We start from the raw sequence: 245,203 nt of genomic DNA on the forward strand, positions 1-245,203 counted from the left end.
ATTATGTGGCCAAAGTATTTAAGCTTCAGCTTTAGTATTTGACCTTCCAGTGAATAGTCTGAATTAATTTATTTAAGTATTACTGATTTGATCTCCTTGCTGTCCGAGGGACTCTCAAAAGTCTCCCTCAATACCACAATTAACATCACTCACCTTTCCTTATAGTCCAGCTCTCAGCCATACATTGCTGTTGGAAAAACCATAGTTTTGACTACATGAACCTTTATCAGCAAGGTGATACCTCTGCTTTTTCGCATGCTGTCCAGATTTGCCATACCATTCCTTCCAAAGAGTAAGAGTCTTTTAATTTCATGGCTGCAGTCACTATTTTGACAGAGGGAGTTTCCTCATCCAGTAATTCCAGATATCAATGATATTACAGGTTCAGGACCAATCCCTATCAGTCAAACTACCAAGGGAATACTTTATAAAGCTAGACAAAAGAATGATAAAATTCATTGGAGGGGGGAAAAGATCTAGTATCCCAGGGGAAATAATGAAAACAAGTAGGAATAAAGGGAGGGGGTGATATTGGAAGACATCAGTTTACACTATAAAGCAGTAATCATCAAAACCATTTTGTGCTAGTTGGATGGGCTGACATGAGATAGGAATAGAACTATGATGTCATTAGTACAGGGAATTTCCTTCTATTACTACAGATCAGCAACTATTCTGTAATTTATACTCTTAGAGGTATCTGGGGCACCAAAAGGTTAAATGACTTGCCCACGCTGATACAATGGTAGAGAGCCAGTGTAAAGAAGATAGAGAAGCAGTCACAGAATCTGGACAACATATGTCCTGCCCCTCACACATCTGATTGTGTGAGTCACTTAGTACTAGTTTAAAAATCAAAATGTGGAACAAACTAGATATGGAAAAATAAGAAATAATTGGTCGAGAGAACTTAGAATATAAATCCCATAGAGAAGAAATTCCTATTCAATAAGAATTTCTAGGGGGAAAATGGGAAACAAATTGGCAGAAATTAAGTTCCAACCAGCATCTTACACTATATGTGACATATAAATACAAAACTTGAATATTTATGGTTACACCATGTAAAAAAAAAATTTAGAAAAGAACCAAATCAGGTACCTTTTATAGCTATGGTTTGGAAGGAAGACCAAATAAAGGGTAAAGGACATTGAAAAGCTTTCATTTAAACAAACTCAATGCAACTGGGGTAGATAAAAAAGGGAGGTGATCAGATAGAAAATACCTAAATGGAAAAAAACTTTCCATCAAATATTTCTGGTAAGGATCAACTATCCCGAGAATATAGGGAATTACAACAAATATACAAAACTAAAATCTATTCCCAAATGGATTTTTGAACAATTGTCCAAAGAAGAATTACAAAATATTAATGACCATACAAAAGATTATTCCAAATTACTACTAACAAAAGAAATGCAAATTGTAATAACCCTGAATTTTCCCATCGTATCTAGAAAAATAGGCAAAGATGAGAATAGGTGGGGACAGTGAATGCTTAGTTGTCATGGAAAAATCAAGACATTAGTGTATTATTGGTGCAGCTGTGAATTGGTCTGACCATTCCGGAAAGCATTTTGCAACTGGATAAAAAAGTGACCAAAATGCCCAAACTCTTGGACCCATATAACCCAAGGAGGTCAAAGACAGAAAGAAAAGTCATATATATACCAAAATATCCATAGCAAAGCTTTTTAAAGTAGCAGAGAACTGGAAATAAAATAGACATGCACCAATCAAGAAATGGCTAAACAAATTGTGGTATATGAATATAATCAAACACATGAAGAGGACAGAGAAACATGGAAGAGTCCTTCCATATAAACTGATCCAAAGTCAAATAGGTAGAACCAGAGAAACAACATATACAATTACTATTACAATGGAAATGAAAAGAACAAAAGATAAAAATAAGTAAACTAAACTAAATACAATGTAGTGTCGAATGAATGGGCTAATCCTAAAAAAAAAAAAAGAGAGAGAGATGAGTTTCCATCTTCTTTCTTTCTTTGAAGAGATGGGAGAGTATGAGTTTGCCATGCTGTATATATTGTCAAATTTGAATGATGTGTGGCTAAGTTTTACTAGACTAGCCATCACATCTCTTTTCCTCTCTTACTTTTATTTGTTACAAAGGATGGCTGTCCTTGAGGGAAAGGATGAGGGAAAGGAGAGACAGATGGAGAAAGGTGACAGACAAACATATGAATAAAAACGTATTTTTTAAATTTAAATAAGGAGAGAAATCCTGGCACAGTAGATAGATCTGCAGAGTCAAGATGACCTGGGTTCAAGTCTCACCTCTGTGTGACCCTAGGCAAAACTCTAAACCTCTCCATGCCCACAGACAACTTTCTAAGATTATAACCTGAAGAATGTTTGCCAATCTGCATTCTCACTTTCCCTATTTACTCCCACCCACCTACCCCACAGATTCACTGTTCTATATGCTATATGTTCAATAAATACTGAACTGACCTTCCAAATAAACACAAAGGAATGTAAATAAAGATGGAGAGCTTTCTAATGCAGTTGAAATATAGGGTGACCCCAGGAACAAAGTCCATTGAATATTTAATGGAGCAGATATATAATTCCAGCCCAGTACCTCCCTTCTTTTGCTGAGGAGAGCAGAGTGGCCAAGCTTCTGGCCCCAACCTCCTGCTTTCCCTCTAAACAAGAAATAAAGTCTCCCTTGGAGAAAGGTTAGAGGAGAAGAGGCTAGAGATATCTCCTCTGCCTCCCTTTGAGCCACATGACACCCCCATGCTATATATCAGGGAATAGCCCTTGTAACAATTATGGCACATGAAGAAATAATAATTTCCATTTGTGCAGCTCTTTAAGGTATACAATGCACTTTCCACATAACAACCTCATGAGGTTAGTATAAATGTTACTATCTCCATTATACAGATGTGGAAGCTGAGGTTCAGGGAGCCACAGACAGGTGGCATAGCGGATAGAGCACTAGGCCTGGCATCAGGAAAACCTGACTTCAAATCTCGCCTTAGACAATTACTAGCTGTGTGACCTTGAACAAGTCACTTAATCTCTTTGCCTCTCCTTCCTCAAAAGTAAAATGGGAATAATAGTAATAGCACCTACCTCCTAGATCAAATGAGATATTTGTAAAGCACATGGCACATAATAGGCACTAGATAAATGCTAGTCATTATGTACTATTATGATTATTATAAAAACTTAGCTAATTATTGTTTGTGTCTAGGACCTAAGCCTGACTCTGAGTCCAATGTTTGTTTGTTTTTTAACAACACCATGTCAAAGTTCAGTAAAAGCTTTTGAATTTCTATTTCCATTCAGTCATTTGTTTGTTGGCTTAACATATGTGTATATGTGCATATATGTGTATATATTGATATATGAGCCAAAAAAATGTCTGCAGAGCTAGGAGCTAAGTAGAAGCGAATTCTTTGCTAACCTTTTTTGAAAAATGTAACTGCTTGGTGAGGTATCAGTAAAAGCAGTCTCCCCTAAGCCTCATATACATCTATCTTTAATGAACTGAGCTGTAATAAGAACCAGATCTGAAGAAGGAGTCTGGAGCAAACAATAAGCAAGCTGGATCACGCAGGTGTGAGCAGGTTTAGGGCATGCGGCAGCTATGTTATGCGAAGATAAAGGTTTTCCAGGAGAGGTCTGTGATTGGCCTATTCACGTTCCAGTTTAAAAGAAATAAACACATTTCTTGTTGAATTTATTGCTCCGGGCCTGATAAATGCATTCAGGGTATTAAATGTGTAAGAACTATATAGCTTTTCTTTTTTTTTTTTTCTTTTCAAGACAGGATCTCTCCATCTTGCTCAGGTTGGAAGTATAGGGGCTGCTACCAGGCCAGATCCCACTGGTAATGAGTGTAGGAGTCTTAACCCCTCCTGCTTCTGACCCAGGGTGGTTCACCCCTCTTTAGGAAACCTGGTAACGCTCCAACATCAAATCTAAAAAGCCCGGGGGAAGGTCAGAACTCCAGAGCTCAAGAAATTGGCCAGCCTCAACCTTCCCAGTTCAAGGAATTATAAGTGTATACCAGGACTGGCTTATTTATAGACTTTCGAATGAAAATAAATCACACTGCCTTGGATTGTTTACCAAGTAAGGTCTAAAGGCCTTAAATTGGCATTCAAGGCCTCCATAACCTGTCTCCTACTTACCTCTCCAGCTTTCCAACCCATCTCATGTACTCTGTGCTCCAGCCAAATTAGTCTCCTTGACATCCCCAGAATCTACCCCATGTTCTCCTGCCTCTCAACTTTTCTCATGTTCTTCCCTACACTTGGAATGCCTTCCCTTGACATCTCTTCCTTTCAACACCCAAATTATCCCTCTAGGTCCTGCTTAAATGTCAACTTCTCTATAATGTTTTCCCGATTTCTCCCAGCTAGAAGATGTCTTCTGATATCACGCACTCCACCCTCCTCTTTTGCATTTGTAATTGGTATTGTAGTTATTTTTGCACATCTATAACTACACGTTTATAAGGGCAGCTGGGCGGCACAGTAGCTATAGTGCCTGGCCTGGAGTCAGGAATACTCATTTACCTGAGTTCAAATCCACCCTCAGCCACTTACTAGTTGTGTTGTACTGGGTAAGTCACTTAACTCTGTTTGCCTCAGTTTTCATCTGTAAAATGAGCTGGAGAAGGAAATGACAAAACATTCCAGTATCTTTGCCAAGAAAACCTCAAATGGGGCCAGGAAGAGTCTGACACAACCGAAAAACAACAGCACGTTGTTATAAGCCCTTTAAGGATGGCAATTTCATTTTATTTAGAATTATCTTTCTCAGCATCCAGCTTGTTGAAGGCATAAATGAACAATAATAAGAGTTGGCATTTATGCAATATTTTGCAGTTACAAGGTGAACAGATATATCAGTGAATGAATTGGTAGTTTTTTCTTTGTTTCTTATGTTTAGCTGAATGCTTTCAACCATTGGCAGACCATCCTGTGAAACATTTCATCTCTAAGGCAGGGGAAGGAAGAAAAAAAAGGAAAAAGAAGTTACATAGTAATTTTAATATATATTTAAAAGGAAGAGCAAGTTGTGCATAATAGATTTGCAGTTTCATGCGCAATCATCTTTTTTTCTGTTCTATTATGTTATAGAAATCCTTGTTCTGTTTCTCAAGTTCAGAATAAAATAAAATTTTAAAATGTTAAGCAAAAAAAGTCATGATAGATTTCATTTATATAGTATTTCACAGTTTGCAAAGCACTTCTCCCCCCAAAAAACTTTATGAGTTAGGTATCATAATCAACTTTTTATAGATGAGGAAACTGAAACCCACAGAAGTTAATACTCACCCAAAGTCACATAGCTAGTAAGACACCTAGGTAACATAATACTAGGACCTGTAGTCAGGAAGACCTGAGTACAAAGCCTATGACTCAATTTCCTCCTTTGAAAAATGGTGAAGATAATAGTGGCTATCTCACAGGGTTGTTGTGGATAATGTATTTAAAATGCTTTGTAAACCTTAAGACACTATGTAAATGTTAACTGTTATTATAGTATATGCCAGAGGGACAGGGACAGGATAGAGAGTGGGTAAGGAGACTCCTCCCAATGCAAGAGGAACCATTTCTATGCCTTATAGTCCTAAAGAATTCCATAGAACATGAGAGGTTAAGTGTGACCAGGGTCACTGCCATTATATGTCAGTAGAGAATTTGAACTCGTCTTCTTATGCCATGCGGCCTCTGAAGTGCCAGGTACAGGACAACTCATTCAGGTTTTCTCAAACAAGTTCCTTAGACTTATGGTCTGACATTTTCTCCATTTCACAAGTATAATCACTAAGTAGGAATGTAAATACCCATTTACATAAAAAAGACACAAAAAGACACTCACTGATGTCTCATCATTGTCACAGGGAGGTGACTCAGGTTCTCAAACCTCTACAACCTCTTGCAGGACCAAGCTTAGATTATAGGCCTAAGCAATGGACTGTTTGTCTATCTTACAGGACCAACCTCATAATTAAAAGATTGATACAGAATGATTCATATGTAGAGATAGACATAGATATTCACAAATGCCAAACACCCCCTGAGCTAGGAAAGAGTTGCAATTTGACTCAATAAAGTTAATGCCCATGATGAGGAAGTCAAGAACACTGGAAGGCCAGAAGTAGTTGCTCAGTCCTGGGCTAAGTGTCCCATAAGCCTCACCACCTTACAAGGTCTAGATTTATCCACTCCCAACTCATAAGGGCTCACCTATTACAAAGTGCAAATGCAGTCTAAATTAGGCATGGAATGATCTACTCACACCTGAAAAGGAATTCACCCTCTACAAAGTCCAAATGCATCTAAGTTCATTTCATCCTTATATCTCCTTGTCTGTGTAACTTGCCCCTTTTAACCTGCAAGACTGATGATGTCTAAAAGGGGAAGCCTCTTATAATTCAATTGAAATTATGGTCCTGTCGGTTACCTGAAATAAGGCTTCTGAATGGTAGAGAGGCTTTTGTGTAGTTCTCCCTCACATCTCAGAGCTAGAATATTTATTGACTCCCCCCTTTAATATAGGGATGTGAACCCCTGAAACTCTCACATTTTGTTCCTTCTAGAATATCTGAAATAACCATGGAATGGAGGTATTCTGAGGCATAATGATAGACTGGGAGTCAGGAAGATCTGGATTCACATTCATCCTCAAATATTAGGTGTGTGAACCTAGGTAAGTCACTAAACCACACCAAACCTCAGTTTCTTCATCAGTAAAATTGGGATAATGATCATATATATCTCATTGGGTTGCTATGAGATACAAATGATATGACACTGTAACTTCACTCTAACAGAGTGATGTCATTTTGGTCCTCTTCGAGAGCAAAGGATAATAAAATAAGGCAATAGACGCTAGATAGCTTTGTTATTGTTGTTGTAATTGTTATTTATAATATCATAGAAGGTACCTTACAATTCATCTGATCCAACCTCTTTGTTGTACATTTAAGGAAACTGAGACCCAAAGAAGTAAGTGACTCATACAAGGTCACACAGCTAGCAAGCAACTTGGGAAAGTAGCAATATTCCAGCCATTAGATATCACAGGGAGTTCAAATCACGAAGCTTTAGTGTGCCTTTGTTCAAGGGGCACAAAGTGTGGCATGTGCATTTAAGTATGTCCCTGCAGGAGAAACTCCCCGGCTGTCAAGCTGGCTGCTGACATGATACCCTCTGGTGGCCAGAAGTCATCATTGCTTTTCCTTCTGCCAGTGTCATGACCAAAAATGAGAGTTCTTTGCCAAAGCACATACCCAGGAGCCAGCAGTAATATGGCAAGGGTAATTTGAAAGTCCCATGCTTACATTTCCTCTGAATCTTGGCGTTTGTTAAAACAGGGCAGAGAAAAAGATTGGCTCGTGTCCTAATAAAGCTACCAAGTGCCACTAAAAGACTATTGGAAGCATTTTGATGGAGAGCTGGCATAACTGAAGGACCGGACTTGTCCTGTTGCACATCAGAGTATCATCTACAGGTTCCCTCTATGCATGATGACACTACATTCACTGTTTCAGTGAATAGTCCTGATTGTAAAGCCTGAGGCAAGCTAGGTTTTGAGATGAGATGGAGTCTAACAGATTTGGGGATGCTTTAGATAGGATCATAATATTTAGACCAAGCAAGGACTTAGAAGTTAATTAGTCCAATCTCCTCATTTTATATATGGGCAAATTGAGGCCCCAAAAAGTGAAATTACTTTCCCAAAGTCATCTTGTTGTTCAGTCATGTCCAACTCTTCATGACCTCATTGGGGGTTTTCTTGGCAAAGATACTGGAGTAGTTTGCCATTTCATTCTCCAGCTCATTTTATAGATGAGGAAACTGAGGCAAACGGGGTTAAGTGACTTGCCCAGGGTCACACAGTGACCAAGTGGCTGAGGCAGGATTTGAACTCAGGTCCCCCTGACTCTAGGCCTGGCAGTCTATCTACTGGACCATCTAATTGCCCCTCCCACATTACACCATTAATAAGTATCAAAGATAGGATTTAAACCCATGTTTTCTGACTCCAGAGCCAGCAAGGCCCTTAGAGGTTAATTAGTCCAACCCCTTCATTTTACATATGGGAAAATTAGTCAGTCATTTTTCAGTTGTGTCCTACTCTTCATGACCCCCTTTGAGGATTTCTTGGCAAAGATACTGGAGTGATTTATCATTTCTTTCTCTAGCTCATTTTATACATAAGGAAACTAAGGCCAATAGGATTAAGTGACTTGCCTAGGTCCCACAGTTAGTAAGCATCGGAAGCCAGATTTGAACTCAGGAAGATGGTCTTCCTGATTTCAAGTCCAGCATTCTATCTACTGTGCCACCGACCTGTCCTGGGCAAACTGAAGCTCCAAAAAGTGAAATTACTTTCCCAAAGTCATACCATCATTAAGTATAAAAGATAGGATTTGAATCCAGGTCTGACTTCAAAGCCAATTGTTATATGATACAATTTCTCCGCTAATATTATTATCTAGCCATTTATGTCAAATATAACTTTTAGAGGATATTGAACATGTTCTGTTATTGGGTCTGTCTTACAGTCATCTAACAAATTGACATGAAAACCATATTGTCACTAAAGCTTCCTTTAAACCATGGTCCTCTGTGAATCTCACATTGGGGTCATATTCAAAAATCATAATTTTCATCTTTCACTCTGACAATAGGCTGTGCTTGCAGGGGTAATCTTCCATACACATCTCTCATTCTGAGTCACTGTTGTCTTTTTCACAGTATGACCTCTCCCATATCACACACAAGGCTCTACTTACAGAATACATTCACATCCAGGACTTATCTCTTCCACAGAACATTCCTTGGCTATCAATATTTTTCAACACTAGTTTGAAAAAAAGTTCTTCCTTTTAAAACACATTTGAATATTTGTTTTTTTTAAAAGGAGAATCATTTTAAAGAGATAATCTCTCCATCCCAACTTAAACAAAAAAAACCCCATGTTTTTCAACTTTAAAAAAGGTGAAATAGAGAAAAAAAAACTCTAAGGTAATTTGTTAAAAATTTGTTCTTTGATGCATTTTGTAATGGAATGGCTTAATCTATGAACACAATAGAAATAAATTTGAAATTTGGAGTTTTTCACATAATACAAGAACAGATTCTTAATCTTTTCCATATTTCACCACGTTCTTCTGTATACAGCTCCCACTGTATTCAAAGGGAGAAAGGAGATGTATACTTTGTACTGAGAAAAATTAGTAGCTCAGTCATAATTGGATAGATTCATAAAAAAGCTAGCTGGGCAGCGTAGTGAGTAGTATGCTGGACCTGGAGTCAGGAAGACCTGGATTCAAATCCTACCCAGACGTTTGCAAGCTGTGTGAAACCAGGCAAGCTTTGGTCTCTCTCAGCCCTAATTTCTACATCTATAGGATAAGGAGAAGAACACCTACCTCAAAGAGTGGTCAAGAAAATCAAATAAGATAATATATGCAAAGCACTTTGCAAACCCTTAAAGTGCTATACAAATGCTAGCTATTATTATTGGAAAGAATACTGTTTCTGGGGGATATGCCACACATGCTAATGGAATGTCTATGAGATCCATGGAAAACAAATGGCATCCCATGTAACCAGAACCTATAAATATTTTGAAAACCATATCTACCCACAGTGTGGGACCCCAAGCAATATTTTTTCAACCACTAATCATTCACATTCTTCCCCAAATGTCACACCATATAAAACTGATGGTTCTTTCTTGATCTGATGACATTTGTCTCCATTACTAAAGGCATTATAAGGGAAATGTGGTCTTCTATCATCCTGCTACAGTTGGTACAGATCCACTAGATACTTTTAAGAAATATTTTGGGAACACGCAGTCATGCAAACCAATGTCTGCCTGGCCCAGCAGGGGATAGTAAAAGACTTCACAAACACCAGATGAGATTTAACAACGTCGGGGAAATGTAACATGTTCCGAATGCGTCACATAACGTTACGAACAACGCAAAGAAAACATGTTTAATTTACACTAGACACATTTTCCTTGCTTAAGAAATTCCAAAAATTTGCTATAAAAGCGTAACCAGAGTCCCCTGGCACTGAGATGCACTTAAAAATTGAATTATAATTATTTACCCTTTGGATCTTATTAAGAAATAAATTTTAGTAGCTGTGTCTCTATTATGCCTTTCTAGATACTCATTTTGGTAGAAGTCTGATTCCATTTCCATAGACGTTTCCCCCTACAGTATATCTTAACAAGGGAATTGGTTTCAGTGAAGTTTCAGATAACATTTTAATGCAATTTATCTTGTTCATTTTTGTCACTCCAGCTTAAATCTTGTGACTCAGTGGAGATATTTTGATAAATATTTTATATGGTGGCAAGTGCCAATTACCTGATAAAATATCACCTAAGGAGAAAATGAACTATTTTCTGATTTCCATTCAATAAAACATTTATTAAGTGCCTAGTATGTATGAAGCACAGTTCTTTTAAACCAAAGACTAATTTCTTTTCCTCCTCCAGATAGGAAAAAAACAAGACTATGAAGGAAGAATTAATCTTCTATGTTTGGTGCTAATCAAAGAGATCAGTAGCATATGTAATCTAAAATTCACTTATGTTTGTTCTGTAATAAATTTTTGCTACATATTTATCTTCCCAATTATGTCGTTCCCAGGCTAATATTAAATGCAATTTGATTTCTCTGAGCATACACTCTTTGTCTTCAGTGGGAAGGAACCCAGAAATTCCTTAAGTAACAGGTGGAAGTCATACACACACACACACACACACACACACATATTATATATATATGTATATATTACATATATATGTATATACACACATATATATGTACATATATACACATTATATATATGTATATTTTTATATATCACATATAAAGAGTGAGACAATTCCATAAATACTGGGGTGCAAGGTTTGTGATCAAGAATTTTCCCTCTCCTGATCTTTTAAGAATGTCACCTGGAATTTCTCCCAACATCCCATCTGGCCAAATCAATGTAGCATTCAGGCATCTAACCCTATAGCTCAAATGGATGCCTAAGCTTATAAAGCAACACCATCCTTTGGACATGAGTCAGGAACCATAATAACAGCTAACATTTATATAATATTTGCAAAACATTTTGCAAGTGTAATAGGATTTTGAGAACTGACTGGCATTTTGGGATTTGAAGTTCAGAAAAATAAGCATCCTCTTACAACTCTGAAAGATTTAGACTATCCTGGTCTTTGAGCTAGAAAGAGACTGGAATCATGCCCAGGAGTTTTAAAAAGAAACACACACTACCTATGAGAGATCAGACTGAGAGGAAGAATCTGACATCAGGGAAAGAAAAAGCTAGAAAGGACAGCAGAGCCAGGGCAGAGATCAAAGTGGGCCACAGAGAAGCCTAGAAGCTTCTTGGAGAAGACTCAGGCTAAAGCTATTAGCACTAGCTCCCTCAAGAATTGAGAAAAGTTTCCAAAAAAAAGTTCTGCTCTTTTCCCAGCTTCTACTTTTATGCCTATTCTGGAATAGACATTGTGATATACTCAACTCACCTATTTTCCTAAATGTGTTACAATAAGGTATCTCATTAAAGTCTTACAACAATTCTGAAGGACAGTTATCACCCCCATCTTATAGATATAGAAAATGAGACTCAGAGATGTTAAGTGATTTGTCTAATATTGTATATCAAGTACATGGTAAAAACAGAATTTGAGCCCAAGTCTTCTTGACTTCAAGTCCAGCACTGGATTCTTGGACATCTCTGACTTCTAGTGCACTGGATAAGTTCATTGGTTATCAGTAGAACTGTGTTTAAATCCTGGCTGTGTTACTTATTAGCTTTATGACCCTGGGCAAGTCATTCAGCCTGTCTAAGTCTCAATTTCATCATCAGTAAAATGAAAGGTTTGGGTTAGACAATCCTTGAGGTCCCTTCCAGGTTACCACATTTCTTCTGTTTCATATCTAACATTTATATAATTAATATGTTCTCTCACAAACATATGTAACTCATAGGTCACAAAGGAACCAGGTAAGAAAGTATGGATGAATGGATGTAAATCCATGAATGTCTCTGAAAGGACAACTCAATCTTTATATCTGTTAAAAATGATTTCTCTTGGTAATCTGTGTCTTGGAGACTCAAAGCTCACTCCCCACCCCCAGCCTTTTGCTTCAAAGTTCTTCAGAAGAACATCACTGATAATGAGATTGCATTGAATTTTCTTATCCTGGTCAAACCCGACCCAAACCTGAATTGATAGTGGAGACAGATACTACTGCCCAGATAGATGGAGGCTAAGGGTTGTCTGGAATGATGGCTGGTTGAAATGAGCCCCTGTTGAAAGGGGCTGTACCCCAAAATCCCAAACCAAGCCAGTTCTGAACTGACTCCGTTGGGGGGGAGGCAGTTTTGTATTGAACTCACATGTAATGCATATCAGGCAAGCTTGAGAGAAATTAAACTATGGACACACATGCCCAATTTCATTTCTCTCTTTCTTAGATAAATTGGGGTTCACATATCCCACTTCTGGAAATGTCAGTGGCATCATCTTTGTAGCTGAAGGCTGGTACATTATATCATCACCTTGGGTGCTTGGTTTCCAGTGGAACATAAGTACAACCATGTACAAGATGCAGGTGCAGACCATAACCAGTCCTGTGGCTACTATGTACTTTCAGTAGTAAATATGCCTTTATTCAAATGGAGATATTTTGAATACCTTGGCAGTATGCTTTCCAAGGATGTCCACATAGATGATGAAGTTGATGCACACATTGCCAGAGCTAGATCAGTGTTTGGGAGGCTCTAAAAGAAAGTGTGGGACAGAAGAGGTATGAGAGCGACTACCAGCCTGAAGGCCTCCAGAGCTATTGTGCTGACCTCATTGTTGTATGCTGTGAAACTGGACAGTATGGTGGGAACCTTGGGAGTAAATGTAATGAAGTCCCAGAACACAATTCTAACAACATGCAGGTTCTCAATCCATGAAAAGCAGCAGGAGCTGAGATTAGAAGGCACTCTACTCCTTGGAGGGCTATAATTTCCTCATTTTAACATGAGCTATAGCTCAGAAGAGAACTGAATATACAGATTGGCATAAGATTAGAAGTAGACCCAGGAAAGCTGATGAAATCACTGAGAAAGAATTGATTACTCATTCATTTCAAAATCCTTGAGTGCTTACTATAAACAAAATACTCTGATAAGCTCTGAGCATCCAAATATTGAAAGAAAAGAAGAAGCAGAGCCTTGGAGTACACCAGCTTAGAGAAACCAGGGTATGGATTCAAAGAATTGCCCCCCAAAGAATCAACTTTTTATTAAATAGCTACTACCCGCACAAAGAATGAAACAATCCCTAATCTCAAAGAGCTTACATCCCAATAGGGGAGCCATTGCCTTCTCCAAAGACTAATAAGACCATGTAATAGTAACAATAGCTAGCATTTATATAGTGCTTTAAGGTTTGCAAAGCACTTTACATATATCTAATTTTATCCTCATGAGCCCTGGCAGGTAGATGCTATTATTACCTCCATTTTGCCCATGAAAGCAAACAGAGGTTAAATGACTTGCCCAGAGTCACGTAACTAGTAAATGTCTAAGGCTGGATTTGAACTCAGGTTTTTCTGACTTCACATTCAATCCACTATGCCACCTGACCACCTTTACTACAATCTTCATCATCCAACCAAAAGAAAAAATGGGGAGCTAACAGGAGGAGGGAGCCCTATCTACTCCCAATCACCCATGGTTAAACTTTAAGTAGTAATTCTGAAAGAATGAGACTGAAGACATTGCACAGCTCTTCCTCACTTAAATGCAATTCACATGCAAGTCAAGACATCACCCTCATAATGTCTTTGGTCATCTCTGAGAATCAAGGGCCAACACCACCGCCAACAACAACAATACCATCACAACCCAAAGTCACACAGGGAATTTTGTAACATCAGAGGTGAGATTTGAAACCAAGCCCTTTGACCCCAGAATCATTGTTCTTTCCTCTTTCCCACCCTGACTCATTATTATAGCCAGAGTGATTTCGTGTCAGTTGGTCTTTGTGGGAAACTAGATACAAAATAATAAAAACAGTAACAGTCAGCTATGAAATATGGATTCCATCCCTTCAGTTTAGTACATGCTGATTCCATATCTGCCAGAGTTTCCTCCCTGTAAACTCAGACAAAGCAATTGGATTTGGGGAGTGTTTGAGCAAAAGCAGGATTTAAGTTATTCAAAGAAACAAAATTTTCCAATTAGCCAAGAATAAAGCAAAATGAATGAGAAGATAAATATAGAAAATCTGCCTCACAAATATATTTTCACCACAGAAAAGATGAGTTGGTTCATTGGGTCTGGGATTTTTTGACCCACATTACAAACCAACTACCCAATTTTACATCATTTCTTTTTAGGCAACTTCCAGACTTAGGAGAATTCCTTGAGTACTGAGACTAAATAACCCTCATATAAAATAATAATAATAATAATAATAACCTTTGGTTTCTCTCTGATTCACATTCAGAATCATGACAGTTTATGACTTCCAATTTCTCAAGAGTGAATTTAACTTATTTAGCCATACTGATGGTCTAGTTCCTAAATGACCATGCAACTTTTTAAAATCACATTTTCCTTATTTGGAGATTTCATTTTACAACATAAAACTCAGAGTTTTAGTCCAAATTCATGAGTTGGGTTGGGATCATAGGAGAGGAATCAAAGATCATGTCCATGTCTGCTATATCCCTAAGTGACTTGTCACTAGAAGGGTGCTCCCTTGCAGCTAAAAAAAAAAAACTTTAGGTAGTTCACCATTAGAGTTTCAAATTCTGATCAACAGAGTAGGATGTGAAATGCAGTGGATAAGGAAGTAGTCACTTCTGTGAGAGCTATGGGGAAATGTTCCAGATACACCCTCATGTCTTTAAAAGGACTCCAGTCCAAAACCTGCTTTTAGTCCCATGCTAAGAAGCTCAGAGATGGATCATAAGATCAAGGACTTCACCCCCCACTTTTATAAAATGAGGAAACTAAGGCTCAGAGAGGTTAAATGATTTGTTCAAGGTACCACTCGTAGTTATTAAGAGTCAGTATTCAAAACCATGTCCTCTGATTCCAAAACGAACTACTAAAGTTTAATGAAAGTTTAATTTTCTCTAAACTACTCTGACTAACCCCATGCCAATATGGGAGAATGGGAAAAAAGATCCATGTGTCACATGAATTAATGTTGGATGTGAAGTCAGAGGACCTGAGTTCAAATCTTTCCTTAAACAACTCTTCATTATGTGACCTGGGCAAATGATTTAACTTCTCTGGGCCTCAATTTCCTCATCTGTAAAATGAGGGGGTTGAACTAGAGAATCTTTAAGGTCACTCCTATCTCTAGATCCAGGTTCCTATGAACAAGTTAAAATACAACATAATGCATAATTGTAAAAGAGGGGGATAGCAATCAACAAGAATTTTAATGTCTTTGAAGCAGGAGAGTAAATAATAAAGAATTCAATTTGGGATTTTCTCAATTTTCCTTCAAATATTAACCGGAAATCAACCAAAAAGACATATCTACTTTCTATTTTTTGACACTGTGATTGTACATCTTTGGTAAAGCTACCTTCCTGTATTTTCACAATTATAAGTTTCATTGTTTTATTTCTTGAAGCAACAAAAGAAAGAATTAATTGATTGATTGATTGATTGATTTCTTAGAAATACTATTATATGTCATTCACTCTTCATAACCAGCAGAGGGAGCTAAAATTATGGCTTTAATCATCTCAACTCCCAGTCAGTCAAGTGATCAAGACAGAAAAGTAGTGATTTTTTTAAGTTTAGAAAAAGGTGCATTATGGTCCATTATGGTCCCTACTAAATTGACTGAATAGTCAATGAGCTTTTTACAATACAAATGGCACCTAGAACTTGAGAGACTAGAGATTTTCTGTAGCTTTACTGTTTCTCTTGTAAGGTTTTAAAGCAAGAATTTCCAGCCATTTTGGAAGTCATGACCCAATATTTTTCATCTGTCTTTCTCATTCGCCTATCCAGAATCCACTGGAATGGAACAAGATAATAAGAGAGTACTCTTCATAGCTAGCTTCTTTCTAATTCGCCAGATTATGAACACATACATAAAAACACGTATTCATACGTGCCACTTATTTGCTGTTTCAGCTCTGAAATCTATGAACCTCACAGGAAGGCCCTGATTGAATTTTTTTTCAAGAGTCCAAGGAAAAAGAATACCAAAACACCTGGCTTTCCTCATTATCCCATTCTGACAAGGAGACCCAAGGTATGGCTACAAGACAGTGTCTACAGGCATCACAACAGAGTTGTTACAATGAACCTGTCACTCAAGTCATCAAGGTATTCCTTCCATAGAGAGTTATGCTCAACATAGAGAAGAACATTTTGCTCCTCACTTTATCCAACTAGAATAAAATGTCTCCACCAATGTAGTTTTTCCTTCTAAGGAAAATTGATCATGTCACCTTTGGCCCAGTACTCCATAACCTATACAGACCAGGTTCAATCCCAAAGGCAGTCCCTGAAAATCACTGTTTCATTCATTATGCCCCAGAACCAGAGGTCTCTCTAGGAAATCCTGAATTGGCTCAACTATATAGCTCACATTTAGGTACTAACAGATGTGAATGGGTAAAGGGGGCTCTAGATCTTAATCATACATTCGAGGTAACAAAAACACTCCTCAATAATAGTGCAACCTTGGTTCCAATCCACAGAAAATGCAGAAAACCAATAAAGTATTCACAGCACAGCGTCTTAATCTTCTAGAGATGTCCTTATTCACTCCAAAAACTCACACAAGAATCTAACTTTATGGCAATATGCTGAGGGTATAGATGACACCAGAAGAGAAAAAATGGACTTGAGATTGCTAGAATGGCAACTCCTTTCACCTAGGATGTGTACCAACCAATAATTCATGGTAATAGCAGAGGGCAAAATTCATGTCTTGTGCTCTCCCATGTTATTATTTAGACTACTATTCCTCCAGCTTCAGAGGCCATATGTGATCCTCCTTTCTCTCCAAAAGGCTGGAAGTGCTCAGAAACACCTCTTCTCCTTCCAGAAGACTGGATCCCAAACTCTCTAGCTTGAGGCTGCTTGTGCTTAAACAAGAAAACACACAGCTCCTATGTGCTACATCAAGGTAGCCATTAATGGCCCCTGGCACAAATGCATCCACACATTCCTAGAAGCCAAGACTTCTCAGCTGTGTTCTAATCTGTCCTCTCAAAAGTAAAGAAAAAAGAGGGAAAGCCAAAGGAGAAAAGGTGACTGAGTCTGCCTTTAAACCCTCGGGGGGGGGGAGAGGAACTCCTCCCATAATTGTCCATTTCAACCATAATCACCAAGAGTCACAATACTATAATCACAAGAGGAGCCAAGAAGTATGTCCACAGACCCAGTATCATCCCTGGAGTCTTCACTCTCATCAAATCTTGTCATTTCTACCCATCTACATCTCTTCTATACTTCCTTCCCTCCAATCATACACCTACCACCCTCACCAGGCCCTCACCATCTTTCTCCTGTACTATTCCAATAGCCTTCTAACTGATCTTGACTCAAGTCTTTCTCCTCTCCAATCCATCCTCCAAACAGCTGCCAAAGTGGCTTTTCTAAAGCAAAAGTCCAACACTGTCAGTCTCGTTGTTCAGTAAACTTTAGTGGCTTCCTCTAACCAGTTACCATGTACCACATCTGGCATGACTTATGTTCTACTTCCCATGGAATAACTCCCTCTTACCTCTAGGATCAAATTTAAAGTTCTGCTCAGTGTTTAAAACTCTTCACAACCTGCCCTCTTCCTGCTTCTTCAGTCTTCTTATACTTATTCTCCAATCCAGCCATATTGATCTACCCATCCAGACACTCCACTCTCATCCCTGTGCCTTCACACTAGCTGTCCTTTGTAATTAGAATGCTTTCCTTCACCTTCAACTCTTAATATCTCAAGGGTGGATTTTAAATCATAACAAACCACTAATCCTCCCCAGCTTCTCATACCCTCCATCCCTCAGAAATTATCTTATATCTACTTTGCATATATTTTATATTAACATTCTATGTACATATTGTTTTCCCACTAACAGAATGTCAGCTTCTTCAGGGCAGAGACTAGGGTTTATCTTTGTATCCCTAGAACAATACCTTGTTTATAATAGGCATTTAACAAATGCTTGTTGAATGAATGAATGAATGAATATTCAATAAATTTTCAAACATGTTTGCAACTAGAGAAAAGAAACCAATGTTGGTTTCTGCAAAAAGATTTTCTATTCAGAAAATATAGACAAAAAATATTTCATTTTCTTAGAGAATTTTTCCATCACTCACCAGGATATTTTGCATTTCAAGAAGTCAAAACTTTTTCAGTACATTTTCTGAAATTTCAGTACATAATTCTGAAAAATCTTCCCATTTAAATATTTTCAAGAACTACACTAGAGGATAATTCCTCTTATGGAATGATTGTTTTTTAAAACCCACTGACAGGCTTTTTTGAAGAATGGAAAGTTCCATTCCTAAAGCTTTGGGGTCATTCTCTCCTTAATTTTTATCATTTATGGAGAAAAGAAATTTTATGAAATCACTAAATTTAGAGTTTTTAATTTTAAATTAAGTTAAATTTAAAATGGTTGTGAAATGATTTTTTTTAATATGAAAGAATGTATATTCTTTAGGTTTGCTGTTTACAAATAACCTTTGGCTTTTTGCATGTGGGCATACTTGGTCCACTTCTAAATTGACTAAGTGAATAGCTTCACTAATTTTGAGGAGATAATATTCATTAAATCCAACGAATCAAAGATAATAATACTAGTATTAACACTTCCAGTACTATAGCAAACCAGTATTAAATTACAAATTCTGTTCAACGAAAATCTGTTTGTATCATCCTGTGGTGTTTATATTCTCTGATGAGCTCAAATAAGAGACATAAGAAAACCTCCTAGGAAGAGATAGTCTTTAAAGTGCATCTAAATTTGAACTTAATGCTTGGTTATACGATACCCCCATTCCTCCCAAAAGAGAATTCCCGTTTTTCATCGTGATCTTGAACCACAATACAGAAGACATTTTCAAAAATGGTATTTACGTGGATTCCTAATTAATATACCAAACTAAATTAGAAATCAAGGAAATATATATCTTCTCTCCCAGAGGTTTTTAATAGAATACAGTCAACGAATTCTTTCATCTTTATACACCACTGATGAAATATCCAACCAAACAAGTCAGAGAGACTGAATTACATCATAACCCTCAGCAACACTTTCTTATTAACCACATTCCTCTTCATTCATCCATCACTTTAAGAAATTCTATTTTTCGTAATGTGGCCAATGTAGAGATAGACGAGCAACTAATCAAAATAATGACATGTTCTGCTACCCATGGAACAAACTAAGGCTTAAATAAGATTTCTTCCTACTTCTCCAGATTTATCACTTAAGATCAAATAAACTCCATCATGGATCCATCATTGAGATAGGAATTTTTCCATCATTTCCCTTGTTCTCTAGGATCTTAGGATCACAGACATAGAGTTGAAAGGCAACTCAGAAGTGACAACCCCTTCATTTTATTGCTGAGGAAATTGAGGCCCAGAGAAGTAAAAGGCCCAAAATGATACAGATAACAAATATCAGAGGCAAGGTATAATCCTATCAAAATGATATAGAAGTGACAAAAAGTCAAATTAGACCTTGCTTTAAAAAAAATATTAGACATGTCCTGAAGAAAAGGAACCAAGTTAATAGAACTAGTTCATCATTTCAATTTTGTGAATAGCCTCAAAGAAACTCAATTATATCTTTAAAAAAAAAAAAAAGAACGTTTTCTTTTGGAATCTTGCTTTCCCAAGAGTCTGATCCCCACCCTTGGTTCAACTCAAAAACTTGTTAACTGGATATTGGTCTAAGTAAGTCTAATAAATTTTCTGCTTCAGATCGTGAAGATATATACTTGATGAAGTACTTGGAACATATTTGAAAATTAAGAAGCAGCTTGTCAAACAGGCTTGCATTTCATGGCAAATAACAGCATGCTTTGACATTTCAGTCAGACCAATCAAAGAAGCAGTAGAACAGAAATCCATATCCTTTACAGGACAAATGTAGGGACTTGGCACTGGGTTGACCATTAAAGAGATTTAATATGATTTAGAGATCTCCTTTGTCATCAAAAAGATTTCAACTTGCTAAAATAAGGAATTTTGGCTGCTTAGTATTTTGCATACACACTTTTCAAAACCCTTTAAAGTAGCTTTAAAAATGATTTATTAAACCTGATCAAATTCTGATATTTTTGTTGGATCCACTTACATACTATTCCTTCAAATATTCCTTAAGTACTTAGAATAGAGAACCCAGGAATGGTTGACCTTGAAAGGGAAGATTTTTCCACAATATGTAAAGATATAAAAACATACATAGGAGACAAAGAGAGAGCAAGAGAGAAACTACTTGATAACAGATTTATATAGAACTTCAAGATTTGCAAAGTTCTTTGCAAATATTATCTTATTTGAGATAACCTATGAGATAAGTAAGAAGACCCTGTGAGATAAGTACTATTATCACCCTCATTTTACAAATGAGGAAACTGGGGCTAATTAATTTATCCTGGAGCACACAGCCAATAAGTGTTTGAGGCATTGATTAACTGACTTGTCCAGGTCACATAGCTAGTAAATAATAATAGCTAATATTTATATAGAACTTTAAGGTGAGTGAAACACTTTACATATATTACCATTTCATTTGATCCTAACCTGTGAAGTAGGTATGATTGATTATTAACCCCATTTTTACAGATGGAGAAACTGAAGCTGAGATAGGTGAGGTGATTTCCCTAGGATCACACATCTAGTAGAGTCAGTGAGGCCAGATTTGAACTCAGATATTTTCTTTCTTATTTTTTTTAAGGTAATCAGTGTTAAGTGATTTGTCCATAGTTACGCAGCTAGTAAGTATCTGAATCCAGATTTGAACTCAGGTCCTCCTAACTCCAGGGTCATCTATTTCTTTATCCACTGCACCTACTCAGAGTTTTTTATTTTTTTGAGGCAGTGGAGGTTAAGTGACTTGCCCAGAGCCACACAGCTAGTGAGTGTTATGTGCCTGAGGTCGGATTTGAACTCAGGTCCTCCTGACTCCAGGGCCAGTGCTCTATCCCCTGTGCTACCTAGCCGCCCCCTCAGATCTCTTTAACACTAAGCCCAGGGCTTGTCTCTCTTCACCTCCTAGCTACTTGCAGAAAGAAGAGAGAATGAGGAAAAGCAGAGGAAAGCAAAAGCAGGGATTCTTGGAACCTTGGAGGTTCTAGTTCAGCTGTCTCATTTTACAGATGATATAACAGAAGCCCATAAATGTTGAGTGACGTGCCCAAAGTCACAGAGCTAGTAAATGGCAGAGCCAGGCAGAAATGAAATTCAGGGCCCGAAAGTCCACATCTTTACCGGTATAGCACACTGTCTCTCAATCCCACTAATGCAAAATTCTGTCAAGGACTAGGATGAAGCTAACTCCTGAATGAAGGAATAAATGAAAGGTATTTATAAAATGTTTACCATTTGCAAAGCACTGTGATAAGTATTGAGGATACAAATAAAAAAGCAGAGACAGTTGCTGGTCTCAAGAAGCTCCCCTTCTAGTGGTGGGAGACCCCAAACATATAAGAGGTTTCAGATGCAAATCAGATGGAAAAATTAGATTGCAATGCATCATTCTTAATATCTTGTCCACTGATGAAATCATATCCTTTCTCTGGGTTAAATCATTGAACCATTTGACAGTACAGATGACTTTCTTTTCCAGGCTTTCAGTAACCATGGCAGGTAGGTAGGTGAAAGTCATCTCCATGGGGAGTGCTTCTGGGGAAGATGGCTTTGGGAACTTGCCTGGAAGTAAGGTCATTGGGGGAAGAAAGGGAGGAGGGAACTCTGCCATTTCTAGAGCTCTTAGATTTACTTACCTGCCTTCAGAAGTTAGTCATCAGGGGCAGCTAGGTGGCGTGCTGAATAGAGCACTGGCCCTGAAGTCTGGAGGACCTGAGCTCAAATCCGGCCTCTGACCAAACGCTCGACACTTACTAGCTGTGTGACCCTGGGCAAGTCATTTAACCCCAATTGCCTAAAAGCAAAAAAAATAAAATAAAATAGAAGTTAGTCATCAGCTAGCCTTGGTGATAGGCTACTTCTTCATAGTGACTGCTCCCTCAATGATAGCTACAGAGTTTGAGTACTCCAGGCAGTAGAGCTTACAGTCCACGGAGAGTTGCTATTATCAGGGATCTTGGGTTTAGGGTCTTGGACTGTCTCCATTGGGTTCTAAAGGGAAACAAAGAAAAACCTAGGACGGTCCCGCTTTCAAGAAGGTTACATTCAAACAAGGGAACCAACATGTGAGTTGATCCACATCCATTCTGGAAGTCATTTTGAATTTGAGAAAAAATCTTTAAACTATGCACACCATTTGGTCCAGGTCTTCTGTGTATAAATATATACACGGCATAAAAATAAATATGGTAGGAAAAAGCTGGTAATAATGCCTATCAATTAGGAAATGGCTAAAATTTTTATGGCATATTAACGGAATGGAATAGCATTGCATTGCAAGAAATAATGAATACAAAGACTTTAAAAGAAATGTGACTCCTATAAAGTAATGCAGAGTGAAAAAAGTACAACTATGAGAGCAATAAATACAATGGCCACAATAATGTAAACAATAATAACACTAAAAAAAGTCAAACATTGATGCATTGTAAAACTATCACCTTCTTGAGAATTTAAAAGGAAACATGCTTCCATCCTCTTAATAGGGAGGTGGGGACTCTAGAGATGAAATGTAGCATATTGGACACGGGCAGTCATGGTTGTCTTGTTAATTGACTTTGCTTAAATATGTTTTCTTTGTTATAAGAAAGGGTTGGATGTAGGAAGTGGAAGGGGTTAAAAGAAAATTGCTACAGTATAACTATAAATGGCAATGTTAAAATTCTTTAAAGAAGAGAGAAAGGGATGGAGAAGGGAAAGGAAGGGGAGGGAAGGGGAAGGGAAGACAATACAAGGTAAGGCAAGGAAAGAGAATACAAGGCAAAAGCAAAAAGGAAAGGGGGAAGGGAAAAGGAAAGGATAGAAAGAGAAGACAAGGCAAAGCAAGGGAAAAGGAAAGGGAATGGAAAGGGGAAAATGAAGGGTGAATGGAAAGGGAAAGGGAAAAGGATAAGAGAGAAAGAAAAAAGGGGAAGGCAAAGGGAATAGGAAAGGGAAGTAGAAGAGAAAGGGAAAGGGGGAGGCAAAAGGGAAGGGGAAGTGAAAGAAAAGGAAAGGAAAGGGAAGAGAGTTCAGTTAAACATTCATTTTCTAGCTGGTTATTAACTGGTTGTTTTCAGAGAATTGTAATCAGTTACTTTTGTGAATTGAGCTCTTTGTTTCCAAGCTGATTCATGTGCAGCCTTAGCTGTGGCATAATAACAATCATGTACCTTTGAATATGCAAGATACACACCTGCAAGTCTTTTCAATGGATGCTTGACCTTAAGCAGCGGACACCTGTTGGAACTGAATGACTTGGATGTATGAATCAAAAAGCTGCCATAAAACACTTAGTTTGGCTTGAATAAATGTGTCTTCCCCATAAATTAGAAATGGCTTGGAGACAGCCAGGAAATACAGCAATGAGTCATCATTTCTGAGAGGGTCACTTAACAAGAGCTCTCAGATAATTCAATATTCAGAAGAAAGTTCAGCCAAAAACCAACTTACCAGGTGAACACGGAGGCAAAGCTAGTTTGCATGCAAGTCCACAGTTTGAATTGGAATTCTTAGTCAGGAGTTTATTTTGTTCTGTATCTGCAACAGTCTCCAAACTTTTTCATTGTATACCTTTATCATTAAGAGGTTGTAGTGTATGCAACCATAGACATGTAAATATGTAACCATGTGTATTTACTTATTTATAAATAAATGCAGACCAAGCTACTGTGGTCATGCAGAGACAGGATATGGGAAAAGACGGGGAAGGGTAAATTTTGCCTGAGTGCTCTGGGAGCTTGGGTCAAGTTAGTTTATAACCAGCCCAAGGATCCAAAGCCTAGTGCAGCCCCTGACGGCCAGCTATGGAAGCTGGCAAAGTGGAGAATGGTGAAAGGGACATTGGTGTGGTTGTGTGGGAGATGAATTTGTGATTGGCTGTAGGGGGCAGCATGAAAAGTGACTCATCACCCTACTCTCATTGGTTGACCACTTACACATTGAAGTCAAACCACAGCTCCTATAGGGTCCCTGAGGGGATCCTGAACCCTACTTTGGAGTTCCTTAGTAGGGAACTGACTCATTAGCACTGTTGAATACCAATGAAAGCGACTCTCAGACAGATACCTGAATCTGATGTCATAGACATCCCAATAGTAGTCAAGAGCCAAGGGCCTTTGTATTCTGCCACTGCTGCTTAAAAACGAAACTCATTGTAATTTAAAGTCTTCCCACGTATAGCAGGGACTCAAATTTTTTTCGTCCCTTTAAGTTTTCAACCTGTGGAAAGACTGATTCACTTACCTTACCCCAGAAGTGGAGAAAATTGACTCATAAAGTGCCATGCCGATTGTTCAGCTAAAAGACTTATGGGACTTGAAAGACTGTCAGAGAAATTGAGACATTGAGACAGGAGAGGAACCGTGTGTGTTTTGTCAAACTTTTAAGTTCATGAAAAGTGCTATCATAGTATGAAAACTCGTAAACATATTGCCTAACTAGGGGGAAAGAGTTTATTTGACCTTGGATTCACTCTAAAGCAAGTAGATATCGAGGAAGATGACCCTTTTGAAGAGAGGGGTGACCAGAGGATAATTTTATAAAGCCAGGAAAAAAATAAAGAAATTGATCTGAAGAGACAAGAGGTCAAAATTCCCAAAGAATGTTATAAAAAGTGGGTAAGAAGGGGATCTAGCCCTATTGGATCTCAAACTATACCACAAAAAGCAGAAATCATTAAAAAACAATTAGGAAAAAAAGAAAAAGAAGAAAAAAAATAAAATAAAAAATAAAAAACAATTAGGTATCTATACTGCCTTAGAGGCAGAAGTGGATAGAGCACTGGGTTTGGAATGAGGAGAGCCTGAGTTCAAATCTGACCTGAGACAGTGACCTTGGGCAAGTCACTTAACCCTGTTTTCCTCAGTTTCCTCATCTGTAAAATGAGCTGAAGAAGGAATGGCCAACCACTTCAGTATCTTTGCCAACAAAACCTCAAATGGGGTCATGAAGAGTCAGCCACAACTAATTGACTAGACAACAACTGGTCAAGAATAGAGGATGATCAATGAAACAGCGTAGGGCCACGACATACAGAAGCAAATGAACACAGCTGCATCGTGTTCAATACACCCAAAGTACTTCAGCTACTGGGACAAGGACCCACTATAAAAAAGCAACTGATAAAAACTTCTGGGAAAACTGGATGGCTGTCTTACAGAAATTAGTTATAAACCAATACCTTGTGCTGTATACCAAGACAAACCCCAGATTGATACATAAGTTGGACATAAACGGTGACATAATGAGCAAATTAGAGGATTGAGAAATTCATTTTCAGATTTATGGATAGAGGAAGAGAGCATAACTAAATGAGAAATAGACAGGATCACAGAAGATAAAATGGACTTTTTTTATTATATGAAGTTTAAAAAGGTTTTGCACAAAGTTAATATAATTAATATTAGAAGAGAAATGAGCAAGCAGGTAAAATTTTTATATATCTGTAGCACCCCCATACTGAAAAGACTTTGCATTTTGGTATCACATGGCAAAGTTTGAGTGATCCCATGAAACTCTCCTACCTATTACAGCAGTAAGACTGGGAGGTGGGAGAAGATGGAGACAGCAGAGAGAGATATGGTACATCAGAGAAAGGGAAAGATCCTTCAGATCTTCAAGTGTCATCAGGTAACACAGATTTCCAATGAGGGGTGAAGAAGGGCTGTCCTTCTTCCTCCCAATATTATAGTGCCTTTGCCTATGTGGCAGTTAATGCCTGGGGAATCAACTAGGCAAGCTTGGACCTGGGCCCCTGGCTGCCTTTTTAACTTTAATGTTTATTATTTCCTGATAATTAGGTAAACAAATAACTATCCCAGGATGGACATGGCAAGGTTTGAGATAGCCTTGTGAGTTCCAGATGTCTGGAGGTCTTAGGTTAGAGCTTAAAGTTGGCAGAAGAGTCCCTAGCAGCTATTCCAACACTCTCAGAAAGAAGTCACCAAGGAGAGGATTGGCACAAGCCTATCTGTTTTATCAGCAGATATATGCCAATAGTCTTTTAGACAATGCAAAGCTGAGGTGAAATGTGAAATGCCTAATTAGCCATTCTACAAACTCCATTATATTCTTATAATATTTCATTATTAGCCTCCCAGAAAATTATTACAGTAGTTGTAGTAATATAGTAGCATAGTGGTTATTTAAACTGTGAGATTTATGTTTAGCCTTTCTTTCACGTGTAGTAATAAATTACCTGTCCCATATTTGATTCATATTGTACATTGAGTACCTTCCTACTATCACCCATTAGGGAGATCATAGATGCAAGCAATAACCTAAACTTTAAGTAAAATGGGTCCTGGGGTGCTGGATGGGGAAATCGATGAGTCAAAAACTTCGAGAAAGGGGAATCTAATCCTTCTTACTGGAGGCAGACTCCCCAGAAATGAACTTGATCTAAACAATGTGCTTGGGGACAGAACAGGAAGCAGTCACAATACCTTAATCCCTGTGTACCCAGCTGTGGGTCTTTCATTTTAGAACTGTAATTAAGTTAACATTTCTATTGATTCTGGAATGGATATGTCAGTCAATTGTTCCATGCTTTACCTCAGTGATTTTCCAGACAAAAACACCTGTCTCAGGTCACTACTCTCCTAAATGTGTAATCTCACTCATTAGAATGTAAGCTCCCAGAGGCAGGGACTATCCTGTTTTTGTATTTGTCACCTATACACTTAGCACATAGATTGGCACATAGTGGGTCCTTATTAAATGCTCTTTCATTCATTCATTTATTCATTGCTGACTCCAAAGCCAGATCTCCAGTGATCAACACAAGGGCTATAAATTTTAAAAAAAAATATGCATTGAAAAATACCTTATTTTTACTCTATATGTATATTTGAATGTATATATATTTATGCTTATATGTGTGTATGTGTTTGTATGTATGTGTATATATACACAAAAACGTACATACACATGACAGAGAGAGAAAGAGAGATTGTGTGTGTTTGTATGTTCATGTGTCAAGTCAAATCAAATCAACAAACATTTACCAAGCTCTTATGTGTCAGGCACTCTGCTAAGTGCTGAGAATACAAGTATAGACACACAAACAAACAAAAATAAGACAGTGCCTACGCTAATGGGCATTCTAATGGGGACAGACAATACATAAAAGGAAAGTGGAGGAAGAGGAGCATGGTGATTTGACTTTGGAGAGTCAGAGGAGGAGCCAGGAGTGGAATGAAAGCTGACTGGCCTTAGTTTTTTCCCAAAATGGAGGTTCCTGCATGAATTCATCAGGAGAGGAGGACCCCTGGAATGGAGAGTAAAGCTATAAAAATTAAGTCATGGAGCCACAGAATAGTACTGCTATTCTAGAATGAATAAAGTTGTTCTTAAAAATGAGTGATAGAAGGAGCATGGTGCATTGGAAGGAGTACTGGACTTTGAAGCAGAAGACTTGGAGTCACATCTTAGCTGTCACTCATCTGTATGACCTTTGGTGGCCACTCACGCTCTCATTCCTCAGCTATAAAAAGAAGGGGTTGAACCTCCAAAGTCCATTCCAGCTCTGAATCTAGAATACTATGAATATCTACCTTTTGTGAAAAGCAAAGAATATAGATCCTTTAAAATTCTAATGAATAAAATGAATTTTTAACTTTCATACTAGTACATTATGTAAAGACTTGGTGATGTCTTATATTTTAAAATAGCACTGGATTTGTATTTTAAATGCTTTTCAAATCCTACTTTAGGGGCAGCTAGGTGGTACAGTGGATAGAGCACTGGCCCTGAAGTCAGGAGGACCTGAGTTCAAATCTGGCCTCAGACCAAACCCTTGACACTTACTAGCTATGTAACCCTGGACAAGTCACTTAACCCCAAACACCAAAAATTTAAAAACCAAATCCTACTTTTGCAACTTGCTCTCTGAGTGACAATGAGAAAGTGACATTTTTTTTCTCTCTGAGCTTCATTTTCTCTTCTATATGATTAAAGGGTAGATGATCTTCAAGGTCCCTTTCAGCTCTAAATTCTCTTTTTTTAGGCAATCAGAGTTGATTGACTTGCCCAGGGTCACACACAGCTAGCACACATCTGAGGTCACATTCAAATTCAGGTCTTCCTCATGTCAGGGCCAGCACTCTATCCACTGGGCCACCTAGCTGCCGCTTGACTCTAAATTCTAAGGAAATGTCAGTCACAGGTACAGATGAGATGAAAGAAGAAAGAGGGGAAATGATAGAGAATATAGGGATCCAGATCCAGGAATCCAGCCCACCCAACAGGGACAGTCTGAAGAGCAAAGGTCCAGGACACTAGCACCAGCTAGCACTGCTGTCTTTGAACATGAATCTAGTGGAACCAGTGCTAAACTGTAAAATTAATCTTCCCTTCCCCTTGCCCCCACCTACCAAGTAAAGGGGAATTATGTCCCAGAGATGCTGGGAGGAAATGTTTGTATGACTTTTCTTGTCATATTGCTGAAGCAAATATCCCTTTGTGAAAAGTAATGGATAGTAAATGGTTAAGTGGAACTGAAATGCTAGTCCTGCCCCCAATTTCCAGATATAAAGCCATTTAACCCAAGGCCCTCCATTCTTCACCAAAGAAATTCCCTGGGGTCCTGGGGTGAGGGCATAAATGCCAGAGCTCCCTCTTCCACTTCTGCTCTGCCCCAGAGATTGTGGGGAGCCTGCGGCCTCAAGGCCAGGCCCTCTAGGTCCTCAAGTGTGGCCCTTTGACTGAATCCAGATTTCACAGAACAAATTCCCCTTAATAAAAGGCTTTGGTCTATAAAACTTAACTCAGTCAAAAGATCACACCCAAGGACCTAGAAGGCCACCTATGGCCTCGGATTTGCAGGTTCCCCACCCATGGGACCCACTCATAGGGGCTGGAGGGGCCAGGAAAGGAGAGAGAAGGAATGGGCCAGTGGAACGGGTTTTTAAAAAGGGGTGGGGAGACATCCGTCTGCAACACTCTCAAGAACCAGTATTAGGAGAAAAATAACTGACAGCTACAAACATAAGCATCTCATTTTCATTTACCCTATGAGATACTTCTGTTAACTTTTAAGTGTTAAAATATTAATTAATTTTTAAAAAGCTCACTAGTAAAAAAAAAAAGCAAAACAGTAAGCCTACTTCCCTTTTTAAAAGGCATTTTGGGGGCAGGTAGGTGGCTCAATGGATAGAACACTGGCCCTAGAGTCAGGAGGACCTGAGTTCAAATCTGGCCTCAGACACTAACTCTCACTAGCTGTGTGACTCTGGGCAAGTCACTTAACCCCAACTGCCTCACAAAAAAGGCATTTTTTTATGCTTTCTTTTTTTTTTTAAATTTTAATTCAAACTATGAGGAATGGCCTCCAGGGTCTTAATCTGTCACTGGTTAAAGGTCCTGTTTTCTTTCTTTTCTTTTTTTTAAGGCAATTGAGGTTAAGTGACTTTCCCAGAGTCACAAAGCTAGTTAAGTGTCAAGTGTTTGGTCTGAGGCTGAATTTGAACTCAGGTCTTCCTGACTTCAGGGCCAGTGCTCTATCTGCTATGCCACCTAACTGCCCCGTGGTACTGTTTTCTGATGGGTGCAACGTGATGGTACCCACTTCCTTCTAAAATCAAGACAGAGGATCCAAATTATCACATCATTGAGAAGAAAGAAAAAGGCTTTTCTGCCTTTTTAGCTCTCTAGCTATCTATTACTTTAAGGTTCACAAAGTTTACTTCATCTTCAAGAAAGAATGAGTAAAAGGAGAATGAAGAATTCCCCTTTCTTATTGCCACCTTCATATTCTATTCCATATTTTCTCATTCCAGGAATAAGGAAGAAAGACCATCCAAGAGAATTATTATTGAGTCATTTCAGTTATATCCAACTCTTAAAGACCCATTTGGGCTTTTCTGGGCAAAGATACTGGAGTGGTTTGCCATTTCCTTTGCCAGCTCATTTCACAGATGAGCAAACTGAGACAAACAGGGTTAAAAGTAACCTGCCAAGGGTCATACAGCTAGTCAGTGTCTGAGGTTGGATTTGAACTCATGAACATGAGTCTCCTAATTCCAAGCCCAATGTTCTATCCACTGGGCCACCAACTCCAGGAGAGTAAGGTCAAATAAAAAAGATCTTTCCTCCCTATAATGAGTCTGTGATTCAGTCAAGATCAAAGAGGCTAGAGAGACAGCCCTGAATCCACTCAAACTTTAGTTCAAATCTCTCCTCTGAGACGTGTTGGCTGTCTGACACTGGACAAGGCACTTAACCTCTTAATGCTTCAGGCAACTGTCTAAGATTTTAAGTTGCAGAAAAGGTGCCAGTCTGCAATAGTAGAGGAAATTTCCTCTCCTGGAAATTCCCTATACCAGTGAAACCACAAGTCTAGTCTCTATTCTGCATAGGATCATAGACACCAAGCTGATAGGGACCTAAAAAGCCATCTAGTTCTACCCTGTTGTCTTACTGATAAGGAAACTGAGTCCCACATCATTAAACATACAGCCTAATTTCTTTTTTTGCAAGTCCAGAAATTACATGCCAAAGAAAATACAGCAATGTGGCCTCAAATCAAAATTTTACTTGATGCTGTAACTTTTTTTAAGAAACAGACTTGTCTTATTAATTCACTGCCCTAGCCATACTAACCAAAAGGTTTCTGTAAAATTTAACTGCGGAAATCTGGGAAAGTTTTTACTATGGCTCATTGACTCATTGTGTTTGTACATTGTACTTTGGTCTATTTCATGAGATTATTATTTCAATGAAATGCTTTAACTATTTACGTACATCGACCATATGAAAATAAAATAATACCCTGTGAAACGTGTTGTATATTTATGTTTATATTGGGTTTTTAATTTATATTTCCTTTGAAAATTATTTTTTATTATGAACTTAACAATTATGAACATTTTATCTTTTTTTCCAATTAAAAAGCATTTATTTTCTCTTCCTCCTACCTCCTTTCTTCACTAGGAGTTGGGAGGGGGAACCTTTATAAACATATCAGAACAGTTAAGAATAACAAATTCCCACATTAGCCATATATAAAAATATACATTTCTTTTGCATCTTGAACTCACACCTCTCTTTCGGGAGGTGTGTAACACAGTCCATCATCAGTCCTATGGAATCATCATTGTTCTTCACATTGGTCTGACTTCTTAACTCTTTCAAAGTTGTTTTTCTTTGTAATTATATTATTTCTGCATAAATCATCTTCCTGGCTCTGCTCATTGTACTCCGTATCAGTTCATTCAAGCTTTTCTGGGTTTCTCTGATCCATCTCTTCCATCATTTTTATAATATTATAATATTTCACTAGATCCAGCCACTAATCAATTGATGGCCATCCTATTACTTTCAACTTCGTTGATACTACAAAAGAGCTGCTATGAATATCTCTCTCCGTGTGTATGTAGTTTCCTTTTCCTTTTATCTCTTTGGGGACACATACCTAGTAATGCTATTTCTGGGTCAAAGGGTACATACATTTTAGTAGCTTTTGGGGAATAGTACAAAATTGTCATCTAGAATGGTTAGACCAATTCAGAACTCCATCAAAAGTGTACTAGTATACCTATTTTTCCACAGTCACTCCAACATTCATTATTTTCCTTTTTTGTCACCTTTGCCAATCTGATGTGCGTAAGGTGGAACCTTAGAACTGCTCAGAATTCCTCCAATTATTAGTGATTTGGGGCATTGTTTCATGTGGTCATTGATAGCTTGGATGTCTTCCTTTGAGAATTATTTGTTCATATCCTTTGACCATTTATCAATTAGGGAATGCTTCTTATTCATGTAAATTTGAATAAATTCATTTTATATATTAGAAATGAGATCAAAGAAACGTGCGCAAAGATTTTCTCCCCATGTTTAATTGTTTCCCTTCAATTTTTTGTGTGTGCAAAAACTTTTCAATTTTACATTAACAAAATTGTTGACTTTATCTTCCACCATCTTCTCCATCCTTATTTGGTCATGAGCTCTTTCCCTATCGATAGATCAAAAAGGAAATTTCTTTTCTAATATGAACTTTTATTTCTAAAATTCTTGTCAGCCAATAAGTATTTATTAAGCACTTTGTAAGTTTCAAGGACTGTGCTAAGTGCTGGGAATACACATACAAACTAAAATACAGTCCCAGCCTCCAAGGAGCTCACATTCTAATGAGAAAACAAAACATAAAAAAAAAAAAATGAAAAGCAAAGAGGAGAAAAGAGGAAATTATCCACACAGGAACATGGTGGTAAAGTTCAGGGGATCAGAAGCATAATAGAGAGAGGAATGAAAGATGACTAGCCTTTCCCTAAACTGGAGATGCCAGGAGCAACTCATCAATGGAAAAAGGGTGAAGGGATTTTCCAAGGTGAGAAGTCCATAGTCATTAAGGGAAGTTCCAGGGTAAGAAGGCAACTGAGGCATGGTGGCAAAGACTAGAGAGTTAGAAGCAGAGCCAGGAGAGAAATGAAGGATGGCTAGCCATCATTACGTATACATTTGGACCTAATCCTGGTAGATAATGAGTTAGTGGTCTATACCTAATTTATGCCTGACAGTTGTCCAATTTTCCCAGTAGTTTCTTTCAAATAGTAAATCCTTACCCCCAATAGTGTTGTTATAGGGATTAGCAAATACTAGGTTATTTTGTTCATTTGCTCTAGTACTTTGTACCTAATATCTGCCACTGCTTAGCCAAATAATTTTGATGACTCATAATATAGTTTAAAATCTAGTAATACTAAGCCCCCTTCTTTCTCACTTTTTTATTTCCCTTGAGATTCTTAACTTTTTGGTCCTCCAGATGAATTTCATTATGATTTTTTCTAGCTCAATGAAATAATCCCTTGATACTTTGATTGGTATGGTAATGAATAAATTAATTTAGGTAGTATTGTAATTTTTATTACATAGATTCAACCTATACATGAGCAGATTGCTAAGTGGTGGAGGGAATAGAGCATTGGAGTCAGGAAAACTTATCTTCATGAGTTCAAATCTGGCCTCAAATACTTACTAGCTGTGAGGCCCTGGACAAGTCACTTAACCCTGTTTGCCTGTTTCCTCATCTGCAAAATGAGCTGGAGAAGGAAATGGTAAACTGCCCAGCACCTTTGTCAAGAGAATTCCCAATGGTTGGGGCAGGTAGATGGCGCAGTGAATAGAACACCAGCCCTGGAGTCAGGAGGACCTGAGTTCAAATCCAGTCTCAGACCAGACACTCGACACTCACTAGCTGTGTGACCCTGGGCAAGCCACAACTGCCTCACTAAAAAAAAAAAAACCCAATGGGGTAATGAAGTCAGACACAAATGAAAATGACTGAACAGAAACAACAACACCTATGAGCAATTAACATTCCTCCAATTATTTTTATGCCCATTAAAAATGCTTTGTAGGTGTATTCTTGTAGTTCCTCTGTGAGGGTAAGTAGATACCAAAGTATTTTATGCATCCTCTAGTTATTTTGAGTGGAATGTCTATCTCCTCCTGCTGAATTTTGTTGGTGACATACAGAAATGCTGATGATTTATATGGATTTTTATAATGTTCTGTGACTTTGCTGAAGCTATTAATTATTTCAATTAATTTTTAGCTGACTTTCTAGCACTCTCCAAGTATACCGTTATATCATCTGCAAAAAGCAGAAACTTATACCTTCTTTGCCTATGCTTCTTTTCTAATTTTTTCTCATCTAATGCTATAGCTATTATTTCTAGCACTATGTCCAAGAGTAGCAGTCACAATGGATAGCCTTGTCTTACCCTCTGGTCTTACTGGAAGTGTCTCTAGTTTATCTCAATTATGCATAATATTCACTTTGTTTTTAGAGAGAGACTACTTACCATGTTAGGGAAAGGTTTATTTAGTCTTATGTTTTCTAGAGTTTTTAACAGAAATGGGTATTATATTTTGTCAAAAGCTTTTTCTACTCCCATTGGTATTATTGGATTTTGTTGTCCTTGTTATTAACATGATATATTATGTTTATAATTTTCCTAATATTGGACCAATCCTGTATTCTTGTATAAACCCAACCTGGTCATAGTCTATAACATTTGTGATAGGTACTGTAGTCTCTTTGCTAATATTTTATTCAAAATTTATGCTCAATTAAGCATAGTGTTCTAGAGTTTTCTTTCTGTTTGGATTCTCTCTGGTGTAGGTATCAAGACAGTATTTTGTAACATCGAAAGAATTTGGGAGGATCCCTTTTTCCCATTTTTATAACCAGTTTCTGTAATATTGGGATGAATTGTTCCTTGAATGTTTGGTAGAATTCACTTGTAAATCCATCCAGTCCTGGGTGTGTTTTCCTTGTGGGTTCATTTATAGCTTGTTCAACTTCTTTTTCTGAAATTATATTTTTTTAAAAAATTTTATTTCTCTTTCTTGTGTGTTTTTTTTTAAATCTTTCAAGTCCTGAGAACTAAGTTCATAAATCTATCCTTTCTCTAGGGCAGAGACTCTTAACTTTTTTTGTGTCATGGATGCCTTTGGCAGTCTAATGAAACATTTGGACCTCTTCTCAAAACAATGTTTTAAATGCGTAAAATAACATACAAAGGATTACAAAGGAAACCAAATATCTTGAAATACAGATATTGAAATTTTTTTTAAACAAAATCATGGCCTCCAGGTTAAGGATCCCTGCTCTAAGTGATGCTATACAACTGATATTCCTGAATCTTTAACTCTTTCTGCTTCATATTTCTTTCTTTTCTAATGGTTTCCAATAAATTTTATTCCTCTAAGCATGACCTCAAAGAAGTTATGAGAAGACTATCCAGGTTGCCATTGTGATAGCACTACAATCCACTTAGCTTCATTCATTTATTTATTCAACAAATATTTGATGAGCATCTACTTTGAGAAAACCACTGTGCTAGGCACTGTAAGGAAGACAACCTAATAGGCTTAGCAGGAAATTGAAAGCATTTTTCTAGAGAATGAGGAAGGAGGGAAGAGGAGGAGAGCAAAGATACTAGTTTGCAAGGAGTTGAGATTAAGGAGTGACTAGGTGACGTAGTGGAGCCATTTGGTGGGGACTACTTTTTCAAGAAGCTTGCAGGCAAGGAGAGAAGTAGGATGGTAACTCAATGGCTTGAGAAGACAACAGATTGAAGACGTTGTTGTCTAGGGGTAAGGATTCCAATGTATATCTGTGGGTTGGGAGGAAAAAGCTAGTAAAGAGAGAGAGATGTAAGAGAGAAGATATGCTTGAGGGATTCAAGCCATGGGGCTCCTTGAGGCTGTTACTGTTTAATTTTTGTATCCCTAATGACTGGCATATAGGAAGTGCTTAATAAATGCATGTTGATGGATGGATGGATGGATGGATGGATGGATGGATGGATGGATGGATGGATGGATGGATGAGTTCAAGAGCAGTATGCAGAGAAATTAGTCTCCAAGGAAGAAACACCTCTTCCTTTGGAAAACATTGAGGGAAATCATTTCAGCGGGCTTTGGCCTTCTCAGTAAAGTAAGAGGTGAAGTTATTGGGGGTATGATATGTGTTGAGTGAAAGATGAAATGACCAAGGAAACAAAAGTTCAATCTTCTGAACAAATCAATGTATTAAGCAATGCATGGTAATTGCTCAACAAACCAAGACGAGACCTCCTTAACTTAGGCCTGGACCCCAAGTGCAGGGGGAGATAATCTTTTATACATTAAAAACAATTAATTAAATAAGGCCAATTAATTAAAAGGAAACAATACAACATTAGGTAATTGGATGAAAAATTAGAGACTTTCCAAGTTGGGATGGGGAGAGTGAACAGGTTTCCTGAAATCATAAAAAGAGGTGTCCCACTCCTCTTCTCCAAGCATCCAATCAAAGGAACATGGAAACAATAACTGATTGATTAGTATGGGGCCAGTTTTCAGATAAGACATAAGAGTTGCTTGAGATGCACAATTGTGAGAAAACTCCTTGCACCAGTCTCAACGTCTGACTGGGTTTCTGGTCAGCATAACAAAGGTCTTTCGTTAAGGGTCTCTAAAGCAGCAGGGAGAGGTGGTCCAATTTCCTCACCACACAAGACGAGGTTCAAATAATGCAATAAGATTTTCTCCCAATTCCCACAATTGAATAAAGTTTTCTCTCAAGACACAAATGGGATGAGACTCATAATTGAATAGCTAACTCCAGAACTGAGTCACAAAATGGAGTCAACATAGTTCACTCAATACCCACAATTAACCATTTGCTGTCCTAATCTCCTCAATTCTCTCAATTTTTTCAGATAGAAATATCAAAGGGTCTGGATCAGAGGAAGTGAATTCAAATCCCACTTCATATTACTTGTAGGACCTTAGGTAAGTCATTTAACATCCATGGGCCTCATTTTCTTTATCTAAAATGTGAAGGATTTGGGCCTCTGAGGTCCCTTCCAGATTTCAATTATTAATCCTATGACCTACCATGGACAACACATAACACTGACCAATTTTATTTCCTGATTCTGCTTAATCTTTTCCACTTTTTTCCCCTATTCCAACACTCTTCTTCTATGAATTTTGTCTTTTGTCCTTTCTGTACTTTTTTTGTCCCTTCTTTCTTTTCTCTTTAGATGGCTTGTGTACCTGTCCACAGTAAATTAAATTAAACTGTTTTGATAGTAAATACCCAACCTAAGGCCTTGGAGAAATCAACTGTGCTGGAATGGACATGTTAGCACCTAATCCCAGTGGAATCTTGTACATAAGTAGTCTGAACCTTGCTACAGAAGTAAGTTGAAAAGTCTAGAGGAATGGTTCAAGGAAAGATATAAAAAGGAGCAATGCTTTTGAGATATGGAATCTATCATCCAATATCAGGTCTGGCAAAATTAAATGATGCTTGTAAGTGATCTTCTATGGTAAAATTGAAGTTTGTTGGCCTTGCATTTAAGGTCTTTTGTAATCTGCCTTCAACCTAACTTTCCAATGTCATTTCACATTACCTGTTTTTATGTTCCAGTCAAACCAAAATGTTTCCCCAAACTCAGTACTCTATCTAACGCCTCAAGGCACCTCACAAACCATTCTTCATTCCTACCCATGCCTGAACAGCCCTTTTCATTTCTACTTCTCAGCTGTGGAATTGGTCCAGTCATCACAGAAAATATCACCCCCAGAAAGGAAATATAAGGCATATAATGAGACGACATCTCCACCTCACTCCTTTGCAAATGTGACACTTTGTAGATGTCAGGTTTTTTTTCCTATGTATTGATCAATTTCGCTGAGCTTTTTCTTCTCTTAAACAAATTCTTTGTTATATGAATAACATATGAATAACGCCTCTCTGGGAGGCGGGGGAAGGGAGGCAGGAGGAAATGGGCAATAAAAAAGATACCAATAAAACAATTGGTTTTCTTAATGAGATGATTTCATATGTCCATGAAACAAGCATTTCAAAATTAGAGCAAAATACCTAAATTAATATTTACAGATGCTCTAAAAACAGTGTGATTCTTGTCTCTTCTCCCCACTCCCTTACCATCATTCTTTCACCATTACTGCAAAAGCAGGAGGTCATACAGGACTGAGATCTACTTTGGATTTTCTTTATTTCGTGGGTTGTCATGGCCAAAGAATTCATCACTTGCCACCCAACTCACTGTCAAGGAACCCCTCTGGCACTTTGTTAGGCCAGTCCTCAGAAATCTAATGTAGCCTGTTGCTGAAACCATCTGCAAAGCCTTTCCATAATGGTAGAACTTGCCAGAGCTTGTGGGCATAACTTTTTGAGATTATAGGGTCACTTTCACACCATAAAGAAGTATCAGACAAGGCCTTGTTGAAAGCTTTGTATACATTGGGCACTTAATAAATGTTTGTTTCATTGAATTGAGGCAGGGAAATTAGTTAATTTAGATTTTTTAAAAATTATTTTCTCATTTTAATCTTATCTTAAATTTTAAAATCAAACCTACCTTTATGATTTAAATGTTAGATTGATTTGACTGATAGACAAGAAAGCATATTTTAGGCAGAGACCTAAAACCAATGAGGACCATATGAATTTATTAAATGTGAAATATGGATGAAATTATGCATGATGGTCAAAATGGATGAAAAATTGATAAGTGCTATTTATCACTAACCCTTCTTTTTGCACATTCTGAACATCTGGATATATTTAAAGGTTTACATTTTTGTTGGGTCAAATCAAATACAGGCCTGACTGATTTTACGTAATAGACTATTTAAAAGAATGGATTAGTTGAACTAATTCTCACAAAATAAATAATTCTGAAAGAAAATATATCTCTCCTCTTAAATCCCCCTCTACTCACCTCAATTAATTAGACTGTATAGGTTAAAATGACATTAAGAAATTCAGCCTAAGACTGATTATATCACAAATGTAAAATGAGCAGGCCAAATAGTGGGCTCTACATTCTTTTGAGCAAGTTAAATAAGTCCATAATAGCCCACCAGTTGTGCAAACATGATTTCCCTATACTTCTAAAAGAAATATTGACTTACCTGTTAACTAAAATTACCCTGGCTTGCTTCAGCTAAGCGTATTAGTAATTCTTGTGGTAATACCTAAATGTTTTTAGCAGTGAACTTTTGTCAAAGATTAAAGAATTAGGAAAACATCTATTTAGCAAACCTGGAAAATAGGCCCATGGACAGTGAGTACTCCCACAAAATCTGTTCCAGGAACTGTGAATCTAATAGCCTTAACAGAAATGGGATTTTTTCATTCCTGGGGTGATACAAACCACTGAATTTTTCCTCATCTACACTGAGGTACTTCCAAGATGGCAAATGAGGACCCCTTACCTAAATATCTGTGGTTTTCACCTGCTGATCTTCCTCAGTAACAATATACCCTCTCTCCATATTCCTGTAATATGTAAACTTGGACCCTAGTAGGATAAAAATGATAGAGCAGAGCCTCCTGCAAGGATAAATTTTTAGGACTATATATTGTTTGACAATTAGTTCTGTCTATCTGTGGGGTACCCTTACTCCACGTCTCCTCTTAAATCAAATGAATTGAGTTAAAATACCACTTCTGGTTTGATATTTGTGTGATCTTGGCAAATCTGGTGGGAAGGGGGGAGGAGGTGATGGTGGCTCATTTCCCTTACTTTAAAGTGGCAGCATTGGCCTGAGGTTCTTTCCAGGCCCACTTGCATCTATGATCCTTCTCTAGCATAGTGGGATCTGAATGCATCCCATGGAGCCTTCTTGGAACTGCCCTGGCTGCTTCTAACCAATCATGGGTGAGTCAGCACTGAAGAACCCGAGTGCTTTGAGGTGATGAAGAAATTCCCTCATCAGGCCTTTGGATCAGATAGTGGCAATGAATGTTTATAACAAGAGGACCAACCACTGTGCTAAAAAGAGCCACCCACTAGGTCAACTTTTAAAAGGAGAGATAGTTTCTCTCTGTCTCTTGCTCGGAGATAGATAGATAGATAGATAGATAGATAGATAGATAGATAGATAGATATGCCCCTCTCTGCCTCTTTGTTCTGTCTCAGTGTTTCTGTCTCTTTGTCTCTGTTTCTCTGTCTCTGTGTCTCTGTTTCTCTCTATCTCTCTGTTTCTGTCTGTATCTCAGTCTGACTCTGTTTCTATCTCTGTCTGTCTCCATGTCCTTGTGTCTGTCTCTGTCTCCATCTCTCTGTTTTTCTGTGTGTGTGTGTGTGTGTGTGTGTGCGTGTGTGTGTGTCTAAAGGGGAATGGGAAGGAGGGAGCAATATTCCCCCAATCCCTCTTAAAAAATTAACTGTTCATACATAACAACCTTACTAGACCTCAAAACTCTTTGTTTTTTTCCTAAGTTTGTGTTTCTTTCCTAAGTATGTGTGGCTAAATGGTGACCCTGAGATGGACACTCCCAACCTTGGAGACAACCTTGTGAATTCCAGAGGTTGGGTCCTCCTAGGTCCCTCAGTTGGTGCTGGATGCATGGGTTGCATTGGCTGGCGCCAGATGTAGAAATTTCCCCTACAAGAACCTCTTGGGATTGAAGATGACTACTGCCAGGTGGAAGAGCCCAAGTCTTTGCCTAGGTTGCCAAAAGACGTAGACCTTGAGGAAAACACTGAGCAGCAAAAGTAAAGATAAAATGTTTATGACAGTGCTTCAAAATGCTTAATGTTGGATCTTTAAATATCAATATCCTAGAAGAATATAACAGCAATCATAAGTGGAAGGTTCAAATTTAAGTTTTAGCCAATTGTGCACTTGTGAGTTTTTGTGTGTTCAGTGCAATTAGGGCTGTGTGAATGTGTAAGAAAGGAAATAATTAACTGTCCTATATACGATTTACATTGTACTTTGAGTATCTTTCTACTCACACTTTTAGGTGGGACCCTAAGACAAGTGCTGAGCCTAGGCTCCTAGTGATTCTCCTAGGGGCTCAAGGGTGAAATGTGAAAAGCCAAAGAATTTTTTTTTAAAAGAACTTGAGTCTTCCCTTGAAATCAGGCTCCTCCAGAACTGAACTTAGTTTGTATCCATGGGTCCAGAGCTAACAGGATGCCTTAGTAAAGCTATTAGCTTTGTTTCTCCAAGTAGAGGGCAGGGACTGGTTCATATATTTAATTATATATCTCCAGTACATTGCATACCCACTAGGCTCTTCCTTGATGGTTAGATGGATATACAATATGTCTCTCAAATGGGTGCCCACTTACTTATTTCAGCAACATTTTCTGTGACTTTAAAATTACTTACAGATTTCTGCCTTCCAGCCCTCCCTAAAGATTCTGATAAAAAAAAATTCATGTTTTTGACAAAACAGGAAAATGATAAATGTTGGAGAAGATGTGGGAAAATTGGAACACTAATACATTGCTGGTGGAGTTGTGAAATGATCCAACCATTTTGGAGAACAATTTGGAACTATGCCCAAAGGGCTACAAAAATGTGCATGCCCTTTGATCCAGCAATAGCACTTCTAGGGCTATATCCCAAAGAGATCAAACAAATGGCAAAAGGACCCATATGTACAAAAATATTCATAGCAGCTCTTTTTGCAGTGGCAAAGAATTGGAAATTGAGAGGATGCCCATCAATTGGGGAATGGCTGAGCAAGTTGTGGTATATGAATGTAATGGAATACTATTGTGCTGTAAGAAATGATGAACAGGCTGACTTCAGAAAAACCTGGAAAGACTTATATGGTCTGATGCTGAGTGAAGTGAGCAGAACCAAGAGGACTCTGTAACAATAACAGCCACGTTATGCAATGACTAATATTGTTAAACTGAACCCTTCTCAGCATTACGAGGATCTAAGACATCTCCAGAGGCCTCGGGATGGAAAATGCTGTCCACATCCAATAAAGAACTATGGAAGTCGAATCGCTATCACTTATTTTTACCTTCTGTTGAGTTTTGTTTCATCTTTCTGATAGTTCCTCCTATTGGTTTTAATTTTTACTTACAACTTCACTAATGTAAAAATATGTTTCATGGGTATGTAAATGTAAAGCCTATATCAGATTGTGCGCCATCTTGGGGAGGGTCGGGGGGAGGAAGGGGGAGAAAAATTTTCAACTCAAAAGTATATGGAAGTGATTGTTGATAAATCAAAATAAATTAATAAAATAAAAAATAAATAGATTTTCAGGACACCCCTAAAAAAAAGAAGTTTAATTTTGGCATCCATTATCATCATCCCATTCACTCCAAGAATTTGTTCTATTTATTGATTTCTTGTTTTCAACATAACTAAAAGCCTCCTTTATTCTCCTTAGTATTCATATCCATTCTGAGCTCATTCTATGCTTGTTCTCTTATTACAATTCTGACAGGGACTGTATTACTCTTTTGAACTAATTCTAAGTTACTTGAGGCAGCTAGATTGTATAGTGGATAGAATAGTGGACTTGGAGTCAGTTCAAATCCTGTCTTAGATATGTACTAATTGTATGACCCTGGGAAAGTCACTTAACATCTAGCATTCTCAGTTTAATTATCTCATCTACCTCACAGGCTTCCTATGAGGACTAAAGGATCAAATTATGTGTATACAAATACATTTATCTGTATTTATGATATGTGTATATTCATATAGGTTATATATGTGAATGCTTGGCAAATATTAAAGCAATATATAAATTAGTTGTTATTCTTTCTTTCATCTTTATGTTTCTATTATATCTGTGTATTATTAAATTGGTGCTTTTCATTAAAAAAATTCATGTTTTTCAAAAGAAGTTGATTCTGGCTTAATGCAAAAGAAGAGATGTAATCCCAGCAAAGTCTTTGGGGTTTTTTAAGTACACAAAAAAATCCCAGCATATCTCATTTAATGTTATAGGCTCTCCCCATATCAAATCAGATGAGCAACTAACTCGTCAATTTCTAGTTTTGAGAGTTTCTTGCACCACTGTTAAATGAGTTCCCCAAGATCATAGCTACCAGTGTCTATCAGAAGTAGGGCTTGAACCTAGATGGGCCTAATTCCGGGTCAACTTTCACTCTACTAACCCACAGAGGACTCATTACAATTAAGCACATGACAATTAAGCAGGTAAATCTGATGGAAGTTGAGAGAAGGGAGAGATGAATGTGGAGTAGAGAAGCTGGAGGTGGAGGAGAGAAAGACAGAGAGAGAGAGAGAGAGAGAGAGAGAGAGAGAGAGAGAGAGAGAGAGAGAGAGAGAGAGAGAGAGAGAGAGAGAGAGAGAGAAGAGGGAGGAGGAGGAGAAAAGCTTGTAGAGAAGGCAGAATAGCTAGCTATGAACCTAGATAAATAGCAAACAAGAATATGCTTTTGGAACTCAATAGTTATTTGCTGAATAAATGGATGGATGAATGAGTAAATAGGAGAATAAATTAATGAATCCAGATTTGAGAAGACAGATAAACAGAAGGGTAGCACTGAAACTGGCCTGATTGGAATAGAGTGTGTATGTTTCAGAGTAGTAGAAAATTAACTTGGGAATGAAAGATGGGGCCAGATTATGAAGGCCCATATTTTTTTTAAAAGCTAATTAAAGAAATTTGGAGTTTTGAACTTGATGCAGATGTCTGTATAGGAAGTCATAGCAGAATCCTGAACAGAAGAATGACGAGAGAAATGCTTAGGTTTAAAAAGATTAATCTAACAGTGGTCAAGTTTGTACCTCTTTTAGTCATTGTTTAGATCAATTCTTAGGATCACAGATTTGGACCTAGAAGGAGACTTCAAAAATAATTTAATCCAATTCTGAGGAAACCAAGGGCCAGGGAGATGAAGGCTTGCCCAGGGTCATGCAGGTAATAAGTAATAGAGTTAGTATTCAAACTCTAAGTCCTCTGCCTCCAAAGCCAGCATCCTTTCCAGTACTTCACCTTTGCTTCCCCTAGTAAGATTCTTGAACTGGCTGGGAATGTCTTCTTTCAAAGGAAATCTAAATTCCTGATTGCTTCTTCTTAATCTTTGGAGAGTTGCAGGGATCCAGTTGTTCACAGCTTTTCTGTGAGCTCAGTGTCTGAATTAGACCTGCACTGGAAAGGGGACTGAATTTATATCCGAAAGCCTGGTATACTTTTTACTACCTGTGTGACCTTGAAGAAGTCATTAAGCTGCTCCGTGCCTTCGTTTTTAAAGGATGACTAGAGGATTCCTGAGGTCCTTTCCAGCTCTAAGTCATATGCTCTTCTAGCATGGCTACATTGCAGGTCACAGGAATACATACAGGAGAGGTGTGGTTAAGGCCCTGAACAAATGGAACCAGTTGGTAGCTTCTGCAACGTTACTTCACTAAAGGTGATTTTGCTGAGATCGCAAAGCATTTTCAAAAATAATTAACCACTTCCGACTTTGCCACCTGGACTATTTGGAAAGGACGAACTGTGGTGCTCATGCACGAATTGTATTTATTTAACGATTAAAGCACAGCACTTTGATTTCAGCGTAAAAGCAAGCGGACCCTTCGGTGAAAGGTGCAGTTCGCAATGTCATCCCATTGTATTATAGCACGCGGTTCTTAGTGATTCTTTTGCTTATTGCTATAGAGTTTGGGGGTTTTTTTAGTGACCTATGATAGTGCTATTTGAGCAGCCTGAGCCTGAGTTCCGAGGCCAAGTGCTGAAGGTCTCTCCTCTCTTTCTAACCTGAAACACAACCCCCAACCCCAACACTGCCCCTCCCAGGAGGGCAAGAGGAGGCGGAGGCAGTGGGCTAAGGTTGGGACGGGGGTCCATCCTGCCTGCTGTGCGCAAGTGAGCTGGAATCTTCAGGCCTCCGCCCCCATCCCCACCTCCTCTTTTCCTCCGCCCCAGAGAGTGGGGGAAAGAGAGAGAGGAAAGGAGGGAAGAGTTGGGGCGGGAGGGGCGCAGGGGAAACCAGGCTGCGCTGACGTCACTGGGCGCGCAATTCGGGCCGGAGCCCTTTAAAAAAAAAAAAGCGTGAACTGGGAGATGTTGCTCCAGCCCGCCTGCAGCAGCCCCGCAGCAGTGGCGGCAAGATCAACGCGGAGGCCAGCGCCGCGGTGACCGCAGCAGCCGCAGCAACCGCTGCAGCAAGCGCTGCAGCAACCCGCGCTCCCCCAGGCTCTGCAGCTTCGCGTCCTTCCTCCTTTTCCCTAAAGGGCAGGATCGCGGAGCAACCAGCTGCAGGCCAGAGCTGAGACACTTAACTGGGGAAGACGACCAAGTGAGGAGTCCAGTGGAGCCACTCTCCGAGGGAGAGGGACTGTCTACCCGCCAGCTCTCCGGACTGCCCTGCTCTCCTTTAGCTTCCTCCTCTACCCTGGTCTTCCTGGCACCATGGACACTTCCCCGGCCGGTGCGCTCCTGTTCTGGGCGCTCCTGCTGCAGTGGGGGCGGCTAGCTAGTGGGAGTCCCGAGGAGACCCTGGCGGTTGGGCAGCTGGGGTGCCCGACCCACTGTCAGTGCGATCAGGATGCCAGGATGCTGCTTAGGGTGGACTGCTCCGACCTGGGATTCACGGGAGTCCCAGCCAACCTCAGCGTCTTCACTTCTTACCTGTAAGTGCTCTGGGCTCAGGGTTAAAGCGGCGCCCAGATGAAACGGGAGCATGAGCAAGAATAGGGGCTGGGGCGGGGGGATTGTGCAAAAGAGGTAGCATTGGTCTGAGAGTTGGGAGGGGGAGCCCCTCCTGCCCTCGCAGTGGGTAGCAGGAGGTCGCATCTCGGGCGGTGAATGTTTGCTTCCAGAACGTGCGTCTGGACAGCGTGCACACTCGTTTGCAGACGCATCCATCCATGCTTTCATTCATTCATTCATTTTGCAAATATTTACTGAGCGCCCACTATGCACAGGGTACTGTTAGTCGAGAAATCTGGATGAAACGACCCGAAGAAAAGGCAGACTTCTACCCCTCCGAGCACAATGACGGAAGCTCAAAAAAAAAAAAAAAGACTTGTTGAAATGAAAGATTTGATGTTTGAAGGCAATTTTCTCTTGAGCCTTACAGAACGCAGCAGCTGAGCGCTCCATGCAGAGCCTGATCCATTCCTTAATCGCTAGAAACGCAGCAATGAAAGTTTGCTCTGAAAGGAGCTTCCGTAACTAGAAAGGGATTCAAGCTCCCATTGCACTGCCGCCTGATGTAACTTTTTTTTTTAACTTTAAAACCGGGTGATTAAAAGTGGGGCAACCGCAGGACCTGATTAGACCTGCAAGAATGTTATCTTTACCTTTGGCTCTGGCAGGGAGGCTTTGAAGTTTGCCGGCAGCGGTGTAATCTTTAACTGATCTCCTATCTGGGAGGAAGAGGGAAATGGGAGGTAGGTAGTAAGAGTGAGGGAGGAAATAGCGCTACCCGACCAGTGGCTTAGCTTCTGCTTTCTGTCATCCCTCTGCAAACCCCTGGTCTGAATCTGTGCTGCCACCGCCCCTCCCCCTTTGGCTCTTCTCCCTTTCTCCTTTTCCTGTGTGACTCTGGGCAAGTCACTTAACCTGCCTCATCCTCAGTTTCCTCATCTGCAAAATGGGGGTGAAAATAGCACCTACCTTACATGGCAGTTGTGAGGATCAAATATGTAAAACTCTTTACGAACCTTAAAGCTCCATGTAATTTCAAAATTATAAAGATAGACAGGAAATGGGGCTTCTTTTTCATATATGTGTTATTAGGAAATAAGGGTCCGGCAGGATAAAAAGTGGTTGGAGACGCAGCCATAAGGAAGTACTAGATTCCCTGAGCTGCCCTGCGCCTCTCTCTGTCCCCTGTGAACGTGTAGGTGCCGTGAACTTGAGCCAGAGTCCTGAGGTCGGCCGCGTCGTTTCTTGGCACTAGTGACATGCGGTATGGCTAGAAGCTGACACGTTTTAAGTTTTAACACGAGGTGTTGACTAAGCAGTGAGCCTGCCCCAAGACAAATGCAATTACATTTTCCGCTTCTGTACCACACTGTGGCGTGTGGATGCCACGGCGTTTTAAAATTCTTCTTTTCCTTTGTCGTTTTCTGGAAGGAAAAAGCATAAGAGATGTGCAATGTTTTCCCCAAAGTAGTCATTCTTTTCCTGAAGAAGGAGAGAAAAGTCTGAAATAATTCTTGAGTCTGCTTTAATATTTGGTTTTGTAGAGATGGACCATGCCTGCTAGATTTCCATAAGAATAGATGACATCCTTTCTAATTTGCCCTATTTCAAAGGCACTTACCTCTTCGTACCATGAATTATTGTAAAAATTGTTCCAGCCACTTTCTATTGATATACGTGGTCCACCGTGCAATCTTTATTTTTATATCAGAAATATGATCTTTACAATGATCATCCTTCCAAAAGTCACATTTCACTTCTATGAACTGCTATCTCTACTAGAGAGCGAAACACATTGTCTTTCTAATCCCAAAGGATAGTCCAGAAAGAAATCCACATGTACTCTAGCAGCTTCATTTAGTAACCTAGAAATAGTGTAATGCATCTGTCTACAGGAACTAAAGTTATTACAGAAGAATTTAACATTAAATCAAAATACAGATCAATACGTGACTATAAAAGAAATATGTAATGTCTCCAAAGACAAATTAAATAATAAACTCTAATTTTAAAACTTGTTCAATGAGATAGAAAAATGTGTATGTTGGGGCAGTGATCTAAAAATATACTGGATTTTTTCCCCTTCTTTTTGAAAAGGCATTATCTGTACTTTTGTTGTCAAATATGAAAACTACCTTTTTAAAAAGCTTTTTCCTGCAAGACTCTGTTTGTATCTTCAATGTGTTTACCTGAAGGTGAGCCCTTGCTTTCTCTTCTCTCTATATTATCAAAAAAGAAAGCAAACTTTTGCAAGACAGCTATATGGCTTTCCTTTTTTAGTTGAATATATTAGGCACTTAATATTTGCTTGTTGAATTGTATTGAATTTCCCAGTGTTATTTAAATCTGTGATGCTTTTTCTAGAATTGTTACATTTTATACTTTCTGATGATTGAGAATTTATAACCTCACTTGAGAGGCAGTTTTTGCCAGGTCATATGAAATTTCACATCCAAAGAACTCTCATAAGAGTGAAGCATTTAATGCTGATTTTTAACTTACCATAGTTTCAGAGGACAACTGCTAAATAGAGATGTAGCTCCTGCACTAAATAACCCAGCAAATGCTGCGAAATTACAGTGGCTAATTGATTTGTTGGAAAGCTTGCTATGTAGTTTCTGTGTTTGCTTTCCTGGTAGAGTTTAGAGTGCCTATGGCCATGTGGGGCCCTGGTCCTATGTGTTGAGATTCCTTTGACAACTATGGGAGTTTTATGAAGACACTGAGGGTGGAATATGCCCTCTTTTGGTTACACCTAGTATCGTCCTTCTTTTTGTTGTTTGTTTTAAGTAGAATGACCATACCTCAAACCAATTAGAAAAAGAACAAATGAAACCAAAGCAAAAGTGGGAGCTTTACTTCTCTTACCTCTATCTTGAAAAATATTATCAACTAGCCATGGGTTCAACTAATTGTTTCCTTTTTAAAATAAAAGTGTTCCTATGACTCTGAAACCACTGCTCTTTCCACTCTCCAATAGAATGTGGGTCCTAAGAAAACCTTGGAGACCGTCTTGGTTAGCCTGAGGGTAGCCTTGGATGAGGAAGTTAAAGAAATGTGCAAAGATTGATGAGAGTGTAGAAAAATCCCCACTATCTTTTATTATTTGCAATTGGTTATCATCATTTATTTGAGTCAAAATGTTATCTCCTAATCCTCCTGAAGCAAGGAACCAGCCTTGCTCGATAAACAGATTAACAGGGTGAATTCCAACTATTTGTCAAGTCAATATCTAGTAACTGGTCAGTAAGCTTTATTTTTTAAGTTTCCTGTGATTCCTTAGCAGAAAGTGAGAATTATTCGCTCAGTACTATTTATAGTTTTTCTCTCCACGATAAACTAAATTCTTAAACTGAAGTTCCAACACTAGGTACCTCTGCTCCTGAACTTAATATCTTAGCATCAGATTGGACCATTGAACATAGCAGCGATACTGAAAATTCTTTCTGCGGCTATCCAGTGGTCACAGGCTCTGGTTTTTGCTGGTAAAAACTCATAAAGTTTACTTAGTGGAAAATGAGAAGCAAAATAAACTTGTGATATTTTAAAACAGATGAAAAGTGGTTCCAACTTTTGATTCCTTTAAGGGTGTCTGCTTAGACACCTATTCAAATAGGTCTAGTTAGTTTGCATGACATATTGACATGTATCGTGGATGTGATTAAAATGATACCCCATGATCCATTTAACCTGTGATATAAATAGAAAATGAAATTCTAACAAGAATTCTAGCTCAATAAAATGCAATTTTCTTTCATTTCATTTTTTCAGAATTTTTTTTCATTTCAGAATTTTTTCCCTTTAGCCACTCAGTAATATAACATGTTGCTCATGCTAATCAAATTTGTCACCAGCTCCCTGAATACAGGGAGTTTATAATTAATAATTTTAGCTATGTAATTATCGAGATTATATATCTAGAAAGGACCCTAGGGGTATATAGTCCCAAAGAAATTGGATTTGATTTTATAGAAGGAGAAACTGAGACCAGAGATGAGTTGGCTAAAGTCATGCAGGGAGTAAACAGCACACTGGAACATGGACCATGACTGATTCTAAAATCAGGGCTTTTTGCTATAGACTATGTTCTTGCAATAAAAATCAATTTCTATTTACACTTTGAACTCATTTTAAACAGGAAGTGTTCAGACACATCGGAAGGTGAATATTTGCATGGCTCTGATGATGCACAACTAAATTACAAAGAATCTTTGATGCAGTTTCAAGACCCAAAAGAATTTTTAAAGAAATCTTCCCTTGTGGGAGGAAAAAAGGTCATACTATCTTTTCCTCTAACCTTCAACAAAAGGTCTTAAATAAAAGCCCTCTAAATTTAGAAATTATATCAGCCACACAGTTTTATTTCTTTTCAAAAAATAGGCAGTGTACTCTGTAACCTATCTTAATGTATTCCAAATAAAATTACTTTACGGTCTTTTGAGCATTTGAACAAATATCTCTGTTTAGCATTTTTCATGTAGGGAGAATGAGAATTAGAGCACATTTTTGGGTGTAACGTTTAAAGAGTTGAATTTTAATGAGATCACTTTAGGGAGTAAACTTTTATTTAATTAAATTTATTTTTTGTTACATTTTCAGTTTTGAGTTTTCTCCTTCCTTTCCTCTCTCCCAACCCTGCATTAGAGAAAGCCAGCATTTGGTATAGAGATTCATGTGGAACCATTAAACACATACTTCCATATGTCAGTTCTTTCTCTGGAAGTGGATAGCATTTTCCTTCAGAAGAATTTTGTAGTTGATTTGAATATTACTCAAAATAGCTTACTTACTCACAGTTATTCTTCAAACAGTATTGTTGTTCCTGTATACAACATTGTCTTGGTCCTGTTTGTTTCATTCTGCATTATTTCATGCAAGACTTTCCATGTTTTTCTAAAACCCACCTGCTCATCATTTCTTACAGTACAATAGTATGCCATCACAATTATATACTATAACTTATTCAGTCATTGCCCAATTGATGGGCATCCTCTCAATTTCTAATTCTTTGCCACCACAAAGAAAGGTGCTGTAAGTATTTTAGAACAGATAGTTTCTTTTCCTTTTTCCCTCATCACCTTGGGAAACAGACCTAATAGTGGTATCACTGGGTCAAAAGGTATACACAACTTTTTAGTTCTTTGGGCATAATTCCACATTGCTCTCCAAAATGGTTGGATCAGCTCACAGTTCCACCAATAGTGTATTAGTGTCCCAATTTCTCCACGTCCTCTTCAACATTTGTCATTTTCCCCTTCTATCATTTTAGCCAATCTGATGGTACCTCAGAGATGTTTTAATTTGCATTTCTGTAATCAATAATTTAGAGCATTTTTTCATATGACTATATGTAGCTTTGATTTCTTCTTCCAAACAGTGCTGTTCATATCAATTAGGGAATGACTAACATTCTTATAAATTTGACTCCTTTATTCCAGAAACTGGCTATAAAATTTTTTCCCAGTTTTTGCTTTCCATCTAATCCTGGTTACATTGTATACATGGTATACATTGTATACATGGTATACATTGTAACTTTTAAATTTAATGTAATCAAAATTATTCATCCCACAATGCTCTCTGTCTCTTGCTTATGCATACATTCTTCTCTTATCCATAAATCCAACAGATAATGTGTTCCATGCTCTTCTGATTTATTTATGACATTACCCCTTATGTATAGATCATGTATCCATTTTGACCTTATCTCAGTAAACAGTATAAGATATTGGTCTATACCTAGTTTCTGCCAGACTGCTTTTCAGTTTTCCCAGCAATTTTTACCAAATAATGAATTCTTATCCCAAAAGCTTATATCTTTGTGTTTATTAAACATGAGGTTACTATAATCATTTGCTACTGTGTATTATATACCTACTCAATCCCACTGATCCACCATTCTATTTCTTTGCAACTACCAGACAGTTTTGATAATTGCCACCTTATAATACAATTTAAGATCTGGTACTATTAGACCTCTTTCTTTTACATTTTTTCATTGATTCTTTTGATAGTATTGACCTTTTGCTCTTCCAAATGAATTTTGATATTATTTTTTGTAGCTTAGTAAAATAATTTTGGTAGTTTAATTAGGATGGCACTGAATAAGTAGGTTAGTTTAGGGAAATGTCATTTTTATTGTCTTGGCTCAGTCCATCCATTAACAATATTTCTCCAATTACTTAAATTTACTTTGCAAAAAAAAAGTGTTTTTATAATTATGTTCACGTAGTTCCTGGATTTGTCTTGGCAGATATACTCCTACATATTTTGTATCATCTATGGTTATTTTAAATTAAATATATCTTACTATCTCTTCTTAAAGGGCTTTTTTGGTGATATATAGAAATGCCCATTATTTATGTGGGTTTATCTTATGTCCTGCTTTGCTAAAAATTATTAATTGTTTAAACTAATTTTAGTTGAATCTCAAGGATTTTCTAAGTATGTTATCATATCATTTGCCAAAAGAAATAGTTTTATTTTCTCATTGCCCATTCTGACTTTTTTCAATTTCTTTTTCTTCTTTTACTGCTATTGTTAGCATTTCTAGCACAATAATGAATAATATTGGTGATGATGGGCATCTTTGTTCCCCCACTGTTATTATTGGGAGGCTTATCCCCATTATAAATAATGCTTGTTGATGGTTTTAGGTAGATAGTTCTTACCATTTTAAGGAAAAATCCATTTATACCTATGCTTTCAGGAGTTTTTAATAGGAATGAGGGTTATATTTTGTTAAAAGCTTTTTCTATATCTAATGATATAATCTTTTTTTTGCTGATTTTCTTATTTGATATTATCAGTTACGTTAATAGTTTTCCTTATACTGAATTAGCCCTGCATTCCTGGTATAAATCTTAGTTGGTCATAATGTATAATCTTTGTGATATATTGTTGTGTTCTCCTAGCTAGTATTGTATTTAAGATTTTTGTATTAATATTCGTTAGTGAAAATTGGTCTATAATTTTTCTTTCTCTGTTTTTGCTCCTTCTGGTTTAGGTAGCAGCACCATATTTGTTTCATAAAAGGAGTTTGGTGGGACTCCTTCTTTGTTTGTTATTCCAGACAATTTATTTAATATTGGAATTAGTTGATCTTTAAATGTTTGGTAGAATTCACTTGTAAATCCATCTGGTCTTAATGCTTTTTTCTTAGGAAGCTCATTTATGGCCTGTTCAATTTCTATTCTATTTCCTCTTCTGTTAATCTGGGCAGCTTATATTTTTGTAAGTATTCTTCCCTTTCACTTAAATTGTTAAATTTATGGGCATATAATTAGCCAACATTACTTCTAATAATTGCTTTAATTTTATCTTCATTACTGATGTATTTATCTTTTTCATTTTTGAAAATAGTGGTTTGGTTTTCTTTGTTTTTTTCAAATCATATTAATTAATGGTTTATCTGTTTCATTGTTTTTCTTAACAAAACCAGCTCCTAGCTGTATTTATTAATTCATCATTTTTCTTGCATTCAATTTTATTAGTCTCACTTTTAATTTTCAGGATTTACAATTTGGTGTTTAATTGGGGAAATTTAATTTATTCTTTTTCTGGGTTTTTTTTTTAAATTTCATGCACAATTCATTGATCTGTTCTTTCTCTATTTTATTGATGCAAACATTTAAGGATATAAATTTTCCTCTGATTTTTGCTTTTGTAGCATCCCATGAGTTTTGGCATTTTGTCTCATTACTATCATTCTCTTTAATAAAATTATTTATTGTTTCTATGATTTGTTCTTTGACCCACTCATTCTTTGAGTTATTTAGTTTCCAATTAATTTTTAATCTGCGTTTCCACGATTCTTTGTTAAGTGTAATTTTTATTCCATTATGATCTGAAAATGATGCCTCTAATATTTCTGCTTTTCTGCATTTGACCATAAAGTTTTTATGCCCTAATATATGGCCAATTTTTGTAAAGGTGCCATGTACCACTGAGAAAAGATATATTCCTTTCTACTCCCATTCAATTCTCTCCAGATAGCTATCATACCTAACTTATCTACAATTCAATTCATCTCCCTTTTTCTTATTTATTTTTTGGTTAGGAAAGTAAACTTGTAAAAAAATATTTAAAGTGGCAATTCCCATGAATGATATTTTGACAAATATGTATCAATTGTGGATGTTGTCATAGGATTGTGGATTTGGATATGCAAAGGATCCTTAGAACCCATTTAATCCAACACCTTAATTTTACAGATGAGGAAATCAAAGTCAAAGGTGGTTAAGCCACTTGCCCAAGGTCACTCAGGTAGTAATAATCAGAGGTGGGATATGAACACAGGTCTTCCAACTCCATAGTCGATGTTTTTTTCACTACACTGCATCTACTTTTCTAGATCCATTGCTGCATTTTTTTGCTCTAAATGTGTGAGGTATGGAAGGAAATTAGGAATCTGACTCTAAAATATCTTAAAACATCTTACTGGGAAAGAAGTTTAAAATGTGAATATCTGTAACAAATTATGTCAAATAGCAATACATTTTAAAGGTAATTTGGAGAAAATTCCTTTATGCCAAGAAAATACTCCTTCTTTCCGTCAAGGCAAAAATTTTTGTAAATAGTGAAAAATTAACAGGACCAGAGTAACATAAAGCTCCCTTCACTGAGTTTTTTTTAACTTTTCTTCCTATGCATTTTCTTCATGGAAAAGATACTCAGACAAAGCAAGAAAAGGTAATGTGCACAATGGAATGGAAAGAACAATGATTAGGAGCATGGCCCTTGAGCTAAGAACCTTTGTAATGAAATAGAATCATGCTCTTGGAAACATTCAATTTCTCAGAGATACTTAAAAATGAGACCCTAAAACTTGTTCTGTGATCTATTGTTGTTAATATCCTTCATCTGATACAGTTGGCTGAATGGGGCTAGTCTCAACAGGTATTTGCCAGAAGCATAGAAACAAAACCCAGGTCTCGAGAAGATGTTCTGCAATACCACCTAAGTTGGATGGTGTAATAGCTAAACACTATTAAAACAACAAATTAATATGAATTCAAGGCATTATACTTGGAAATGTTTCAAATGTCTTCAATCATGTTAAAAGGATGGCTTCTTCTTTTAAAATGATAATACTCAGATAAGACCATGCATATTCAGATATATTTGGAAAGATTAAGCCCTATAATTAAACTCTCAAGTGAATATTAGTCAGACCTTACAATTGGTTCCTCCTTACAGAAAAGGGAACCCCCTCTCCTAATCTCTAATCTAATCTCCCACATTGCAATTTTTCCATACTAGACAGCAGTCTCATTTTGTGGCAAATGTGGGGAAGTGGGGATCATTCAGTGTAGAATTAATATTGACTCACTTTTATATAGCAGTAATGTATATGTTGTTGAACAGAATTCCTCACAACTTCAGCCCTGGAAGGTGGATAATACAAATATTATTTGACCCACTTCAAAGATGTGGGAATCAATCAACAAACATTTATCAATCACCTACTATGTTCCAGCCACTGTGTTAAGTAATGGAGAATACAAAGACAAGAATGAAATAGACCTTGCCCTCAAAAAGCTTTCATTCTATGAGAGGAGGTGAAGATGAGACAGATGAAAACGACTTACCCAAGATTACACATTTAGTAAGTGTAGGAATCAGGAGCAAACCCAAGTTTGCTGAGTTCAACTTTTATGTTCTTTCTATTAAGCCACAATGCCTCTCGTAATCCAAACTGACTAAAATTAAAAACAAATGTCTAACCCCAATAATACCTCTACTGGATATATTTGCCAAACAGTCTTTATGAACTACCTCCATTTTTATATTTCCTGGTCTGACACTTAATTTTTCAAATCTACATTTTCATTCACCCAATACAGAAATGCCATTCACAGTAGACTTCACAGGGTATATTTCTTATCATCAGTGGGAAGAAGACACAACAGATGTGTCAGAGGGTATTGACAGTGTTCTGTGGTGAGAATTTTGTAACAGAAATTTTCTAATATAGAAATTTAAACTGTTTCACACAATATGAATCTAGCCCATTCTAAAAGCAGTGGATTCTCCCCTCAACTCTTCCAGTTAATATTTTGGTCACATTGAGACCAAAAGAAGCCCCTCACTTTAGGTGATTATGAAGTGATATTAGCAATTTCATGGAATGCTGTAAAATATATCGAACTATTCCATGTTAACTCTGTACACTATAGCCCAAACCCCAAAACAACGCTGCTGAAATCGGTATTATAGAATGTGAGCGCAGCTAAAAAAAAATTGTATGCCCCATTGTTCATTCCCCATGCTGTACACATGTGAACACTGTCCATTGTATGATGGATAAAACAAACTTTAACAGCTCACTTTGCTCATTTGTAAAATAAGTTAGACTATTAGTGTTTCTCAAAGTATGGCATGGGGACCCCTAGGGGTCCCTGAGACCCTTTGAGAGGGTCCATAAGATCAAAACTATTTCACAATAACATTAAGATGTTTTAATTTTTAATATGGTAAATGTCGATAACTTTAGCCCACATAAATAAAATCTTTTGGAGGGGTTTCTCAGTAATTTTTAAGAATATAAAAGGGTTCTGAGACCAAAAACTTTGAGAACCACTGGACTATGTGATCTCCAAAGTCCCTCTTGCTCTGAGATTTTAAGCCTAGAATTGTGGTGATACTAAAATTTGCCCTGAGCTCTTGAAGAGGAACAGTCCCAAATCATCTTGTGATGCCATCTCTCAATGCATGATCTATATTAATATCCATTTCAGCTTTCTCAGAAGCCTAGTCAACAGTCCTGGGGACAAGCATCCACTCTCTCTGATCCATATGTTCAAGTAACAATGAGAGGAGCACTGGTTCTGAGTTCAAATCTAACTTCTGTTGCTTAATACCTGGCTGACCTTGGGCAAGTCATGTAAATTCCTTGGACCTCAGTTTCGTATCCAGAATATGAGGGGCTTGGAATAGATGGCTGCTGAGGTCTCCTTCAGGTTTTTTTTTTTGCTTGTTCTAAGAGGGTCTCTTTGGGGCATGAATTACCTAGATAATACCAATTTCTACTATACATTGTCACTGATGTTTCAGAATAAAATATTGAGAAATAGTTAATGGGAAAAGGTATAAAAATTATTTTTCATTCTGAATGAATGGTCTTATCTAATAATTAAACAGAAATCATGATACTTTATGGATATTATCTTACTAGTCCAACTCCCTTCTTTTCCCTTCCCCCCAGTCAGGTAAAGTTAAAAACTCAAATGAGATTGAGTCATTCAGAAAATCCCTCACATGTCTCAGAATAATTCAAAGGAAGGCAGTTATTTTGCCAGACATCTGGTTACTCATGTATCTGGAAATAGGAGAAGAAAGGTGGTGATGGTGGTAGTGGTGGGGAGAGCTTTGTTCTTGTCTAGGGATCACTTTTTATAGTATTCTGACAGCTATTACCATTTATCTCTGACTTGGAGACAGTAAAAGAAGATAGCATTTGCAATAGAAAGCAATCTTTTAAAAATTCACATAGTGACTAAAATCTTACTCCTAAGCTTTGAAATTTATGTGAACACATCTGAAATATCGTGGATAATTTTTTGGCATTTTATGTCTACCTTTATCCCATAATTTATTAAATGAACATTTTTTGGCAGACTGATTTTACAAAATGTGCTCCTGAAAGGGAGAGCCTTCTCGCGTAATCGATCAACCAAAAAGATGGCCTCCTTGCTACTCCACAAACAAGACATCCTATCTTTTGGCTCAGTACATTTTCTCTGGCTGCCCCCCTTGCCTAGAATGCTCACCTTCCTCATGTCTGCCTACTGGCTTCTTTGGCTTCTTTTAAGTCCTAAGGGCAGCTAGGTGGTACAATGGATAGAGCATCAGGCCTGGAGTAAAGAAGACCTGAGTTCAAATCTGGCCTTAGATACTTACTAGCCATGTGACGCTGGGCAAATCACTCAACCCTGTTCACCTCAGTTCCTAATCTGTAAAATGAACTGGAGAAGGGAATGGCAAACCATTCCAGTAAGTGGCAAGAAAATCCCAAATGGGTTCATGAAGAGTTGGACATGACTGAACAACAATCTGGAGAAGGGCATAGCAAACCACTCCAGTATCTCTGCCAAGAAAACCCCAAATGGGGTCATGAAGAGTCAGACATGATTGAACAACAACAAAGAAGCCTTTAAATTCCTTCTCAGAGTAATATTCTTAAATGCATAAAATACATAAGATTACAAAGGAAAACAATTATGGTAAAATACAGTTATTAAAATACACTTCTCAAAAATACAAGTCTATGGACCCCAGTTCAAGACTCTCTGTTTTAAAAGGACCGATTTTCTTGCCTAAATACAGATTATGTTTGTCTATCATTTTAATCTTTCCTGTCTCCTAAGACTGTGCCAAAAAAAAAAGTGTGTGTTTAAACTTCTAAAAAGCATTAGTCAGGAAAAAAAAAAAAAGAAATTCAGTCACACACGCCTAAATAGAAAAAAAAATCCACCCCCAAACCTTCTTTGTACCATTTCCTCTGTAGAAATGATACCCACATTGACAAGGGAATGACAGAGGAGGGCCCAATCTTTTAAGTGGAGAAACTCTGAAGAGTTGGCTGAATGGAAGGCACCTTCCTTTCGGTTCGGTAGTTGAAGTGCGGAAGAAAATTGTCCAGGCAGAGGAAGCCCGGCTCCAGCTGGGAACTTGTGGACTGAGCTGACCTTCCTACTCAGCATGCCAGCTGAAATTAAGTTTTCCTCAAGTGCTCCCTTGTTAAGCCAGGCCTTTCTTCCATGTTGCTCATCTTTCACAACTGGAAGCCAAGTGATTCAAATCCTTACTCAATTTTGCTGCCAAATTCCTTCCCTCCCCCTTCCCATTCCTCACTTTTTCTTTAAAAATAAAATCTTCAATGCACATATTCCTCTCCAAATTCTGCAATAAAAAGGAATGCTTTACATTTTACTCTTAGGTAACTGATAAATGCTCTTTTCACATTCTTTTTTTTTCTTTTTCTTTTCTTTTTTTGACCCTAGAAGAAATCGGGCAGGAGCCTTCACAAAAGATGCTTGTTTCTGTTCACAGAATTCACAGTCCTGTGATCTACAAGCCACAAAAGTGAATTTCTCTTCAGGACAACTTAAAAAAAAAAAAACACATGATCTCAGATGGAAAAAATGGGAAGAGTTTATTGCATTCATAACCTTAGCACATAGCTGAGATATTATTTTAAAGGCAGTTGGTTCATATCATATGGCCTTTGATGTATCATTTAATGGACTGTGTTTTGCTTCAACCAATTTTATTTTAATATATTTATGGCTTCAACACATCAGACACTAGATGTGAACAAGTTTTCAGGTTAGCAATGTAGTTCTGTAATATTTAAGAGAAGCTGGTTATATGATAAACTAGAGTTTAATGAGCTTGGTATAAAAGTAACCTTTCTGTGTCTTACTGTATATACAGGGAATACAATTAATCCCCAGAAGCTTGAGAGAAAAGTCTATGACAGCAATACAGAATGACCCCACTTCAAGAAATCAATGGTAAATGAAAATCCAGATTTATGCACATATGCGTCAAAAATTAGGGGGTGGTTATTTGCTTGACAGAGGATTTTCTCTTTTTTTTTCTTTTTTTATTAATTTATTTTGACTTATCAACAATCACTTCCATAAACTTTTTAGTTTTAAATTTTTCTCCCCCTCCCTCCCTACCTCCTTACCCAAGACAGTGCACAGTCTGATATAGGCTATACATATACATTCTTATTAAATATATTTTAACATTAGTCATGTTGTAAGGAAGAATTAGAACCAATAGAAGGAGCCACAAGAAAGGGGACACAAAACAAAACAGAAGTAAAAAAAAAAAAGAGCAAATAGTATGCTTTGATGTGCACTCAAACTCCATAGTTCTTTCTCTGGATGTGGATGGCATTTTCCATCGTGAGACTTTTGGAGATGTTTTAGATCCTTGCATTGCTGAGAAGGGCTAAGTCTATCGAAATTAGTCATCACATATCATGGCTGTTACTGTGTATAACATTCTCCTGGTTCTGCTCACTTCACTCAGCATCAGTCCATACAATTCTTTCCAGGTTTTTCTGAAGTCTACTTGCCCATAATTTCTTACAGTACAATAGTATTCCATTACATTCATATACCACAACTTGTTCAGCCATTCCCCAGTTGATGGGCATCCTCTCAGTTTCCAATTCTTTGCCACCACAAAAAGAGCTGCTAGAAATATTTTCGTATGTGTGGGTGACAGAGGAATTTCAAAAGCACTTAGGCATTGAGACTCCTTGGTGTGTTTAAGATGTAATTCAAGTTATCAAATGTCAATTAACCCACAATGTTACAGGATCCCATAACTTTAGATGGGTCATTTAGTTCAACTCTCTCGTTCTGCAGAGTAGTGTCTGCTGATAGCAAATATCTGCAATTTCTACCATATAATGGTTCTTACCTTCAATGCAACTTCTATCACTCAAGTAGAAATATGAACAGGAGTTCTTGAGGGTGAATGAGAACGGAGACAGATTTAAGAGTCATTTGTAACTACATAGGGTGTGGTTATGTTCAATAAAAGGGAAGTTAAGTGACTTACCCAACGTTATATGTCACAGCCAGAATTCAAATCCAAGTCTTCTGACTACCCCTCATTCTCATGACTAAGGCACATTTCTATTTCTTCATTCATACCAGAATCATATAAGGTTATCCTTAAATGTTGCCTAAGTCTATACCTCAGCATTTGTAGGATTTCGAGCTGGAAGGAACTTTAGAAGTCATCTCACTAAACCCCCTTATTTATAGAAGAGGCCTAGAAAGAAAAAAAATCCAAGGTCATACAGCAAAGCAACATGATGCAGTGGAAAGAGCTCTGGATATAAAGCCAAAGGTTCTGGGTTCAAATAACCAAGGTCTTCCACTTACCACCTATGTAGCCTTTGGTGAACCACTTCCTGTCTCTAGACCCAAGTTTTCTTACCTATCTAATAAGTCGTTTGGGCTTGGTGCCCTCTAGAGTCAGCTAGATGGCTTGGTGGAAAGAGCACTGCACTTCGAGTCGGGAAGACCTGAGTTCCAAACCTGACTCAGATACTTGTTAGCTGTCTGACCCTGAGCAAGTCACTTAACTTATATTGACCTCAGTTTCCTCAACGACAAAATGGAGATAATAAAACTGTTGTGAGACTCAAATGAGATAGTATTTGTAAAGCACTCAGTGCAGTGCCTGGTGCATAGATAGGTGGTTGATTGCTGTCCTTCATTCTCAAAGAGGACCCAAATGACATCACTATGTTAGAGTCAAGTCATAGCACGTCCAATGCAAGCGTGGAATGCTCTACCACAAGTTGGGCACAAACGGTCAGTGTGAATGTTTGGGGTGGATTCTCTAAATTTGAGCATCTCATTTCTTTTGAGCTGCTTCACTCCTGCTTTGCTTGTAGAGCACAGCACCTTCTCTGACGAGGGCACGCCATGTTAGACGGTCCTATGCCAGTGTCTCCTATGTTACGCAATTAATTCCAAAGTTCTGAAGAGAAACCTTGAAAGTGTCCTTGTATTGCTTTTTACTGACCATCATGTGAGCCCTTGCCCTGTGTGAGTTCTCCATAAAATAGTTTTTTTGGCAAGCATACGTTTGGCATTCGAACAATGTGGCCAGCCCAGGGAGTTGCACTCTCTGCAGTAGAATTTGAATGCTTGGCATTTTAGTTCAAGAAAGGACCTTGGCATCTGGTATCCTATCCCGCCAGGTGATCTTCAGAATCTTCCTAAGACAATTCAAGGGGAAGCAATTCAGCTTATATATTGTCCAGGTTTCATAGGCACACGACAATGAGGACAGCACAATGGTTCCATGGACCTTCAGTTTGGTAGTCAGTCTAATACCTCTTCTCTCCCACACTTTCTTTTGGGGCTCCCAAACACTGAGCTAGCTCTGGCAATGGGTGTGTCAATCTCATTATCGGTGTGTACATCCCTGGAAAGTATACTGTCAAGGTAAGTGAACTTATCCACGGTATTTAAAACTTTTCCATTTGCTGTAACTGATGGCTCTACACATATGGATTGTGGTTGTTGTTTGTCCTTCATTCTCGAAGAGGATCATGACATCAGGAAGGTGATGTCATGACTTGCAAATGAATTGGATTTAAATGAATTGAAAGGCTGGATTGGTACTAACTGATGGAGCACCCTTATTTTCTCAGTATTAACTATTAGGTCAAAATTAGCACAAGCAACAGAGAATCAATCTATATTTTGTTGCATCTCAGCTTAAGAGTCTGTATTAAGTGCACAATCATCTGCAAACAAAAAATCATGCACCAACACTCTCTCCACTTTGGTCTTGGCTTGTAGCCTTTTCAAGTTGAAGAATTTACCATCAACGCAATAGCTGACCTTGATATTGTGTTCATCTTCATTGAAGAAGTTTGATAACATGGCTGAAGCATGGAAGCAAGCACACAGCCTTGTTTCACCTCATTGGTGACTAGAAAAGCATGAGAACATCATCAATTATCCAGAACCCAGGCAAGCATGTTGTCGTGAAATCAATGTACAATATTGATGACCCCCTTCTGGCAACAATTTTGAAATACGTTTCCATAAGCCCTCACAACCAACAGTATCAGGGGCCTTGGTCAAATCTACAAACATTGTGTATAGAACTCTGTTCTGCTCCTGACATTTCTCCTGGAATTGTTGGGCAGCAAACACCATATCAACCATTCCTTGGCCTTTTCAGAAGCTGCATTGGCTCTCAGGTAGATGACCATCTTCCAGGTGAAGGACTAGCCAGGACTCTGGCAAGAATCTTGCTGGCAATGACTAAGAGAGAGGCCCTCCCTCCCACCCCCCATGATTGTCACAAGACAATCTATTCCCTTTATAGATATGGACAATAGAGGCATCCTTGAACTCCTGAGGGAATATCCTCCTTTTGCCACATAACCCAGAAAATTTCAGCTTTTGTATGAGCAATGGATCCCCTACCTTGTAAATCCCAACTGTAGAATCAGCATGAGGTGCTTTGCCACATGAAGGGAAACCAGTGGCATCCAAAATCACTTCTTCAGTTGGAATTTCACCTGGGGAGCGATTGACTTCAACCTGAGATAAATAGTCTGTGGCTTCCGTGTTGACTGATGATGGTCTTATGCGAGCACTATGGAAGTGTTCAGCCCATCTCTCTAGGATCATGTCCTTATCGCTAATCAATATGGCCCCAGCAGCACTGAATAGTTGAGATGCACCATAGGTCTTTAGCCCATATATAGCGTTCAGGGAATCATAAAAGCACTCTGGATTGTTACTATGAGTGTAAAACTGAATTTCATCTGTCTTCTTACTGAGCCAAGAATCCTGCATTTCTCTAAGATTCACTTGTACTTTATTTTTGGTGGAATTAAATGCTGCCTTCTTAGAGACAGATGAACTATCGTGCTGGGAAACTGTAGAGTTCTTGTTTTTCATTTAGTGGCTTCTGAATTTCCCCATCATTTTTGTCAAACTAGGCTTTACGCTTGCAAGTGTTCTGACCCAGATGAAAAACTGCATAGCAAATCTCTTAAAGTTGCCCACTCCTTTCCTGCTCCACTGTTGCCAACTGTGTGTTGACTCAACTTTCCCTCTAAGTTAGCAACAGACTGTTCAGGCTCAGAGAAGCACTCTAATCTGTTGACATTAATTCTTCTGGTTGTCATTTTTTGCCTTAGGGCCACTGCTTTTGTTGAATGCAAATATTTAGCTTGGAATGAATAAGTCTATGATCAGTCCAGCACTCTGTGTCACACATTGCCTTCATCACTCTCACATCCTGTCTGTGTCTTCTCCTTACTATCACATTGTCTATTAAAAGCCAATGTTTGCTGTGAGGATGCATCCATAAAGTTTTATTGTGTTTAGATAAATAGAAGACAGTGTTGGTGATGAAAAGGTCATGAGATGCCCAAGTATGTGCATCAGTAGTAACTGACTATTGCTGTTGCTGTTTCCAACTCCATTCCTCCCAAGGACTCCTTGTCACGTCTGGTAGTCTGAGCCTACTCTAGTATTAAGTCACCCAGAATTATAAGCTTTCCTCTTTTGGCACATTGATGATAAGGGTCTCCATGTCTTCATAAAATTTTTCTTTGACTTCATCAGAGTTCATCATGGTGGGAGCATAGGCACTGATGATGGTGGGGTGGTGTTTTCTTACAAGTGGCAATCACATTGTCATGAACCTGTCATTCACTCCTTTGGTAGGCATACAAGCTTGTTGACTAGGTTAGTTTTGATCGCAAAGCCTACACCAGCTTCATAGTACTCTCCTTCACCATGGCCACTCCAGAAAAAAATATGTATCCAGCTCCAACTTCAGTAAGCAATACATGCTGAGTTCTTTTGAAACAAGAGCTATTCATCTTTTCAGGTCTACTCGATTTTGTGTTGTCTATAAGTTTACACACATTCCATGTACTGATGGTGAGTAGAATCATGTTTGCATAAGTTTTTGTACATTTTTTGTGTGTGTTTTGGCTGCAGGGTGGGATCCCTGCTTACTGTAGTAATCAGGCCAGGGTTGGGTAAGCAGACAATTTTTAAGGCACCTTTTCTAGACCCTTCCTCACTACCAGGAGATGAGCAGTATAGTCCTTAAAAGGCTGCTCAGATACCCAGAGGGCTGCCAAATCCCCCTACCGCTTCCAGTGAGAAGACAATCCTATGGCTTGGGCCACCTGTGTGCAAGGTTGTGACTACAGCTCGCAGTGCATCTGCACCTGGTGCTTTGTCATTTGTCTGTTGCCATAGGACTTTGAGATAGGTAAAAATGGTAAAATGTTGTGGGTGATGTCTTTTGATGCATAAATTGGATTTAAGTGAGACAGAGTTGCATGAAATCATTGGCCTCGCTCTCTCCTCCAAAGTCATCACAATCCAATAGTAGGACAGAATCAAGATGACTGGTGATGGCTCAAGATGCAGTGGATGAGCTTGGCATCTTTGATGTCTCACCAAGCTCTAATTGCTCCACAGTTCCTGCTCCAGCTATCTTCATGGCTATTGGAACAAATTACTCTCGTCCACCCGTTCCACCAGGGAAAGTCTTCACATGCTTGGGGTAGACACCTCAGTGGATTACCCCTTGGTTACCCTCAACCTGGTTTAGCCTGTCTGCTGAAATAGTTTACTGGGGTGTGGCCACTGTACATGCTACAGCTTCTTGGAGCCACAGGTGAGAATTAGGTGGAACAGGTGAACACCAAGGGTAGAAAGCAGCCATGAAAAGGGCTCAGAAGCCCTCACACCAGAGGTGCTAGTCTTCCCTGAACACACTGTATACCCCATGGTGCATAGTAGGTGCTAAATAAATGTTTCCTTCCTTCCTCTAGTGCCAAATTGTGTGTTCCTTCCATAACCCACTATTCACATCAGGTGACCTCATTCTCTTTGTCAGTGAAATTCAGTCACTGCTTTAGGTGTCCAAATTAACAAACATTTATTTAGCACCCACTGGGTGCCAGGCACTGAGTTGAGGCTTCGAGTGAGGTTAGACTCTTAAAAAGAGGTAAAAATGTTTGGAAGTCTCTTAAAAAATGAGCTGTGGAATAATTAGGAGTAGTTTATATTTTTTAATTCCTACACAATTTGTTGCACATCAGATTTACTGTTATTATACGAAGTGTTCCAAAAATCCTATTGAAGATTAAAATTGCCCTAAGATTTTTGGGACACCCTGTAATGAGTATCAATCCAGATGGAGAAAGATGGAGATTCAAGTATTAAACCATTTTACCTTTCTAGACATATTGAATTACCTCAAAAAAGGGAGTCATTACAGGTGTGCTAGCTGCTAGCTACAGTCACTGTTTAGATACCTATCCATAGCCTACTCAATAACAATAATAATTAATAATGATAACTTACATTCATATAGTGCTCTAAAAGTTATAAAACTCTACATACAGTAACTCAGTTTTACACTATTGTTATCCCCATTTTACAGAGAAGAAAATTAAGGCTCAGAATGACAGAGAAGGGACAAGTCCAAGGCCACACACACCAGTATCAGTAGTGGGATTTTAATTGTCCTTCCTACTTAATCATTGTTGTAGTGGTTTGTCCTTCATCCTGGAAGAGAACCAATGACATCAGCAGGGTGGTATCTTGACTTGCAAGAGAAGGATTTAAGTGAGGAAGAGCTGTGCAAAATCATCAGCCTCACTGTCTCCTCCTCTGTCATCAGTCCTCAGAACATAAGTCAAGACAACTGACTGGCAATGACTCGGGATGCAGTGGGAGACCTCGGCCCTTTTAAGCTAAGGTCTTTCTCAGGTCTCAGTTTGCCTGAGGCAACACTCATTCAGTAGTTAAAGGTTAGGAGAGGAGCCCTGAGAGATAAATAAGCAAGAAAGATGGAGGAAAGCAATAGTGAGACTTGTCTTCTTGTGTTTCCTAGAGGAACAAGAAAACCTAAGAAAGGGCATATGAATTAAAGGGTGAAGTGATGAGACTGCAAGTGATGTTAAAGTCTTAAGGAGAGGTGAAAATATTTGGAATGGTCTCTTAGAAATGAGATGGAATCAATAAATGGGATTACTTTACATTTCCTGATTTCCTATCCAAAATGTTCACACGGAATTTACTGGTGTTATTCAGGGTGTCCCAAAAGTCTTAGAGTAGTTTTAAGCTCTTAAAACTTGAGACTTTCGGGATGCCCTATAGCATAGATCCAAAGAAAGGCTTGGAATTCTTTACAATTCACTTATTCCCACTTGCCAAACCATATTACTATATTCGTTGAGGCTCCCTGTCCCTCACTTGTACTAGCTGTATGACCTTGGAAAAGTCACTTTACCCTGTTGCCTTAGTTTCCTCATCTGTAAAATGAGTGGGAGAAGGAAATGGCAAACCACTCTAGTATCTCTGCCAAGAAAACCCCCAGTGGGGTCATGAAGAGTAGTACATGACTGAGTAACAATAGCAACATCACTTCCAGAGGGTTTTAGAGGGGTATTTGAATTGCTTTTTAACCTTCTCCCAGATATTTCCAGCCCATTTTTTTACTTGTAAATTCAGGAAAGGGGAGATGGAGAAGGGGTGAGATCATAGCCATGTTTGCCCACTTGAGGGATGAAGGGCAGTAGAATGAATACCAGATGTGGATTTAGACACCAGAGTTCAGAGTTCGAATCCCAGCTCTGCCACTACCTGTATTGGCAAGGCAGTTAATTTCTCTGGGCCTTAGTTTACTCATCTGCAAGATGGGGGAATTGGACTAGCTGACCTCAAAGGTCTCTTCCAAATCTAAATATCCAGTTCTGTGATCTTGGCTCAGAAAGCAGCAGCAGCACCAGGAGTGAGGGACCTGGAGCCCACAGATCCACCCACCCCCCTCCACAGCCTTAACCTCCCAGGCTTCATGCAAACGAAGTAGTTCAAGGTCTTTTCTCCCCCAGTGAATCTTCAGAGCTTTTTGCAGAAGGAAATAAGACTCTATTAAACTAACTTCTCTGGAGCTGAAAGCATATCTCATTTGATGATCTCAAAGTACTGTGACGCCATAATTAACTGATAGCAAGTAATCTTCATCTTGCCTCACTGTCTCCTTCAATATGACTTCCATCTCCCGTGTAGAAACATGGAGAGGAGCTTTAAAAGTTGGGAGTGGAAACAGACTTAAGAGTCATCAGCAGGTATGTGAAGCCATAGGTATAGATGAGTTCACTTGATGAAGTGTAGAAGGGAGAGCGAGTGCTACAAAAAGATGATGAATGCCTGGATGTAAAAAGTCATTGAGCTCCTCTCTACCACAGCAGAAAATAGAACCAATCCTCCACCATAATTGGAAACAGTAGAGACTCCAAACTCAAAGGACCTGAATTCCAATACCATCTCTGAGTCTTTTTACCTAGGAAAATAATGAAACCATTCTAGGCATCAGTTTCCTCATCTTTAAAGTGAACTTGACCTCTGAGTTCCCTTCCACCTCTTTGATCTATGATTCTATAAAGTTACTTTTGCCTTCTAGGTCTCAGCTTCCTTACCTGTAACGTGAGGGATTTGGTAGCCTCTGAGGCCCCTTTCAGCCCTTTATCCATGATCCAATGAAGTCACTTAAGCTCCCTGGGCCTCGGTTTCTTTATCTGTATAATCAGGAGGTTGGACTACAGGCCCACTGACATCACCTCCAGCTCTAGGTCTCTGATCCCACAATACTATTAAGTCCCTTAGCCTCCTGAGCCTCAGTTTTCTCATCCGTAAGTAGGTGGTCTCTGAGGTCCTTTCCAGCTCTGGGTCTACTCTCCTAAAATCCCAAAACAGTTTATTGGATTACCATGTATTATGATTGGGAAATCTAATTTGGAGAAAGTATGTTATAGTAAAGCGAGTTCAGAGGTCAGAACTACTAGCTGACAACTTTTGGAGCAAATTCTACTGTGGGGACCTCAAGGGATAAGCCTTTATAAACAAACTATAGGATCAAACTAAGCAGTAGTGACCCTTGCATATAATGCAGAAAGCCTCACAATTAGGTAGCAAAAGCCTGTGAAATGTAATCTCTATTGATAGGGGATTGGCCTAATTACCCCAATAAACCGATTAAACATCTTTCAGTTAGGTGCTGTGCAAGGGCTTTGGATGAATCAAAGCTAGGTCTAAAAGATGCTAAAACATTCAAACAGAAAATGAAAATCATGGCCAGATTTCTAAATGTTGCCAAATTGAATGTTTTAAATCCAAGTGTTTGTTAGCATGTAGGTGAAATATTCAGAGGTGACTTTCTTGCTGATTCACCCTCATAAGGAGGAGACTTCCTGTCCCCACTACTCAAGAATGACCTCTTTGTTGGCCAATCAATGCCTTTTCCCTAACCCTGTCCTCTTAATCCCTGAACTCTCTGCAAGCTTTGTCACTGTTGAGTCTTACTGTTCCCTACCTCCTCTATTGGCTTCTGTGATACTGAACTTTAGAGTATCTCTGCTTATTTATTTATTTAGAGTACCTCTCTGACCACTCCTCCATATCCTTTGCTACCACCTCAACATCCCCTCAATTCTTAAGCATGCGTGTCCAACAAGTTTCTGTCCTTGATCCTCTTTTCTACTTAATACACTCTACTTTGGTGATCCCTTCCCTGACTCCAATCATCACCTCTCTGCTGTTGATGGGGCAATTAGGTGGCACAATGGATAAAGTGCCAGGCCTGGAGTCAGAAAGACTGAGTTCAAATCTGGCCTCAGATACTTATTAGGTATGGGGAACCTGCAAAAGTCACTTAACTCTATTTGCCTCAGTTTCCTCATCTACAAAATGAACTGGAGAAAGAAATAGCAAACCACTCCAATGTCTTTGCCAAGAAAATCCCAAATGGGTTCACAAAACTTGGACACAACTGAAATGATTGCACAGCAACAAATGTGGATGATCACAAAATTTATACCTCTATGCCCAATCTCTCTCCAGAGCTCTCATACCCAATTTCCAATTACTTGCTAGATATATCTACTTGGATTTCCCAGTGACATCTCAAACTTAACCGTTTCTCAAGCAAAATTCATCATCTTCCAAAACAAAACCAAAAAACAAAAAAACTTGTCTCTCCTGTCATCTCTCTCTTTTTTTTAAGCACTATCCTTTCAGATCCCAGGCTGCAACAATCATGTTTCTTCTCCTTTACCCCCAACCCATGCACAAATTAATTACCATATCCTATTGATTCAGCTTTCAGAATATCTCTGACATGCATTCATCCTTGCTAATCTTGCTGCAACCATCTTTACTTGAAATCCTAATACGTGAAGTATCATAAATTTTAGAGCTAGATGTGAAATCCAACTCCCATAGAGTTAAGAGGCCCAGAGATGCCAAATGACATTTATTAGTCACATTTAATAAATGTTTGAGGTGGAGTTTGGAGACTGGTCTTCCTAACTCCAAGTTCATTCCCCCTTGATTACGTCCCTACGCCCCTGATTGCTTCTCCCATCTTCCATGTACTATTTTGTCAAGGAGAGGAGTATTCCTCTGCAGTTCTTACATAGGACAAAAAGTAAGACTGTCTCTTCCCTCCCAATTCATCTTTACCATGCTCAATCTTTCCTGCCTTTTTAAAGCAAGTGCTACTGTATTAGGAGTTAATCAGGAGAGCTCCTGGCCAACTTGATGAATCTTCAAATCAAGCTGATAAGATCCCAGGGCCTGGAACTTTATCAGAAAGGTTGCCTCCCATAGAGATAAATATAAAGATTTAGCCCCTTACTGGGATAACTCAGGGAATTCTTCAAAGGTCTTTTTCAACTTTCCCTTATAGTAGTACAGTATCTGATTTTTGCTTATTTATTTTATTATTTTTTTTTTTTGGTGAGGCAATTGGGGTTAAGTGACTTGCCCAGAGTCACACAGCTAGTGAGTGTTATGTGTCTGAGGTCAGATTTGAACTCAGGTCCTCCTGAATCCAGGGCCAGTGCTCTATCCACTGTACCACCTAGCTGTCCCTGCTTGTTTATTTTTTAATGAAAGGATATTTACTTAGCCATAGCAAGGAAAGGATATTAAATAAGGATACAGTATTCATTCAAATAGCTGCAGGTTCCATCATTTATCACATGGAAGTATGTCAGGTTTCCTGGAGCAGTGGAAATCTACCAACTATGAGGGGCATTAAATCTTCATGGGATGGCCTCTTTTATTTCCTGAGGAGAACAGCAAGCCATGTTTAATGACTTGAGCAGTAGCTTTCTGGGCCAATCAAGTCTTGGGAATGTCTGGGTACAATACCTGTTGACCATCATCAATCTTTTGCCACTGTTTGTATTCCCAAGCAGCCCAAACTCTGAGAAGATCTGCTCCTGCTGAGAGCTGCTCCTAGTCCTATACCTTCTGACCTTGAACCAGACCAGCAGGTTGATGACAGCAAAAGACAGATTGTCAACAAGAATTGGAAGAGAAAGCTGACAAGACTTTTGGAGAGTGAATAAGTGTAAATGCATTTATTAATGCATCTGAAAGATCTGAGTCCAAATTGGGCTTCCAACACTTATTAGCTGTGTGACCTTGGGCAAATCACTTAACTACTATTTGCCTCGGTTTCTTCCATTATAAAATGGAAGATGATAATAATAGCATCTACTTCCCAAGGTTATTATGAAAATCAAATGATATAATATTTAGAAAGCACTTACCAGAGTGACTGGGACATAGTGGGCTCTGCATAAATACTAGCTATCATCATCCATTAAAATTGTCCTTCTTGCCAACATCCACATCCTCATCTCACCAAGTTGATAAGGGGCTTCCCTAACCAACTCCTATTACACTACATGACAATCCTAAACCTTACTTAGCATGCAAGGATATACCCAAAGGTGAGTCATACTGTGTCCTACCCACATTATGTTCTCTAAGGGCTGCTTTCCCTTCATGAGGGTGTCTATACACACAAATAGAGTACATGGGGGCCATTTCTTCTGGTCACCATAGGATGTAAGAGATTTGGAGCTTTAAGGAATCTTTAAGGTCATTAACTCCAACTCCGTCATTTAAAAAATGAAGAAGCAGGCTCAGAGAAGGTAAGAGACTTCCCCATGGTCACATAGCTAGCAAGTATAAGAGACAAGACTTAAACCAAAGTTTCCCTGCGTCCAAAACTGACCTTCAATCCAAGATGTCATGCTACCGACCAAACTTCAGGTGGTAAGGGATTGGCTCAGCAGATATAAATACAGAGGTAGAGATGGCAGTGCTGTTCTTCCTTCCACACCAGGGCAAGTGCATTATGTGTGACCCACCAGATCCAAAGGGCAGAAAAGAATGAATCCAGTGTGTAATTTTGTGTCTGTTACTATGATGATAATAAATCACATTTATGTAGCATTTTATAGTTCATAAAGTAATTGTATCACCAAAATGGCCATGAAAGTGGCTAAAGCAAGTGCTGTGGAGTATTTAGAGGATGGTCAGATATCAAAGACACCAAGGCCATCCCAAGTCATTGTAACTTGTCCTGACTTTTGTCTTATCACTGAACTTTGATGAGTCTGGAAGAGAGAGTGAGGCTGATGACTTTGTGAAACTTGGCCTCACTTAAATCCAATTCACTCACAAGTCAAGACATCACCCCTTGATGACCTTGGTCTTCTTTGAATTTGAAGGACAAACAACAAGCCTAATAGGGGGATGGGAAGCTAGGTGGAACAGTGAATAGAGTGCCAGGACTGGAGTCAGGAAGACTCATCTTCCCGAATTCAAATCTGGCCTCAGACACTTACTAGCTGTGTGACCCTGGGCAAGTCACTTAACCCAATTTGCCTCAGTTTCCTCATCTGTGAAATGAGTTAGAGAAGGAAATAGCAAGCCACTCCAATATCTTTGCCAAGAAAACCCCAAATGGGATCACAAAGAGTTGGACACACCTGAAAATGACTGAATAACAACAATGGGGGATATGATGCAAACACAAGGTTTTCTTCAGATAAGGCCTGTGATTTCATAAGTAGAGTACATACCAGATTCTCCTTTGGAATAGCAATGCTTGGAAAGGAATAGCAATGCTTAAAAAAGACCCTCAACAAAACATTTTAAAAACCAACAGGGGCATTATACCTCCTCAGAGTAGCAGAATATCTCATGATGAATCTCAGCAACTGTCTTTAACCATAAAAGCAGTTGATTTGGCTTTCTTAATCACAGCCAAAAAAAAAAAAACCCTCTACACTAACAGATAACATGGAGATCAAAATTTTCTCTCCAGGGGGAAAATGAACCAGTTTGTTTGACTCTGTGAGGAATGGCAGATTGCAGGTTAAATGAAGGTAGGGAGGTAGCATTTGTGTATGACCTGAGAAATGTCCAGAAAAAAGCTGAGTAACATCTAGAAAGAAATTTAAAATGCCAGGACTTGAGACTGAGTAAACAGTCTGTCATGGATGCTGTACCACTCTCAAATTTTCTCTTTTCTGGATTCTGTGGCATTTAGCATGGCTCTCAAAAAGTCACTCAAAGCCCCTTCTCAGGTACTATGGAAAGAGCTCTAGAGTTGGAGGAGTTGGGTGCAAATCCCACCTCTGATGGCTAATGCCCTTTTGACCTAGGACAAGTTGCTGGATCTTCCTGAACTTTAGTCTCATCTCTAAAATGCCCAGCCTCCCAAACTACCTTGTACTGGTTACCCCCACCCCAACAGCGTTCTTCCTCCTTCCCTCTGCCTCGGAATTCCTCATTCCCTTCAAGGTTCAGATCAGCTGCCACCTCTTACTCAAAGCTTTTGGTGATCCTTTCACTCTACCTCCCTTCTATATCCTGTAGTGATTAATGTTTTAACTTTACTTTGCTTTTTACTTTGTGCATATATACTTCATATTTAGTAATCTGTGTACAGGTAATAAACCACTACACTCACCCACCACCACAGAGAATATAAGCTTCTTGAATACAATAACTGGGGATTATTGCTTTTGTCTTTGTAAACGCCAGCCACTTTCTGGTTATTGCCACTTTGTCAATGTCCTTTGTAATTAACAAAATGAACCCAATACTCCAGATGAGGTATAATGAGGGCAATAGTCTCTCACTGTACATCGTGATCATCTCCTCACACATTCTGAATATTGTTGTTCAGGTCATTTCAGTTGTGTCCAACTCTTTAAAAAATATATATTTTATTTTTATCTCTTGTTTTTAACATCACTAAAATTGCCTCTCAAATTCCTGCTTCTTCCCAGACACTAATCTCATATAGCAAATAACATTTTTAAAGGAGGAAAAAAAGATAAAAAATCAGCAACACTGATCAATATATCAAAAAGCCTTAAAATATTTTGTTGTTCAGTCATGTGCAACTCTCCATGACTCCATTTGGAATTTTCTTGGCAAAGATACTGGAGTGGTTTGCATTTCCTTCTCCTGCTCATTTTACAGATGAAGAAACTGAGGCAAACAAGGTTAAGTGAGCTGTGCAGCGTCCCATAGCTAGTAGATAACTGAGGTCAGATTTGAAGTCATGAACACGAGTCTTCCTAATTCCAAGCCCAATGCTCTATCCACTGTGCCACCTAGCTGCCAATTCTGAACATTGTGCTTAATTTGGCTGCCATGTCATTTTGAGCTTCCAGTTCACTAAGACCCCCAGATTTTTTTCATGAATTAATGAATGAAAAAGTATTTATTAAGTGCTTACTATTGTGCCAAGGACTAGGGATATAAGTAGCTCATTAGAAGTGTTATATGGGGGTGGCTAGGCAGTGCAGTGGATATAGCATCAGTCCCGGAGTCAGGAGAACCTGAGTGCAAATATGGCTTCAGACACTTGACACTTACTAGCTTTGTGGCCATGGACAAATCACTTAACCCCAATTGCCTCACCAAAAGAAAAAAACTGTTGTATGAATATGCCTACACCATCCTGTATTTGTGCAGATGATTTTTTTTTAGGTCAACCAGCAATTCTGGGAAAGAACAGTGTTAGGGTTTCTTGGGGCATCCTACATATGAAAGAACAGTGAGATCACTAAGTTCCTAAAGCCTTGACAAAATAATTTATTTGACACCCCTGGAGCCCCAACTTAAGGGATTCTTCTGGCTGTTATATATTATGTCCATTGTGGCAACTTGCATTTGGATTTTTTTTTTTGCCAAATTTGGCTGATTCATGTTGATCAACTGTGATGTTAGATCCACAATACTGCCCACAATGATGGTCAAAGGCAATAAGTCTTAGTGACAAGACTATTAATCTTAGAGTCAGTAGACTTGAGTTTGAGCCCCAATTCTGACACTTAATAATTAGGTGACTCTGGGCATCATTTTACTCCCCTGAGACTTACGTTTCCTTACCTGCAAAATGAGGGTAATCATTCTCGTATCTTTCCGATATCATGGTGGTAAATCTTCATTAAATTAAATTTTATTTTAAGATGATCTAATATTATTATTTCATATGAGAAAGTTGTTCCATAGTGTGAAGAGCACATAGCTATAATTACCCAGTCCACAATGAAAGGATGGAAACTTTTCTGTAGAACTGTAGGACAAATAAAGCAGTCTGCAAATGTGAAATGATGCTAGATAGAAAATGTACCAAGGATGATGGACCACAGATAGACCACCTGACTGACAGACTGGATTCCACGGTATCATAAACAAATTACCCACGAGCTCGAAACTCAATTGGATAAACCAGTATTTCAACAATTAAAACAAAGATAGAATTGACAAATGTAACATACTCAATTCCACTGTTCAGAGGATCTGAGTTTAGAACACAGAGTAGCACTTACTGGTAAAGTGTGCTATTGTAGCCCATCTTTATCTGGAGCCAGAATAATGCATGACGACCATTTGCTAAGGCAGAGAAGAGAAGCAGACCAGTCCACATCTCTATCTCACAAGATAAATAATCATTCAACAAGTAGAAAAGCAAAGGAGCAAAGTGATAGGAATTCTAAGTGTACAATCAAGAGATTCTCAGGCACGGAAGCAATTTCGAAGGTGGAAAAGATTGTAAACAAAAGTGACAGAGATTGTGGAGGGAAAAAAGGAACAAAAAATGATCTAATAGGGGGAAAAAACAATGTTTCAAGAAGAATATAACTGCTGGTGCATCACAGTTCCCAGCACGCCATAGCACGGACTACCATCTCTTCTATTGGGCTGGCTCACCAAAAGTGTTTGGTTCAATCTGTTGAGGGATTCTGACCACCCATTTAACATAGGTTTCAGTTTGTAAGCAAAGTGAATGGAAAAAACAAAACTGACTTTAGAACCAAGTTGGGTAAAATGTGTTTACTCCATAGAATGTGTCTACTCCACAAAATAACATGTGTATAGTCTGATAAAAGAAGCCACATATTGACAATGCAACTAACCCTTACTTAACCATAAATAATTGCCAACTTGACATTTGGTTAGTATCTAATACTCAAAGTCACTGAATGGTGTTGCAGATTTAGAGGAAAGAAGGCCTGCTCCTCTACCCTTTCTTGAGATTACAGACCTAGCAGGGCTTGCTTACTTCTCTAAATTGAGCATTATTTAAAATGGCTATTTGTTTTACAGTTTAGAAGACTCCACAGGTAACCTCAGGAGCCTATTCAATTCATTAACATTAAACCAACAAGCAGTCCTTCTTCCTGTCTCTCTGTGGCAGGATTAATGGATGTGGGCTGGGTTTGGGCAGCTCATAGCAAGCCTCTTACTGAGAAAGCTCCCAAGCTTGACTAATTTCTCACAGTGCTAACTTCATAAACTTACTTTAGGCTTTTAACTTTGACTGAAGATTAAAGGTAATGACTTCATGCTGTTACCATTTGAATGCGGGATACTCCAAGAACTGTTCTGTTTAATAGCTGTGTATGTGTGTATATGTGTATATATACATATATTTTTTAAAATACAGAGAGAATAAACAAAATTTGTTTAATGAACATATCTTATTAGTCTAGGTGCATGGGTATGTGTGCATGCATGCATCTTTGATACTCTATTTGGCACTTACCCCCATGGACAAATTCAATAACATACAATGATAACAAATAAACAGTAAGAATGATAATAATAACAACAATCACTAGTATTTATATAGAACTTAATGGTTTTCAAAGCATTTCATATGTGTGTGCATAAATAATATCATTTGATCCAGTCAACGAAATCACAAAATAAATTTGGAAAAGAACAAAGAGACGGAATCATATTCCAATTGTAGTATCTACACATGTGTTTGTAAAATGTAAACATGAAAGAGCATGGTTAGAGTATCAAAAGTGCTCCTGTGAAGTCTGGTTATATGTGAAGGCTTAGTGTCATAGAGAATTTTGAGTTTAACCCCGCCCCCCCAAAAGCTGAGTATGATTTCCCACTTAACAAAATTGATTGTCTGAGAAAGGGCTTTCATCACCTGTAAAGAATTCCACACATGACTATGTTTATATCTCTTTTTTCTCCCTAGACAGTCTTAAATTAAATTCAGAATTCGAAGAAGGGCACACAAAGAGAGGGGGAGAAAAGGGGAAAATACAATATTTCCAGCCCATCTGACAAGACTACATAAAAAGCCCCTGATCAAAGGGTCTTAAGTACACTTTACTGGTGTGACAAACATCATTTTTATCCTTTTATTAGATTTATTTTTCTTCTGAAAACTGCAGCGGCCAGTGCAGCGTTTGTGAAAGAAAGGTGGCAGGGCTGTGTTCTTTGATTCCTAATTAACACCTTCAGTCTCCAAAGAGAAGGAACAGAAATACCATAAAATGTTGCCGCTGCATTGTTCTTCCGCTTCGTTGGTTCGCTAAAAGTCGGCTTGGGCACTGGCAGCTGCAATAAAGGACCAACTCAATGGATGTTTTGTATTGTGCCTACTGGAGTGAAAGAAGGCAACCATTTTATTTTCAAATGGGCAGCTGAATGGTGATGTTTAAATGGAGCTAACTGCAAGATTTACTGTTAATTTATAGTAATTGATTATAAATAAAGAAAATACAGTGCACCTTCAAGTTTGTTTATGGGAGCTCTCTCTTTCTCTTTTTTGAAGTAGTCTCAGAAAAGAAGTTTGATAGAAGAACATTAGGGACAAAGAAACAATTTTTTTTAACATGGGCCAGTGACTAAAATGCTCCCTGGAGAAGTTAGCAACAAGGGGAAGCATTCATGCATTATTTTTTTTAAATCAAAATAGTAACTCTGCAACATCCAAGTAAGTACATTCTTAAAAAATTAACATTTACGCTTCTAAAAGGCAAAAGCTCTATGATTACACTACATATAAAAGGTTCACTTGGTTAATGTGATCATCACTACATGTACACCCTTTTGCCATTTTATCGAAACCCTAAAATTTGCCCAGATGGATGTTGTGTAAGAATTCATACACTTTTTCTTCCCTCCCACACACACCTTTTTTTTTTCCTTCAGGGTATAGAGTTGTATTTTGCCTTGGTTAGAAGAATAAAAGAGGCATTTAACTCTGGTCAGATAAATCTCACTCACATTCAAAAAATGCAATTAAAGAAATATGTAAATCTAGATGTTTCATCAAATGCTAGCTAAAGGGTTAGTAGTTCTTTGCTCACACAATGACTGAACTGAAGAACTTTAGTGTCTGTATAAGGACCATTGTCCCAGCAGCAGTGCCTGTTGGAAACAGAGTCCAGCCTGGCCGTGGGAAATACCTACATATTTGACACAGACCCTGTTTCTGAGAGAAAAGGGGGTGGAATAGAAAGTATGGAGATTTTACTGTTGCATTCTAATCAGCCATGATCTGCCTAATTTGCTTTGATCAGGAAGATAAACTAATTTTCCTATAGGCTGGATAAAAGTAATTAGCAATCCAATGCTTTCATGTGATTTGAAAGGGACCAAAGAAAGGGATAGCAGAAATTGTAATGGTGGGAGCTAAGTACATCTTTGCGGCTCATCTGAGAGCATTGTGAGTTCAAAATAGGATGCTGACATAGAAGAGTGCTCTGGATAAAGATAGTTTCATGGGCTCAACTGCCATTGTCAACCCGTGATCTACAATACCTCGTAACTTAAACAAAATTACGGAGGGTGATTTATAATTGGCTTCAGTGTTCTCTAGGCCTGTTCTTTTGTGGGGATTCTTTTACCTTACTGTGAAAAGGTACAGCTATAATCTTACCAAAAATATTGTTACATTTTCTCAAAGTTCAAGCTTTTTTACTTTTAAGTTTTTGTCTCAGCGTATCATGTGCTCATTTGAACTCCAAGCTACCGCTCCAATGAGATACACAGAACTGGGCATTTTCTATCACATTTGTGATACTAAAGATGGAGAGGAAAAGTCTAGTCAGCTATCTAACGCTGATCTGCTAGAGTTCTACAAAGGGGACAGATCCAAGACCTTTGCAGCAAGAATCACTGGGGTTTTTTTTTTCCTTTTTCTTTTTTCCCCCTGAAATACACAAAAGTATATAGTTGGGAGATGAGAAGGGGTTTGTGGACAGCGAGGTAGAAATGGATATTTTCAATGGTCAAGGAAGCCAATCTTTGGTGTGACTTTTTTTTTTCTGTTGATGTAACAACCTTTGCATCCTGGTACTACTTCTTGGTATTGACTCCAATGCCACATTTGTAACTCTATTACAGGCTTAATTGCCTTTTTGGCTTCTATTCTTCCTTCTGCAATGTTTTGGGGCACTTGGCTAATCTGTATTTCTTGTCAAATGCTATGTACCTACAACATAAGTGGCTCTTTCAAAAGTTTCTTGTGAAATTAGATTGCACTGAATTTCAACATTATGTAGATATGATGGCTTCAACACTTTGAGGATTGATCATTTCATAAGTGGGCACTCCCTCTACAGATTTATAGAGTGACTCTTTGGTGCCTTAGTATACTGTCTTGAGGAGTTCCTCTGTCCCAGGGATTCTTTAGCTGGGTCTATGGGTAGATTTAAGGGAGTCTATGAACTTGGACAGGTAGCCAACTTTCTGGTGATAAATTTCTGAATTTAAGCCTGGCCCATGCTTTTCTAGCTTGGTAAGATCCTCCAAAGTTCACCAAATGCTGGCGAAGTCCTTGAGAGCTCAGCATCAGATCCTTGAGGGCCATATTGACTTATAAAAGTACAAATTAGCATGATTTCTGTCATGTTGTATGTTTATTTACTTTATTAAACATTTCCCAATTACTTTCTAATCTGTTTGGGAGAGGTTTGCTAATGAGTGTGACATCTCTTCTCCAGGAAATTTTGAGGAGGAAGAGATGGCTTTCAGTTGGGAAAGTCAGGGAAAACTTCATGAATAAGGGGGCGTTTAAGTTACGCCTCCAAAAAAGAACTGACATAAGCCCAATGAGGCAAAAGGCATTATCCTTCTTAGGAGAAGGCACAGATTTTAGAGAGCACAGGAGACATACATACAGATAACTACAATAACAAGTTACCATTAAGTGTATATTGTTCAGTCATTTTTATAACTCTGAGGTTTTCTTGGCAAAGATACTGGAGTGGTTTGCCATTTCCTTCTCCAACTCATTTTACAGATGAAGAAACTGAAGCAAACAAGGTTAAGTGACTTGCCCAGGGTCCTACAGCTAGTAAGTGTCTGAGGCAGATTTGAACTCAGGAAGAGGAGTCTTCCTGACTGCAGGCCCAGCATTTTAGTTGCCCACATTAGGTGTATAGGGGAGATCAAACAGAGGCATAGATAGCTAGATAGATGATAGATAGTTAATAGATAGATAGATAGAGATAGAGATACACAGATATAGATATATGTATTTATATCTATGTATATCAGTATATCTATATCTGTCTGTATCTATTGATCGATCTGTTGATCTATTTATCTATCTCTTTTGGTCTTCATAATGATCTTGTGAAGTAAATACTATTATTATGCCCATTTTCCATATAAAGACACTGAGACTTGCCCAGAGTCACGCAGCTAATAAGTGTCTGAGGCAGGATTTGAATTCAGGTCTTCCTGACTTCCACCTCCAGAACTCACACCCACTATACTTCCTAGTTGTCTCCAGTCTAGAATGTCTCAGTTCTTACTGAATATCCCCACCTATATGTCCTGCTGGCATTTCAAAGGTAAGATGACCAAAATCAAACTCTTCTCTCCCAAAAGACCAGCTCTTCATCTTTCACTTTCCAGTTTCTCTTAATTGGCTATATCATTTTCAGTCACCCAGAATGAATTATCCTTTATTCCTCCTTCCTTTCTCTTTACTTCCAATCAATTGCCAAGAACAATCAATCTTACCTCTAAAATATCATGATTTTTGCATTTCCACTGATACCGTTTTATTTTTTGTTTTTTGGATTTTTTTTTTTGTCTAAGCAATGGGGTTAAGCGACTCACCCAGAGTCACACAGCTAGTAAGCGTTATGTGTTTGAGGTCAAATTTGAACTCTAGTCCTCCTAACTCCAGAACTGATGCTCTATCCACTGTGAAAGCTAGCTTCTCCTACTTCTGGTCTTGACCATCAAAAAACCCTTCTAATTTTGCATTATAGTTGTTTGCGTGCATGTCTTATTTTCCCTACTAGATTATCAACTCCTTCAGGGCAGAGATCATGTCTAACTCATCTTTGTATATTGCCTGGTAGCTAGGACAATACTTTGTAAGTTGTAGGTGTTCAGGAAACATTTGCTGAATGAGTGACCTATTTTAGCAAATTAATAAACTCACTACTACTCTCCCCTAGCAACTAACTGGACTCCATTATTGACAAATTATTGAGGGAAGGTAAGGAACAAGCTTTTATTAAGTGCCTGCTATGTGCCAGTCAGTGTGCTAAGCACTTTACAAAAATTAACTTAGTTCATCCTCACAGTAACCTGGGAGGTAGGTGCTATTACGATCCCCATTTTTGCAATTAAGGAAACTGCTAGAATAAAACAGCTAATAAGTGTCTCAGTCTGGGTTTGAACTCAGGTCTTCCTGACTCCAGATCTAGCTTTCTGATCATTGAAATACCTTTCAAGAAATGTAAAAACTGCAAACTTTGACAACTTCAAATCCATTATCTATTTTAGTGTCATTTTGCAGTATTCCTTGATCCTCCACTGCCCACAAGACAAAATGATCCAAATGGGACTCATTCACTTCTGCATTCTCAAGTTATTTTTCTTCTCTTTTATCCCTATAAATACCTAAAAATTACTTCTCTAAGTTAAGAAGATAATTCTAATGTAATGCTACTCTAAAGAGTACAGACAAAACAAGTTTTCATGTGAGTTTAATAGAATTAGATTATATATTGTTACTTTTCAAGATCTTCATTGGACTTACTTGACATGGGGTCATATAAGTGGCAAGAAGAGGGACACTGGAGACAAGGGGGGGAGAAAGAGAGAGAGAGAGAGAGAGAGAGAGAGAGAGAGAGAGAGAGAGAGAGAGAGAGAATGATGTTCTCTAACACTAAGCAGAGAAAAGGGAAATATGGCCTCTGACCTGATTACAAGAAAAGAGAAAGCCAGAAAGAAGACACTGTTGCCAGGATTGGCTAGAAGCCAGACTCAGACAGAACATTGCAACCCCTGACCCAAGCACAGAAAAACAAAACCAACCAGACAACCCTGCATGTGGCCTTCATAATAACCATCCACTACTTCGGATGCTTTCTGTATTGTTGCCCTTGAGAGCCGGCAATAAAATTGTAACACTTCACCTTTTGCTTTTCAAACTTGCATTGATACGTTTGATGGTCATTGAGGGAATGCCTACTTTCCTTAAGGTAAGGTTCTTAACCTGAGGCCTGTCAACTATATATTTACAAAATATGTGTGTATATATGGTATATATGTGTATATACATGTGTGTGTAAATATGGATACTTGTATGTATATTCATGTGTATATATGAATATAAAATATACACATGTATTTTTATATTCATGTGTATATATGAATATAAAATATACACATGTATTTTTAAAATTGTATTTCAGTGTGATTGGTTTCTTTTGTAATCCTATGCATTTAAAAACTTTATTCTGAGAAGGGGATTATAAGCTTTGTTAGATTGCCAAGAGTTCTAACACACACACACACACACACACACACACACAGAGTTAAGAACACTTCCTTTAGGCTTGTTTTAAACCAAGAAGGTCCAGCTCTATTAATAACAGAATTCTACCTTCTCAATTCAGTGCCCGCTCTGATCATTGCCTCCTTTTCTATTACGTATGATTCTGGAAAGATCTTTGAGACAAGGTAACAATGTATTTTCACTCTTCCCTTCCAAATAGCTAGAAGACACAAGATAGGGCAGCTATCAATAGGGCAGCTAGGTGAGGCAATGGATAAAGTACCTGCCCTAAAGACAGGAAGACTCATCTCCCTGAGCCAAATCTGGGTGCGGACACTTACTATCAGTGTGACTTTGGGCAAGTCACATAAATCCTGTTTCTCTCACTTTCTTCATCTATAAAATGAGCTAGAGAAGGAAATGACAAACCACTCCAGCATCTTTGCCAAGAAAACCCCCAGTGGGGTCATGAAGACAATATCAGCAGATGATTATAGAGTAAGATGTTAACCTTAACCAACACTTTCTCTCAATCCTCTCTGGTACAGGCAGAGAAACTCCACTTCTCTTCTTCATTTTCATTTCAGTTTTATACTCACCCATGTTTCACACCCCTGAGATGTATGCTTTTGTTTCCTTCACCTTACCCTGTAAATAATGAAAACACAAAAACACTGTCTGTTTTTTAACTGCTCTAATGTTTTTGCCTGTATGTTCTATAAATATGTGAAGGAGAGCTAACAGCTAAGATAAATTTCCACTTTTTGTAGGTATTATTTACCCATCAGTTAGACATGAATTCAGTTCTTCCTAGATCTGAGGCCAGCTTTCTATCTACCACTCCAGGCTGCCTGCCTCTGCCATACATACTGAGCACCCCTATCCCCATCCTACCCCTGCCTCCTCTAGGCAATTCTGCAATACAAATTGCAGAGAAAGTGTTGGACTGCTTTGGTCGAGGGGGTTTCCTCGCTTGAGTCTCATGTATAACTGAAATCACACAGGTTCAATACCTATCCCTACTGTTTACCTATTCTCTTGTGTCTTAATATAGTACCTTATGAAGGTACATTCCTAAAGGCTATAACAAAGAATGATGAACTCCACTAGAATGAAAACTCCTGCAGGACAGGAATGCGTTTTGTTTTTTAGCTTTTCTTTTTAGCACATTAAATAGAATGCTGTGCTTTTTTTAAAAAAATTATTTATTTTGCTCTGAATTTAAGAAATAAAACAAGCATTTCCATAATATAGTAGAATAGAAAAAAAAGTTGTGCACGAAACTACAAATCTATGGTATACAACTTGCTAAATACATAATAAAACTATCATCATGTAACTTCCTTTTTTCCCTTTTTTTCTCTCCCCACCCCCTGCCCTAGAGGTGCCTACCATTAGACACAAATATGTGTATGTGCATATATGTATGTACACGTGTATATATTATATATATGTAAAACCATTCTATACATATTTCCATTTATCAGTTCTTTCTCTGTATACAGATAGCATCTTCCTTCATATGTCCTCTATAGTTAATTTAGGTGCTTAATATATGCTTGGTAACTATTGTCATACCAGGACAGGAAGTCTTTGAGTCCACTGACAATTTGTAGTCTCTATGTCTTTTATCCAAAGACCAATCACCTGATTTGAAAGGGACTTATTACCATAAGCTACCAGGTGATTATTTTTTAAGCTTTTGTTACTTATAAAAACCACCTCCTGGACCGCAGAGGATTTTTGATTTACATTGACAAAAAGGAGGATTACCTGTGTAATGAAGTTATGAGTCTTTGACATATAAATATAATTTACCTAAAACATAGTCATTACCATATAGCTAGAGTTTGGATAAAATAAAGATGATAACCTTTTTGTTCATGTTTCTGAAATAAAGTAGAGGTAGAATGGTATAGTTGATAAAGAGATGACCTTTGGAGCCAGGAAGATTTGGGGTCAAGTCTCACTTCTGATACCTTCTGGATATGAGACTCTGGATAAGTCTATATTGGATTCTGGACAAACATCTCAGTAATTTCAGAAACTCTCTAAGACTTTAAGTTGCAGAGAAGGTGCCAACTTTCATTGTTGGAAGGAATTTTATCACCTAGGAGTTCCTTACATTAAAAGAAAATACAAGTGCAATCTCTATCCCTTCTGAAATAAAGTATTTTGAAACCATACAATATTTTACTTTAAATTTCCTCAATTTTATAAATGTGAGTTTGTGTGAATGTATCTGTCTTTGACAGCAAATTCCTAGATGCCAGGAACCATGTCTTTTCAATGCTATCATATATATGTATGTATGTATGTATAGATATGTATACATGCACACACACACACACATACACACACACACACACACATATATATATATATATATATATATATATATATATCCATCCATTGATTATTCAACAAATATCGGTCATCTACTATATTCAAGACATCATGGGAGATAAAATGAGCTCAGATACAGCTCTTGACCTGAATAAACATACATTTTAATAAAAGAGATAAAGCATGCTCATGAGTGTCTATAATACAAGGCCATTGGTGACATGGTAAATGAGAATTAGTCACTTGGATTAAATAATGGTCAGTCAATAAGTAACTATTAAGTGCTTGCTAGTATATGCCTTATGTAATTATTCCCAATAAGAATAAGGTTAGTCCGATTCTTCTCACCTCATGAAGAGCTGCCTATGCAAGAAGGGAATCTGCTTTTGAGTCAAGTGATCATTAGGTAAGAGAAACAGGAACCAACAGGCCAAACTGGGAGAGGATAGATCATGGACCCCCATGAGCCCAGTAACAGGCAGCTTAGAAGAGAGAACCTTACTGTTGGTGAAGCTGGGTGGTCTTTGGAAAGGAGATGAAAGTGCTGAATGATGACTAATTAACAGGAGATTGAGAGAATGTGCAATGATGTGTCTGGGCCTGGAGAGAGAGGTATTATAGGTTGTCGAACCTAAGCAGGTTTCAGTGCGAAGGAGCAGAGGGTGGTCAAAATGGTGAGCTTACAACAAAATCCACAATCTTCCATGCTTCTGGGACCTGAGTCTGGGAAATTCTGTGAGTTCTAGCGACTGTGTCGAGTATCTAGACAGGTTGGGGAAGAGCACCCACCAGAAGAGACTCAATTGCTTTGCCCTGGTGTTGTCTGAATCCATTACTGCTTTAAGTAAAAATCTGTTTTATGTTTAATACCCTTCCTAGTCCAAGTACTTACAGAAGGGCTGAGGGCCCTTTGAAGGGAGAAAAATAAGCCAGACATAAAGTTGTCACGGTCTCCCTTGGCTGTAAACTAGACAGATTTTGTAAGAGGCCTCCCAAGTTTTACCATAAGCCTTCATATCAGGAAGGATTTTCAGACACCAGGACATCAGGTCCAGGATGAAACTTTCTAACACCAAAGTAATACTTAGAACAGAATACAGATGAGTTCCTCAAGGCAACTAATATAAAGCAAGAAAAGCTGAAGGTTACTACTGAATCTTAGAGGAGGCCCAGAGTTAGTGAAGAAAGAATTAGCAAAGACAGAAAAAGAGCACTCAGAGAGCTGAGAACCATTCTTGCTGTCACAGAAGCTTGTAACATATAGTACCAAGATTTGAGGGGAGGGAGGGAGTCAACAGTGTCAAAGACCACACAGAAATCAAAAAATATGATAGGAATAAGAGTCCATTTGTCAGGAAGGAGGGAACTGACCTAGCACCCTGCTTCTCGGGAGAATATCAATCTCATAAGAATGTGAGCTTCTCAAGGACAGAAACTGTCTTTTGCTTTTCTTTGTTTCTAACACAACATAGTTCCTAGAACATAGCAGGCACTTAATAAATGTTTCTCTACTAACTGGACTAACTATAATGAAGGTGGAGGTGATGATGGCAATGATAATTTAATAACCAACTTTTATAGCACTTTAAAGTTTGCAAAGTACTTATATTATTTCACTTGAGCCTCACAACCACCCTGTAAGGTAATTGCTAGTATCCTCATATTGCAGATGAGGAAACTGAGGTTCATAGAGGTTAAATGACTGGTCCAAGATCACATAGCTAGAAAGTGTCCAGGTAGGATTTGAACTCAGGTCTTTTTAGTGCCAAGTCCTGCACTTTTATTCTCTACACTATCAACCAAAAATCTTTGCAATCAATTGAATTTTCAATTTTTTTCTTTTGTTTTGCCCCTTTTTTTTCAATGGGTGGTAGGGAGATCTCCTTCTAGCCAGTTATTCTGATTCTGTCTAATATTTACATGCTTCATAATTTCCACAGTATCAGAGAAGCTTAATGTCTAGGGTCATGCATCCTTATTCTTTTGCCCTTTCTTAGAATAAGACCCTGTAAACTACTTTTCTTCTGATTTTCCTGAGGGCTCAGAAATGTCATCCGTTACTTCTCCTTTATGCCTCAATTCAGGTTCATCAGCCTTCTCCCTTCCACCGCTTTTAGTCACCCAATCCACCTGCCACACCACACTTGACAAATGAGCTCTCTCCTCTCCCCCAATTAGGTAACTCAGAACCTGATTTTTCAAATGCTATAACCTGGTCAAGTGAAAGTGAGAAATGTTTTTCTATTTTTCCTATATTTTCTATTAATTCCTTGCATAAATGATAAAATGATCACTTCCTGACATGCTCCCCCAAAAACTGAAATGACAAATTAAATTTGAACAACTGTAGCAAAGGTGCTTTGTTGATCTTCAAATATAAATCCTCAAAAAGTAAGAAATTCCCTTTCAATTGTAAAATGTCAAGCTGTTAAAAAATTAATAATGTAAAACAATTTCTTCACCAAAAATGCACCTGAAAAAATTGACCCAAAATCAAAAACCAGGCTACTAGCATAGGTGAGTCAGTCTTCTGCATTTTCACAGCACTAGGAAGTAATCCTGGATTAACTATTGGATAGACTAGGGTTTGGCTTTGCATGGAGATCACTTTTTTTTTTGTGGAAGCAAAATCTACTACATTTAGTTGCAGAGTAATCTTTTATGATGGCAGGTAGATGATCATATAGAGGGGAGGGAGGGGCGGGAGGTAAAAGGAGAATGCAGTGATACTTCTGTATCATTCCTCCATTGTGATATCATTGAATTTCTGCCACTGACAGTCTGCAGGGGGAAGGAAAGGGGAGAATAATATTATATTATGCTGAAAGGGGGAAAAAGATCTCCAAACTGGTGGTAAATTGAATGACTCAGTAAGAAGAGGCATTGACCTTAGAAGTTTCAGGACCTAGGCTCAAATCTTGTTTCTACCATTTACTATCCATGTGACCTTAAGCATTCAACCTCCATGAGCCTCAGTTTCCACATCTGTAACATGAAGGGGTTGACTAGATGACCTGTAAGGCCTTCCGGGTCTATGTCTATGATCTTAATATTGACAGATTAAGTCTAAAATCATTCATATAAAATAGTTTTTACCACAATCAAGGATGAGAATCGTTATACCCCAAGGGTCAAGGTAACAGCACAAGCAGTGACTTTTGGAAGCAGTGCCTGGCAATTGGATACTACAGTGCTAGTAATTAACATTCCTAGTGTTATTGGTCTTCCTAAACTGGCCACTGTCATTCTGAAGAGATGAAGTTGAGTGTTGTGTAGTCATGATGTAAAGGGATTCCTGATGCAAACAAGCCAACACAATGCTGGTGTTCTTAGGAGTCCTTATCTTCTCCTTTTGCGCAATTCTCTGTGGCCTTCCTGACTCAAGAGGACTCCTACAGCCTAGCTCTTGTATTCTATATTATCAGGGAATAAATAGTAAAGTAGTCACTTGTCTTTTGGTGGAGACATCACCAGTCATCCTGACCTGTGTCTTGCCACTGGACTCCTATGACTGTGGAGGAGAGAGTGAGGCTGACGATTTTGCACAGCTTTGCCTCACTTAAATCCAATTCACTTGCAAGTCAAGACATCACCCTCCTGATGTCATTGTTCTCTTTGAGAGTGAAGGATAAACAACAGCAATCTGCCTTTGGAGGTAATTAGTAAAGAAGTAGGGCAAAATGGGCACCAGGAATTCAAACAGTGACAAGAGGGGTGACTGAGGGTTCACATGTCTATTACAGGTCTGATTTTATTGACTGAAGCCTTGCATTTTCCCTGAAGGGTGAACAAATTCAAGACATCTAGGTCTCTGATAATGGGTAAATGAGGGACATTACTCCTATCAATATCTGACCCTTTTGAGCTCCTTGAGGGGTTAGAGAAGGGAAAGGAGGGGTGATAAGAATATATGCACATGGGTCGTAATATTTGTTCTCTGTTCACCAAGATCTTTCAGGAGCACTAACCACCCTATAGCCAGCAATATGGTGGGATGTGGAAAGCTAAAAGTATCCCAGGTTTAATGGCTTCTGTTTTGATTTGTTTTATTTAATTCATAGAAACTTGCTAAATAAAAGTACAAATATATTGTGTTGAAATATTACTGTGCTATAAGAAGTTATGAGCTCAATGATTTTAGAAAGGAATGCGAAACTTACACGAAATGGTGAAGAGAGAGGTGAGCAGAACCAAGAGAGCATTGTATACAGTAAAAGCAGTATTGTTTTAAGAACAACTTTGAACAACTAAGTCATTTTGACTATTTTAAATACACAAATTAAAAATAAAGGACACATGAAGAAAGATGCTATCTGCATATATATATATATATATATACACATATGTGTGTGTGTGTGTGTATGTTTGTGTGTGTGTGTATTCTCTTGGTCTTCCAACTATTTATGTAGTAAAATAGGAAACATAGTTTCCTTGGGAAAGGTACATTAAAGTCATGAAGATTCTTCTTGTGTGACATTTGAAACTACTTTCAGGTACAAGTTGAATACTTTAGGGATGAAGGATGTTAAAATGTTTTATTAGAAGATTAGCATCACCCATTAATACAGACAACTAAAATGGTTTGGTAATTATTTTCATTTTTCTTGACGGGATTTGGATTTCATTGGTATAGGAAATGACATTTATCAGTACAGATGTGCAGCTATTGTTTAGCTTTTAATTTTAGTGAGTTTCCTTAGGGCACAGGGTATTTAAGAGAGACTGGCCCAAGATCACACAGCCAGAATGTATTTGAAGTAGAACTCAAACCCAGGTCTTCTGACTCTAAGACCAGCTCTCTTCCTATTATACTGTACTATCTACTAATATTAATTAATTTTAATGCATAAAATATTGCAATAAAATTTCAGTTATTCCCTGTAAGTCTGGAGGGAGGGAGGGAGATTTTGCATCAAGGTCAGTTGAGGAGAAACTTTTTTTCCTTGATTCTAGATGGTAGCAAACTAGTTTTAAAATTTAACTTGAATGAGGAATGCTTTTAGATTTCACTCCTCTGGAAGTGCCTGGAGTAGATCTGACTTGATGCTGTAGGGTTCAGGTCAATGCCGCGAGCATCTTTACAGGAGGTAACAGAGAGGATCTGTTTGTGGCCATTTAAGGTGGCAATGTGCAACTCATTGGTTTTCTTTTAGGGTGTTTCTATTGCTTTTTATCTGTTTGTACATTCTAGTGTAAGCATGTTTTATTCCTGTTATTTATTATGTGCTAATGCTTAACAGAAAAGAAGCAGAGACGCATGCTTATCCTCAGCTGACCTACTTCCCAACCAGGAAAGATTCATTGTCATTTTAACTCTCTCTTGCTTTCATAATCATACCCTTTACTGGATTAATGTCATTACTTCACTTGCATGACTTTGTATAGGGAAAAGAAGAATATAGAATCAAATTACTTGGGTTCAGATTGTGCTTCTACAACTCTTGTTATCATCATTTATATAATACTTTAAGGTCTGCAAAGCACTGTACATAAATTATCTCATTTGAGCTTCACAACAACGCTGGGAGGTAGGTACTATTATTATCCCCATTTTACAAATGAAGAAACTGAGGCCGATAGAGGTTAAGTGACTTGTTTAGGGTCACTTTGCTTTTAAACGGCTGAGGCTAGATTTGAAGCCAGGTCTTTTTGACCTCAAGTTCCATAGTCCATCTACTGTATAGCCTCAAGGTAAAGGAGGCCTGGGTTAAGGCCTCTTCCTAATGGTAGAAAGGAACTGGTTAAGTCATGGGCTTCTCAATCCAACTTTTCATGCCTCTTTTACTATTTGTCCTATTTTGCTTTTTAAGGTATTATTTTCCTCAATATTTTTTGTGTCTCCTTTACCGAGCTGTCGACTCGTTTTTCACGATTTTCTTGCATCACTCTCATTTCTCTTTACAATTGGTCTTCTACTTCTCTTACTTGCTTCTCAAAATCCTTTTTGAGCTCTTCCATTGGCCTGAGACCAACTCATATTTTTCTTGGAGGTTTTGGATGTAGGAGCTTTGACTTTGCCATCTTCTTCTGAGTGTTTTGATCTTCCTTGTCACCATAGTAACTTTCTATGGTCAGAATTTTTTCTGTTGCTTACTCATCTTCCCAGACTATTACCTGATTTTTAACTCTTTATTAAAGTAGAGCTCGCTTCCAGGGTGGAGGGCACCCTGTCCCAAGCTTCAGGGATTTTGTGCAGCTGTTTTCAGATACTTCTAGGGATCTGTAAGTTTTCAGTTCCTCCAAGGTGGTATGATCTAAGGAGAAGTGTGTTTACTACTCTCCTGGTCTGTGTTCTGGTCTGTGAGTGACCACAAGCACTCCTTTCTGCCCTGGAACTGTAACAAGGGTCCTTGTTCTACTGTGTCCACAAGCTCTCATGTGCTAGTGCTCCTCCTGGCCCTGGAACTGCCACTCTGGACTACGACCCAGATTGGAGTATGGGTAAAACAACACAGTCCTGTCTTCGTGATAGCAAAGAGACCCCTGTAATCTCCTTCTGGCCAGTTGTTTGACCCTCTTACCATCTGGGGGCTGTGAGTTCTGGAAACAGTTGCTACCACTGCTGATTCAGTGGCTCCCAAGGCCTGCTCCTAGTTTTCTGGGGCTAGGACTATACTGGCATGGCCTGTGCTGGGCTGAGCTCCACTCTCACCCGGGGGGCAGCAGACTTTTCTGATGACCTTGTAAGTTATCTTTGGAGTCTGTGGTCAGAGAGGTCTGTTGCCAGTGATTCAGTTGCCCCAAGGTCTGCTCCTGGTTTTCTGGGGCTGGGGCTGTGTAGCCTCCTCTCTCATCCTGGTGCAACAGACCTTTACTGCTGATCTTCTAGGTTGTCTTAAGCTGGAAAGTTGTTTCATTCCATATTTTTGTGGGCTCTGCCACTCTAGAATTTGTGTAGAGTCATTTTTACAGGTATTTGGAAGGATTTGGGGGAGAGCTCAGGCAAGTCCTGCCTTTACCATCTTGCATAGGCAGCTTTTTAAGATTATAAGTCACATAAACAGTGACAGATTGCTTTGGTAGAGGGTTTTTTTTTTCTTCTGGGAGCTCCTCATATAAATGGGTCTACAGGTCCAGAGTCCATCCATTCACTAACATGATGTGATTTCATGCAATTTAATTACCCTCTTTGGGCCTCCATTTACTCCTCTTTAAAATGAAGGAGCTGAACTAGATGATTTATCAGCCCTAAATCTACTTCCTGTGAAGAAGGCAGCATGATTAGGCAGAAAGAGCAACAGTTCTTGAGTCAGAAGGCCTGGGTACAAATTCTGCTTCTTACTCTTACTACCACTGTGACCTTAAGCAAGTCGATTTCTCCATCTGTAAAATGAGGGACTGGTGTGGGTGGTGTGGACTGGTTGGCCTCTGAGGGCCCTTCTAGCTCTAGATCTATAATTCCAAAGTAGAAAGTTCTCCTCTCTGGGCCTCAGTTTCCTCTGAAAATGCAACAGACTTTTATTAAGCTCCAGCTATGTGCAAAATACTGGAGATCAATTCAACACAGACCACTGCTGCTCTATAAAAGCTTAATATTCACATTAACAACTCAACTCTCTAAGATTAAAAGTTGCAGATTAGATGCTAACCTACACCATTAGAAGATGTTTTACAATCATGAGTGAAATTCCAATTTTGGCAATGTTCAAAAAAATCCCAAACAAAACCTCTTTTTTTGTATGATGCTTTTCTTACAACAACTCTATGGGGTCTCTAGTACAAGTATTATTGTCTCTGTTTTGCAGATGAGGAAATTGAGGCTGTATAGTTAATAAATATCTGAAGTAGATTTTGACAAGGCCTCCAGACTCCTAAGTCCCAGCATTCTTCTTTCTACATCAGACTACTAGAGGGAGCTAAGATTGATAACAATTTATGTTTACTTGCGAATGAAAATAAAGGCATTTGGATGAGAGGATCTGGGGGGTCAGATTCCATCTCTTCTGATTTCAATGTTTGTATAGCTAATGATATTTGCTGTTGGCCTGATTGTTATCTGGGTCTGGGTGGGGGGAGGGGTTGTTTGATCATCGGAAACTTCAAAAAAAAAAATCTAAGCATTTTGATTGTGGACATCAAAGCTGATGTTTGCAGTTGACTAGGAGGGCTAAAGCAATCGATAGCCTTTTGGGCAGCAGACAGGAAAACGTTATGTAACAGAAGTGAAGACCAAACAGTTTTCCCCCCGCAATAACTACAGTTGATTCTCTGACACTGCTTTCTGCAAAAGGGCCTTCCAAGCCATCTGTTGCCAAGAGGGAGGGAACCACCTTTTAAAGTAAAAAGCTCCACATTCAATCACAAGGAGCTCTATGATTCCACTGTTTGATTTCTTGGAATCAGACCCAGAGCAACAGGTTAGCTGCAGAGAAGCCAATATAGGCTTGCTGGGTGGAAAACCTTCCTGGCATAGCCATTCAAAAGTGAAATGGGCTGCCCCGAGAGGTAATGGATTGCCACTCAAGTTAGGTCTTCAAGCAAAGATCAGAAACCATTTATCTGGAACACTTGTAGAGAAAATTCTTGTTCAAATATTGGCTGGACTATATAGCCATAGAGTTCTCTTCCAGCTCTGAGTATCTGTGATTCTGTGATATGAGTGAGAGCGGCAACCTGGAATAATAGACTTAAACTGAAGTCCCTGAATGGGTATGTCTTGTTCAGATGATGACCGAAAAGAAATTAATAACTTGGTTTTTTTATACAAAACTTCTTTCTGAAGGTTTCCGAGAGCCTTAACTGAAGGAAACCAATAATTTATTAAGCATTTTCTATGTGTTAGGCATTGAGCTAAGTGGCAGGGATACAAATAGAAGCAAAAAAAAGAGATAGCCCTGCCATCAAGGAGCTTACATTCTAATGGGGAAAGACAACACACAAAATGGAACTGAAAGGGAAGAGTAGGGGAAAATGAAGGTTCCTGGCATGGTGTCATGGTTTTGAAGAACAGAAAGTAAGAAATAGGTAGGCTGTTCCAGGTGGAGGCAGCCCCAGGCCCTGAGGTAAGTTCCAAAATGAGAACACATGGTTTTGAAGTGAAGAAAATCAGGAACAGGTCCAGGAGGGAAAGGAAGGAATAGACAATATTATATAATTACATATAGTATTTAATAGAGCCTATAAATTTGGAAGCATTCTTTAATATAGTTGTTGTTGTTCAGTCACTCTGTCATGTCCAATGCTTTATAACCCCATGGGCCACGGCACACTAAGCCTTTCTATCCTTCACTATCTCCCAAAGTCTGTCCAAGCTCATGTTGATTGCCTCCATAACACTATCTATCCATCTTATCTTCTACCATGCCCTTTTCCTTTTGCCTTAAATCTTTCCCAACATCAAGGTCTTTTCCAATGAGTCCCATCTTCTCATTATGTGGCCAAAGTTTTTAAACTTCAATTTTGGTATTTAACCTTTTACTGAATAGTCTGAATTAATTTCTTTAAGTATTTACAGATTTGATTTCCTTGTTGTCTAGGGGCGTCTCAAAAGCTTTTTCCAGCCCCACAATTCGAAAGTGTCAATTCTGTGGTGCTCAACTTTCCCTATAGTCCAATTCTCACAACCATGCACTGCTACTGAAAAAATGATAGCTTTAACCCTATGGGCATTTGTTGGCAAAGCAATATCTCTGCTTCTTAGTATGCTGTCCAAATTTGCCATAGCTTTCCTTCCAAGGAGAAAATGTCTTTTAATTTCATAGCTGTAGTCACCATACGCAATGATCTTTGAGCCCAAGAATATGAAATCTGACACTGCTTCCATTTCTTATCCCTCTATTTGCCAGGAAGTAATGGGACCAGGTGCTTAAGAAACTAGGGGTTTTTTTTATGTTAAGCTTCAAGTCAGCTTTTACATTCTCCTCTTTCACTCTTATCAAAAGGCTTCTTAATTCTTCATTTTCTGACATCAGACTGGTATCATCTGCATATTTTAAATATTACTATCATATTATTAAAAATTATACTCTATTCATAAGCAATTATTTTCCAAAGCCATTTACACATCTAACACTCATACCATGCAAGCAGTCTAAGTCAGCTATGTGACACCTTCCTTAAATGTTCAGAAAGGCAGTCTTACATTTGGGTCCCAAAAAAACCAACTTAACAAGAACAAAATGGAAATACAAGCTTGTCTGAAACATATCTAAGGTTTTGTTTTGGTTTGGTTTCGTTTGGTTATTTTGTGGTCTGCAAGCTCTCTATGAGTCAGTCATGTGATGTTGCAGTAAAAAAAAATGCTATTCAACAGTGGGCTTCATTCAGAGAAAAATAGCTTCCAGGGCAAATGAGGCAATAATTTTTATGTATTTTGCCCTTATCTTGGGTATTGTGTTCCATCTGAGGCACCTTTGTTTAAAAAGGATTAGCTGGAGTCCAGAGAAGAACGACTGGGATTGAGTCCATGTCATATGAGGATCATTTACAGGAACTGGAGATGGTTAACCTGGAGAAGGGAAGACTGAGGGAAGAAGGGAAGAGAAATTAAGTCTGTGTTTATGTATTGAAGGGCTGTCATGTGGAAGAATGACTGCGTTTCTATTTGTATGAGAGGGAAGACCCAAGAGCATGGACATTAGAATTAAGTAAGCTTGATGCAGAAAAATACTTCCTCACATTAGAGTTGTCCAAAAGTGGAATAATCCTCCTGAAGAGACGGTGGAGCACCTTCCTTGGAGGTCTTCAAGCAGAGATTGGATAATCACTAGTCAAGCATGATATGGTGAGGATGCCTTTTAGGTATGGGTGGAACCAGATGATCACTAAAGTCCCTTCTAACTCTTAAACTCTGTGTTTCTGTGATTGTGCAATGTGTCACTATAACCATTATTTTTAGAAGAAATGAAAAAAATCACAAACAATTCAATATCCTGTGAAAACATAGAGAGAATTGTATAAAGAAATTTGAGATTATATGTGGGTGTATATATATACATATATATGTATATATACATATACATATATATAATTTAACAAGATAGTGGCAAAATTTCTCTGTTCCCTTCTGCACTTTTTTTTTCAATTTTCTTATGTGCACTTTAAATGTTTTATTAATGCCCATTTTTGCATATCTAGCTTTACCCACTAACTCATTCCCCAAAATAGAAGTTCTCCCTTGAAGTAAATATGTATAGTCCAGCAAAACAAATCAGCACATTAGCCATATCAAAATTGCATCTCAATTATCCATCTTCTAAATGCAATATCTGATTTGCGCACCAGGTGGAGATCTACTCAAGTCACCAATCAAGTGGTCTCCCCAGAGGTTGTCTGGCACATCTGTGGGTTAACCATTCAAATGTCTACAGTATTTCCTGGGGCCATTACAAAGCACTCAGCCTGCAATGCCTAAATTGGCCCCACACCACAAAAGTATGAGCCTACAAACCACTGCAGTGAGTTGACTGAATTTTAATTTAACCAGAGAATGTCATGGAATATTACTTTAAAAAAAGGCTAAAAAGTGGGGCAGTTAGGTGGCGCAGTGGATAGAGCACTGGCACTGGAGTCAGGAGGACCTGAGTCAAATCTGGCCTCAGACTCTTAACACTTACTAGCTGTGTGACCTTGGGCAAGTCACTTAACCCTATTGCCTAGTCAAAAAAAGAAAAGGAAAGGAAAAAACTAAGAAGTTGGGGATTTTTTATTCTAAATTCCTATCCACATCTGAAATCTCCTCTCACTCAACAATTCCCACATTTACAATGCACAGGCATTCAACATACTCTAGGTACATAGTTTATTTAACAGAGTGAATTTTTTAAAATTGCTAAGTATTTTCATATAGATCCTTCAGTGTCTAACCTCCTCCCCAGCCTCTTCCTTCTTACCCTCCCAGTTTTTTCAGATATGTGTAGTTATGATCTGAACTAGTTACACTTGACAAAGATAAGCCAGGACAAACAGAGGAGTTAATTCACTAAAGATTACCTGTGCCTGGCTTTGGAGTTTTGCAATATCAGTACAGAGTTGAAGTAACAGCATGGGAATACGACTGAGGAGATTGCTATATTCACAAGGTGAATGCTAAGGATGGTTGAATTCTTCTAACCACACTCACATACAGATCATAGAAAAGTTGTATAATGGGGAAGTATTATGTGTCTGGGATCTTAGCTCTGGACCATAGAATATAAACAAGGCAAGCCAGGACCAAGGAAGGAAGGAAAGTCACGCTCCCTACCCCTGGCTCAACAATCTACCAGGATTCTCAATAGCCAATAGTGTCAGGTTTGGGGAGACATTCTCTTCTCCTGGAGCTCCTGTCCTTACCTCTGTTCCCAGATCTAGGTCAGTGCTACAATGCTGGTAGAGATATTTGTAACCAAGTACAAATAACCACTGACGGATTCTTAGGCTGCAGCATCCTACCACCAACACTGCTACCCAACAGTCCCCATACGACAAAGAAGCTCAGCCCAATTGCAGTGTCTCTCTGCTTTCCATTCCCAGTGTAGGAGAGACAGTTGGGCCTGACAATTCCCACATCCCAGGATGTAATCACATAAAGTAACAAGTGTTAAATTAAGTGTAAAGAGGTATACACATCCTGCATTCTTTAACAAAATGTGAAAAAGTCCTTTAATTTAATTGCAAGGTGTAATTGACATTGACCAGTTGAAGATTGGTCACTCCTCGGTTTACCCTAAAAAGCCAGTTTGTCATTTTGGCAGTCAGTCTAGAATGGAGCCAATGATGAGGAAGAAACTAAATCCAGAATGGGCAAGCAGAAGCAAAAAGGCAATCCACACAAGAAAAAAGCTAAGTGGTTGAAGGGTGCATAGTGTCTAGATAATGACATAGCTTAGTTCATCAGTGCCCATATACATATATGGAAAGCACCGTAGAGAGCCCAGATAGCCAATTAATCTATCCATCTATTTATCTATTTATCTATCTATCTATCTAAAACTACATGTGTGTGTGCATACACTAATGGCCTTGCCATCTTGTTTTTGTGACATTGATTTTTTTTTGGTGCCCAAATGTAATATATCTTTTCTATAGGTTTCAGGAAGGTATCTCATGAGCCTATTTGAGCTGCTTACACTGTAGCGTCTCTAGCGTTACATATGTCATCAGCTTCATAACAGTAAAAGGCCCAAAATGTATTATTATTATTATTAATAATTAGATATTAATATTAAATAATAGCAATTTGTTGTTATTGTTGCTCAGTAGTTTCAGTCATGTCGAACTCTTTTTTGTTTGTTTGTTTTTTGTTTTTTTTTTAACTAGGCAATGGGGTTAAGTGACTTGCCCAGAGTCACACAGCTAGTAAGTGTTATGTGTCTGAGGCTGGATTTGAACTCAGATCCTCCTGAATTCAGGGCCGGTGCTCTATCCACTGTGCCACCTAGCTGTTCCCATGTCTAACTCTTCATAACCCATTTGGGTTTGTTTGGTTGTTGTTGTTTTGCAAAAACATGGAGTGGTTTGCCATTTCCTTCTTCAGCTCATGTTATAGATGAGGCAAACTGAGGCAAACAGGGTCAAGTGACTTACCCAGGGTCACACAGCTAGGAAGCACGAGGATAGATTTGAACTCAGGAAGAAGAGTCTTTCTGACTCCAGACCTGGCATTCTATCCACTCTACCACCTCACTGCCTCAATACTAATTTATAGACCTTTTAAAATATATGCCAAATGGCTGTATATTATTTCTGTAATTTGCATACATGTATGTGCATATATCCACATATCTATATACACATATGTGTGTATATGAATGACAGGCAAAGAGCTAGAAAATGATGAGAAGGAGCTGAGAACAGACTGTGGAACTGAGCAATATTTTCAGTGACAAGCTATTTTCTGAAAAATAAATCTTTTTAACTTTTCAAAATCATATCATTTTCCATGGGATATTGCAATATGTCTAAGAAGCAAAAATGGGGACTCCAGCCTTCTATGCTGGGATGTAGGTTTGGCCACTGCCCTGTCTTGCACACTGCTTGTCACCCACTGGTGGAACACACAACTTGCTGATGTCTCACAAATACTGTACCCCCTGCCTTGAATCACCAAAGAGACAAAATATCAATGTAATAACATCTGCTACATATGCATCAAATTTTATGCCCACCAAAATGCTGTGAGATTAATAAGGCAAATATTAGTATCCCTGTTCTACGGATGAAATTGCTGAGGCTCAGAAAGATGAAGAAACATGAAAAGTCCTTCCTATAAAGCCATGTACTCTCAAAAAAAATATTCTAATGTACTGAAAAACTCACATGTAAGAAAAAGGAATTCCAGGGCATGACATTTTGTCTCAATAAAACATAAGAACTCTTTTTTAAAAAAAACAAGTGAATTTTTTTTTAATGGTCCAGTAAAACACTTGCAAGAAATAGGCAGGGGAAGGGAAAGGGGGAGATAGGAAGAAGAGAAGGAAACAAAAAATACACAAAATAACCCTCTTACTTTTCTTTGTTCCTTTTTTTAAAATCATATTGTCGGCTAAATGATAAGCAGGTAGGAGAGATAATATTCCAGACAGGTAGTAAGACACAGTTAAAAAAAAACTCCAAGTGATATAGAAGAACCAAGCCTTGTTCCTTGTAAAATAGTAACGTCATTGTAAACTTGTCCGTCTAGGGTTATGATCTGAACTAATTACTCTTGATAAAAATAAGCCAGGACAAATAGAGGGTCTAATTCACTTAAGATTGCCTATGCCCAGATTTGGAAGCTTAATATCTTGTTTTGCAATACCAGTGCAGAGTTTAAGTAACGACCTGGAAATATAACTGAAAAGATTGTTCTATCTACAAGGTGAATGCTAAGGCTTTCACGTTTGAATGAATTTTAATAAATGCATGATTTAGTCTATGGAAAAAGTCTTAAATGGATTTATATGTATAGATTGCTGGGAAAAGCCGAAATCCATAGTTGGGTTATGTGCAGAAGAAATTATTTTAAAGATTTACTGTTTGTTGACTATACCACTTAAGCTTTCAAAGTCATTTAATATGACCTTGGAAAGAATTTTAAGGGAAATCTCCTACTATGAGGACAACTTATGGTAGCCTCATGTTTGGAAAGCGAAGCTTTTTTGAGACCTATATGTATATTACAGGGTGTACTGGTCTACTCTTTTAGATTGACTGTGAAAACTGAACTTTTCCCATAAGTCTCTGAATTGTGTTAACCTCTCAATGTACTTTCAACTTATTCATTTTAATATAGAAGCTAAAAATAGCTTCCAAATGCAATTATTCCTTTGCAGATTTTAATAGAACTTGATGTTTTGATGTAAACCCTCTTCAACTGATAAATTGCTTGTTATTTCAAAAGAAATAGCTCATCCTAGAATCTTAACAGTTAGAAGCCACCTTAAGGAAGTTGTATAGTTCAACTTCCTATCCAAAGCAAGAAATGCCTCTACAGTATCCCTAATAGAAAGCCATTCACCCTTTTAATCTTTCCTTTAAAAAAAGGAATTCATAGCCCCTTTTAGTCATTATAAAGATCTTGTTCAGATTATACTGAAACTCGCTTCCCTGTAACTTCCTTGTGAGGCAGCTAGTTGGTACCATGGACAGAGCGCTGTGCCTGGCCTCAGGAGGACCTGAGTTCAAATACATCCTCAGATTCTCACTAGCTATGTGACCCTGGGAAAGTCACAACTTCTGTCTGTTTCAGTGCCATCATCTATAAATTGGGAATAATGATAGCACCTACTTCCCAGGATTATTGTTAAGGACAAAGTGAGATATTATTTGGAAACCATTTTGCAAACTTTCAAGCACTATATAAATACCAATCATTATTATTCTAACTTTTTTCTCGTTGGTCCTAATTCTTTCCTTCTGGAGCAACACAGACACTTCTAATATTACAAGTTCTTTCAACCATTTTTATATGACCTAGTTTCCAATTCTGCCACCATCTTGGTTGACCTCCAGGCATATTCCAGTTTGTCAGTTTCCTTCTTAAAATGTGATATCTGAAACTATACTCAGCAAAAGCACATCTTCCATCTTTGTCATAGTCACTGACAATCGGCTAATTGTTTATGTGTTTTCATGAAAGTAAAAAATGTATCTCGAACTTCCAAAATGTATACTATTTTCAAAAGTACCATGCAAACGGGGTTTTAATGGCCATGGACATCACTTCTAATGCCACATTTTTATATTTTATTGAGGAAATGTGCCCTAGTGGACAGAAAGTCAGCCTCAAAGCCAGGAAGATATGGGTTTAAATTTCATCTGGGACCTATATTCACTGCATGACCCTAAGCAAATCAGTGTTCTAGGCAAATCTCAAAGACCATACATTGCATAGAATACACTAACCTGCATTGACAGAAAAAGTTTCCTCTGATGGGAGTTCCTTATAACAGAGAAATCATTGGCCCAGTCCTATCCCCTATTTGCATATCTAAACCTTTCTCACTTTATTTTGTGGTTCTAAGCATCACATTTGAGGAAGTTTATTAAGAAACCAGAGCAGTGTTCTGCAGACCTTTCTGATTAGTAAAGAATTTTTGAACATATACTCAAAATATGCATATATTTACTTATTTATAAATCATATTCATGTTACTGTACAAATAATTATTTATAATGTAGAACTTTATCAAAAATAAAGATGAGATAATATTTGATCCTAAAGTAATGGAGTGACATGGTCACACCTGCCCTCTAGGAAAGTTACTTTGGCAGCTATTTGAAGGGTGGATTAGAATGAAGAAAGACTTAAGGCAGGAAGTCTAACTGGAAAACTACTACAATAGTCTGGGCCAAAGGTGGTGAGATACTGAACTAGGGTGGTGACTGAGTGAGTAGAGAAAAAGAAATAGATGAAAGAGAGACTATGGAGGTAGAAACAACAATTTTTGGCAACAGATTGTATATGTGGGGTAAAGAAAGGTGAGGAGTAAAGTGTGACTAGTATGGCAGTCTCTTCAACGGTAATAATAAGAAAGTCTGGATGAGGGGTAGGTTTGGAGGGAAAAGATAATGTAATAAGTTGAAGGTGCAAATCACAACCTGCTCATCTTGGGTGACTTACTCCGACCCACCCAAAATAAAAAGAGGGGAGGCAAGTTTTTACTCACTGGTCACTGTCCTGAAGCTCCGAGCCCTCTTTCTGAGCTATGAGGTAATTTGTGGGGTATGCTGGTGGGGTGTCCCAATGGGCCCTGCTGAACTGCTGCTGCTGTGGATGGCCAGATTAGGTATCAAGGGATCAGAAAGAGGAAAACCGAAAACTTGCACTATAGGAGAGACCAGAGTGGAGAACTGTTTATGTTAGAGACAACCCCTTTGATTGGCTCTCAGGGAGGGTGGAATTCAACCCATATTCCCACCTTCTAATTAGTTGATCACAGACTAGTTGGGGTCAAGCCACACCCTCCACTTCAGAGACCACTGAGCTAGAGAACAATTAATCCATCAGTAATCACTTATTAAGAGCCTACTATGTACCAAGCACTGTGGAGACAAAAAAAAAAATGAAAGTTCCTACTAACAATGAAATTGCATTCTATTAGGGGAAAATAACACACAGAAGGAAACAGGAAAAGTGGGGAAAGGGGAGGAAAACAGGGGAGGACCTGGTGTGGAGGCATCTTTTTCTGTAGTGTTAAAACCAGGCAAGAAAGAGAGGATGCAATCTGAGAGTCCAGTTTCTCATTTTTTAAAGGAAGGCATTGGGAAGAGTTTGGTACTCCACCCTTCAGCCTTCTGGCCCTCCAAACAGAGGGAAAAGGAGCCTGAAGGAGGCAGAGCCAATCAAGGCTTGAATTAGCAGCATGGTGGTGAATTTAGAAGTGATGAGCTTAATCTCGAGTGGTGGGGTGCATCTTGTTCCATGGAATTGAAACTAGGCAAGGCAGCAGATGCAAAGTATGAGTTTATATAAATATACATAAAATGCTTACAACGTCATTTTGGTGTGGAGCAGTAGACACAGGGTGGATTAGGAAAGTTGTAATTTAAGAAGTGATCTTTAAGTTGAATTTCTTTTGGGGTTTTTTTTCTTATTTTAGTGAGGCAATTGGGGTTAAGTGACTTGTCCAGAGTCACACAGGTAGGAAGTATTATGTGCCTGAGGCCAGATTTGAACTCAGGTCCTCCTGACTTCAGTGCCACTGCTCTATCCACTGCACCACCTAGCTGCCCCCTTTGAGTTGAATTTTGAAGGAAACAAGGAATTCTAAAAGATAGAGATAAGAAAAGAGTGAATTACAGGCATAGTCAACAGCCAGTGCAAAGGAATTAAGATTTAAGATGGAAAGTCACATGTGAGGAACCACAAAAAGGTCAATCTGGCTAAACCACAGAATGCATGGAGGGGAGCCATTTATAATACGGCTGGAAAAGTAAATTGGAGCAAATCTTGAAGGACTTTAAATGATATGAATTTGTATTTGATACTAGAGGTAAGAGGCCAACATAGTTTATTGGGCAGGGGAATGACATCATCAGTACTATGCTTTAGGTAAATCACTTTGGCAGCTATATGGAAGACAGATTGGAGAGTGGAGAAATGAGACAAGGAGAAAAGGAGAGTGAAATGAGAGGTGTTGCATTGGAAAGTGACTAGGATGAGGGAATTGAAAGCATTATAATATGAGGGTTAGTCGAAGGTACTGAGTTTGGCATGGTGAAGAGAAGACTGAGGGCTAAGAAGTGGAGAAACAGGGGTAATGGGAACGTGATCACTTCAAAACATATGAAGGATTTCATATGGAAGAGGGTTTAGACATGTTCTGCTTGGTCCCAGAGGGTAGAAGTAGCAACAATGGATAGAAGTTACAGCAGCAAATTTGGACTTGGAATGAGACAAAACTTCAGTCAACCACCCTAGTTCAGTATCTTATCAGAGCTACTCAAAAGTGAAATGTGCCACCCTAGGAGGTATAATGCTTCCCAGAGAGGCAGTAGCTTCCTCATCTCTGGGTATCTTAAGGTAGAATCTTTATGGACTCTTGTTGGATTTATTATAAGGGGATTCCTTTTCAGACACAGTGTAGACCAGACTGAGGCAGCTAGGAGGCACAGTAGACAAAGAGCACTGGACCTGGAATCAGAAAGACCTGAGCTCAAATCCAGCCTTGGACACTGACTAGCTGTATGATTCTGGGAAAGTCACTTAATCTCTCTCTGCCTATTCCTTTATCTGTAAGATGAAATAATAATAGCACCTACCTCCCAGGATTGTTGTGAGGATAAAATGAAATATTTATAAGGCATTTTGCAAACCTTAATGCCCTATGTAAGTGCTAGATATTATTGTTATTACCTTTAAAGATCCCTTTAAACTCTTTTTAAGAAAAAGCCTGGGTCTCCCTATTTCACCTAGGATGGAAGTACCAGGGCTATTCATGGATCTACTCCCATTACTGATTGGCATGGAAGCTTTGACCTGCTCCATTTTCAACTTAAAATGGTTTGCCCCTCCTTAGGCAACTTGGTATCCCCTCTGCTCTTGGAGGCTCACCACACTGAACCTACTGTGGACACCCAATTGGCATAGCTCGTTATAACTAAAAATGCTAAGCTCCAGAGATCTGCCAGGCTAAGCCTTCCCAGTATGCTATGATTATTAGCATGTGCTACCACACCTGGCTCCCTTTAAACTCTTGAGATTCTATGAGTCTTTGATTCTGAGTCATCAAGGAAAAAATTTGTGTATGCATTACTCTTGGTGTTATGTTTTAATTCCTTCAAAATTGGTAATCTACATGTGATTAAATCTTGACTCTGACATTTATTGACTGTGAGCAATCATTTAACTCTCTGCTCTTCAGTTCCCACACTTGTAAAATGTGAGTAATAATATTTACTCTACCTACTTATCTGAGTTATTGTGAAAATCAAGTGTGATAAAGTATGCAATACTCTTCATAAGCCTTCAAGCACTATGTAATTATAAGCTATTATTATTGAGGTATATGTGATAACTTTCAGCTAATCAGTCATTATGAATAAATAGTTTACATAAAAATATAAATAATGTACCAAAATGTCTTACAAATAATAGGCACTCTGACAATGATTTCTTTAATGCATGAATGACTCAATCAATGACATACCCCTACATTCAGTCAGCAAAGCATAGGTAGAAAATCCAGAGTTGTGTTTTGGTAGATGTCTCAAAAGTGTTCCATCACTTGCCTAACCTCCTAGCTGAACATGGAACCCTACCACAAAAGTTATTCTTTGGGATTCAAAAGCAAAGTCAGATACATGTATGTTACCTGGGAGAGGAGGAAGAGCCATTGAGGACCTTTTCTACCTTTCCTTCATTAGTAGGTTATTTGACCAGATCCTTTAATTGTCTGCTCAATAAGAAAATTAGACCTCAAAGATATAGGTGTAAGACAGGTAAAGTTTAATGCAAGATATAGAGAAAGGGTGAATGACAGCAACAAGCCATGGGTAGCCATGGCACAGCCTTAAGTAGTCACTAGGAAGGCAGGCTACCCACTATAAGGGCTGCATCAATGGCAAGGCAAGGCCACTGGCAGCACAAGGAGGGAGGAAGAAAGCACTAGGCCAGAAAGGCTGATTCTATACCAGATGGCTGAAAATAAGTTTCTGAGAAGAGGGTGTAGTCAGAAGGATGGGTTTTTGTTCTGGATTTGTCATTTCATTTGTTTAAGTTGCCCCCTTATGAGAACATTCACTCTGCTAATGCATATTAACAACTGCTGTGAAAGCTTTAGTCTTAGTTTTCTGGAATACCAAGTGACTTGCCCTGGGTCACACAACCAGTATGTGTCAGAGGCTGGATTTATACTCAGATCTTCCAGATTCCAAGGCTAGCTCTAGGCTATACCATGCCACATCTCCAGAAAGGTGGCAAGGGCACACAAAAAATGGGGTGCACGCAACCTGCATTTACTTCATAGTCAGTTCTTTGCATCTCTACAATGGTGTTCAATGTGTTTTGCAATTCCAAAGTAGTTTGGCATTATAGAGATGAGTCCAGATATCTAAAATCCTGGTCATCATGTAAGCAAAACAGTCATATCATTGATTTGGTGTTTCCATTTTCATCCACGTGGATACTTTGGCTTTGGAGATCCTCTCACCCTGCCTACTTTTATAACTCTAGATCAAGAGTTCTCCATCTTTTTTATATCATAGACTCCTTTGGAAGCTTGGTGAGGCCATGGACCCCTTCTCAGAAAAATGTTTTTAAACGCATAAAATAAATACATGGGATTATAAAGGAAACTATATTGAAACACAGTTATCAAAATATTTTTTTAAAAACAAATTCAGAGACCCCATGTTAAGAAGGCCTGCTCTAGAAGAAAACTCTTAAATAGATCAGATCCAATTTGATCAAAATTGCTTGTTGCTAGGAGACATAAATTATTCTGATATTGTATGGTTTCCCATGTAATCGCTATGTTAGGAAATGTAAAAAAATATTGCTGGTGGATAAATCCCTGTACAAATTGGACTAGCAATCGTACTGTACCAATTTCATTCATTCATTTATACTATAGTCATTTATTAAGCACATATTATGTGCAAAGTAGAGTGCTAGGAATGGAGAAAGGATCAGTGAGGAAAACGTTGGGAGGAAAGTTTGTGGTATAATGGGTCAAAATCTGAAATCTTTATACAAGTAGCAAACTTGCTTCTCATATACACATCACTTCATCATACCGTATTATAAAATGCTACATTGGATCTGTATTTTAGATTAAACCACAACCTCCACAAACATGATAATATCTTTCTCATTATGTAGCAACACATTAAGTAGCATATTCCTCCCCCTCAATAATGCTACAGTTTCACTGTATTAGAAATACTGGCAAACTTGAGGACATTTGGCATCTGTCCTCTATAGGAATAGGCTGCACAAACCTATTAAATATGGCATATTCTTTACCACAGTAGTATGATCTGGTTGCTAGGAGAGTTTGTTATTTCCAAGAAAGAACAATGTAGAATGTATATTATGTTGATAATAGAGTTCTGGTACCATTTCCATGGGAAAACCTCATGGCTTTGAAGTCAAAAGTCAACCATGAACTCTATAGGAAGCAGAGAGGGAATATGTTGCTCTGGATTTGACATCATAGGACCTGGGTTCATATCTTCCCTCTGCTTCCTGAGTGACCTGGCACAAGTCACGTTACCTCTTCAGACCTGCCCCTCATCTGTAAAATAAAGCGATAGGACTCATTAAAAATCAATAAATCAATAAAACTCTATAAATCTAAGTCTCTTCCATCTCTAAATTGCTTCTCCTGTGATGTCTGCTAATCCCCACTGACAGCAACAACTAGTATTGTCTGGCAGCTTGACTGAGAGGGAGAAGACAGAAAAACTCATTAAAAGTGTGGCAATCTGCTATATTTAGCCTAGAGGAAAAGTTACCTCAGAAGCCTCCAGGGGCATGACTATATTATTGAGTAGTACACTAAGTGCTATTGAAAATCATGGGTCATCAAAAAGTTAAATTATTTTCAGTTCACTCAGGTTAGTTACACAGAGAAATACGGAATACTCTTTGATAGAGTGTCATCTAATAGGTTAAAAAATAGGAAACTTGGTATTTAAAGAGGGCACCTTCCGCTTGCTAGAAACACCTTAAATATGAAACACTTCATTCCCCAACCATGGTCATAAATGATGTGTTAGTGCTTCGGGATGTCTAAAGTAGGCATATGAGTGATTGGCTCCAAGAGTCTTCCCCAATACCAACAGCAGTCAATAACCTGCTGATACTTAACATTTGGATTGACACGCTTTGGTTTGCATGACCTCACTTATAGTCTATTTCATGTGACAATATGCAGCGATTCATTCTAATCTTGCTTGGTTTCCCATTTGATCACCATGTTTGGAATCAAAAACAGTGTAGCCACTGGCCATCTGCACAGACAGGCCAGAAAAGAGTGAATTATATAATGCTTGAACTTGGAGGATGAGGAAAACATACTTCATAGCATAGAATTACTTTAAAGCTTTAACATTAGCCAAGACAGATTCAATTGCCTTTGGGTTTTACAGACGCAGAAGATTTCGTTGGTGTGCTTTTCAAAGCAAAGACAGATGATATTAGGAAATAAAGCATGAGTGCTTTTGCCTTAATCTGTCCACACTAATGTTTTGATCTGTGACTAATCTGAATTGTAAGCAGGGTTCAAGAAGATCCTGCTAACCAGCCTGAGCCCAGCAAACACTAGAGTCTCCAAATATATAAAAATTGTAAGACTGCCTGACCACAAGAGAGAGAAAACATGAGAAGAATTGTTCTGGTTTAAGCCAGTTAGTATGTCCAGCTGAAAAATAATGCTAAATATACACAGGGATTGATAAAATTTCACTGTTCACTTTCAAACAAGAGAGAGAAGAAGAAATTAGAGTATCATAGGATTTAGAGCTGGAAGAAATCATAAGAGTAGGGTTCTTAAGCTTTTTTGTGGCATGGAACTTTTTGGCAGTCTGGTGAAGCCTATGGACTTCTCAGAATCATATTTTTAGATACATAAAGTGCCTATGATTGTAAAAAGAAGCTAATTCTATTAAAATACACTTATCAAAAATTTTTTTTTATGTTTGGGAACCCAAGGCTAAGAATCCCTGCCTTAAATGTTATCCAATCCAATCCCTTCATTTGACAAATGAGGAAACAGAGGCCCAGAGAAGTTAAGTGATTTGGAAACCAGTTCCAACACCAAGTGAAGCTCTTTTTCCATTATACCCCATTTTCACTAATAAACCTTGCAATCCTACATTAATGCTTTTAATCAGTCAATCAATAAGCATTTAGTGAGCGCCCACTATGGGCCAGACACTGTGCTAAACATTCACTTTCATGGTATTTCTTCATGCTTCCTAAGTAGGTACTTGGAGGACAACTTAAGGTGAATCTTGGTTCAGAAATAAATCTACCAACTCCTGGCCACATTCTAACAGAATCTGTAGCAGCTTCAGAGTAATTCATTCTAATTTTGTCCAGTTTCCCAGTTGATCACTATGATTGGAATTAAAAAACAACATAGGCATTGACCATCTGCCCAGACAGACCTGGTAAAGAGAGAATTATATAATTCTTGAACTTGAAGACGAAGAAAACATGGGAATGGGGGGTGGGATGGTCTTTTAATCACTTGCCAGGGAGCTTTTGTTCTTTTCTTATAAATAGAACAAGTCTATTTTCTGTTGTGATCCAATCTCCTTTGCCTTTGCCAGGGAAATTTCCTCAAACTCACCTTCATCCATTCATCTACAAACTGCCAGATAAAGTACTGGGCTTGAACTTATAAAGATGTTGGTTCATATCCTAACTCACTTAACAGAGTGTGACCCTGGCCAAGTCATTTAACATTTCTGTGCCTTGATTTCTTCATCTGTAAAAAGAGAGGTTTGGACTGAATGATCTCTAAGGTCTCTAGTAATTCTTGCTCTAGCTCCCTATGAACTTCCCTCTCAACTCTTTTTTTGGGACTGTAGAACACCTGGGTGGTGCAGGAGTTAACGAGCCAGGTCTGTAGTCAGGAAAACCTGAGTTCAAACCTCAGACACTCACTAGCTGTGTGACCTTGGACAAATCACTTAACCCTGTTGGCCTTAGTTCCTCATCTGTAAAATGAGCTGAAGAAAGAAATGGCAAACCACTCCAGTATCTTTGCCAAGAAAACCACAAATGGAGTCACAGAGAGTCAGACATGACTGACTGAACTTCCTGACTAGAGGCCTAGTGCCAAGAGGAGATTTCTTTTTTAAGGTAGAAGATTTTATGTATAAAATGAAACATACATAAATACAAATATGTATGAAATAAAAATAAAAATGTGTAGAAAATTTCCTAACAGAAAATGGTTATCACAAATTTATCAACTTCAAGTTCTTTTAGGACATGATCTATATCAATTATCTTTGTATCTCTGACTTCACCTTGCGCTGTACCTTACACTTAGAAGAGGCTGGTAAATATTTATCAAATGCTTATACGAATGACAAAATTGCTAATATTCCATCTTACCATAAAGGAGTAGTTCTTTACATTTTTGATTCATAGGGATTCACAGCTACAGAAAGTTTTAACCTTATATGATCATGGAAGCTAGAAACAACTATAGCTACATCTAGTATAATTCCCTTATTTTACAGATGAGGAAATAAATCATCAGAGATGGGACATATCGTACTAGAGATCACAAGGGGATAATGATGATGATGACGATGATAGCTATTATTATAATTGTTACTAGTCTACGCTAATAAATTCATTGGCATGAGTAAGTCCCGGTATAGAAGCTCCCTTTACCAAATGCAGACTCCAAGGCAAGCCCTCTATCCGCACCATACTATCTCTCTAGTAATAAAATTAGCTAATATTTGTTTAGTACTTTAATATTTGCGAAGTTCATTACACACATTATCACATTTTAGTCAGTAAGTAGATACCAAACTCAAATCCAATTCTTACTCCAAATCAGGTATTTTTTTTATTAGCATTGGACTTTTTTCATAAAGACTTTATAAGGGGGGTAGCTAGGTGGCACAGTGGATAGAGCACCGGCCCTGAAGCCAGGAGGACCTGAGTTCAAATCCAGCCTCAGACCAAACACTTGTCACTTACTAGCTGTGTGACCCTGGGCAAGTCACTTAACCCCAATTGCCAAAAACATAAAAGATTTTATAAGGATGAAGAAATAGTCATATTGATTCAGTAGGTGTTGATGTCTTCTTTGTTGTCTTGAGGGAGACAGAGTCTCTGATGTTTTCCATTCTTGTAGAATTTTTCCTCTTTAAAATATATTAAAAGTCAGTATCTCAGTACCTTTAAATTATATTGGCTCCAAAACGTACTCCTTCAGAGTCTATTTGGTCATCTCCAGCCACTCCCCCTAACTTAATTTTCCATTACCCCACATTGGGTACCAACCTGTTAGAATCCAAACATGTTGCTTCTACCATCACTGGTGATGAAGCTCACTATGGAAACACTGATAAATCAGTCTCATTTTTCACCTATTTGTTATCCTTCCAATTTCATCTGTGTGTATTTTGACCTAGCTTAGTAAGATCTCACACAAACCTTTCTGCAGACTTTATGCATGTGTGCTGGGGCTGGGGTGGTTGATGTTGGGTTGACAATCTGAATTCTTAAAAGCTTATAGAGAATAACATTTTTATGTGTCAGTCATTAGACTCAAAAGTCTTGCCCTGGTGTCTGCTTATTTTTCCATTTTCTCAAGCCTTATAACATATTAACCAACCATCATAAATGATTACTACCTTCAGTTGTTTTTGTAACCTAGGCTGGTAACTTATTGCCTTCCAAGGCACTCATAGCATGTGAATGAGCAGCCCTGTAGCAGATTTGGAGGAAAGTCATATAATGATTTTACGGTCATAAATGATATTTGGAAAAGCAATAAGCCCCATGATTAGTCTCTAGAATTAAATGGCACTTGGTTGATTAATTCAGCTCATTGCCTTTTCTGTGTCTTTTTTTTCTCTTGTGGTCCTTTTCCTTCTCCCTAACTGTGGCTCTGCTCTCTACTGGAGTCTTGGTTAAACTGAGTCAGAGGAGAAATGTTTCCCTCAAAGATTACTCATATGTAAAATACTTATGTCAGAAATGCATTCCAGACTTAAGCAAAGATGAATATTGATTGCTAGGAAGAAATTCACATGAGAGAAGCAAAAAGTGCTATTTTTAAAAAGTTTTGACATGATTTAAATCAATCCCCCCCATTTCTAATCCAGACTTGTTTTCATAAGATTGCTTTAGTTTAAAATTAGGCTTTTAATATGAATGATGAACAGTGCATTTCAAACAATAGGTTTTTAATAAATGCCTGTTGAATTTAATCAATGCTGACATCTTAGGTAATTCAAAATGTTTTTTAAACAATTTAGTGCTCACTTCATGAAATTTTTAGTTTGTAGAGAATCACACTTTCAACTTGTGGCATATAATCTCTTGGATGTGCCCCAAAATAACAGGAATCCACTTATATCCATCGCTATGCATATATTCCTATATATTGTATATCTCAGAGAAGTACAAAATAACTTCTACATATCATTGGGGCACTTAAGTCCACCCACCGCTCTGGAAGAAAGTAGAGAACACATGTCATTGGAGATTGTGGGTGAAATAGCCAAGCTAAGGATAGTTTCATGTAATTTATTCCACGTCACATAGTAGCAAACAGGCAATGTGGGGTACTAGAAGGAGAACTGAATTTGGAGCCAGAAAACCTGGGTTTGAGTCCTAATTATGCTACTTCTTGGCTGGGGTGATCTCAAATAAGTCTCTTCACCTCTATAAGCCTCAATTTCCTCATCTGTAAGATGAGAATATTGGACTAGCTAGTTCCCTCTTGCTGTGACATGATATGATTCTATAACACAATAGCTCCTACAGTAACATATATAGTATTATATGTTAACACACAAAGGATTTCACATGTGTGGGGAACTTCTCTTGCAGAAACATTCTCCATATATGTAGCTATTACATGTCTGTACTTTTTTACCTTAGCAAGTTGCCTGGGGCTTTGAGGGATTAAATGATTTAGCCAAGGTCACCCAGCCAGTATGTTTCAGAGACAGGACTTAAATTGAGGTTTTTCTTACTCCAAAGTTGATTCTCCATCTACCATAGGACACTGTCATCATGGTCCTTAATAAATCTTCACTGAATTTTGTCATCTTCATCTATACATGAATATACAGTGTATTTCAGAAGCTGGATTTGAACTCAGGTCTTCCTGATTCTGAGGCCAACTCACTTCACCACAAGGGAAGGCAGGGAGAAGGAGGTGCTTATATTAAAAAATAAATATTATTTATGTATTTGAGTTTCAACTATTATAAATATACTTCCTCTCTTACTATCTACTAGACCATAAGCTCCATGAGGGCAGAGATCATGTCTCATCAAAACTTTGTATCTCCTCCAGTGCATCACGGAGAAATCATAACTCAATAGACCCTTAATAGGTGTCACCACCTCCTCCTATATGAGGTTTTTATACAAATTATATTCCCTCAGATATGCCCCCTTAGGAACAGGTACTGTTGTTGTTTTTTGCCTTAGACTAGTGATTTCATCAGGATAGGGATCCCACAGTTTGGAAAGTCCCTAATGAATGCAGATGATCACCAATAGTTTTAGTCTGTTGCACTGAGGGGTGAAGTAACTTGCCCATAGGCACACTGCCAGTATTTGTCAAAGCCAGGACTTGAACCTTGATGTTCCTAAGTCAGAAACTGGTTCTCTACCCAGTACATCCCACTGCCTCTCTCCTGCACATAGTAGGTGCTTAATAAATGTTTATTAGTTTCAATTGGATTGAATCGTCCTCACCTGCATGTGACCATACAGGTATTCAAAATAATTCATGTGTAATAGAGGAATTCTGAAAGTAAATAGAGTCAGCAGTGCCCATGATTGTAACATTGGAGACTTATCTCCTGGATGTTCATGGAGCATTTGAGATGAGTGAGGATGACTGAGGAGCTGACAGGTGAATTATCAGCTGTGGAAGCATAAGTCAATTAATTCCAGGAACACCTCTGTTCTCCTCTAACCTGTTTAGGAGCCAAGATTATATAAACACATTTGCATTGCATTGCATTTTTATATGTCCTACATGCAATAGTTTTCTCTTAATGCTTCTTAGGAAAAAATTTAAAACTTCATGTTATAAATATCAAATCAGTTATTTAAAGTGCTGTCTGTTGAACTCCCTCCCTAAAAACTACATCATACTTGAGAATGTCTCATTGACCATTGAAAAAACTCCATTTATCTTTTAATTTGATAATGATTTTTTGTTGTTTAAATCATTTCAGTCACATCCAACTCTTCATGACCCTATTTGGAGTTTTCTTGGCAAAGATACTGGAGTGGTTGGCCATTTCCTCTCTAGCTCATTTTTCAGCTGAGGAAACTGAGGCAAACAGGGTTAAGTGACTTGCCCAGGGGTCACCCAGCTAGTAAGCATCTGAGGCCAGATTTGAACTCACAAAGGTGAGTCTTCCTGGCTCCAGGCCTGGCATTCTATGCACTGTGCCATCTAGCTGCCCTGATAATATGAATACAAAGATTTACATCAATTATTCATAATTTCTTCTGATCTGAACTCTCTTTGCTTGCTTTTTGAAATGTGCCTATAAATGAGTGAGGTGTTATTGTAATTGTATTCTTGTTGTAATTATTCACTTGGCAAGTGAATAATTGCAAAGACTAACAATAACTCATTTGCAAAATGCTTTAGATGCCATTTTGTCTGTTTATTTCATGGGTTGGTATGGCCAGAGAATTCATCACTTTATGGTTAATGGTGGTGAGTCACTCTAGATTGGTCTTCAAACAGCAGAGCCAAAGATTTCATGGGCTTTCTGGTGAAATTTCTCTGGCATATTGTTCAAGAACTCAGGATCCTTGGCATATCACAATGAGCCATCAAAATTAAGTAGACTGTAGGATCATAGGGCAGCTGGGTAGCAAAGTAGATAGAGCACTGAGCTTATAATCAGGAAGACTCATCTTCCTGAGGTCATAATAGCCTCAGGCACTTACTAGCTGTGTGACCCTGGGCAAGTTACTTAACCTTGTTGGCCTCAGTTTCCTCATCTGTAAAATGAGCTGGAGCAGGAAATGGCAAATCACTCCAGTATCTTTGCCAAGAAAATCCCAAATAGGGTCATGAGGAGTCAGACATGACTGAAAGGACCAAACAACAGCAAAGGATCATATATTTAAACCTAGAAGACACCTTATACGTGACCTAGTCTAAGTGTATCACTCCACATAGGAGGAAACTGAGGCCCAGAGAATTGAAATGACTTGCCCAAGGTCACACAGGTAGTAAGTTAAGTAGATTTTGAACCCAGGTCTTCTAATTCCAAATCTATCAGTCTATCTACTGTGCTACTCTGTGGAGGATATATCAGAGAATGCAGAAAAGAATCAGGCAGAAATTTTGGCATGGTTGCCAATCTCTGTATGCTCACCACACTCTTTTCCTTCTAATTTACTGTTTCAAGCTCGGTCTAGATCAGGAAACCAGATAACCAAGTTTGTTAGAAGAATGTCCAAAAATAAGCATCATTAAGCTATGATTAAAAGCCAAAGGATACTGTCCTTTGAAAATAATGAATGAATTTTAGTGTGTGGACTATGTAAAATCTATTTTGACTTCTGAGAGGCCATTTTTTTCCTTGTTCCTTGAATTCTGATCCTCCATTGCATTCTGATTTTGTGAGGAATTAAGTAAGTGATTTCCAAATATACTTACGTGGAAAAATAATGATAGCTGATGGCTAGCCTTTATATATCACATCACTTTAAGGTTTGCAAAGTGCTTGATGGGTGTTATCTCATTTGATTTTTACAACAACCTCAAGCAGTAGGTGGATCCTGTATTATTTTCATGCGTCCTGTATTATTTTCATCCTTTGTCTTGAATTCAGTAATACCAGGGTCTAGAATTGGTGATTTCATTGCCATAGAGAACTTCTAAGGAAATTCCCTCTACCAATTTAGGCTGGCAACTTCTCTTCAACTGACTGTCTTATAAGAGACTTAGAATTTAGAATTGCCTAAAGAAATGCAAATTAAAAGAATTCTGAGTTTTCACCTCACACTCATCAAATTAGAAAAGTTTAAAAAAAGGAAGATAACAAATGCTGCAGAAGGCAGTGGGAAAAGAGGTACATTAATGTTATATTGATAGAGCTGTGAACTGGCCCAACAATTCTCTCTCTCTCTTTTTTTTTTTGGTTAGGCAATTGGGGTTAAGTGACTTGCCCAGGGTCACACAGCTAGTAAGTGTTATGTGTCTGAGGTCGGATTTGAATTCATGTCTTCCTGAATCCAAGGCCAGTGCTCTATCCACTGCGCCACTTAGCTGCGTCCCCAACAATTCTTAAGGACAGTTTGCCCCAAAATCTGTACGTATCCTTTAACCCAGCAACATTACTAGGTCTATAACCCCTAAAAATTTGAAAAGGGAAGAAAAGGACCTATACATACAAACATGTTTATAATTGGTGGTAAAAAAAAAAAAGAAAAAGAAACCAAGTGAGAGGGGGTCTTCAATTTAGGAATGACTAAAAAAGTTATTTGGTTGAAGGTGATGAAACACTATCATTCTACAAGAAATAATGAAGGAGATGTTTTCAGAGAAACTTGAAAAGACTTATATGAACTGGTACAAAGTAAAGTGAATGCAGCAAGGAGAACAATTTATATAATAACAACAATATTATAAAGACAAACAACTTTGAAAAACTTGGGAACACTGATCAATGCAATAACCAATCATAATTCCCAAGGATGCATGATGAAATATGCTACCCCATCTCCTATTGGAGAGGTGATGAACTCAGAAGGATAAAGACTTTTTTACAGGGTCAATGTATGGGTTTAGTTTTTCTTACTTTCTCAATGAATTAGAAAAGGGAGATAGGAGGGAGAGAAAGTAGATTTATAATTTTTTTGAAAAGATTGCCTAGAAAACTGAAAGGTTAAGTAACTGTCTCAGAGTCACAAAGCCAGTATATGTCCAAGATGGGACTTGAATTCATATCTGGCAAGACATTTTTATAGAGCTTTAAGGTTTGCAAAGCATTTTGTATGTATTATCTCATTTAATCTTCACAACAAGCTTCTGATTTAGGTATTATTATTATCATCCCCATTTTGGGGATGTGGAAACTGAGACTGAGAGAGTTTGAGTGCCTTGCCCCAGGTCATGCATCTGAGGCAGGATTTGAATTCAGGACTTCCTAGACTCCAGCCTCGGGACCTATTGACTGTGCCACCTTGCCACCAGCTCTCTATCCAGCACATCAGATAGGAACAGTAAAATATCACTAGGCCATGGATCACGGAAACATTCCCAGCTAATGAGAACAAAGCAATAGTAGCATATTGTTTTCTATTTGTTGTTTTGAGTATTTTGGCTTATTGTTTCTAAAAGTTCCCCTCAATGGGCAGCTAAGTGGTACAGTGGGTGCAGCACTGTGGCCTGGAGTCAGGAGGGCCTGAGTTCAAGTCTGACCTCAGACACTTACAAGTTGTATGATCCTGGGTAACTCACTTAACCCCAATTGCCTCCAAAAATAAAATTTCAACCAGAATCAGACATTAATGCATCTTATTTGGTAATGACTCAAGAGAAAGTAATTTAGTAGCAGGAAAAAATGCTACTTTTAAAAATTAAATAATTATTTCTTGGAATTTTTTTCAGATTTTCAAGTTGGGCATAAAAATTGATAAATGAAAAGATACTTCCTCAGTGCTGTTACGGTTGGACAGTACAGACAAAAGTAGCCTCTGCAGCAATGCGAAATGGTTCCATAGTATAACATGGGAATTCAAATTAAATGGCCCTGAGGTTGAAAACACCAAGTAAGAAAAGTAGCTGGAAATAAGATTATGGGGAGAATGCCAGGGCAGCCCGAGGCAACTTCTCAGAGCTCCCTCTGACTCCCCCTCTCTGGAAATGCACTTCAAAAATGAAAGTGTCTCCATGTAACCTGTTGCAGAGCCTGTATTTGGAAGAATGATTTTCGGAAAGATAAAAGCTATTAAACCCTTTGAGACACATTTGAAGTGATTGTTTTAAGATAATTTAGAAATTGGCCTAAGGCTCTTTTTTATGATTAAATAAATGTTTTTATTGATGCTCTTTTTATTGCTTTGATGTCATTTCCCAATGATTCACACACCCCACCCCCAACAGAACTCTCCGTGGAAACAAAGAAGCATAGTTTAGCAAAGCAAATCCACACACTGGATTTGTCTAATAATGTACGCCTAATTAGATTCCAATAATCCTACCTCTCTCCACTGAGAGGAGGGTGATGTGCCTTGCCAGCTGAAGTCACTATTTGGATGGAGCTTCTCAGCAAGGAGTAGGCTTAGAACGAGGCAGGGGTTGGGCCAGGGGAAGAGGAACTATATGATGATTTCGTTTGAAGTTCACTTTAATGTATATTTAAGCCTGTCATTGCTCGTGATGGTTAGAGCTCAGGACCCATTCAGTTGACAGTCTCAGGCTAGTTACTCCCATCTTTGTCCCAATTGCCAGATCATTGATTCATTCTATTGAGTCATAAGGTCAAAAACTTAGAACTGTACAGAACTTTAGAAGACCATCTAATACAGAGTTCTAAAACTTTTTGCGTGTCATGGTCTGACAATCCAGTAAAGTATATGCCCCACCCCCAGATTGTCTTTAAATGAGTAAAATACATACGATTGCAAACAAAATACAATCATATTGAAATTGTCAAGTCCTGAAATAAATCAAACTCACAAGTGGAGGAATAAGACGTCTTTAATCAAGAAGGGAAGCAAACCTGCCACCCTGGAGGATGTCCCACCAGCAGACTCACCGGAAAAGGGTCTTATACTTTTAGGAGAAAAGAAGGAGGGGGTCACATGAGTTCGCAAGCCTGGTCATGAGATGCCAGCCACCTTTGGCAATTTAAGCAAGAAAACCCATTAATTTACCCTTCATGCCATAAATTTCAATGGAAAGGACTGGAACATTAGGAGCTGAGATCCAGCTCAAGCTTAGTTCCTTTACAAAGTGAGACTTCATGGTGGGGACTTAAGGTGTAGTTCAACCCAACCTACTAGAAAAGTAAATATCTTAAGAGCAGGAGTGCAAGGACATCACATTATTAGGATTAAGAAGAGTGGCAGGAGGGGCAGCTAGGTGGCGCAGTGGATAGAGCACCGGCCCTAAAGTCAGGAGGACCTGAGTTCAATTCTGGCCTCAGACCAAACACTTGACACCTACTAGCTGTGTGACCCTGGGCAAGTCACTTAACCCCAATTTCCTAAAAGTAAAAAAAAGAGAGAGAGAGAGAGAGAGAAGAGTGGCAGGTAATAGATAATATTATTGAATATTAACAATATTTCTGTCAAAATACAGCTGTCAAAATACAGCTGTCAAAATATTGGGGGGGGGGAATCAAGGACTCCAATGTTAAGAACACCTGATCCAACCCCCTCATTTTACAGATGAAAAAGTAGAGGCCCAGAGAACTTAAATGATGTGCCCAGAGTCACACAGGGGCAGAACTGAGATTTGAATTCAAATCCTCTGATGTCAAAGTCACACTTCTTTGCACTGTACCATAGTAATCTTCAGATTCCTGTGATCTTTCAGCTGCTTGTGGGATCTGATCTAATCTGTTGGTTGGCCTGTACAACTTTCAAATGTTACGTTGTTTGTCTTAAAGCTAATTCTAGTTTTTCAGGGCTTCCCTGTTCACAATCCATGCTTCAGAGTTTGAATTATTCATTAGTGTGCTTAGCTCTAAACCTATCTTTCTCTTCCTGAATCATGAAGATTTTAGGGACAATACTCCTCATTTGCTGTGGCTCCTTTAATTCCATTCAAGCATTTATTAAGTGCAAGGCATTGTAGAACACTACGAATAAAAAGGCAAAACTGTCCTGATCCTTAAGGGACTTACATCCTACTGAGGGGATGTGATGTGTATACAGTTAAGTATAATGCAAAGTATAGAGTCAAGGGGTGGGGAAGCAAAGGCAAAGCGCCCCAGGAATATGCAAAGACAGAGAAGGCATCAAAAGAGAAGGCATCAGAGAACCACTTGAGCTGAGACTTGAAGGGAAGAAAAGGAATCTAAGATGGAAAAGCTTGGATGGGTGATAAAGATGGAAAAACCCAAAGACTGCTAAGAAATTCTCCAACTTATGCCAAAACAAAATTCATTTTAATTCATTTTCAGTTAAAAATAACATTTGTCGCAGTGCCTTGAACATAGGTGTTTACTAGCTGTTTAAAACAGGACTTTGCTATAAGGCAATAACACCACTTCCCATACGCCAAGAAAAAGGTCATTCTATGACTTTACACCCATGCTACACAGATCAGCACTTTTTGGAGAGGGAATCCTTGATGCAGTGGTTCACAATCATTTTAGCTAATGCCCCCCCCCAAAAAAAGATTCCCAGAACTCATTCTCCACCCAAACACAACAGGGAAAAAACCTTAGCATAGTTAATCTAGGACCATTAACAGGGAGAGGAATAGACAGGTTGCTCAGAACTACAAGAGAAGACTTTCAGATAAGAGGTTGTGTAGAATGCTTAGAATTTGGGGTCACAAAGTAATATAGATGGAGAAGAAACCATCAGGCAGGTGGGTGGCACAGTAGAGAGAGTGCCAGGCCTGGAGTCAGGAAGACTCCTCTTTGTGAGTTCAACTCCCATCTCAGATACTTACTAGCTGTGTGACCCTGGGCAAGTCACTTAACTTTGTTGGCCTCAGTTTCCTCATCTGTAAAATGAATTAGAGAAGGAAATGGCAAACTACTTTGATATCTTTGCCAAGAAAACCTCAAATGGGATCACAAAGAGTCAGACACAACCAAATAATAACTTCCTGTTTCCAAGTCAAGCCCTCTGTCTACTACACCATACTGTTTTTGGCTGCCATCACACCATTTTCTTGGATGCATAACCAAACGCACTACTATAGCTGACTGGGAGATCAGATTGGCTCAGGAAAATGTTCTGGTTAAGAGAAAATGTTCAGTCATAATCAAGGAGGGTTCAACATAAAACCGTTGTTTCTATGAAACAGGGAGAATAAAGCCTAGGGACTGTCAAAATTTCTTATTTACAAAACCTTTTTCAGCTACTGGGTCTCTACTGGACCTGATTGATTAATTCCAAGTCTTTTCAAGGATTTAAGAAATAAAAAAACATAGAAGTAAGAAGGTAAAGGGCTCAACATGAGAATTTTTTTGTGAGAAGAGTTAATGCAACACAGATACAGAGCCCTTTGGTGAACTAATTTTCTTCCTTCAGCTACTTCAAGACACATTACTTCAAGAGCCCCTGACCCAAGATCCATTTCCTTGAGACCCTTGAAACAAAATGACAGCAACAATGGGTTGGAATAAAAACAGAAGGAAGATGGGAAGCAGGTGGATAGAAGGGAGGTTAAATCTCAGCCTGCTGCCCATTCCTCCCTAAACCCTCAAACTTTCATCTCTTTAATTTCCTCCTTCTTCCTCACTGTCCCACATCCACTTCCAGTCTTATCTCACTAGTCTTACTCATCTATTTCCCATCTCCCATCCTCAGTTTCCTCAAGAATCCATCTGGCTCTTTAGCCCAGAGTTATTACACTAACTGCAAAGTCTTGACATCTATGTTTAGGGCAGAGTTCACAATTGGTCTCTCCTCAAAGAAAATAAAACAGAAAGGAAAGGATTAGAGGGGATAGATGAGTTTTAAACTTTTGACTTGAAATTTCTATAGCATGGTTCTTTCTCTATACACTATATTGCCTCAGTCAAAGTGAGAACTCCGAAAGACCTTAGCTTAAAAAGGCCAAGGTCTCCCACTGCATCCAGAGCCATCTCCAGTTGTCTTGATCTATATCTTGCAACTGGAGGAGAAAATGAGGCTGGTGACATTGGACAACCCTCCCTCACTGCAAGTCATGGCCTCACCTTCTTGATGTCATGGCACTCTTCAAGAATGAAGGACAAACGACAATTACACTAACCCCTCAACTCCCTGGAATCTTACCAGTGTTAAGAACAGCTACACCTTGCTACATATGCAAATTTCAAGCAGCTCCTAGCAGTAGGTGATCTTTTTGGGGAGAGCTAGGTAGTCTTTTCTAAGACAAAAGTGAAAAATCACTCCCTTTTGATAGGGGAAAAAAGAGGTACAGAGACTTTAACGTAAAGATATACCTAAATAACTATTCTGTCTCTGTTCTTACTGCTTGGAGGAAAGGAAGGAAGAGTACATAAAGAGAGATGTCAGTGGATAGAGCACCGGCCCTGAAGTTAAGAGGATCTAAGCTCGAATCCAGGCTCAAACCAAACACTTGACACTCACTAGCTGTGTGACCCTAGACAAGTCACTTAACCCCAATTGCCTAAAAAACAAAAAGAGAGAGAGAGATGTAATAGTCACTCTGTCTTTCCACTGACGTTTGATCATTAACAGCAGTAATTTCTAGAGCCGCTGAGAACGAACAATAACTAAAATAGTATTCATAGCCCATAGTTCTGAAAGTAACTAGTGTTTGGATATTGAATCATGTGGGTAAGAGAAAAGAACCCACTAAAGGAAAACAGTGGATCAGTAGTTGTTACCAAAACCTACCAAAGCATTTAATGAAACATCTGGTATTGTTCAGTCATTTCAGTCCAACTCTTCACGACCCCATTTTTGGGTTTTCTTGGCAAAAATGCTGGAGTGGTTTGCCATTTCCTTCTCCAGCTCATTTTACAGATGGGGAAACTGAGGTAATCAGGGTTAAATGACTTGTCAGGGTCCCACAGCTCATAAGTGTCTGAAGCTAGATTTGAACTCATGAAGTTGAGTCTTCCTGACTTCAGGCCTAGCGGTCCTATCCACTCCACCACTTAGCTGCCCTTAATTAATTAAACACGGCTCTTTATAAGTAGTATCTTTTGTGTGAGACAAAGAAAATCCAGGTTCTAGACTCAGAGCTTCCAGTTACCTGAGCGTAAACAAATCACTTGACTCCCTGATTCTTGATTTTTTTTCCATCTGCAAAGTGAATGAAAAAATAATTACAATTCCATTATTTTTAAGAGAGTCAAATGCATTCTATACAATGTTTTCTTTTCCACACTTATTATTGCTTGTTTGGCTTTGTTTGACATTTTTAATCCATTCTTTTAAATTGATAAACATATATTTTCTTTCACCCACTGAAAGAAAAGAAAAAGAAAAACACTACAGCAATGAATAAATTTAGTCAAGCAAAACAAATTTACACATTGGCCATGGCTAAAAATACATGTCTCATTCTTCACCTTGAGCCCATCACCTGTCTCTGAAGGGTAGTGGGTAGCAAGCTTTATCATCAGTACTCTGGAATCATGATTGATCATTGTATTGATCAGAGTTCTCATATTTTTCAAAGCTGTTCCTTTTTTTATAATGTTGTTGTTATTGTATAAATTGTTCTCCTAGTTCTGCTCACTCTGTTCCTCAGTTCATTTGTTTTATAATAAAGATTTTAGACTCACTAGGAATTATTATTATACAAAGAAATCAAACCTAAAACAAGCCGATTAGACATGATGTACATGCTTCATTCAAGTAAATATTAAAATTCAAACAACTTAGATAAAAGTAAACTAATTGCCTTTCTCAATTTTCTACATAATTTCAGTTATACAAACCTGGCCTATGAGTAGCACAACACCAACATTTAATTCACTTTTTAACCAAAAAAAAAAAAATACAACAAGACAAGGCTGGCTCTTTGTAGCTAAATCTGGATTCAGCCATGTATCTTTTAGTCTCCAGCCTAAGAGATGTGAATTTGGGTGATTTTGCAGAAGGATGTGAAATACACTAAAGAAATATAAAAGTAAAAATTAGATTACACCTAATTATGAGGAATTTAGCCTAAAACAAAAATTGATTGAGTTCTGCCCAGAGTGGCTAGTTGTTTCCTGAGCCAGGAACTACTGTGGAACCCCAGCAGGAAGTGTGCTGCATAGCAGGATCACATTACACCCTTGTTTTATGGTTCATTTCACTTATTTAATGCAATCTGAGAACCTGCAAAAGGAGCATGCTAGAAGGGAGGAAAGTTGTTGTTTTTTATAATTGAGTTTCTTTGAATCAAAATATTTGTCTTTACAAGGTGCTTAAAGTTAATAGGCTTTTTACAGATGCTTAGCAAGGGCATTTTTCATCTCCCCCAAATGTGGTCACCACCAAAAAATTATTTCTCCAATAGTTGAGTTCTATCTGCTTCACTCACCATCTTACTTGTTCATCTTTGAACCCAGGAGAAAACCAAATGACAACCATGCCTCTAACCATCCTAAATTATTTTAAATGTTAGTTGTGCGCACTATTAAGGCTCTCTTTGTGCCGGAGGCTGATTGTTGCGTAGGAGACATCAGGATTGTTTTTAAGATGCAAAAGAGTCATTCATTGGTCTTGGCAAAGGCCCTGGTTCTTTCAAATGTATTCCTTGAAAATGTGTGGAATGAACAGCTGGATCCCGCCGCTGCAGCATATGTTGTATTAACACTCTGTCTGTTTTTCCCTACAGTGATCTCAGTATGAACAACATCACTAAACTGCCCCCAAACCCCCTGCACAATCTCCGCTTCCTGGAAGAGCTGTAAGTATCATTGTATTCTTGATGGGCATAGTCAACACTGGACACATTCCTGTATTTGTCTCTCATACTTACTGTGGGAACCAGATAAAACGGTGCAAGAAAGCTGTCAGCACCCGATGCTTTTGGCACATGAGGAAACACTTATAAGGGTTTTTAAAAAACAGATTCCTTGTGATTCTGGAAATGAACTTATAAAAAAAAAAGTTAACGATGAGGCTACAACTTTCTAAGGTGAGGCTGAGCCAAGCAAATTAAAATTTTAAAACAAGGGCTGTTTAAAAGAGCTGGATGGCTTTTTGGAAATAGTTAAGCAGCAGGATATTAAAAGTTTGAATACTGGTTCATGTTTATTAAAATAGCAAGTAAGGCCATAATCAAAACCAAAAACCTACGGCCTCATTCCGGTTTTGTCAAGGACAATTGAGCCCACATTTCATAGCACTGAGACTTCTTGTCCTAATCACTTTTAATTACTGTTTCCCTACTTTTAAATTTAGCTTCCCTTAAGGCTAACTAGTAAAACATGAAATCCCACAAAGAACTTAGAACTGAGCTATTACAAACTCACTGTAAAAAAAAAATGTAGGCAGCAAAAATTAGTTAACGATACACAAAGGAATTTTGATTAAGACTGGTAATCACTTGCCAGAAGATGAAAGGAACTATATACACCAAAAATCTTCATTTAAAAAAAAAATCCATCTGAAACTCTTACCCTTTGGAGGGATGAAGATTAAGGAAGTGATACCCTGTGGTCTTCAAGAAGAGAGGTTGGTACTACCAGTTATCTAAATCCTTTGACTGTTGATTAAAGGAATTTCAGGCACTGACCTCTTTTGAAAAAGGATTTCCTTATAAACCCAAAAAAGCCAGGACCCAATCTAAGGAGTAGTCTAAATTGCTAGTTGACCACAAAATTCACTATTGGAGGTGGAAACCCCCTAAGATCAGAACCAAATTACATTATACTTATTTCTTTAAGAGGAAAGCATCCTCAAATTTCAGCTTTCTGGCATTGTCTCTCTTATTTTTCTTTGGATAGCTCCACATTTTAATCAACCTCTCTCTGCTCCTAAAATCAGTTGAATCAGTACGTTATTATTAAGGGTTATCTTACAGGCCTAGATTCTACAGCCAACCCTTGATTAGCCTTGGGATGAATCCTGACCTGCATTATCCAGGTGTCTGATTTTTCTGCCACTCTTCTGGCTCCTTGCCTGACTTTTGGCTATTTCACTGCCTGTTAGCGCCTCTCCCAGAGAGTGAGCTGAGCAGGAAAAGTAAGAGAGACTGCTACTTGTTAACAACTTGTCTATTCATTTTCATGATAGATGAAGTTAATGCTATTACTTGAATTGTTTTGTATTTGCTGGTAGATTTCAATTATCTGTGTTTTTCCTCTTTCCTAGTTGCAATGAAATGCATTGAGAAATTCACAGATGATTTTTCCTAGAGATATAGTCTCTAGAAACATATTAGGCATGGATTTTACCATCCTATTTCCTTGCACTCACCCTATGATGGAGAAGTTTCTTTTCCCTTTAAGTGTAGGCCAACTGGTAGAGCAGTGAGACATTCACTTCCATTGGAACTTTTCTGGTCAAGTCAAACATAAACAGCTCTTGACTTTGCCATCCAGTTCACTCCCAAATTTACTTGACTATGTGAAATATTTTCTATCTCTATCCAAGAGGTCATTTCCAATAAAAGTGACTGAGGAGTCTTCAAATAATAATAATAATAAATAGAAACCATTTTTTATGTATGGTTCTACTTTTGTACTTTGTGTGCAAATATTTTGTCACAATTTGACTGCTATTGTGATGTGTGTCTGACTCGGTGCTTCAGAGTAACATCTTAGGAAGTCAAAAGAAAAAGCAATTTTTCATTTCTACTTCCATTCTTACTCAAATGGTTGACTTCATTTAACAGATAGCTCTTTGAATTCATTCTTCATTAGTGACACAAAGAAATAGGGTTTGTTGAACCTGGCAGAATGATCGATTGTACTTGGTTTACTCTTTTGTTCCCAAGGCTAAATATTGTCAATGACCATGGTGGTGGCTAGTAGTGGGGATGGGGATGTTTGTGTGTTGGATGGGAAAAGAGAGAAAAGGAAGAAAGTACAAAAGAGCTGTTACTACCTACCATGCTTACCATGCTTATCAAATAAATTACCACGGGTAATTTATTTAATTTCTCTAAGCCTCAATTTCCTTGTCTGTAAAATGAGGGAGACAGGAGAATAGATGATCTCTAAAATCCTTTTCAGCTCTAAATTCTATAATACTATAACTCATTTATTTGTAATTTGATTCTCAGTTCTAATTATTTGCTTATTTACATAAACCTGTGTTTTTCAACTTTATGGATGTGGACAAGAAATAGTCCATAACAAAATTTTTACAACTTTTACTATCAAAAATCTTGTCTCAACATCTATAAACTCAACAAGCTAACTTGAGTCTGAGTCATTCTCTTCCTTCTTCTTTCATCATGCTCCTCCTATCTTGGCTTCCTTCTTTCTTCTGTCTTCCTGACCTCAGTTCCCAAGCCTCAGAGACAGAGGCACAGAGGCTGAAGAGTTAAGTGAATTGAAGTGGGAATTTTGCGTGTTATGCAACAACATGGTTTGGGTTGGAAAATGCCAATATCAAAGCTTTCTTCGTTATGGTAATTAGTGTCTGTCACAAAATTTTCAGCTATTTGGCTCTTTAGACTTGTTAAAATTTCACATATCTTACATTTCGGAGTAGGGATGTAGCCTCAGTAAATAATTTGACATATAAGTAAGTTTAATTAAGAAATAGTATTTTACTTAAGGTAACAAATGGTCATCCATAAAACCAAATGTAAGCATATATATGTACATGTGTGATATGTATGTGTGCATATGTGAAAATAATTCTGTGAATCCATGTACGTAGACATTGCCTCTAATGGCAAAGATTATAATCTCTCCATTATTTCTCATTCTGTAACTTTGTCCATGTCTTCCCATAAATCCTTTTTAGAGGATCTAACCAATACAATGCAAGCTTTTCTCCAATTATTTTAATATTTCATGGACACTATTGAAGAGCTGGTGTTGTTTTTCTTTACCAAAAACTTTGGTAAAGAAAAAAGCCAATTAAAATAAAGATCCAATGTTGCTTACAAACTCCCATTACCTACCAAGTTTCTCCTTTTAGTATCTTTAAATAATCTACACAGTATACAAACCTTTTAAAATAGCAATTTTGTCCTTCATCCATAGATAAATATAATGATCATATTTAATCAATATGGATTACAAACCTCCTAGGCAGTAGGAGTCTTCTATGGCAGGAATCTTTAACCAAGAGTCCATGAACTTTTTTTAAATATTTTAATAACTATATTTCAATGAAATTGGTTTCCTTTGAAATTATATATATATATGTATATATATGTATATATATATATATATATGTATTTGCATTAAAAACGTTATTCTGAGGAGTACACAGGTTTAACCAGACCTTCAAAGAAATCTATAACACAAAAAGTTTAGGAACTACTCTTCCACAGATAGATAGATATATACAACACTTCTTCTGGGCTACTTCCTCAATTTGCACTTGCAGATTAAGTCCTCAGAGGGTAGCTGTTACCTGAAGCTTCTAGGAGTACTCTCTTCTAAAACTGTAGCTTACAAATCGCCACCAGTGTATTCATTGACAACAGTAAACACAATTAGCTCATAGCAAGAGTATTTACTACGATGCTATAATAAGAACAGCAGCAAAAAAAAAAAGAATGCCTCTCCCTATTAAGCTTTGTGTGTACGCTCTCCCACAAATACATACAACATCAATCACAAGAATTAGCACATACAATAATAGTGAAGCTCACATGCTGCCAAAGCTCTCACTGCTGAAGTATTGAAAGGTCCCACAAGCAGCATTTCTTGGGCTCTCACAGTCTGTTTGTCTCCATTGATTCTTGATTGCCAGAACTAGTTGAATCCACAATCTCTTGAATCCACAGCTGGCTCCCTTCTTTGTTGCCAGAGGATTATCTCTTAATTCCTTTATCCCTCTCTTGACTACTTCTCTTTATCTATGTCTATTAGGAATACTATCTCTGTTCCCTGCTGAATGTAGTGTTTTCTACTGTCTGAGTAACTCCACTTCAATGTGACATTGCTAATGAGGGAGAGATATCCCCCTCTTCCTTCCAAGAAGATGTTCCACCTCAGGGTATAGGGAGGGGGAGTTCTTCCTCTTTTTCTACCTCCTGGCTTAAACTCCCTTGAATGAATCCCACGTCTAGTAATTTAAAGCCTTGCTGAGGCATCTAATTTTTGCTCATCTAAAAAGGCTGCTTGCTCTCTTTAATTCTTTCAAAGAAAGATGCCTAAAATTCACAAAGAGATAACCAGGAAAACACTTGTAAACACATTAACACCTCATTACCCTTTATCTTCTGGTCAGAATCAAGGAGGTTGCTTTTAGGATATGACTGACTGAGACTGGACTGAAGTGGCCTCTGGTTCTCTTGCTTATACCCTGGTCCTTTGATCTAGGCAAACTTCTTGATCCAACTTTGAGTCTAAATCTTTCTCATTCCCTTTACCCACAGAAAGAGGTGATAGGCAACCCCTAGCCACAAGAGTAGAGTCTTTCAGATCCTGCAATCATGCCTAAAAAATATACTGCAAGCACAATGCACTAAATAGTCCCAATCAGCTGAAGCAATTGAATATATAGAGATAAAAACCAGTAATGAGTGAACACATTAGCTGGTTGTTGTGGTAGATGGACAGCTGTTGATCTACTAAGCCATACTTCATAGTCAACCCTACCACTAGCCGCATCAGGATAAAGATTGCAGGAGCTTAAGTTTTGAGTTATAAGGTACTTTAAAGATCATCTAGTCCAACCTCTCACCTTACAGATGAGGAAATTGAGATCCAGAGAAGTCCTTGACCTGGACAGTAAGTGGAAGAGAATAAATTTGAACTGAAGTTCTCTGACTACAAATCCAACACACTTTCCATTGTACCATCTGCCTCTCTAATCAATAAAAGCCATACTGCATGCGTAACTTGTTAGCTTTAAAGCAAAAAAGTAATTGGCAAAGCCTTGAAGTAATATTAATTCATTATTGTCTCTGAGTTTTCAAAACACTTCTTTTGAGTGATGGGGTGAAATCTCCCAACAAGTCCATATGAGAAATATAACCAAAACTATCTCAGACAGGCCTCCTTTTTTTAAGAATGTTTCAAACATTATTATCATTGAACATCTATTTTTTTCCATTTATGATTAAGCTCAGGTTTTCAGTGTAGGTCTCCCTGGGCTACATCCTGAAGTCCAGCGCTCTTTGGAACACGTTATTCCATTCCCTTCTGTATTTTCTTGTGTGTGTAGAATGGTCTTGTGTTATTTGAATTGCCTTTCCTTTATATCTCAAGGTCTTTCTTTTGATTACTTGTAGAATTTGGTGTTTCTGAATTGAATTATGAAATTTCCAAGATACCACTATGTGTCTTGGAGTTTGTAGAGATGAGGTTTTTTTTTTCTTTTTCTGGAGGTCACATATTTATTCTTTCAATTGATATTTCATTTTCTGTGCTCAGAAGTTCTAGGCAATTTTCTGTATAATTCTTGCATCATGATATTAATGGGGTTTTTTTCTTGTCAGGTTCTTCTGAGAGATCTATAATCCTTATGTTGTCTCTATGCATGTTATCTTAAAGATCAGAATGTTTTGTTTGAATAAAGTATATTTTCTTTTAATGTTGCTTTTTTACTTCTCTGTTGCTCTTCTTCCAGATTGTTCTTCACCTTTGTGTATTTACATTCCCAATCAGTTGTGCTGTCTTTTGTTTCTTTGGTGAGACTTGCCATTGTAAATTCAAGCTCTCTTATTCTGCCAATTATTTTTGTTGTGCAAACCAGTAATTCTGCTCTCATACTTATTTCTCTTCTAAGTCACTTAGGAACAGTGTGTTATGATCCCATGTCCTGCTCAAATTCCACAGAGTCCTCTTTCTCATCAAGTACTGAATCACTTTCCTTTGTCTTGCAATATTTATTCAGATGCCTGAAATCATTTACTAGATCTGAAGGCCATATTTCCTTCTACCATTAATGTTTTTCCTTTTGATTTATCTGGTTATGTTCAAGGTCATTAAGTTTTCTGATTCTTGAGATATTTCATAATTTCAGTCTTTTCCTTTCCTATTTTCCCTATTACTCACTTTCTGACTCCTTCCCCTCTGATGGAGGGAGCCCCCAGCATCTGGGAGCTGGATCTCAAAGCCTCAGCCTCCTCTGACAGTGGACAATTCTCAGATCACCACTCTAAGTCTCTTCCCTATGTGACTTTTGGAGGAGACATGGCTGGCCCCAGTTGGTTGCTGGACTCTTCCCCTTGGGCTTGGTAGAATGTTACACAGCCTGCCACACATGGTGTCCTGTCCACTTCTCTCTATTCCTCAGTTCCCTAGCTTGGCAGTTCAGAGCACTGCCATACTAGTGCCACTGCAGCTAAGAGTAGTAGTTCTCATTTGGAGTTTGGATCTCTAAGTCTCTGGGAGTAGAGTGGTATGAGGTGTAGTGTTGAGCTATTTCAAGCTCAGATGCTCATCCTGCCTCTTTCTCTCAATTCCTTCACTTGCAGGAATCTTTTGCCACACAGAATGCTGCATGGTGCTAGCCACTGCTGCCATAGTGAAATTCCACAGCTAGGAGCCTAGATCTTCATGACACTGGAAATAAAGAAGACAGGATGTAGGGTTATGCTTTGTTGTAAGCCCATAGGTTGGATCCTTGGGTCAGGTAGTCCAGCTTCATTCCTTGTAATGTGGGAGGCAGTAGGGAAGGAGGTGCTGTGAAGGCAGGGTAGGTTCAAGGAGAGCTCAGTTCATGGGTTTTCTTTGGTTTTGCTTTTTACCTTCTTTTGGGTTCCAAGTGCCATAGATCATAGAAAGAGCTGAACTTGCTTTACTTCAGGTGCATAATTTCTCTTTTGGGGAAGTTTGAGAAGTTGTGAGGATCAAAGAAAATGTCCAGTCCTCCATCTGGTTGATCTTATATACTGGAAGTATCTCCCTAGAATGAGTTTGTAAGGAGAAAGCCTAACATCCTCATAACAAATGGGTGATAACAAATGTTGTCACAAGGCACCAGACACCTAGGAAAAGAACATATAAACAGACATTTTCCCCTGGCTACTTCCCTGTGGGATAGCACACTCACTCTGAAAACACTCCAGGCCAAAAAAAGGACAAAATCATATCAGCCTAATTAAATTTACTAGCCTACTAACAGCCTTTCCTCCTCACTGAATACCCCCAGGAATGCTAGTTCTACAAGCTACACAATAGAATAGTGTGTTTCAAACTAGTGGCCTGGTGCTGTCCACTATCCCAGTGCTGAACAAGCCTTCTTCTCTAAGCTTCACCACAATCACTGGACATGGTACCAAGGCTTCTTTGGGATGCTACGCTATCAGCCACCTTCCAAGTTAATACACAGAAGGATACAAATACACAGGAAAAGTCACCAGGTAGTGTTGTGCAGTTGTTGTGTGGCATGCAAATCTGGTGATACTACAGATGTTTAAGGAAAAAGGACTTTTACTGTACCAGGTATCAGATAAACAGACTCCCTACAACTCCCTGTGATGTTTCCCAAACCACTGTATTAATCTTTCATCTGATTCTACTGCCCATTAAAATACTCGATTCTATAGTCACTTTATGATAAAGGTCATCAATTTCGGAACAGCAACCCAAAAACCTGCACTATCTTCAATTCGATAAACATTTATTAATCACCTACTGTGTGCCAGGCACTAAGCACTAGGGATATAAAATAAGAAAAAACAGTCTCTGCCCTCAAGGGGTTCGCAATCTAATGGGAGAAGACAACACACAAAGGAAGCTGAAAGGGGGGAGGAAGTCCAGGAGGTTCCCTGGAGTCAAATCAAGCAGAGCTGCTGATGGAAATTTGAAAGTTATCTGAAAAGTTCAGCTCTCGGTCCTCTAGGAAAGCTTGGGAGAAGTTTAGTGCTCCACCCTTCAGTCCTCCAATCAGAGGTAACTGGGGGAGTTGAGAAGATGCTAAGTATTCAAAGCTGAGTTAATTATCATGAAATGAGATTCCAGGTGACCAGTTTATAATATTGCAAGAGACCAGATGTTCCATGTAGATAAAATTGAACAAAGCTGCTGATAGAAAGCATAGAGAAACTTCACTTTTATAAGATGTCTATAGACAGCCTCAGAGTAATCAATCAATCCATAAACATTTATTAAGTGCCTACTATGTGTCAGGCACTGTGTTGAGTGCTGGGGATACCCCCAAAAAAGGTAGAAGACAATCCCTGCCCTCAAGGAGCTTACAATCTAATGGAGTAGGCTTATGTTCTCATTAGGGCCACCTTCCTGCTCTTTTATCTTAGCTCCCTTTCTTATCTGTATGGTGACAGTCAGACCTACAGGCTCTTCCTCTTCCCTTCCTTGGCCCTCTCTTGAAAGGACATTGGCAGGAGTGTGGTCAGTGGTCAAAAGGGGAAAGATATCCTAAAATATATAGTAAAGGACAAGCTAAGCCCCTCTGCCTTCTTGTCCCTTTTCTTTTTGTTCCTTGGTTCATCTTTCCCTTTAGTTCCTTCGAAGATTGAGGAATTTCAAGGTATTTCAAATCATTGTTTCTCAAGGATAAGGCTTTAAAATATCTTAAAAGGTCATCTTTCCTATACCAATCCTATCCTTTTGAAGGGAGCGGAACAAACATTTATTAAGTACCTACTAGGTGTCAGGAGCTTTATAAATATTATCTCATTTGAGCCTCATAACAACTCTGGGAGATAGGAACTGTTATTATCTCCATTTACAGTTAAGGGAAACTGAGACAAAGAGGTTAAGGGACTTGCCCATGGTCACATAGCTAGTAAGTATCTGAGGCTGGATTTGAGCTCAAGTCTTCTTGACTTCAGGCCCAGCTCTAACCATTGTGCTACCTAGCTACCCTGAAAGTGTTTTCTCTATAAAATACAACTTCCACTTCTCTCCTCTTTTTTGCATATGCTTATTTATGTGTGTGTGAATATAGGCATGTTTTCTCTCTCTCTTCTAAATTCTTGTAGCCTTGCCTTGTTCCCTTTTGTATGCATGCCTCCCTTAAGTGGACATGTGAACAGTCTATATTTATTTAGTTAAATACCCTGTACAAATTAATTTTCTGTTAAAACTAATTTCCTTATTTTGATAGACAAAGATTTTGTATGTTTATCTTTGGGATAAAATTCTTTCAAGATAAGCTAAGCAACATGTAATCGGGGGAAAGTAAAACATATTAAATATTTTTAAAAAACAAAAATTTTAAATTAAAAAAGTTTTAAGTAAATAAGTAGTTTAAGATAAGGCATTTATCAAGTGCCTAATGGATACCAGGCATTATTCTAGATACTGGGAATATAAATATAGGGAGAAAAATAAGGCAATCCCTGCCCTCAAAGAGCTTACATACTATTTGGAAGACACAACATATTTACCAATAAATAAATACAGTATAAGATGTATACAAAATACATAAAGATTGGGCATGGGGGAAGGGAAAGAGTGGCATAATCATACCCATACACCCTGAGGTAATTATAGAACAACTACAATGACAACATATGAGTATACACATACGTATATGTACGTGTGTGCATATATGTGTACACACAGGTTAATACATGTCTTCATACATATGTATATGTGTATATACAGATGCATATGCATATACACATGAAGTGCCTACTGTGTGCAGAGACCAAAAAAAACAGTCTATGCCCTCTATGAACTCACAGTCTATTAAGAAGAGGTATGTTAGTACCTTGGAAGTAATACAGATGGAAGCACTTAGTAAATATACACCTCCTCCCTTTTCAAGGTGAAATGTGTATTATTAGTATAATCTGCTAAGCAGTACTATTCGTCAAGGTCAAAAGATCTCAGTTCACTAAGACTTTTGGAGGGTACATAAGTGAAATACAAATTCATGGAGAAAGATTCCATAGCAACTTAAAACAAAGTACTGGATAATTATACAGGTTTGCTCTGATTATTAAGCACAATTCTTTAAACAAAAGGGATTGGGTTTTTTTGATGCTTTTGAGATATAAGACATTTATTTAGTCATGGTATAATTTTAGAAGGGGCAATATATAAATGTATACATACGTATTATACATATATATTCTATTTACATAAATGATTAGTGTTTATATGGTGTTATTTATTCATCCACATAATATTAGTGCCTATTTTAATATTTAAGCTTTAAAAACTTACAACTGCACTAAGATTTTTTGGGACACCCTGCATATCTTTTTTAACTACACCTGTGATTTCCTCAGTGTGGGGGATTCCTATACCATTTCAGTTCATCACCTTCACTGCAACTTATCAGTTTAGTGAGTTGCCTGGACACTGAGAAGTTAAGTAATTGTCTCAGAGTCACACAGTCAGTATACTTCAGAAATGGGACTTGAACTCAGGTCTTCCTGCCTCTGAGGCTGACTTGCTATCCCCTATACCAGTTGTTCCCAATGTTTTGTTCTTCAAACTCCTTTCAACAACAACCCAAAAAAAAGTGTTGCGAACCTCTAGGATTATGCAACATTCTACTCCTGATATTCTGCAATTCCCTTCAACTCAACCCCCTTGAACCATCACTCACTAAATGGAAACCACTATACTATACCATACCACTTCTCTGGAAAGCTTATGCAAACAATGATTAGGCAGATGATAAGCACTTAATAAATGTTTACCGATCAATTGATTGACTATAATATGAATGAAATTATTTCTAATAATATAAATGAAAAGAACACTAATGTGAAGCTGAGTAATTATAATAACCAATCTTGGCCCTGGAAATTGTAGGATGAAGCCTGCCTCCCTCCTTTTGATAAATAGGTGGGGGGCTACTGAAATGGAAAACTTCATACACTATCCAATCTCATCACTGAATTAGTTCATTTTATTCAATGGTTTAGCTTTGTTAAAAGGAAGCCCTCAATGGGTGGGAATAGTGGTGGTGGTGGTAGGCATATCTGGGAATGCCAATGATGTAAAAGCTAAGATAAATCATTAAAACATTATTTTTAAATCTATATGAAGTTAGTTCGAATGTCAAAAATATGCCTACCAATCTCAATAATTGACTTGAAATATTCTATAGGGCATTTATAAGGGAGTTTAGATTGTATGCCAGTTATTGAGCTTTGACTATGTATCACTGACTATGAAATAACCTTTTTACATTTTTAAAATTATTAAGTTTTATTGATGCTTTTTTTTCATTTTGCATCTTGGTAATTCCAATTAAATCTACCATCATTATCACTATACAGGTTTGCTCTGATTATGAAGACTCATCAAGCAAAACTCCTTTTGATTCTTTGGAGATGTCAGAATATTCAATTCACTGTGGAATGATGCTAGAAGGGTCCAAATATAACTGAGCACTCCATGTTAACAAGACTACAACAAAGTTAACCAAAATTAGCTTTCACAGTGACCCGGTCTAACAGTACATGAAAAACTCAACACCTATAGTCCTGTACTTTCTACCAAACGAAGGGAGATGGGTTCTCTCCCTTGTTCTCAGGGGCCAATATTGCTCATTACAAATATGTTAAGTCCATCTTCATTTTAATGTATATGTACATCCCTCTCTTGGTTCTGCTTAAATGCATTCTGTATAAGTTCATAACAACCTTCATACATTTCTGAACTCTTCATATTCATTATTTCTTTATATTCAGCATGGTCATATTGGGGTAAAAATATTAAAATATGAGATATGCAAATGTATTTACAAAGAAAGTCTTTTGCATGAGAGCCAACACTTTTAAAAAGTCACTAATAATGGTTTGATTTACTGAATGACTATCTATGGAGGCAAAGGAAGTAAGCCAACAGTGATGTCAAAACTAGTTAGAGCAATGATGAATGAGACAGATCTGGTTTCCTTTCACATATTGAAAAGTTTGTTCTTTTAGCACAAAAGCAGGATATAGTGGGCAAAAATCCAAGCAATTTCTTTTTTTACTTTAACTCTTATTCAGGAGCCCCAAAGCAGGTGTTTTAAGCAAAACAGAGCAAGGGAGGAAAGGCAGGTTCTTCTAATTGTTGGGTGTTACAATTTTAAAAAATTTTTAATAGAATGATTTTACAGTAAGGGTTTCATATAACATCCTTTTTGCCAAATGATGCAACAAAGCCATCTTTCATTTAATTCTGCCCACGTTGCAGGTGCAAAAAAGTTTGTTGCTCTTCATATTACTTTACAGACTTTGAGAGCTTTCTACCTACCCCCATTATCTCTCTGAAGCTTTTCAGGTTGACCCACAGCACACCATCTGTTATTTGGAAGTATTATGGCTGTGTGTATTGTTACTTGGAGACTTATTTTTTTTTTCTTTTGCAAATAGTCTGATTATGGAGTAAAGCCAACATGTTTCAGGAAGTATATGACTATATAATTCAATGTGCATGAAGCACTAGAATCAAGTGTAAAACTTTGATATGTCAACTACACATTTTATATTGTTTGTATTACTGCCAACATTTAGGGGGAGGGGAAGGAAAAGAGATGTTCCTACAAAGAAAATTAGAAATAGAAAAAAACTCAGTCAAATGTGTACAAAAGCAGATGCAAATTAGGATAATGGTTATCATTAGTCATCACTTTAAGGATTGCAAAGAACTTTATCACTCTGGTAGCTCAAAAGCAAGTAAAGAATTATACGTGAAAACTGTTCATTAGTTTTTATATGGTTCTCACTATTGGTTTCTTTATTCTAATGCCCTTTTTTCCTCTGAGAGTGAATGAGCATTTATTTTTCAAAAAAATTAAACCATCACATAGATTAAAATGATGATATGATGATATATTCAATTTGTTGTTTGTGATGAGAAATATATCTCTCAGCATGTAGGTGAGCAGCTAATGACACATCATAAATTTCTTTGTCTTAAGGTTGATGTTCCTAAAATTCAACACTCATTTATTCAGTGCTTTCCATGTTCTAAAGACTAAGAATACAAAGAAAGGCAAAAATGTCTACCCTGCCCTCAAGAAGCTAATATTCTAATGGAGGAAACAACATGCAAAAAAACCCCTCTGATCATTAAAGATATGTACAACATAGATGGGAGGTAATCTCAGAGGGAAGAGACTAGAGGAGGGGACACTGAGGCTTGAAGGAAATCAGGAAGGAGGTGGTGAAGAGAAAGTATTCTAGGTATAAGGGACAGATGGTGCCACGTCTCGTTCAGGAGATGGACAGCTGCGTGTCAGAAACAGCCCTTATTGTTTCTAGCCTGACTCGGTCCTACCATGCCACTGCTTTCCAGTCACTGCCATCCATACTTCCACCTGCTTCAGCCCCTACTCCAGCCTAGCACTGTGCCTCCCCCAGGACTTCTGAATAGTGAGCCCAATCAAGAGTGGCATTTTGTGAAAAGGTGTGTCTGTTGTCCTGGACTCTACTAACCATACCTTTGATTTCCTGACCAAAATACTCCTAATTGGTCACCATTCCATCATATGTACTATTTTTCCTTATTAGAATGCAAGTCTCTTGAGGGAAATGACTTTATTTGTATTTTCATACCTAGCACTTAACACAGAGCATGTCACAGAAAAAATGCTTTTTCATTCATCGAGTCAACGATTCGTTCATTCGTAACATACGTCAGTGGCTCCCTACATTAGTCAGTCAGGCAAGCATGTATTAAACACGCACATGACTCACTCACCACAAGGGAAAATAGCAATCATAGCTATCCAAAAATAAAATGAACTGCTCTGAGACAAAGTAACCTCCCTGTTACTTGAAGTCTTTGAACAATGTCTGCATGACTACCTCTTGAAGATGCTGTAGAGGGAATTCCTGCTCTGGTATGAATCTGACAACATGCATTTGTTAAACATCTACTATGTGCCAGGCACTGGGTTCTGAATACAAAGAGGCGTGAAAAGTCCTTCCCAAAAAAGCAAAATAAGCAGTTTAAAGTTAACCATATTTCAACAAAATGTAACACCAAGTTAATTACTTGAATAATAATTTAGAATTTTCATTTTCTATTTTTAGAATATTCCCACCTTTAAAATATATTCTTCAAATCCATTCAAAAGAAAGCAGTAGGCCAAGTTTGAGCTACTTTCTTTACAGAAGATTTGGTCAAACCAATTTATAAAACTGAATTACAGCTATCAGAAAATAACTGGCTTCTTCACTATTTACTAATCATTTTGATCAGAACAATGAAATCATATGATAGAATCATAGGACATCACAGGTAATCCAATCAAATTCTTGCCAGAGCAGGAATTCTCTCTAGAGCATCCCTAAGAAGTGGTCATCCCAACACTGATCGAAGACTTGAAGTAACAGGAGGTTCACTTGCTCTCAAAGCAGTTCATTTCATTTTTTGCACACCTTTAATTACTTTTTTTTTCCTTGCACTGAGTTATGTCCATGATGATAATGGCATTCATACTGTAGAGCAGTGCTCTCCAAACATTTTTGGTTGTGTTCCCTTGTCTTTAAAAGTGTTTTGAACATGAATCCACAAAATATCTCTAACACAGACCTGCACAACTTGGCAGTAGATAAGGGCCAACATTAAAATAGGCTAAATTTCTTTGGGCTGCAGATAGGTTAGACCAGAGACAGACTGACAATGGTTGGTGGCCATGGGTCATGTGACAAATGGGAGAGTATATATTGGCAACCCTCCATTTTTCTCAGGCCACTCAAAATCCATTGGTGACCCATAAGCAGCCCGTGGGCCATATGTTATACAGGCCTGTTCTAACTAAAAACTGCTGCTAGGCCCAGAGCCTGGAATACTATGTTCTCTCTTTCTCTCTCAGCTCTGCTACTATACATGCAGATCAATTCAGTCCTGGAGGAGCCTGAACACCTAAAAAGAAAGTCAAGCTCTTTTTTTCATACTCATTGGCTTATTACATCCTCACTCTACCACTCCATAGAAAATTACTTAAATCTTAGGTTTAGCTCATGTCTAGAATCTCCCCAAAGTGGGGAGTAGAAAGATACTTAATGTACTTCCCTCAAGGAGCTTACAGTCTAATGGAAACCATATGTAGTGGAGTAGATAAGAAAAGAACTTGGCACCAGTGCCTGGCATATAGCAGGCACTTAACAAATGTTTATTGATTGACTGATATAGGACAGCTATTTATTTCTTCTAAATAACAATAATAACTAACATTTATATAGTGCTAAAGGAGTCTATGATACAAAAAAGATTTAAGAATTCTTGATCTAGTCCTACTCCCCACCCCCGCAATTTTACAAAGGAGGACACTGAGATCCAGAAAGCAGAAGTGATTTGGGGGCAGCTAGGTGGTGCAGTGGATAGAGCTCTGGCCTTGGAGTCAGGAGGACCTAGGCTCAAATCCAGTCTCTGACACTTACTAGCTGTATGACCCTGATGGCCTAAGCAAAAAAAAAAGAAAAAGTGATTTGAACACAGAGAGGAAAAAGATTGAGAGTTAAAAATGATTCCCAGGTCCAGTTCTTTTTTTGTTACACCATTGTAATTTCTACAATTCCTACTTTCCCTTCTCCACCAAAAGAAGGCTCATTGGCCAATCAAGCCAATGTCTCCATAAGTCAGATTGGCTCAGAGTCAACTTGAAATGCTGGCAAAAACAGCCATAACCATCAATCGAATCCAAGGCATTTCATGAGCACCTGCAGCATTGCTAGGAAGGAGATATGGGCAGGGAAATAAATGAACAGCGTGGCTTGGAGCAGCTTTGTAAACAAGACAATTGGTGCCACTGGCAGCCGGGCAGGTGTGATCCAGTCTTCCTTTTCCCTTCCTTATGCAAGGTTTACCATCCCTGCCAGCTGAATCGCACCTTCAAACACTGCCTCGTGTGAACTGCTTCCAGGAAAGGTCTTAGGCATCCAAACTCCTTCAATCAGCTTTATTTGTTCATGGAAATAGAGCTGGATGGTGCAGAATAATGAATAAAGGCCCAAAGCCATGAGAAGAAAAAAAAAAGTTCATTGGCAAATAGACCCAGGAGATGTGAGACAATGAGGTAAAGCCAATGATTGTTTTTGAATTGAAGGAGTAGTTCAATTATCCTTAAGTGACAAAGTACTTTGGAAAACATGTTTTCTAGATTTCACTAAGTTTTTTCATGATAGGAAAGTATGAGAGGGTAGTGAACACAAGAAATTATCCTAACATTGGAAGGAAGGAAACAAAACAAATAGTAAGTACCTACTATATGCTAGTTGCTTTACAAATATTATTTCATTTGATACTCACAACTAAAGTAAGTGCTATCCCTATTTTACAGTTGAGGGAAACTGAGGCAGATAGTAATTAAGTGACTCTGGGTCACACAGCTAGTAAGTATCTGAGGCCACATTTGAACTCAAGTCTTCCTGACTCCAGGCCTGTTGTTCTATCCACTTCACCACTTAGCTGTCTCTGGAACCCATCCCCTTATTTCCCTCATAAAGAAAGCATCATTGACCATCATTCAAATTATGAATACATGCAAAGTGCTCACTTGGAAAAGCAGCATAATATATAACAGAAAGGACATTAGTCTTAAAATCAAAAGACATAGGATGAACCCTGACTTGGCTTGATAAGCATAGACATCATTGAGCATTCTGAGTCTGTTTCCAAATCTATAAAATGGAGATAGATCAACCAGTAGATAAGTGCTTATTAATCAGTTACTTCATAACAGGTACTTTTTAGGCATAGGGGATAAAAATACAAAAGTGAGACAAGCATTCTGATGGGGAAATGCAACATGCTCACCAGTGAATTCCAAAGATAAAGATTCATACATACATACAACATTTCTTGCCCTACTAAGTACTATGCTAAGCACCAAGGGGTACAAATACAGGAAAGCAAGATAATCCTTTCCCTTGAGGAACTTACATTCTAATGGAGGGAAATAATAAACGAAGAGGACCTGAAAGAGGGAGAGGACCCAGGTCAGCATGGTGCTATAATGACCTAGAAGTGACATGGAGATCTGGTTCTGGGCAAGAAAAAACAAAAATCTCACTTGTCAAAGTCTAGCGTCCCAGAGGCAAGGTCAAAGATTTTTGAACAATGAAGAAAGGCTAGCCAGAGTTCAAGCGGCACGGTGTGGAGATAACCGGGAAATGACATATACAAAATAAATACACAGTGTATTAAGGTTATAACATAGGAATAGAAAGAGGGTAGTTAATATGAAGGAGTCAGAGATAACTCCACAATTTTTAAGATAGAAGACAGCATGAATGGTGGCACCATTGACAGAAATAGTGAGGTATGAAGCAGGAGCAAGTTTAGGGGAAAATATACTGAACTCAGTTTTGGACATGTTGGATTTGAGGTGGCGATCGAAAAATGCAGGTCAAAATTTCCACTAATACAGAAATATGTTTTGTGTGACTTCATGTGAATAATACGTATAATATTTATTGCCTTCTCAATGGGTGGGGGGGGGGGATGGAGAAAAAGAGAGAATTTGGAACTGAAAATAAAAATGAAACTGAAAAATAAATTTTAAAAAAGATTTCCTATAGACAGTGATTTTCAGGTAGGGGCAAGGAAAAAGGCATTAACAACTGAGGACATCACAAAAGGCTTCTTTTTAAAATTTATTTATTTATTTTTAGTTTTCAGCATTTACTTCCATAAGATTTTGAGTTCCACATTTTCTCTCCATCTCTCCTCCCCCACCCCAAGATGGTGTGAAATTTGATATAGGAGACATAGATAGATAGATAGATAGATAGATAGATAGATAGATAGATAGATAGACAGATAGATAGATAGATAGTTGATATTCATATTAAACCTATTTTCACATTAGTCGTGTCATAAAGAAGAATTAGAACCAATAGGAGAAATCATGTGAAAGAAAAAACAAACCAAAAAAAAAAAAAAAGAAAAAAAGAGAGAGAGCAAATAATGTGCTTTGATCTGCATTCAGACTCCATAATTCTTTTTCTGGATGTGGACAGCATTTTCCATTGTGAGTCTTTTGGAGTTATCTTAGAGGCTTGCATTGCTCAGAGATAAGTCTATCAATGTAAGGCATAGCACAGTGTTGCTGTTACTGTGTACAATGTTCTCCTGGTTCTCCTCACTTCACTCAGCATCAGTTCATATAAGTCTTTCCAGATTTTTCTGAAATCCACCTGCTCATCATTTCTTACAGCACAATAGTATTCCATTACATTCACATACCACAACTTGTTCAGCCATTCCCCAACTGATGGCATCCCTTCAATTTCCAGTTCTTTGCCACCACAAAAAGAGCTGCTATAAATATTTTTGTATGTGTGGGTTCTTTTTGGATTTGTAAGATCTTTTTAGGATATAGACCTAGGAGTGGTATTGCTGGATCAAAGGGTATGCACAGTTTGATTGCCCTTTGGGCGTAGTTCCAAATTGCTCTCCAGAATGGTTGAATCAGTTCATAACTCCACCAACAATGCATTACTGTTCCAATTTTTCCATATCTTCTCCAGCATTTATAATTTTCCCATTTTTTCATGTTAGCCAATCTGATAGGTGTGATGTGGTACCTCAGAGTTGTTTTGATTTACATTTCTCTAATCAATAATCATTTAGAGTATTTTTATATGACTATAGATAGCTTTAATTTCCTCATCTGAAAACTGCATATCCTTTCACCATTTATCAATTGGGGAATGACTTGTATTCTTATAAATTTGGCTCAGGTCTCTCTATATTTTATTTTATTATTTTTTTAAATATAAATTTATTTATTTTTAGTTTTCAATATTCACTTCCACAAGTTTTTGAGTTCCAAATTTCTCACCCCTCTCCCCACCCCAACATGGCATGCATTCTGAATACCCCTTCCCCTGGTCTGCCTTCTCTTCTATCTCTCCCCCCTCCCTTCTCTTATCCCCTTCCCCTTCTATTTTCCTGTAGAGCAGGATACACTTCTGTACCCCCATTTCCTGTATTTCTTATTTCCCAGTTACAGGTGAAAACATTTTTTTAAAAAAACATGTGTTTTTAAAACTTTGAGTTCCAAATTTTCTCCCTTCCTCCCTCCCCACCCACCCTCATTGAAAAGGCAAGCAACTCAATATAGGTTGTACATGTGCAGTTATGCAAAACACTTCCTTAGTAGACATGTTGTGAAAAACTAACTCTATTTCCCTTAATCCTATCCTGCCCTCCCATCTATTCTATTCTTTCTTTTGACCCTGTCCCTCCTCAGAAGTATTTACTTCTGATTACCTCCTTTCCCATCTGCCCTCCTCTCTATCACCCCCCTGCTCTCTTGTCCCCTTCTCCCCCTATTTTCCTGTAGGGTAAGACAGATTTCCATGCCCAATTGAATGTGTATGTTATTCCCTCCTTAAGCCAAATCCTATGAGAATAAGATTCCCTCATTCCCTCTCACCTTCCCCTGTTTCCCCTCCATTCTCTCTATATTTTAGAAACAAGGCCACACAAAAGGTTTCTTTAAGGAGGTCATATTTAAACCAAGCCTTGAAGGAAGCCACAGGTCCCAAAAAGTTAAAGGGAGGACTGTGAGCAAGCCTGAGGGACATCCTGTACAAAGACCCAGAGATGGGAGATGGAGTTGCATGTATAAGGAACAAGTAGGCTAGTTTATTAGTGTACAGAATACAGAAGAGGGAAATATATGTAATCATCCTCCAATAGACTTGGAGCTCAAGTGGGAAAAATTTTACTTTATATTAAAGTTAGAAGGAAGCCATTGATAATCCTTGAGTAGAAGAGTCATGTGAGCATGCCTATGCTTTATGATTATCTGTTTGACAGCTATATAGAAGATGTATTAAAGAGGAGAGAGATTGGGGTCAAGAAGATACTGTAGGAGAGTCTTGCAGGAACACAAGAGAAAACTGATGAGGGCCTGGACCCAAGGTAGTTTCAATGCAAGAGAAGGAGATGGATGGCAGAGATGTTGAAAAGTTACCATCTACAAGACTTAGCAACTGATTGGCTATGGGACATGGGGGGAAATGAAGATTCAAGTGTGATTCCTAGGCTACAAAACCAAGTGACTGGAAGAATGATGGTGCCCTTGACTGAAATGAGGACATTTGGGGGATAACGGTTTTAAAGGGAATGATGAGTCTTGTTCTGAACAGACGAGTGTGTGACGCCTATGGTGAAAATGTCCAACAAGAAGCTGAAGATGTGGGAATGGAGCTGAAAAACAATGGGTGGGTATGTAGAGCTCAATAAATATGTATATCTGCATATCTGCATAAACATGATGATTGAATCTATGAGAGTGAAAAGAGAACATAAATGGAAGGAATATAAAGAGAAAAGAGGAAAGAGGAAAGGGTCCAGGACAAAATCTTGAGGTATATCTCAGGGTTATAACTAAGGATAAAGATCCAGCAAAGGGGTTAAAAAGGAGCGGCCAGTCATAGAGGTAGGAGGAGAACCAAGAGAGAATAATATCATGAAAACTCAGAAAGGAAAGAGTATCCAAAAAGACAGGCTTGACAACAGTATCAAATTCTTTTTTGTTGTTCAGTCATTTTTCACTCATTTCCAAGTCTTCATGACCCCATTTGAAGTTTTCTTGGCAGAGATAGTTGACTGGTTTACCAGTTCCTTCTCTAGCTCATTTTACAGATGAGGAAACTGAGGGAAGCAGGGTGAAGTGACTTGCTCAGGGTCACACAGCTAGTAAGTGTCAAGTGTCTGAGTCTGAATTTGAACTCAAGTCCTCCTGACTCCAGGGCTGGTGCTCTATCCACTGCATCACCTATCTGCCCCACCTAAGCACTTTTACAAATGTTATTTCATTTTGGCCCTCACAACAATCCTGTGAGGTAGAGCTATTATTATCCCTGCAGATAAGGAAACTGCAGCAAATAGACTTGCCTGGAATCATGCAGCTAGTAAGAGTCTGAGGAGGAATTTGAACTCAGGACTTTCTGACTCCAAACCCAGCACTATATCCATCCAAAGGCCACCAGTTGTCTTTTACAGGTTTCAAAAGGCACTTTTTCCTTTTTGTTTTCAAAAAATACTTTTTCCATTTGTCTTTCCAACTCCCATCTTCCTTCACAACAACTGGACTAGATTATACGGATTTCAGTAGATTGTTGAACTCAAATTTCTCCAAAAGGAAAAGAAGAGAGGCAGAGCCAGCTGCTCCAAGCACACGCTGGCGCCCTGTGACTTAGACTAAACATAGCAGCCACTACTCACACTATTAACAGATATGAACCTTTTTCCTTATCTATAAAATAGTTACAATAATGCTTACATCATTGTCTACTTCACTTGCTGGTTATGAAAAGAACATTTTCTAATCCATAAAGGCAGTATATAAATGTGTGCTATTATTACTCTTGGACGAAAATTACCTGTCATTTAATCGTTTTGCCCAATTGTAAGAGCCTCTTGAGAGATATGTGACTTCAGACTTGCAGAAAAATTTTCCTATGTAGAAAAAAAAATATATATATATATGCCAAGAGATTAACTGTGGCAAGGCCTCCACCATAGAGTATTGCCAGGTAAAATATGTAATATTTACACTAAAAGTGTAAATATTACTATCCCATAACTTTTTGCTGACCAGAGTTTCTCTAGAAAGTATGAGAAGTTTTATAATTCATGTAATTAACACTCTATGTCAATATCACTTTCCATTTTATTTAGCGTTCTTTGTCCAAAACCTCCATCTGCAAAAGTCAGACTCTAATGCCTTGTCCTGATTCTGGAAGCCACCCTCAATCCTTAAAGGCTATACCAGGAAAGGCTTTGTGACTTTCTAGTGGAAAGAGCAATAGAGTCAGAGACTGGTTCCAGCTCTGGGTCTGTTATTTAAGCTGGAAGGTCTCTTACAAAATCTAAATCTATGGGTCTTAAATATAAACCCAACAACAGATCACATCTGCTTTCAGAGTACTAGTCAAAATAAGTATGGAGAGATTCACCAGCAAAAGCCTAGTACCTTAATGATGAATTTTATGGCCATGGCAATCCACAAAAGAAAGAAAAATGTAAAATGACTTTCAACCCTGTGTGCCCCTGTTCTGCTTCCAATTAGCTACCAAGTACCATTTTTTTGGAGGCAATCGGGGTTAAGTGATTTGCCCAGGGTCACACAGCTAGTAAGTGTCTGAGACCCAAGTACCATTAAGTCTACCTCTATGATATCCTTCGCATCCATATTCTTCTTTCCATTCCCATTGTTACCCAAGCTAACATGACCCACCTAAACAATTCCAGCAACCTCATCATTGTTATTGTCATCACTCTCTTCGCATCCCAATTCATCACTTATATGCTGCTACCAGAATAACTTCTTATTAGGTTCCCTATTACCTACTAAAGTGCAAAATCTTTGCCCTAGAATTCGAGGTCTTCTACAATCCAGTCCCACCTTATCTTTCCAAGTATTGCCACATTGTGGAGAAGGGTAATTTTAATTATCCCTCTGCACAAACTTACCATTATAAGCCAGAATAGGTCCAAAGGAGGATGATCAGGATAGTGATTAAACAAAAGATCAAGTAAAGCAACTAGAGATGTTTAGCCTGGAGAAGAAAGGTTTTAGGGGAGACATAACTGTCATTTTGAAATGCTAAGTGATGCAGTGCCAGCCCTGGAGTCAGGAAGACTCAACTTCCTGAGTTCAAATCTGGCTTCAGACACTAGCTGGACAAGTCACTTAACCCTGTTTGCCTCAGTTTCCTCATCTGTAAAATGAACTGGAGAAGGAAATGGCAAACCACTCCAGAATCATTGCCAAGAAAATACCAAATGGGGTCATGAAGAGTTGGATATGACTCAAAAGCAACTGAACGATGCTGAGAAGAAGCTTAAGCCTTGATCTGCTTGGCCCCAAAGGGCAGAACTTGTAGCAATGGGTATATGTTGCAGAGAAGCAAATTCAGGCTTGATGGAAGAAAAAGAAATCCCTAACCCATAGAGCTGTCCAAAAGTGAAAAGGAATGCCTTAATCACTGGAGGTCTACAAGGGGAAGCTAGATGGTACTGTTTCAGAGGTGTTGTAGAGACGACTTCCATTCACGTTAGGGTTGGACATGGGTTCCCTTCTAACCTCAACCTTCTATGTTTCTGTGTGATTCTGTGAAATGCCACCTCCCCCATGATGCCTTCTATGATCTCTTGAATAGGTAATAAACTTCCCCATACAAGGAAACTCATTTACACTTAGAATAGGGGGCCAGGCTATACACATCTTTATGTAGTTAGATACGTGTCTGCTCTTTGTTTTCTGTGATTATATCCTGGGTTGAGGGAGGGAGTATTCAGAAACCACTTCCCCTACACAAAAATAAAAGAATGTTGCTGTTTATGTCCATTCCTTCCTGTATTTTGAGGAAGACAGTAGTACATCTATCAACCTCTAAATCAAAAGACAGCAAAAGTAAGTTCATGAGCAGTGAAGCCATTAAAACCTTCCTTCTTTTATGAAAATTAAACATTCCCTATGTGAATGCATCCTGCTTCTCCATTTCAGTGATAGATTATGCTGATATTTTTGGGTTTGTTTGGGTTCTTTTTTTTTGGCAATTGAGGTTAAGTGACTTGCCTAGGGTCACACAGCTAGTAAGTGTTAAGTGTTTGGTCTGAGGCTGGATTTGAACTCAGGCTCTGCTGACTTCAGGGCCGGCACTCTATCCACTGCACTGCCACTGCACCACCTAGCTGCCCCCATACTATGCTGATTTTACCCAGAGTTCAGGAATTCAAATGATCTGATGCTCAAAATAATTTCTCATTTAAAAATATTAAGCTCAATCTCTCATTGATTTCAAGCTAGGCGGACCTTAGAGATGGTCTGTTCCAGAAGTTCTTAACCTTTTTTGGGTCATGGACCTCTTTGGCAGTCTGCTGAAGTGTGAGAATGATGTTTTTGTTAAGTATACTCATGACTGAAAAAAATGCTAAATTTCAGTTATATGTTAGTATAAATAAAGATGTGATATTCTTCCATCGTAGAACTCCCAGAAATCTATCCACTTTCAAGGTCTGTTTAGAACTACTAACCTAGTCTGACCCTTATTTTACAGATGAAGAAACTGAGGCCAGAGAGATTAAATGGCTTACCCAAAGTTGAACAGTTAGTAAACTGAAGACCCAGAATCTGATTGTATAGCCCTAGAAACCATTTTGAAAGAGTGAAGGCTTGGAATTCAAGTGATCTGATACAATTCTCTGGTCCATAACCTTCAGAAACTCTTTCTTGTCTAAAAGTTAAGTTTCTTTGTCTGTCATTCCAGGCTTTCCACAATCTCCCACCAACCTCTCGATACATTTCACGCTCCACTCAAATTGAAATACTCTGAGCTGTGCCCTGTGTATGCCCTATGCTTTCCTATTTGCTATTGCTTCAATCATTCCCTATGCCCGGAAAACCCTGCTTTATTAGCTACTGAATTCCAACTTAGCATTTAATGCTCAACTCGCTTGCCACCTTCTCTCTCCATGAAGCTGTCTGACTGTTGCCTCCATGAGTAATGATACTGCCCCTCATCTCATATAGTACTTTGTTTTAGAGCTTCTGTATATGATTATACATTACAGTTATCTGGTAGGCATCTTGTCTCCCTGCTAAAACTGTTTTCATAAGGGCGGAGGTGATATCTTAAATTTTCTTATTACCTAGCATAGTATTTTTACATACATACATGCTTAACAAATATTTGTGGAATGGATGCCTCTGTTACACAGCTTTATTAAATGTAAAGCTATTGTATCGTTTTTAGAAATTGTGTTCAGAAAGAGGAGGCCAGGTAGTGATATATGAATATCTTCTCAAACATCAGATCCACTGTTTTAAAAATACAAACTTTCCATTCTTACTGTTTGAAAAAATATTTTCCTCAAAAAAAGGTGGGAGATTTTTTTGTTATTTTTTCCTGTTAATTTTCTTTTCCAGAATGTTCACATCTCTACTTACAGATGGGATTTAGGATAGCCAGGGGACCTGCTGTGGACCAAGGAGTCCATTAAATGTTCAGATTGATTCCAAAGGCCCAGAGGAGCAATTGATCAGAGCTCTCTTCCACATTACTGTTCTGTTTGGCTCTGAGTATAGAGTCTCAGGTGGCATGTCTCCAGACACCCAGGAGAAGGCCAAAATATGATTTTTTAAATGCTGTTCTCTGTTTCCCAAAAAGAATTCTATCCAAGGCTTCAAAAGTCAGAACTCAGCTTTAAAGCAAAGGTACAAACAACATTCAGGACCTAGCAAAAATGAATCCAGATTTGAGAGTGAAAGGAAACTTTGGCAAACATGTCAGCTATCAAAACATGATGGAGAGTATAAGCCCAGTGAAAATGATTGGGAAAGAAAGCTATTTTCGAAAGAAATGCTAAGTGTTTCTTGAATTTATTTGAAAGTTTTTTCCTAGTGACATTTTTTTCTAAAAATCCAGCACCCTCAATTGCAAAATCACTTGAGTCAATTAGTAAACTGAACTACGTGTTGACTTGAAGTCTACATCTAGGCATCTGGGTGGTGACAGATAGAGTGCTGGGCCTGGAGTCAAGAAGACTCATCTTTCTGAGTTCAAATCTGGCCTCAGACACTAGCTGTGTGACCCTGAGCAAGTCACTTAACCTGTTTGCCTCAGTTTCCTCATCTGTAAAATGAGCTGGAGAAGGAAATGGCAACCCACTCTGGTGTCTGCCAAGAAAATCTCGAATAGAGTCACAAAGAGTCAGACACAAGTGAACAACAACTTTCTGATTCCAAATCCAGCCCCCTATCCACTACACCACACTGTCTTTGGCTGCCATCACACTAGTTTCATGAACATATGACCAAATGATCTCCAGACAGAATCAGGAAAAGACGTGGGTTCAAATCCTGCCCTCTGACACATACCAGATGTGTGCCATGGGCAAGAAACTTAACTTCTCAATGCCCTGGGCAATTTTAAGATGTCTAACAACTGGAAAAAGTACCATGTCTGGAGTTAGAGAACCTTGGTTCAAATCTTGGTTCTGCCACTGATTGCATACATGACCTTGGATGCAAAGGCACTTTGCCTCTCTGGTCTTCAGTTTCACCATTTGTAAAATAAGAAGATTGGACTGGATCAGTGATTGTTGTTCACTTGTTTCGGTTGAATACAACTGTTCTTGACCCCATTTGGAATTTTCTTTTCTTTTTTTTTTTTTGAGGCAACTGGGGTTAAGTGACTTGCCCAGAGTCACACAGCTACTAAGTGTTATGTGTCTGAGGCTCGATTTGAACTCAAGTCTTCCTGACTCCAGAGCCGGTGCTCTATCCACTGTGCCACCTAGCTGCCCCCCATTTGGGATTTTCTTGGCAGAGATAGTAGAGTGATTTTCCAGTTCCTTCTCCAGCTCATTCTACAGATGAGGAATCTGAGGCAGTCAGGATGAAGTGATTTACCCAGGGTCACACAGCTAATAAGTGTCTAAGATCACATTTGAACTCAGGTCTTCCTGACTCTAGACCTGGCACTCCATCCACTGTACCACCTAGCTGCCCAGACCAATGGTATTAAACTCAAATATAAACAGGGAGTATTAAACCATACCTGAGAATCCTTTCAGGCTACATATTACCTTAGAAAGCCTCAGGTGTTTATGTTTCTTTTTTTATTAATACAGCAACACATTAAAAACAGATCTGACCTACTTTTTAACCTGGTTCAGCTATACTTAGACATGTTGGGGGTTTCACCTGTTTGACACCTGGGTGACCCCTAAATTCCCTTCTAGTTCTACATCTATATAATCTGTTACACTTATCAATGAGTAGCTTATCTGGATCAGTGGGAGGAGTTTCCATACCTGGAACTCCCCCATACTAATGAAATCATCAGTCCGTAATATAGATATGTGCATATACATATGTATGTATACATATACACACATAGAGACATATATATGCATATGTATACAGACATACACATATGCCACATTGTTCCACAGGCAGATATATAAATACAGATATAGATATATGTGTGTATATGTGCATACACACATATATGGTAGCCACATTATTCCACGGGCAGATATGTGTGTATAATATATATATATATATATGTGTGTGTGTGTGTGTGTGTGTGTGTGTGTGTGTGTGCAGAAAGAGAGCAGTTACATTCTTCCACTGGTAGAAATATATATGTGTGTGTATATTACATATACACATATACACATACATATATACATGTGTGTATATATGTGTATATGTAGCCACATTCTTCCTTTGTCAGATATGTAGATATAGATATAGATATAGATATAGATATAGATATAGATATAGATATAGATATAGATATAGATATAGATATAGATATAGATATAGATATAGATATAGATATATGTGTGTACATGTGTATACACGCATATATGGTAGCCACATTATTCCACAGGCAGATATGTGTGTATAATATATATATATATGTGTATGTATGTGAGTGTGTGTGTGTGTGTGTGTGTGTGTGTGTGTGCAGAGAGAGAGCAGTTACATTCTTCCACTGGTAGAAATATATATGTGTGTGTATATTACATATACACATATACACATACATATGTACATGTGTGTATATATGTGTATATATAGCCACATTCTTCCTTTGTCAGATGTATAGTTATAGATATATGTGTGTACATGTGTATACACGCATATATGGTAGCCACATTATTCCACGGGCAGATATGTGTGTATAATATAGATGTGTATGTATATGAGTATGTGCATGTGTGTGTATATAATGAGAAAGAGAGAGAGCAGCTATGTTCTTCCGCTGGCAGAAATATACATGTGTGGGGCATCTAGGTGGCACAGTGCATAGAGCACTGGCCTTGGATTCAGGAGGACCTGAGTTCAAATGTGGCCTCAGAGACATAACACTTACTAGCTGTGTGAGCCTGGGCAAGTCACTTACCCCCATTGCCCCACAAAAAAAAAAAGAAAAGAAATATGTGTGTGTGTGTGTGTGTGTGTGTGTGTATACACACAGATACACATATACTATATCTATGCATATCCGTGTATGTATATACATACATACATACGTAGACACACACACATATATAAATGATAGCCACATTCTTCCATTGGCAACTTTAGAAGTTTACTCTACAATACTGGCTCTCACCTGCAATTTAAAACAACACCAACAATTAGATCTACAGTGAAAGTCATCAAACCAGTTTATAGTGAAATTAGTAATTAACTGTGTTTCTTTCCCCTCTTGCATTCCAGCTGCCAACAATTTGTTAATGTGCAGGATTTTTTTTCCTTTAAAATATTTGTGATAACTAAACAATGCTCTACAATTTTTGTGGCATCTGTAGTTGGAACCTAATTGTGTTGCTTTTTTTTAACAATGAAATTAATTCCACACAAAAAGAAATGTATTGACTATCTCCCCTCCCCTCTCTTTCGATTCCTGTAGGCGACTCGCAGGAAATGGACTGACAGGCATCCCCGAGGGAGCGTTCGCTGGCCTTTTCCGCCTTAAAGTGCTGTAAGTAGACTATGCAGTATGTTGATCTATTTCTGATTTCAAGCCTGAAGTGTTCCAGGCAGGTAATTAACTTGTAAAGTTTGTCTCCCTCTAACGAACTGTTTAGACCACATCATATACTGCATCTGGAGGCCAAATACACTGTACCATAAAACTTCATTGCACTTTTCTATATTTGTTTACGGAAAAAATGTCACCACCACCCTCACAAAGCCCAACATCGGTTGAGAGCCGGAATGAGTGTTTTCTTCAAAGTAAGCTAATGATCAATTAGTATCTGGTTTATCAACAACCCAAACTTTTCAGAATATTTTCTCAAAGGAAGAGTTCCTTGAGGTTGCCTGATGATGAAAAATGAAGAGAGGCTTTAAGCATTTTGAGAACTGATTGGATTATTGTCCCCCTAATGTTATTTGATAATAGACTAATTACATATTTGGAGTTGTTTTCCCAGTCTCCACCAACCATATCGAAAGGATATAAATATCAAGTAACCTTTTCTACATGGCCTTGAGCCTGGGTTTGAGAATTGCAGATTTCCAAATGATTTGGCATGTCATAGTGGAGAATAGTGAAGCACCCTCAAAGTTAAGAATATCTGGGTTCAAGGTCCACCTTTGCCGCGTACTGGTTATGTGACCCTGGGTAAATGTCAAACTCTCAGTGCTTTCAGTAATTATCTAAGACTATAAATTGCACAGAGGTAGCTAGGTGGCACAGTGGATAGAGCCCCAGGACTGAAGTCAGGAAGACTCGTCTTCCTGAGGTCGTATGGCCTCCGACATTACTAGCTGTATGACCCTGGCCAAGTCACTTAATCCCGTTTGCCTCAGTTCCTCATCTGTAAAATGAGCTGGAGAAGGAAATGGCAAACTAGTCTAGTATCTTTGCCAAGAAAACCCTAAAATGGGGTCACAGAAAATCAGACATGACTGAAAACGACTGAACAACAACATGAAGAAATTGCACAGCAGGTGATAACTTGCATTAGTAGAGAGAGTTTCCTCACCCAGGAATTCCCTCTGTCACCCCTTTGTCCCTTAGCCTTACTAGAGGCAATTGGTGGTACAGTGGATAAGAGCGTTGTGCCTAGAGTCAAGAAGACTGAAGTTCAAATCTGACCTCAGACGCTTACTAGTTGTGTAACCCAGTGCTTGGCACACAGTAGGTGCTGTATAAATGCTTATTCCCTTCTTCTCCCCTTCATTAGACCACCTCTGAGGTCCTTTTAAGCTCTTGATCTATGATTCCATATCCACATGCCACATCTATATTAAAGAAAACTTTGTTTATGGGAATGAATGAATGAATGAAGCATTTATTAATCACTTAGTATGTGCAAAGACTTGCATTAAGTGCTGGGGACACAAATAGAAAAGTCAAACAGTCCCAGCTCTCAAGGAGCTCACATTTTACTAGATGTTAGAATCCCTGAGCTTCTCATATCTCCTGTTGCCTTTATTTTTTAATTTATCTTGTTCATAGATACCTTTTGTTTCTACATCATTTTTATTTCTGAATGCATTCCTCCTCCATCCCTTCTTCAGGAAACCATCCACTGTAAGAAAGAATTTTTTTAAAGGAAGTGGGGGGAGTTCGACAAAATCAACACGTGAGCTATATCTGACAGCTCTTCGCACCTAATGCTTAATAAATTCTTGTTGACTGAAAATAGAGGGAATATCCTGCCGTTTTTGGACTTATAAGACACTTTCTTCATTCATGGGTTATTCGTTCCTGTCCCTCCGTTCTACCATTATTTGCCCTCTCAATGAACTCTCAAAGGTGACTGAATGTTTGGCCCATTTGCATCCGGACTGTTACAAAGGGGCCCAGCCCCACAGGACTCAGAGACATAATGATTACAGAAATTCAAGATGCTTTGTTGTTTGCAGATTTCAGAGACATATGGTTAATGGTTCCACTGGTGTTCCAGGGTGTACGATCTGTCTTAAAACCAAGTAAAAAATCCAGACGTGACCATCTGGTTTTAAGGAGAGTTCAGTTGTCACTCTACATCGGTAACTGCATCTTCAATCATCAATTTCTTCTATGGAGCATTGAAATGAACATGAATAAACAGAGGAGGAGAACAGAGAAAGATGCATAGCATTAGACCCCTAAGTGCCGGAAGGCAGCAATAATAAAACCTAATGTTTTTGGGGGTGGGGGGACAAAGATCAGGGTCTCACAGACATCTCTCAGTTCCAAAATGGGTCTGTACAAGGCCACGTGTGGTGCGGTGCTGTGGAAGAAAAAAAATAAATACATGTCTTGCCTTCAAACATCAGGAAACTTAAGATTCTCCTCCTGTCTTAGTTAACCTGCTCGCTGCATGAATATGAGCAAATTTGTTCCCTCATAATATCTCACTTCTGCAAAGAGGGAGAGGATACATTTTCTCATCTTTTCTTATCTCCCATTCACTTTCAAGTTAGCTCTTTGGGGCAGGGGGAGGTCCCCTGGGTAAGTAAGAGTGAGAATGCAAATTGGAATTAATCTGGTACTGACTTTAAAAGTCACTTAGTCTCAGAGGGCATTTTCTATTGTTTTCCCTTTCTTGCAATGTTTAACTTACCGAGAGGAACATTTAGGCACAGCATATTGCATTTAAATAGGCTTAGCTCTTATTTCCACATAAAATGAATGTGAATGCAAATATTTTCTTTAATCGAATTCAGAAAAGCAAATAGTTTTTGGTCTCTGTAAATGACTCAGTTTTGGTTTTGTTTTTTTTTTTCTTAATTAGTTGTTTTGGTGCCATATAGGCAGTTTCAGCTGCAATTTTTCCAGAACTCATCAGCATTCTGGTGATGATAAAATCCAATACAACAAGCATTTATTTACGCAATTGAGGTTAAGTGACTTACCAAGGGTCACATAACTAGTAAGTGTCAAGGATCTGGCCTGAGGCCAGATTTGAACTCCGGTCCTCCTGACTCCAGGGCCAGCACTCTGTCCACTGCTCCACCTAGCTACCTGTCGACAAGGATTTATTAAGTGCTGACTATGTGCAAGGTATTGTACAAGGCACTGGGGATATAACAACAAAAATGAAAAACAGCTCCTGCCCTCAAGAAGCTTATATTCTAGAAGGGATGATAGAGCATATAAAAGGATAGGCATATACGTGATAATCTAAGGGGGTGGGGCATAAACAACTAAGGGAATCGGGAAAGGCTTTCCTTAGGAAACTAAGGAAGGAGACTAAGAAACTAGTTCCTTTGAGGAGCTAAACCTCGAAGGAAGCTTGTAATCCTAAAAGGAAGAGATGAAGAGGGAGTTGGAGGTATGGAGGACAACTTTGCAAAAGCCTGGAGGTGACAGATGGTATGCCCAATGCAGGGTAGACAGTTTTAATAGAAAAGTAGAGCTGGTGGAGGGTAGAATGGGCAATAAACCGAGAAAAGTCGGCTACAGCCAGATTGTGAGGGGTTTTAAAGGTCACAATGAAAAATTTGCATTTTACCCTAACAGCAATAGGGAGCCATTGAGGTTTCTCATAAAGTGGAGTGACACAGGCAACTTGTGTTCTACAAAGATGATTTTGGCAGCTGTGTCCATGACCAGCCATCTCCACAACACCAATCAATTAGATGTTTGAAACATTCTAGATAAGTGACTTATTTCTGTTTGGCATTGTGTAAATATAGATGACACAATTAAAGTGAGGGAACATTTAAAAATTAAACTGATCATTCTCCTAATCTATGTTTTGAAAGGTTATTAAATAGTAACTAAATTCATTATGCTGCCCTCAGTGTTTGAGCTCATTTAACAAAACATTTATTCAGTACTAACAGACTGAGTCCATATAATTGCTAGTATATAAATAACTGGAGGGTTGGGGGGAGGGTTGAATTCTTATGCCAAAATTATCTATTTAGGATAGTAAAAGTACCTCTGTCGTATGAATTATTCAGATTGAGTGTGTGTGTGTGTGTGTGTGTGTGAGTGTGTGTGTGTATGTATGTATTCAAGAGTCATTCATCTTTCTCTTCATCAATGTAGTTCAATTCAACAAGAACTTAATAAGGGCATAGAACATGCAAGGCACTATGCTAAGGATTGGGTTAGGCTCTAATATGCCAAAGGATCTGCAGTCTCTTGGTAATCTCTTGCAAAGACAAAAAGAAAAAGAAAAAGAAAAGAGTCCCTGCCCTCAAGGAGCTTACATTCTACTAGGTTTCGTTTTGAGTTATGTACACCTATCTTCTATATCAATGAATTCATTAAAAGTATACATTAAGTGTTTACTATGTGGCAGGCACTGTGCTAAGCACTGGACATATAATTTTTAAAATAAGAAAACAGTTTTTGCCCTCAAAGAACTTATAGTCTAATAAGGAAACACAAAGCTTATAGGGAAGTGGAGGTCAAGGAATCGATATTCTCTTTCCAAAAGAAACAGTTGTCATTCAGTCATGTCCAATTCTTTCTGACCCCATTTGGGATTTTCTTGGCAAAGATATTGGAGTGATTTGTTATTTCCTCCTCCAGTTCATTTTATAGATGAGAAACTGAGGCAAACAGAGTTAAGTGACTTGCCCAGGTAGTAAGTGTCTGAGGCCAGATTTGAACTCATGATTCTAAGCGCAGTGCTCTATCTATTGTGCTATGTAGCTACCCCTCCAAAGTAATGGTACTCTTGTTTTAATTGCTGTGAGAGAAAGGGATGGATAAGTGGGGAGTGAGGGCGGGAGGAGTGCCTGAGCAGGGGCAAGCAGATGGCAAGATGGTGGCTAGATGGAATGTAAAGATGAAGCATGGTCTGGTACCTGATCTGCAGCCATTCAGGAGATGGGGTGGGCTAAGCGGGCTAGTTTGCACTCAGTCACCAATCAGTTGGACTGAGCCCTAGGGTGGGAGCTCCAAAAGTGAATGGGATAACATCCTCTAGGAGTAAGGATATGAGTCAGTGAAATATGTGTTGTATGCTAAACAAAGTTTTTAAAGGAGACTGCAACCTGATTGTCTAATGCACCAAGAAGGCACTTTAATATTATTCCCCGACCATCATCAATATTCTGTGCATCACATTTGATCTGGTTCCATTTGAAAGCACACACACACAATCCATTGGCTACTTTTTTTGAGAATTGCCTAGGAATGATCTCTTTGAAAGCAAGGACCCTAACTAATTTATCTTCCTATCTCCTTCCCCCAGTACCAAACATGTGATATTTCAGCAGAAACAATATTTTGCTTTAATACCTCTCTCCTATGTACTCCAAAGTAAGAAACCTATTTTTTATTGACAAGTTAGTGTCTACACAAAGTAGTTGAGTATTCAGTACTTTTAATCATAGCAAGCATTGATACAGAGTTTTAAAATTTTCAAAGTACTTTACAAATATTATCTCATTTGGTCCTCACAACAAATCCTAGCAGGTAAGTGCTATTCTTATCTCCATTTGACAGTTGAGGAAACTGAGGCAAGCAAAGTTAAGTGACCTGCCCAAGGTCACATGGCCAGTAAGTGTCTGAGGCTGACTTTGAGCTCAGGTCTTTGTGATTCCAGGCCCAGAGTTCTATCTACCACACCACCCTGACTACATTCTTTTCTGATGAATTTGGTAGCCCAGGTGGATAACTCTAAGCTCATAATGTTCTCTCCCCTTTTCATCAGGAGGGGAATGCCACCAGGTACTTCCACAACTCCTAACTCTGCCAAAACAAAGACTTGTAGACCCCTTTCTGCAGGATGATGAAGCCCATGGACCCCTCTCAGGAAAATACCTTAAATACATAAAATGAAATACATAGAATTACAAAGGAAATCAAAATTTAGTGAAAAAAAGATGATTTTTCCCCATCCATGGACCCCTTCAAATATGTCCCCCAATTCTTTGACCTCTAGTAAAGAATCTTTGATACAGACATGCTTTTTAAAGATGGATTTTCAGGTCCTATTTCGGAAATGTTTCTGTTTTGTCTATGATTGTTATAAAGTGCCATCAGAGATGAGAATGATCAGGATAGGTTCATATGTATCTTCAGATCTGTGATTTCATCAGTATGGACTAAGGATATGTGGAAATGTGCTCCACCAATATAGGTCAACAATTCTTCTGTAATTAAAAGAGTTGTCTGGGAGCCTGGAAAATTTAACTGTTTTGTCCATGAATGCACAGCCAGCATATGAGATGTAGGCCTTGAAGCCAGGTTTTCCTGAATCCAGAGCCAGCCTTCTAGCCACCAATGGTGCCATACTCAAATATGCATAAGGAACCCTGCAAGCCAGGCTTACTGACTTAGTTTTAAATTGTAATATTACATATTTTTTTTTATTTTGACCTTTTCCCGATTACATCTTAATCTGGTTCAGGCAGAACTTGAGAGTACTGCTGGCCCTAACATTGTTTGATACCTCTGTATTATACCTTGCAGCTTCTCACAAATTTACAAAGTGTCCCAAAAGTCATAGTGTAATAAGACTTTTGGAACACCTCCTGTAATATCCAGGAATTATAAGATTACTTCAAATGAATACTCTATGCCTAATAATAATAATTAATTTGAATTTAATTATATAAATTAACATATAATAATGTATAATATATAATTAATAATATAGCACAGAATTTATATAAATTAATTATAAATTATATTTAATAATAATTAATATATATTTAATGGGCTTTACATCCTTATTTCTTTTCCACTTCTCCCCTTTGTTAATCTCTTATACGAACACAGCATTTGATGTTATTATTATTATAAATGATAACTGGTATTTTGTACAATGTTATTATAAATGTCAATTAGCATTTGTATAGTTTATACAGCAACTTCCTTACAACTTCTGTGGGGTAGATAATGTAAGTATTAGTTCCATTTTGAAGATGAGAGACTGAAGGGTTGAGCAACAGACCAGCATCATCAAAAGGAACATGGGAAAAGAATAGAGACAGGGATATTGAGAAGTTAGGAAGGGAAAATGCAGGAAAAAGAACTGGGCCTAATATTTGAAATGCTTAATAAGAGCGATACCCCCATTTTGGCCAAATAAGCTTTTCATCCAAATCCTGTAAGAGTTAACTATGGAGAGTGAGGAACATCTCAGATAATTGTTCCATGTACAGACTGTCCTTTCAAGAACAAGTACTTGGCTCCAGGCTGCTCAAAGCCCAGTGCAATGGCATTTGTCCATCACTTCCTGAACCGTGTTATTCCTGTGAGGCTGCAAATTCTTGTTGTGAAAAAGACTGATCTATTCAGGCAAGGAATGATTTGACTGCCTGCCCTCCCTGGACCAAAACAAAGTCTCCATAGTGGTGAGCAGTAGGGCTGTGTTGGGGATAGAATTATATAAGTAGCTCTGTAGATTCAGACTTAGGCAGCCCCTGGGAATTCCTGGGCATTGAAACACAGGAACAGATTTTGATTCTTCTTGTTTGCTGGAATTTGCTAAGAATGGGGGGGGGGGTTCCTCCCAGAGTCTCAGAGTCATTAGATGGCCTTTTAATAAGTCACTTCAACTCTGTCTCTGCTCCATCTTTATCAAATCATGTGGGTGGATACATACACACATACATACATACACATGCATACATACATTTATACACACACACACACACATATATGCACACACTAATAAAAGGAGTTACAAATAATTGTCCAGTTACTGCAGCAGAGGGATGCTATATGAATTAACTAATGTTTATAAAGGGCTTGAAAGGTCCTAAAGTGAGAGGAATTATGGAAATATGAAGCGATCCTTTACTTTCAGAGAAAGTGTTTCATTTTATTTTCTTATACCAGTGTGGGTGAGAAAAATAAATTTATAAGGACCTAGACCCATATTTAGTTAGTAGCCTAATCTATTTATATTCAAAGCAGTCATTTCAGAATCACTTTTTAAAAGAAACCACTAGCTATTGTGAAAGCTTTTTTCATTGTACTCCAAAGTGCTATAAAATCTTTTTGTTTTCTCCAGTCGAAAATACCTTAAGTAGAAGCAGGATTTTCCAATTAATGCCTGCCAATGATTGTTGAAGATTTATAAGGACAAGTTTTAAATCACTTTTGTTTTGCCTTTTGGAAGAATAAATGCAAATAAAACCCTACACATTCAAAAAAAATATCTTAGCATAGGATTAGGATTTAAATAATAGATTTGATACCATGGATTTGGGAGCTTGTCAGAAAAAATTACTTGGAAATAGAATCTCAGCACATGAAGTTAGGGTTAGGGTGATAAATCAATTACCTGACAGGTATTTATTAAACACCTTCTATGTTGTATTCTAATAGGAATACAAAGATAAAAATGAGACAGTCCTGTCCTCAAAGAGCTTACATTTTACCATGTACCTAGTAAAATACATACAAAATAAACACATAAATACAAGATGGGGAAAGGGAGGCTTAATGCAGAAAGTAATGAGCTGAACTTTAAAGGAAATTAGGGATTCTAAAATGTGGAGGTGAGAAGGAGTGTGTTCCAGGCATATTTTGTGCAAAATCAGAGAGATAGGAAAGTGCTGTCTATGAGGAACAGAAGAAAACCACTAAATCTGGCATACATGTTTGTTTTTACTATTAAAGCCCTAAATATAATTCATTCTCAGAGACCAGGTCTTTATAGAGGCAGAAATGGAGGGAGGGGGAAATAAAGTTATAAAGAAGGTTACTTCTGTATCCCCATTTCCTTCAACTTACTGATACTTGACTCAATTACATATAATTATTGAATTTCAGCATTGAATGAGACCTCAGTAAGGATCTAGTCCAACCCATGCCCAAAAAGAGAATCTCTAATATAATATCCCCAACAAATGATCATCAAACCTTTATTTGAATATCTCCAGCAAAGACCCCCTGCTTCCAGAGGAGTGTATCTCAAACCTTTTTTTATCTCAGGACCACTTTGCACTCTTAAAAATTATGGAGGACTTCTCAAAGAACTTTTGTCTACATGGGTTATATCTGTTGATATTTACCACATTATAAATTAAAACGTCATATTATTATGAAAAAAAATGTTGACGTTGTGGACAGCCTGAAAGGGTCTTAGGGATGCCCAAGGGTCCTGTTAGGAAACAACAAGCCTAAATTTGCTCCTTTCCAGTTTGTGCCTGTTGCCGTCCCCTCTGAGAACAAGCAGAAACAGTCTAATATCTCATTCCCGGATTAGTTTTTCAAGTAGTGGAAAACAGCCACCTCGCCCTCCCAGAATCTTCCTTTCTCCAGTCTAAAGATTCCTCTTTCCTTCATCTCATTCTCATATGATATGGGTTTGAATTCCTTCTCCATCCTGGTTGCCTACCTCTGGTCCTTTTCCAGCTAATCCATATCCTTCTTAATCTGTGGTGCCTAGAAACAAAAAGAATATCCCAGATGTGGTCTGTCCAGTGACATATATAGCAAAATTATCACCTCCTCATTTCTGGCAACTATGCCTCTCTGAATGTGACCTAAGCACACAGCTGACATGTATTGAACTTACAGCCCACTCAAACCCTCAAAAACTTTTTCAGGCAAACTTGTTTGGAACCATCTCTTTCCCCATCTTGTACCTGTGAAATCGATTTTGGGAACCAAGTATACAATTTTGTATTTATTTCTATTAATTTTATCTTATTGGATGATTGCATGAAGAATGAGCAAATACTGTAATTCATAACCCAAGCCCCACACTCCCCACAACTTGGTAATCATTTTGGGAAGAAGGTCAGATCATGACAATCTTAATGAGAGATCAACTAGTGCAAGGTGACATAAGGGCAATTCAAGCTGTACTTTGCTTTGTCCAGTTAAGTATAGGCATTAGTCAGATCAAGCATCTCGACAAGTCTTAATTTCTGCAGCTGTGAAGAACTTAATGCACACGTTTGGATTGTGGCTCACATTTCTAGTGTCGATTCTAAATATCACTTTGTTTGAACCTAACTGTTCCAGGCTTCATTAAAGTCCTTAATGAGTACCTTGACCACTGGATAATAATGCATTTGACTTCACAAGATTTTTAATTCCATTCCTCCCCAATTTACTAGGTTCTGTTACAAACATCCTTAAACGGTTCACTCTAATTCATCCTCCACACAGCTGCCAAACTAACATTTCTTGATCGCAGCCCTGACTGTGTCACTCCCATGTGCAAATATTGATAGCAGCTCTGAACGCTCTCTAAGAGAAGGTAAAATGAAATCTCCTCAGCCTGTCAGTCAGACTTTCACAATCAGGCTGCCACTTACCTTTCTATTCCTCCCCTTCACTCACTCTTTATGTTCCAGCCAAGCTGGCCTGACAATAACAACAACTAGCATTTTAAGAGAAAGAAAGAGAGACAGACAGACAGACAGAGACAGAGAGACAGACAGAGAGAAAGGAAAGAAACAAAGAAAGAGAGGAAAAAGAAAGAAAAAAGAAGGAAGGAATGTACACACACACACACACACACACACATATATGTATGTAATTTTATCCTCGCACCAACCTTTTGTGGTAGGTGTTAATCCCCATTTTATAGATAAGGAAATTACGGGTAGGAGAGAGGTTAAATGACTTGCCCAGAGTCATAGCACTATTAAATATTTCAGGCAAGATTCCAAACCAGATCTTACAGACTCCAGGTCCTACATTCTCTTCTATGCCTCCTACCAACCTGGAGCTGCCCCTGAATATTTCCATGTCTTTGCATAGGCTAAACCCCATTCCTAAAATAACTTGCTTTTTTTCACCTCCTCACAAAAGATTCCTTCCCTCTTTCCAGGGTCTCTCCCAGGAAGCCTTTCCTGAGCCCTCATTTATTATTCAAAGAGCCCCTTTTTGAATTACTTGATATTTACTTATCTATGTTATACTCTCCCCCAATAGAAGGTAAGTTCCTTGAGAGGAAGGACTATTTCATTGTTGTCCTTATCCCCAGTGCCGAGAACTGTGACCGGAAGTAGATGCTTGATAAAAGCTCAGTGAATTTAATTGTACTGACATTTGTTACCACAACATAAGATTTCAATTTATTAAGCTTATTAGCAAACAGGACCTCAGTTTACCAAATATATGGCATCTTTTTGTTGCCAACATTATTCTCTCTGTTCAGCAGCAGATAAATTTCAGTGTGTTCTTTCAGTAACATCACTTCCTTTGCTATTTACGTTAATAATGTACTTCTGTTTTGTTCTTTTTTTTCATGCCAGTATGCTGCAGAATAATCAGCTAAAACAGGTCCCTGCAGAAGCTCTCCAGAATTTGAGAAGTCTTCAATCCCTGTAAGTATAATTGAAATAACACAGCCATTTAGGATCAATTTGGGCTCATGAGATCATTTAAATGTTGAATTTGCCTATTCAGAATTGATCCACCACTAGGATCATGGGATTTAGAGCCACAAGAAAGCTTAGACATTATCTAGTCTAATCTCCTCATTAGGCAGATGAGGAAACCAAGGCCCAGAGGAGTGAAGGAACTTTCCCAAGGTAACACAGGTAGGAAGTGATCAAACTAGGATTCTAAAATCACTGTTACTTCATTATCTGGTCTTAGTTGTACTGGTTTGTAAAATGAAGGGGTTGAATTCATTCTCTCCTTCAAACTATGACTGAGTTCATCAGCTTTAAGGCATATGCAAATGAATTATCAATGCTAATATTAATATAAGGCACCATGACATAATAGCTAGAGAATGGATCTTGGAGTCAGAAAGGCATGAGTTCAAGTCTCACCTCTGACCAGCTGCATGACCTTGGGCAAGTCACTTAACCCCCCAGAAAAGACATCCACAGGAAAATCTGGAAGACTCTTTTAAGTTGCAGAGCATATTTGGGTCTGCATTGGCCACAGGAGTGTCCTTACCAGGAATTGCCTCTGCCTTGAAATCATAGGTTTGAATATATGTGTGTGTATGCATATTATTCAAATAGGATTTTAATATAAATATAATATATTTAAATATCAATGTATAAATGTTATTTAAATATAGTAAGCCTATTTTACCATGTGTTATATAAATAATTGTATTTCTCAGGTGTAGATATATCATACATACATGAGAGAGAGAGATACTCATAGAATCTTTAGCATCCTTTGAAGTTTCACCTAACTGTTCCTTTCCTAGGAAGGAAGCCTTTCTTGATATGTTTTCAGTGTTCTCTTCCTCCTCCAATTAAACTTACTTATGCTCTGACAGGCATATCTCTCCCCTCCTCAATATATGATGAAGTCAGGGACCATTTTTTGGTTTAGTCTTTGTGTTCTCGGTGCCCAATATAGCTGTTTGCACATAGCAAGTGTTTTATAAATGGTTGCTGAATTTCATGATAACGACTATGTACACTCACTCAAACAAGTAAAGGAAAAAAGAAAGTTGAGAGATTGGGACTGAAAGGTATATGTATCAATTTTCAGAGACCACTTGCCAAAATCTTAAAGACAAGAAAGACATCATAATATAATAGAAATCACATTAGATTTGGTTGGATTCAAGAAACAAGATTTCAAATTCCTGTTCTGATATTTACTGACTGTATTAATACGGGCAAGTCATTGAACCTCAGTTTCCTCATCTATAAAATGGGAGAACTAACTTTTGCATTGCCCATTTCATAGGGTTCTCATGAATCAACACTTTGTAAGCTTTACCCCATATTGCTAATAGCGCTTTATCAAAATAAATACCTAACAGGTCTAACACCCATTTCAAAAGCCTGTCCTACAGAGGCTATAACTATGTAACTGTAAGGGCAAAATAGGAAGTTTAGGATTCAGCAGTAGAGGCTGGCCATTTCTGAGAAACTAAAGAGAGAGTTAGTGCAGACGATTTGAGAGAAACTGTGGACAAAACAGTGAGCAAGAAATTAGGAAATACTTTGGAAAAATCTGTGTCAATTGATATTTTATGACAAAACATTATAAAGGAAATTTTATGAGAAATTAGTCTAAGGAGGGTCAAGAGTTATGGCTTGAAAGAAACTATAGAAAAGATAAAGAAAGAAGATAGAGGAAACTTATTTTCCTAATGAAACTGTTATCTTTCAAAGAAGATAAAGAAAGTTCTTGGGGAAAATCTTGCTTGGTACCTTGAGCAAACTGAATGGCAGAATCATGTCTCCAGAAATCATCTGCAATTACAGTGATAGGTAGAGGTGACTCTGGCTATGGTCATTTTCATCGTTAAAACATTGTAAATAATTATTTGTGTCTTTATGTTATTATTTATTACATTGTTAATAAATATTATATACAGGAGCTTCAATATTTATTTAGTCTTAGGTCAGATGTATTGATATCAAGAGAGGTATGAGCAACTGCTTATGAGGAAAGACATTCCTGGAATTTATTAAATAAACATTTAATAAACTGGGGTGGGAGCACCAAGCTAATTAATTAATGATAGATGTGTTGTAAGTTAGTAATTATTGAGGAAATATCTAAACATGCTCCTAGATATATCCTAGAATTCAGAATGAGACCAAATACAAGAAGAAGTGAAGTAGTAAGCTAAGGAGTGGCCTATAAGTTATTATGGTCCACATCAGACCCTTCTGACATTAATTAATAGACTGTGTTACTATCCTGAGCTAATATCAGGATATTAGCACCTACCTCCAGGAATTCAGCCAAATAAATTGAACACCAAGGGAACAATTCTCTTTTTACCTACCCTAATTCCCCACCCCACCCCACCACCAATCCTTACTCTTTCAGGGTTTCTGATTGTGGAAATAAGTCATTGACACTCCCAGGATTTCTAGAAGGGGAGTATCATATTTAGTAACAGATCCTTTTTCTATCTGCATCTGAATCCCAATCTCTAGTGGTCTCCATGCCATAGGAAATGAAAAGTAAACTCTCCCCACCCCACTAAGAGGTTGGTGGTCTCTGCCACACACAATTTGCTCAAAGGACATTTTCATGAGATTGATGTCAAATTCTATTGATAGATATTGATACACAGTTATCCTTTCCACAACATAGTGCCCCCATGATCTGTAAAATCTGTGTAAAAATTTTTGGCCCTCCTTTCATACCAGAGAAGTCTGAATTTTTACTTTTTCTTTTATGGGATGTTTACAGTATTAAAGATATTATATTATACAGTACTGTACATATATTTTTTGCATTTCTGAGTTTCTAAACTTTTTCTTTGTCATCTGCTGGCCTTCACATATCTTCCTTGGCTTCCGCAAAACTCCTAAAAAATTCCCATTTAACTTCTTACACAGATCAATGATATATCAAAACCACAATGAGGAAAATTGTGATCTGAAAAGAATAGCTAAAGATATTGAGAGTGGATAGAGCACTAGGCCTAGAGTCAGGAAGTGCTAAGTTCAAATCAGTCTTAGACACTTAATAGCTCTGTGACCCTGGACAAGTCACATAAGCCTATTTCCCTCAATTTCCTCCACTATAAAAAGGGAAAAACAACAACAAACTTTGAGGTTCAAATGAGACGATATTTGTGAAACATTTAACACAGCGCCTAGCTAAATGCATGTAGGTGCTAAATGCATATTGCTAAAATACCAATGAACCCTAATGGACCACTCAGTTGATGCCACAATGACTTAGAATATTTCTAAGTTTAGACAAAAGGTTTGAGATGATGCCATAAATACTTTGCCAGATTTGTGAGTACTTATTCAAATTTTTATTGTATATAATTTTATTCAGAATTTAATAATTTTAGTTTTGAATTTGTTTATAATTCATTTTATGCTTTCATATTTAAATAGATACTTGGACTTCAATCCATGCCTTGATGTCATGTAGATTTGAGAAAAATGACCTTTGGAATATGTATACATGCGTACATATAATATTACCAAATCACAGATTTTCAGAGTTAGAAGGGACTTCTACCTATATCCAACTAACATCCAAAAAAGAATCCCTTTTTGGAACATATTGAATAGGTGGGAACCCTCTTCATTCAGAGGCCAACAATTCTGTCTTTTGTTACCTCTAACTTTAAAAAAATATATATATGTGTATATATATATATTCCCCTGACCTCAAGCCTAAATTTGCCTCCTCTCTGTTATAACTTCAGTTGCATAGGAAAGCACACTTTGTTGAGCAGAATTTTAGTTTCCAATCTTAAATAGGGAAGAAGAAAGAGATACATTTACCAATGCCCTAATAAAGGCAATAATAAAATTGCAAACAATCGTTTGAAAATCAGTGTTCAGAATCAGTTGGTTAATAATTACTAGTGCAGTTTGCTCAGTTCCCTTTACTGAAATGACATGAGAGAAGGAGCATAAGTCTTTCAAGATTATTCTTTTGATCTTTTTTTTCCCCCTAAAAACAATGAGGGAAATTCTGCATTGGAGATTACATCCAGCTCTTTTTAATTTTTTTTTAACTTCAAACATACAAAGTCTCTTTGCAGTTCTCGTCATTCTATAGGTATTCTGGACCAAAGATAAGCAAGCCAACAAGGGCTCTTTGTTGCATAGGGAGGATTCTGTTGAACGTCCAAGGCTGCTCCTCAATAACATGACAGTATTGTTGGTTCTTTGTTGCCAATGCCTTCCGCTGAATTAGAAAAGAAGAGGCCAAAAGAGCAAAAAACCATGCAGTTGTGTTGTCTCAGTAAAGGCCTGGTATCTAGTGACCAAATTAAAATTGAGATAATGGCAGTGGCCAATAGAAGCTTTAAACAGCTGGGAAGCAGACAGAAGATGGAAGGATAAGCACTGGTAACCAAAAGCCACTATCAGCTGAAAAGAAAATCACTGGCAAAAGCGAACCCTTTGAGGCAAAGGAAACCATGATCCTTTTGTTCTCCTCCAAACTAGGGCTGAACTTCCCTGATAAAAGTAGATGGGTTTTGGTTTCTCACTTCATACACTCTAGTAGTTTTCTGTTCACAAGGTGTCACTGGCTCGGAAAATTCTAATGTACCGTAACAATTACTCTTCCTTTCCATAGAGGACAGCTACATTTACAAGATTTCCAAAAATGAAGAGTTCATTTGATATTTATCCCATCACAAACAGAGGCATTGAGGTAGATGCATTAACATTGGTATGAATTGGATTTTATCAGTGGCATTGGATGTGTGCTCATCAGGGCACCCCTTTTCTAAGATGGGATCCCTTGACATTACAGAAGTTGGCTCTGGGTGCTGCTGTGTATTTCTTTATTAACCAGTGCTTATTAAAATGCTGTCATCTCCTGGGCAAATTTGACTCTAATTTTGATTTTCTAAATTTTCATTACCATTTAATTATGAACATGAGGAAGATTAACAAGCCTAAAATTTTCCTTATGAAAAGCTTGTATATGAAACTGTGAATCTCTGTCATATACAGCTTGGGTTTTCTTTTTTCCAAGTATATCAAATTTAATATCATAACACCAACACTGCCCTTGAGTGGGACTCATAAACTTCCTTTTGCTCTCTTTTCGGTATTTTACAAATGTTCAATTGATACTTCTATTCCTTTTTTTTTACATTATTATCTCTCTACCCTTGACAACTCCTCCTACCCACTGCCATGATCTAAAAAAAAAAAAAAGCCTTTCCTGGAAATAAGTATATGCAAGAAAGACAAATTCCCACATTGTTTTTGTCTAAAAATGCATATCCTCATTGTGTTCCACTAGTCTGTCACCTCTGCCAAGAACTGAAACACATGATTCATCATTAGTCTTCTGGAGTCAAAACTGTTTTTAATGCAAAAAGTTTCTAAGTCTTTCAAAGTTGTTTGATTGGCATGGAACTCAATTTGTAGAGTAATTTAGGTAGTATTATCATTTATATTACATTAATATGGCCCAACCTTGAGCAATTAATATTTCTCCAATTATTTGAATCATCCTTTACTTTTGTAAAAAGTGTTTTGTAGTTGTATTCATAAAATTCTTGGTGTATCTTGATTAGTGGACTCCCAGATATCCTAAGCATTCTATATTTATTCTGAATAGAATTTCTTTTTCTGTCTCTTCTATTGAGTTTTGTTGGTACTATACAGAAAGGATGAAGATTTTATAAGTTTCTTTTATGTCCTTGCTACTATGCTGCAATTGTTTATTATTTCAATCTATTTTTTGTTGAACCTCCAGGGTTCTCTAAACAATCATGTCATCTGCCAAAAAAAAAAATAATTTTGTGTCTCCTTTGCCTGTGTTTGTACCCTTAATTTCTTTTTTTAAATCTTATTGCTATAGCTACCATTTCTAGAAGTAAATCAAATAATATTAGTGATAATAGACATTCTGGCTTTATCCTTGTTTTTATTGGAAAGTCCACTGGAAATCCACCATTACTGACAATGCTAACTCTTGGTTTTGGATAGATACTGCTTAAAATATTAAGGAAAGATTCATTTATTCTTATCTTTTTAAGGAATTCTAGCAAAAATGGGGGCCATATTTTGTCGAAAGCTTTTTCTGCATCTATAAATATTATCATTGATTTTTAGATTTAATTAATTTTATTTATCTTAATAAATATTATGTCTTCTTATATACCTCAAATAAGAGAAACAGTAAGGTCCTCCTCTTTCTTTCTCATTTCTTCCCCAATGTATTCTTTTTTTCCTCCATTTTTTCCTCAATTAAAACCAACAAGATGGAATAAAACTACCCCAGGTAGTTTCCTTTCTTTACTGACTTATGAAGATAGTGAGATACTGAAAGAAAAGCTATTAATTCTCCACCTATTAGAACATAAGCACTTCATCATCATTTAGCCACTTCCAGTTCCTAAAATTTAATTTACATATCTAGGTTGCCTTTCAAATATCCTAAACAGCTGTCATCTGTTCATAAGGAATACTTGAAGGCATTCTTTTCTATTAAAGATCCGGTTTTCCTCCCTTTCTGTAAGATTATGCTTAATTTTGCAAAGTAAGTTATTCTTGTTTGCAAGTCTTTTTCTTTTGCCTTTCATATGCTGCATTCCAAGATCTTCTCTTCTTTATAGTAACTGCTAATAAATCTTCTGTGATACCAACTATAGTTCCTTCACACTTGATTTCTTTGTTTCTGGCTACTGATGGTATTTTTCTTTGATGTGGAAGCTCTATACTTTATGACTTTCTTGAGAATTTTCTATTTGGATTTGTTTGCTTATTTCCAGAAGATGAACATTGGATTCTTTCTATTTTGACTTTCCCTTTGGTTCTAATATATGTCAGCAGTTTTCTTAGATGATTTCTTAAAATATGGTATCTGAGAGGGGGTTGATATTTGTTTGTTTATGGTTTTCAAAAAATCTGATGATTTTTAATTAACTCTTCTTGACCTGTTTCTCATATTTGTTGTTTTTACTGTAGACATCTTACATATTCTTTTGATTTTTTGAAAGCATTGTTCAAATAATTCTTGTTCTCTCATGGAATTATTGAATTTTTTTGGCTCCATTGCTTCAGGAAGACCACCACTTGGGTATGGCTTTTCACCTTCTGTTCTAAGCTATTTGTTCTCCTCTTAACTTTTTTCCTCAAGAGCTCTAATTTCCATTTTTATCTTTGGCTTCATTTCCTTTAGCTTCTCTTAGAGTCCCTGTGTCCAAACCATTCTTTTCCCTGAGGCTTTACTTGTACTTGTTGTGAATATACTCTCTTCTTCTTGGCTTACCTCCTAGGTTTATTTTAACCCATAGAAGTATGCCTTCACTGTATTCAGAGTTTTTATCATACCTTCAGCCTCGGTCCCTAGATTGAGAACTTGGCACCACGGCCAAGTTCTACTCCCTCCTGTACTCTTGGATGAGGTTGGAAAGCCCTGTTTGGTCTTGACCCATCTATAGAGTGGACACTACTGCCATTTATAGTTCTACAGGGGATGACTGCTACTAAGTCCCCCACCCTTGAACAAAATCCCATGAGCCCTAGTTTTTTGTGGTATGGTAGTTATTATTACTAATGTGTGTAACTATGTGAAGGATAAGAGAAGAAAAAAATATTGTGCACATGAGTAAATTAGTTATTCATTTGGCCATATATGTAGGAGGCAGGCTATCCAAAGTATCTTTTGACCCATTAGACCAGGAACAATATTTTTCTCTTCTTTGTGTCCCCAGCGCTTAGCATAGTAACTGGCACATGGTAGGTACTTAATAAATGTTTATTGACTGATTGAATGGACCCACCAAAAGTGTTCCAAAAACTAAACAAGTCTGAATGACCACAATTGTCCGCTTTACTGTGTCAAAATATGCAGAGCCTCTTTAGTGAAAGCTTTCAGAGAGAAGGTCATAGTGCATGCCTGGTAATCAATGGTCAAGTTGTATTTCAAAGAATACTATTTTCAGTTTATTTGTGTACAAAAGAAATCCACTTTTTATCTTAATGAAAACATGTAGGTTGTTTTTATTCTTTTCTATCAACTATATAATTATAATACCAAAGAGAAAGGAGGAAGGAGCAAGTGTCAGAACCAGGCAGTACAATGCCTTCACAATGTAGATCATGTGTATTTTGCCTTTTGGCAGCAAACCTGACTTCCCTGGTCCCAGAATGGATTTTTTTTTGGTAATGTAATCAAATATAATTTAATTTCCCTTTTTTCTGGAAGGGAATAGAAAATGTAATCAGAATTCACAGTGAGTTACATTTCACTGAGGAAATTTTTGGTCTTAGAGTTATTTGAGGACTAGGGTCAGATTACAGTGATTTAGTGGTGAGTCAAATCTTAACCCCTCCCAAACCCTGGCACCTTGTGAGTTAATAACTTAAAAATAACAGTAATTATAACGGACATTTATTTAGTTCTCTTTGATTTACAAATGTCTTTACATACATTATTTCACTTGATATTTAAAACACTATGAGATAGATTGTACAAATATTATCCACATCTTATAGATTAGGAAACTGAGATTCAGTGGAGTAAAATGCCATGCCTAACATCACAGAGCTAGTAAGTGACAGCAAAATCCAGTCCTTCAACTAGATACCCAATGACTTTTTCCTACTCCAGAGGAAAACAAGTCTTAATTTTTGTTGCTATGGTAGTCAGTATAATTAGTGCTTCTGACTTTGGGCAAACCATTTCACTTCTGCAGGCCTCAGTTTCCTTTTCTCTAAAATGAAGTCTCTTCAATCTCTAAATCCTAGAATCCTAGGAAAAGGCATAAAGAACCTGAACAAATTTTAGAACTAGGTAACAACAGTGAAGTCAGGCTATGTCCTTGTACATTCTGGTTTTCAGATTGAGTCTATTATCAAAGAAGAATTTAGATAATTGTACAGAACAGTCAAGTAATTGGGGGGACAAGAAAGAGTAGGAACAGTAAGAAGATCTAAGTATTGACTAAATACCTTAATTATCACCCCAACCAGCCACATTCTGCTACTAACTACATTTTCTAATATGGTAAGCTTTACTTTGAGCCTTCCTTCTCAGAAAGAGATTTATCCAGGCTGGCTCATTTAACAGCCTATGTAACAGTAACAACAACAGCAAAAAAAAAAATCAATACAATGATCCAAGACAATTCCAAAAGACTCATGATGAAAAATGCTATCCATTTCCAGAGAAAGAGATCTAATGAACTTTGAGTACAGATTGAAGCACACTTTTTTCACTTCATTTTTCTTACTTTCTTTTTTTTTGCAACATAGTTAATATGGAAAAATGTTTTGCATGACTTCACTTGTATAATTGATATCATATTGCTTTTCCTTGTCCATGGTGGGGGAGAGGCTGGAGGGAGACAGAATTTGGATCTCGAACATTTTTAAATGAATGTAAACATAAAGAATAACCATTTGGAAACACAAAATTAAAACAACAACAATAATAACTAGAATTTATGTAGCACTTTAGAGTTTGCAAAGCATTTGATGTTTTCTCATGTGATGCTCACAGCAACCCTGTGAAGTGGGTGCTATCATTATCCCCATTTTACAGGTGAGAAAACTGATCAAGACAGATTAGGTGCCTTACCCAGGTTCATACAGACAGTAAGTGGCCAAGGTGAGATTTGAACTCAGTCTTCATAACTCTAAGTCTAGCCATATAGCTGCCTTAATAGCAATAACTATCCCCTCACAGTAATTTTTTGGATTGTACCTCAGTGATAAAGGAAACTCCTGATGAGGAAACTCCTTTTACCTATGTAGGTCAGCCAATGTCAGGCAATTTATAATCTTTGTTGTCTAGGGAGCACTGAACATTAAATTATCCACCCAGGATCATACCATAATCAATGACAGTGGTGGGCCTTAAACTAAGTTTTCCTGACTTAAAGTCAGACTCTCTCTTCACTGTGCCCCATTGCCTTTCATTGCAGGTATGCATGAGCAAGAGGGTTCACCTGACAAGGGAAAACATTGAGTAAGAGGGAGAATGAATTTGTAGAGGCATTAGAAACCAGTTTATATGAAAAAGAAGTAGAACTGTGTGGTGCTGAGTCAGTCCACCACCACTGCCTACCATGAACCAAGGGCTGTGCAAAGCAGTAAGGATACAAGGAACGGCAAAAGACAGTTTTTGCCCTAAAGCCTCAACATGCAAACAACTATATACCGACAAGACGCACACAGAATAAACCGGATATGGTCCAAGAGGGAAGGCACTAACATTGAGAAGGACTGGGAAAGGCTTCTTGCAGAAGTTGAGCAAGAACTGGAGTTAGTGCAGGGCGTGGAGGTGTTTTCACCTAAAATGTTCAAGAGCTAGTTGAGTTTCAGACCTAGGATAAAGAGCAAAAAGGAAGCCTTTTTCATATTGGCATATGTCACTATTGGCAATGTGACTACTTCCTCTATCTGGCCAAGACGGGAGAAAATAAAAGTATAAATCTGCAGAGCAAAGGGCATTCAAGCAGCTTCCTCATTTTCCCTATGACCGTGGGAAAGTAAATTAGCTAGTCGATAAAGATCTCTTGAACGCTTACTCTGTGCCCAACTTTGTGCTAGGCTCTAGGGACACAAAAAGATGCAATCCCTGCCCTCAAGGAGCTCACAATGTAAGAGAAAAGTCTTTTAATCTCTCTGAGTGTAAATTTTCTCATATGTAAAATGGATAATCATTCACCCAACATGTATTAATAATAGCAACAAAAAGAATAGCATTTAACTAACACTTTAATGTTTTTAAAGTGCTTTGCAAATTTATCTTATCTGATCCTCACAACAACCCGAGAAGTAAGTACCATTACTATCCCCATTTTACAGATAAAGTAACAGAGGTAGACAGAGGTTAAATGACTTGTGCAAGGTCATTCAACTAATAAGTGTCTGAGGTATGCTTTGAATTCTGTTATTAAGTACATACTATGTGCAAGGCACTGTGGTAGGCACTGCATTTTAAAATCCCCAGTATCAAGGAGCCCATGTTCAGACAGGTAAATAAATACAATAAAATTTCAGAAGAGGGAGAAACCTAACTGGAAGAATGAAAGACCACATATAGGGGTGCTGAATGAGTTGAATCTTGGGGGAAGCTCAGGATTCTGAAAGGCAGGGCTGAGGTGGAAGTGCATTTCAGAAATCTGGGACAACCTGTTCAAAGGCACCAAGGCAGGAGTTAAAGGATAAAGTGTCCCAATTTGTCTGCCATCAAGAATAAGTAAGAAGTTGTAATGTGAAATTTATCTGGAGTCAGATTTTGAAAAGTTTTAAATGCCATAGTAATAATAGTTGCCCAGCCTACTTCTTTTCATTGAGGCAGATCAGCCCATCTAAAAAGAAGTGTTCTGGAGTGTCCAGAGGCATATAAAAGTTAAGTGACTTGCCAGGTTCACACAGAAAGAATCCCAGGTAGGATCATAACCTATTTCTCCCTGACTCCAAGCCCAATATTTTATCCATTATGCTAAGATGCCTCCAAAATAATGACTCAAAATGTACAAATGAAATGAAACTCCTGAAAAAAAAATGTATTGCTATACCACTGAGGTTCAAGCCTGGATTTCTGACTAAAGTTTAAATTCAATAAATATTTATCAAACACTTACTATGTGCCAGCACTCTGCTAGGCACTGTAGGGGATATTAAAGAACTATAATAATTCATATTTATAGAGAGTTTTAAGATGGAGCACATTCCCCTCTTAATTCTAGTTGCTTCTCTTTCTTATTTATTTCCTATTTATCCTGTAGATAGCTTGTTTGTATATATTTGTTTGCATGTTGTCTCTCCAACAGATTGTGAACTCCTCGAGGTCAGGGCTGTCTTTTGCCTCTTTTTGTATCCTCAGTGCTTAACATGGTACCTAGTGAATAGTAGGTGCTTACTGTTTATTGTCGGGACTGATTGAAATTCCTCTAATAAGCCTGTATTGTAGAAAGTGAACTCCCAATCTACAGGGGAGGAAACTAAGGCTCAGGAAATTTAGTGATTTGTTCAAGGTCATGTAGCTAGTAAGAGAATAGAGCTAACGTTCAAAGCCATAGCTCATCAGTCCAAGCCCACATCCTGATTTACTTCACCATACTGGGATAGGTTCTTGGCCTTCAAGGCGCTTACAATCTTAAGGAAGATGAAGACTTTTAAATAATGAATACGTGGAGAATAATATGGAAGTTAGCAGAGTCAAGAGAATAAATATACATAATAACAATGTAAATGGAAAGAACAGCATTAAAAATTACAAAGGACGAGCATGGACCCAAGGAAGAGATACAAGACACCTCCTTTGGGTATGTGTCCAGTAGTGGAATCTCTGGATCAAAGGGTGTGGACATTTTAGTTAATTTATTTGTTTTCTTGACAATTTCATGTGGTATGGTGGAAAGGGCCTGACTGGAGTCAAAGCATTTGGGTTCAGTACCACCTGGCAACCTTGGACAACTTATTTAACCTCCCTGTGTCTTAGTTTCTTCATCTGAAAATTAACTAGATGGCCTCTGAGGGGGTTGGGGTTCATGGATGTGGATCATTTCTTATATTTTTAGATAATTTTGATGAACTGATTTTGCTGAATTTTTTCTTATCTCGTCTTCCCATTTTTCTTTTCAAAAAATTCTTTGTTATACAAGATGGCTCTCTGGGAGGGATTAGGAAGAGTGATACAAAGAAAAATATAGGCAATGTAAAAGTAAAAGATACCAAACACATTTTTAAAAAAAGAAATAGACAGGGAAGGCTTCAAGAAAGAGAGGAGACTGGGCCATCAAGGTTTGGCTAGGAGAAGAACATTTTAGGTGAAGACAGACACGTGAGCAAGTGATTATTGATCGATCAAAGCACAAATGAGCATCAGCAGGTGTGGGTGATGATGGCGAAACCAGGTTAACTAACTAGAGACTAGATAGAGATAAGATTAGATAAATATATTATTGCATATTCTTGGCCAGGGAAGTAACATGATAAGATTATGAGGGCAATAATCTCCCAAAGCTGTTCAGAAAAGATCAGTTAAAGAAAGGAGACTAGTTAGAGGTTCTAGGTGTGTGATGGTTGACTTGGATTGTTGGCTTGGAATTATGAAGACTGGAATTCAAATCCTGCCTCAAAAACTCCCCAGCTATGGGGCAGCTAGGTGGTGCAGTAGATAGAGCTCTGGCCTTGGAGTTAGGACAACCTCAGTTCAAATCCAGCCTCAAACACTTAATACTTACTAGCTGTGGGCAAGTCACTTAACCCTTTCCTAGCCAACAAAAAAAATCACTTGACCTCTCTCAGCCTCTGTAAAATGGGTATAAGAACACCTGAGTCACAGAATTGTTAGGATTAAGTGAGAAGATATTGTCATGAGGCTCAAATGAGATAATAATTTTAAAGTGCTTAGCACAGAGTGCTACATAAATGTTAGCTATTATGATTATTATTGTTATATGTAAAACACTTTGAAAACCTTAAAGTATTGGAATATTAGCCACAGAATCAAACTCCAGTCCTTGAATACTTGACTATAGATTTCAGGAATTTGTGATTTTCACAGGTGTAGTAGCTTCCTCCACTGAAAGAGATCACTAGCCGTCTATTCCGATTTACCAATTGCTCCAGCCAAGAGAACTGGCCCCTTTTAGCCAACTTTCAGTGACAAGAATGTAGCTCACTTAGACCTTGGACAGCAGACACAGAGTAAGCAGATAATAGGTCAAACTGAAAACACATCTAGTTTGATAGGTCCTAACAGGGCATGTATTCTGCTGGCATGGCCACCTCAAGCCAGAAACATCTCTCCCCATCCCCAATGTGCAATAATGACTTAGGAACAAGACATATATGACAGAAGATTATAGACTTACAGAATCTCAGAAAAACTACAAAAGTCACTTAGAGTAGGGTCTGTGGATAGATTTCAAGTGGTCTTTGTACTTAGATGGAAAGAAATACATATCTTTATTTCATTATGGTTGGTTTCCTTTGTATTTTATTTTATGCATTTAAAAACATGGCTCTGAGAAAGAGTCTACAGGCTTCACAAGACTACACAAATACACACACACACACATAACACACACAAAAGGGGGAGGGGTCAAAGATCCCTGAATAGCCTAGTGCCCCCCCAAAGTGTATATTTTGATTGTTAATTTACTTATTCAGTAATTAAAGACTTGACTGTGGGAATGAAGGCAAAGGCATGGATATAAGAGACATTTCAAAGAAAGAATGGAGAGTACTCAGTAAGGCAGCTAGGTAAGCAGTGGATAGATCACTGGGCCAGGAATCAGGAAGACCTGAGTTCAAATCCAGCCTCAAACACTGACTAGTTGTATGTCTCTTGGCAAATCACTTAACCTCTCTCTGTCTCAGTTTCCATAACCATAAACTGGGGGAGGAGGGTAGGAATAATAATATCTACCTGCCAAGGTTATTGTGAGAATCAAATAAGATGATATTTGTAAAATGTTTAGAACAGTGCCTGGCACATAGTAAGTGCTTAATAAATGTGTGTTTCCCCACTACCACCCCCCATGATCAATTAGATATTGGCAATAATGTAATGAGAGAAATGCAAGATCATCACAAGATTTCAAGCCTGAATTATTACCTAGGAGGAGAATATTGATGCCACTGATAAGAATGAGAAATTGTTTTCCATGATGAGAAGAGAAATTAGGGAAAACATTGGCTTTGTCATATTCTCGGAGACTTGGAACTAGAAGGAACCTCGTATGGTTCAACCCCCTTCTTCTAGAGATAAGAATACTGAGTCCCCTGAGAAATTTTGACTTGCCCAAGGTCATATTGCTAGTAAGTAGCAAAGTAGGAAATTGAAACCAGATGTTCTGTCTCCAAACCTAGAGTGTTTTTTTTTCTGTTGAATTACACTGCCCCTCTAACAATTTGGTGTAATATTTTCCCCATTTAAAAAAAAAATCACATCACTGGAAATACCATAAGACACAAGGTACCATAATAGAAGTTATATTACTTGTTAGAACATTTTGCTGCTTAAATGAAGATTTTTTTTTACATATTGCACAGAGGTAAAGGGTCTTCTATTGACTGCTTTGCACATTTTATTAACCTGATAAATTTTAGATTTGAATGCTGTATTGTTTCAATAAGCCCATAGAATTTGGCAATCCAAAGTAGGTGAGATAGATGGAATTTTACCTTTCCAAAACCTCCCAGGTCTAACACTGATCTCTCCTCATATCATCCACGTGCAATGTACAGGAAAAGTTCAGTGAAAAAAAATTAATTTTGAAAAAGAACTCCCCCAAAATGAGACAAATCAGAAACTAAGCCTGTCAGGTATTCAATGTATTTGTGTGACATGTATAGAGCTACTGTTCACCCAACATATGCCGTGCTATGTTTGGACTCAGAACCCCAGAGAGCCATACTGTTTTATATGACCATTGGGTGCTGGCTACACAAACGTCAGTTGCTACACAAACATTAGACCGCAACAAAAATTGCCCCCACATTAATAGGTAGAATGGATACATCTGGAGCAAATGCCATGATAGTAAATAATGTTATTGCAATGAAAAATCTCTTTACAACCAATAAAATTCCAAGGCATGTCCAAGGAACAAATTTATTTCAAGAAATTTTATCACAATAAAATAATGCACGTACCTCCATTAGCTTTAGTATACTAGAACTGGTCTATAAGCTGAAACTTTGTTAGACCTAATTAGAATGAAATAACAACCCAGAATACTTGAGTATCAGGTTGAGTAACAACCTGAACAAATTCCCTTTTGTCCCTCCTCTGCTTAAAAATTGCTTCCCCCATCATCCCCCCCCAAAAAAAACTCACTAAAATTGAACCATGCATAACAGAGTTAATTATTTAAAAGCCGTTAAAGAACAACTAAGTTGTTAACCTTGTTCTTCATTCACCAGAATACATACTAGGGATGTTAATGACATAAAGCCAAGGCTTTGTGTGTTTCTTTTAATCTTAAGAATCTCTAAATAGCTACTTTAAAACGAATGGGGCTGGAATAGAGGGCTTACGGGTTCCCATCCTGCTCTGGGAACATCTATGAACTAACTGTATCATTTTTAATGTCTTTTTTTTTTGAGCAATCCATGTTAATAATTGACATTATTATGGCTTATCTCAGATGTGGAATTAGCCAAGATCAATAGCTTATCTTCTGACAGGTGCTTTCTTCCTTGTGGTTAACTGTTCATCAAAGGCATTAGCAAACAAAGCCAGACGTTTACAGGAGACATTAGTAAGATGTTATATAAGATATATAAGGAGGCAATTTGTAGAAAAACGATGGTTTTTTAAAAAAAAAACTATGGTGGCAGTAACATGGAATCTTAGAACTTGAAAGTCATCTTCTATTAATTCAGTTCCTATATCAAAGGGTTGGGGTGTGTGTGTGTGTGTGTGTGTGTGTGTGTGTGTGTGTGTGTGTGTGTGTGTTTTGGCAAGAGTTGTCCAACACCAAAGTCTGAATGCTTTTCCTTCAGACCTAATCACGTCAAGTATACGCTTGCGTTATTTTTTAAAACGTTTTATTTTTAATTCAAAAAACAAGCATTTTCATAATACAGTACAATAAAAAAGATGATTGCACATGAAACTGCAAATCTATCGTGTACAACTTGCTATTCCTTCCAAGTATACAATAAAGTTATCATGAAAATTTCTTTTTTTCCTCTATCTTCTTCCATCTCCCCCCCTCTGCCCTAGAAATGGCTACCATTAGACACAAAAGTATATACATGTAAAATTATTCTATACATACTTTTATTTATCAGTCCTTTCTCTGGATGCAAATAGTGTCTTTCTTCATACATGCTTTATCTTTAATTTATGTATTTGTAATTGTCAAAATGACTATCAAAGTCGTTCTTAAAACAATATCTCTGGGGGGTGGCGCAGTGGATAGAGCACTGGCCCTGAAGTCAGGAAGACCTGAGTTCAAATCCAGCCTCAGACACATAACACTCACTAGCTATGTGACTCTGGGCAAGTCACTTAACCTCAACTGCCTCACCAAAAAAAAAAAACCCTCAAAAACACAATACCTCTGTTTCTGTATACAATGTTGTCTTGGATGCTCACTTAGATCTGCATAAGCAAAGGAAAAAGAACCGGGCCATAAGTATAAGCTTGCACTATGCAGACCCCATGATATAGCACCAAAAAAAAAAAAAGACTACTGGACTTGGGCAAAGATCAGGGCTTAGATCACGTGGAACAAATCATTTATCCCTTCCAAGCCTAAGCTTCTTCCTCTTTTAAATGGGGATAATGAAATGACAAATAGAATATTACATATATATTATATCTAATAAATAGAAGTGAGCTCAATGATTTTAGAAAAGCATGGAAGACTTGCATGAAATAATGAAGAGCAAAATAAACAGAACCAAAAGAACATTGTATACATTAACAGCAATATTGTTGTAAGAATGACTTTGAAAAAATAAGTTATTTTGTCTGTTATAAATACACCAATTAGCTGTAAAGGGCATATGAAGAAAGACACCATGCATCCAGAGAAAGAACTGATAAATAGGATATGTATAGAACAATTACATATGTATATATTTGTATATGTGCATTATATATACATGTATATATACATATACACATGTATGTATGTATACCTATTTGTATCTAATGGTAGCCATCTCTAGGGCAAGAGGGAGGGGAGAGAAGAAAAAAAGAAAAAAATTGACATGATAATTTTGTTGTAGATTTGAAAGGAATAGCAAGTGGTACATAGTAAATTTGCAGTTTTGTGTACAATCATCTTTTTTAATTGTATTATGTTATGGAAATGCTTGTTTTATTCCATAAACTAAAAAGGAAAAAATGGGGATAATGTTTGTACAACCCATCTCAGTGGCCTGTTATGAGGAAAGCACTCTGAGCCTTAAAGCATCATGTAAATGTGAGTTATTGTTATTTTTAATATGAGAAATTAGAGAAATATTAATATAAGACTGTGTGAAGTTGAAACAGTGTCTCATAGCTTGTAATCGTCTGAACAACATTACATAAATTTCCACCTTGGAGATCATCTAATCCAATCCCCTGATTTAACAGGTAAGAAATTTTAGCCCAGAGAAGTTGTTTCTTGCCCAGGGTCACGGAGTAAATAAGTATCTGAAGTGAGAACGCATTTGTGGGATCAGAGATTTCGAACTGAAAGGGACCTCAGAAGCTGGCTAATCTAATCTCCTCATTTTACAAGAGAGAAATTGAGGCCAAGACAAGTTAAATCACTTGCCAATGAGTATCTGAGCTAGAGTTCAAACCCAAGGCTTCCTGACTCTTCAAGTCCTATGTGTTATCTACCACGCCATCTTTTGCCATAACTATGTTAGCTATGATGCTTTGGTTTACAAAAAAAGAAAGTGGGGGGGGCCGGGGGGTGGGCAAGATCACACCTGTAATCCCAGCCACCAGAGAGGCTGAGCTGACCAAGATCTTGCACTCAGAGATTTTGAACTGCAGTGGGCTATGACATTTGAGCGTCTGCACTAAAATTCAGCATGATGATGGGCCTCTGGGGCATTGGACCACCAACTTTCCTAAGCAGAGGCAAACCAACCCAGATTGGAAATTCAGCAGGTCTAAATTCCCATGCTGATCAATAGTGAGAATGTTTTGCCTAATGAGGTGCCCCAGCATTTTCAAACCTAAATGAGATGAGGATAAAGTCTAAGAAAGAAAAGGAAGAGAGAAAGGAAGGTAATGAAGGCAAGACAAGTGGAGGCAAAGGAAGGGAAGGGGAGGAGAGAGGAGGGAAGGGAAGGGAATGGAAAGGAAGGAGATGGAAAGGAAGGGAAGGGAAAGGAAGGAGATGGAAAGGAAGGGAAGGGAAGGGAAGGAGAGGAGAGAGGAGGGAAGGGAAGGGGATGGAAGGGAAGAAAATGGAAAGGAAGGGAAGGGAAGGAGAGGAGAGGAGAGAGGAGGGAAGGGAAGAAAATGGAAAGGAAGGGAAGAAAGGGAAGGGAAGGGAAGGGAAGGGAAGGGAAGGGAAGGGAAGGGAAGGGAAGGGAAGGGAAGGGAAGGGAAGGGAAGGGAAGGGAAGGGAAGGGAAGGAAGGGAAGGGAAGGAAGGGAAGGGAAGGGAAGGGAAGGGAAGGGAAGGGAAGGGAAGGGAAGGGAAGGGAAAGGGAGGAGAGAGGATTAACGGGAAGGGGATGGAAAGGAAGAGAAGGGAAAGGGAGGAGAGAGGATTAAAGGGAAGGGGATGGAAAGGAAGGGGATGGAAAGGAAGGGAAGGGAACGGGAAGGGAGAGAAGGGGAGGGGAGGGAAGGGGAAGGGAAATGATATAATAAATGTAACATGAAATTACATTTTAAATGTGTTTTTATCCACTACTTAGTTACTCATGCTTTTCTTCACATGCTGACAGATATTGGATTTAAAGATAATATAAACCTTATGCAGGAAACCAGACTGATAGGATATGAGCTCTTTGTTTATTTATCAACTAGGACACACCTTGTGCCTTGCCACCTGCTCTGTCAGGACTCTTCCTAAGAGCCACCTGTAGGTGTGACAGGCATTAACTGCTCACACCTATTCAGCTTTGAAGTCCTCTATAAAGATTAAGTCTGGTAATAGCTTCCAAGTAGGGATTATCTAGAATCTATCATGTTGGGTATTTTCTAAAAGTGAGCCAGAAAATCTCAAGCTAGATGCATGAAAAAATACATGCTTGACAATAACTCGCCATTTCCATAATGCTTTTAAAGTCTGCAAACACTTTCCTATTAGGTAGGCAGTGCAAATGTTATACCCATTTTATAGATGAAGAAACTGATATTCAAAAGAAATGTAAGTGACTTAATAATGTTATTTATATAGCATTTGTATAGCACCTAAAGAGTTAGAAAGCACATATGCTATTTTACATATGCTATCTCATTTGATCCTCACAACAATCTGTTTTATAGATGAAGAAACTGAAGCATAGAAGAAATTCAGTGATTTTGGAATAATACTTGCTTTCAATCATTTTTCAGTTGTGTCCAATTCTTCATGACTCCATTTAGGGTTTTCTTGGTAAAGATACTGGAGTGGTTTGCCACTTCCTTTTGCAGCTCATTTTACAAATGAGGAAACTGAGGCAAATAGGGTTAAGTGACTTGCCCAGGGTCACATAGCTAGTAAGTGTCTGAGGCCACATTTGAACTCAGGAAGAAGTTTTCCTGACTCCAAGGTCAGTTGCTGTATCCATTGTACCACCTAGCTGCACTTTGATAATTATAGTCAGCATTTGTATAGAACTTTATGATTTGTAAGGTACTTTGTGTATATTACCTCATTTGATTCTCACAACCTTGTTGTTGTGCTACTGTCACCCCATTTTACAGATGAGGAAGTTGAGAAGAGGTGATGATTTTCCTAGGGTTGCACAGCCAGTAAGCATCTGAGGCAGGATTTGAACTCATGGCTTCCTGACTCCAAGTCCAGCATTCTACCCACTGTTTGTCCAGGGCCCAAGGCCACACAGCTAGAATTGTTGAATCTAGTATAAGAGCCAAGTCTCCTGATTCTAAATTCAATTAAACAAACATTTATTTCTAAAGCATCTATTATGTGGTATAATCGAAAGCATGCTAGACTTGGGGCCAGGAGGTGGGTTAAATCCCACTTCAGATACTTATCAATTGTCTTAGTTAATAAGCAGCCCACTTAATTTCTCTGGGACTAGATTTCACAATCTCTAAAATGAAGGAATTGTATTCAATGACCTCTAAGCTCCCTTCCAGCTCCGCATCTAAAATATCATGTACAAGGTTCTATGCTGAGCACTAAGGCACAAAAGAAAAGCAGAGGGAGAGAAGGGAATGGTCACTGCCCTCAAAAGGCTTATAGTCTAAAATGTATTCTTTCCACTATATTATCATAAATCTTTCCACTATACCATGCTATCTAAGAAAAACAATGAAATTTTTTTGTGCCTTACCCCAGGCAGCAAAAATATTGTAATTTTGAAAATGAAACACAGGGAGCTTCATTTAGACTTTCAAATAGCTGTGCCCAATCTTGCACATTTCCTTTTGAATGCCAAATTGATACCAGATATTAAATCCCCACCTGCACCATGCCCCAGACATGATTACTAATTCTTTATTGCTAACCGTATGATGGTATATAATAGATAAGGGTACTGTCCAGGGAGAGGCTCTGAATGACAGCTAAGCATTATGATCAATTTCCTTATGAAAAGCACACTTTTTTTAAAAAAAGATCTTGTTATAGAGAAGCCCAGTCTGCAATGTTAAGCTCTTATGAGTGCTTTCTTAAAAGGCACCAGAAAACATTGACATTTCACTGACATTTAAGGTTATTAATTTGTGCAGACTGAAGCAATTCTGGGGATAGCTTTGGAACCTATTTGTCATTTCATAGACCACTTGTCATTTCTACCAACAGTAATAAAGAGGTAAGGAGGAGGAAAGAACACTGACTGAAATCAGAGGAACAGGGTTTACAGCCCAACTTTGATGCTTATTCACCTGATAAACTTACTTAACCTTCCTGGGCCTTAGTTTCCTCATCTGTATATAGAATGAGGGGCTGGGACTAGATTTCTAAATTGCCAGGGTGATGGTCTTTTCTCAGTCTTCCCTCATTCTTCGCAATTTATCTGCTTCATTTGACTCTATTGACTACCCTCTCTGGTTTTTCATGACTCTTTTGTATCGTGGTTCCCCTTCCACTTAATAGCTCCCTCTCAGTCTTCTCTGCTGGTCCACCCATAGCACACCCCGTAACTATTGGCATCCCCCAAAGCTCTGTCCTGGGCCCTCTTCTTTCCTTCTCTTTGTGATCTCATCAGCTCCCATAGGTTTAACTATCTTTCCATATTCTAAACCCTCCCTTCTTCCAAACTTTCCTATTCCCATCAAGAGCACCAACACCCTTCCAGTCTCCCAGCTTTATAATTCCGAAATCACTCTGAACTCTTCACCCTCTCTCTCACTGCACATATCCAGTCAGTTGCCAAATCTTGCTTTTTCTGCCTTCCAAGCATCTCTCACATCCAACCCTCTCTCTCAACTCACTACCTCTCACTGTTCTAATAGCCTCCTAATTGGTCTCTATGGCTTGAGGCTCTCTCTACCCCCAGTCCATTTAACTTAAACACATGAACATGTGACTCTTCTACTTAATTAACTCCACTGTATTCCTAATACCTAGAATTAAATTTGAACTCCTCTGGTTAGCTTTCAAGGCCATACATATACAACCTGGACCCAACCTATCTTTCCAGCCTCATTGGACAATACTTTCCCTCTAGAACTCTGCCATCTAGCCAAAAAGGCCTTATCTCTGTGCCTCTCACATGACATTCCATCTACTATCTTCATGCCTTTGCCTTGGACATCCCCAATACCTGAAATGCACTCAACTACTTTCCTCCCCTTTATAGAAGCCCTCTTTTCCTGTAGGATATGTCTCAAGGGGAAAGGATTCTTCTATACAAAAATAGGAATAGCAGTTCTTTTTATAGTGTGAAAAAACTGGAAGCTAAAGGGGTGCCCATCAATTGGGGGATGGCAGAACAAATTATGATAGATGAATGTTAGGGGATATTATTGTTCATTTAGAAATTAAGAAAGTTACAGTTTTAGCGAATCTTCAGAAGACTTGTATGAACTGATATAGAGTGAAGTAAATAGAACCAGAAGAAAAATTTACACAATAATCCCAACATTGCAAAGACAAATAACTTTGAAAGACTTGTCAAAAACCAACCACAATTCCAAAGGACTAGCCATTTTTGAGCATACACAATACAGGAATTTATTTTGTTTGACTATGCGTATTTGTTGTGAAAAATTGTGTGTGTGTGTGTGTGTGTGTGTGTGTATGTGTGTTTTCTCAATACAGGGAGATGTGAGGGAGAGGAAAAAATATATTAATTGAAATGTATTAATTGCACCTTGACTCCCCAACTACTAGTGCTCTCCCAAACTACTTTGTATATGTTTATATTTTTAACTTTATGTTTATATTCTATGTATAATACATATGTGTGTTATATATAATTGTTTCCTCTATTAGAATGTAGTTCCTTGAGAATAAGGAAGGCTTTGTACTTGCATCTTCAGTACCAGCACAGTTCCTAAATAAATATTTTATTAGCTCTCTGTAAATTAATCAGATTCATCTATAATGTATATAATATTAATATATAAGTATATAATATATAACATATAGATTCAAATATATGCTGTAATAATGAGTAGTATTTACATTGCACCTTGAGATCAGCAAAGTGCCTTATAAGTATTATCTCATTTAATTCTCACAACAACCCTGGGACGTAGGTACTATTACTGTCATCTTTGCTTTACAGATGAGGAAACATTAGCTTGTGAGCTCCTCAAGGGTAGAGAATTTCTTTGCCTTTTCTTTTATCTCCAGTGCTTAACACAGTGCCTGGCACATAGCAGTACTTCATCAATGCTTATTAACCAACTGGCTGACTGACTTACCCAGAGTCACATAGCTATAAAGTGTAGGAGGCAAAATCTGAACTCAGGTCTTCCTGACAGCAGGCCCAGTGCATTGTGACACCTAGCTGTCCCTAGTTTTTCTGGTGAGCTTCAGTTACAGCAGTTGTCCATTGAACATTTCAAACTGGATGTCCCAGAGGCATCCGGGTAGAGACTCAGTCCTGTCTGATGTCCCAGGTTCAGAAATGGAACAAAATGAAACACTCATAAACCATTTTAGCAGTTCACAAAAAGAAGTTTATTTCACCATAGCATGGAAATACATTGCTTATCAAGGACACAACATTGATTCCATTGAGTGAAGTTTCCTTATATTTGCATTGGCCACACTGGTCAAAGCTGAGGGAGAGCAACCCTTGCCTCTTCATGAGCTGGCTTTTGTACTTTGGCTACCAGGAAACTTATCAATAGCTTTAGCCTCAGTCTCCTGAGATAATTCTATAAATAAGTCTCAAGCATAATTTTAATACCTTTTAAGGAAAAACTAGCCAAGCCTTATATGGCAGCTACTGTTCATAGGCAGTTAGGTGGTGTAGTGCATAGAGTGACCTGAAGTCAGAAGACCTGGGTTCAAATCTGCCCTCAGATACTTACCCCTATTACTAATAATAACTAGAATTTATGTAGTACCTGCTACGTGCCAGACACCATGGTAAGCACTTTACAAATATTATGTCATTTGAACTTCACACAACTCTCAAAGATACTACTATTATTATCCCTATATTATAAATAAGGAAACTGAGGATAAATAACTTGCCCATGGTCCCACAGCTAGTAAGTGTCTGAAGCTGGTTTTGAACTCAGGTCTTCCTGACTCCAGGCCAGCCACACCACCCATTGTACCACCTAGCTGTGTGACCTAGAGTTAGTCACTTAAACAGTGCTCAGCCTCAGTACCCTCATCCAGAAAATGGATATAGTAATAGCACCTACTCCCACAGGGTTGTTGTGTGGCTCGAATGAAATAATAGATGTAAGAATGCTTTGCACACCTTATAGTGATATTCAAATGCTAGCTATTATTATTATTATTGTCATTATTATCATGCCACACATCTCAAGCTCAACAAGTCAGAAACAGAACATGTCTTTCCCCAAACTCACCTGTCTTCCAAATTTTCCTGTTTCTGTGAAAAATACTACCATGCTTCCATTCTCCAAGGTTTGTTATGTTGATGTTATCCTCATGCCACAAATCCAATCAGTGGGTGAATCCTGTGGTTCCTACCTCCAGGACATTTCTTGCTTTCCTTCTCTTTACTCACACAGCTACCACCTTACTTCAAGCCCTTAACACCTCTCACCTAGACTATCCAATAGCTTCTTAATTGGGGTCCCTCCCTCAAATCTCTCCCACTCTTCACTCATAAGTTCTCTGATGAAATTACAGGTTTAGACCAAAAACAAAAAAAAAGTTTCAGTCCTTTAAGTAATAGCAATTAAAAGAGAACATCTTTAGAATAGAGATGATTTCTTGGGTTTTTTTTTTAACCCAAGCACCAAATATATATAGGGTAGTGGATATTGTTGAGTTGAATTGGAATTGTTGAACAAATTATGCTCTATAAACATAACAGAACACTATTTTCCCATATGGTTTTATGTAAAGTAAAAGATTACAAGCATTCTCTTTTTTATTTTTGTTTAATTAATAAGGGTTAATTTTCTCTCCATCCCCCTTCCACATCTCCATTGGGAGAAAAAAAAAAAGGAAAAACAAAACTCTTGTAACAAATGCATATAGTCAAGCAAAACATTCCTACATTGGACATGTCCAAGAATAAATGTAGCATTTTGCATCTTGAGTCCATCACTACATATATGTATAAATATATATGTATATATATACATACATATACAAAGAGGGAAGAGTTCAGAAAACCTTAGGAAGACTTAAATGAACTGATTCAGAGTGAAGTAAGCAGAAGCAGAACAATTTTGACAATAACCACAACACTGTAAAAAACAAACTCAGAAAGACTTAAAAAGTGCAATGACCAACCAGAAGATTAATGATAAGCCCATGCCACTCCCCTCTTGATGAAAAGGTGATGGATTCAAGATGTAGAACCCACCATATATTTTTAGAAGGTGCCAATGTTGGGATTTGTTTCACTTGATTTCGCATGTTTGTTACAAAGGTGTTTTTTTTTTTTCTTTCTGCCACCCCCTCCCATGAAGGATTGAGTTTGGAAGAAGAAATACCTGTTAATTGGAAAAATAAACAGAATAACTAAAACCTCTTAGTTCACATACCACCATATCACAGTTTAGAAAAAAGTGTTGTACTTTCAGTTAAACCAAACAATTACCTCCCTGCCCCTAAGCAAACTATTCCCAATTTTAGAACATAAGCCTAGTGTTGCCTGGACGGTAGAGGAGAAATGGCATTGATTTTCCTAAATATTTCCAGCTCCATTTGTTGACAGAACCTTATGCTGTTTTAGAAGTGGAGTTTCTGCTGCCTGCCATGTCAGTTATTATACTGGAAATTTAATTGTAGGAGGGCTTTGACACTGAAACTTTAAAATTTGTTCCAACTGACCTTCTCTGAGTTATTTGCTAGAATCTGGCCTGGTGCCTCAGGAGGGATGATTTGTTCCTATTCAGTGGGTAGGCATAAGGACCAGGAGACAGAGCTGACCTGACATTAGGGGGACTAAAAATGAGGAAGCCCCTTTAAACAAAGAGATTAGCTGCCTACCCTAGAGATTTTCCCCCATCTCCAAACTGTTTGACTTTGGTTTGCAGAGGGATTATTTTGTTATCCTGGTGTGCTTCCTGCATCTGTTTAGTCTTAAGGGCTTCCAAAAAACATTTTTCAGAATCCATTTGTACTTTTATAAATAATCTTCTAGTGTATAGCAAGTTTTAAAATGAACTTAAAAAAAAAAGACAGATTTTGAAATGGACTTGTGTGCCAGACAAGAGTAGGAAATATATACCTACATATATATGTATATATATACTTATATATATATGTATGTATATGCATGTGTGTGTGTGTGTGTGTGTATATATATATATATATATATACTGTCAGAAGCATATAAGAATCATGTTGATTTTATTGATCATCTATACTTCATCCAGGATTTCACCAGACCAGCATGCATGACTTATGATGCTTCAAGGCAAGAATCCAATGTGACCAAATTCCAGCCCTTGTTAGAGTTGGTGAAAAGAATGTGTCATATGTGCGCCCCCTGCTGGCTCATTAACCAGCACGACATTGAGACAGGCATGACCACATCAACACCAATGACTGGTGGGCAGAAAAAAAAGGAAATGCCAACCGGAAATGTCGTTAGAAGTTGTATTCACTAAAAGTGAAGGGAGGGAAAAGGCTAGGATCAGTAAGAGATGTTATCTGGTTTTGGATTTTTTTTAATGGCATGGAATGGCATTTATTTAAGGGTATTTTAATGGTATTTTAATGGTATTTAATGGTATTGATTTTTTAATGATATTGAATGGTATTATTTAATGGTATCAACTAAAATAGATAAATAAATAAATAGCAACTCACTCTTCCTTGGTGAGCAATGTGCCTTTGAAGTCATTGTAACTGCCATTCAAGCTGGAGATAATCATCTCTGGGGTTTAACTGAACTAGCCAATAGGCTATAAGGCAATAGACTCATCCACCTAGAGCTGATAGGGGTGTCAGACTGATAGAAATGGGGGTGGGGATAGAGGGGCCAACTAATTTGTACCCTTTGACCCAGCAATACCACTATTAGGTCCATTTCCTAAGGTGATCAGGGAATATGTTCTATACATACATATATATATATATATATACATACATATATATATATATATATATACACACACATATATATATATATATATATATGTTCTAAATGTTCTATATGTTCTAAAATAGTTATAGCAGCTCTCTTTGTGGTGGCAAAGAACTGGAAATTAAGGAGATGCCCATTAGTTGGGGAATAACTAAACTAAGTTATGGTATATGATTGTAATGGAATACTACTGCACTGTAAGAAATGATGAGCTGGTTGGTTTTAGAAAAACGTGGAAAGACTCACATGAAATGGTTGTTATCCTTCATTCTCAAAGAGGCTCAAAATGCATCACTATGCTACATTTTACCACAAATGTGGCACAAATAGTCCATGTGAAAATTTGGGGTGGATTCTCTAAATTTGCGCATCTTGCATTTCTTTTGAGCTACTTCGACTCTGTGCACCTTCTCCGCTGTGGGCACGCCATACTGAGCTTTACTGTGCCAATGTCTCCCTGTCACACAATCATTTCCAAAGTTCTTAAGAGAGACCTTAAGAGTGTCCTTGTATGTAATAAAGAGTTAAATGAGCAGAACCATGAGAATGTTGTATAAAGTAACAGCAATATTGTTCAAAGAACAACTGTGAATGATCAAGTTAGAGTATTATGAATATTCGAATCAACTGCAAAGGACCTATGAAGAAAGATGCTATCCACTTCCAGAGAAAGGACTGATAAATAGAAGTATGTATAGTATATTTTTACATGTATTTGTATATCTGTGTCAAATGGCAACCTTGTCTAGTGTAGGGTGAGAGGGAAGGAAGGAGACAATTTAAACTTAATTTTTTAAAATTATATGTAAGGGTTTTTGTTGGCTGCATATTGATTTAGCTTTAATATGTAATGTTATCTATGTTTTATTGCATTTTTACTTATTTTGTTAAATATTTCCCATTTACATTTTAATCTGTTTCTGGCAAGAATGTTGTGGTGTTTAGCAGCCACATATTTGACCCCTCTAATCTAGTCCAACCCCCTTATTTTACAGATGAGGAAACTAAGATCCAGGGAAATTACTTACCCAAGGTCACTCAGGGATGGGATTTGAACAGATCATAGGCAGGATTTGAACCCAGTTACTCTGACTCCAAAACCGGTGCTCTTTCCATTGTATCAATACGTCCTTAATTTGTGGTCAAGAGATAGGCATTCATTTTGTATTACAGACCTATCTCCTGGTTTCATGAAAAAAAGCTAAAAGATCAGCAATCCTGAAACCACAGACTTCTGAAGTGATGACCTCCTCCCAGTGAAAAGCATACTGATCAAATTCCACTAAAAGGAGACTGATTTAAACTTTAGGTCCAATTTGACTGGTAGTCTAAGACTCAAGGACAATCCTAGAATCTGAATTGTTTAGCTGGTAGGGACTTAAGAGTTCATCTTGTTGAACAGATGAAGAACACAAAAGGATAAGAGAAAAGATACCATACCATGGAGTGGTTTATCTATTTATTTAATACCCATTTTCTCTGTTGCAATTTATAATAAAAGTCCAAATCTCTTTTTTAATTAATTAACCAATCAATCAAATATGTGAACTCTAGATATCAGGAGACCCTGGGGCCAAAAAATAAGGACAGATCAAAGTTCTCTTTTACACACACTTGGATCATCAGTCCATCACCATATCTCAAATAAGTTCCATGCCATGTTTCCACTAACATTTTGCTTTCTTTTTTTTCTAAGGCGTTTGGATGCCAACCAAATCAACTACATCCCAGCCAACTGCTTTAATGGCCTGATCTCCCTGAGACACCTGTGGCTAGATGACAACTCTTTGACTGAAATCCCTGTCCAGGCTTTTAGGAGTTTGTCAGCATTGCAGGCCATGACCTTAGCTCTGAACAAAATACACCACATACCAGACTATGCCTTTGGAAACCTCTCCAGTTTGGTAGTACTGTAAGTTTTATTGAAATTTTTTAAAAAGAAAACTTTCTGATTTCACTATGTAACATAGACTTTAAAATGCAGAACTCTCAAACTTTGATCAGGATTTTAAGGTATGACATTTTCTTTCCTAATGACAAAACATATTCATACCATGGAGTGGCTTGTAAGTGGTCTATTTATTTAATATCCATTTTTTGTCACAGTTTATAACAAAAGTCCAAATCCCTTTTTCTTATTAATCAATCAATTAAATATGTGAGTATTGTTCAATGCATCTGTATTATTTTAAAGTTTTTTCTGAAACTTGTAGATTTCTTATTTAATTGAATATTTTCTCAAATAGCATTTATGAAAATAAATGGTCTTACAATTAGGAGCTGTGAAGACAATGATTATCGGAGGGATAACTGAAGTGGGTGATAGGGACTTGCCCTCAGACCACTGAGATGATCCAAGTTAAGTCAGAGTAGGCATCTGGATAGAACAGTGGATAGAGTGCTAGCCTAGGAGTTAGGAAGACCTGAGTTTAAATCTAGCTTCAGACACTTACTACATGTATGACCTTGAGCAAGTCACTTAACCTCTCTGTCTCAGTTTCCTCAATGATGAAATGATAATCATAGAACTTACTTCACAGGGTTGTTGTGAGGATCAAATGAGATAATAATTGTAAAAAGCACTTAGCACGCTACCTGGTGTATAGTAGGTGCTATATAAATGCTTATTCCCTTCACTTCCCTGAGATGTAAAAGGTACTTACAAGCTTATACTCCTTCAGTAGAAACAACTGAGCTTAACACCTAGGGTAGCAAGAATAAAAAGCTACTAGATGACATGCTTCCTTCTACCTACCCCCTACCATCATACACTCTTCACCATCCCCATGCTATAGTGCCTCAGGCCTGTCCTGGCTCTACTCTTCTCATCCCCCATCCTGATACAGCAATAGCATCCCAGGGTCTTTACTCTACCCCCCTTCCCTTAACTGGATTTGTCTTTGAATGGTGGTTTGAAGGTCACTCCTTGCTGCTTGCCCTGACACCAAAATTGCTAGTGAGAGCTCTGAGTCAAGCCAAGCCAAGTCAACAAACCTTTATAAAACACCTACTATGTGCCAGGCACTGTGCTAAGCAGTAGAGATACAAAGGCAAAAACATATATACACCCCTGCACTCAAGGAGCTATATAGAATGAACACTGGTTCAGGGAAATAGGAGTTGGTTAACCTCACATTAAGTACTAATAAATCTTTTAGAAAATGAACCATAGTCTCATAGGATAAGCAATTTATGGTAATTTTTACCATGTAATTTCTCATGCTAACCTGGCTCCCATAATGGTTGCTAAGTGCTTTACATATACTGCCTCATTTAAAAGACACCTGATATGCTGTTCTTCAAGTAAAAAGATGATACCAACCCACCATTCTTTGAGGGTAAGAATTGCTTCATTCTTTGAATACATATGCCCAGCATTTACGATTACACCTGCCACATAGTAGGTGCTTGTTGATTCATTGATTGATTGATTAATTAATTAATTCCTAGGATACGCATCCCAGTGGTGGTGATAGATTGACACAGATCCTTCCATACTCCACACAGTTTACCTGGTGACCAGTTTCCAAAATTCATGTTAGGAGTTTAGAATTTCACCATGGAGTGAAAACATACTATCTGGTCTTTATAGGGATCCAGTCTGTGACTTCTTTAGCATGCCACTGAGCTGATATGTGGTTATTCCATACCTCCATTCAGAGAGCTGACCTCTCTGGACAACAAATCTAATCTGTATACTGTCACTTGATATTGATACAGGAATGTGTTATTCACTGAATGCCCTCCTGAGCGCAAAGCGAAAGCCTTCAGTTTTAACACAGACCTAGGTTAGGAAACCTAGGGACTCCACAAAAACTACCCTACTCCTCGCTAGGCCTTGTCTTCAAAGAATTTGTGTTTAGCAATGACAAGGAAGCCATCAAGTCAAGGCAAATCCTCTGAATCCTCCTTCCCAAAACCACACTCTCTGTTTTGTAGGGCCCAGCCAACCTATTAGGATTTTTAGTTGACCTGTACAATGCTTGTGTCATATCATTATGTATTTTCTGAACTTTCAACTCAAAAAAAATCAATGTCTATCTATTAAATTTAAAGCCAGGGTACAGAATCAGCTATATGTTTATGTTTGAATGAAAGGAAAAATACAGGCCCTTCCTCTGGCTTTTTTTTTTTGCAAAGCATTATTTGTATGTGTTTTCTTTTGATTTTACCAATCAAAATGTTTTGCCTAAGTCCACTGCGTTCAATGTGCTCCCCTGACTGTGTCCTTAATGTTCTCCTACAGACATCTCCATAACAATAAGATCTACTCCCTGGGAAAGAAATGCTTTGATGGGCTCCACAGCCTAGAGACTCTGTGAGTTGACCTCTTAATTGTTTCCCTTTTTCAGTGTTTTCATTAATATTCTGAAGAATCAAAACAGCTTTAAAACCAAAACGTGCTTTTTGGCTTTGAGTGTGTTGTTTACAAAGGCTATCACACACACACACACACACACTCTTTTCTAAAAAAAAAACAAACCTGAGATTTAAAGGACCAATAATGGGAAAAAAATAATAACCTTATTAGAGAGTGCATTATCAGCAAATCAAGACACATTATACTGAATCACTCAGTCTATAAACATTTATTAAAGTGCCTACTATGTGACAGGCACTGTATAGCAGACATCACAGTCTGATTAGAAAAAAAAATTCATTTTAAGGGATCAAATGATTGTCATCCCTCAGGTTTATTATTACTGAGTTCAGATCTACCTTTACAAGAGAAAAAGGGAGGGATCCAAATTAAGAGACAGTTCAAAAGAATAAATCTAGAAACTCAGTTATAAGCTTGCATCAGGGTAGATCACAAAATAATAATAGTATAATTATAATACAATTAATCATTTACAAAGGGTTTTGTATATGTTATATCTTTTGATACCATGGGGAGGTTGATAACCCCAAATCAGATAACCACTGGCTTCTAAGCCAGCTCCAGACTGACCAATCCAGGCTATCAACAGCAGCTGAAGAAGTTTCAACCATTAGGTCCTCAGGTAGGGAAGGGGAATGTGTCTATAGTTTCTGGACACAGCAACTCCCTAAAATGTATTTGCCAAAAAAAAAAAAGTTATATTGACAATAGATTATTCTAGCCTGGTTTAGATGCCCCTGGTCTACATTATTGGTTCAAGTCATGAATGGGGAAGAGGAAAACCCTCCACCATCACTTTTGAATCCATTATTCATATGCAAGTCTAGTTCAACACAAAAACTAGAGGGAAAGTGCTTGAGATTACTTTAGCTTTTTCCACAAATGCTTTTTCTGGGGGAGCCATCCATATTGGCTGCTTTTATGGACAGTGGGAACCAGTAATGGTTTGCCTTACAGAATCAAATAAGGGATTCTCTTCTCAGGCACCAAGAGAAGAGGCAAGCAATGTGTTGAATGAGGTTCGAACCATCATGTTTGGGGAATAATTAGAATGCCTTACAGAAGGAAGAGCTAGGAGTCTTGGCAATCACAAATTAATACACTCTTTCCTGCGCTTCTGAGCCAAGTTCAGGATTCCGGGTTTCATTAAAAAGAATATAAGCAAGTTTCAGTAGTGATCAGTGGTACATACTCTTTGTTCTTTACTCACAAGGAACTAGCTGAGGGTGCGTGATGACCTGTGTCTGGGAAACTTAACACCGTAAGGCTTCACGATGATATTTGTGATAATATGAAATATTATAATACTTGGGAAGTCCTTAGCACAATATCTGGCACATAGCAAGCACTTAACACACATGTGTTCCTTTCTCTTCCCCTTCACTTTATATCAAGTTTGTGCAAGAATTTCTTTTTTTGTATAAGTTTATAGAAGATACGTGAATCAGTGCTATAGTTCTTCCAAAATACTATTTCCCTCCTCCCCCCCACCCCCGCCCTACTGGAAATCAAGTAATTTATAAGGGCCCAAGCCTCATTTAATCAAAACATAGCATCTGGAGGGATTTACCAACAGGAAGGAAATTTATGTCCACAACCTACTTTATTTCCTGCCTGCCATGTGGCTTAGTGACGGTTTGTACCAGACAAATGTGAATCATGATTCATGTTGGACTCAGTCAGATTAGCTCGCTTTGTAAATTAACTAGCAATTCTTCTCTACAGAGGAATATCCAGGCACATCTGATTAGCTGACCAAAAGGCTTTCCTGAGTCATCTGGGAAATCTGCCATTCTCAGAGTCTAAGAGTCAATTATTCTTCTTTTATCAAAGTATAGAAGAAAGGTATATTAAGTCTGGAAAGCATGTTACATTGTAAGTAGAAGTAGAAAGCCTAAGGACATCTTTCTCAGATGATTGCTGCCAAATCTTTCCGTTGCCAAAGGGCAATGAATGGAATGATAGATTATAGGTAGAAAAGGAGAACTGAAGTGTGTTACCAATGATGACTTGGGTGTTGGGAGTGGTGAAAAAGATACCATAAAAGACATGCATAACTGCAAGATAAAATCATTCAGTCATGTTTCAAGAACAGAGTGAGAAATGGACAGCCTGAATGCCACATGAGAGTTCACAAAATGTATAAATTTTAAAAAAAAGAGAGGAAGACTCTCCACTTCCCCCCCCCCAAATAAAATAAGTAGATGCTGCTTTATGGAGAATTTATGAAAAGATGTGGACAAGAATTACATAGGGGAAAAAAGGTTTGGCAGATAGGATTTTAATCTGCACCCATAGATACAGTTCCCAGAGGAGATCACAACTCTTTCACAGTATAGACCAATAGGATAAGATTGAAGGTAGAAATATTTGACTCTGCCATCTCTCTCTTTCCAAGCTAATGGTAGATTGTTACTTGAGTATCTTCATGGACTTTTTTACTCATTGCCTTATCAATTCTAACATTTTGTAATTGAGCATTACATTTCAGGCTCAGGATCATATATTGCTTTGGGCCTGAATCATTAATTATATTCCTGAGATAATCTTGGAGTCAGTATACTTCCAAAAGACAGAGTTGGGCATTCTTCTGAAAGGCAGAAACTCCAACTGCTATGAAAGTTAGTCAGATCATCCTCAGGCAAAGCCAGATGCTAATTAAGAATCACAGTCCATGATCATGGGGACAGGAATCCAGGAGGCCCAGTGTGAAATAGGCAGGCCATGAAGAGGCTTGATGGTTGATCAAAAGGCATCAAAGTCCAACAAAATATGTCAGAGTAGGTTCCCATTGGACAGAGAAACCAACAGCCCCAAGAGGGTCCCTGAGTCACAGAATTTCAGTGGAAGGTACCTCAAAGGTCATCTGGTTCAACCTTACCTGAAAAAAAAATTCCCTCTATGAAGTCCCCAATGTAGAATTATCCAGCCTTTGCTGAAAGACTTTAAAGGAAGGGGAACCCACTATGTGCCAAAGGAGCTCATTCTATTTTTGTCAGGACCAAATCTGTGGCTTCATTGATGTGGGGAACTCTCAAGGATGAAACCTCCTTTACCAATGAAGAGCAGCACCTACTTTTCAACTTGTAGTCTGGAGGTACCAAGAAGTGAAGTGGTGTGCCCAGGGTCATCTACTAGTATCAGACATGGGACATGATGAACCTAGGTCTTCCTGACTCTGAGGCAGGCTCCTGATCCAAAACTATGGTGTTGCTCCTTGGCTAGCTCCATCTGAGGAGAGCTTTAATCATTAGGAAGCTTGCCCTTTTGTTGTTGACGCGGTGGTGGTGGTGGTTGTTCAGTTGTTTCAGTCATGTCACGCTCTTCATGACCCCATTTGGGGTTTTCTTGCTAAGATATTGGAGTGGTTTGCCATTTCCTTCTCTAACTCATTTTACAGGTGAGGAAATTGAGGCAAACAGGGTTAAATGACTTAATGCATGGTCACACAGCTAGTCTGAGGCCAGATTTGAACTCAGGGAGATAAATCTGCTTGACTCTAGGCCTGGCACTCTATTCACTGCATCACCTACCTGCCCAAGTTTGCCCTTCCTCAATCTAAATTCATCACTTCACAACTTTTATCCATTGCTCCTAATTCTACGTTCTGGGACCAAACAGGAGTCTAACCCTTCTTCCTCACTACAATCCTTCAAATAGTTGAAAACAGCTTTCCTGTCATCCATCCCCCAGACTTTCCTTCTCCAGACTAAACATACCTATTTCCTTCGAAGGATCTTTTAGGACATGAACTCAAAATGCTGTGACAAATGCCTGTGATTTAACGAGTTAGCCCAGGCACATGGTCTCCTGACTCAGCCTAAGCTTCGTCAGTTAACACTAATCTCACCTCTCAACAAACCTAGGGCCCTGCTGAGCCCTGATTCATCAGCATTTCCATGGTTTCTGATCCAAAAGTGTGTAATCGTTTAAAAATTATCTGCCTAAGTACAGCAGAACCAACTGCTTGGAGCAAAGGCAAAAGTCAACCCTAACTTAAAAAGAAGAGTAAAGATGAGAAGAATGCAGTACATTAAATTACAGCAGTTGCAACACAACCTTTTTGAGTAAACTGCTAACCATCAAAAATGGGAAATGTACTAAAGTAAAGACTCTGTTGCCCTCTATGGAAAAATTAACCAATGGAAAAGTCTAATGAAGAATGATCCTTTCTAAGGCCAACCCTCTGTAAGTACCACTGATTCCAATCTCTCCTCTCTTCTCCAACAGAGAGCCCCACTATCATCCCCTTTCGCTCTCTAATCTTCAGTTTCTTCATATCTACTGCCTAAAAAAAGGTGCTCAAGTCTTCTCCACCTTTAAAAAGCCCTCACTACATTCTACCATCCCTGCCAGCCATCATCCCAATATCTCTCCTCCCCTTTTCAGAGCCTCCATGTCCTCTCTTCTCCCTGTTTTCTGAACCCTCTGCAATCCAGATTCCAACCTCCTCATTCAACCTAAGCTCATCTCCCCCAAATTTTCAGTTATGTCTAAATTGCCTTTTCTCAGTCTTCACCCTTCTTGACTTCTCTGCAGTCTTTGACACTGCTGACCAACTTCTACTGAACCTTCCCTCCCCTGGATTTCTGAGACACTTTTGTCTTGATTCTCCTCCCTCCTTCTCAATCTCCCTTGTAGGACCTTCATTAATGTCATTCTCACTAATTTAGTATTCCCCAAGGTTCTGTCCTAAGTCCTCTTCTCTTTTCTCTCTATCGTCCCTTACTTGGTGATCTCATCAGCTCCCAGGAGTTCAATTATCATCTCTTTGTAGATGATTCCCAGACATATCCAGCTCTTATCTCCCTCCTGAGCTCCAGTCCAGCATTGCCAAATGCCCATTAGACATTTTAAACTGGATGTCCCATAGGCTTCTAAAAATCAACATGTCCAAAAAAGAAGTAATCTTTTCTTCCAAAGTAATTGCTTTTGAGAACTTCCCTATTACTGCAGAGAACACCACCATCCACCTAGTCTATCATATTTGTAACCTGAGTCATCCTCAACTCTCAATGTCATTCACCCCACATTTACAGTCAGTTGCTAAAATTTTGTCATTTTTACTTTCCCAACATCTTTTAGATATGTCCTCTTCTCTCTACATGCACAACCTCTATGCTAGTTCTGGCCCTCTTCATTTCTTGTCTGGATTATTACAGTAGCCTCCTAATTAGTGTTCTTGCCTGAAGCTTTTACCCATCATCCACATAGCTGCCAAAGCGATTTTCAAAAGCATAAATCTGACCACATTGTTCCCACCACTCAATTAACTCCAATAGTAATTACCTCTAAGATCAAATATAATCTCCTTTGTTTGGCATATAAAACTCTTCACAACCTGGTGCCCTCCTATCTTTCCAGTATTCTTACACTCTATTTCCCTCCATACTCTCTACAATCCAGTGACAGTGACATACTTGCTATTCCTGACACACAGGACACTCCATCTCCCACATCCATGACCTTGTAGTAGCTGTTCCTATGCTTGGAATGTTATTCCTCCTCACCTCTGCCTCTTAGAATCCCTGATTTACTTCAAAGCTCAGCTTGAACACCACATTTATCAGGAGTCCATTCCTAGTACCCTAAGCTGCTAGTGTTTTCCTCTCTAAGATTGTCTTCCGTCTATTCTGTATGTATCACACACACACACACACACACACACACACACACACACACACACTGTGATTTGCATGACTGCACATGTAAAATCTAATTCAAATTGCTTGTCTTCTCAAGGAGGGGGTGGGGACAGAAGAAGGGAGAGAATTTGGAACTCAATTTTTAAAATGAATGTTAAAATTTTTTGTTTGCATGTAATTGAGAAAAAATAAAATAAAAATAAAATGGAAAAAATGGAAAAGATTCATAAAGTACAGGAGTAAAACTTCCCAGTAATCAACAAAACTGTAGCCTTTTTCATTTATTGATCACAAATATTTTTGATATAAATTTTACCATTTTCTTACCTTATTGGTATCAGCAAATAAGGCTTCTCTTGACTTCATTTAGAGGAACCTGTTGAATTTTGTATTTCTTCATCCTCTTCAGTGTACCCTAACACAGATGCTGCAGGTATCTTCCTGGTGGTCTGTTCATCATCATTGGATATAAACAAATGTTCCCATGAAATGATACTTCCTAACACTCTCAAACCTACAATAGATAAGTTACCTCCAACAACTCCTTTATTTATCTATGAACCGTTCTCCCATTTACCTACAATTTATTTTTATCCTCTGGTTTTATTCTTGGGGAAAATCCTAGTATGGATATGGCTTAGTTATTCTGATAGGATATCAGATTATTAAACTTTGCATTCTACTTTAGAAGTACCAATAATTGAATAAATGTTCATAGACAATCCAAGAATTGGGTGATTCTTAGCACCTACTGCTCCCTTTGCCTCCTTTCTACTACCATCATTGCAATAACAGAAGAGAGATGTACATGATTAAGTACCATTTAATACTTTTGTCTCTTTCATAAACCAGCATGGCGAAAAGAATTCATTACACGACAGTTAAGCTTCTGGTGATAAGCCTGTCTATACTTAAGAAGGCTTTTCCTTGGACAGGAGATACGGGTTGTTTTCTAGGCCTATACTTGAAGTCTTGCCTGCTTATATGAACCTACTGGTATAACCTTTGTTGACTCAGGGCTAACTCCATACCATGATAAAAAAAAGCAGAATAGGGCTTTTGAGGAGATCTGGAAACAATAAATAAGTCTTATTTGGTGTTTTTGGTGAACTGTATTACCTTGTATCAATTAATTTTAATGCAGATAAAACTGATGCAAAATCTGTCATTAATATACAGTGCAGCTCTTAGGAATATCCTACTTAAAACAGATATAGTCTGCATTATTTTCTTAGAGGAAAGTCAAAAATATGATCTGTTTGTTTTCACAGAGATTTAAATTACAATGATCTAGATGAGTTCCCCACTGCAATCAGGACACTCTCAAGCCTCAAAGAATTGTAAGTATTTGGCACAAACTTTATCAGGGGAATTTATTACAAAATGTTAATGACTTTCACTTAATGATATTGTAACTGTTCCTAGAAAATTCAGTAACTTCATAATTATGGAAAAAACAGAGACACTTCAAATTATGTATATTTTTTTCCTTCTATAAGTGGCCAACAGAAAATAGTATCTGCTGATTGTTATGCATCTTTCCCTGGAATATAATCTTCATTTTCTTTTCTCAAGTTCTGCTATCTTACTCCATTCACTTGACAGATTTCTCTTGCAACAGTGGTGAATACAATGATAGTGAATATTGAAGGCAACTCAGAAACTTGCAAAACAGTCTCATGGCTAAATTTATGCTGAACCAAGTTGCATCTCTAAATGCCATCTTTCAATAGGAAAAGACCATAGCTTGCCAAAAACAAAACCAACTAGTAGCTTTCCTTTTACATCTATTCTACAATTAATTTTTCTCTATAGTTAAAAATAAGAATACTCAATATTAGGAATGTTCTTATACAGTAAGATAGATATATAGATAGCTGTATTTTTCTGACCCTGAGAGAAATTAGGTATTGTATAGGGAAGGGAGGGGGCAGAGAGTAAACAATAGTAAGAAAAACCCTAGAGGGTCAGCATCAGTAAATTCCATATGTGGCTTTCTTAAATGTTTAACTTTAATCTGGGAAGTCACTATCATATGTGGGTTAGGAAACTGAAGATTTTCCACATAAATGATTTAGCCAGAGATTTTCAAAGGACCCAAAGATGCTCTTTACTCTATCCCCCTGCCTTTGAGCTTAATTTGTCCCAGACAAATGAGAAATGATGTTATTACAAATCTCTGGGGGTGATGGAATCTTCTTTCCTTCTGAAGTTTATTCCCTACTGTCAAGAAATCCCTTCTGAGAGCTACCCTACATCCATACTGTAACTTCAGTCAATTTCTTCTTTTTCCAGCTTCCGATGAGATCAGGAAGAAATGATCCCCACCTGAGGGACAGGGGAAAAAAATTGAGTTTTCTTGCTTATTGTCTTATTCGTAAATCAAAGGTGTTTACTTTCTTCCTCCTTCCTGGATTGTGTTTTTACATCAAATGCAGGAGTTTACTGTTACATTCTCAGTCTGCCTTCCTAGGGGATGGTAGCTGGCAATTACTCTCTTTTGGACTTTTTGTTGTTGTTCGTCCTTTGCTTTGAAGAGGACCATTGACATCACAGGGTGATGTGCATGAAGTGAACTTAAATGAGGCAGAGCTCCACAATGTCGTCAGCCTCACTTTCTCCTCCAAAGTCATCGTAGTACAATTTCAAGATAAGGTCAAGAAGACTGGCGATGCCTTGGGCTGCAGTGGGTGACCTTGCTCTCATTCCCTATACTTGTTCAGGTGTCAAGTCTTATCTTTTTTGTCTCCATAAGGTCTCTCTCCCCTTCTTCACCCACACCACAACCAGGCTTTCATCGCCTCTCACCTGTACTATTACAGTAGCCTTCTCATTGGTCTTTCTGCTTTCATAGCTTCCCCTTACCAATCCAATCTCCAGACTATGCCCAAAGTGATATTCCTCAGGTATGGTCCTAACCGTGTCACTCCCATATTCAAGAGCCTTCAGAGGGATTAAAGACAAACTCTTCTATTTGGCATTTAAAGTCCTTTACAATCATGCTCCAACCTATCTCCTCCTCCCAACGCACTCTCCATTCCAGCCAAACCAATGTCCTGTTTTCATCACCAATCATCTTCCCTGAGGCAGGCTGTCCCCGAGCATAAAATGTTCTACCTTCTCACCTCCATTTCTGGGAATCTTACTTCCTTTGAAGGTTCAGCTCAAATACCACCTCTTTATTTGAGTCCTTTCCTGTCTCCCTCCCACCCCACCAGTTTTCAGTGTTTCTACCCAAAAAAAATTACCATATATTTACATTATATATTTTATATTTATGTATCTATATTTATATTTCAGGGAAAGACACAACAATCAGTAGAAACTATTTTCTATTGACCACTGATAGGAGAAAATTTATATATGTGTATATATTAAAATTTTGAAGTGCCTCTATTTTTCTATATTTATGCTGTTGAATTTTTTAGGCGGGGCTGTAATATTGTTTCCCCCATCTTAGATGTGACTCTTTGAGGGCAGGGGATCTCATCTTCTCATACCCCAGTAGCTACCTAATAGCCAGTTGTTGAACTGATGGCTTTATGGGGTCAACCATGAATTAAACCTATATCTAATAATAATAACAAACATTTCCATAATGTTTTAGAGTTTGCAAAGTGATTCACATATATTCTCTCATTTGATCCTGACAGTAACCCTACAAGACAAATATTATTTTCCCCATTTTTAACTGAGACTAAGGAAAGTTAAGTGAATCCAGCTAATAACTATCTGGGGCAGGGTTCACACTCAGATCTTCCTGGAGCCAAGTCTAGCACCAAATAAATATTTCTGCAGAGAGCCTATACTACCTTCTCCCTCACCTTTGTTCACTTCTGTTTTCATCTTCCTTGTGATACATTCTTTACTACTATATTAGGAGTTTCTGACCAAAACGATTTTAAACACTAGGGTAGTGTATGAGTGGAAGAGAAAGAAAAAAAAAGTAAAGGGGGAAAAGGAAAATTAATTCAGGCCATTTCTATTTCCTAAGAAATGTAGGATGAATATTAAAGAGAAACCAGGGATCCATTCCTCTAATTCCCCCTATCAGCCTTATTCAATTTATCGATTCAAGTCAACAAATGTTTAATGCTCAGGGTTTAAGAGATGTCATGTAAGGCCCTGAGAGTACAAAAACAAAAATAAAGAGGTTACATAGGTCTCACAACATGTATACAGACAAGCTAATGTATAAGGATACCTTATATGTATGACATGTATAAGGACAAGCTAATTTCAGGAGAGCATGTGCTGATGATTGGAAGCTAGGGAGGGGTCCTCAGGAAAGGCTTGATATGTTAGGTGCCACTTGAACTGTTCTCTTAAGGAAGCTAAGGATTTTAATCTAAAATCAAGAAGACCTGAATTCAAATCCTCTCTCAGACATTTGCTATCTATATCACCCTGAACAAGTCACTTACCTAGTTGCTTCATCTGTAAAAGGTGGATAATAATAGCACCTACGTCCCAGGGCTGTTGTGAGGATCAAATTCATATAGAGATAGAGATGGAGATAGAGATAGACATAGAGATATAGAGATATAGATATAGATATATACACACACACACATATAGCACTTGGAATATATACATAGCACTTATATGTGTGTGTGTGTGTGTGTGTATATATATATATACACATAGCCCTTAGAATATATACATAGCACTTATATATATATGTGTGAGTGTGTATACACACACACACACACACACACACATATATATATATATATATATATATATATATATATATATATATATACACGTAGCACTTAGCATATATACATAGCACTTACCATAGGGCCTGGCAAATAATAAGCACTATGTAAATATTAGCTATTATTATTGTTGTTAATTATTATGTGGAAATCCATTCCAGACTTAAGATATTCAAAGACCCAGAGACATAATATGGATTGTCAAATACAGTTAACAGTAGTTAGCAGGCCTGATTGTCTGGAATGTATTTTTCTCTGTAACATCCTCTCATAGTATTAGTTACCTGTGCATACTTCTGGAACTCATTTTTTGGATTTGCCATTGGAAACATCTTCCCAGCTACATAAAAAGGAAAAAATCTTTCTAACTATAAGTTCCATGAAGGCAGAGAGAATGGCTATCTAAAATTGGCATCTCCTTTGGGGTTAAACATAGTGCTTGGACCCCTGGATTGTTGAATTAAGCTAAATTTAAATTAATTGAGCAAGCAAACTGTATCTTAAAATAGAATCATCTACTAATGAATCATGATCATTAGAAATGCTTGTTATGGGGCAGGTAGGTGGTGAGAGCACTGTCCTTGGAGTCAGGAAGACCTGAGTTCAAATTTGACCTCAGACACATAACACTTACTAGCTGTGTGACTCTGGGTAAGTCACCTAATTCCAATTGCCTTGCCCCCACCCCCCAAAAAAAGCTTTTTACCTCCACATATTAAAAGGAAAAAAAAGTATTAGATCATTTTCATCATAACACTAATATTGTATATACTACAATTTTTTTTTCTTTCTAGGGGATTTCATAGCAACAATATCAAGTCGATACCGGAGAAAGCATTTGTAGGCAACCCTTCCCTTATAACAATGTAAGTGACCGTATATAGGGTTTTGGGTTTTGGGTTTTTTTTTTTTAAGATTTAATGCACATTTTAGGTGTGTCCATGCTGTTTATTCCTGGTAGTATACCTAAATGGAAGGAGGTATGTATGTATAGAAGTGGAATTGAAATGGATTAATGTCAAGTTTGGATTACAGCATGCAAGTGATAATAAGCATTTATTAAACACCGAATACATGCCAGACACCATGCTAAGTTCTGGGGATACAAAGAGAGATAAAAGACAGGCCCTGCCCTCAAGGAGTTTACAATCTCATAAGCAAGAGAGTGTCTAGAGAATGCAACCAGAATGAGAAAGAGCCTGAGAACATGACATGTGAGAATCAATTAAAGGAACTGTGAGAAAAGACTCAGTGGGGACAAGATCACAACTTTTCAAGGATGTGAAGTATTCAACTTGTTCTGTTTGGCCCCAGAGGGCAGAATCGTGAATGGCCCAATGGAAGGTCCAAAGAGACCAATTCAGGATTGACATCGAGACTGAACTTTGCAAAAGTGGAATGGGCTGTCTAGAGAGGCAGTGACTCATTCCCTTCTTAGAGGTCTACAAGCAAAAGCTGGACAGGCGGTGAAGTAAGATGTAGTGGGAATCTCTCTCATGGATGGGTGGGGCAAGATGACCTCAGAAGTCCCTTCCATTTGCATATTCTGTGATTCTGTGATTCTGTCATCCTGGTAAAATGCAAAGGTTTAGGTAGCTCACTCTGAAGCAAAAGACCATTAACCTGTTGTCAACCAGAACAGTGCCCATGATATTCAAGCCACCCACATCTTTTAAATATGCCACAGTTAATGGTTTTCTGCCCAGGCCTGCCTGGCTATATATACATATACATACATACATACATATATATATATTATATATATATATATATATATATATATATACACATACATACATATATATATATATACACATACATACATACATATATATATATATATATATATATATATATATATATGTGTATATATATGCTGGCACCCATCTCCAGAAAGATTTAGTTAATTTAATTAAATAATTTTAAATTAAATAATTTAATAAAAGGATTAAATTAATAGGATATCTGTACTTATAAAAAGGATAACATGCTTTGTCAAAAATGGTGCCATAAAGGATACACACTATAAGTCTAGCACAAGCAGAATAAAGAAGGGAAACAGACATGAGTAATGGGAAAATGTCCCCCACTAGAATTTCAGCCAGTGACACAGGCTGGGTACTACTACATAGGATGTGGGCTGTATTGTGGTATCAAGGAAGGAATTAGGAAAACAAAGTCAGAGTTATGGAAAGTTAGTGACTTACCTTTGTTTGGCAGCCAGACGATGCAGCGGATACAGTGTCAGACCTGAAGTCAAGAAGACTCAGCTGAGTCCAAATATGACCTCAAACATTTCCTAGCTGTGTGACCCTGGGCAAGTCACTTTAACCTTCTTTGCCTCAGTTTCCTCTCCTGAGCTGAAGAAAGAAATGGCAACCCACTCCAGTATCTTTGCCAAAAAAACCCCAAATGAGGTCACAAACAGTTAGACACAGCTGAAAAATGACTGAACAACAACTATGTTTATCTACCATTAGAGGTTTAGGTCCTTTTCATTCTCCTAAAGCTTGCCAACATCCATAATCTCATGAGGTTTTAGCCGGTTAAACAAGAACTCTGTCTACCTAGTCCACTGTGCCAGTTAATATCATCTTGTCTTATTTCATAATTCAGGAAACTATACACTTATAGTGTCTGTCTCTATTGACTGTCTACTACCTAGGTAATGATTTCTTTATGGAACAACAACAAAAAAAATATTAAGAACTATTAGTCCTCATTAGTGGACAGGCATTAGCACATTCAACGGGAGATAAATGGCATTCCTCCACTTGTTTTTCTTCAAGGGCCACATTGTTGATTTTTAATCACTCTCTTGACATGCTAATATCTCCTAATGAGGACTTAGAACTCCTTGGTTTACAGAGCTTGTGAGCCAAGCCAATATCTCCACCTGGGCTAGATTATTAACTAGACAGATTACATCTCATTCTAACAAATACCATCACAACAATCTCTATATAACAAAATAATAAATTCCAGCCAGTAGCTCATGTATTAAAAAAAAAATTTCAGTCGTGGAAAATTCCAGTACAACTAAATATTTTAGTTAATACCTGGGACTTTGTTGTAATTCGACCTATCGGTACATTTGTTTTTATGCGTGTTAAGACCTTCATCTTTCAACATTTAACAAACACTCCAAGATCTAGAATTATTGCCTATCACCTAGTGGACATTTGGCCCATGTTGAGGACAGAAGATGGTACTTTTTTAAATGTAAAGAACAATAATAAGTCCTTTCATTTCATTATGTCATAGGTTTAGAAGTGGAAGCAATCTTAGAAGTCATCTGACCCAGCTGTCTCATTTTACAGACAAGGAAACTGAATCCCAGAGAGAAGGGATTTGTTCAAGGTCATAGAGTTAGCATAAGTAACCAAACCAGAATTCAAACCTAGGTTCTTTGATGTACTTTTCATTATCCTACATTTCCTCTCAATTCTTAGTAATCCTTTATCAAAATCTTAATATCATGGGATCATAGATTCTACCCAGAAGGAGCCTTACAGTTTTTCTAATCCTATTTTCACATAAAGAAACTGAGGCACAGAGGTTAAGGGACTTGCCTCAGTCACAAGGCTAGCTTCTAAAGCAGGAGTTGAACCTAGGTCTTCCCCGCTCAAAGTCCAATTGCCCAATCACTATGCCATGCCTTGAGAGATTTGTAATTATACATAGCACAAAATTCTTCACATAAATCTCTAAATGTAAATTTAAACTATTGAAATTCACCTATCACTTTGTAAATAGAATTGTTTTATGCTACCTTTTTTTTTTTAAGCCAGACTTGTGATTTCATCCGAGGGGAAAACTCCCTCCACAATGCCAATTGGCAACTCATGGACTTGGTTCATAACATGTATCAGAGGCAAGATTTGAACCCAGGTCTTCTCATCTTCCTGTCTGGCTTTTTATCCACCCCACTACAATGCCTCTCTTTATGTGATACATTACAATCAAAATTATATTATGAATATAACATGTTTGTTGGTATTTCAAGCTATCATTTGTTTGCTATAGAAGTTTTATACTAATACAACATATTTGTATTTTTTTTTTGGCAGACACTTCTATGATAATCCAATCCAACTTGTTGGGAAATCTGCTTTTCAACATTTACCTGAATTGAGAACACTGTGAGTTCTTACTTCTGCCAAAGACCATTTTTCTGATGAAAAATTATGCCTCTCCAGCCTCTTTCCCTTAATAACCATAAAGTGTGTCCTTCCCTTTAGGACTTTGAATGGTGCATCACAAATTACTGAATTTCCTGATCTGACAGGAACAACGAGTCTGGAAAGCCTGTAAGTCCAAGAGTTCCGTTTCTTCATATTGTCCAGAATCAATGCACTTCTTTGATTCTAGCTAGCTGTAACCTCCACGACTCAAGTATTCCATTGTGTAATCCCTGAATAAAAGAATGTGTCTATTTTTGTGTTTCAATAGGACTCTGACAGGAGCACAGATCACCTCTCTTCCCCACACCGTCTGTGATCAGTTACCTAATCTTCGAGTGCTGTACGTTTCAGTAAGGTTGATAATATCATGTAAATAGAAAACTTCCACTTCGATGTTGTATGGGGGTCTTTTTTTTTTTCAGTAGTTCTTTCACATAGAAAATTCTATTCTCACAAGTCTCAAAGCCTTCTTTTCTCTACTATTCCTTTTTGGGCCAGTGAGCACTGAAAGGGCATCCCTGCTCCCAATTCCACAATGGGGTATTTGCATGTGGTGGTGTGCATACCTTTTGTTTCTGGGTCACACAAAATGACCATCAGTGTCTCAGCTGGCAAGAGTTTCCCTTCAGAGACAAAAGGTATAAAGCAAAATAAACAAAAAAAAAATAACCTTAGCCCTTAAGATTTAGTAGAGCAGAACAAAAATCTATGATGAATCATCAGTGCAAATGTCAAAATTTTAAAAATGAAGACATGAACTCTGCGTCATTTTGTACAAGTCTTCCTAAGCCAGCCCTTTCATTATTTTTTACAACAGAATAGTATTCCATTAAATTCACATACCATAATTTGTTCAGCCATTCCCAAATCAATGGGCTACCCTAAGTTTCTAGTTCTTTGTTTCTACAAAAATATTGAATTGCCATAAATATTCGTATACATGTGGATCCTCTCCCTCTTTCCTTGATTTATTTGAGGTATAAGCCCATTATCTTGTCAAAGGTTATACACAGTTTAATAACTTTTGAGGCATAGTTCCAGACTGCTTTCCAGAATGGCTGAACCAATTCACAACTCCACCAACAGTGTATTAATGAGTCTGCTTTCCCCTAGCTCCTCTAACACTGTCTTTTATTTTTTTGCTTATCTCTGCACATTTTTATAAGGATTTTGTTTCTCTTTTTCTCTCCATGGAAAAGGGTAGATGGGAGGAAGAGACAATAGATTTTTGCTCATTGAAAAATAAAATGAAATATTTTTAAAATGAAGGAGTTTAGTTGGTGGACCCACACACACACTGATAAACTCTTCCAGATACTCTTCCTATAATGTAGGCATGACATATCTTTGAATGTCATGGCTAAAGTTTAAACCACTTATAGGTGCTATTTGAGCCTTTCTCCTCCTTTGTCAAGATGTGTTTAAGTCAATTGAATTAAAAAAACACTTGTGAAGCACCTACTATGTGTAGTACCATAGGTACTATGTACTCATACTGACAATGAACTCATGCATGGAGAGGTGATAGAGACTAATTCTTCCTTTCCGTCTATTCCCATGCTATGTCCCACTCTGGACATGGGAAAAAACACAGAATAAGAGTGAAAGAGAAGGAAAGGAAATAAGCATTTATATAGCACTTGCTGTATGCCAGGCACTATGCTAAGTGCTTTGCAAATACTGTCTCATTTGATCATAAGGCTAGTTGTTTACATACAGTTTCATAAAAAATAATAATAATTAATAATGGCAAACATATATTGTTTACATACGCTACCTGATTCACTCTAATAACAATCTTGCTAGGTGGTATTATTATGCCCATTTCTAGATGAGGAAACTAAAATATATATGTAAGTGACAAATTAATATAATGTGGAAGACTCCTCATTTTAATGCTGCCATAAAATCTTTGGTTATGTTTCCATTCAATTGAACAAATAATTATTAAAGGGGAGGGAATAAGCATTTATAACAGCATTTATTTCATGCCAGGCGCTGGGCTGATCACTCTTCACAAACATTATTTCATTTGATCCTCATAACAACCCTGCAAGGTGGGTGTTACTCCCCATTTTACAGTTGAGGAACCTGAGGTAAACAGGTTAAGTGACTTATCCAGGATCACACAGCTAGCAAGTATTTGAGGCCAGGATTTGAACTTCAGATGACTCCAGGCCCATTCACCATGCCACCAACTGCCTAACTACATACACAGCTGAAATAAAGTGTAGGATTGTGGATAGAAAGTTGGCCTTAGAGTCAGGAAGACCTGTATTCAAATCCTACCTCTTACATATTCTGGCTGTGTGAAACTGGGAACAAAGTGAAATATGGAGTTTCAAAACAGCGTAAGTGGCTAGTTAGAATACAAGGATGCCTTAAAGAAGTCACACGCTACTCTTTTTTGGAACACATGGATAGTAAAAGGTTAAGGAAGGGAGTCAGTTCATTAATTTGTGCCTGCACAAGTGAAGAATAAATTACACTTTCCTTGGGGAAGAAACTGGATTTCCTGCTGAAGACTAGCCACATTTGTTTTTACAGTCTTGGGGAGCCATCCTAGCCTGCTATCAAGACGGCAAGCTCAGCAATTTCACATGGTAGACTTTGTACTTCAGATTATTGGTGGAAGTCCTACAAAACCGAGTTATTCCACTTCCTTTTGGGGGATGGCTTCCAAAGGAGCATTTGCAGGAACCACAGCGGGGCCCCTAGAGCAATGTTACTAGTTGATGTTGCTTATGTTAAACTTCATATTTCACTTTATTCTCAATAGCACATGCTTTACTTTAGCTCACCCAGGGAAGCACCTTCAGCTATGGATGCCTCCCACTTTAAAGAGGACAGTAAACATCTGTCCGCCTCTTCAACGTCTGACTGGGAGGAGCTGTCTACACTCCAGTCTCTCCTAAGGCTCACCCTGCTGCTTCTATGTCTGCCTCTGTATGGGTGTATGGGGTGTTCAAGGAGGACTGGCACGTCCAGTGAGAGGGTGTGCCCAGCCTTTTCCAGGGCTGCTCATCCACCTTTGAGACCCACTTTCACCCGACTCTCACCTGTAGCTCCAAGAAGCCGCAGCACATGCAGTGGCCATGCCTTCTGAAAACCATCTCAGCAGACAAGCTAACCTAGGTTGAGGGTAAGCGACAGGCCTCGATGCCCTCGGCGAGTTAGGAGAGTGTCTACCCCAAGCATGTGAGACTTCCTTTGGCAGACTGGGTGGATGAGAACAATTTTTTCCAACAGCCACAAAGGCCGCTGAAGCAATGGAGAGCTTAGAGCTTGGTCAGGCATCAAAGACACCAAGGTCACCCACGGCATTCTGGGCCATTGTCAGTCATCTTGAATTCTGTCTTGCCACTGTATTTCAATGACTCAGGAAGAGACAGTGAGGCTGACAACTTTGTGCAATTCTGCTTTACTTAAATCCAATTCATACACAAGTCAAGACATCACCCATGATGTTATTGGCTCTCTTCAAAAAAGAAGAAGAAGAAGGAGGAGAAGGAGGAGGAGGAGGAGGAGGAGGAGGAGGAGGAGGAGAGGAGGAGGAGGAGGAGAAGGAGAAGAAGAAGAAGAAGAAGAAGAAGAAGAAGAAGAAGAAGAAGAAGAAGAAGAAGAAAGAACAACATATAAAACTGGGCAAGTCACTTAATCAATGTCCCCAGGCAATTTTCCAAGGCTGTAAGCTGCTGGTCTACATTGGAAGAGAGTTTCCTCTCCAGGGGTTTCTTTATAGCAATGAAATCACAAATGTAGTCCCCCCAAAAAAATTATCTACAACATGATAGAAAGATGATATCTTCTCACCCATCAAAGATTTTTCACTGAAGAGAATATCAATCAATCACCGATCATTTATTAAGCACTTAATGTGTACCAGGCACTGGAAATACAAAGAAAAAGCTGGAAATCTCTTCCTTAGGAGCTTGCATTCCAATAGGGGAAGTAAGGTATATAAATAAGTGGATACATACAGAGAAAATGGAAAATAACCTTAGAGGAGGGGCAGCTAGGTGGCGCAGTGGATAGAGCACTGGCCCTGGATTCAGGAGGACCTGAGTTCAAATCTGGCCTCAGACACATAACACTTACTAGCTGTGTGACCCTGGGCAAGTCACTTAACCCCATTGCCTAGCCAAAAAAATAAAAATAGAAAATAAGAAAATAACCTTAGAGGGGAAAATATTAGCAAGGGGAAACCAAGCGATGACCCTTGCAGAAGGTGGCATTTGAACCAAGAATTGTAAGAGTTTGAGGTGCAGAAGTCACAGAGATGAGAGATGGAGTGTGTGTGTGTGTGTGTGTGTGTGTGTCTGTGTGTGTATGACATCAAGAAGGTCAGTGGGATTAGAATGCAGAGTGCATGGAGGGGAATAGCATGTAAGAAGGCTAGAAAGATAGGAAATGGTCAAGTTGTAAAGATGCCAAACAAACGCCCTTTCTTCCTTCACCTCTTCCTCACAGAATTCCAAGCTTCCTCCAAGGCTCAATTCAAGCACCAGCTCCTATACAAAGTCTCTCCCAATCCCAATCCCCCTAATTGTTCCTTCAACCTAAAATCACTTTGTATTAAGCTTGTATCTATTCTATATTGACTTATTTGTGTTCATGTCTGCCCGTCCCCTCCCATGGAATGGAAGCTCTTTGAGGGCAAGAATTGCTCTTTGTCTTGTATCCCCAGAATTCAGTACAGTGCCTGGCAAATAGTAAGTGATTAGTAAGTGCTCGTTGAATGAATGAGTGAATACATAAATGAAGGATGGCAGTATACCATTGTATACTACGCTAAAGTATATAGCATTCCTCAATCACCTGGCCCAGTTTATGCCAAGGGAAAATTAGGGCTAAGCAAATAATATGCTCTCCTTGATACATAAACTGGCTGCCACTAACCCACTATCATATGCTTTGAGTTGCATTTTTCCCATAATGGCAATAGATTTGCACTGATGTGTCCCCATGGTTTTACCCAGCCCTCCCAGTAATCAATGCAACATATTTCTGTAATGCCTAACCCCGGTAACAGGTGTAGGGTTAGTTGACTATAAAGTGTACATACCTGGCCTTCTCAGACCTGCAAATGTGGGCTCATTAACACCATGATCCAACCAATTGAGGTCACCAACCAAACATGGTCACAAGAGAGCTATAATCACTAACTATTCTGACCAGCCACCACCCAACAGATGATTGCTCCTGTATAGCAAAAATATAAAAAGAAAAGAAAATCCTAGTGATCCTTGGTCGACTAACAAGCCTGAAAAAAGTTACCACTGTTACTATCACCATTACCTCCTCCACCAGGCCACCATTGCTGTCTCAGACCACTCTGAAAAGGCTCTATGTGGCCTGGCCAGTACATGTGCTACCAGATATCAAACACAGATTTCTTACATGTACACCAAGTGAATCATCCTGTAATGAAGACACCATGGCAGCATTTGGTGGAGAGAAGAGCTTTTCCATTGAAAAAATGGAACTTAGCAAGTTAACATGGTTCTTAAGGTCAAGTTCTATACTCAGTGTTGTGCTTAGAGGCAAGGAGAAGGGGGAAAGCTCTTTAGAAAGCCCTCCAAACTGTTTCCAAAGAAGGAAATAAGGCTAGATTAGAACCATGTGAATTAAAAAAATATAAATTTTTCCACCAGAGACTTTGTTAAACACATTATTTTCTTTGCAAAATGAAATGCCTGTTGATATATAGACCTAGTCTACCTGGAATCTGATGAGGTGAGGACTTTGATTAGTTGTTTCTTATGTGGGAACCAAATAAGAAACACAACTGTGATTTCATTAACACAATAGTCTTAACATCTAATATCCTTAATCTGATTTCAGCTAGGGTACAATACAATCAATAATTAACCAATATGCTGACATTTCCTTTTTTAATTATTGCACAACATTGGGTCTGGTATTATTGATGGTAATTATTCTTTGTGTCTTTGTGAATATGCCAGGAGCTCCATATTTAAAGCATTAGGTCACTCTAAACATGTTCAGCATTAAAAGCCTTTCTAGTCATTATAATTTTGGCATCAGTGACAAATTGCTGGGGTGCCAATCTATTCAAATGATTCTTGGACATATTATAAACATTTCCATGTTCTAAATATGGAAGTGGAGTTTGTAGACAGCACATAACTCTTCAGCTATGTTGAATCAGACAAAGTAAAATAAAACATTGAAATAACAATTTGAATAATTCAAGGAAAAAATAAGAAAAGATTATGGTGGGATTTTATTTTTGCCAGAATTATCTAATTTGAGAAACAGTGTGACAGTGTATAAATGATCAGCTTTGGAGTAAAGAAGGCTTGAGTTTAGATCTTAGCTATGATATATACTAGTTGGGTGACCACTGAAGAGTTACTTAACTTCTCATTGTCCTCAGGCAACTCTATAAGACAGAAAAAGTTGCAGAAAAGTTCTCCATCTGCAGCAGTGGAGGGAGATCCAACACTGAAAGTTCCCACAACATGGCGAAAGTCACAGGTGTCATTAGCCCTCTCCCCCCAAAAAAAGCATTATTTGGTTACCCACTATAGCCATTATTATATGCCATATGATCATATATAATCTAGTCTTTTCCTTCATTTTACTTGGGGAGACACTGGATTTGTGTCATTTACTATTCTCACTCAAAATGATCATTGAGCATGCTTCCTCAGAATTAAGTTAAATAACTTTTCAATGCAATGAATTGCATAGCATTGATTTGTAAGCTACTAAGTGAGCATAGTGTTCTGGGTAGCTAAACTTGGAGTCAAGATGATACAGGTTTGAATACTGCCCCAGATATTTACTCTCTGTGTGACCCTGGGAAAGCCATTTAATCTCTCTGTGCCTCAGTTTCCTCATTTATAAAATGAGGGGATAGAACTCAACAACCTCTCCGGACCCTTGTAGTTGTAAATCTATGGTCCTCTAAGTGACACTATTTCCCGCCATATTCCTCTTCCTTAAAGCACTGATCAGTGTGTAGGAGTAGGTGCTTAGTGAGTAGTTTTGGTCTTCAAGAAAATATGTGATATCTTCAAGCAACATCTAGATAACTCTTCATTGAGCATATTATGACATCAGGGGACTCTAGCTCAGATGTGGGTCGGATGAGAAGATTCTTGGGGTCCTTCCCATCTCTGAGGTGCTGTGATCCTGCTTCCAGATGAATCAGTGTCAATTTCTTCCTTTATACTTCATGAAAAAAAAGCAATTTCCAACATCAATTTGTTGACAAACTCAACAAATGTTAATCAACCTTTGACAGATTACCAGGTGATAGTACACCACAATGATGAAAATCCACCGGACTCTGTGTTCAAGAGAACTCAGTTCTAACCCCTATGACTAATTAATTATAAATTTTGGGAAATCATTTAACTTCTCTGGGCTTCAGCTTTCTCTCTGGCAAATTGGAGGGCATTAAATGATCTCCAAGGTCTTTTCCAGCTTTAAAATTCTGATTTAATAACTCTTGGATAACATGTTTGACAAAATTCCAAAGAGGCTATTTACATATGTGTGTATGTATGTTTGTATATGTGTACATACATATGTATGTGTATATACACATACATGTATGTGAATTTTTATTTATTTATTTATCAGAGGTATGAAGATCAAGGGTAACTGGGTGGCTCAGTGGGCAGAGCGCTGGGCCTGAAGTCAGGAAGACCTGAGTTCAAATCTGGCCCTAGACAGCCACTGGTTGTGTGGCCCTGGGCAAGTCACTTAACTCTGTTTGCCTTAGTATCCTCATCTGTAAAATGACCTGGAGAAAGAAATGGCAAACCACCCCAGTATCTTTGCCAAGAAAACCATAAATGGGGTAATGGAGAATTGGACACAACTGAACAACAAATGAGGATAAAATGAGATAACATATATGAAGTGCTTTGCATGTCTTAAAGCACTATATATGCTAGCTATCAGTATTATTCTATTTATTGCTATTATAATTATCTCATTTTATATTCACAACAACTCTGGGAGGCAAATGTTATTACACAGAGATATACAGATACAGATGTACATGTATATATTTATATATAATGCATATATATGTGTTTATATAATATGTGTGTGTATTTCAGTTTACTATATATAGTCCAACCCCTAGACCAGTGTTCTTTCTGCTACACTTGGAAAATAGATTACAAGAAAAGATGAAAGAAACTTTTTCCTTTAGCAGAGCAAAATGCCGGGAAGTTGCTCCCATAGAGAATTTTTGGTGTCTCTGTCTTCTTTGACCTCACCTTCTTCAAGGAAAGAATTGTATGTGGCCCCCTAGCATAGGAGGAGCAGATAGCCAACAGAACCACGTTCAGCATGGGATAGTCCTTCCTCTGTCAAAAGACACACAAAGAAGTCTTTGTCTTTATGTAGCCCATTAAAGTGTGTGAACTAAGGATCCAAATGAATGAAACACTAGTTCAGAAAATAAGTCAGGCACTACTCCTGTTTTAGAAAATATGTAAGTCTGGTTTCAATTCATGTAAACAATATCAGTCCAGAGTATTGTGAAAAAGTTATAAAATTTGGGGATATAGAAGACTGAGTCAAACGGGCCAGCTACTGGTTCCCCTCTACATAATTTTCTATATCCCACCTCCATGCCTTTACATATGTATGCTATCACCATGTCTGGAATGCACTCTCTCCTTACCTCCTTCAGTGTAAAGCTTTAGCCTTTGCCAACCTCCCTACATCTTGAAATTCCTTTATATGTACTTCATATTCATTTATCTACACATATGTAAGATATTCTTCCAATAACAATAAGAGCTACATTTATATATTTAGAGATATATACATATGTGTATATATACACACATACATACATATACATACACACACATAACAACAAGGCGGTACAGTTGATAGAATTACTAGACTGGAAGTCAGGAAGACCTGAGTTCAAAGTCAGTCTCAGACAGCTGTGTGACCCTGGGCAAATTACTTAATTGCCGCCTCAGTTTCTTTACTGTAAAATAGAGATAATAATAAGGGTATGAGGATCAAATGAGATAGCATATGTAAAGTGCTTTTCAGACCTTAATGTACTATATAAGCACTAGGTATATTTATTATTATTATTATTATTACAATTATTTTATACTCACAGCAACTTGGGGAGGCAAGTTGTTATTAATATAATCACCATTTTACAGACAAGAAAATTGAGGCAGATTAAGGTGATAGGACCTGACTAGGTTCCTGAGGCAGGATTTCAACTCAGTTCTTCCTAACTCCAAGTCCAGCACTCAATCCACTGTGGCACATAGCTTTCCTCCAGAATAAGGTGCTTGCGGGCAGAGACTACTTAATTTTTTTGTCTTCATACCCGCAGCACCCCACACAGTGCTATGCCTATAGTAAGCACTTAAGGTTTGTTGAATCGAATCAATCATGTAGAATTGTGTCTAAGCTAGAAATATTAGTGCAGAACTCTGCCTTGGAATAAAAAATCAAGAATATCATCACATCACTATGTAAAGCCAATCTCATGTTAAAATCTGCCAGGAGAAAATCCATAGGGTATCACTCTATGACACGAATTACAGTTCTTATATAGTTTCACAATTGTTCCTTAAGATCTATTGGACAACTTGCAATTTACTCATTTTTTTAAAAACGAAGGAGAAAGTGTACAATATGCTGTATTGCACAATGAAGGAATGATCTGACCTACTCCAAAAGCAGTATGAATAAGAGGGCTTGTGATTGGCAAGGAGTAAGTTTTACAGATCTAGAGAGGAATACAAAGAGAAATAGAAGGCCTAAGTTCAAACTTTGGCTCTGTTATTTTTGTTGTAAATTCCATGGCCAAGTTACTTAATTTTCCTGGACATCAATTTCCTTATCTGTAAAGTGGTATGTAAGCCTGGCCCCAGGGCTTGAAATGCTCTCCCTTCTCACTGCCACCTCTTAAAATCTCTGGCTTCCTTCAAGATTCAGCTCACATGTCACCTTCTACAGAAGGTCTGATCCCCCTGTCTGCTACAGTCTTCCCCTTGGAGATGAGCCTCCATCTACTCTCTATATATCTTTTATCTATATAATTAGATATATGTTGCCTCCCAACTAGACACTGGGGAAGAAGGCTCACCTCCATCTACTCTGTACATACTTTATATGTACCTAATTGTTCATATGTTGTCTTCCCAAGGAGACTTTAAGTTCCTGGACCTCTTGTTTTCCCCAGAGCTTAGCATAGTGCTTGGTATATAGTAAGTGCCTAATAAATGCTTATGGATTGATGGTTGGACCAGATAACAACTAAGATCTCTTCTAGTTCTAAATCTATTATCCTATTAACTAGCTCACTGGATTGTAGGGTTATTGGTATATTTGTTTGTTTAATTTGGTCAATTCACAGTTTGGGGAAAAACTGACATTTGGATTCTATTTGGGGTTCAGAAAATTGGGGTGACTTTCTAGTTTCTGTTTCATAGTTCAGCTCGGGTTAAAATCTCTGACTATTAGTTCATGTTTGCAAGTCAGCTATATTTGACTCATCTGTGTGTAATGAAATTCACTCCGTTCTCTTGTAAATCCCATTTATTTCAACAAACTAAATGTGAAATAAAACAATAGAATTACAAGTATAAAGAAATTTTAAATGACTTCTTTTAAAAAAACATTAAATTTTCAATTATATAAAGGCCATCTAATTTTAAGAATGAGAACCAGGCATGAAAATGTGTGAATTAATCAATCGATAAAATTTTTTAAGACAATTTTTATATCAATATCACTTTATTCTCTCTCTCCCTCTCCCACTTTCTCTCCTTCTCCCTCTCCCTCTCCTTCCCTCCCTCTCCCTCCCTCTCTCTCTCTCTCTCTCCCCCCCCCCGCCCTCCCCTAAGGTTTCTGCAAATTACTATGGCTTGTTTTTGATTAGTTATATTATGTTATAAATAAGTCCAGATGTTTCTGTTATTCTGTAATTTGTTGAATTTTAGCTAAAGTCTTTCTAGAGGTCTCCCCTAGCCACTCCCAATAATGACTGATTTCAGAGTTAGTGCTATATTGTGGGTTGGGGTTTTTTAATTGATTTTTAACCCAATAACTATTGCCCTCAGTTAGAGATATAACAAGTCTTGGGGTCAAATGCAATATTGTTTAATTTAACAATGCTCATTTCAGTAAGGTAATAGCTAGAAAGTTTGGGGTTGTCACTGACAAAATATAAATAGACTCACTAAGCAAATTATTTAAATTGAGAAATGCAATAGCTACATTTCAGTAAACATGCTAAATCTACAATTTAATCCAATAATGCCCATAAATGTATTATTGGATCATTCTTGTGGAAAATCCAGAGTCTACCTTTTAAAAACTTAATCTTGAAGAAGAAATGAAAGCAAAATCTGTTTTGTTTCAAATAATAAGTAACAGATAGTTTCCTTTTTTATACCTCTGTTTTTCAGAGATCTGTCTTACAACCTGATAAAAGATTTACCCTGTTTCTCTGTTTGCCAAAAGCTTCAGAAAATGTAAGTGTACCAAAAAAATGCTCTAATTCATCTCTAAACAAAAAAAATCATTTCACAATGTGTTCTCTGTCACACAGACGTACATACACTCACATACTTTCACACATACATACATAGACATACACACACACACACATCCACCTGTTAATTCACTGGGAAGATATTTCCTATTTCCTCTCCTGGTTTACTAATACTTAAGCTATAAAGATGACTGATTTTTTAATAGATTTGGGAGGGGGGAGGCAATCAGGGTTGAGTGACTTGCCCAGGATCACACAGCTAGTAAGGGTCTGAGGCTGAATTTGAACTCAGGTCCTCCTGACTCCAGGGCCAGTGCTACAAACCTGTGTTTTCATTAATATAGGGAATTCTCCGAATACAGAAATCCACTCTACAAAGGCAGGTAGGGGGGCAGCTAGGTGGCACAGTGGATAGAGCACTGGCCCTGAAGTCAGGAGGACCTGAGTTCAAATCTGGCCTCAGACTGAACACTTGACACTTACTTACTAGCTGTGTGACTCTGAGCAAGTCATTTAACCCCGATTGCCTAAGAAAGAAAGAAAGAAAGAAAGAAAGAAAGAAAGAAAGAAAGAAAGAAAGGAAGGAAGAAGAAGAAAGAAGAAGGAAGGAAGGAAGGAAGAAAGAAAGAAAGAAAAAGAAACAAAGGCAAGTAGGGAGTTTCTTTGCAATTTATAGGCTTAGAGAGCTGCTAAGTAAGAGGTAATAAACCTTTCTAAGCCTCACCTAGGGTCACATAGTCAGTATATGTCAGAGGTGAGACTTGAACCCAGGCCTTCTCTCTTCCAAGGATACCACCATGTAGTCCATCCAATAATCATAACTAACATGTATATATTGCTTTAAGGTATGTGATGTACTTTCCAACTATCATCTCTTTATATGCTACTACATTACCTTCATTTTATTGTTGGTAAAATTAAGGTAAAAAGACTTGGACATTCAGCTAGTGTCAGAGGCAGTCTCTGAGGTCAGATCTCTCCTAATACTGAATCTAACACTCTTCCCCCCTATGTCACTATGCCAACATCCAAATAAATCTCACCCTAAATGAGCTGCCTCGTATTGGGGGAAAGGGATAAGGGCACACCAATTTCAATGATGTCACCATTGCTTGACTTTTTTTTTTAAGAACTTCAAGAAAACTAGTCATAACTTATGATCCTACCTGGTCTTTAGTACTAAAACCAATATTACCCATCTTAGTCTTTACCTTATTCAATAGATTTGGATCCTTATTCAACAGATTCAATTTTCAAAAAATCAAGTCCATCCTCTAAAAATAGTTAACATTAAGGATATGTGAGTTGTGTATTTATGTGTGTGAGTGCACACATGCACATGTGTGCATGTGTGTACATACACATACATTCTAAATTGAACTAGATTTAAAGGAATCTCCACAGTGGTAGTTGCCAAAATGTTCACAGCCATGATTACATCAATCAAATAAGTGTATTCTCTGCCTAAGTAATTCTTTTGAAGGTAGTGATACTATTCCATGCAGTGGAAGGCATGTTGGACCCAAGGTTGGGAATTCTGAGTTCAAATCCCATGTCAGATTTTGATTAGATTGCTTGATCATGGGCAAGTTACTTGGGCTCACCTAGACTTGGGGTCAGAAGCTCTGAGTTCAAATCCCCTGTCAAATTTATATTAGATTGCATGACCATGGGCAAGTCATTTGGCCTCAGATCCGTCTTATATAAAATGGAGATAATAGGGGCAGCTAGGTGGCCCAGTGGATAGAGCACCAGCCCTGAAGTCAAGAGTACCTGAATTCAAATCCAGCCCCAGACCAAACACTTGACACTTACTAGCTGTGTGACCTTGGGCAAGTCACTTAACCCCAATTGCCAAAAAATAAAATAAAATAAAATAAAATGGAGATAATAGTCACAATTCCTCCCTCATAGAGTTGTTAGAAATGCCTTGTGAACCTTAAAGAACTATTTAAGTGTGAGTTAAAAGGGGGAATGGAACAGTACCTTAGAGAGCTGGCTAAAATCAGGGAGACCCACTTCTGACACATACTGCATGAGTGACCCTGCACGAGCCGGGGTGGGGAACCTGTGGCCCTTTAGGTCCTCAAGTGCGGCCTGGTGACTGAATCCAAAACTTCAAAAGGCCACCCTGGAGGACCTAGAGAGCCACATGTGGCCTGGAGGCTACAGGTTCTCCACCCCTGAACCTTTCAGTGTCCTAAGCAACTCTCAAAGGCTGGAACTCCAAAAGAAGGTATTGACCTGCATTAGTAGAAGAAGTTCCTCACAGAGAGCTCCCAGCAATCTGTTCCTTTAAAAAAAAAAATCAGTTGCAATATCTTCTAGTCATGCTTCAGATATATTTCTTGGAATCAAAATTGTTTAAAAGTTCCCTGATGTTTGTAATCTTTAAAACGAATAAGACTCTCAACTGTCATTTCAGCATCCTGCGTCATAATGAAATCTATGAAATTAAGACAGATACTTTCCGTCAACTGATTATGCTTCGTTCGCTGTGAGTATGGCCAAGAGGCTCCCTCCTCACCCATAATAGTTTCACCTTTTTTTTCCAGCAACTTTCCCCCCAAAAAAATTAATTTTTTTCATATTACACTCATTTCTTTTTATATTACACTCTTATTGTTGGACTCCCAAGCATATATTTGCCAAAGAAAAATAAAACATTTTCTTTTCCTGCTGATAATTTCCAAGAATAAATCTGAAGTTGCGAATTTGCAGTCACAATATCACTAGTCTAAAGAAGTTAAACATTAATAAGCAAGAAAAAAAAGCCAAGCTGTTCAGTCCTGGGCAGTATTTGTTTATTATGTAGTTGGTAATTGGTGGTGATCGGTCAGTATGAGAAACAGCAGGCAAGAAATGGGTTGCAAAGGCCCTTCCAGAATTTTCTGCCAACTTGTCTCTGCTCCCCAGCTCCTGTGTCCTACTAGAGAATATTTCTGTAGCTCAGTCAACTAATAACTGTAATTACCTTACTCTGGGTTGGTGTTGCTCTTTTTTGCTAAAACCACAAAAGTCTTCATACACTTAAAGAGCTGCCTTTAATCATAATAGCTTACATTTATATAGTGTTTTGTAGATTACAATAATCCTTTGAGGCAGATACCACGAGCGTCGCTGTCTATATTTTATGGATGAGGAAAATGAGTCTCAAAGAATGTAAGAGATCTGTCCAAGATCACATGACTGGAAAATGACAGAGCCAGTATTTAAAATCTAGGGGTTCTCTTTTCAAAGCCAGCATTCTTTCCACTATGCCATGCTGTCTGTTTTTAAACAGTCCCTAATATTATTTGCAACAGAAGAAGTAAAATTTTCTTATGCCATTTTTGCAACTTTATGAATTCTTGCAACAATGATAATGCTTAAATATATGCAACAGCTCCCAATAGAGGCTTGGGGTCAAAATGAGGTATAATTTTTGGACATCACTAATATGGGAATTAGTTTGCTTAACTTTGTTTTATGCAGGTTTCGTTTTCTTTTTTTTTAATTGAGGAGGTAGTAGAGAGAAAAACATTTTTATTAATTTTTAAGTTTAATTTTAAATGAAGACAAAAAACAAAGGATAACATAAAATAATAAAAATGTTTTTTAACAAATGTTATCAGAATGAGTTTTGCCATGCTTTAAGGTATGTGATGTACTTTCCAACTATCATCTCTTTATATGCTACTACATTACCTCCATTTTATTGTTGGTAAAATTAAGGTAAAAAGACTTGGACATTCAGCTAGTGTCAGAGGCAGTCTCTGAGGTCAGATCTCTCCTAATACTTCCCCTATGTCACTAAGCTAAATTGAGATTCTAAATTGTTTTTCCAATGAGCTGCCATTGTTCAAAATATTTGGACTTAGAATTTTAGAGTTACTTTCAAGGAGTAGCCTCCCTCCACTTCTTTGTAGAGCTGGAGGAATATTGATATGGAACTTTACATATAATGTCAGATTTCATCAATAGGTTGGTTAGTTTTAATTAATTATTTTTTCTCTTTTTCATTCTTTGCTATTTAAGGGATGGCTTGGGGAAGGGGAGGAGGGATACATTGAGAAATACAGGTGATATAAAAACCAAAAATGTCAATGATTTTTTTTAAAGAACTGCCTTCATGAGCTACAAAACTACTCAGATCATTTGATTCAGTGATTTTCCTATTAGGACACAGAAGAAGTAGTGGGGAGGAACACCTGTCCATACAAAATATACATAAATGTTACTATAACATATATGATAACATAATATAGCATTATTCATAATAGCAAAAAGCTGGAAGCAATCCAGATGTACAACAGTTGTAAAATAAGTAAACAAATTGTTGCACGTGTACGTACTATCTATATATGTGTGTGAGTATATATAGATATATGTGGATGGATAGATAGATAGACAGACAGACAGACAGACATACCATGAATTCTGTCTTCCATGTGAGACTAGGCAGGTGCATGACATTGCAAGCACTAAAGATTATCACCAAAAAAAAGGGAAATACTATATTTTAACAGCCTAGAAAAAAATGGGTTGCTGATGTTAGAGTCGTTTATGAACCAGATGTCTTTGAAGTTAAACTTCAATATGTTGGGAAAAAAAAGAGTAAAATCAACACCAAGAAACATGAGAAACAGAAGTGGGTTTGTCATGAAGTGAGAACATGGGCTAACAAAAGGTGGATAGCCTGAGAGTGACATTGGGACCCATGTTACATCAAGAAATCTAGAGGAAGACTCCCAGCATGTTGAGTGGGTTCCCTGTGGAGGGTTTATAGAAGGATAGAAATAAGGAGGCTTTTCCATTCCCCATAGGTAAGATGAGATGTTAGAAATAAGAAGATGAGAAGGTGTGAATGTGTTGCAATCTACCCCAGCTTTGAAGGGAATAGACACATCCCTGAAATTAGAGGGCCATTGTATGATCCTCCATTAAAGGATCCCTCATTGGGTCATGGAGGTTTTTCTGGCTGGGTCAATGCAGCACATCCCTTGTGGATTCTAGTAAAGTGAAAGGCCAGCAAGCACGCACCCAGAGAAGGATGTACCTGGCTAAATCTGAATAGCTCGTGCCCATGTTGGATGTAGTGATGAATTTTTCAGCCACAGAGCTCAGGAAAATCTGTCATGCATGATCTCTTAGGCAAAAATGACCAAGAAGCAATTCTCGAAAAGACCTTTTAGAGAGGGGTACAATAGTTGAGATCTGCACTGGGGATGAAATTCATTGAATACTGATGAAATCACAGGCAAATTGAATTCCTGAAATATGAAGTGAATATAAAGAATACAAAGAAATATGAGATGACATATAAGTGAGACGATGTTTTTAAAAAACAGAATTAAAGTAACAGCAAGTATGCTAATCATGACAATATTGAAATAATCTCTTTTGGGGGGAGCCCAGACTTGTGATTTCTATGATATAGGGAATCCCCACTTGCCTAGAGGGCTAAGAGGTTAAAGGACTTGCTCAGGGTTACATAGTATGAGTTAGAAGTAGGATTTGAAGGGGGCAGCTAGGTGGCACAGTGGATAGGACACCAGCCCTGAAGTCAGGAGGACCTGAGTTCAAATCTGGCCTCAGACCAAACACTTGATGCGTAATAGCTGTGTGACCCTGGGCAAGTCACTTAACCCCAATTGCCTTAAAAAAAAATAGAAGTAGGATTTGAATCTAGGTCTTTTAGACTCTAATACAGCCTCTCTATCCATTAGTAATTCTTTCTGGGGGTTCAAATCTGCAATTTCAGTGGCATAAGGAAATATTGGCATATTTCCCAGTAAGAAAACTCTCTTGCCTAAGATGTGAGAAGGTTAAACGAAATGCTCACCCAGTCAGTATAAGACCTTTGGCCTCTAGGATAAACTGTAAGATCCCCAGCCTGTCATTTATTTCATGCCTTCCACAGCCTGGCTCCCACCGCTCTCTGTAGCCATTCCCTATTTGTCTCTTGTACAAACTCTCCATCTCAGTCGCACTGACCTGCTGGCTTTTCCATTTCCCAGAGGTAACATCTCATTTCCCATCTCTTTATTTCAAGCGGGCTCTCTCCCGTGTTTGGAGTAACACCACATACTCTGGGCACAGGGAGACTGGAGCTCTCACGCTTTCCCTCTCCCCACGGAGGGGCCCCTAGCTCTGAACCCATACACATGGACTGGGTTCAGCTCTGGGGGGTTAGGGTGATGGCTGACCTCTAGAGAGAATGGAGCTCTTCTTTTTTCACACTCTCCGAGTTTTGCTGCTGTTGCTACTGTTTTTTTTAACACTTACCTGAGTCCCAGGGAGACCCACTTAAAGCTTATTTTTGGTTCAGGTCTACTGCTGCTGTTCACCCTTCATTCTCGAAAAGGACCGATGATAGCAGGACGGGGATGTCTTGACTTGCAAGTGAATTGGATTTAAGTGAGGCAGGTTTAGGTCTCAAGGCTCCCCAGAAGAGGAGGGCAGAAAGCTACTCCAAGTACAGTGTAGGTCAAGTATAGGGCGTGACTTATTTATTTCCTCCACTCAAAAATGCTTAAACTACAACAGACTTACAAGCAGGAATTGAGGAGAAAACTTAAAGTGGTAAGGTAACTACTGTTATACTTTCCCGGGTTGGGAGGAGTTATATTTAAAGCACCAAACATGAGATGTTTCGTGAGTCTGCTAGATTGGCCTTCCCTTTCTCTTCAGCTCTGTCACACCAGCAAGGTCCACGTCTTGATACAAGCAAGGCCAGGGTTTGGGGGCTCCACCTGTGGTCAGTAGTTATCCTCTCCAAGAAGGCTATTGTTGAAGAATACTCCTGCTCCAAGTGAAGGACCCCAGAATCTCCCAGTCCTTCAGATTTGTCCATTTCAAGATGGCTGTCCATTCGACTTTGTTCACAGAAGGAACACAAAACAGAAGAGATGGCCCAGGGTCCAAGAGCCAGGCTCACACTAACCTAGGCAAAACGTGTATGTGCTGCCATGTGCTCAAAGTTTGTGATATCTCTCAGAGATGGGGAATGGTGTCCTTCCCATTGCTTATGAAGTGAGAGAGAGACAGAGAGACAGGCAGAGACAGAGACAGAAAGAGAGAGATAGAGAGACAGAGAGATACAGAGAGAGAGAGAGAGAGATACTTGCCACATGGGCTAGAGATGGGGGAAGAGTAAAAGAAGGCAGTCATTCCTTTTGTAAATTATGTTGAGTGAGCGGCTCATCCTGGTCTAGTGGCCCAACACTACTTGGATATGGAAAGACAGGGGGACGTAGCAGGGAGACACACCCAGGGACCATCTGCAGTTTTATCACTGAAGCAGCACCTAAGGCCCACTGGAACGAACCAAGACAAACGTCACCAGTGTGCTTTAAGCAGAATCAATGGGTTTCTCTGATTAAGCCCATTACACTCGAATGCATTAACTTCTTGCCTCCACCTCTGAGAATTTCTAGGTTCTTTCAAAGCACAACTCAAGAGCCATTACCTACATGAGGCCTTTCCTGATTCCTTCAGTTATTAAAAGTCACACCTTCATGAAATTACTTTGCATTTATTTATTTATTTCATCTGTGTATATGTTGTATTGTAATAGAGAACACAAACTCCCTGTTTCTTTTTTTGTCAGTATCCCCAATGCTTGGCATAATGCTCTGAATATTTGGGAAGGGGGGAAGAGACAGACCTGCAATTTCATTGATAAAGGTAACACTTAGTAAGAAAATTCCCTCTACCAATGCAGATCTGCACCTCATTTGAAGCTTCTGGTATTAAAAAGTTGGTTAAGAAGTTAAATGATTTGCCCAGGCTACAACAAAGCCACAAAGGTCGGTGACTTCAAGCCACATCTATCTGGCTCCAGAGCCTGGCTTGTCTACCCACTTGACACTACTTCTTACTTGCACATAAATGTTTAACAAGATTAATAAATGTTTGTTGAATTGAGTTGAATTCTTCTAACCTTTGCTATCTTCTAGTCTCTAATTTACTGAGCTCTTACTCTTTTACAGTAAAAAAAAAAATCAAAAATTATATGAGTGAAAATCAATCAATAAACATTTATTAACCACCTACTGTGTGCCAAGCACTGCATTTAGGCATAATTTCACACATTCATTCTTGATTATTTTTCAAGTGTAAATAATGAGAAGAGTTTACATAATTTTCCTATTCACTTTTTTATAGGGATCTAGCTTGGAACAAAATTGTCACTATTCACTCCAATGCATTCTCCTCTCTGCCTTCTCTGATAAAGCTGTAAGTATTGCATTCCATTTTTCTTTTGTTGCATGGATTGTGGTAATTTGGGGCCCTCTAGTCAGTAAAAATTCTGGTTGTTCTAATGGTAGCTATAACTTGTATTTCACTCATTTCAATAAACAGAGCTAGCCACAACATCTGTCCCTTCTTTCCACACTTTGCACTAACCATCCCTCTCTCTTAGTAGGGCTCTCAAAGGACACATCAGCTCTTTGAAAGGATACTAAAAAATGCTAAGTGATAAAGATAGGCTTTCAAAACAATCTCAAAACTCAAAATTGGTGGAATGAAATGAAATTAACATTCTATTCTAAGTGCTTTAATTCCATTCTGTGTTGTTAAGCAAAAAAATAAAATTCTTACCTTCGCTCCATTTTTCCTCACTTTTTTTTTCACAACCTCCCACCTACCCTTCTACCTTTCTTGTTTCTTTGCAAGTAGGGATCAGTTCATTCTTTTTATTCGTATAGCCAACACCTAACACAATACCAGGATTGTAGAAGGCACTTGACAAATATTTGTTGATTGACTTCTTTCCTGTCTCCTCTCCCTCCCTATCGTCTGATACAAGAGAAGGATTCATCAGTCAGGAAGGCAGAGGAACAAAAGTAGAATAAGAAGAACAATCCCATGTCCTCCCCCCCCACCCCATCACCAATCACCATCACAGTCCTGGGCCGGACCAGTCTCTAACTGAAACATACAAATCCCTACCACCTTGTCTATACTTACAAGGCAAAAGAAAATGAATATAGAACTTGCTCCTTGGATGGAATGGAGACTGTTTTCTTTTGCAGTTGTAATTTCAACTGGAAAGGTTACTGGGAACTAAAACCCAAATGGTTGTATTTACTGTTGTATACATTAAAGTATGTGGGTATAATATATAAAAAGATTCCTCAAACAGTTTCCAATTAAATGGGGCCCTACTTGCGAGCTTTTTATTGAGGAGTATAATAATCTTTAAGTTGTTTTTTAACATAAATTTTCTATGCAAGTAGAGACTAAAAAGTTAATTTCTGTTTGATGTTATGCAGGGATCTATCATCCAACCTTCTGTCGTCTTTTCCTGTGACTGGGTTACATGGTTTAACTCACTTAAAATTAACAGGAAATCATGCCTTGCAGAGTCTGATATCATCTGAAAACTTTCCAGAACTCAAGTGAGTTTGTCATTAAAACTAATAAGATGCATTTGTGTTCATGTGAAATAATAGATGTAAAAGAGCAGTTCTCAAAATGCATGAGGTCATGGAATCTTTCAGAAAAAGATTTCGTGTCCTGAGTAGGGTGTTGAGACAGGAAAGGGAGATGATAGCACATCTTCCTACAGGTCTTATAGAATCCAAAGGGTTCCATGGAATTCACTATGAAAACCATCAATTAAAGCTAGAACATATAATTAAAGAGTAGTCACTTCACAAATTTGGGGGCAAACATTTACAATTTTTCAATTCAGTTAGATTTTCTTTTGCAAAGGGGTTTGGGTGGCAAATAATACCCACGATTTCATCAATGTGAGGAGATTCTCTCTCCTGAGTCTGAGTAGTTGCTCATCTCTAATTTATAGTTGTAGAGATTTTCCTGAAACACTGAGAGATTAAGTGACTTGCCTATGAACACACAGCCTGTATGTTCCAGATGCAGAGCTTTAACCATGGAGCATTCTGACTCCAAGGTCTTTCTACCCACATGATATTCCTTCTGCCCATTGTACCGGGTTTGCCTATCTCTGTTAAGACTTTTAAAAACTATATAATAAATTTATACCTGAATAAGAAAAGAAAAGGGATGTTCTTCAAAATGTTGCACACTAAATGATAATGAAGAACGCTCTTGAGAGTGCTTTATTTTACTTTTTTTTTTTTTGGCAGGGGTGGGAGGCAGGAAGGGTTAAGTTGCCCAAGGTCACACAACTAGTAAGTGCCAGAGGTCAGTTTTGAACTCAGGTCCTGACTTCAGAGCTGGTGCTCTATCTGCTGCACCCCTAGTGCTTTAAGGGGGGAAAAAAAGACTCATTACAATTATTTCTTCCACATCATGCCCCAGAGATCTGGAAAATCCCCGTAAAATATTTTGGTCCTCCTTTGTACCGGAGAAGTCTGAATTTTTTCTCCTATTTTTTTAATGGGGTGTTTACAATGCCTTACTATAAAATTTGGGTTGATATTATACAATACTATACACATATTTTATGCATTTTTTCTGTGTCATCTGCTGGCCTTCATGTGTCATCTGCAGCTTCCGCAAAACTCCCCCAAAATTCCCATTTAATTTCTTATGCCGAGCAGAGATATATCGAAGCCATGATGGGGAAAGTCACTATGTGGAAAGGATAATTTTTTTTTTTGGCTTTTGTTTTTTTCCTCTACAGGCTGATGGAAATGCCTTATGCTTACCAGTGCTGTGCATTTGGGGCTTGTGAAAACCTCCACAAAATTTCTAATCAGTGGAATAAAGGTGACAACAGTAGTCTTGATGAGTATCTCAAGAAAGATGTCGGAATGCTGCATTTCCAAGGTAAGAGCAGCTCCGTTCCCACGCACAGAATGGCAGGGACAAAAAAAATCTTGAAAATTTGCCTAGTCCACCTCCTTATCATCCCCTAGGTCCATACCTAAACTGTATCATTTTTTCTTAAATGCCTTGGGAACCTGTTCTAATATTTACTCCTTGCTGCAGGGGAATTCTTCACGTTTAGCTTAAATCCCTCTGGCTAAAAAGCAGTTTTGTCTTCAGTGCAGATCACAAAGAAACCTCTCATAAAAGATTTCCACAGACATTAAAAAGACCCTATCCAGGTGGATTCTGTTTACTTTACCTTTCTTGAACATGCTTTCATCATTTGTTTTGACCGTCTGTCTCCTACAGACTGGGCTGGCTGGGAAAATTTTCTGATGTTTCAGTAGTACCACAGAAATTTACCATCTCTGTTTCTAAATCAGCTGATTAAAAAAACAACCTACCTCCACTCTCCTCTCCAAACATGAACAGCAGGAAATGAGATAATGTCTGTAATGAAGGACTGGGTGTTCCTTGATGAAAGACATTAATTAAATTGAAGGCAGCATACCTCACACCATACCTGTAGTAACTGAGAGAAGCTGAAGGCACCAACTGCTTTCCCTTCCAACTGCAGCCTTTCAAGTTAGTACAAACTCAAAAATGACTGGTGTTTACATTTCAAGGCCCTCAATACTACTTCTGATTCACAAGCAGTCTGTAGAATTCAGTCTGTCTGTAGGTGATGGATGTGTTTGCTCCTACAATCATTACACCACTTGAATTCTTGGCCTTTTCATCCTAAAATATGGATTCCCTTTTTTCTCAGGAGGGTATCATTTGGAGAGAGTCATCTGATTTTTAATGACTCTAACTCAAAAAGTTACAAGGCTCATTTCTGTTCTATTAATAGTACTGTGCCACTGAATTTCCAATTTTGTGAGCTATCAACCCAAGCACCAAAAATTTAAATAGTTCGCAGGGTACATTTAACTCACCATAATCATACTACCCTCAAGGACTGCTGTACGCTACTCTGGGCACCTCTGGAATTTTGTGATTGTTTTTAGGAACAAAATTTTGGTAAGGACATTGAAAAACTGGGGGAAATCCAGAGAAAAGTGACTAGAATAGTTAGAGCCTTTGAGATCATGCCAGGTCAGAACCAGCTGAAGAAAATGGCTATGTTAAGCTTAGAGAAAATAAGATTTGTGGGGGAGAGATGATAACTATCTTCAAGGATTATAATGTAGAAGAGATTAGATGAGTGCTGCTTGGCATGATCCCAAAGGACAGAGCTAAAAACTATGGGTGGAAATTGTAATGAGGCAAATTTAGCATTTTTCATTGTAAAGACAAAGATCTTTGAAAGACTTGAGCTCTTTCCTCCAAGATTAGCTCCAATTTACCCTGTACATGTCTCCCCCATTAGAATATGAGTTTCTTAAGGAGAAAAGGCTGTTTTTGCCTTTCTTTTGTACACTCTAGAACGCAGCATAGTGCCTAGCACTTGATTAATATTTGTTGACTGTTAATTAAATTATCAATTGTCATTATCATTGTCATTAAATTGTCATTAAATTCAATGAGCATTTATTAAACAAGTGTCTACTATGTTTAAAGCATTTTACCAACTATTGGGGAATGCAAAGGCAAAAATGAAAAGCAGTCTCTATCTTTAAGAAGCTTACATCCCGATGGAGGATATAAATATATAAGTAAACACAAGATAATTGAGGAGGGAGAGGATAACAATGAGAAGAATCAAGAAAGATATCAACAATAATAGCTGACATTTATTTAGTACCCACTATATGCCAGGCGCTGTGCTGAGCACTTTATAATTAATTATCTCATTTGATCCTCACAACAACCCTTTGAGGTAAATGCTATTATTATCCCCATTTTACAGTTGAGGAAACTGAGGCAAACAGGTTAAATGACTTGCCCAGAGTCACACAGCTAGTAAGTGTTTGAGACCAGCTTTGAACTCAATTCCAGACCAGGTACTCTATCCATTTTGCCAACTTGAGGTATCGCATAGGATACCTTTGAGACAGATGATGTTAGCTGACTTGTCCAACGTCACACAGCTAGGAAGTGTCTAAGACTGGATTTGAACAGGGGTTTTCCTGACTCCAAGCTCAGTGCTGCCTAGCTGCCACTCTATAGCAGAGACAGAGAGAGAGAAAGGGGGGGAGAGAGAGAGAAGTCTGGCCTTCTGGTGTCTTACCACCGATTTACTACTATCTGACACTAGATAAAATCATATGTATATATGACTTAAAATAAACTGCCTTTAAAAGTCAGCCATGATACAAATAAAGGCAGATGGGTGGCACATTGGATAGAGAGCTGACCAAGAGTGAGAAAGACCTCCATTCAAATCCTTCTTGAGATATTTACTGAGCAAGGCACTTAACCTCTGTCTGCCTGTTTCTTCATCTGTAAAATGGAGACAATAATAACACTTACCTCACAGGGTTATTGTGAGGATAAAATGAGATAATATTTATGAAATGCTTAGATTTCTAGAAGGGGATAAGGAGAAGAGTGAATAAGAGGATTCACACTTCATGTCTTCATGATTTTGTCCCCCAAAGAAGAGATTGTTCAACTAAACTCTCAGGGACTTCTCACCCATACAGATGAACGTGATTTAGAGGACTTCCTTCTTGACTTTGAAGAAGACACCAAAGTCCATCATTTCGCACAGTGTTCACCACCTCCAGGTAAGGAATTTTCAGGAACCTGACCCTGAAACAGTTTTCATAAATAAGAAACACAGTTTGACCCCAAAATTTAACTTCAGAACTTCTGCTCTGGGATTTGATCCTGGCAAGGAATCTAATGACATTTTGGTGTCAGCTTGTTGGGGTAACAAAATCTGGAGATCCACTGAGGATCATTACTATTCTTCTTGGATTCCATTTCTGTGTTCAGATTGTAGGTGTCTATCCCTCAATGCTATATTTCATTCCAAGAGATTATTTTTACGTAAGGACATTTTTGTATATTTAAGTAGTAAGGTATCTTTTGGTAATGGCTGATAGTGATTCAGTAGCTGATCATATAAAGAGAAAAGCATTTTTAAAAGATAATCACAGCCAAACATTAAAACAGTTATTGATATGTGTATTTCCACACATGACTATACACAGCTATTAGACAATAAATATTTTAAGCCATTTAAGTCAACTTTCCAAATATCTGCTTGTCAAGTGAATTATTGGTACTAGGTACACAGGGAAAGAATATTTGATAGTGTTGAACTTGGACTCAGGAAGACCTGAGATCAAATCCAGTCTCAAATGCTCACTGTCTGTGTGACTCTGGGCAAGCCACTTTAGTTCTATCTGCCTCAATTTCCCCATCTGTAAAACGGGGATAATAAAACCCCTACCTCTCAGGGTTGTTGTGAGAATAAAATGAGTTAATATTCATAAAGTGCTTCACAAACCTTAGAGCCGTATGTAAATACTACTATTATTATTATTTATTCCTGAGAGTAAAATGGGCTATTAAAAAGACAAACACTAGGCATTTGGTATTTGTTTACAACATTGATGGTGATACATTAAAAAACTACTTGTTCCTCTCTCCTAAGCATCAAATGTTAACCTACGTTCTATGTGCTACAGAATTCCATTCTACTTGTAGCTTACTTTTTATATAAGGAAATATTGGCCTGAGATGGTTAGTGCTCCAACCATCAAACTTTTTTTAATATGTTTTTGTATTTTGTTAAATATTTCCCAAATGCATGTAAAATTTTTTTCATTAAAACATTCATTTTTTAAAAAATTTTGAGTTCCAAATTCTTTCCCTCCCCCCTCCTTGAGAAGGAAATTTGATATAAATTATACATGTGAAGTCATGCAATACATATTTCCACATTAGACATATTGCAAAAGGAAACAGACAGAAAAAAAAAAAAGAAAGATTCTTTTAAAAAGTATGCTTCAATCTGCATTCAGAGCTCATCAGTTCTCTCTCTGGAGGAAGATAGCATTTTTTATTATGAGTCCTTGGGAATCGTCTTGGATCATTTGTTCATCAGAAGAGAGAAGTCTTTGGCAGTTACTCATTACGATATTGCCGTTGCTGTGTACAGTGTTCTGGTTCTGTTCACTTGACTTTGCGTGAGCTCAACCATTCAACTTCTTGAAGACAGAGGTGTGGGTGTAGAAGCACTAGACAAGGATTCTGGGAATCTACATTTTAATCTTGGTTCTTTGCCACTTTAGACTTGTCATCTGATTTTAGGCAATATCACATGTGTATATATATGACTTAAAATTTCAAATTTATCTGCTTTTTTCAATCTCTCTCTTGCCATTTCAGGGCCCTTCAGACCATGTGAACATCTATTTGGTAGCTGGTTAATCAGAATTGGAGTGTGGACCATTGCGTTTTTGGCTTTCGTTTGTAATGCTTTGGTGACCTCAACAATCTTCAGATCTCCACTGTATATTTCCTCTATAAAACTTTTAATTGGATTGATAGCAGTGGTCAACACCCTAATGGGTGTCTCCAGTGGTGTCTTGGCTAGTGTCGATGCATTAACTTTTGGCAGCTTTGCTCAGTATGGTGCATGGTGGGAGAGTGGAATAGGTTGCCAAATCACTGGTTTTCTGTCCATTTTTGCTTCAGAGACGTCTGTTTTCCTACTTACCCTGGCAGCCCTTGAACGCGGTTCTCTGTAAAATGCTCTGCAAAATTTGAAACCAAAGCATCTTTTTCCAGCTTGAAAGCAATAGTTTTGCTTTGCTTTCTGTTGGCCCTGACCATCGCTACAGTTCCCCTGCTCAGTGGCAGTGAATATGGTGTGTCTCCCCTATGCTTGCCCCTGCCTTTTGGAGAACCCAGTACTACCAGTTACATGGTAGCTCTGGTCTTACTGAACTCCCTTTGTTTCCTTGTGATGACCCTCACTTACACTAAGCTCTACTGCAGTTTGGAAAAGGGAGAACTAGAAAATATTTGGGATTGCGCAATGGTGAAGCATGTAGCTCTATTACTCTTCACCAACTGCATCCTTTATTGCCCTGTGGCTTTCTTGTCCTTTTCTTCTCTGCTTAACCTCACATTCATCAGTCCTGAAGTGATTAAGTTTATTCTCTTGGTGATTGTCCCACTCCCTGCTTGTCTCAACCCCCTTCTCTATATTCTTTTCAATCCAAATTTTAAGGAAGACATGGGAAACTTCCGAAAGCAAACATTCTTGTGGAAAAGATCAAAACACCCAAGTCTGATCTCTATCAACTCAGAAGATGTGGAGAAACAATCTTGTGATTCAACACAAGCTTTGGTCACCTTTGCCAGTGGCAACAGCTCTTATGACCTGACATCTTGTTCCAAAGGGCCACCATCTTATCCAATGACAGAAAGTCGTCGTCTTTCATCTGTGACATTTGTTCCTTGTCTCTAATTGAGTTGCAAGACATAAAGAGAAAATGTTTACAAAATTTGCAAACCCCAGAGGGGAAGATGGGTGGCATAGTTGGTGGGACAGGCGTACAGTGTTCTTGATAACTGTACATGGAACAGAAGTGGTATCTTAAAAAAAAAAGTTGAACTAGAACCTTGATTTAAAAAAAATCCCCCCTCAACCAGTGCGAAAAAAAATTGAAACTTACTGACATTTGAGATCAAAAATGAGCTGAAGGCATCTCATAGTGCCAATTTGGTTGTTTTTACCAACAATTGATTTTTATTTTTACCAGTACACCCACAAATAGAAGAATTAAATGTTTTTTTTAGGTTTCACCATAATTTTAATCTACTTCTCCCTAAACTCATCTACAAAGAGTTTTAAAAGAAGACATTGCCCCACAAAGGGGGTTCCATAAGGCCTAAAATTCTTTATAGGGTGGTTGAAAGGAAGTCAAAAATCATCTTTATTATTAAGCATAAGATATGACAAAGAGTATTCTGATTCTCTGGATTTATGCATAGAGAGTTTTGCGTCCCTTCCACCTTTCCTATTTATAACAGGCTTCTTTCAGATCACTAATCTGCCTGGCCTTAGAGTAAAGAATGCCATTAGCATGCCCATATTTGGAGAGTATTTTATACGTAGTCCCATTTGCTGTTTCAGGCACTGGTGTCTGGTTTAAAAGCCAGTTCATCCTCCAATATGATAGAACTGTACGAACATTTCTAAGGCTAAATGAACTCAAATTATTTTCAAGAAAATAAGGGGAAGATGGCTTCTTATTCATTCATCTTTAACTCCCTGGTACCCAAATCTGGGGTTTCACGATCAAAATTCATTGCCAGCAATGGACATCCATAGAAATGACAGTGAATGGATTTGGGAGGTTTGGGGTGGGAGGATGCTTTTAGCTAAAGACTATAGCAATTGTGTGTTTTGAGTTCACAGGCATGGTGGAAAGGTGATCTACTGTAGCAGAGACATATTAAATCAGTCTACATGAGAATCTCAAACCTACTAACTCTAAAAGCTATGGCAATAAAACAACATGAAGCTAGAGAGTGAGTCCTGACACCCCCTTCGGCTCCATGGATACATGATCCTTTTACTTAGCTTGATTTTTAGCTGCATTCCATCTGGGCTGCACTGCTTAATGTCAGTGGCATTCCCTCCCCACTTTTCCATATTTAATACATGCATAAAATATTTTGAGAAGCAAAATAATAAAGCACGGGAAGTTAAAAGATTAATTCATAGCTTCTTTTATCAGAATGTTATTAGTCCACCAGGCATCCAAAACAAATAGCTGTTGGGTGGGTTTATTTTTATAAGCATGTTTGAAATATTTTGATCAGATGTTTTGATTTGGAACTGAAAAAAAATGCATTTATGAGATTTTTATAAGATTTGTAAATATAGAACTGTATTTATTATTACAATATGATACAATAATCATAAGGGACACAACAGTAAACCGTGTACAGTTGCAGCCTACTACTTAGATATTACATTTCCTGACCAATTATTTTCCTAAATTTATTATATGTATATAATATATGTAAATGTGTAGTGCCTGTAAATAAGTTACATACTTGCTTTTCTATTGGTATAAGAAATAAAAAGAATTTGTAATAAAATGTGAGACTGAAAGCCAAGAGCATTTCAGCTTTATTATGGACCACAAAAGCAGATGTACGGTCTCTTATGTATTGGTATTTAAGTATGGTTGCTATGAACAGTGTTATCTCACACCAAGCCAACTGGAAACTGGAAACCCAAATGTTGTAGGTATTTAGGACATGACTTGTGAAATAAGTCTTTCACAGGATCAAATTGAAATATCTTTGCCATCTCTTAGAATGTTGCTGCTGATACTGCTGTTGACGTTATCGTTGTTTAATTATCTATCATTAGGTTATTGAAGGTCATCATTACAGGCAATGGTTGGGTTTTTGTAGCCAGGACCTTCCCAGGTCCTAAGATGCTTTAACAATGGGGGGGTGGGGGAAGACCCACGATTAAAAACACAAGGCTAAATGACAAATAAGACAATTAGAGACTCAACATGTTCAGCCAAAGTACTTCTGTAAATTCTTCCTTTCAAGCAGTTTCATTATGTGACCATGATAAGGCCAAAGCATGAGGGCATATGATTCTCCAGGCCCACAGGAGGAAAAAAAACACTCTGTTCTCTTTCAAATTTCTGTCAGCCAAGAAATGAAAGGATCTAACCCCTGGGGGCCTAGTCTTCATTTATCAAGCCCAAACTAGCGAGCCCACATAGGCCACTAGCCAAAAAAAAAAAAGGCCCTCAGCAGTGGATTCCTCTTCCTATGTTGAGTACGGACTGATATAATAAAGCAGCTCCATTGCACCAGAGAGAAATGATGGTTTTTGTATCTGGCTTAGCATTATCACTAGAATCAGTACTTGTTTATTGAGCAGTGAACTACCCATCTTGTCAGTCTCATTCAGGGACAAATCATATTTCTGCTTGATCCTATTGACAGATACCCAAAGTGATCTCATGTAACTTGGCTTGCCTTCAATTACAACAAAGTTTTGTTTGGTTTTGTTTTCATTCAGATTTATGGAATCACTGGATCTCTTGAGTTGACATGGGCCTCTGAGGCCTTCTAACCCAATCTGTTTCTGGACAAAAGTCCCTTTTTATAACATACCCAATTAGCAGTCATCTAGACTCTCCTCAAAATCTTTTATTGATAAGTACCCAATGAGTCAATCCATTCCACTTTTGGACTCCATTTTCCTGACACTAAGTGTAATTCTGGCTCACTGTAGCTTCTACCTTATTGCTAATAGTTCTGCCATCCAGGACCAGAAAGAACAAATTTAATCCCTTTTCTACATGAAAGCCCTTCAAATGTTTGGAGACAGCTCTCATGTTCTCCCTAAGTCTTTGTTTCTCTGCCCCTCTTAGCCCAATGACTAATTGCAAAACAGCTGTCATCATCTGTTGGTATGTAGGTTCCAACAAGTGCTCTAAAATGAAACATTTAAATTATGATGCTTTCATAAATGTTGGCAAATATGTCCCAAAACAGAGGTTTTTTTCAATGTGGAAAATCTTGACTAGGTTGAAAAAAAATCCATTTTTTAACTCAGTGTCAGTAAAATCCATGTTCAAGTCCCCTCTCTGACACTTCCTCCTCTTGGCTATATGACGATGGAGAAGTCACTTAACCCCTCTGAGTCTCAGTTTCCTCATCTGTAAAAGAGGATAATAATAGACATGGCACCTACCTTGCAAGGCTATCCCACCGCTCAAATGTGGTAGTATTAATTAAAGTGCTTGGCAATTTTGAAAACGCTAAATAAATTTCAATTATTTGTTATTATTGTATCACAGAATTAGAGCAAGAAGGAATCTTAGAGATCATCTAATCCAGTCTCCTCATTCTACAGATGAGGCGACTAGCACCCTAGCAGGTTAAGTGACAGCAGAGTCAAGGCCACACAGTGGCAGAAGAAAGATGTGAAACTTGGTCCTGCAACTCAAAATCCTTGCTACAGCTGGGTGGGATTTGAACACAGTCCTTCCTTGACTCCAAACTCAACACCCTATTCACTATAGCTCAGTATTTTCTCTTTGTATACCTACCTTCGATGTTAATAAACATCGATTGGGCCTGGAAATTCTTCAACTTCCCTTCTCAATCCGCTTGCTTGCCTCTTGCCCCCCAAAAGCCATACAGCAGCTGATAGAACAAACCCCAAAATAAAACACAGATTAATTTCCTTGAAAGACAAAGACTGTTTATAATTTGCAAGGAATTTTTGGCCCAAATTTCTGGCACAAAACAAACATGTAAATCTTATCTAGGATAGAGCCTATAAATTAAGAAAATACTTTTAACACTGGCCCTTAAATATTCAAATACAGGCTTTCAAATGAAGAAGATGGAATCAGTTTATATAAGTACCCCTCCTGGTCATATTGAATTAATACCAGGCCCCTTAGACGAACTGAAAACAAAGCTCCAAAATGAAAGAAAGAAAAAAAAGGAGGGAGGAAGGAAGGGACAGATATCTAGACAAATGGAAGAATGAATAAGAAGCAAGAGGAAAAGAAAGAGAGCAGGTGCCTTGCAAGGAGAGGTGAGGTGAGGACAGGCTTTCTTCAAAAAAAGAAGGGCTATGGAGTACTTTTAGCCTCCAGGACCCCAGAGAATGAAGGGGCTGTTTCAGAAGACGTCAGAAAGGAGGAGTGAAAAAGAAAGATCAGGAAAGGCACTTTCTGAAGGGAGGAGAGGAGAACAATGGAGGAATGAACACCCTACTGAAATCCTACTGAAGAGAGGAAAACAAGTATAGAAGTCTAGAAGGTTTTTGTTGCTACAGTCACAGGCCCGTGATACAAAGAGAAAGTGTCTATGTGAGTTGCTCTTTAATGTTGCCTTAATTTTCAATCGAGCCAAGAGCTAAATTGAAAATTAATAAAGTCCAACCAAAGTAATCTTCAGATGGTAACAGCTAACATTGATATAATGCTTACTATACACCAGGAGCTATGCTAAGCACTTTACAATTACTATCTCATTTGATCCTCATAACAATCCTGGGAGGCAGGGACTATTATGATCCTCATTTTACAGATGGTGAAACTGAGGCAGACAGCTATTAAATGACCTATCCAGGATGACACAGCTAGTAAATGTCTGATGCCACATTTGAACTCAGGTCTTCCTGGCTTCTATCCACTGCATCACGTGGCTGCCCAGTTCCTTGACAGTAGGGATTGTTTCATGTTCTGCCTTTGTATCCTCAATTTCTAGCACAGTGCTTGGTCCATAGTAGTTTTTGAATAAATATAATAATAACTAGCTAGCATTTATATAGGGTTTTAAGGTTTGGAAGTAATTTACTGATATTAGCTTATTTTATCTGTGCAGCAGCCCTGGGAGGCAGGTGCTTATCATTATCCTCATTTTACAGATAAGGAAACTGAGGTATAAAAAGGCAACGTGAATTGCTCAGACTCACACAACTAGTAAGTGTCTGCAGTCAGATTTGAACTCTCCCCTAACTTCCCCTACAATAAAAATTTGAGAGAAAGAAAAAGATTCCCTTGTCAACAAATAAGCATAGTCAAGTTAATCAACCAATAAACACTTAAGCGCCTATTGTGTATCAGGCACTGCGCTAAGCACTGGAGATACAAAGAAAAACCAAAGATAGCCTCTGCCCTCAAAGACCTGAGAGTCTAGCAGGGGAGACAACTATGTACAAATAAGCTACATACAGGATAAATGGAAAATAAGCAACAAGGGAAAGATACTAGAATGAATGGGGACCAGGGAAGGTTTCCTGTAGAAGGTGGGATTTTAACTGGAACTAAAAGCCAGGGAAGCCAGGAGGCAGAGAAGAGAAGGGAGAGCCTTCTGGACATAGAGGACAGTCATTAAAAATGCCCAGGGCCAGGAGATGCAGTGTCTCGTTCAAGGAACAGTAAGGAGGTCAGTGTCACTGGACTGAAGAGTACCTAGGAGTGACTGAGGTGTAAGATCAGGAGTCAGGTTGGAAAGAGCTTTGAACAAAAAACAGGGTTTGCTATTTGATCCTAGGGAGTCACTGGGATTTATTGAGTAGGACGGATGACACGATCAGAAATGAACTTTAAGAAGATCCCTTTGACAGGTGAGTGGAGGAAGAACTGGAATGAGGAAAGACTTGAGGCAAGTCAACCAACCAGAAGGCTATTTCAAAAGTCTAGGTGTGAGGAGATGACGGTTGCTCCAAGGTATCAGAGGGAAGCAGTATCAAAGCAGTGGTATCAGAAGGGCAGCAAGGCGGCATGGTGGATGGAGTGCAGGGTCGGAAGTCAGGAAGACGAGTTCAAATCCGGTCTCAGACATTTACTAGCCCTGTGACCTTGGACAAGTCATTTAACCCTGTTTGCCTCAGCTTCCTCATCTGTAAAATGAGCTGGGGAAGGAAACGACAAACCACTCTAGTAACTCTGCCAAGAAAACCCCAAACGGGGTCACAGAGAGTTGGACATGACCGAACAACAACAACAGCCGCAGTACCAGGGGAGAAGAGGAGCATGTGAGAGATGTCAAGGATGACCCCTGGTTGTGAGTCTGGATGATTAGGAGGATGGCAATGCTCTCAACAGTAATAGGGAATTTAGGAAGGGGGAAAGGGGTATCTGCACAAGGTGGGGAGGAAAGATGGCTCAGTTTTAGACACGAGTTTAAGACGTCTACCGGGTGTTCAGTTTGAGGTGTCTAATAGATAATTGGAGACGGGAGACTGGAGGACTAGAAAGGTTACTGACTAAAGGACAGCAAAGAGGTTAGGGCTGGATTTGTAGATGTGAAAATCATCAGCATAAAGATAATAATTTAATTCATGGGAGCTAATGAGATCACCACATGAAATAGTGTAGAGTGAAAACAGAAGAGGGGACCAGGATGGAAATCTGTAGGACAACCACAATTAATGGGCATGACCTAGATAAAGCAAAATTAATCCATACAGTGGCCATGACCGAATATACATATACATACATATATATATATATATATATATATATATATGTGTGTGTGTGTGTGTGTGTGTGTGTGTGTGTGTGTGTGTATGTATGTATTTTTCTGCATCTTGAGATGCAGGAAGGTAAGCAATAGGCTTATCCTTTGGAGATATGGCTGGTTATTGCAGTGATCAGAATTCTTAAGTCTTTGAAAGCTGTTTTTCCTTATAAGGTTATTGACCTTGTATTAATTTTTCTCCTGAGTCTGCTCACTTCCTTCTACTTCAGTAAATACAAATCTTCCCATGTTTTGCTGAAACCATCCTTTTCTTTTTCCATTTCTTACAGCACAGTAGTATTCTATTACATGAATTACCACAATCAGCCATTTGCCAAGTGATAGGCATCCTTTTTCTTTTTTTTAATCCAGTTATGGTTTAATTTAATGTATTTTTTCACTCTGATAGATAAACTTACTGTATTTTCTATATGTAGTGTCCATGACATACAGAAATTCAGCACTCCTATCTTTCATGAACAGCAATGCACAGTCTATACTTCTCTAGAAAAAAAATTATTAATGGTTGAGAAATTACTGGAAATCTACAATTAAAGAGGTAAGGGGAGATACTACTAATCAAAACCAAAATTTCCTAGTTAACACTGTGACTCAAGTACCAGAATCTCAACAAAGGAGACTGTCATATACTGTCATATCATGCCAACCAATAAAATTTCTTCTAGAATTACAAATTTTTGTTAATTTCTTAGGATTTACTGCCTGCTTTAGGTATACGCAGATGATTGCTCACACTTCAAAGATTGAATGAGATAAAAAAGATACAAGACAGAGTGTAGCTACTGAGATCTGGTACTCCAAAGTGTCAAAACACACATTTATCCTTCTCTTTTTGCATATTGCTATATTTTTAAAGTTATAATACGTGAATTTGAGTAAAAGGAATATGTGGAGAAAAGAAATTGATTAGTTTGTCTCTATCTCCCTCTCTCTCTCTGTGTCTGTCTCTCTGTCTCTGTCTCTCTCTCTCATTACACACTTTGTTTTTTGTTTGGTTTTTTGTTGGTTTGTGTGTGTGTGTGTGTGTGTGTGTGGTGAGGCAATAGGGGTTAAGTGACTTGCCCAGGGTCACACAGATAGTAAGTGTCAAGTGTTTGAGGCCAGATTTGAACTCAGGTCCTCCTGACTCCAAGGCTGGAGCTCTATTCACTGCACCACTTAGTTGCCCTCATTACACACTTTGAAAAGACATCTACAGCCCCTAATTTAGGAAGAATTGCCAGAGGAACTAGGTCTTTAGAATAGATGACTGTGCAGGTAGGCTGAAAGCAAAGACAGAGAATGAAGGAAACATTTCATGGGCTCACCTGAAAAAAGACTAACAGAAGACAAGACTAGTGAAAGGTTTCCTGGCAGTAACCTTGACACTTGGAGTAAAGTGTATTTCATGCTAAGCAAAATAAAAGAATAATGTCAATCAAAGCAATGACTACCATTCAACAGTAATCAGGGCAAAAACCTCCTACCCCTTAAAGAACTCCTTGTTTCCCAAGAATTCAAATTACCAAAAGGAGCCAGGAAAACTCATCATTAAATAATTTGGGAAATGCCTCTGAATACAGCACATTTCATTATTCTCTTTGAACGTGTCAATTTCAGGAACATTAACAAACAG

The 245,203-nt window shown here is 38.1% G+C and overlaps 1 protein-coding gene across 1 annotated transcript; it reads left to right on the forward strand.

Annotated features, from left to right (window-relative positions):
* Nucleotides 1-44,674: 44,674 nt before the first annotated feature.
* On the forward strand, nucleotides 44,675-238,699 carry LGR5 (leucine rich repeat containing G protein-coupled receptor 5). The gene is given in 19 exon segments (XM_020968899.2): nucleotides 44,675-45,276; nucleotides 123,187-123,258; nucleotides 151,750-151,821; nucleotides 162,966-163,037; nucleotides 192,093-192,308; nucleotides 194,643-194,714; nucleotides 201,694-201,762; nucleotides 205,938-206,009; nucleotides 209,214-209,285; nucleotides 209,385-209,453; nucleotides 209,596-209,667; nucleotides 220,766-220,831; nucleotides 223,277-223,348; nucleotides 229,000-229,071; nucleotides 230,112-230,237; nucleotides 231,449-231,594; nucleotides 234,225-234,308; nucleotides 235,921-236,268; nucleotides 236,271-238,699. Coding segments are annotated over 19 exon segments (2,730 nt in total). The 5' UTR covers nucleotides 44,675-45,055; the 3' UTR covers nucleotides 237,008-238,699.
* The last annotated feature ends 6,504 nt before the right edge of the window (nucleotides 238,700-245,203 follow it).

This window comes from Phascolarctos cinereus, unplaced genomic scaffold (assembly GCF_003287225.1).
Source record: "Phascolarctos cinereus isolate Bilbo 61053 unplaced genomic scaffold, phaCin_HiC Scaffold_1;HRSCAF=81, whole genome shotgun sequence".
In the NCBI taxonomy this organism is placed as follows: domain Eukaryota; kingdom Metazoa; phylum Chordata; class Mammalia; order Diprotodontia; family Phascolarctidae; genus Phascolarctos; species Phascolarctos cinereus.